The 233,043-nt window shown below is 50.7% G+C and overlaps 7 protein-coding genes, 12 long non-coding RNA genes and 2 other non-coding genes across 87 annotated transcripts, besides 29 other annotated features; 14 read left to right on the forward strand and 7 right to left on the reverse strand.

Annotated features, from left to right (window-relative positions):
- Positions 1–2,863: 2,863 nt before the first annotated feature.
- Positions 2,864–4,432, reverse strand: HOXC-AS3 (HOXC cluster antisense RNA 3). Its single transcript, NR_047506.1, has 3 exons — positions 4,389–4,432; positions 3,877–3,996; positions 2,864–3,067 (listed from the first exon to the last, which is right to left on the reverse strand). It is a non-coding gene; the product is annotated as an HOXC cluster antisense RNA 3 (long non-coding RNA).
- HOXC10 (homeobox C10) lies at positions 4,059–9,192 on the forward strand. The gene is made up of 2 exons (NM_017409.4): positions 4,059–4,923; positions 8,082–9,192. Exons 1-2 carry the CDS (start codon positions 4,173–4,175, stop codon positions 8,357–8,359), a joined length of 1,029 nt encoding a protein of 342 aa, NP_059105.2. The 5' UTR covers positions 4,059–4,172; the 3' UTR covers positions 8,360–9,192.
- Positions 4,843–5,723: an enhancer, noted in NCBI's record as "H3K27ac-H3K4me1 hESC enhancer chr12:54379714-54380594 (GRCh37/hg19 assembly coordinates)". NCBI's record gives its function as "activates a minimal SCP1, AML or CMV promoter by ChIP-STARR-seq in naive and primed H9 embryonic stem cells {active_cell/tissue: H9 hESC(naive and primed)}" and the evidence as "EXISTENCE:reporter gene assay evidence [ECO:0000049][PMID:30033119]".
- Positions 5,208–5,257: a silencer, noted in NCBI's record as "silent region_4519". NCBI's record gives its function as "represses an Ori minimal core promoter by ATAC-STARR-seq in GM12878 lymphoblastoid cells {active_cell/tissue: GM12878}" and the evidence as "EXISTENCE:reporter gene assay evidence [ECO:0000049][PMID:35858748]".
- Positions 9,193–10,650: 1,458 nt separating the features above from the next.
- On the forward strand, positions 10,651–10,760 carry MIR196A2 (microRNA 196a-2). The gene has a single exon (NR_029617.1). It is a non-coding gene; the product is annotated as a microRNA 196a-2 (primary transcript).
- HOXC-AS2 (HOXC cluster antisense RNA 2) lies at positions 14,121–15,698 on the reverse strand. Its single transcript, NR_047505.1, has 3 exons — positions 15,583–15,698; positions 14,746–14,822; positions 14,121–14,431 (listed from the first exon to the last, which is right to left on the reverse strand). It is a non-coding gene; the product is annotated as an HOXC cluster antisense RNA 2 (long non-coding RNA).
- Positions 14,130–14,698: an enhancer, noted in NCBI's record as "H3K4me1 hESC enhancer chr12:54389001-54389569 (GRCh37/hg19 assembly coordinates)". NCBI's record gives its function as "activates a minimal SCP1, AML or CMV promoter by ChIP-STARR-seq in naive H9 embryonic stem cells {active_cell/tissue: H9 hESC(naive)}" and the evidence as "EXISTENCE:reporter gene assay evidence [ECO:0000049][PMID:30033119]".
- Positions 15,699–17,934: 2,236 nt separating the features above from the next.
- HOXC-AS1 (HOXC cluster antisense RNA 1) lies at positions 17,935–18,923 on the reverse strand. Its single transcript, NR_047504.1, has 2 exons — positions 18,622–18,923; positions 17,935–18,180 (listed from the first exon to the last, which is right to left on the reverse strand). It is a non-coding gene; the product is annotated as an HOXC cluster antisense RNA 1 (long non-coding RNA).
- Positions 18,924–19,073: 150 nt separating this feature from the next.
- HOXC9 (homeobox C9) lies at positions 19,074–22,250 on the forward strand. The gene is made up of 2 exons (NM_006897.3): positions 19,074–19,639; positions 21,343–22,250. The coding sequence occupies exons 1-2, from the start codon at positions 19,102–19,104 to the stop codon at positions 21,585–21,587; spliced, it is 783 nt and encodes a 260-aa protein (NP_008828.1). The 5' UTR covers positions 19,074–19,101; the 3' UTR covers positions 21,588–22,250.
- Positions 25,005–25,074: a silencer, noted in NCBI's record as "silent region_4520". NCBI's record gives its function as "represses an Ori minimal core promoter by ATAC-STARR-seq in GM12878 lymphoblastoid cells {active_cell/tissue: GM12878}" and the evidence as "EXISTENCE:reporter gene assay evidence [ECO:0000049][PMID:35858748]".
- Positions 25,305–25,384: an enhancer, noted in NCBI's record as "active region_6431". NCBI's record gives its function as "activates an Ori minimal core promoter by ATAC-STARR-seq in GM12878 lymphoblastoid cells {active_cell/tissue: GM12878}" and the evidence as "EXISTENCE:reporter gene assay evidence [ECO:0000049][PMID:35858748]".
- Positions 27,898–31,682, forward strand: HOXC8 (homeobox C8). The gene is made up of 2 exons (NM_022658.4): positions 27,898–28,633; positions 30,002–31,682. The coding sequence occupies exons 1-2, from the start codon at positions 28,198–28,200 to the stop codon at positions 30,292–30,294; spliced, it is 729 nt and encodes a 242-aa protein (NP_073149.1). The 5' UTR covers positions 27,898–28,197; the 3' UTR covers positions 30,295–31,682.
- LOC124902939 (uncharacterized) lies at positions 34,926–36,660 on the reverse strand. Its single transcript, XR_007063323.1, has 2 exons — positions 35,717–36,660; positions 34,926–35,266 (listed from the first exon to the last, which is right to left on the reverse strand). It is a non-coding gene; the product is annotated as an uncharacterized LOC124902939 (long non-coding RNA).
- HOXC6 (homeobox C6) lies at positions 35,801–49,736 on the forward strand. 2 transcript variants are annotated; one of them, NM_153693.5, is made up of 3 exons: positions 35,801–36,327; positions 47,489–47,834; positions 48,568–49,736. In NM_153693.5, the coding sequence occupies exons 2-3, from the start codon at positions 47,681–47,683 to the stop codon at positions 48,873–48,875; spliced, it is 462 nt and encodes a 153-aa protein (NP_710160.1). In that variant the 5' UTR covers positions 35,801–36,327; positions 47,489–47,680; the 3' UTR covers positions 48,876–49,736. The 2 variants fall into 2 exon arrangements, with proteins under 2 accessions (NP_710160.1, NP_004494.1); NM_004503.4 differs by lacking the exon at positions 35,801–36,327 and having other exon boundaries at positions 47,353–47,834.
- HOXC5 (homeobox C5) lies at positions 35,801–54,274 on the forward strand. 2 transcript variants are annotated; one of them, NR_003084.3, is made up of 2 exons: positions 35,801–36,327; positions 53,191–54,274. NR_003084.3 is itself a non-coding variant. In NM_018953.4 (2 exons), the coding sequence occupies exons 1-2, from the start codon at positions 52,036–52,038 to the stop codon at positions 53,403–53,405; spliced, it is 669 nt and encodes a 222-aa protein (NP_061826.1). In that variant the 5' UTR covers positions 51,963–52,035; the 3' UTR covers positions 53,406–54,274. The 2 variants fall into 2 exon arrangements, 1 of the variants encoding a protein (NP_061826.1); NM_018953.4 differs by lacking the exon at positions 35,801–36,327 and adding an exon at positions 51,963–52,489.
- On the forward strand, positions 35,801–74,943 carry HOXC4 (homeobox C4). Of its 2 annotated transcripts, NM_014620.6 has the most exons (4): positions 35,801–36,327; positions 72,073–72,189; positions 72,830–73,274; positions 73,763–74,943. In NM_014620.6, exons 3-4 carry the CDS (start codon positions 72,836–72,838, stop codon positions 74,116–74,118), a joined length of 795 nt encoding a protein of 264 aa, NP_055435.2. In that variant the 5' UTR covers positions 35,801–36,327; positions 72,073–72,189; positions 72,830–72,835; the 3' UTR covers positions 74,119–74,943. The 2 variants fall into 2 exon arrangements, with proteins under 2 accessions (NP_055435.2, NP_705897.1); NM_153633.3 differs by lacking the exons at positions 35,801–36,327; positions 72,073–72,189 and having other exon boundaries at positions 72,748–73,274.
- Positions 36,816–36,985: a silencer, noted in NCBI's record as "silent region_4521". NCBI's record gives its function as "represses an Ori minimal core promoter by ATAC-STARR-seq in GM12878 lymphoblastoid cells {active_cell/tissue: GM12878}" and the evidence as "EXISTENCE:reporter gene assay evidence [ECO:0000049][PMID:35858748]".
- Positions 37,056–37,325: a silencer, noted in NCBI's record as "silent region_4522". NCBI's record gives its function as "represses an Ori minimal core promoter by ATAC-STARR-seq in GM12878 lymphoblastoid cells {active_cell/tissue: GM12878}" and the evidence as "EXISTENCE:reporter gene assay evidence [ECO:0000049][PMID:35858748]".
- Positions 37,366–37,435: an enhancer, noted in NCBI's record as "active region_6432". NCBI's record gives its function as "activates an Ori minimal core promoter by ATAC-STARR-seq in GM12878 lymphoblastoid cells {active_cell/tissue: GM12878}" and the evidence as "EXISTENCE:reporter gene assay evidence [ECO:0000049][PMID:35858748]".
- Positions 37,366–40,574: a biological region, named in NCBI's record as "VISTA enhancer hs2078".
- Positions 37,367–40,574: an enhancer, noted in NCBI's record as "VISTA enhancer hs2078". NCBI's record gives its function as "enhancer in: heart[4/6]" and the evidence as "EXISTENCE:transgenic organism evidence [ECO:0001131][PMID:17130149]".
- Positions 40,642–40,851: an enhancer, noted in NCBI's record as "active region_6433". NCBI's record gives its function as "activates an Ori minimal core promoter by ATAC-STARR-seq in GM12878 lymphoblastoid cells {active_cell/tissue: GM12878}" and the evidence as "EXISTENCE:reporter gene assay evidence [ECO:0000049][PMID:35858748]".
- Positions 51,478–51,772: an enhancer, noted in NCBI's record as "tiled region #5451; K562 Activating DNase matched - State 12:CtcfO". NCBI's record gives its function as "activates a minimal TATA promoter and a strong SV40 promoter by Sharpr-MPRA in K562 cells {active_cell/tissue: K562}" and the evidence as "EXISTENCE:reporter gene assay evidence [ECO:0000049][PMID:27701403]".
- Positions 51,767–52,918: an enhancer, noted in NCBI's record as "VISTA enhancer hs1875". NCBI's record gives its function as "enhancer in: neural tube[4/7]" and the evidence as "EXISTENCE:transgenic organism evidence [ECO:0001131][PMID:17130149]".
- On the forward strand, positions 52,863–52,958 carry MIR615 (microRNA 615). Its single transcript, NR_030753.1, has one exon. It is a non-coding gene; the product is annotated as a microRNA 615 (primary transcript).
- Positions 53,002–53,061: a silencer, noted in NCBI's record as "silent region_4523". NCBI's record gives its function as "represses an Ori minimal core promoter by ATAC-STARR-seq in GM12878 lymphoblastoid cells {active_cell/tissue: GM12878}" and the evidence as "EXISTENCE:reporter gene assay evidence [ECO:0000049][PMID:35858748]".
- Positions 65,354–66,253: an enhancer, noted in NCBI's record as "H3K27ac-H3K4me1 hESC enhancer chr12:54440225-54441124 (GRCh37/hg19 assembly coordinates)". NCBI's record gives its function as "activates a minimal SCP1, AML or CMV promoter by ChIP-STARR-seq in naive H9 embryonic stem cells {active_cell/tissue: H9 hESC(naive)}" and the evidence as "EXISTENCE:reporter gene assay evidence [ECO:0000049][PMID:30033119]".
- Positions 70,544–71,525: an enhancer, noted in NCBI's record as "H3K4me1 hESC enhancer chr12:54445415-54446396 (GRCh37/hg19 assembly coordinates)". NCBI's record gives its function as "activates a minimal SCP1, AML or CMV promoter by ChIP-STARR-seq in naive H9 embryonic stem cells {active_cell/tissue: H9 hESC(naive)}" and the evidence as "EXISTENCE:reporter gene assay evidence [ECO:0000049][PMID:30033119]".
- Positions 71,526–72,507: an enhancer, noted in NCBI's record as "H3K4me1 hESC enhancer chr12:54446397-54447378 (GRCh37/hg19 assembly coordinates)". NCBI's record gives its function as "activates a minimal SCP1, AML or CMV promoter by ChIP-STARR-seq in primed H9 embryonic stem cells {active_cell/tissue: H9 hESC(primed)}" and the evidence as "EXISTENCE:reporter gene assay evidence [ECO:0000049][PMID:30033119]".
- Positions 71,803–71,962: an enhancer, noted in NCBI's record as "active region_6434". NCBI's record gives its function as "activates an Ori minimal core promoter by ATAC-STARR-seq in GM12878 lymphoblastoid cells {active_cell/tissue: GM12878}" and the evidence as "EXISTENCE:reporter gene assay evidence [ECO:0000049][PMID:35858748]".
- Positions 72,539–73,039: a transcriptional cis regulatory region, noted in NCBI's record as "promoter|chr12:54447410-54447910 region (GRCh37/hg19 assembly coordinates) targeted for CRISPR interference". NCBI's record gives its function as "negatively regulates NFE2 gene expression in K562 cells {active_cell/tissue: K562}" and the evidence as "EXISTENCE:mutant phenotype evidence [ECO:0000015][PMID:31784727]".
- Positions 76,564–77,065: an enhancer, noted in NCBI's record as "H3K4me1 hESC enhancer chr12:54451435-54451936 (GRCh37/hg19 assembly coordinates)". NCBI's record gives its function as "activates a minimal SCP1, AML or CMV promoter by ChIP-STARR-seq in primed H9 embryonic stem cells {active_cell/tissue: H9 hESC(primed)}" and the evidence as "EXISTENCE:reporter gene assay evidence [ECO:0000049][PMID:30033119]".
- Positions 77,167–141,147, forward strand: FLJ12825 (uncharacterized LOC440101). Its single transcript, NR_026655.1, is given in 2 exon segments — positions 77,167–77,477; positions 137,517–141,147. It is a non-coding gene; the product is annotated as an uncharacterized LOC440101 (long non-coding RNA).
- LOC100240735 (uncharacterized) lies at positions 97,752–100,736 on the reverse strand. The gene is made up of 3 exons (NR_026658.1): positions 100,552–100,736; positions 99,140–99,257; positions 97,752–98,353 (listed from the first exon to the last, which is right to left on the reverse strand). It is a non-coding gene; the product is annotated as an uncharacterized LOC100240735 (long non-coding RNA).
- Positions 98,458–98,752: a silencer, noted in NCBI's record as "tiled region #1856; K562 Repressive DNase unmatched - State 4:PromP". NCBI's record gives its function as "represses a minimal TATA promoter and a strong SV40 promoter by Sharpr-MPRA in K562 cells {active_cell/tissue: K562}" and the evidence as "EXISTENCE:reporter gene assay evidence [ECO:0000049][PMID:27701403]".
- Positions 100,050–100,269: an enhancer, noted in NCBI's record as "active region_6435". NCBI's record gives its function as "activates an Ori minimal core promoter by ATAC-STARR-seq in GM12878 lymphoblastoid cells {active_cell/tissue: GM12878}" and the evidence as "EXISTENCE:reporter gene assay evidence [ECO:0000049][PMID:35858748]".
- LOC100240734 (uncharacterized) lies at positions 121,122–121,612 on the forward strand. The gene has a single exon (NR_026657.1). It is a non-coding gene; the product is annotated as an uncharacterized LOC100240734 (long non-coding RNA).
- On the reverse strand, positions 140,190–145,308 carry FAM242C (family with sequence similarity 242 member C). Its single transcript, NR_170197.1, has 3 exons — positions 145,240–145,308; positions 144,673–144,726; positions 140,190–140,360 (listed from the first exon to the last, which is right to left on the reverse strand). It is a non-coding gene; the product is annotated as a family with sequence similarity 242 member C (long non-coding RNA).
- On the forward strand, positions 144,984–151,756 carry LINC02381 (long intergenic non-protein coding RNA 2381). Its single transcript, NR_026656.1, has 2 exons — positions 144,984–145,525; positions 150,903–151,756. It is a non-coding gene; the product is annotated as a long intergenic non-protein coding RNA 2381 (long non-coding RNA).
- Positions 145,358–145,991: an enhancer, noted in NCBI's record as "H3K4me1 hESC enhancer chr12:54520229-54520862 (GRCh37/hg19 assembly coordinates)". NCBI's record gives its function as "activates a minimal SCP1, AML or CMV promoter by ChIP-STARR-seq in primed H9 embryonic stem cells {active_cell/tissue: H9 hESC(primed)}" and the evidence as "EXISTENCE:reporter gene assay evidence [ECO:0000049][PMID:30033119]".
- Positions 145,992–146,627: an enhancer, noted in NCBI's record as "H3K4me1 hESC enhancer chr12:54520863-54521498 (GRCh37/hg19 assembly coordinates)". NCBI's record gives its function as "activates a minimal SCP1, AML or CMV promoter by ChIP-STARR-seq in primed H9 embryonic stem cells {active_cell/tissue: H9 hESC(primed)}" and the evidence as "EXISTENCE:reporter gene assay evidence [ECO:0000049][PMID:30033119]".
- Positions 151,581–152,505: an enhancer, noted in NCBI's record as "H3K4me1 hESC enhancer chr12:54526452-54527376 (GRCh37/hg19 assembly coordinates)". NCBI's record gives its function as "activates a minimal SCP1, AML or CMV promoter by ChIP-STARR-seq in primed H9 embryonic stem cells {active_cell/tissue: H9 hESC(primed)}" and the evidence as "EXISTENCE:reporter gene assay evidence [ECO:0000049][PMID:30033119]".
- Positions 153,785–153,953: a silencer, noted in NCBI's record as "fragment chr12:54528656-54528824 (GRCh37/hg19 assembly coordinates)". NCBI's record gives its function as "represses an EF-1alpha promoter that drives an FKBP-Casp9 reporter gene in an ReSE screen in HepG2 liver carcinoma cells {active_cell/tissue: HepG2}" and the evidence as "EXISTENCE:reporter gene assay evidence [ECO:0000049][PMID:32094911]".
- On the forward strand, positions 161,515–171,569 carry SMUG1-AS1 (SMUG1 antisense RNA 1). 2 transcript variants are annotated; one of them, XR_007063321.1, is made up of 2 exons: positions 161,515–161,734; positions 168,323–171,569. It is a non-coding gene; the product is annotated as an SMUG1 antisense RNA 1 (long non-coding RNA). The 2 variants fall into 2 exon arrangements; XR_007063322.1 differs by having other exon boundaries at positions 168,545–171,569.
- On the reverse strand, positions 177,148–207,898 carry SMUG1 (single-strand-selective monofunctional uracil-DNA glycosylase 1). Of its 62 annotated transcripts, none has more exons than XR_007063064.1 (7): positions 207,634–207,898; positions 206,732–207,509; positions 202,569–202,872; positions 201,417–201,536; positions 190,938–191,022; positions 184,287–184,391; positions 177,148–183,690 (listed from the first exon to the last, which is right to left on the reverse strand). XR_007063064.1 is itself a non-coding variant. In XM_047428652.1 (7 exons), exons 5-7 carry the CDS (start codon positions 202,851–202,853, stop codon positions 200,432–200,434), a joined length of 534 nt encoding a protein of 177 aa, XP_047284608.1. In that variant the 5' UTR covers positions 202,854–202,872; positions 205,806–205,924; positions 206,732–206,818; positions 207,428–207,509; positions 207,634–207,898; the 3' UTR covers positions 199,279–200,431. The 62 variants fall into 62 exon arrangements, 61 of the variants coding, with proteins under 61 accessions (XP_047284608.1, XP_047284607.1, NP_001338169.1 ...); XM_047428652.1 differs by lacking the exons at positions 177,148–183,690; positions 184,287–184,391; positions 190,938–191,022 and adding exons at positions 199,279–200,560; positions 205,806–205,924 and having other exon boundaries at positions 206,732–206,818; positions 207,428–207,509; XM_047428651.1 differs by lacking the exons at positions 177,148–183,690; positions 184,287–184,391; positions 190,938–191,022 and adding exons at positions 199,279–200,560; positions 205,959–206,208 and having other exon boundaries at positions 206,732–206,818; positions 207,428–207,509.
- Positions 178,098–178,392: an enhancer, noted in NCBI's record as "tiled region #1237; HepG2 Activating DNase unmatched - State 12:CtcfO, and K562 Activating DNase unmatched - State 8:EnhW". NCBI's record gives its function as "activates a minimal TATA promoter and a strong SV40 promoter by Sharpr-MPRA in HepG2 and K562 cells {active_cell/tissue: HepG2 | K562}" and the evidence as "EXISTENCE:reporter gene assay evidence [ECO:0000049][PMID:27701403]".
- Positions 181,854–182,354: an enhancer, noted in NCBI's record as "H3K4me1 hESC enhancer chr12:54556725-54557225 (GRCh37/hg19 assembly coordinates)". NCBI's record gives its function as "activates a minimal SCP1, AML or CMV promoter by ChIP-STARR-seq in naive H9 embryonic stem cells {active_cell/tissue: H9 hESC(naive)}" and the evidence as "EXISTENCE:reporter gene assay evidence [ECO:0000049][PMID:30033119]".
- Positions 182,029–187,508, forward strand: LOC102724030 (uncharacterized). The gene is made up of 3 exons (NR_187804.1): positions 182,029–182,121; positions 183,912–183,934; positions 187,199–187,508. It is a non-coding gene; the product is annotated as an uncharacterized LOC102724030 (long non-coding RNA).
- LOC105369777 (uncharacterized) lies at positions 208,010–221,246 on the forward strand. Of its 2 annotated transcripts, XR_944983.1 has the most exons (4): positions 208,010–208,115; positions 208,561–208,733; positions 209,361–209,447; positions 219,373–220,758. It is a non-coding gene; the product is annotated as an uncharacterized LOC105369777 (long non-coding RNA). The 2 variants fall into 2 exon arrangements; XR_944984.2 differs by lacking the exon at positions 208,561–208,733 and having other exon boundaries at positions 219,373–221,246.
- Positions 229,458–229,752: a silencer, noted in NCBI's record as "tiled region #1888; K562 Repressive non-DNase unmatched - State 7:EnhWF". NCBI's record gives its function as "represses a minimal TATA promoter and a strong SV40 promoter by Sharpr-MPRA in K562 cells {active_cell/tissue: K562}" and the evidence as "EXISTENCE:reporter gene assay evidence [ECO:0000049][PMID:27701403]".

The following is a 233,043-nucleotide window of genomic DNA, read 5'->3' on the forward strand; positions in this document are numbered from 1 at the left end:
TGTACACATATTTAAGTGCAAGTTAGACACGTGTATAGATGCTGAACTCCGTAGCATCTGTGTGCAAGTGTGTGCAATGTCAAGACGTGAGAGATTCTGCTGGCCGAGCTGCCTGGGGGGCTGTGAGGTCCACAGTAGACCAGAGGCCCTGCTAAGTGTCCTCAGCCTCCTACCTCCCTCTAGTACCTGTTTGAAAATCTTTTTCTTTTCTGGGTCTCTGGGCATTCCGAATTTTGCCTGGAATTTCCCTGCTCCCAATTCAGCTGGGGCAGAGCCTGGTGCTAGTGAAGAAGAAAAGCGAATCTTTTCTTCAAGTTTTGGGAAGGGAAGGATTTATCTCGGCCTCCAAAGCAAGAGGAAAAAACCTGCAATCTCTGGTGTGATTCTGTTTCCTCTTTGCTTAAAAAGATTTCAATACACACACTTTATTTTTATTTTATTATTTAACCCAAAAGGGAAAGACATTCTTCCTTTTTCACTTCATCTTCAGAATTTCCCAGTTGACTTTCTTAACCTGTTGGGGAAACTCCAATTTTTTGCTGGAGAAACCAGGGTGCTTCTGGGGTGTGTTGAGGGCTACAGCCAAGAAAGCAACAAAGGTCCTTTTTTGTTCATTGAGCATATTTTCCTTCTTCTGCTTTCACGTGGGGACCCCTAGCGCCCCAGCCCTTGGGCTGCCCTGTGGAACCCGCTGGATCCTCCCAGAGTATTCACAGAGCTCCTGAACCCTCCTCCTCTGCATTGCTCACAGCCCCACAGACAGAAGGAGGCCCAGCCCCGTCCTTGTTGCCTTTCCAGGATCTGGGTACCCGGGAAGGGAGAAAGGGGCCAGGGCATTGGCCCTGGGTGGGATTTGTCAGGTCGTATGCACAGCTTGAGCCCCACTGTGGCTTGCAGCCCCTGGATTTTCATGTTCCCAAGTTGAGGTAAGAGGGGGGAGCCCCAGACGTAGGCATAGGCATAGGTGTCTCAGCGCCCTCGGAAAGTTGGGGAAATGGATTAATAAAAGTCCATATGTGGGTGATTCTAGCAACACAGGCCTCCCCTGGATCCTAATCCAGTTGCCAAGGGCACAGGCTGAAGGATCTTGGCCCTGTGGGGCAGGGCGGTGGGTGCCTGGCAGTGGCGGCAGGCGGGGTCGCTGTGGCGGCCCGCATGCCTTTGAACGCCAGGCCCGGACAATAGGACCGAAACAGCCTTTGCTCGTGGCCTCGGGAAAGACCGAGCCCAAGGGGGCAGGGCTGGGACCCAGGCCCGCACAAATGCTCCCTTCGCCAGGATAAAACACTCACTTTTTCCTTCCTTTTACCTCCACTGAAGCAGAATCTCAAAGTCTGTGAAAACCCAACAAGTTATTCAGGTCTGCGTCCGAGCGGGCTCTAGTTTAGCAGCACCGGGTTTTCGTTTATCTTGCGTAATTAGAGGCAAACATTTGTCCCACCGGGGGTCCCACTTAGGCTGATGAATTTGATTTCTTTTTTCATTAATCGGCCGTGTTTATCATACTTCTAATTATTTCAACTTTAAACACTATTCTGTCTTGTGAGGAGGTGGGAGTCGAGGCGGGAGGCTCCTCCCTGGAGTATTATTTTCATTAATGATGGCGATAATTCCGAAGCGACTCTGTCCTCTCCCTTGGCTAAGGTGAGAGGTGGGCTTGGAAAGAGGTTGGGTGGTGGGACCCCTGAGGCCGATGGGTCTGCTCCCTGTCTGCTGGTTCCCCAGGCTACGCCTTGGGGCTTGTCTGAAGTTTATCTCCTTCACCCTTTCCTGCCGACTCCTTCACCCCCTCCCAGGCTGGGCTCAAACCCTTTGCGGCTCTTCCCTGGAAACCTTTCTCTGATCCCAGCCTGTCCTGGCTGGCCTGGGCAGAGGCTCGGGTAGCACTGTCCTGGCCCCCAGCTACTAACACCCAGAGAAAAAAAAAAAGAAAAGGCTGAGGTGGCCAAGGGCCACTTGGCCGTGGGGAAAAGGACCCACCAGACTCCAAAGTGGGGGGTAAGGGTAGGGAACTGGGACGCTAAATTCCTGGGAAAAGCACACCAGGCAGGAAAATAAAGGAGACGTGAAAGAGGGGGGAGGGAACCCCCAAAGCCATATAATTCTCAATTGCTTTGGTATTTAATTTCATCGTCCCATAAATGAGGAAATATCAGTTCCCATACTAAATTTTTATCCCTGGCTGATAAATATGACGGGAAATTTTCGTTGGGTCCTCGTAAAAGGGAACGGTTTCGATCAAACTGGTGGGGAAAGACTAATGCAGATAATACAAACAGAGTGGCCATAAAGTCTCGCCCGTTTCCCGCGGGATGGGCGGTGGGACAAATGGCTCCCTGGATTGACTGCTGCCCGGACTGTCCCAAGTCTGGGGCCTAAACAGCCTAACCTTGCCCTGGATAACCCCCATGCTGAGGCCACGGTGACCCTGCATATGAAAACACAAAACCATTTCAAATCTCCCCTGGCCGGTCCTGCAAGCAAATCATACACTCCACATTTCCTTCCAGTTTTCCGGAGGTTCAGGAACCCCTGCGTCTTCTCTCTCCACCCCTGGATGGGGAAATTCGGCGGATTTCTTTCTGCGGTCTTCTAGCCGCAGCGGGCTTGGGCCTCCTTAGAAACGGTCTAGCCTCCTCACTCCTCCACTCCAGGGCGCTGGGCTCCAGTCCTTTCCCCGCCAAACTCCAGCCCTTCGGAAAGTCTGAACCCTAGGCTCTGTCCAAGGAAAAATGTGGGGCGACAGGAAAGACAAGTTGTTCTCCAGATTCCGTTTCCTGAGGAAGGGGTGGAGAGTTTAGTTCGCTTTGGAAGAAGGCGATGGAGAAACGGAAATAACTGTTTGAAACATACGGTTCCCCTTATTTCTTCCTTTTATTTAAAAACAACCACAAAAATAGACTGGTCTGTCTTCTTTCAAACATGCTCCCAGCCCGTGCGCTCTGTAAAGGACGCTTCTCTGGGTCGGGTTTTGTTGCGTCTTGTGTGCTGGTTTCCCGTGTGATACGTGACTCCTCCAAACTGACCGAGGCTCCGCAGGTTCCCTCTTTCTTTCCCGGAATATTCCCTGTTTTAGCGGGGGCAAGGTCAAGCGGAAAGCGAGGACCGCCAGGGCCTGAAGTAAAGCAGCAGAACCGGCTCCAAGGCCAAAGCCTTGTGGGCCCCTGAGATGGTGACCCAGGAGCCGCCCACCCTGCCAGGCCCAGGCCACAGCTCTCGGGTCGGGGATCGGGTGCCTCTGGTCTCTGGCTTCCTCTTTCCCCTACCCCGCGTCCATTCGGAACCTCCTTTTCCGAGCAGCCATGAAGTGACCGTGACCCCCTCCCTGGCCCACCCTAGAGGCTGGAGATTCCCAGTCAACCCCCACAGGAAACTTGCAACTCCAGCGCCGCGGCCCCCAAGCTTCCAGCCCCGAGGGCCAAGCCCGGGGAAAAGAGGAGGCGGGAGAGCAGAAACTTTAGTCCTGTTTGGTATTCCTTAACTTTTTTTCCCCTTTCTCTGCTCATCAGATCCCCCCAAACCCCCCCCCCCACAAACCTCACCCCACTCCCATCCCCAAGGTAAGAAGTGGGAGTCGGGTCCGGGGATATGGAAAGGGGAGATGAAGAGTGGGGAGAAGTACCTGATTCGTGTCTCGACCTTTTAATTTGAATTTGACTGTTTTGAGCCCCGGGTTGCCTCGCTCTCTCCCTCTCTCCCGCATTTCCCCCCTCTCCGCCCCCTTCTCCCCAGGAGTTACAGGCTGGTTACTGGATAAACAAACCCCACTCTTCCTAGAACCCCCACCCCCACCCCCACCCCCCTCCACCCCTCTACCTCCCCTGCCGCCCGGGGGGCGCTTCCTTTGTTCGCGGGGAAGGGCTCCGGTGCCCCTACCCCGAGGCAGCTGCTAGATGGCGCTGTTACTCCACTCTGCGCGCTCCGCCTGCCGACAACTTGACCCCGCTGACGTCACGGCCGTCTGAATCATCAAGGCCATTTTCAAATCCCATTGGTCTAGCCGTCACATGGTGAGAACCGAATGCGCGGATAATTACGGAGCTGATATTTCCCCCCCTCCCCTTCTTTTTCCTCCCTCCCCTCCAACCGCGCCCCCCCTCCCGGATGGGGAAAAAAAAAGATGTCAGCTCCTCCGCTGTAGTATTGCTCCTTAAAAACCCCTCTCTCTGAAAATGACATGCCCTCGCAATGTAACTCCGAACTCGTACGCGGAGCCCTTGGCTGCGCCCGGCGGAGGAGAGCGCTATAGCCGGAGCGCAGGCATGTATATGCAGTCTGGGAGTGACTTCAATTGCGGGGTGATGAGGGGCTGCGGGCTCGCGCCCTCGCTCTCCAAGAGGGACGAGGGCAGCAGCCCCAGCCTCGCCCTCAACACCTATCCGTCCTACCTCTCGCAGCTGGACTCCTGGGGCGACCCCAAAGCCGCCTATCGCCTGGAACAACCTGTTGGCAGGCCGCTGTCCTCCTGCTCCTACCCACCTAGTGTCAAGGAGGAGAATGTCTGCTGCATGTACAGCGCAGAGAAGCGGGCGAAAAGTGGCCCCGAGGCAGCTCTCTACTCCCACCCCTTGCCGGAGTCCTGCCTTGGGGAGCACGAGGTACCCGTGCCCAGCTACTACCGCGCCAGCCCGAGCTACTCCGCGCTGGACAAGACGCCCCACTGTTCTGGGGCCAACGACTTCGAAGCCCCTTTCGAGCAGCGGGCCAGTCTCAACCCGCGCGCCGAACATCTGGAATCGCCTCAGCTGGGGGGCAAAGTGAGTTTCCCTGAGACCCCCAAGTCCGACAGCCAGACCCCCAGCCCCAATGAAATCAAGACGGAGCAGAGCCTGGCGGGCCCTAAAGGGAGCCCCTCGGAGAGCGAAAAGGAGAGGGCCAAAGCTGCCGACTCCAGCCCAGACACCTCGGATAACGAAGCGAAAGGTAAGGCCGCCTGGGCCGCGGGCGCCACTGGGACGTTCCGGCACTTGGTCTTCGCGGCCGGGGAGGGGGGCAGGGGAGAGGGTTGGGCCCAGGAGGCCCCAGACCATTTCGGGAATGCGACCCTGGCTTTCGACTAGCGTCCGCTGAGCTCCAGGCTGGTGGCGCGTCACTTAGCTGGGGAAGGTAAGCGGCGACGTGGAGGTGTCGGCCCTGCCCCGGCCATGGGTGCTAAGGCGGGGGCGGTGCGCACCGCGGGCCGCCTGCAGGCGCAGTGTGCTGCACCGGACGGGTGGCTGCTCCCAGGCGCGTGCTGGCTGTGGTTTGCTTTCTCAATGCTGGTGTCCTGGGGAGCTGACGTCCCCCAGCTCAGGTCAGGGGCTTGCAAAAAGCCTAAAATGGCGATCTTGGGCCAGGGACTAGGGAAGGCTGGGGAGATGGGGGGAGTTCTCTTTACTGCGTTTTCCCAGTTGAAAATTGTTTCCTGCGAAACGCGATTTGTTGTTTGTGGGTCTGATTTGTGCGTGCGGCTTGGGCTCCTGCGGCTTTTGGCTCGGCCGGGGGCCTTGGGCAGCGAGGCTGGAGCCGGAAGAGGTGGAGGTGAAGGGCTGCCCGCCACGTCCCTCCCTCCTCCAGATGCCTGGCTTGGATGGCGTTGGAACAGGGCATTTGGAATGTTGTAAGTTTTCTGTTTCCTCTTTTAATTTTTTCTTTTCCATTTTTTTCTAGTTAAATTATCTTTTTTCATTGGTTTCCAAAAGCAGCTTACAAATGAGTGGTTGGGAAATTTCTGTGTGCGTGGCAAGAGGTTTTCTCCTGAAAGGGAATGTGGCTTTGGTTGGATTTCACTGTAATTTTGGTTGAGAGAAAGCCCAGCCAGAGTTCAAGCTCAGGGTTCAAGATTCATTTCTGCTGTAGGAGCTGGGGGCCTTCGGGATCTTTCTCTGATACTTGGGGAAAGAATGTGGAGGAAACGGGAGCAGGGGAGGAAAAGCTGAGGGGAACGACTTTTCCTGAAAAGTTGTAGCAAGAGCCTCAGAAAAAGGCCCAACCAACGGGGAAGAATAAACCTGCTCCCCACAACACCGGCTACTGGTGACAGTATATAAGGGGCTCATTGGGTGTAGAGGAAGATGAAATACTGAGAGCGGAGCAGGCTGGGGGCGGCCTGGATCTCCTGGTGCTTTGTATATGGATGCGACGCACACGCATGCCTACGGGCGACCTGTGCCACACTCACGCACATCCATATTGCATGATCCTTGCACACTCACGCATGCCCGCTCACACATGCACAGGCACTCTTTTGGCGGGCAAGGGCAGAGCCTCATCCCCTTGGGTCTGCAAAGGTGGTCTTGGTAAATCATCCCCATAGAGACACTGACTGGAAGATGAGCGCTGGTGTGTTCATGAGGATAAGGGGGAGAGTGAGGCGCCTACAGCCTCAAAGCCTTTCGTTTGGCACGTGTGCAGTGTGAAGGTTTAATCTTATACCCTCTCTACAGACCCTGAGCTTGGTTAGGGAGCAGATTTGGGGCAGGAAAACCTGCATTCTAGCCCCCACCAAAAGCAAAGTCAAGGTTAACAAGTTCACCTCTTAACTCGACCTGCACCCATTCCCATAGGCTCTCCCTTTCCTCTAGCTGTCCCCACAGCAACCTAATCCCTCCCACCCCAAGGAATCCCTCTTACCCTGTACCCTCTCTGTGCCCTTCTTTCCTCTCCTCCTGTTTTGATGTCTCCACCAGGCCAGAGGCAAGAGAGCTTTTGATTAAACTTCCCCATTTATAATTTGTCTTGTCCCCCCACCCCACCAAACCTAACAACTCCAGTAAGAAAATAAACAGGACGTAGTTAGATGTGGAGAGCTTGTAAACAATCTGGCAAGAAGCTGCAGGTGCAGAGACAGGAGAGAAAATTCGGGACATTCAGATTTTTTTAGACTGCAACCTCAAGTTTGCCTTTTTTGTGTGTTTTCTGGTTCCTCTTAGGCCCCCGCCTCACCCCGCCCCCAACAAGATAAGATCCAGGAACCTGGCAGCCTCATTGGAATAGGGAGGAGAGAGAGCTCAGAGCCATCAGCAGAGTCCTTTGCTGGGTGTCCTCTCAGGTCTTTGGACTCTGTTTTTTGCCCTTAAAAAGATGGCCAGGTTCCCTTCTGCTACTTGAGAAGCAAGGCTGGTCCATTTCAGCAAGAATGTGTGTCAGGGATAGAGGCTGTCAATAAGCTCATGGGAAATACACAGTATTCTATAGTATCTCCTTACAAAAAAAGACTCATGTACATATCTATGTGTGTGTACTTATGTGTATAGGTGTGTGTATCTCTGCAGGTATACATGTGTACTTGCAGGCATACACATCTACGTATGCACAGACTGGGCAGGGGGTTTCTAGGAGGCTGCATTTCCTCAGGATATGTCTCTCCCTTGACCTTAGGTCCTTTGGCCAGGAAAGTTGTTTGAGGACCCCTTAGGTTGCCCCAGCTCTGTTGCCCCTGACCTCTGCTGCTCTTACAAGCTCCCCTCAGCTGCACATACCTGGGAGAAATGATTAAGAGAGGAAGAGATGGCAATGGGAGACCTAAGGGAGCAGAGTCACTCTGTGGCAGCTCAGGTTGGGGTAAGAGCTGGGGGCCCAGGACAGGGACCACTGCAGTGGCCTCTGGCCACAGATCCTGGAACAAAGTCCCTCCACTGAGTTGAAACAGGTCAAAGCTCTCTGGGAATTTCTCTGGTCTGTGGGTGGACTCTGCTCTGGTCTGGGGCCTGGAAAATGCTTTTCCATCTGGTTGGATTTTTCCAGAGCTGGAATGGAACAGAGAGAAGGGGGGATCTGGCAAGGTTTAGGGAATCTGCCAGGGTCAGCCAGCTGGGGGAAAGCCAGGGTACTCAGGATCTTTTAGATTAAGGTGGACTTGGGTAATTTAAATTTAATAAATGCTTGGAGGCAAGAACTTCCTCCCTTTATCTCCCTAAGTCTAAACCCCAAAGAAATTGTAAGAACCTTGAGCCTAAGAGGAGCCCACCGCCAGGCCCCTGGGGCAAGAGCAGCTCCCCTGTGCTCCCTCAGCCACCCCACAGCAGGCTGGCAAAGGCTGCAGCGCTGAGAGGGTTTTCGACTTCGAGGGATACTTATGTAAATAATGTTATTTTTAACAGAGGAGATAAAGGCAGAAAACACCACAGGAAATTGGCTGACAGCAAAGAGCGGAAGGAAGAAGAGGTGCCCCTATACTAAACACCAGACGCTGGAATTGGAGAAAGAATTTCTGTTCAATATGTATTTGACGCGAGAGCGCCGCCTGGAGATTAGCAAGACCATTAACCTTACAGACAGACAAGTCAAAATCTGGTTTCAAAATCGCAGAATGAAACTCAAGAAAATGAACCGAGAGAATCGGATCCGGGAACTGACCTCCAATTTTAATTTCACCTGAGAGCGCGGCCTCTCCTCCTCCCTTCCCGCTCCTTCCTCTCCCCGCCCCTCCTCCCTTTGTGCCTGGTGATATATTTTTTTTTCCTCCCTGAGTATAAATGCAATGCGACTGCAAAAAAGGCAAAGACCTCAGACTCTCCTTCCAAGGGACCTGTGGTTCGTGCTGCGAAGATGCTTCCACTTAAAGCATGAGAAATGGGGTGCCGGGATGTGGGGTGTGGTGTGTGCCCTCATAGATGGGGGTGGGAGTGTGGCTGGTGTGTGTGTCAAGCCCTCACTCACCCACGCACTCACACACAGCATTCTGTTCTCCATGCAAAGTTAAGATCGAATCCATCCGCTTGTAGGGGAAAAAAAGGAAAAAAATTAACCAGAGAGGGTCTGTAATCTCGCAGAGCACAGGCAGAATCGTTCCTTCCTTGCTGCATTTCCTCCTTAGACTAATAGACGTTTTGGAAAGTTCGGCTAGTGTTCGTGTGTTTGTCGTAGCACCCAGAGCCTCCACCAAACCCTCTCCATGTCTTTACCTCCCAGTCGCTCTAAGAATCTGCTTGAAGTCTCGTATTTGTACTGCTTTCTGCTTTTCTCCCACCCCTCCTAGCACCCCCACATCCCCCATCTAGTAACATCTCAGAAATTTCATCCAGAGGAACAAAAAAATTAAAAATAGAACATAGCAAAGCAAAGACAGAATGCCCCCCCCCCCAAATATTGTCCTGTCCCTGTCTGGGAGTTGTGTTATTTAAAGATATTCTGTATGTTGTATCTTTTGCATGTAGCTTCCTTAATGGAGAAAAAAAAACCTAATAAATTTCCAGAATCATAATCCTCAAATGGATGGTTTTTTGTTTTTAGTGATTTTTAGCAACACCCCTCCCCCGAAGAGGCTGAGTGTGTGGATGTGTGTGTTTTGTGTTTGACTCATCTCCTAGAGCCTTTCTAGAACGTCTCTTGGCGGGTTTAATGTAAGTGAGAGACCATAACGTTGATTTAAATATTATCCAGGTGACCACAATAAGTCAAGGTCATAAAACAGTAATGTCAGGACGGTCTTGGTGCGCGCGAGAGGTGGATTTTATGATCTGCAAATATAATGTGGTGCTGCAGTAAAAGATGCATTTAAAGGTGACTGGAGGAGGGAAAGAGGCAGAGAGCAAGCTGCAATCTTGAGGAGCAGACGGATCTGATTGCCTGGGGTGCTGGGCTGGGCGCACCCCACTGCTGCTGGGGGTCACCCCAAGAGCCCCCCACCCATCCAAGGAAAGGAATAAACTTAACCGCTGGAGGGGCATGAGGAGCTCAGCCCCCCCAACCTCGACAGCAGCTAACAGAAACGCCAGGAGCAGCAGGAGGAGGAGGCAGCGACAAGGTAAGAGAAGCGGTTTCTTGTTCTTCTCTTGGCGGCGGAGTGGGGATGAGCGGTGTCCCCAGGTGTCCGGCGTGCAGCGGACAGAGCCTGGAGGAAGGTGTTTAGGGCATCCGTGCTTGCCGAGAACCCAGGCTTTCCTAGTGGCCGCTGGCAGCGGAGGGCAGCGACTGGGAGCTCCCTCTCCTTCCCTCCCGGGCCCATTGCCATGGGGGTTCCACAGTTAAAGGGATAAATTGATGGTTTTTGGCTTCTTTATCTTTTCGGGCACTTTGGGTCTCCTCGAAGTCGACACTCTGGTCTAGGTGTTGCTCAGTCTGGTCGTCTGTTGGTGGGGGAGGAGGAGTACAGAGGGTTGAAGCTTGAAGCTTAGGTTTTCCTGCTTTTCGCTGGTTTGGATGTGAGCCTCGTCCAGCCTCTTGTTCCCTGTGCTCCCTGGCTGTAACGTTTTGCCAGGCAAGTGGCCTGATTGGAAGTGGCTCCAGAGCACAGGGCTATGATTCAGCTACCCACATTCGCTGAGAAGCCTAAACCGAGCTGAGAGGGAGAGGATCAGAGGGAGTCTAGCAGGAGAGTGCAGGAGAGCCAGATGGACAAGACAGGGGACCCAGCTCCAGAGTGGAAGGAAGATCCAGCTTCCCCCAGGGCCAGGGCCAGATGCAGGGGAATAGCTCCACTGCGGTGCTGGGGGTGGGGCAGGTATTTGGCCGCCAGTGGTCCCATTTCACCAGATTTTTCCTGAGCAATTTGCTTAGACCAGAAACTAATGAAGGCAGTCAGACCCCTTACCCACCCAGCAACCCAAAGTCTACTCTCTAGTCCTTAGGGAGGTTGTGGGGGCGGAAAGGGGGACGGGGCTGAATTTCTTCCTTCCCCAACCCCCTTCCCTTCTCCTCCAGATAGATGCAAAGCTGAATCTCCCGCCCTGCTCGCTCAGCTGATCTGTGGCTTAGGTAGTTTCATGTTGTTGGGATTGAGTTTTGAACTCGGCAACAAGAAACTGCCTGAGTTACATCAGTCGGTTTTCGTCGAGGGCCCCAACCCACCTCTCCCACTCCTACCCTCCCCAGTGGGACTGCCCCACTGCCCCCTCCCAGATAGGGCAAAGTGGGTGCAGACCAAGGAGGACAAGCTGTGAGTGGGGTTGCAGAACAAGTCTGGAGAACCCTGCTTTATGCCGTCCTCTCAACCTATCCCAATCCCTGTGATTAAGGGAGAGGAGTCTTTCCTGCAGCTATTGTCTCCTGGGCCCAGCTGATGGAGACAGACAAAGAGGGTCCAGCCAATTCCAAGGAAATTCAGGAGTTTGAGTAAGAGGTGGCCTGGCGGGCCAGCTCAGTTGGGCAGCAGGGTGGGGCAGAATTATTAGCAGAAAGAGGAGCACAGAAAGAGAAGACGGTCTCTGGAATGGTTAGCCTCTCCCACCTACCACCTCCAGTCGACTGGGGCTCAAGATTCTCCTTAGAAAAGTGGGGTACCTGGAGGTTCCAAGAGTTGGGGAACTCTGAGCGCCAGCCCAGCCCTTTCCCCTTCCCCTTCTATAGCTCCATCTCCAGGGGAAGGACATGTTTGGGGTGTTGGTAGGTTAGAGGAAAGCCATCAAAGTCCAAGTAGAACCCCTCACACACGCACACGCACGCAACTGGGAAACATCAGGGCAAAAACCTGACTCTGGTCTCTGTTTAGTCGTCTGTGGCCTGAAGGCCTCAGTTTCTGTGGCTGTGACTGTCAGGCAGCTGCCTGTCTTTGCACTATGTGGAAACATCTGGGTGAACAGAGGCTGCCCGTGCCCACCATTGCTATGTTGGTGGAAAGGTTGTTGGCTGATGCCAGGGGGAGGAGGGGAGGAGAATGGGGTAGAGGAAAATCTGAGCAGTGTGAAACTTTGCAAAGCTTCCTCTCATCCTTTCCCCCTTGGTTCTTCAATTCTGGCCCTGGTTGCTACAGAGAAAGTTCTCAAAAGAGGTTTCTTTGCCTGCCTGCGGGCGGAGTTGGGGGGGGGGGAATAAATGGGGGAGGGGTTATGGAGACTGAGGAGATACACCCCTGTTCTCAGAGATACTGGGGAAGAGAAGCCAAAAGAAGGTCAGGTTCTTGGTTCTCTTACTTTGAAATTATTATGATTATTAAAACATTATAAACGTCTAGACAGGGAAACAAAATTATGTCCCTGTAACAAAATATATACAGAGTTCTATATTCTCACAGTCATCTGCTGGGAGGGATATATGTGACCTTGTATGAGTGTAGGGCTCTGTTTCTGTCTCCCCTAGGCTCTCTTAAATACCCTGTATGTATTTATACGCATACACATTTATTTTTCCCCTCTCTTATGCGAACATATTTGTTTTGACTCCCAAGGAAGCTGGAGGAGAAAATGGGAATAGAATTTCCTGTCTCCCTAGCTGGATTGTTGGTCTGTCTGTCCCCCATCCCTTTGTGAGAGAAAAAATTTCTTCTCTTGGAGAGAAGTATTCAAACCTCTCTATGGCTCCCAGGGAAATGGGGAAGTTTCCAGAGAGTCAGGCCAGCTGGTGGGAAGCAGGCAAGGGATTCCCCTAGTTTGGGAGCTCCTAGCAGCCTTTGAGTCTTCAGGCTGCCCCAGGCACACAGTCAGTTGGGGCAAAGCGTGTCCCAGGCAGGGACTGGGTGCTCAGGAGCATTTGGCTTGGAGATAGAGTCCCTGATGGGCCGAAATTCACTAATGAACGACTTCTGTGCTTTGGGTCTCTGTGCCCCCATTTCCGTTTCAGAGCTGTTGGGCTTATGTGTGGGAGGTCAGAGAGCCAGGGGTTGAGGTGTCTCCTCCCCAAATGCAGAGAAATGGAGCGAGGTCTCATAGGGCCAAGGTGAGGACCAGTCTGGTGGTCAGAGTCCACCCCCGGCACAAGGCCGTGGATCATGGCTAAGGCGATGGTAATTATTTATTCCCTTCGCCGGAAGGGAGTCTTCAGAAGGAACAGCGTGAAGAGAAGAGAAAAAATTATCTCTCTCGTCTGTGGATATTAAGATGGATTTTTATTTCTTAAAGGACCCTCCCCGCCGAGAGCGCATAAGCGTAAACTTAATATATGCTCCGCAGCCCAACTCCAGAAATCGCAATAAAAGTTAAAACCTCCCCTACTGTTTTTTTTTTAATTATGATATGGGAAAGAGGAGCAGGATTTATAGAGCTGAACTCTCAGTGTATGAATGTTTGAGACTTGCGGGAGGAAGAAAAGGCAAGAGCTCGCCAAGGCGAGCCTTGGTCTCTGAGATCTCTCGTCGGCTGCTGGGGCTCCGGCTCAGCCTGGCAGATCCGCTGTGGCCTCTCTGGGACCTCGCCCCGGCCCACGGCCTGACTTCGGCTCGGAGATGCAGCCCTTCCCGAGAACAGGTGAAGAAGACGGCGGCAGCGGGGACTGGGGGCTTCGGGTGGGAACGCCAGGGCTCAGGGCTTTGTGTGGGTCGTGCAGGGGGCGAGGTTCGAAGTCCTGGGCTGGACCGCAGCACGAGTGTGGCCCGGACGGCTGCGTGGCCAGAAGGGGTGTTCGGGCAGGGTGCGAGAGCACCGGCAAGGTGGATTGTGTATGGACTTTGGCCGCAGACAGAGCAGAGCGGGCTCCCGGGCTGTGGCCGGCGGCGAGGCGGGCAACCGCATGTTGAGTCTATAGAAAGGACCTTGAGGTCTGCTGGGTGTTTGGGCTGCCCTGGGGGCGGCGGCCCAGAGTGTGGAGCAAGCGGCGCGCGGGGCGCGGCGGTCAGCGTGGGAGAGGCTGCAGGCCCTGCACGCCTCTGCAGCTGCCGGGCCGTGTCCGGGACGTCTGAACTGAGGCCGACCAATGGTCACAGCATGAAAAATAAATGCAATGGAAGGTCTTTCTGTCTTTTCTTTTCCGCGTAAAAGGTCCTTTCTTTTTTCTCTCTTTCGGATATACCTGGATTTGGTCCAGACCAGGTTGCCCGCGGGAGGGCCCCGCGAGCGGCAGCGCGCGAGGGAGGGAGAGAGAGGGAGGGCGAGAAGGAGGGAGGGAGGGAAGGAGGGCGGGCGGCGGCGGCCGTGGTGGCCGGGGCTTCCCTCCCCAGGCGGGAGCCGCCTGTCCTGTATCTATGGCCGTGGGGAGCGAAGGACCAGGTAACGAAGGCGCTTCCGAAGCGGGATTGGACCAAACCAGAGGGACAGAGTCTTCTGGGTCTCTCTGCCTGAGGCCCTGGAGGGAGAGAAGGTAGGGAGATCGGCGCCCGCCGGGCCTGGCAAAGAGGCCTCGGGAAATGTTGAACCTGTATGTGATCTCAGGCTCACACTCATGTTGTGGGTCTGTCTGCCTCAGGAGATGCGGTTTGCCTTTCTGTCTGAGACGCCCCAAACCCTGAGCTCTCCTTCCCAAGGCTGGAAAAAAAATCGGGAAAAACGGCGGAATTTGCACTTTCATTCATTGGGTTATCTGCAACTGAGAGGGGCTGGTTAAGGCGTCCCCAAGTTGGAAGGGCGCTTTGCTTCTGTTTTCTGGATGCAGAGTCCTCTGACTCCCTCTGCCACGGGCTGAGTTTCCGGCTCCAGGTTCGCGTGTCGCCCTGAGGTTTGAGGCCAGACAGCTCGCAGTCGGGCAGGGAGGGCGGGGGAGAGACGAGCGGCTCTGGCCCCTTAATTGTACTTCGGGCTCGTATTGTCTCTCCTTTCGCCACCTCCGCTTCCTCAGTCTGGGCTCCAAAGTCACTGCAAATTTCCTTGCGACACATACATCACACAAAAGATCAGGTAACAAGGCGCTCAGGGCCACTGGGGCTCCGGGCAGGGCAGGGAGCGGCTCTAGCTCTGGGGCGGCTCCCCCTCCAGCCACTCCCAGGCTGGAAAACCAGACCGCGTTGGGGGAGCCGGAAATAGCCCCGCTTGCTGCGGAGCGTCAGGGCGGGGGCGCCGGCGGGAATGCAGGCCCGGCAGGCCGTGGCTTTGAGAGAGCCACGTTCACAGGCCCTGGGGATTTCACTCCTGCTGGGCCTCGGGACCTGACTCCTGGTGTGTAGGGATCCCAGATACCCACCTTGGGTGGGGGCAGGACGCGGGTTTCCTCGCGGCAGGCCAAGAGAACTCAGTTTCTGCTTCCAGCGCAGGCCTTAGCTAGGAGGAGTTGTGTGTGGGTGTGTTTTTCCCAACAAAGAGGGATCAGGAGAGAGAAGGGGGGAAAGTAGAGGGGAACCAGGGAGGGGGCGGGGAGGGGAAGAGGGCAGTGGAGAGGTGAAATGAGCCCATTTCAGGGGGAGAAGGAAAATGAAAGCAAATGGAGTACGGCCTTCTCCGCGCAGGGCGGGTGCTGACGAGCCGGGAGCGGGCTCCCTGCCTGCGGCAGCCGGGATGGCCCGCTGGGGACACCGGAGAAAGCCTGTTTTAAATTTAATCCGAACTTGACGGTGTGGATTGAACCGGAGGGAATTTAAATCACTAAAAGGAAGGCGCGGGGCAGGGGGAGGGGACGACTCTAACCTGTCTATCTTTCTGTCTGTCCTTCCCACGGTGCTAGTTTGGTTGTGGCCGCAGCTGCCCAGGTTTCAGGTGATGGAGTAAGGGTGCCCCTCCCCCTCAGGGGTCTCTCCTGTGCCCAGTGAAGTCTTTTGGGGGTGGGAGGGAACTCTAAGAACCAGAGTGAATGCACAGCTGCGAGCTAAAGCTGGGGTTTCCCCCTCCCCAACAAGAACTCCCAGTGGCCTCCAGTCCCTGGGTTTGCCCCAGCGGTGCTGAGGAAAATTGAAGGGAGTATGTGGGTGAGGGGAAGTCTGGAGTATGGCAGAAGATTCAGAAGGAGTAACTGAACCCCAGGAAGACAGACCTTCCTTCTTGGTGCCCCTATATCCTTTGTGCCCCGCCCCCCGCACCTACAAACCTGGATTTGAGGGAAATCTGCAGGTCCGCTTCAAAGCCCTGGTCTGCCACCCACACCCCTCCAAATGTGGAGAATGGGGGCTACAGGCCACATGCAGTTGTGGACCTGCGGAACCTCCGCCCAGTGGACTCCGGAACTCCCAGCCTCTTCTAGCCCCCCTCCCCAAGGCCGCCTCTCTCCGAAGGGCGCAGGGAAAATGAGGCATTGGCTGGGAAGGGGCTGTGGGCGAGGCCTGCTTCCTGATCCACAGCCGTGCCTGCCTCTGAGTGGGAAGAGTTCGGAGGTCATAGTCCCAGAAAATAAAATAAAATAAAGGAAAGCGACAATCTCCTTGGTTTCACAGGGGATTTCACGGCAGCAGGGATCCCGCCGGTGAGCCTCACTGCCCGCTGCTGCCGCCTCCGCAGAGTGGGCAGGCAGGGTGCGCAGGCAGCTCAAGAGTTGAAAAGAAGGCGGTGTTCAAAGGGGGTAGGAGAGAAGGGGGCATCTCTTTACGGCCCCAATGTCTATTTGAGGAACTCTCCCAAATAGCAGAGGCCCATAGGGGAGGCTCCTTAGGGACTCTTTCCTCCAGGAAAGCTGAGGCTGGGGCAGCTGGCCTTGTCGCTTGGAGAAGACGCAAAGGAAGAGCAGGGGTGAAACCTCTTTCCTCTTCTGTTTCTTCGCTCCTTGAATAGAGCAGGGCTCAGCCCCCAGCTGCCTAAGCGGCTGTCTGGACCAATATGGGGTTCTATATCCCTGAGGCCTAGAGTACCCATCCGAGCAAGTCTCCTGGGAGGGGCAGGAGAGGAGCCCTCTTCCGCCTTTGTGTCCAGACAGAAGTGGCCGCCGCGCCCGGAGCCGGTCCCGCGGCAAAGGCCCGGCAAGCCAGCGGGCTGCACAATGCCACGGCTGCTCCGCCAGCTCGCCCCTGCCCCGTCCTGCCTGCCTACGGCCGCCCTTCCTCCGCCTCCCTCTCTGCACGCCTGCCTTTCCCGGCTCTCCTATCTCTTTTCATCTTGCCTTCCTTCTTTTAATTCTCCCCCTTTTTTCCCTTTATTCTAATGCTCCGCTTCCTTCTTTCCTCTCTTGGGCCTGACTCCATGTTTCAGTTGGTCTGTCCCAGGCTGTCTCGGGTTCAGTCTCTCTCAGGCTCTGTCCCCTGATGTCCTCTTGGTCTCAGTCTGGCCCCGGGCCCCGCTGAGGGCTAAACGTCTCTGCTCATCGCTGCCAGCAGCCGCCCAAGTGCCGGGCCCGGTCCTCAGCCGCCCTGGGCTGGGGGAGGTGCTGGCTGTACTGGGGATTTGGAGAAAGCCTCGGCAGGGGGACTGGAACCTCCTGTCTTTTCCTTGAACTAGTGAGGGAGATTTTTTGATTGACAGCTAACCCAACTCCATCAAGGCCAAAGAGATATTCTGTTTCTTGTTGTAAGTTGGGCTTCCCAGCTCAGTCCAGCTCAAGGGAGGGGAAGACAGTGGCGCCAAGGAGCTGAACCCCCAAGTCGCCTCTCCCCAACCAAACACATCCCTCATCCTCCCCCATGAGTTGAAATCCCAGCCCCGTTAAGCCGCCCCCTTAGACCAAAAAGGAAAAGGAAAGAGCCAGAGAGGGGGAGGAGCAGAGACTTGGGAGGGGGCCTATGGAGCTGGGGTCGGTGCTGCCAGCTGCAGCTGTCTCCCCCTAACTTTCCTCCCCCCGGAACACACATACTATACACACTCTCCCCAGCCCCTCTCCACCCCAGAGGAGAAAGATCCATAGAGACGCAGGAGAAAACTAGCCCCCGCCCCTACCCCTGGCGTTTGGTCCCCTCCTGGGGACAGGAGAGGGAAAGAAGGGCAGGCGTGGCCGGGTCTGGGAAGACTCCTACCCTGCTGCCTCCAGAGCCTGCATCTCAACCTCAGCTCCTGTCTATTTTCCCTGGCCACAGACTGGGACTCTTCCTTTCTGACCCTGAAATTGCACCCCTCCTTTAAATTCACTCTACCCTGCCTAAGTGCACCATATTTCTGGGGGTTTCACCTGTCCCTTTCTCCCCACCCCCCAGCCAACCTCCATGCCCCCTCTTCTTCACCCACCCTGATAATTTCCTACTTGACTAAAGCCCCCCTTTACTACACCACCATGGGACAGTCTGATGCAAAGCAGAGGGCTGGGCACAAACCCTCAATTGAAGGAGGAGGGTAGCAACCAACTTATTGGGGGGAGGAATCCAAGTTGTCTGATATTCCTCTGCAATCACACTGCCCCCTCTGGAATTCCTGCATCCGACCCCAAAGAAATTGCTTTCTCCTGTTCCTCCGTTGCTTTTTTCCCGTTCCAAAAACAGCCTACAATTTTATTTAATGAAAGATACATTTATGAACAATCAAATGATCCTCATAAAAATTTTATTGAGGGACGTAAAAACAAGCTACTTGCCCACGACCGAGGTCGCTCTTTTGCCTTGCCCGCTCTCACCCTGGCTCTCTGCAGACAGAGCCCGGGAGCGACTTTTTGGGGGGAGTGGGGGTGGGGAAGTGTCGCAGAGATGGAGTTGGGGGCAAAGGAGGGTGCGCAGGAAGATGGGATGGGGACGCCCCACTTAAGTTGTGTAGATCTCTCCTACACTTCTTCAAGCTGGCAAAGAAAGATAAATAGATATAGACAATAAATTTAAAATAAAGGCGCCTGTATATCTGTGCCAAAGCAAAGAGAAGACTTCTGAGGCTGCTGATAAAGGTGTATGAGATCCTGAGGTTCTACCCCTCCCACCCAGGGACCACCTTCCCCAGGCTTCCCCTACCCCAGATTTGGGGGGCAGAGTTGGCCAGTGGCAGAAGAACGCTCCCCTTCCCTCCTTCCCTCCCTGTATCTCAGCTTCCCCAGTCCCCTCCCACCCTCCCTCCCTCACCGCCCCTGCTGCTCCTGAAAGAAATACATACATACACACTATTTAAAAACGCATTTTTAAAAGCCACGTTCCGAACTGACAATCGCTGATCTCGGCTCGCGCAGAGACTGCGGGAGCGTCGGGGCCGACAGAGACGGATTACGTCAAGAAATAGTTCCTCCACCTACCTCGGTCGGCCTCCCCGCCCCTGCGGGGCTCCCGCGCCCAGCTCGGCCCTGGGGGTCCGAGAACCCTGGCTTCGGGGACTGGCATTTTCACCCCATTAAAAAATCCTCATGGTTGGGGGGAGGCCATCTGCTTATGGGTGGACATGGGCACAGGGGCTTCTCAGATGAGCTAGGAGCCGTCCTGAGGGGGTGACCGGTGCCTTGGGTCCAGAGTTCCGGACCCCCAGGAAATCGCAGGTCGCGGGGAGCAGCAGAGAGAAGGGGGTGGGAGAGGGGGAAAAGAAGGCAAGGAAAAAAAAGCCCCTGCGCATTGATCCGCGCCGTATTTTTGGGTAAATACGATCACGTGGGGGCCGGGGAGCCAATGAGCTGTGGGGAAAAGGCTGGAAAAATAATTACCTGACTTGATTGTTCTGTGAGCAGATAAAAAGTACATATACAGTTCATACAATAATCTTATGTATGTAAAACCCCGTTACGATGTCGGCGACGGGGCCCATCAGTAACTATTACGTGGACTCGCTCATCTCTCACGACAATGAAGACCTCCTAGCGTCCAGGTTTCCGGCCACCGGGGCTCATCCCGCCGCCGCCAGACCCAGCGGTTTGGTGCCGGACTGTAGCGATTTTCCGTCCTGTAGCTTCGCGCCCAAGCCGGCAGTGTTCAGCACGTCGTGGGCGCCCGTGCCCTCTCAGTCGTCCGTGGTATATCACCCGTACGGCCCCCAGCCCCACCTCGGCGCCGACACGCGCTACATGCGGACTTGGCTCGAGCCGCTGTCCGGCGCCGTCTCCTTCCCCAGCTTCCCGGCCGGGGGCCGTCACTACGCCCTCAAGCCGGACGCCTACCCCGGGCGCCGCGCGGACTGCGGCCCAGGGGAGGGCCGCAGCTACCCGGACTACATGTACGGCTCGCCCGGGGAGCTGCGCGACCGCGCCCCGCAGACACTGCCCTCGCCCGAGGCGGACGCGCTCGCCGGCAGCAAGCACAAAGAGGAGAAGGCCGACCTGGACCCCAGTAAGTTGGGAGCAATTTTCCTTTACAACCGGCGCGGGAGGGGAGGGGAGGACGGGCGGGGGCAGCCGAATTACAGCCCTCCCGAACCGTGCAGGGAGCGCGGGAGAGGGGCGAGGGGGCGAGGACTCAATAAAAGCGAATTACCTTGGGGAGCTTTCAGGGGCAGGAGGTCTGAGAATGGGGCCCAGGGAGACAGGTTGGGAGAGGGCCGAGGGGAGCTCCTCTCTCAGGAGCTGGCTTTGATGAGAGACCCCTGCCCCCTCCTCCCAGCCCAGGCTTTTTGGCTCAGTCACCACTTTCGAAGAAAGGCGGACAGGGCCAGGGGATGGGGCTGGGGGCGAAGTTCAGTTTATGATTTGAGATGGGACAGGGAAGAGGTGAGGAGGACACTGGGGGCACAGAGGAGATACCCCCAGCGAGAATGACCCCTGCTTCCCAGTCAGCGTGGAGGTCCTCACCCCACTAGAGATTCACAAAACAGAAGGTCCATGGACTTCTCCCCCAGGAGCACTGGGTGAGGGGTCTGAGGTATTTCGAAGCCTGAGAACTTGGAGAGATCAGGACTTTCAAAGAGAAGTGGGGATAAAAGTGGGGTCTGAGCCTCCTTAAACTTGAGAACCCTCTTCTGAGGGTCTTGGAGGGGAAGGATTGAGAATGGGGATCAGGGATGAGGAGTGGGCATCTCCCCAGATTAGAGAATTCTACACACACACACACACACACACACACTCACTCTCACTCACTCACTCCAATCAGGGAGACAGGCGCCTTCTGAGGATTGCACAGGAGGGCTAGGGTGGGGGGCAGGTGGGAGCTGCAGGGCCAGAAAAAGGGGAAAGAAGGAGAAACAGCAGGGGAGGGGGTGCAGACCCCTGGGTGTGAGGAAGTGTCTGGGGGAGTCCCAGGAGGGGGCTGCAGGAAATCTTTTCCTCCAGCCCCATAAGGGGCCAGGGCCTAATTATACTCCTCTGAAGGCTTCCCTCCCTGCCCTCAGCTACTCCCATAAACCTGAAATTGGAGGCTTGGCTCCTGCAGAGCCTGTCCTGGGGCTGGCAGGAGGGGGGCACTGGAGGCCAAACAGGAAAACTAAGATATAGGGGAGCCTGTCCCCAAGGCCAGCGGCTCTCTGGGGAGAGGAGAAAGACTTTTCCCGTCTCAGCATCACCCTGAGAATTCGCCTCAGCAGGGTTGAACTCCAAGCGGGAGGATGGTGCTGCAGAGGGTGGTGAGGGGTTTAGGGATTCTCAGGGTCAGGAAGCAGAACTGCTAAAATTTCAGGACTTGGTCGTGGGCTGGGAGGATGGGAGGGGGCAGAGGAGGAGGGAGGTGGGGAGGAGAGAGACCTTGCTATAAAAATAAAAAACAAGAGAGAGAAGCGTTTATGGGCCTATGAAACGGTTGGGAATTTGGACTTTTTATGAGGATATTCTCAAATTACTACTCTTGAAGCTGAGGACCAGACTAGAGGGGCTTTGATAGCTTTGGATTTCCTACAGTTTTAGGTGCTGGAAACTGAAAAGGGGGAAGCTGGGGAGGGGACAGAATGCAAAACGAGGAAGGAGGAAAATTCCTAAAGCAAAATGTGTCCAAATTCAGGTTCAGTTATTGCATTTGGGGAGCCTGGCTAAGTCTAGGGGTAGAGTAGCAGAAGTCCTGGGCTGGAAAGGGGCTCCACTGACCCCTGCTTGTGTTTGGCCCTCCAGGCAACCCCGTGGCCAACTGGATTCACGCCCGCTCCACGAGGAAGAAGCGCTGCCCCTACACCAAGTACCAGACGCTGGAACTGGAGAAGGAGTTTCTCTTCAATATGTATTTAACCAGGGACCGTCGGTATGAGGTGGCCCGGGTTCTCAATCTCACCGAGCGGCAGGTCAAAATCTGGTTTCAGAATCGAAGGATGAAGATGAAAAAGATGAATAAAGAGAAAACCGACAAGGAGCAGTCCTAAACCCTACCCAGCCTGCTGCCTCAGCACAGCCAAGGGAAAAACAAAAACCCCACAAAATACCCCAACACAGGCGGGGGAGAGACGAAAAAGAAAAGGAAAGAGCAAGATAGACAAAAGCCAATCAGCTTAAAAAGAAAAACAAGGAAGGGGAAAAGAAAACTCTTGCGATTTGGGAGGGTTCAGTGTTGAGATATTGGTGTTTTAGAGTTAGTTCTACCCAGCGAGGAGGAGGCGGGGAGAGAAACTGCGTTCTCTTTCCCCAGCGCAACCGAAATAAATGACACATACAAATGTGATTTTTTTCCTCCTTTCTTCAGAGAAGCCAGTACTTGAATCGCTATATTTCTATTTTTTTTTCCCTGTATCGTATTTGGTCCAGGTCATCCCTCCCCGGGCCTGGGGCGCTCTGCGTGCAGATTTTGTACAAAAAAAAAAAAGACACACACACATACATGATAATGATTCCCAGCCCAGGAGCTGAGGGGTGAGGGCTGGGGACCATGCCGCGGGCTAGGTCGGGCCCGTGCAGGCCGGCGCCTTGGGCTGTACATAGTGTTCCCTCTCATCCCCAGGGTTCGTCCCCAGCGTCCGTCCTGTAACGTGCTTCTGTTTGTTATGGTAGAACAGCCCTGTGTTAATATATTGAAGTCACTTAACCAGAAACCCAACTGTATCCAGTTCTCGTTATTTCTCCTCCCTGTGGTTCCCAGTCTGCTGTTGTGGAGGAGGCAAGTGCTCAGGTCATCTAGCGGAGGCTGGAGCCAGAGAATGGGCTCCTTCTACCTTGGAAGGGCAAACGTCTGCTTCTGCAGCTGCTTCTCTCCAGTCAGGGAGGGGTGGGGGGTCTCTGGGGGTGGGGTGGAGGCTGCTGAGGCCCAGGCCCAGCTTGTGCTTTCCCCGGCTGGCTGCCTACAAGTTTCCTGGTGGCTAGATGGAGTGCGCGGGAGAGGCACGGCATGAATGGCTTTCCTTGGCTGTAATTAATTGTAATAATTTATGAGTACATGAGATTGGAGGGAAGAGATAGGTGAAGATGAAAGTTGGGTGCTGGGTGAGGGCCCAGGCTGGATTCTTGCCTGGCGGCATTGGTGCTTTGGTGCTTCCAGGGATGGCTGGGAAAGAAGGCTGGGAGGGGGCGTGTGACTAGGAGGAAGGCCAGGCAGGCCTCAGGGAGCAGGACAGGCACTGGGGACTGCAGTGGAAGAAAAAGAAGAAAAACACAGTGAGAGAGAAGAGATGGGACATGGAAGGAGAGAGGAAAGAAAAGAAGGAAGAAAGGAAAGGAAGGAGGGAAGGAGAAAGATGGCAAAGCCAATACAATCAGAATTAGATGTAGTTTCTACTTCTCAATGCAGTCTCAGCTCCTCGATCCCCTTCTCCTAGTTCTTTTCTTCCCAATCTCTGTCTCCCCTACTCTGGTGTTTAGTTTGAATGTTTGTCTGGGGGTGACTGGGTCACGCTGTGCAGCTGCAGCATTTCTGGGGGATGGTGTGCCCAAGGCCCAAGGAAGCTGGCCAGAGATTAGCCAGGAGTGGGGTGCTCCCTGGTGGCCGTGGGACCCCAAGCGCAAAGATGTGGGGATGTGTGTGTAACAGTCCGGTGGGGCTGATCGGCTGTACTGCACCCCAGGGCGCCTTCCTAGAACCAGCAGTTTTAATCTGCTAATCAGAAGCAGACACAAGCTGCCGGGTATGCCTCGGCCCAGCGCCCCCTTTCTCGGAAATCCCCCAATCTGGAAACTGTTAAAATCAGACTGCTTGAAATATAGTCATTTAATATCTCAAGCTGCCCATTCTGCCAAAGGTGCAGGGTGTCGCTCTGAATATTTGGGGAGATACTCCGTGAAAAAAAATAGAGACCCAGCCCATGTGCTGCTCCCCGTAGCATCACCTTACAGGATGGTGAGACACTTGTAGGGACCAGCCCCTTCCCCATCATTTGAATCTCCTACTCTCTCCTTCTATTAAAACTCCAATGTCGGTGGCTGGAGGAGGGTAGGAAGGGGTGAAAATTTTGTTTCGATAATACTGGGGGGCAATCAAGTCGCAACAAGGGACTTCGCAGTCGCTGAAGCACCAGCTCCTCTTTCGAGCTTAGGAGACCGCCTCCCCAATTCCAGAAGCATTGTTTTCTTGGTCCATTTGAAAGGTGTTTTGCCTATAGTTTTTCTCCTTCCTCACACCTCTCTTTGGCCATTTTGCTGTTCTGGAACTCTGACTCCTGTTCCCCACCCAGTGGAGGCCAAGACACCCCTCTCTCCCCTGGTCGGGAGCGCTGGGATGCGGGCTTCTCTCCCAGACCGAGAGCGGCGTTTCCGGGCTTCCACCCCGCCCCTGCTCCCAGGCCCTGTCGCCTCCCCTCAGCGTCCATCAGCGCGGCCTGCTTCCTGCAGCCGGCCTGAGCGGCCTTACTGCGGGCAGGAAGGAGGGCCGCGGGCTTGGAGGACCCTGAGGAAAGCATGGGATGCAGAACAGGCCCACCCGGCCCGGCCCACTGTTCAATCCCAGCCCAGCCTGCAGGTCAGGATTGGAATCATTTTTTATTCGCTATCATTTACGAATTAACAACACAACACGCATCTGGGGAAAGAAATGAAAGCTGGGGGTAGAGAGGGGCTAGCAAACGCCCTCTTCCCCTAATCTTCCCCTCCCACCTCTCCTCTGCTCCTTTGTCAGAATCACAAAACCCTAAAGATTGTTCCACTTGAGAAGGCAGCGGATAGGTACATTTCCGCAGCCCCGAAATGCCACTTTTATGGCGCTGTTTGTCTCCCTGTTCTGGGTTCTCAATGGGGCCGAACAAAACAGCAGCGCGGAGCTGGCTAGACGTCTGGGCTTAATTGTTTTATGGTTTAAATAAGGTGGACACTTTCCTTTGAAATCGGATTATAGGAATGTTTTGTCTATGGCCCACGGAGAACAGGACCTCACTGGCTGAGAGGGAGAGGTGGAGAGCGCGCGCGCGAGAGGGATGGGCTACAAACCAGGGGTCAAACAGCCTGGAGAAGTCCGAGTCCCACCCCAAAGTCCTGCAGGCGGCGGCGGAATAGTCGGTGCGGGGCCAGCATCAGGGTAAGAGGAGGGAGGACTTTAGGGTGCGCGCCGCGGGCAAGCCGTCGTGGGAGCCTCGGAGCGTGCATCCGCGTTCGCGGAGATGTTCCAAGCCCAGAAATGCGCCTGAATGGGGGGAGATCGCGGCAGTTGCTTTGCTTAGAGTCTCTTAATTGGAGAAGGGAGGGTAACAAAAAGAGAAAACAGTGTGGAACCTTTCACAAGGTTTTATTTCAAGAACTTAGAAAACAAAAGAACAGCAGTCCTGGGGCAACTCCCAGGGAATCTCTCTCTTGAGCACCCATCTGGAGGTTCCTTCCTCCCACTTCCCACCTTTGGGGCAAGCCTGGGACCTCTTGTTAGCTTTTTCCCAGCCGGACTGCATTGGACCAAATGGACGCGAGGTGGCGCTGTTGCTCAATGTTAGAGGCGGCGGTGCCCCGGGCCGCCCTGGCCGCACTGACATTTGAGGCCCGGCCCGCAGCCGCTGCAAGAAGGCCCCGCGCCTCGGCCGGCCCGGCCCCACTGGCTCTGAGCAAATCAATCCTCTCACCTGCGAGGTGTAAATAATTCGCGAGTGGCAGCGGGAGATGGGCCCTCGATCTGGCAGCGGGCTCGGAAGGCTCAGGAGGGCAGGCATTAAAAATAATCGCTTTGTGGAGGAGATAAGTGCAAAGCAGGCAGCGCGTAATTAACACAAAAAGGCAGAATGACCCGGACAAACGAACATAAATCCGTGGTACCTATGAGGGCGGTGCAGGCCTCGGGGAGAGGGACAGAGACGGCCTCGGCGAGGATGGCTGCTTTCGGTTCCTTTATTTCCAGGCTCGGGGAGCGAAATAAACCAGATAACGTGTAAAAGAAAGCAAACAAACAAATGAAAGAACGGTGAGGGATCCCCAAAAGGGGAAACCAAGTCCGGCCAGGGGTTGCGGGACTGGTGGGCTCTCCGGGCAGGCGGCGGTGGCGGCACACTCGGGACAGTCGCATTCCAAGACACAAAGCCCCGGAAGAATAGCTCTCTGGCAGGGTTTTCGCTGGACCATAAAATGTCGAAATATCCCCCCACCCCACCCCCTAAATGATAAGGCGCAGGCCCCAGAGCGGATCCAGCCCTCTGGGCCTCCTTTTTCCAGGCTGGGAAGAGAAAGTATTTATGACAGTCTCCAGTGACCCAGATGCTGGGAGCCCAGAGTCCACTCTGTTCATCGCAGCACCCGAAGAGCAGGCTCAGAAAAGGCAGGGCTGGAGCCAAGGCTGAAGCGAGCTGTGGTACGGGTAGAGACGCCCTGTCCTGACCCCTACTGTTCTGGACCCTAGGGAGGCCTGCAGCCCTGGCACAGCCCTCTTCTGACCCTTCCCTCGTGCTGCTCCAATGCCAGAGTTCTGGGTGTCTAAGAGTTTGGGCAGCTCCTGAGATGGGGGTGGGATTCCCCAAATGCAGGGGATCCTGGAGGGAGCTCTTGCTGCCTGCACCAGTGAATCTCCTTTGGGAATTTGACAGAGAGTGGCCATTTCCCCAGCAATTACTTAGATAATAGGGGGACTGGGTTGGGTGGGAGGAGGTGTTCATTCTCTCTAAACCATCCTGCCCTGAACCGCCATTCCTTCTTCCATCTCCAGAGCTGGGCTCCGGATGGGGAAGGAAAAGGTCTGGTTGCCTAACCACCTCCTTCCTCATCCAACCCTGAAACCCCCAGGATGTGGAAGAAAAACAGGTAGCATTTTGCTTTCATAATGCAAAGACCTAAAGATGCATCTGTGTTTGTCAGGCATGTATGCATGTGTGCCTGGGTGTGCACATGTGCGTACAGTGTCTGTGAGGTGGCAGGGATGCTTCCAGGCATGTGTGTGCTAGTTTACACTGAGCATGGACTTGATGTGTCTCAGGGTGAAAAGTAGCACGTACAGTGTGTGTGTGTCCTGAGTGTGCTCTAGGATTTCCTGGGTGTAACAGCCTCACACCCTGGTGAGGGAGAGGACTGGAAAAATAATTCTTACTCATCTTTTTCATTCATATGCACACAGCATGCATGTATTCTCACCTTCTCCCTTTTTCTCTCTGTCTGTGTTAAGCCCAAATCACTGTACACACTTATGGCCAGAGAAGGGTGCTGATGGACTAAGGTTCTTTAATCCATTAGAATTAACTTGAACGTATTCAGTCTTGGGGATGGGGGAACCCTCCAGAGAAAGTGTGGATAAATATTTAAAGAGTGTCTGTTGATAGTTCCCATCCACATCCTGGCCTGGGCAGCCTGCCTGGGGAAGAGGGAGCTGCAGTGAAGCCAGGGGCCCCACCAGGCTGAGCTGGCATTTCCTATGGCATGGGGGTATGTGGGGACAAGTAAGAGGCCTGCTCCAGTCCCCTCCAACTCAGATGCAAATAGTCTCCTAAGAAGAAATGTCCTGAATCAGCCCAGCTAGAAACCAGGGACACACAGCTGCCCTTTCCTTTTAGTCTCCATAAGCAGCTTTGCTCTCAGAGCCCCTAGCCAAGCTTGTGGCCATTGCCTGGGTTTCCTGCTCCATGCAGGGGCTCGTGTCTGAAGGGGCAGTGTGGCCCTGACTGGGTATATGGAGTTTTCCCCAGCCCCACCTCCTCTGACCCTCTCCTCTACCCATAGCAGGTAGCAAGAGAGTCTCCTGGATCTAAGGAAGAAGACAGAACAGCTTCGGACCCTGGGGAGGGGCCAGGGGATGGAGGGTCTGATGCCTGAAGTATTTGGGAGTATGGTGTGCTTGTTCCTCCTCAAAGTCTCCAGACTTAGGGACCCCCTAGGAAGCCCATCTTTTGGGTTAGGGGCCCTGCTCTGGCTTGCAGGTATTCATCCCCTTGGAGGTCTTATACCTGTTGAGGTAACCTGGGTTGACCTGCTGGCTCAGGTATCTCTCTCTCTCTGAGAAGAAGGAAAAGAGAAGCGAGGCTGGGGGCGAGAGGCACCTTCACATCTAAATTCGTACCCTGGAAAACTGGCCCCAGCCATTAGCTGGGGCTGGCTCACCACCCCCCTACACACACCACACACCCCCATCCCTCCCCCTCTCCTCCCCTCCCCTTCCTCCAGGTCCCCCCAGCCCTGTACCCCTCAACCCCCGCCATCTCTCTCTCTCTCTCTCTCTCTCTCTCTCTCTCTCTCTCTCTCTCTCTCTCTCTCTCGCCTGTCTTCATGTCGTGGATTGATGAACGCGAATCGCGTGTAAGCGCCGCCACCGCCGGGAGTCTGAGGAATTCGCCTGGGCTGTTAGAGGAAAGAGCTAAGTGAGAGAGCGCGAGCTCTACCTACCGACAGTGAGGAGCGCCGCCGCCGCCGCCGCCGCCCGCTCGCCGCCCGCCGCCGCCGCCGCCCGCGCCCCAGCCCCGGGAGCTCTGCTGATCCGGCCGAGCTCAGCACCGAGGCGCCCCCCAACCTGCCCAGCCCCCAGCCCACCAGCCCAGCCCAGTCCCGGGGAGCCAGCTGGCCTGGGGTTCGGTCCCGGGGGGAGGGGAGTTTCGGGGGTACTGGGCGGGGTACTCGTGAGCCAGAGGGGAGGGGGCCGCGGGTTTTCATGTACCCAGCATGAGCTCCTACTTCGTCAACCCCCTGTTCTCCAAATACAAAGCCGGCGAGTCCCTGGAACCGGCCTATTACGACTGCCGGTTCCCTCAGAGCGTGGGCAGGAGCCATGCGCTGGTGTACGGGCCCGGCGGCTCGGCGCCCGGCTTCCAGCACGCTTCGCACCACGTTCAAGACTTCTTCCACCACGGCACCTCCGGCATCTCCAACTCAGGCTACCAGCAGAACCCGTGCTCGCTTAGCTGCCACGGAGACGCCTCCAAATTCTATGGCTACGAGGCGCTCCCCAGACAGTCCCTTTATGGGGCTCAGCAAGAGGCGAGCGTGGTGCAATATCCCGACTGTAAATCCTCCGCCAACACTAACAGTAGCGAAGGACAAGGCCACTTAAATCAAAACTCGTCTCCCAGCCTCATGTTTCCATGGATGAGACCCCACGGTGAGAAGCCTTTTCTCTTTCCCCCTTGGTCTCCCGCGCTCCAGGGTTTCCCCCCCTCCCTCGCCTCCTTTTTGTCTGCCCTCGCTTTTTCTCCTGGCTTTGGGGTCTCTCCCGCCCCACCCCCGTGCCTGTGCCTGGGTGGTTTTCTCGAAGTTGGGAAGGCTCCGCTGGGGCGGGGCAGGGAGGGGGTGCCTAGAACATTTAGGGGATTGGGGTGAAGGTGAGAGAAAGCTGGTGTGTGGCCGCAAAGGGTTAAAAATCGTTTTCTCCATCTCTGTCTGTCTGTCTCTCTCTGACTCTCCCACTCCCCATCTCTAAAGTCAAAGTTGGGGAGGTGGCTGGGAATGGTACCCTGAGTACCCTGAGACTGTCAGCCTTTGGAACAAACCAGTTTCTCCAGAGGCAGGGAGCCTGGAGTCCAGGACACTGGCCAGGCTGTCTTGGGGCAAAGGGAGACAGACCCCTGTTGCTCTGCCCTAGCCAGAGTGTGGTGAGACTCTAAGGACAGGCTCTCTGGCTCTCTAGGGCACCCATAACCTCCTCTCAGAGAACCAGCCTGAGGGCCACTACCCCAACTTTTTTATACTTCCCCCAGTTGGGAGAAGACGGGGGAGCCTGAGAGGAGGGGGAAAAAAGAGTGCTCAAAAGGAGAGAGGCCATAGAGATTAGGGGTTCCTGAGGTCCAGAAGACCCTAGCCGCCCCCCCAATCAAGGACTTGTGGGGTCTCCCTGAGACCTGCAGAGTAGCTTAGGTCATGAGCCCCTCCAAGGGTGGCCCCTCATGGCCCAATTTCGAAGTACAGGGGGAAGCGATAAAGCGACAAGTTCCGGCGGGGATGGCCCATGATTTATTTGCTGGTCTCCAGTTAGCAATCAGGCGGAGCGGTGACACATTCCAGCAGATCAATTATTTTTCTTATTGGAAAAGCATTAGGCAGAGAGAGACAAGGAGAGGGCAGTGGGCAGAGCCCCTCTTCTTTACCCCCAGCTTTTTTTCCTTTCTTTTGGAAACAGTCTGTCCCCAGCCTCGCTCACTAAATGCCCTGCTGCACTTGTAAACAAAGCTGCAAAGGCCAGTTCCTAGGATTACAGGCCTGGTGGGGGGGATTCTACAGGGCTCCCCAGCCCCTGAAAGGCCCCAGTTTCCAAACAGACCCTAGCCCCCACCCCCACCCCACCTCCCAAGGTGAAGCCAAACAAAAACAATCCCCCAACTTTTCTGCCCTTGTCTGCCTTCTGCTCTAGCCTTTTCCATAGAGGGGAGGCGAACTGAGGAGATCAGAGAGGGGAGTTTAGAGTAGGAAGAGTGGCAAAGGAAAACCAAGCCCCCATCCAAACGTAACCAGACTGGGGTTTTCTTCTGTCCAGCTCCGGGGAGGCGCAGTGGACGGCAAACTTACAGCCGGTATCAGACCTTGGAACTAGAAAAGGAGTTTCTCTTTAATCCTTATTTGACACGAAAACGTCGGATTGAAGTCTCTCATGCCCTGGGACTGACCGAGAGACAAGTGAAGATCTGGTTCCAGAACCGAAGGATGAAGTGGAAAAAGGAGAACAACAAGGATAAACTGCCGGGAGCCCGAGATGAGGAGAAGGTGGAGGAAGAAGGAAATGAGGAAGAGGAGAAAGAAGAGGAGGAAAAGGAAGAAAACAAGGACTAAGCAAAAAAGAAAGACCCCCCCCCCCTTAGCAACTCCCTTGAAGTTTCGTTTTATGGTAGCAGATAAATTGAGAAGTTTACGACTGTCATTTGCTTTTATAGAGAATAGAATGACACTCACAACTCTAACTACCTGTCAGATACTTGCAGCTCTGGTTTTATTACCTTTGGACTTCCCCCACTCTTTATTTGTTTGGGGGCTGGAGGGGGGAGACGGAGAAACAGTGAAAAGTTCGGACTCTCTGTCTCACTCCTTGCCCCACACACACTTGTCCCTGCCCCCACCCTTCTGAGTCCTTCCTGGATTTTAAGGTCTGAGACCTGGCCTCCGTGCTCCTCGGTCTGTCTCTCACCACACTCCCACCTCCCTGCTTCTCTGGTATTTATTTTAGAGGGGAGCCCCCTCGAAATGCAGAAAAGGACTTGTGGTTTTGTTTTTATGCTAAGGCTAGTGTACTAGATGTACTTTTTCTAAAAAGGAAAGGACAGAAAAAAATGAAGAAAGGAAAGGAAGACAAATGTAAAGAAATAAGGAAAAAAGCAAGGAATATCCCCTCCCCCTCCCCCTCCCCCTCCCCAGGGCTCCCTGCTTAGAAAAACCCCCTTGACTTTCTCTAGGAACCTGATGGAAACCTGAAGGAGATGTGGGTCTTTCCCCTCCCCCCATTTCCAGAAGGGTAGATAGGAGCCTGCAGTCGCCTCTAAAATCCTACCTAACCATCCCATGGTCACTCGGGCCCATGCCTTCCTCTCCTTCGCTGTTTGATTTCTATTCTGTTGGGCCCGCCTTCCTCTGAGCTGCATTAGTGTTAGTGCTCAGAAATCACCATAATCACGAAAATAATAATAATAAATCTTTAACATACTACCTAAAGGGAACCTGCAATAATCTTGAAAAAGAAAAAGAGAAAAATTTTAAAATCCTGCTATAGGAGAAAAAAAGAGAAAAAAATAAAAATCAAAAAAAAAAAAAAGAAAGAAAGAAACCTCCAGCGTATTTTATCACTACCTATAGAAAGAAATCCTGCTTTGAGAGTATTTGTAATGCGGTTTTGTTGTCGTTTGTTGCTGCTTATTTCACTAAGAAAACCCAACAACTGAGACTGCCTAGCCCGCCGGTCCTGTGCGCTTTTATTGTGCTTCTAACCCCAGTAGAGTAGAACTAAATTGCACTGAATGTATAGTTAACTCTGTCTTGAATTCTCTGTTTATGCAATGTGCTCGAAAGAAAAAAATGTTAAAAATATATCTATAATAATAATTTTTTGTCATTTGTCTTTATGTCCAGCTATGAATGTAGATTTTGTGTCCCGACAGCCCTGTTCCTGGTCCAAGTACTTTGTATTGTATACGTGAGTCATAATAATAAAAAGAAGAAGAAAAATAATAGAAGCTGGAATGACTTGCTTTTTCTCCACAGCTCTTCCCTATTCTCTACCTTCTCTCTCCTTATCCCCCTGTCCAACTCTCTGGAAAAGGTCTGCTTCACTGCTCTGGCTTTGGGGTTCAGAAACTCACGTGGAGAGAAGCCTGGGAATTGAGAAAGCATGCTGGCCTGGGAGGGCAGGTGAAAGGGGTGAGGGGTTGAGAGGAGGAAGAAAAGGAGCAGTCCATTGGTTGAGAGAGTAAGGAGTCTATAGGTATGCCCTTGGGGGAATCTTGGCTCCAAACAAAGTGGGTTTCCAGACGCCAGGATCCCAATGGGAAGAAAGATTTCCTCACTCATCCACCCTCCTCCTCCTCAGCCTTGGGCTGGGCCCAGACAAAGAATCTGCCCTATGCAACTATGACTTTTTCTTCCAGGGTCTGGGGCTGAGGATGAGATAGTGGGATTCCTTCTGATCTCCGCATGCCCCTTGTGGCCAGACCTTAGCACCCAGCACCCAGCACTAGAATAATGAACCGGGTGGGGATGTGTGAGGCTCAGGGCAACTGGCTGGCCTGTCTGCAGGGCTTGCCTGAAGATGGGGGATGCTAAGAATGGAGGGTGAGGAAGCTTAAGCCTGAAGGAGAGGAGAAAGGAAGGGGAAAGTAAGTGAGCTCGTAGGCAACCAGCCTGAGCCCACATCCTGAAATTCACATTCAATCCTCTGCACAGGAAGATTGTCATCACTGTCATTCAGCCCGCTTGCATCCACTCCAACTTCTGTTCAGACGGTTTAAAGTCCACTCCCCACTTCACCTTGGCAATTGGTCAGCTTACCCAGCCCCCATAGTGTGGGCCATTGGCCTGGAGGATGGGCCTGCTGAGTGGACATCCTGCCACCCCAGTCACAGCGGGGTAAGAGGGCGTCTTTATTGGTATCTTCATTCCCCAAAATGAAGAATTGAAGGCTCAGGGACCCAGGGGGTAGAAGGGTCTCTCACTTCTCTCTGGAGAGTCCTGGACTTAAAAATTCTGTTTATGCCAATAAGATTCTGGTCAAATAATCCCAAATTCCAGAGATACAAGTCTTCTGACTCAGTCAGGAGAGGGGAAAAGGGAGGGGAGGGATCTTCTGGTCTTAAAAACCAGACCCCCGAAGGCTGAAATATTTTTGAGGCCAGATTTTCTTTCTTTCTTTTTCTCTTCTCTTCTCTTCTCTTCTCTTCTCTTCTCTTCTCTTCTCTTCTCTTCTCTTCTTTCTCTCTCTCTCTCTCTCTCTCTCTCTCTCTCTCTCTCTCTCTCTCTCTCTGTCCTCCCCACCCCTCATCTGTCTAGCTCCTGGTCAATGATTTTCCCAGACCTAGGCCCAGGCCAACTCTTGTTTTGTGGAATTTCACCCAGGTCCCAGTCACTGGTCCCCACGCAAACCGGGCCTGAAAATCGGGCCTGAGTAGAGAATTGAGTCGGGCTTCCTTCACAGGGGGACTCCTGCAGTCCGAGAAAGGCTGTGAATTGGAAGCACAGGCTGCAGGCAGCTGGGGCAGCTTTGAGCAGGAGCTCCGGGAAATCTTCTCTAACCTGGGGTCCCTGCTGTGAGCAGCGGCACCAGCCAGGTAACCTGTTCTCAGTGGGAGACACCGGCTACCCACCAGGGAAGCCAGAAAAGAGGCCATTTCGCTCAGACCTCAGGCCTTCCCACAGGCGTGTCCTCCATACTCCGAGGGATGGCTGAGGTCCCGTTTCGTTTTTAAACGTGGAATTATGATTGCTATTAATAAAAATATCTGGCCCAGTAGCCTAGCGGAATGAACCCAGCATTAAATGGCTCCGAAGGGCCTCGCCGCCTTTTCCCCACACCAAATGTGCCATTTATCCCTTGTCCTGTTCAGCAATGTCCGTGGCCCCAAGCCCGGCGCGTCGGAGGGCGGGGTGCGTCTGGCGCCCGGCTTTACTCGAGATGCCAGGCATGGAGAGGGCTAAGCCGAGGGAGCCCCAGCCACCCCCTCATGCAGTACCCGCTCCCCCACCCCTCCTGCCCACCGCCTCTGTTTTCTCGTTTGGAAAGAAATGGAGGTAAAAACCCGTTTTATGGGGGAACGTAATTGTGAGCGGGATGCGCTCTCTTTAGAATCGCGTCCTCCCAAATGCTCCCGCCGTCCCATTACCGGAATGGGGACCATTCGGCTGCTGCAGATAGGACTTTCTCTCCCATTCTTTACTTTTTTATTAGCCAATCAAAGTGGCTTCCGAAAGCCATTTGTGATTTGTGAAAAATAGTATCTTTCAAAATGCTGAGTTGAAGCATCTCGCTCATTGCTCCTTGAATTTATTATTCTAATCTCAACCGTAGAGCTGGAATAATGCAGCTATTAAGTTGGGGGGCAAATTCGTTTCTCTGGATTAAATTTTTTTTCCTCCCCACTCCCTCATTGCATCAGCCAAGGAAGGTGCGGACCTGCAAGAGATCTGGGGGTGGGTGAGAGAGGTAGTGAGCGTCCTGAAGGGCTCCTTGAGGGACCCTTGGATAGGCGAGTGGTTTGGTCTCCCCAGTCTTATCTTCCCCAGATAAGATGCCCTAATGACTGCCTGCTGGCTGGGAAAGTTACCCCGCCCAATTAGGGAGAATTCAGGACAGGTTGTGCCACAGTCTAGAAGTAAAATTTCCGGTGAGCTGCCCGCAGCGCCGTCCCATTCTCCCCGCTGCCCATTGTGAAAAGCTGGGCCAGCGCTTCCTTGTCGTAATTTTTAACTACCTGTTATAAAATTTATGGGTGGGTTTGTGAAAAGAAACGAGGTCCCTGCATCCGGCCTAGGGAACTGCTTTTCTTACTATGGAGGAAGTCTGGGGAAGGCATGAGGTATCCCCTCTTGGTCAGGGTTGAGGCACCCAACCATTGAGATTCCCATGCCAGCTTGATGCGGGACCAAGTGGAGAGATGCCGGCCTTCAAATCTCGAGCCCGTGGGGAGAGTGACCTGCCTGCAACCCCTCCCCCGGCAAATAGTCTCTATGGGGGAATTTATTCTGGACTCACCTTCAAAATTAGGGGTCTGGAAAAACAGGCTGCTCGAAATTTTAGCACAGAAGGTGGAATTCAGGGCAGTAAAAGGTTATTTTTTCAGGCCTCGGTAGTACATCCCAGCTGCCCAGACATTGAATCAGGAAATTTTTCTGAGAAAGGCAGGTGGGTATGGGCAATCTGACACGATCCAAAAGGCTTACTGCCTTGCACCCCTCCCCGCAAAAAGGAAGTAGAGACCAAGATCTTGGGCTTTAATTTTATTTTTAATTGTAAAAAGATTTCAAATAAGCCACCATTTGAACTGGGAAGGGAAACTAGGGATGGTCTTGGGGGAAAATGTCATTCTCTCTAAGAAAGGGACCCCGGGGATGTGGGTCGTTTTGAGGGTCCTAGAAGTTGACCCCAATTCTCACCTCTCCTGCTGCACTGCAGGATTGCCCAGGGTAGGTCTAGTCCCCTAGGTTCTTCAGACCACTCCAGGTCAGGTTTGGTTGGGTGGCTGCCAGTGGTCTTCCACTACTGTTCCTGTCTAGGGTGGAGTAGGAGCTTTCAGGGGTACGGCATAGAGGGGATGTTGTTCTCTTACTAAAAAAAAAAAAAAAAAAAAAAGGTAGGGGTAGGGAGGCACCCTTTCAATCCCTGCAATTCACCAGCCATCACTGCCTCAAGGCCACAAATCTTTGCAAAGCTTTGAATTCCGCCTGATCCAACCTTAATGCCCCCATTTATTAAGGACAATATTTAAAACTCGGCAAGCCAGGAGAGGCAACCGACCCTCAGTGCTTGAAGCTTTCTTTCGCCTGGGCGTCCGCCCTCAGCTCTTTCTGCGCTCGCCTGCAGCAGCCTGGCCCGTGGGGAGTGGGCGGTGGGTGGGGGTAGGGGTGGGGTGGGGGTCCGGGGATGCTCCCTCTATGAGAGAATTGGGTAAACATGGCGACCGCGGCGCCCATTTGCACACGCTACACAAATGCATCGCATTCCCGGTTGTTTGCAGAAAATTTACAGCTGAGTAATAAAAGTTTACGATCGACTCACAAGTTGGATTGGCCACAAGAAGTCATGTGGATTCCATCCATGAACGTGAACTTTTTATTGTGGTTTGTCCGTTCCGAGCGCTCCGCAGAACAGTCCTCCCTGTAAGAGCCTAACCATTGCCAGGGAAACCTGCCCTGGGCGCTCCCTTCATTAGCAGTATTTTTTTTAAATTAATCTGATTAATAATTATTTTTCCCCCATTTAATTTTTTTTCCTCCCAGGTGGAGTTGCCGAAGCTGGGGGCAGCTGGGGAGGGTGGGGATGGGAGGGGAGAGACAGAAGTTGAGGGCATCTCTCTCTTCCTTCCCGACCCTCTGGCCCCCAAGGGGCAGGAGGAATGCAGGAGCAGGAGTTGAGCTTGGGAGCTGCAGATGCCTCCGCCCCTCCTCTCTCCCAGGCTCTTCCTCCTGCCCCCTTCTTGCAACTCTCCTTAATTTTGTTTGGCTTTTGGATGATTATAATTATTTTTATTTTTGAATTTATATAAAGTATATGTGTGTGTGTGTGGAGCTGAGACAGGCTCGGCAGCGGCACAGAATGAGGGAAGACGAGAAAGAGAGTGGGAGAGAGAGAGGCAGAGAGGGAGAGAGGGAGAGTGACAGCAGCGCTCGGTAAGTGTTTCCTTATTGGTTCAAATATGTAACTAATGGTCCGTGGCGGTTTCAAGAATAGGACAGCAGCGGCTTCTCTTGGTTAGGGAGAAGAGGGGGCTGGCGAGAGGGTGGGCGCGTAGTTAATTATGGGGAGGAAAATTGGCGGGGGGAGAGAAACGGGGTTAAACTGGAATACCGGTAACTGGTAGTGGGGCGATTGTGTTGTCCTGATGTCACTGTGTGCCAAGTTGGGGGTGGGGAGGCAAGGGAACAGCACCTGTGGGGCTCAAGCCGGCGGTCTAGGGCGCCAGCTCTCTGCTGCCCACTGTGTCAGTACCTGCTTATTATAGATCTTCGGTCTCTTGGCTAATGGAACTGGGTCGGAGCGGAACTGGAAGCTCAAGCTCCAGGCAGGAGAGAGAACTTAGAGGCTGTGCCCATTGCCCCCTAAGCAAAGTTAGCCCCCCAACCCCCAAACAAACTTTCCAGCTTCCCCTCCCTGTCTGGCAGCCCCCTCCCTCCCAGAGAGCGCGACTGCTAGAGCTCACACATGCGCAGTGTGGGCCCAGGGCCGGGCCGCCGAGCAGGAAGCCGGCGCAGCTAGGCGGCCGGCGGGGCCTGTTAATTGGCAATTAGGGGGGAGGCTGGTGGCTGGTGCGCGTCAGCCGAGAGGAGAGCGTCTGCCCACCCCCTGCTCCCGCCCCCACTCGGGCGGATGGAAGGGTGGGAGGTGCCCTGCGTTGGGTGGAGGGTGGAGGTTGTAGGGTGGGGGTGGGGGATGCTGTACTCAAAAGCCATCTTGTGCTCAGAGAAAAGAGGCCTACCGGCTTTCCCTTCCGGGGTCCGGCGCCCCTCACCCCCAGCCGCGGCCATCCCAGCCGGGATGCCCACTGGACCGGGATGCCCGCTCGCCACGCATGGCTGCTCTGGGCTAGGACCTGCCTCGCCTCGGGGGGAGGTGGAAATGGGGAAGGCCCTAGGCTGGGCGGGGACAGGCCCAGTCCTCCTGGTAGAGTCTCCTAGGTGCTGTGGAGGCAGTGAGGATTCCGGGGGCTGCTGGCTTATGGGGTAGAGGCGTCAGCCTGGGGCGGCGGGAGGGTCCTGGGCACTCGGGATCTCTCTAATAATTGGTGCTAATGGCCTGTTGTATAGTCTTAACCCGACGCATATGGTTTCATAACACAGTGGCTTAATTTCTTCCAAATGTACGTGGCCCTGAATGTGTTGCAGTTTGATATATGACCCCGCCCTGCTCCCCGGCCTGGGTCCGAGGCTCCGAGGCGGCCCCATAAGTGTGAATTTCTGTTTATAAACGGCGACGCACACGCAAACGCCTACACACCCAGGCAGACACACCCGGAGGCGTGGGGGAACATATTCCAGACGAGGTCCGAGAGAACCTGGGGGCCAGACTTACCTTAATCTAAGCCAAGACACCCCCTCTACCCCCACCCTCTCCCAGAGGCGCGACTGGGATTCTGCGCCAAGTCCCAGTGGGGGAGGGGATCGCTCCACGATTTCCTGTTTAAACCCTGACCCGTCGCCTGTGGGGGGGCGGGGATGGGGGAAGAAACCTGTTTTTATCAAATTTTTAAAAATACAGTTTGCATTCAGATCAAACCGTTTGGGCCAGAGCTGACGGTGAATTTTATCTCCCCTCCCCCCACAACCCCCTTCCCTTCCTTTTCTGCCCCCGCTAAATTCCCCTTTCGCAGCCATCATAAAGGCCTCTGAGGTATTCTCCCGCGGGAAGAAATGGCATTTTCTCTCCCCCTCCCCCACCCCCCCACCCCCAGTAGGACTTGTGTGTCGGCAGAGGCGTCTGACGAGGGGCTAATTTCGCTTTCCTTGTTTACGATCGAGAAAAGCGCTTGGCTCTCCCCAAATGGGCCCAGCCCGCCGCCTGCTCAGGCTGCCGCGCGCTCTCCCGCCGCTCAGGCACGGCCCAGTGGCTGATGCCCCGCGGATCCAGCCTGCGGCAGGCCGGAACCCGGAGTCTGTGGGACCTGAAAAGGGCAAAGGGAGTGCGGTGGGACACAAGAGGGGCCCGAGAGGCCCGAAAAAGGGAGCCTTTCTCCTGGAGTAATGTGGGAATCGCCGACCGGTGAGGCCTCTATTTCTCTCTTTCGCCTGCATTTTGTCCGCCCCCGCCCCTGTGGATGGCCGCTGATGGGGGGGAACACAAGTGTCCTTTGTCCGTCCCCGAAAGAAAACCTTTTCCAGAGAAGGCCATTCAGGCCAGTGGAGATTCACCTAGAATATTAGAAGGGCCCCCTCCCACCCGAGGGGCGGGCCTGGGCGAGGCTGAGGTATTTCTCTTAATCCTAGAACGACCTCACTGAGTGTACCCACAGCGAGATTTGGAGGTGCTAGAGTTCGAGGTTGGCCGCTTAACAGCACCATCCTGAGGTGTCTTTATATAATATTTTAATTGATTTTCTGTCCCTTCCTGGCTACAGCCCTGCAGCTCCCCCACCCCCATCCTATGCCCTTCACCCCTAGACCCATCCTTACAAGACAGAGGCAAGCAGAGAAGGCATAGCAGCAGCGACCGGCGCTCTGTTTTCATTTTCCACTCTGGCCAGGGGATAAACTGGACCCCAGTGGACTCCAACACCAACTCTCTGCTTCCCAGTTACTTTCGATTTTCTTTCCCTTCTCCTTCTTTCTCTCCCTCTCTGGCATTCAAACAGAAGCACAAGAGGACCCACCAGTGGCAACTCTAAGCCTCCTTGCAGGCCACATTCCCTGCTGACGTGGTCCTTCCTGCAGGAGAGCCCTTCTGTGATTATCTAATAATAGCCAGGGTGGCTGAGAATAGAATCTGGCTCAAGGACTCTGCACACCCGGGGCAGAGACACTGAATCTGTGGGTCAGGGCCTGGCAACATTCCTTGGAGCCTCCCCCTCTGAGCCCACTCTTTGGGCACCCTTAGGCTTGCCTGCCCCCCTTATAAGGGGCTTTGTCAGCCCTGCCATCCGCTGTATTTCATGTGCTGGTTCCTAGCTAAGGAGAATTGGGCAGAGCAAACCCTTTCTCACCCTGGTCTGACAGTTGTGATCCCGACAGAATGCGACCTTGTTTGGAGAAGGCGACCTTGTTGGGTTGGCTGTGTTCTGAAACCAGGCTTGGGAGTGTTATATATTTATTATATACAGGCTTAAATATACAGACTCAGGCTTATGCATGAATATATACAGACTCATATTTCCTTGGTGGTTAATTGTATATTACCATGCCTATATTCGCTCAAACACCATTTTATGTTCATGCAAAATTTTGTTAGTCCTCACTAGATGAGAGTGGGCTCATGGAGGCACCGGGTGCACTGAGCAGGCCCTCTGTGCATGCTCTGCTGGAAATATGTGCTCACTGGAATCGGAGTATGCGGGTTCCAGTAACCAATGGATGCCATAAAGGCTTTCTCAGACCTTATTGCTTTTGTTGCCCAAGCAGCTGGACTGGGGAAATACTAAATCCCTTCTGCTTTCTCTCCACACCTCCTGGCAAACTCTCCCAACTTAGAAATTATTTTACAAGGGAGACCAGTTGTCTTGAAATTGAGTTCTGCGGGATTCTTTTCACGGGCATGGTGGGGCTGCAAGCAGTTCGGAGTAGTCAGGGCCCTGGCGCTGGAAGCCTCACTGGAGCGATGAAGGGATCAGAGTGGTTAATAAGGTGGCCTCTGGACAGTGATCTGGGGCAGCTGCTGGCCAGGGTGCTTGGAGAAGCTTGTGGAAAAGGCAAGCCAAAAGGGGTAGGGATGCAGTGAATATCTGTTTCTCCCCCTGCTTGCCCCAGCCGGCCGCTCACCCCGCCCCAGCCCGATTTGCCTGCATCCGTGGCGGCAGATTGGGAGTTCTCTAAGGTCCCCCAAATACCCAGATCTGGTTACTGGATGAACTGCGTTTTAATCCTCGTCGCTATCTGAGCCAGGACAAGACCTGGTCAGGGAGACGGCTGGTCCGGGCAGCACGGGAGAGGACGCTGGACCCGCTGCCTGTGGCCTGGAGCACTGAGTATGGGCTACCAAGGCTGAGAATTGATGGGCCTCCTTTCCCAGCCTTTTTCCCTTCCAGAGACACAAAAAGACAGAGCAGAGGGGAAATATCAATGTCAGTGGAAAACCCCATAAAAGAAAGCAGGGACCAGAGCGGGGCTGGAGGGGTTTTCCGCTACTCTCTCTAGGTGATCGGGTTCCTCCCAAGACTCTTGTCCAGACAGGCTGCACCAAGAGGTGTGCAGCTTTCTTCCACCTTCCTCCCGCCCTTCAAGGAGGGCAGCCTTAGGCTTTCTGGGCCTTGGTCACCCCAGGCACTGGGGTGACATTACTCCAGGATTGTGCCCCTCGCCCAGCCCACGGCCTCTGCCACGGCGCCGCAGCCGCTCCTGTTTATTGTGTCTGTGAGTTGTTTACTTGTTTTGTCTGCTGCCACCCTGCGTCAGAAACCCGCCAAACCAGCGAACTCGCCCAGGAGAACAAAGTGCTGTGCTATCCCCGGACTCCCTCCCCTTTCCAGCAACCCCCTCCTGCCCTCACAAGCTCCTGCATTCTCCCTTTCGGAGGGGAGGAAGCAGAAATAGTCTTAAAACAGGGCAGCTGTTTATAGGGTCAGGGGAATTATGGGGACACCATAAACCTCTGGGTGTCCCTGTGGTGGACAGACTTCTGAGCAGCCCTTCCCTTGCCTAGGCTTTTCTTCCTTCCCCTGGTGACCACTTGGTTAAGGGGGCCACACTCATTGAGAAAGTTGAGCCCACCCCCATCAACCCAGTCCCCCACTACCCCACTCCTTTCTGCAGGAGTTTCCCTGAGACACAGGTTGTTGGGTTTTAAATCAGGGTAATGTTGGTGGATTCATAAAGCTAGATATAGCATGTCATTCTTCTCCCACACTCCCTCTCCTCAGCCCCCCAAAATTGCAGTGAATTTAAGCAAATCCTACAAAATTAAATTGCCCCTTTGCTAAAGATCCTATATGTCTCCAATCCTGCCAGGTGTAGAGTCAGATAGTTGGCTTTTGGCCTTTAATTTTGCTGCTAGCTATTAAATTTAAAAGAGTATCATTGAAGTAAGTAATATTCTCATTTCTGAAATTAATTTTCCCCTCCCAGTCTCTCTCTCTCTCTTTTTGCCAGCACAGATTAAATGGTTCTTTCAGATCTGCAAACAATAAAGGATAAAATTATTTATAGGGAAATGAGGATGCTGTTTTATTGTTGGCATATTGTTCCAGAACATAACAACATTTTATTTTCAAGCAGGAGAGGTTAGACCAGGGGGAGAAAGAGGGGGAAAGGAAAAAACATGAAAGGAGGGCAGGAACCCACACACAAAACTCCTGCCATGTATAACTGGTAGGACATTTACAATTTCTATATGACAACTCACTGTGATGTCATAATACCGAGTTCTTGAATTTTATAATTCTCATGAACCTCTCAAATGGGTCCAAGCAGTGCTTCATGTGGAGGGGTATAGAAGAAGCCAGGAGGCTGGGGATCCTTTGACCCAGTGCAGAGCAGCACACCCCCTATTGCGGCTTCTTCCTCATGTGACATCCTCTTGAGGCCCTATTCTGGGGGCTGAAAATATTCTGGATATTCTGCATTTTAATTTTTCTCCTGGGCCAAGCAGGGCCACTTGCTTTGCCCCCCTCAAGTGTCCCTAGGCATCTAAGCTCTCTCCCCATTCCCAGATCACAGAGAGCTGTGTCCCCAGGCTCTCCCCAAGCCCCCTCCTCAGCTAATACTCAGCTGCTTGGAATAGAGGTGGGAGGCTTGGGCACCAGCCCCCAAAAAGCCAGAAATGATTTTTTCCAGATGGAGCTGGAAGGGGGCTCAGGGCTGAGCGTGATGGGGTAGAGATGTTTGGGACCTATTTTACGTTTTAACCTTAAGTCAGAGAAGTGAATTGAGAAGCCAAACAAATGCCAATGTGAGAGTTTGTATCTGCTGATGGTAGCAGCAATAAGTGAAGTGCTGGTAAGGAAAGGTCAGGCAGAAATCTGGAAAGAGAGAGGGAGGAGAGGAAATGTGACATGAGTTAGCAGAGCCCTTCCATATACCTTTCTTCTCCGTTTAATTGTAATAAAGCAAAAGCAGCTCGGGTAGCCTCTCAACCTCTTAGCTCAAAAGAGGAATCACCAGCGCAGGCCTTGGAGGTGTTTGGGGGCAGTTCTCAGCAGCTTAACATGCCCAATCTGCCCTCTTCCTCCTTTCCCCCTCCCTGCTGATCCCCAGCTCCCTTCAACTGGTCAGCCCGGGCCCTGTCCCCAAAATATTAGCACCCCCAAATGATATCCATTTCTGTGTTAGGTGTGTCAAATTTCACTTCTCTCCATGCCTAAACTTTGAAAGGAGGAGTGTACCTTTTTGGAATGCGGTGTGTGTAGCGGGGGCAGGTATGTGCTCAGACAGCTTCCCCCATCATATCTATGGGAAACTGGAAGCCCCTTAGGTGAGCCATGCTTTGGTGTTCCCAAACAGCATTCCCTGCATTCAGGTTCTCTGGCAGACCAGGAGGCTCTTTGCGATCTGATCCTTTGACTAGGAGTTCCATGGAGATCAAAGGAGCTTATTTATACACAAAACACCAGGCATTTGGAGTAGAATTTATTTTTTAATTTCTAAATAAAAAAGTCTAATCATAGACCAATCGGGCCAACTGAGCAGTCGCTCCAGAACAGCAAAGCCTTAACCAAATAGTGTGATTATGAGGGGAGCTGAGCAATTACTGAAACTCGGCTTTCTCCGTAAGAGGGATTTTAGCCCTCGCCCAGTGGCACAAAAGGGGCCAGCGGGGCAACCGTTCTTCTCTTGCTCAGAAAAGTGAGACTTGGGGGTGGTGGGGGCAGGGTCGGGCAGCTGCGGTCGCGTCCAGGCAGCTGAGCACCCAGGCCAGGCGCTGAGGCTGAGCACTGAGTCCTGAGGCTCCAGTGCTTGGGTCCCCGAGCAGCCTCAGGAGGCACCGAGCTGTAGTTGCAGCGCGGCAGTCAGGAATGGAGTATGTGTATCTGTGTGCGAGGGTTGGTGAGTTACAAACATCCGCGCAGAGTTAGGGGATCTGGGGAGAGAGAGGAGACAGGGAGAACACAACTAAGGAGGACCTCTGGAAAATATTGTCCCCAAATAAAAATTCCAGATCTCATCCCTCTCACTTCAAATATCCCTCCCCAGGAAATTAATATATTTCCCAGAGCTGAGTGGAAAGCAAAGGCCAGCAAGGTGAGGCCTGCCCACGAACTTCTTCAGGCTGGGTCCAGTCCCACCCACCCTTTCCCCAGTTCAGAGCTCACATGCCCCCAGCCTTTCCCTGGCCTAAAGGGGAGTAAGGCTGGAGTGGTAGCATTTAACTTGCCTAGGGAAATCCCCAAGTGCCCAGGCTGCAATGCCACCCTTATCCTTGGGGACTCCAGGCCAGTGACTGCACCCCACTCAGGTCCAAGGCGCAGGCAGTAAATTTCTCTCCTATAATTAGCGCTATCAAAAGCATGTGTTTTGCATTGGAGAGGACTGGAGAAGCAAGTGGCAATTTTTCCCTTGTATTCTTTTTCTGTGTTTTTTGAATTCTGTTTTTGAATCCACTAATTAAAGCTTCTCTGAAAGTGAAAATCTGCTCTTGACACCAAGCCCCTTCCGAATGCCTGATTTGGGAGGCTAAGGGGCCAGAGCAGTAGCAAGGAGACCTGCAAGCCTGATGGGGTTGGGGGGTAGTGTTCTCTGATTTCTTTAGGCTCGTTTTATAGAAACAAAGAACAAGTTCTCTCCCCTCCTTCCCAAGACTTGTGCATATTTACAGAGCACAACTGCAGTTTTAATAAAACATCTGTTCTTGCTTCTGCTGATGAGTTTCCATAATTGTTTTCAGACAAATTTAACAGGAAAATATAAATATATTTAGAAAAATCTAAGTCCCAGCTTTCCCCCTATAGACAGCCATTCTTTTGCCAAAAAAATAAAATTAACATGAAATGGGAAAAAGAAAATATAATCCAATGTAGGGAAGATCGGGCTCATCTGACCTGCTCTCCCCCCTTGGAGCGAATCCTTTCAGCAAATTTCAGCTGCATAATTAAAGATCTAAGAGAAAGAAGAGGGCTTCTTCTTTCCTCAGGAATGAAAGGTAATTGGGGGGGGGGGAGGTGTTGAAAATTAATTTTGCCAAAGGTCTTTAAGCAGTGGAGGAATTTATTTGTATTTCTGTTTCCCCTTCTCTCCCCCTTCCAGCATTTCTGCCTTTTTCACCCAGCAGCTGGTTTCTGTTCATTATAAATCGGCGAGACCTTTCAGTCTCTGCCCTCTGTTTAGGGACGTCATAAAACACTTAACTTTCTGGGGCTGAGGCTCACATTCTGCCTCTCAGGTCGCCAACCTCCCTGAGCCCACCGACTTTAGGCCCCAATAGAGAATCTCCCCAACTTTGGGGCCCCTTTCCTCTCCAGACATGGTTGAGGAGGGGCTCAAGGAAACCTAGGCATCCTTGCTGGGGGCTGTAGTCCATGCTGCCCCAGAAGCCCCTTCTTTCTTCCAAGGTCCTTCCCTCCCCCACCCAGACATAAAAGAGATTTTTAAATACATAGAAAATCAACACTCATTGAAAGTGAAACCTCATTAAGACATCCTATCTTCCATCATTCAATTTGTTGTACATTGCAACAATTTAATATCTTGAAGGAAATATCACTGACATGATTTATCCCTCTAGCAATCTCTCTCTGAAATTGGAGGGGGGGACAGAGTTACTCTCTCTTCCGGCCTCTTCTACTTGTTACACCACTACCCTTAGGGCAGAAAGGAGGCTGGGAACTCTGAGAGAGGCTACTTGTGTCCAGGGGTGCACTGACTTGTTCCCTAGCTCAGTCCCCAGAGTACTCCTGCCTTGTTGTCTCTCCCCCACCTCTTGCCCTCCAGGGGGCCTGAAGCCTCAGCCAGCTGTTGGAAACCTCTGCTCAGGCATGCCATGAATTCGAGGACAGCTGGATTCTAGGGCAAAAAGCAACTCACATTGGTGTCTATGTTTGTGTACCTGCCAAGTCACCCCAAAAATGAGATAACTCATCTAAAATTTTTTTTCTTAATTTAAAAATCCTCCTCTACCCTTTCCCCTTCATTTCCTTGGGGAGAAGAAAGTGTGATCTAGAAGGAGGAACCTTTATAATTATAGGAGTCTTTCCCCTTCCCTTCCAAATACCGACAAATTTCTGTCCTTTCTGGAGGATTGGGGCTGTATTTTCTAAAACCAACACAAATTGTCTGGCAGGAAGACTCTTCAACCCCCTAACGAGGTTCATGTATTAACTAACATGTTGTCTCCACCAGCTCCTGCACACTGTCTGCTTTTGGGTTCGAAACTTTATTTTTCCCCCCTAGCGACACTCCAGGGAAACCTTAACGTTACAGAAGATGAATAAACGAGTTTTTTCTCAGCATAGTCCCGTTTATGGCTTTATTGCTACCCATTGATTACTCCGCTTTGTTACACAGAAGGAAAAGATCATAAAATCCGGCGACATCCGGGTTCTTGTTATAGCCAGCTTTCCCCCCCCCCAACCCACCCAAAAATGGTGGGGGGGGGGGGATATGAGCTTTCTCTGCTCCCCGCACACTCCCCACCACCCTTCTTTGTCAACTCAAGGCATTTTCAGCCTATATCACGATATCAAATTAAGTTTGGACTAATCAGGAGAAAACCCCCATCTGCACACTTTCCGCTGTTTCAGTTCGCCTACTGCGGCTCCCTCACAAGCCTCGGATTCAGCTGCCTTTTCGTAACCGTCTCTTCCCTTTTTTTAGCCCCAAGATGGGGGAATAAAATGGGCGTTGAGGTTGCTGAGAGGCCCATCCCCACCACGGGTGACTGGCACTTGGGTGAGAGCTCCTTAGAACCCCTTTCTGAAGTCTCCAAGCCTCATAGCTCAGGTCCAGGGGCGCCTCCACTGGCGGTGCCCTGAGTCTGGAGGGGGCAGGGGGGCTTCTGACCAAGGCAGGGGCTTGAGCCTGCAGGAAGCTAACTGTCCATCAGAGCCCCACCAGCCTTCTCTTTCTGGCTGGATCCTATGTGAATTACCCCACAGGCCCTCACTGGCTCCAAATAATAAATTCTCACCAACATAAACAGGAGTTGATGTCTCTAGAAAGATTCTCAGAGTTTTCGTTCTTCCTCTCTCTCTCTTTCTCTCTGTCTTTCCCCCTCCGGTGCCACCTCCCTACATTTTACTTCTTTTTCTCCTTTTTCTATTGCATTTTTTATACATTTTCCCTTTTAGGCAAAAATGCTGGAAGAGTTTTCCCAACAGAGGGGTCCTGAGAAGGAGGCAGAAGGGAGCCAGGAGGCAAAGGAGAGCAGATGCGTGGCCCATTTGCCCACTCCAGCTCTGCCACTGTACCCTGAAGTCTTGCCCCTTTAGACCTAGTTGTTCCCCACATCCCTACTACATTCAAGACTCTCAGCCACACTCTACTTACTCAGGGGAACAGGTTTTATGAAATTTCTTTCTACTTTTGATTTTTTTTTAATTATTGGTGAAAAAAATACTAGTTTAGTGATGGGACTCACTCCATGGAGTGTCAAAACAGGATTTCCTGCAGGATTTCTAGGGACCCCCCTCCTGTGCTGGGAGGGAGTTCTTCCCTTGGAGAAATCAGGATGTAATTTTAGAAGGGGGCAGATATAAAACATGAAACCAGATTGAAAATACAGGGGTTTCTCTAGCCCTGGCTCTGGCCACAGCACAGCAAAGTTAGCTGGGGCTGAGAGATTTCCTGGTAGTACAGCTCTCCTTCCCTGAGTCCCAAGGCCCTGCTCAGGGACATGCACCCCTCCTTCACCACCAAACCAGTTCCCTTACATATATATATATATATATATATTTTTTAAAAGAAATCCAAGTCTTACTTTCAAAGCACACACTTAGTCTCAACTAGGGAATCAACAGAAGCAGAAGCGATTTTTTTCCCCCTTCCTGACATCTGGCTTGCGATTGGCTGGGAGGGGGTCAGCTGACTTTGTCATTTTGTCTGTCCTGGATTGGAGCCGTCCCTATAACCATCTAGTTCCGAGTACAAACTGGAGACAGAAATAAATATTAAAGAAATCATAGACCGACCAGGTAAAGGCAAAGGGATGAATTCCTACTTCACTAACCCTTCCTTATCCTGCCACCTCGCCGGGGGCCAGGACGTCCTCCCCAACGTCGCCCTCAATTCCACCGCCTATGATCCAGTGAGGCATTTCTCGACCTATGGAGCGGCCGTTGCCCAGAACCGGATCTACTCGACTCCCTTTTATTCGCCACAGGAGAATGTCGTGTTCAGTTCCAGCCGGGGGCCGTATGACTATGGATCTAATTCCTTTTACCAGGAGAAAGACATGCTCTCAAACTGCAGACAAAACACCTTAGGACATAACACACAGACCTCAATCGCTCAGGATTTTAGTTCTGAGCAGGGCAGGACTGCGCCCCAGGACCAGAAAGCCAGTATCCAGATTTACCCCTGGATGCAGCGAATGAATTCGCACAGTGGTGAGTTTTACAGCTCCGAGATATAAATTAAATAAACTGAACTGGCTTTATGACCGGCTTCCCTAGAAGAACGGGCGGAGAGAGTTTTTTATGGCCCCATAAAAACAATCACGCTCGTCTCCTCACCGAGACAGGGCCCCCTCTTCTGCCCCCTCAGCTCGCCTCTCGCTCGCTTGCAGGGGCCTGGCCCCCTTGGCCCCTGACGGATTGGAGGGCCCCAAGGCGGGCTGAGGGGGCAGGAACAGGGCAGGGGATGAGGGGAGGGAGCAGAAGATAGGGGAGCCCCCCAAAGTGGAGTCAGTCTGAGGAGAAGGGAGGGGGAGAGGAGAGGCAGATAAGTGGGGAGAAGTTTCCAAGGAACTAGGATGCTTGGGGAGATGGGGGAGCCCAGTCCTTGAGAAAGGGGGCCCTCATCCCCATTATCTGGGATTTTTCAAAAATCTGCTTTTAGACTTGCAGCTTTCTGTTTGCCTTTTGCCCCGCCCCCCCGCCCCCCCCCCCACCACACACCTTTCTTTGGGACACACAGGTCCCACCTTATAGGAGGTCTGAAGTTGGGGTCCTCGCTGTACCCCCAGTGGGGGTGGGGCAAGGCAAAAGGGAGAAGGCTAGAGCCCTAAGGAGGCTGTGAGCTGCTGGCCAGGTTGGGAGGGTCAGGACTTTGCTAGGCGAAACAGTCTGCAGAGGACGCTTTGCTGATTGCTTTTAGTGTGTTTTGTGCCCGGATCTTTAGGGGTCGGCTACGGAGCGGACCGGAGGCGCGGCCGCCAGATCTACTCGCGGTACCAGACCCTGGAACTGGAGAAGGAATTTCACTTCAATCGCTACCTAACGCGGCGCCGGCGCATCGAGATCGCCAACGCGCTTTGCCTGACCGAGCGACAGATCAAAATCTGGTTCCAGAACCGCCGGATGAAGTGGAAAAAAGAATCTAATCTCACATCCACTCTCTCGGGGGGCGGCGGAGGGGCCACCGCCGACAGCCTGGGCGGAAAAGAGGAAAAGCGGGAAGAGACAGAAGAGGAGAAGCAGAAAGAGTGACCAGGACTGTCCCTGCCACCCCTCTCTCCCTTTCTCCCTCGCTCCCCACCAACTCTCCCCTAATCACACACTCTGTATTTATCACTGGCACAATTGATGTGTTTTGATTCCCTAAAACAAAATTAGGGAGTCAAACGTGGACCTGAAAGTCAGCTCTGGACCCCCTCCCTCACCGCACAACTCTCTTTCACCACGCGCCTCCTCCTCCTCGCTCCCTTGCTAGCTCGTTCTCGGCTTGTCTACAGGCCCTTTTCCCCGTCCAGGCCTTGGGGGCTCGGACCCTGAACTCAGACTCTACAGATTGCCCTCCAAGTGAGGACTTGGCTCCCCCACTCCTTCGACGCCCCCACCCCCGCCCCCCGTGCAGAGAGCCGGCTCCTGGGCCTGCTGGGGCCTCTGCTCCAGGGCCTCAGGGCCCGGCCTGGCAGCCGGGGAGGGCCGGAGGCCCAAGGAGGGCGCGCCTTGGCCCCACACCAACCCCCAGGGCCTCCCCGCAGTCCCTGCCTAGCCCCTCTGCCCCAGCAAATGCCCAGCCCAGGCAAATTGTATTTAAAGAATCCTGGGGGTCATTATGGCATTTTACAAACTGTGACCGTTTCTGTGTGAAGATTTTTAGCTGTATTTGTGGTCTCTGTATTTATATTTATGTTTAGCACCGTCAGTGTTCCTATCCAATTTCAAAAAAGGAAAAAAAAGAGGGAAAATTACAAAAAGAGAGAAAAAAAGTGAATGACGTTTGTTTAGCCAGTAGGAGAAAATAAATAAATAAATAAATCCCTTCGTGTTACCCTCCTGTATAAATCCAACCTCTGGGTCCGTTCTCGAATATTTAATAAAACTGATATTATTTTTAAAACTTTATACCGGGAATTCTGTTAATTCGCTCGCCCGCCGGCCTCAGGGTGAGAGCTGGAGCAGGCTCCAAGCGCTCCCGCGCCTGCCGGCCCCCTGCAAGCCCCCAGCCCTCTGCACTCGCCTTCCCCGGAGCCCAGGCGCCCGGCCCCGGCCTTCTGTTCGTTCTCGCGATCGCACTGAGGGGCTGGGAGGCCTCTCTGGGCTCCCTGCGCGGAGCAACACACACACCCTGCGGGAAAAAGCCGCGTAGGATTTTGTTGCGGGGGGAGCTGGGATCAGTCGGTTTGGGCACCAACCCCACGCAGGCCTTTCTTCCTGCCTGTGGCAGCCGGTGTCCTCGGCGTCCGAACCCTGAGGCGCCCCGAAAGACCAGTAAAGAAGCACTATCCAGGCACCAGGGTCTCCTCCACCCACTCCCGGGAGTTGGAGGCGGGGGGCGCCGTGAGAGCAAGCCCCAGGCCCGCGCCAAGCTGGCTGTTGCGAAACGTAGCGGAGGCGGAGAGCGGAGGGAAAGAGAAGACCGCGGGACTGGAGCCCTGTCGGCAGGGATTGAGCGATTCAAGGACATCTCGAGAGAGAAAGCCTGGAAACTGAGCTCTCGCCTGCTCTGGTACTCCTGACGTGGCCGGGACAAAATTCCTTCTTCATTACAGCTCCAGCCGGGCTGGTTCCTTACTTTTCTCTCCTCAAACGGGTGAAGAGGCGGGTGAGGAGCGCAGCCGGACCCTAACCATTTATCAACCCTGGCCTTCTCTCTCCAAGCCTGGCCAGAGAAACCTGAGTGGGCCTACAGGGAGAGGTGTTGAGGAGGGTCTCCGGAGGGAAAAAATCCGCCAGAGTTTTCCGGGCCCTTCAGATTCCCTCCAGCGCCCCCACCCTCGCCTCCAGTGCCTCCACCAGTGAGGAGGGGGCCTTCTCCTGGCGGGGCGGAGATTTCCTGGGAAGAAGCAGGCAGGGAAGTATGAGACTTGGGGCTACGGGGGAAGAGGATGGGGCCGAATGGCTGCAGATACCCTGCGAAGGCTACCCAGGCGCCTGCCCTGCCCACCCCCCAGGTCCGCCCCATTCCTCTTGGTAGCTCAGAAATTGCTCTCTTGTGAACCTTATGGATTCAGGTCCCTGGAAAGCCTAGCCCAGAGACCTTTTCCCCAAAGGGCACATAACGGGCCTTTTCCTCTGCCATGCTCACGTAATATTTGTGGAGGCTTCAATCTTGCTTCTCCATGTCCTCAATTAACATCTATTTTCTGTCTAAAACCTCTGGCATAGGTACCACATAAGGATCGCACACAGGGAAACAGAGCAGTCCTCTAGACCATTGTCTGGCTCTGTCCGTGTCCACACACACACTTGAAAATTGCCTTGTTGCCACTCTGGGGACCCTAGCATGGTGAGGTCTAGCCAACTCCACCTGGCTCCTCACCTCCAGATCCATCCCAAACAGCCTGCAACACCCTCAGCTTCATGACCCCCCTATCTTGTTCTGACCACTCAGGATCCCTCCTCCTGGGCGTCCTGTCTACCTCTTCAGAAGCTAATTCTACTTTCTCTTGCTGATAGGCACCTCTTCAGCAGTAGTGGAGCCTTAGGGCCTGAGAGGCAAGGGACTTCTACCTTTGGTTTAGGGAACCTAAGTTAAACCCCATTGGTTCTCCAGCCTGGGCATAGGCCACCTTACCTAACTTAATCCCCTTTCCTCAGCCATTTTTGAAGATTGGAAGACCCTGGAGGTTGGGAGAACGGGACTTTCATTACAAAAAGCACTCTGTGCGTTATAAGTGGGGCCTCGTCTTTTCCCAATTTTAAATAGAATTTAAAAGGCTAGCTCAGGGGTTGCCCCAACAACCAGCTTCTCCTTCACAGTGTAGGAAATCCAGCCACCGGAAAGCAAGCTGGCGCTCCAGGATGCAATTCCCCCACATAGGCACCAGGTGTCGCTGTGGGCTTGTTGTCCCGGCTACCCCCAATTCCAAGAACCTTTTTTTTTTTTTCCCTCCCCCTTCCCTCTTTCTCTCTCTCACTCCCTCTCCCCCTTGGTTGGGCTTTGCCAACATATCGAGATGCTTTTCGCCGGCTTCCATCACTAACCTCCCGGAGGTCATCAAGCCAAATTTATGAGTGGCCGCTCGAGTCACGTGACTCTATTTAAGGCTCCCTTATTTGGGAAGAGCGCATAGGATAAAGAAAGAGATATCTCCACCTATAAATTGTCCACTTTGGAGAACAAAAAACCCCTCAACTTCAAAGAGTCACAAATCACCCTTAATCAAAAAGGGTGCAGAAATTTTTTTGGGCCCTCCCCGCCATGAGCTCCTACGTAGCCAATTCATTCTATAAGCAGAGCCCCAATATCCCTGCCTATAACATGCAAACTTGTGGGAACTATGGATCGGCCTCAGAGGTGCAGGCATCCAGGTACTGCTACGGCGGATTGGACTTAAGCATCACTTTCCCACCGCCTGCGCCTTCCAACTCTCTCCACGGGGTAGACATGGCTGCCAACCCCCGGGCTCACCCCGACCGCCCCGCCTGCAGCGCCGCGGCCGCTCCGGGACACGCTCCGGGCAGAGACGAAGCGGCTCCTCTGAACCCCGGGATGTACAGTCAGAAGGCGGCTCGCCCGGCGCTGGAGGAGCGAGCTAAGAGCAGTGGGGAGATCAAAGAGGAGCAGGCGCAGACAGGGCAGCCCGCCGGACTGAGCCAGCCACCGGCCCCGCCACAGATTTACCCGTGGATGACCAAACTGCACATGAGCCACGGTAAACTTTAGGACTTCATTTTGCGCTCTCGGGTCCGCCTGGGTTTTATAGGCCATGCGGGGCAAATAAAGAAAAAAAACCTGCGGCCATAAATTTTACGATCCAGGCATCAATGGCTCGTAAAACTGTCCACTAAAAGGCTTAGAGGCTGTGTGCGCCCAAATTTACGACGACATAATTGGATCATAGGAACAAAACGTGTATAAAAGGCAATATTCAATTTTTGGGGGAGAGGGAGGGAGTTAAAAAAATAGAGGGATCTGAAGGGTGAGGAGCGCGGGGCTCCAGAGCGGGGATCCCCCCGCGGCTCCCTCCCTCCCTCCCCTGCGGAGCCGGCTCCGCCGGCGCTTGCGGCTCCGGAGGATTCCAGCGACTCGGGAGGGGCGGGAGGGGGGTCCCCGGTGCTCGGATCTCGAGGGTGCTTATTGTTCGGTCCGAGCCTGGGTCTCCCTCTTCCCCCCAACCCCCCCTCAGCCCCTCCGGCTGCAGAGTGAAGGCTGCGGTGGAAAGTTTCCTGCCTGGGCGGAGGCGCCTCTCCCGGGGCTGGGCTGGGCTGGCCCGCCTGCGGCCCGCGTGGCCTGTCTTGCGGCTCTCGCCTCCTCTCCCTCCGGCCGCGGGTGGGGGCCTGGGCTGGGGTGGGGACGGGGGAACGCTGCAAGCTATTCACCCCTTCCTGGCTTGGGGTGGGGTTTATGTTCCAGAGACGGACGGCAAGCGGTCCCGAACCAGTTACACGCGCTACCAGACTCTGGAACTCGAGAAAGAATTCCACTTTAACCGCTACCTCACTCGCCGCAGGCGCATAGAGATCGCCAACAACTTGTGTCTCAATGAGAGACAGATCAAGATCTGGTTCCAGAACCGCAGGATGAAGTGGAAGAAAGATTCCAAAATGAAAAGCAAAGAGGCTCTTTAGAGGCAGCGGGGGAGGCCCGCAGAGCGCGCCCCTAGCCGGTTCCTGTCCCTGCGCCTTTCCTTTTCGCCTTTCCTCTCTATATTTCGGGTCGGGGGCAGGTGCTGGAGCACTGGGCTCCCGGGCCCCACAGACAAAAGCGCTTTTCCTTGGCATTCCGCATCCCTACCGACCCAGGGTTCCCGCGGGGCTGTCGGCGCTGCCCCATCTCCCCTCAGCTCGGCTCAGCTCGGTACCCGGGGCCCAGGGCAAGCTCCGCAGGACTTCCCCGGAGGGCTGCGGCGTACAGGCTGGCGCAGAACGAACCTTGGCCTGGGCCGTATCTCCGGCTCCCAGCCTCAGCGCGGCCCTCCCGAGTTAAGGTGGGCCCGGCCCGCGCCACAGGACCCTCGCCGGACCCTCTAACCTCGCCCTCTCCTTTGTTCCCGGCTGGACGGGTTAGACAGCCAAAGGCTGGCGAGAGTCTGGCCCTAGACTCGGGGTGCTTCCTTGTAGCGACTAAACTAGATTTTCACTTATGAATGATTTGCATATGAAAGGAGAGCATCGGCCTAGGGCCCCCACAGTTGCTCTATGCTTTCCAAACCTTATCTCCACAACCTCTTCCCCCCAAAACCCGGGAACCTCCCCAGCCTGCGCCTGCTGCATGCCCTCTCAGGCCGGCAGCCCCAGCCTGCTAGCTAGCTCAACTAGTGGGGTTTCCTGGCACTGGACCCCAGCAAGTGGTCCTAGAGGCCCTTTGCTGTCCCATAGTCCCTGCCACGAATTTCTGTGCCCTCCTGACCCATTGCTGTTGTCCAACTATTTATTGACTCTGGGTCCTTCCTGAAACTATATTTTGTCATATCAAATAAAGAGAGAACAGGACTAAAGATGCAGTGGCTCCTGTCTGTTTGGGGCATGTATTGGGTAAAATTGTCTAAATGGGCTGTGAGATGTAGAAGGAGACCCACAAACTTTAAGCCACCCCTTTAAAAAATTTTCTAGCTTCTAGGGGCAGTGAGTAGAGGGAGGTGAAATTGAGCTCCTTTCCTGTTCCTTGGCTGCAACAAGAGCCTCTGGGGGAAGAGAAGGGCACCTAGGCCTCGAGTACTGGCTTTTCCCATGCTGTGGCTGTCCAAGGCCTTCACGCCTCTGCACTCCAGGAGGCCTCTGGACTGGCAGCAGCCCCCACTGTGTGCCAAAGCTGCGGTGCAGGAACCAGTGGCTCCACCGTGCTCAGCCTTAGGACCTTCTGGGCCTCTGAAGATCTTTCCTGGGCCTAGGTGGTCCCTGAGAGGCCTTGCTGGACATAGAGGGAGGGCTGAGCCCTCACTCTAGGGACCCATTTGGTCTCATAAGGGCCTCTAGAGGGAGGTGGTATTGCTTGGTAAGGGGGTGTTGGGAGAGTTGGAGGAGGTGTGCCTCAGTATCTAAGATACTGGGGAAGAGGGAGCAGGGAGGACAATCTGCAGTGTGTATCAGCCTGGCAGGAAATGTTCAGACTGTTTCCACCACCTTCTAGGGCCTCGGGCTATGCAGGACAATTAACTGGGAAAGGAGCTGCATAGACCAGTGCTGGAGTCACGTCTGTCTGCCATCATTTATCTCAGTCTCTGGGATTTTGTGTGGAGGGGAGGATGGGTTAAAAGTGGGGGTGGGAGGAGGCAGATAATTCAGGTAGTGTCTGAGGATCAGGTCCTTCTCCAGGCTCCTGGGATGGGCTGGGGGAGGAAGCACTTTACAGTAGAAACAAATGTGGGAAGGGTCCATAAAACTTTACTGCATTTCCTCTCCCACCTCCCACAACAGGGTGATTTCCTGGAGCCAAGCCTAGGCCCCCCACACTGGTGGGGTGAGGGTCTGGAGCTTGGCTAAGGGATTGCACCAGCAGCCAAGAAGAAAGGGGAGCAGAGGGGCTCTGGGGAGGGGCAGGGGAATATTTATGATTATTAATGCTGATGCTCCTTGGATTTATTATAAGGACTAACTTCGCTGCATCCCACTGCCTAAGCTACCCATCAGTCATTTTTTAAAAGACCCAAGAGCCTTTCCTCACCCCATGCTTGGCACATAGGCAGTCTCAACAAATGCTTATTGAACAGTGCCCACAACTACCACCCTTCCCCTTCGCACTGCACTCAGGCCAGGTTAGGGCGCCTGTTGTCTCTCCTCAACTTGCACACAGCAGTTAACCCAGACCAGTGCTCTCTCTCTCTCTCTCTGAAATAAAATGTGTAATTTTCTTCAGGGAGTTATTTTAATTTTTTCTCCATGCTGAGTAAAACTATTGAGTGAGCAGTGAAGCGTGGAGAAGCACTGGCGTCTCCGGTGGGTAACAGTTAACTAAGAAAGAGGCTGTGGCACCCGCACCCACCTGTTCCAGCCTCCCAGGCTGCCCAGGCCCTGTGCTTCCTCCCCAGGGGACAGGCGCACCACCCCAGGGGAAAACCAAGGGCTTTGTCATAGATAGGGGCAATGTTGGTTAGAGCTGCCAGGCAGGGCACACCAGCCCCACCGTGCACTGACTGCCTCCTCCCGGCAGGGTTTGGGCCTCTCCTTCCCTGGAGGAGCTGAAGGTCTGACTCATTTTGGCTTGGGTAGACACAGAGTGCCTGCCTGCCCTCCTCCTTCCTGTCACAATCTGCAGGTCTGCCCAGGCACCAGCCTTGGCTTCTGCAGCATCGTCGGGAGTCAGCGGCGGCAACCAAGCCAGAGGCCTCGTACCTACTTCCCTACGCTGAGGGTGCATAAGGCCCAGATCCCTGATTTCTCCCTGAACAGGGGCTTCTGCTTTGGGGCCTGGGGTAGTTTCCCCACCAGCCAGCCTCCTAGAACATATTTCCAGGTAACAGGGTCTGGCATTGCTCTGGGGGAGTTTATGGAGGGGTCTTCTGGGTTGCAAGCAGAGACTATGGAGCCTGCCTCTCCACTTTGCCCTGGAACCCACCCCCTCTGGCAGCAAGAAAGAAGGGGAAGAAGCATGACTTACCTTCCCGGGGGAGTGGGAAGAGGGGGGACACGGCCCACTCTGAGCAATTAGAGGAAAGAGGAGGAAAAAATAAGAGGACAAAAAGATCAACACGACCTCGAAGGCGACAGGTCCTTATGGAAATAAGTAAGTAAATAAATAAATAAGGATCCACCCTCTCCCCCCTCTCCACCCTGCAAGGGGGATGTGGGGGTGGGGCAAAGGAACAGCACCAGGGCTTTTTAGTGTAACTGAGCATTAGAGAAATAGGCATGCTTCTATGTGAATTTAGGAGTTTGAAACTTTTGGAGGTTATTTATGTGAATAGCCTGAAGGCAAGCCCGTGAGTGGCTCTTGGGGGACCACGTGATATCATTAAACCAAGTTTTATGGTGTAGGGAGAGCTGACAAACCCACAATATATTTACATCATATATAATCTTAACTGTCCAGCCACGCAGCTGCTGGTGAGGTTTAATGCTAGGACAGAGGGCCTGGCAGTTAGAGGGGATTACGGCGCTGGGGACGATGGTGAGAGAGGTTACATCTTCGCAAATGAATCCCAGGCGAACGCTGTGAGTTAATTCTCTCTTTCTCTCTCTCAGACCCTTTCTCCCATTTACCTAACCACCCCCCTCACTTGATAGAAGGCAGCTCCCACTTATTAGGGGGAGGGGGAAAAGGCCTTCCCAGGCTGGGGTGGGAGAAGAGAAGAAGCAGCAGAAAAAGCTGCTGGGAAGTAGGAAGATGGGGGAGCTTGTCTACCCTGAGCAGCCCTCCCCTTCCCACTCCTTATTCTCTCTGACTGCAAGTCAACTGGGGTAGAGAGGCCTTGGTTGTTTAGAGATTTGCCAGGTCTTCCTGACCCTTTCAGTTGAGAAGAAAGCAAGCGGCAGCAACAAGGGTGTTTGGTGTCTGTACGGGTATGTAAACTCTAGACACAAGCTCAAAATGCCTCTGGGGCCCACTGTTCCAGGGAGGGGTGAGTTCAGCCCTTGGCCAGTGGCCCAAGGTGGGAAACTGGGGAGAAAGGCAGGGAAGGAGGGTTTTGTGGCTTCTACGCCCACAGGCTACTGCTGCCTGAACTGGCAAAAGTATCTCAAAGGTGGCTGTTTGAACCCAGAGGTCCCAGAGTGCCCCCTCCCTCCCTCACTACCAGGCTTGGATGGGCAGCTGTCTCAGCCTCCGTAGTTTGGCATCTTAGTCCGTCTGAAGCCAGTGTGGTTTCATGCTTCCTCCTCTCCTTCTAGCTGCTTGGGTCTTCCTGGCATTCCCAGCCCTTGCCTGAGATAAAACTAGGCTCTAAGAGCCCTAGAGGTTCCTGCTGTGAGTGGAGTGTAATTGTGTGTTGAATGGGTGAGGGAGCAGAGGCAATGTCTTTGCTAGGCTGGGAAAGTAAGTCCCCCAACCTTAAGGACAGAGTAGCCCCTCGGGGATGGAGCTAGCAGGGCCCAATATGAGCACTGCACCCTGGGGTCAATCCTCAGGCTAGGGCGCCCTTCAGGTTTCTAGGAAGGAGCAGCAGAAGCGTTGGGCATGAGAGGCACATGTCTTCCACACCTGCAATTGCTATCCCTCCCTGTGCGTCACCGGGAGCTAAGCCAGGAAAGTGACAACATGTGAATTCAGGCTCCTGTACTGGCCAGCCATGAATAGCCAGGGCTTTGGAAGCAGGGCTGAATGCCAGCGGACCCATAGGTGCAACTCCTCCAGGCTGGGAGAAAGGGGTGGGGAGCAGAGGGAGTGAGCCAGATATGCACCTTCCAGAAGGGGAGCATGCCTGGGGAGCAGCGGTGTCTGGGCATCTGCTTTGTGGAGAGGTGCTGTTGGGGGATGAGGAGGGAATGCTGTTAGCCTCGCCCCCGCTGCTCAAGGGACTGGGGAAGAAGCGAGAAGCAGGCAGACTCTGGGAGAAGGAAGGGGGCACAGAGGCCCAAATAAATGGGGAGTCTTAGCTGAGCCCCATTCTTCAGTCTAGGGGTCTCTCACTTGCATGAGGAGCTCGGGAACCCGACATGGAGGATTCCCTTGACGCCATCCCTCAGGGCCTCAGTCTCGGCCAAGATTCAGCCTCCCCCACCCTCCTCCCTGATACCTTTATTTTCCTAGGATCCCAGGGAATTCTCTCCAGCAACGCATTGGAAAAAACTAATTATCAGTTTCTCCCTTCCTCATTACCCGTCCTTCTTGGCTCTCTCCTTCCCTCTAGTCTGTGATTTTGAGAGTTTCTGGAAACTTTCCTATCCAAGCAGCGGAGACATGGGAGTTTCTCTTGGTCTGTAACTTGACTCTTCCCCACCCTCCAGCCTCCCCAGGGCTCTAGGGAGCGAGTGCAGTGGTCTTTAACCGGGAATTTAGCCAGGGCCGAAGTCCCACACCCAGGCAAGACTCCACCCTGACACCCGCCCTGACTCTCGGCCAAATCTCAGTCCCATTCCCTTCCTCTCTGTGTAGACGGGCATTCGAGGGTGTTTAAAGATTTACATAGCGTCCCTTGAGCCCTTTGATGACTTCTTCACCCCCTTTTCTGTTCTTTAGGCTCAAAAGTTCCATTTAAATACCACCCCTCTTCCTGTGATAATTGATTCTCCTTCCCCTCAAATAGTTTGCCTCAGTTTTTTACTGTTTTCTAAAAAGTTTCTAGTTCCACCTGGAAACAGGGCAAACGCAAAGGAGGCCTGAAATTCTTGGTTTTCCCACCCACTACCCCAAACCCTAATTTGGAGTGTCTCTGGAGCGGAGGGTGGGCAGGCAATCAGGTGCCAAGCTTTCCAGCCAACCCGGGAAGCTTTTAATTTTGTTCCTAGGACTTTAACCCAAGGAGAGGTCAAGCAACCAATCAGAAATGCACTAAGCAGGGTCACATGGTCCCCACCAACCAATCAGCAAAAACTACTTGGGTCTCTGTCTCGCTCTTCCCATCCGGCCCTGTTCCTTCCTCCCTCCCTCCCTTCCCACCACAGCCTTAGCTCCTGGGTTTATCCTATCTCAGATTTGGAAGGCTGGAGTGATACCCAGCATATTCTAGCCTCCTCTGTCAGTCCCTGAACCAACTCTGAGGAGTCTTTGGCTTGTCTCCTCAGTTGCTTACAAAGTTGTATCTGGGAGTCAATCTCAAATGCACAAGGATGTGAAGTTGTGGGGGCATCCTCTGGATTATTCCCACGTTCGCCAGCGTGATTCTACCCAATTTTCTGGGTGTTGTAGTTGTAGACTCTAAATTAGACTATAGAGCAAATACAGATATGAACTCCAGCCCTGAATTCAAATTCTGGCTGTGATTATTCCCCATACACTTACAAGTATTCATTCTCTTCTGATTTTCATGAGGGCAGGTGGGGTGAGAGGAGAGCCCTTTTGATTTCTCTTTCTGGAAATGCTCCAATAGCCATTAGCTTTATCAGACTGCCTCAGGCATGGTTAGGGAAGGGAGCAAAAGTGGAGATTTTTTGAAAGTTCTGATTGGTACCTTTCGTTTGTCGAATAACTTTGAGCTAGTTAAGGGTTCTGGAAAGGAATGAGCACAGAGAATTCCGACTTTCCTCACTCTCCACATTAAATAGTTGATGGATTTGTTTAAACCCCTTCCCTTCCATTCTTTTAACAGGATATAATAATAGTAATAATAATAATAGACTAGGTGATGATCCTATGTCCTGGCCAATAGCCATCAAAAGGTACAGCCACTGAAGGTGTGGATTTCAGTGTTTGAGTTTACATGGATTAGGCCAAGAACAAGCAATAGGCGAGAAACTATTGCTGAGTAAGAGCATCTGATGGCACAGGGAGTGCACAGCTATGACAGAAATGCTTGTGTTTCCTGAACACTTGGGCTGGGCCCTGAGCCAGTCCACTGCTGGGTCCAGACCCAGGTATTCTCCCCCAGCCACTTCTCTAGAGCTTTGTTTCAGAGTGAATTTTCTGGTTGGGTTCTCCTCCCCTTCTCTTCCTGATCTCTTGCCCTCTTTGAGCTAAGGGGCAGGAGTTCTGATGGACTGTGGCACCTGGACCTCTAAGCACCCCCCTGGGGGCATTAAGAGTACAAGAATGGGAAGGATAGTCCGGACTGAGCTGGGCTTTGTCAACAATCCCCTCATTGTTTGTCTTCTGGATGGAGCTGGTTTGGGGACAATGCCACAGGCCAGGTGGGAAGGATAAGGATGAGAAGCCAGAAAAAGAGCAGCTCTTCTCAGAAATCATTGAGCCCTCACTTTTCAAGTTACCTTCAACCACACTGCTCCATCTGCTTATTTTGAGACTAAGTTTCACTCTTGTCGCCCCGGCTGGAGTGCAATGGCACAATCTCGGCTCATCGCAAACTCTGTCTCCTGGGTTCAAGTGATTCTCCTGCCTCAACCTCCCAAGTGGCTGGGATTACAGGTGCCCACCACCACACCCAGTTAATTTTTGTATTTTTGGCAGAGATGAGATTTAATCATGTTGCCCAGGCTGACCTCAGGTAATCCACACGCCTCATCCTCCCAAAGTGCTGAGATTACAGGTGTGAACCACCGCGCCCAGCCTTTTCTTTTCTTTTCTTTTTTTTTTTTTTTTTTGAGATGGAGTTTCACTCTTGTTGCCCAGGCTATAGTGCAATGGCAGGATCTCAGCTCACCGCAAACTCTGCCTCCTGGGTTCAAGCGATTCTCCTGCCTCAGCCTCCTGAGTAGCTGGGATTAGAGGCATGCACCACCACGCCTGGCTAATTTTGTATTTTTAATAGAGACAGGGTTTCTCCGTGTTGGTCAGGCTGGTCTCAAACTCCTGACATCAGATGATCCGCCTGCCTTTGCCTCCCAAGGTGCTGGGATTACAGGCATGAGCCACCGTGGCCAGCCCCATTTGCCTCTTTTATGAGTTAGAATTAAAGGACACACTTATTCTTCCCCAGTGAATGGTGTGGCAGATTGTTGGAGACCAACTCTCACCCTCAATGTGGACTTCTCACACTGGGGTACCAGATCTCATGAAGAGTTAGGAAACAAAGACAGGGGGAGATTGGTTCTATCCACACAGGCACTGGGAAAAGAGATTTTGTGAGTGCCTCGACCCCTCCTTGTGAGTGCCTCAAAAAGGTAAACTTTCTCTTTTTGACTGTCGTTCTCTGTAACTGCTTTGGACTGAGTTTTTGAGAGGGGGAATGCTGAAACATCATTGTTCTAGGATTTAATTAGGTCCTTTTTGCTGAGAAGACAAGCACCACCACCCTGAGCCTCTTCTTTAGTGGGACTAGGGCCCCTGAAGCCCTTTGAGGTGAAGGAGAAAGAAAATCTGAAATCAGGGTGCCAAACTAGGGTTTTGGGGTGAATGATTCAATTTAAGGAGAAGACGATGCTGTTTGAGAGCCAAGAAAGTCACATCCTTTCCTACCCCTCCCAACTTTTATTGGCTCCTTGTGACCCACATTGGTGTGTCTGTACTGATACTATCTCTGCTAGCAGCTTTGATGGGGCTCCAGGAGCCCAAGGAATTGCCAGACAAGGTCTGGGTTGAGGAACTTCGGTGATACAAATCTCTTTATTTTTGAGGCCTACACAACCCTTGTAATCATCTCCCTCTCCCAATCCTAAGGTTCACTGAGAGGCAAAAGGGGAACAGAGATACCTCAGAGGAAGCGGTATGGGTGTGCAATGTGGGACTTGGGAAAATTGGACTCGGTTATGCAGGACCTTGTTCAGCCTCTAAGGACCACATTTTAGCAGCTATGAGAAGAGGTTGAACACTTGGGCTGGGCCCTGAGCCGGTCCACTGCTCCAGGCATGCTGGGGAGCAAGTGCAGGGAGAAGGCTGCTTCTCTGCATCTGTACACATGTACAGAGAAAGTTCTACAGTGATCTGCAACCCCATATGGGCTGGGTGAAATGTGTAGCCTGGTCACCTAGGATCCTTTCAGTTCTGCACCACAGGTCTCAGAGAGGCAGTTCAGGCTTGGTTCTGCCCTCTAAAGATTCTCATTTACCCCAGCCCCTGGCCCTGAACACCAGAATACCTGAACACACAGAAACACATATATGTGCCCAAGGATGGTATGGTAGAGGTCAGAAGCCTGGGCTGGACACAGTAACCAGCATGGAACCAACTTCCCACTCCTCCCTCCCACTCCATTCTTCCCGTCAGCCCAGCTTGGAAACCATTTGTCCTCCCCACCCCACCCCCACCCCTCAAGCCCTGCGCAGCTGTTGAGTTTCCTTCCTTCTGCCTTTCTGGAAAACTCAAACGCTAGAGCTGACTCCAGGGATGGTGGCAGCCAGGCTTTCTGTGATCTTCAGTGTTGTGTTGGCCCAGATTGAGTTGTCAGGAGTTGAAGAGACATGGAGGGTCCAAGGAGGCCAGAATCTTATCTGATCTAATCCCCCTCTCCTTCTGTTCCAAGCTCAAACTCCAAACTCCTCAGGGCTCCCTTGCTCAGACATTAGAGATAAATCTTGTCTAGTAAATACTTCTTTTAAAAGTCAACTTTCTGGCTGGAAAACACAGGCTGTGTGTGTGTGTGTGTGTGTGTGTGTGTGTGTGTGTGTGTGTGTGTGTTTAGGGAGTAGTAAGGGTCAGGTCTTTCATTTTATGTTGTGTCTCTCCCCATCCCCTGGGTGGAGGATGGGGGCACAGGCTGAGGTTTTATTGAGGGTGCTTTTCCTGTTGGGAGTAAAGACAGGGTCATAAACGCCTAGAGTAGGGTGTTTTGATCTGGTGACTTCTCAGGAAGTAGCATCTGAGGTTTTGCTTTGTAAATCACTCTCCCCCAAAGCTGGCTTGGCAGATTGGATTGCACTTCCCCAAGCCCACCTGAGGCCCCTCCTTTCCTCCCTTCCCCAGTAAACTAAAGGAGAAATATAACAGAGCATCTGGAGTCTTCAAAATCCTCTGACTCCAATTTCTTTTTTAAAAGGCTAATTGGTGATTTTTTTTTCCCTCAAAGTTTTCCCCTAAAAAATAATGCAACGTTTCATTTCCTTTTGCCCATGCAGTCCCTGGTCCCCCAACCCCTCAGTCACAAAGGAACTAACATTGACAGTAAATAGCCTCAGAGCCTGGCTGTAGATATCAGGACTCTTCTGTTCTGGGGCTGATCTCTCCCTGTCACTCTTTCCCCAAGCCCCAAACCCCCTTTGACAAGGTAGAACTTCAGATGTATAAGACAGAGTTCATAGGAGCTAGGAATAAGAGGAGATGGCAGCGGGGCATAGGGGAACCCCATCGTGTACCGCATGAATGGAGGAAACTCTGCAGTCTGTCACTGGGTTTTTTTGTAATTAAGATGGGTGCAGGGGTGTGTGAGTGTGTGTGTTTGTGTGTGTGTGTGTGTGTAAGCCCCCAGCCTTCTCACATCTCTATGTACCAAACAAACAATATATTTTACCTAAATAACTCCATTTCCTAATGATAATGAGTCTTCCCCTCCTAAGGATCCCCCACCCCCTGGCTGGCAAGTCCCTCCCTTGTGCCTGGGGCTACAGAGCTGAAGGAAAACAAAGTTAAGAGCCCTCTAATTCAGCCTTAGTTCAAGCCAGATCAGGTCAGGAAGCTTTCAGGCCCAGGCATCAGGGCTTATATTCATTGCCAGCAAAATGCCCCTATATGCTGGAAATATGTCATAGATTATATGAGTTCCGGGCCCTCTTAGCACTTGCGAAGTCTCTAGTCCACCCTCATTTCTTTCTCAGAGAAGCCTGGGCTGGGATACCCCAAACCCACAAGCACTAGAGATTCCTCTTCATTCCTAGGACTCCATGCAAATAATCTTCACAGAGAGCTGAGCGCTCCCATAGTTATATATGTGAAAACGTATTTATAGATCGTTCTATGTCTATATCAGGATGTATGTTTTATATTCCTTTTTGTTCCACATTTAAATGCAGATTTATAGATCCATAGTGAACATAACAGTCCTCGGTCAAATTCCTGTGTGCACTTTACCAATCTTTCTATAGTGGTTGGATGTATATGCTAGGATGTATTGGTACAGCTCTCTTGAAACACCTAAGTGAATATTTGGAAATTTTTTTCTTTGTTGGAAAGAACTATGTGTGTGTTCAATGTCTATTTTGAAAATTTTATCTAGATTTATGCAAGGATCCTAACCCATAAAATAGCTACATATTGAAGCTACATATTTAGAGATCTTTACAGTCTTTGCATTTTTGCTGAAAAACTTACATGTTTGAACATATGTTTAGAGATGGTTTCATAATGCATGCATCTGTGTATAGGGGCATAGATCTCCCTTCTAGAAGGACTTAAACTTACTGCATCTCTCTGTCTCCCTCTCTATCTCTGTGTCTATGATATAAAAAGATATTAGGTGAGTGGGGGTAGGGAACAAATATATTTTGGATGTTTGGCTTATTAAAGCAAGTAATTCTGTCTCTATTTCTAAGGCCATCTCCAAAATCTAGTCCCACTAAGTTATCTGTCCCTCGAAAACCTACTCTAGGGGTCATAGACTGCCTCCAGGCTGCCTCTGTGACCTGAGATCCAAGCCGAAGCTCCCTACCTCTCAAGGTAGCCACTAAAAAGAAGGGGGAGAGAAGAAAGGGGAGAGTCCTCCAGCCCAGTTCCTGTTGGATCCCCAGGGCAAGAGGCTGACAGGGGCTTGTATATCTCCCTACACCCCCCACTGGGCCTTTGAAATGTGGGGGAAAAAGGGATCAAGTCCCCAACTGTTTTTATAGGGTGCCCAAATGATGCCAGGGTTACTGCACAACCCATAGGTTCCTCCTCCCCAGTTGTTCTCGGTGCCCAGGGCCCAATTAAGCGGCCGCCTTGCGCCCAGCAGCCCCGCTCTTATCGGCTGGGATTGATGCCTCCGCGTCTCCTGTATATCATTTCCAAGATTTTTTCTGTCCAACTCCTCGGCTCCTTTGGCTTCCGCGGCTTTGACTAATGATTGCTACAGATGCCAACGTCTCCAGAATCCTAATAGCCAGGCAGGCGGACTCTTATTTACCCGGCAACATTGCTGTGGGGGAGGGGGCCTGGGGGACAAGTATTGGGGTGTCGTAGGTCAGGGGACAGGGAGAAGGTTGTGGCCAACTCAAGTGTCACTGAACTTCTTCCCAGTCAGAAAGACATTCCCAATCCCCTTCTCTCCTTGAGGGAAATATATATATATATATACACAGTTAATGGTAACTCATTGCTGCCTCGTTAGAAAAGATCAAAGAATGAACACAACGTGGTAGAATAAGCAGAGCAATGTTTATTTGTTGTAAATAAATGAGAGAATAAGTGGAAAACCAGCAGTTTGGGGAGGAAAAAGAGAAAGGGAAAGAAGTCAGCCACAGTGGGAGAAGGGGCTCCTTTTCTTCATTTCTTGTCTTCCCCTTTCTCTCCCCACCCTAAGTCTACCCTTCTCATCAATTTCTCCCCTCTTTCCCTTCCTTCGCCTCACCTTCAATCCCTTGGGTGGAGGGGCTGAACAGCGTGTTCCCGGGCGGAGGTGCGCGCAGCCACCCCAGGCTGCTGCCAGGTGCCCGCTGGGGCTGCCAGGGCGAGGAGGCCTCTGGGCTGTGGAGCGAAAGTCAGATCCACCGCCTACTGCGGGGTAGGGGCCGCAGTGGGGACCGCCAGCCCTGTGGTCCCTCTCGCGCTGACTGGCGTAAAGTTGTGGCCGAATTCGCATCTCTTCTGGTGCTTCTCGCCCGCCAGCGCAGGGCCCAGGTGTTTGAGGCGAAGGGGCTCTAGCTCCCCGCAAGCCTGGAGCCAGGCGTCGCGCTTCCTCCGGGCTTAATCCAGACCTTTCAACACACACCTCATTCGGGGGAGGAGAAAAGCACAGGACCGCGGAGAGCCCAGCTTTGAGGCCAGGCCTGAAGGGATAACCCACACAGGGAACGTTTTCCTATCAGAGAATAATGGAGCACAAAATAATTCAGAAAGCGAATGGGCAGGACCACAGCCTGAGAGTCCCGCGCCGCGGGGCCGCTGCAGAGCCGGTCTCCCGAGCACCGCGGCAGGACCATTTCGTTGGAATGTAGGGCGAGGCCGAAGCCCGCCCCGGACCCAGGCCGCGAGGTGCGCGCCGGCCGCCGAGGGGCCGCCTGTAAATTACAGCCCGCCGGGAGGACTCGGAAATACACAAAAGGAGCCGAAAGATTTAAACAGTCGGAGGCAGAGGCGTCCCGAGGCGGCCAAAGCGGAAATCAATCACGTAATTAAAACAGGGAGGGGACGAAGCCCAAGGCTGGGGGTCCCGGGTTCGGAGGAGGCGGCCAAGGTGCAGGCCGAGGCTGGCGAGCGGCTTAGGGACGTGGCTCGCCCGCCAGGACCAGAGCGCGCGGAGGGGCTTCGGGGAAGTTTATAACACATCGCTATTGATTCCCGCTTGGCTAGGAAGAGCAGACTCTGGTGCCCTCTCCCAGGCCAGACCCTGAAGCCTCCGATGGCCCCTTCTCCGACTTTCCCGTTTTTGTGGGGTTGAGACGCGCAGTTGCAGTTGAAGGCCGCTCCCCAGATCCCACTGGTGCCACGATTTTGCCAAGGCAAGTTTGCGAACCCAAATGGCATCAAGATGCTGCCTTTGGGTTTGAGGGGATGGAGGGAGGTGACACCCCAGTTTCAGGCACTAAGAAATCTCTCTCGGCCTTGATTCCTCCAACCCAGGATTCAAAGCATGCCCGGAAAGACTCTGATCTATGGGCCGAGGCTTGGAAGGGGTGTGCGAGGCAGACGGGGTTATTAAAGGGAGAGCTTGGGGCTGAGCAAACTGGACCCCTTTGGGCTGGAAAGGAGAAAGAACAGCTCCTGGAAGAGAAAAAAAGGCACACCGGGAGCTGTGTTTTGTGAGGGGAAGATCTTATTATTGAGGTTAATCATGGTAATGATCTGGTATGGCTGGGTCAGCCCAGGAGACCGCGCTCTCCAAAGTTCTTTCTCACAGAGGTTTCTCTGGGGGAGTCAAGGGTTCCCCAACTTCACTATGGTTGGGGAAAATAAAATAAAGACCTCCAATCCTCTCCTCTGCCTTTTCCTCTCCCTCCCTTAAAAACTCCAGAAAAAGGGAAACCTTATAAAATCTCCATCACCCCACTTATTTTTCCTTGGCTCTCTCCAGTTTACTAAAATGCACGGTCTTTGGGAATTGAGTTTTTCTGGAGCACCCTTCTTGTGAAGCAACAGAGGTGACCCGACCAAGTCCTCATGAATTCTGATGCTGACCCTGGAGAGGACCCAGGATTCCCTTGCCTACTGTAGAATTCTCTCTCTATCCTTAGTTTTTCCCAGTCTCTGCCTTCTTTGGTCTTGGGTGCATAATCTCATGGGTCTCTGGCAGTTCAGAGGCCAAGAACAGATTAAGGCACTTTGAGATACCCTCATAAACTCTTAAAAGTGTTTCCAGCTTCCTGTCATCTCTTTAATACTGGGAGTACCAGGCCAGGGACCCCTCCATAAACTAACCTAAGGCCAGCCTGATTTCTAGATCTTTTCAAGCCACATTTAGGTTCCTTGAAAAATAAAAGTCCCCCTCCCCAGCAAGAAATTCAGGTCACCAACCTGCCGCACAGCAAGGTTCCTGCATCCACACATCAGAATTTTCAACAACAACAATTTTCATAATAAGAAGTAAAGCTTGCATCAAAGTTAGCAAGGGACACCCCAAACCAAATTTTAAAAAGGATATCATCCAGCAGTCTTGAAGAGGGGTGGGGGTCAATGAGGCTGGGATGAGGGAGGAAGGTGGTGGGGAACCCAACCTCTAACTAACAATTTCTCCAGCATAAAAATGAAACATCAGATTCGTTAGCCCAGGGCCTTCATTTTTCCCCTTCCACATTATAACTAGTTATTGAACTCGCTGGAAGATCTAAAGGCCATTTGCGAAGAGACAAATTTCAATGGAGTTTCCCCATCAATAACCCCATGGCAGTGAACTATTGGAACAAGTCAAACACCCGAGGTGAAATGCAGGTCACTCTGTCTAACCAATATTAAAATGCGGCCACTTTTTAAAAAGCCACTTTAAACGAGATTTGAGGAAAATTGAATTCCAAGGAAGGCAAGGCAAGGCAAGAGAAATCCATGAGAGGACCTTGCCTAAGGTCTCCAAACAAACAAGAGAAATTCATCTTTAATATTTTAAAGGGGGGCAAATTAACATTCCATGATTGCTTTTTTTTTTTGAGACTATAAGCGATTCCAGGAGAAGAAAAAAGGTTGAGTATTTTCTGGTGACACATCCAGGTTATTAAAATCATTTTAGACCAATTCATTACTTTTACTGACAAGAGATTTAAGAAAAAATCAATTAAGATTTGCATATTCTTTTGCATACATTAGCCCTGGCTGCCGGCATTAGAAAGGGACAAACACATACACACACACACACACACACACACACACACACACACACACACACACACACACGAAAAAAATGGGCTATGAGCCTTGATTTAGTTTTGGGTTTTCAAGTTGCCCAAAGGAAAAAAAAATCAAAGTGAAATGAATTGCCTGATTGCATACCATCTAAAATTCAATTTATATGAGTGAAAGGAAACAGAAATGTTGCAATTTTTAATCCCTAAAACAACAACAACAACAACATTCACACACATAAACCCTGCATTTCAAAGAGTAGGGAAAGGAATGACCCTCATTTTCCTTCCCTTTGCCCTCCAAATCCTGAATTGGTTCACCCATTTATTTTTCTCCCTTGGAAAAATCAGAGAGGGGTACGATTTTAATGCAGCAGAGAATCTATGGAGCCGCTGAGCTCTCTCAGCCGGCAGCTTGTTACTGGGGAGGGGAGGAATATGGGTTATCCAACGGTCAGTATGGTAATCCAGGCACAATAAGGCCTCACACACAATGGACACATATTTTTCTTCAGCGATGTCAGAAGGGAAGCGCTTTGTACTGAAACGTGTTTCCGAAAGAGAAACCAAATCGAGATTTAGAAAGGAGATGGGGTGGAGGGGCAATTGCAGAGAGCATTTGGATGCTGGCAAAAGGTAGTCAGAAAAAATAAAAATAAATAAAACTGGGGCAAAGTGAGGTTGAGGACAGGGCAGAGGTGCAGCCCCTGGGCCAGCAAGGCGGGAGGCAGGAGGGTGAAACACAAAAGAAGACAGGACCAGATACAAGGATTCATCACAGATGAGAGCTGCTTTAGTACCCCCACCCCCTCCCAATTAAGCCATTGCTAAGTGCAAAAGCCCTTCCAACGGATTTTATTTCTGTGCTTGTAATAATATCCAGGTGAAAATGTTTGTGTGTATGTGTGTGGTATTTTACCCATGTGACAGGCGACTTCCTTGCTATTAAGCTATAGGAGCCCAAAGAGAGTTGCTGTTGTTGTTTTGTAAATGATGTAGATGAGTGTGGGCACATTTGGGGGAATCTTGGAGATTTCACTTTCTGGATGTGCATGTTGAATTAGCTGCACGAACCTGGAATGAAAACTCTACATATTTATAGCTGCATAAAGAGGCATTTAATATATTAATAAATATTAATAGTGTGCACGCATATATGTTAACCATAATAACCAAAGACAGACTTGACATTCAGTTGGGGGCATCTGAACCCTCTGTGTCTACTACTTATACTGGCCCAAAGTCAGTCTCCTTGACCCCCCTGCAGAAGCTCAGAAACCTGGCGGGGGTGGGATGTGACAGGCAACATATTGGGGAGGACTCCTTAACAAGTACAGGAGGGTGAAGATTGAAGAAAAGAGGGTTAGCGTCAGGGCACGGATGGTAAAAGGTGAGTGTGAGGGCTGAGAGGATGAGAGTCAGGCTCACAGCTCACCTTTCCAGGTGAGGCAGCCGCATCCAGGTACAGGCCTAGAAGGGAGACTGGGAGTGGGGCCGGGAAGGTTTCCTCCCTCTTCATCAACCCTCTCCACATGGCACCAAAGTTTGCTGAGCTTTGGACTTCCCGGTGGAGCCATCTGGGACTACAGTTCAGACTTAGGTACTAGGATTCAGCACTGGTTTCCCTTTGCCCTCTTCCAGCAATTTATAATGAACCCACCCCCACCACCAATGATTAAGACAACCCCACACAACCCAAACCACTATTAACCAAGCAGTAGCCTTCCTCCGCCCCCTCACTCACAGTCTCAACTTCCTCTCCAACCAAACCAGCCTGTCCTCACATGCAGAGAGTTCCGGACAAGAGTGGGCAAGGGTTCTCAGCCAACTCTGAGAATTTGGGAATCTCCATTAGAGGTGTTCAGCCTCTGGGGAACTCCTGTTCCTTCACCTGGCCTGGTTACAGTGGGGATGGGCACTGTCCTCTTGGAGAGAGAGTATTCAGGGACCACCAAGCACCAGCTCCTTGGGAGCTAAGCCCTGGCCCTGCTGAGCCTGGGGTGGGGCTGGGGGCCTAAGCATTGGAGGAGGGAAGGCAACGAGGGCCCAGGCGGGAATCCGCACCCTTTGGGCACGGCTGTGGGTCCAGCTTCCCTCTCATTCCAGCCCTTTGGGGAAGCCCTAATTTGGAAGTGGGGACCCTCTCCAACATCCCAAAGGTGATGAGAAAAGGATTGGAATCTCTTGCCTTCAGTCTCCCTCTCACAAGGGCTTTATTTTTTTTTTCCCTTTCCCCTCCTCATTCCCTTAATTGCAGATGTTCTAATTAAACCCTCAAATAGTTGTTATGCCGTTTTAAAAGGTACTTATTCAAGTGTCAACCAGGCTGGGCTGGGAGGAGGTAGCGTAGGGCGGCGAATTAAAGGTAGATTGACTAATCACGGCGGCGATCATAATAATAAAATCAGAGGGAAAAAAAATCACATTACGACTTTTCGTGGAAAGGAGGGAGCAGGCAGCCAGCGGCCGCCAGCCCTGCGCCGCCGCCGACACAAAGAGTGCGGGCGATTCCGCGAGACTGATTTATGACGTTTTACAGCCCTATAAAAGCTGTAGCGACGAGGCAAGCGCTCCTACCACCGCTGGCAGATTTAGTCTAATAAATAAAACATAAACAGTTAACTTTATGTGTCACTTTTATTGTTATCAAGTAAAATATAGCTGAGCCCTGGCAAGCTATGATTTTAAACTATAATTGTTATCAAGTACAACAAGGGGACCCGGCTCCCTCCCTGGGCTCTCCCCTCCGCTACCCCCCGCAACTCTGAGTTATGGGCGATCAGTTAATTGGAATCGGTGGCATGACAGGACCACCCCTAGCTGGGGGGGGGGGGTGGTGGTTAGGAAAGCAGCTTTTCCTGGCCCCCTCCCTCCTCTACGGCCCTGTCACCCCCCTCCATCAGAGTATTACTGTGAGTGGGTGGCAGAGAGAGAGCAGGGGGTGTGAATGGGCTGGAGACCCCAAAGGCTGGCCGTGCCTCCCCAACTTGGTGAGCTTAGCCTTCCGTTTTTGGAAAGCAGCCTGGAGCTGGCCTTTAGGAATTCGTGTTTACATGTAAACACACGTGTTACATGGATACAGCTCCTAGCCAGAAGCAAGCAGGCTCTACCCACACAGGCCTCCCTCTTAGCTAGGTCTGCCCTCTGTGGGGACAGAGAAAGAACTCTCAGGATCTTGGCTGGGCACCATCACAGGGCACTGACTCCTGGCAGAAAGCTCTCCTCCTTGCCCCAGCTCCTTGGAGATAATTGTCAGAAAATAGCAGGCCGGGCTGAATGGGGAGTGGAAACAGAAGCCAGCAGTAGAAGAGATCCTCTGCTCTGGGGCTGGGGCAGGGAGGGTCAGTGGGTAGCAGGGGAAGGCGAGACTTCTGAACTCTGCTTTTGCCAACCACTTCCTGTCTCTCTTCAGCGGGGGCTCAACCCCCAGACCTCCAGAAATGACGTCAGAATCATTTGCATCCCGCTGCCTCTACCTGCCTGGTCCAGCTGGGACCCTGCCTCGCCGGCCGCATGGCCAGAGGGTTGGGTGAGTGTGTATGGGGAAGAGGGGCTGGACTCTGGTATCCTTGGATGGGGGGCACTCCAGGCTCTCCAGCCTCCTCGGCTCAGCCTGGGCCCCTCCCCATCCAACATCCACTCCAGTCCTCATTCAACTTCCTCTTCCTGCGAAAGAGGGGCGCTGCCCCGTGACCTACACAGACTGAGACACGATCGCCATGAATGGAGACCTCTGGAAAAGCTCAGGAGCCGAGGCCCACGGGGCCCAGCAGAGGCCTGAGGGGAGACCCTGGGCGGGGGCTGAATCACTGCCTCCCGACAGTCCCCCAATGCCCGGGCTTTGGAGGGGAGCCGGGAGCTTCCCATCTCCTTTTGCAGGGGAGGGTTGTCAGTCTGGCGGGATGTGCACTGGGGGCACTCCAACCTCTGCTAGCTAACCCCACATCACCACCCACCCCCGCCTCCCAGCACCACCACCACCACACACACAAAAAAATTGGATACATTTTGAATAAAGCGATTCGGTTCCTTATCCGGGGACTGGGTTGCTCCGTGTGATTGGCCGGAGGAGTCACATGGTGAAAGTAACTTTACAGGGTCGCTAGCTAGTAGGAGGGCTTTATGGAGCAGAAAAACGACAAAGCGAGAAAAATTATTTTCCACTCCAGAAATTAATGATCATGAGCTCGTATTTGATGGACTCTAACTACATCGATCCGAAATTTCCTCCATGCGAAGAATATTCGCAAAATAGCTACATCCCTGAACACAGTCCGGAATATTACGGCCGGACCAGGGAATCGGGATTCCAGCATCACCACCAGGAGCTGTACCCACCACCGCCTCCGCGCCCTAGCTACCCTGAGCGCCAGTATAGCTGCACCAGTCTCCAGGGGCCCGGCAATTCGCGAGGCCACGGGCCGGCCCAGGCGGGCCACCACCACCCCGAGAAATCACAGTCGCTCTGCGAGCCGGCGCCTCTCTCAGGCGCCTCCGCCTCCCCGTCCCCAGCCCCGCCAGCCTGCAGCCAGCCAGCCCCCGACCATCCCTCCAGCGCCGCCAGCAAGCAACCCATAGTCTACCCATGGATGAAAAAAATTCACGTTAGCACGGGTAGGCAACTTTGCTTTTTGCTCCCCCCCTCCCTCCCTTCTTCCCTAGCGCTCCCCACCCTCCTCGGCCCCCTCTGGCCCCCGTCCTCCTTTCTCTCCTTCCCCCTCTCTCTCCAGGAGCGACTCTGGGTTAGCACAATTGAACTGGATTTACGAGCGAGAATGGGTAATTACATCCCCCATAAATTTTATGGCTTAGCTACTCTGGGCAGTCCGAGCCATGTGCTACGATCTGTTATGTATGTGTGAAAACTATGCTCGCTTTCTAAGGGCGCATAAATAATTCAGTGTCGTTACAATGAGGATTCCCCTCTTATTACACTACAAAGTCTTCAGCTTCCTTCAACTTCTTTATAACCCATTTAAGCTTGATGACTTTATTTCCACCACTCCCTCCTCCTGTTTCTCAGAGCTGAGGATGGGGTGAGGGTGGGGGGCGGGGAGCCTGCTGCCTCTGAACCCCACTATTTGCTTTTCCCCTCCCCCCAGTGAACCCCAATTATAACGGAGGGGAACCCAAGCGCTCGAGGACAGCCTATACCCGGCAGCAAGTCCTGGAATTAGAGAAAGAGTTTCATTACAACCGCTACCTGACCCGAAGGAGAAGGATCGAGATCGCCCACTCGCTGTGCCTCTCTGAGAGGCAGATCAAAATCTGGTTCCAAAACCGTCGCATGAAATGGAAGAAGGACCACCGACTCCCCAACACCAAAGTCAGGTCAGCACCCCCGGCCGGCGCTGCGCCCAGCACCCTTTCGGCAGCTACCCCGGGTACTTCTGAAGACCACTCCCAGAGCGCCACGCCGCCGGAGCAGCAACGGGCAGAGGACATTACCAGGTTATAAAACATAACTCACACCCCTGCCCCCACCCCATGCCCCCACCCTCCCCTCACACACAAATTGACTCTTATTTATAGAATTTAATATATATATATATATATATATATATAGGTTCTTTTCTCTCTTCCTCTCACCTTGTCCCTTGTCAGTTCCAAACAGACAAAACAGATAAACAAACAAGCCCCCTGCCCTCCTCTCCCTCCCACTGTTAAGGACCCTTTTAAGCATGTGATGTTGTCTTAGCATGGTACCTGCTGGGTGTTTTTTTTTAAAAGGCCATTTTGGGGGGTTATTTATTTTTTAAGAAAAAAAGCTGCAAAAATTATATATTGCAAGGTGTGATGGTCTGGCTTGGGTGAATTTCAGGGGAAATGAGGAAAAGAAAAAAGGAAAGAAATTTTAAAGCCAATTCTCATCCTTCTCCTCCTCCTCCTTCCCCCCCTCTTTCCTTAGGCCTTTTGCATTGAAAATGCACCAGGGGAGGTTAGTGAGGGGGAAGTCATTTTAAGGAGAACAAAGCTATGAAGTTCTTTTGTATTATTGTTGGGGGGGGGTGTGGGAGGAGAGGGGGCGAAGACAGCAGACAAAGCTAAATGCATCTGGAGAGCCTCTCAGAGCTGTTCAGTTTGAGGAGCCAAAAGAAAATCAAAATGAACTTTCAGTTCAGAGAGGCAGTCTATAGGTAGAATCTCTCCCCACCCCTATCGTGGTTATTGTGTTTTTGGACTGAATTTACTTGATTATTGTAAAACTTGCAATAAAGAATTTTAGTGTCGATGTGAAATGCCCCGTGATCAATAATAAACCAGTGGATGTGAATTAGTTTTACGTCAATGTCTGATGGTTTCTTTTTATTCCCCTCCCTCTCTGGCCTGGTAACATCCCATCTTCTCTATAGTTGCCTAAGTTTACTTTAAACAAACACACAAATCTTAGCTCTCCATTAGTCTTCCAATGTCCTTAGAAGAACAAGCAAGGGGGTTGGGGTATGGGATCTTCAGAAGAGGGGATGTGGAAGATTAAGGCTGATTTCTCCAGTCCCCTTCCTTCCCCCTGAGTCTGCAGAGAGACCAGACTCCTCTGGGGGCACTTCAGTGGAGCTGAGGGTGGGGAGTGTCTCACTTTTCTATAGTTAGGTACAGTTTCTTCTTTTTGTCTTTTCTCTCTCTTCCCTTCTCCCTCCTCTGTGCTGAGTAGGCCTGCCTACTTTGTAGACAAGGGGGCAAGTTTAGGGAGTGGGAAGGAGAATAGTTTTCTTTCATCTTTTAGGGCTCTTTTGGGATGAGGGATTAAGGAAGACATCCCCTCAACATTTGAGTTCTTAAAAGAAGGAAGGTTTTGAGCTGGTGACTCTGAAGCAGCAAAGTCACCTGTCAGGATGCCTTCTCTGTTTGTTTAGGCTTGGAAAAAAGACTGGCCAGAGGCCTGGGAGGTACCCTTGTTATGGATAGGCCTCAAAGGCTGATGCCTGGAGATAATAAAAGACTTTTACCTTTTTATTCTCTAACTTTTATTATGGACCTGCCAGGTGTTGCGAAGAGACTTAGGGAGAGTCAAGGACCACCCTCTCTTCCTATAACCTCCCAGGTCCTGGCAGCGTATGGGGATAGCCTGAACAAGTTTCTCTGGCTGTAAAGAAATAAATTAATTAAATAAATTTGTTTCCTTGGGGCTAAAAAAGAAACAAAAAATCTTGCCTGGATTACCTGAATACATTCAAGCCAAAGGCTCCCAAATAATTCTGGTCCTGAGATCCAGGCCCTAGCAAGGCCTGCTTAATTTTTTGCTTGTTTGTTAGGAGAAGGTGGGAGGAGGGCTGTTGGTGACCTTCTTCTCGGACGATTTATCCATATTTCAGGAAGAAAGGCAATTAGAAGTAGAAGACAGAGGGAGAAGAGATCTAGGGTATGCAGGGAAGCCAGGGATACCCCTTCCCCCTATCCCCAAATTCTGGAGTGAAAGGCAACAGCAGGACTAAGTTGTACAAATCACATTGGTGTGCTTTGAATTTATTTCCTTTTGAACCACTTGCTGGTTGTTACTTGGTGTGTGTGTGTGTGTGTGTGTGTATGCATGCCCTCACACGTGTGTGTGTTGGGGGGAGTCTCTTAGTCCTTTAGGTCTACTTTTCCTCCCTCAGTGGTACCCTGGAGACAACAAAACATGCTGCCTACAGTATGAGGAGGCAGGCCAACAATTATCTGGAGTTTTTTATGTAATCAAGTGAATTAGGGGCCAAATCTGACTGTAGCCCCTATCGTCTTGAGGCGATTGCCCTTGGAACAGAAAAAGGGGGTTCTAGCTGTGCTTAGGAAAAGGGAAGGAAGGTCTAAGGGCACCAGGGTGTCTTTTCAAGCCTGTAAAGGAGCTAAGATGGAAAGCAGGGAAGGGGTAAATTGAGATCCATGGTTCTTTCCTAAGTTTGCTCGCGTGGCTTTCAGGGAGTTTATCCCTCTCCTCCTGAAAGTGGAAGAGATGAGAGTGAGGAGGGGGAAAATTACTACATTTTATTTCCTAAGTTTCTCCCTGAAATTGCAGAAGGGACACTCTAGTTCAGGAAAAGCAGCATAAAAGGGTCAGAACACTTATTTTATTTCCCCTTCTTTATGTCTTCTGTTTCTTCTCCTTCCTCTTCCCTCACATACATGGTCATTCTGCATGTGTCTCCTTCTGTTCTTTCTGGTCTGAAAAGGGGAAACATCAGAAATCCATAATTCTTGACAAATGAACCCAAACTAAAATCCCTTACATTTGAGTTTGAAGATTTTGGCCTCTGGCCTTCCCTCCAGTGGGCTCCATTTTCTCCCCTTTCCCCAAAGCTCTCCTTTGCCTTGGACTTGGCAACCCAGAATGGCATGGCAGGGTTGGGATGTGGGGGGCCAGTCTGGGCCGAGGGCCCCAAGCTCCAGCAGTCTTGGTCCCTGCTGCTCTGCCTGATGCTGCTACAGCCTCGCTGGGAAGCTGAGGGCTGGGCTTTTATTTAAGTTGGGTTGAGCAGTGGGGAAAGGCTGGGGGGAGGACACAGCCCAGGTTCACGGGGAGGACACAGCATTTTCTCTCCCATTGCCTTTATATTCGGCAGCGCCTCTGACCTCTCCCCCACCCCCATCTCTGACCCTCCCAAGCCAGCCCTTGCTCAGCCCTGGTCTCCAGATAGGATGCCACTGCTTTTGTAGGACTGGGGATTTCTTGCCCAGAGTAATGGGAGAGGCAAGGCGCATGAATGCCTGTAAGTGCATTGTATCCCTCTCTCTTCAATGGCTAAGTAAAAAGAAGACGGGTGAAATGTCGACACCAATCTTCCAGGGTTCCTTCTCTCCAAGCGCCAGGAGATCCCCACAGGCCAAAGATCCCATTGACACGTAAGTAGTTAGCACTCGGTCTGCTCTGGGGGTGAGGAGCACAAAAGTTTAAACTCTTATTTGCCACTCAATTTTTGTCTCAACTCCCGGTCTTAGGCAGGGAAGGCGGGAAATCCAATTGTAAGCGGAGGGGTTCTGCTTGGAGAAAAAGACGGTTCTGTGCTGAGTCTGTGTACCTGGGGAGTAAAGAAATTTGGCTCAAAAAAGAGAGAGTCTGAGAAAGTGAGACTGAGGGAAAAGGACTGGGGCACTTTGCCTTTCCGAGGGTCTCTTGCTGCTGTTTGTGTGAAGTTTCCTACAAAGTTTTCTCTGCAATCTGTGCTTCAGTTTTCTTTCTGCTTGGACTTGGCAGATTGAAATCCAGAGACAGCTTCCCACAGCTAGGGGTGTGTGTGTGTGTGTGTGTGTGTGTGTGTGTGTGTGTGTTGGGGGGAGTTGTAGGGAAGTGAAAACAATTAAAAGGTTTGCTGGGAGCTTGGAGCCAGGGTGTCCTTCTCTGCTTTTCTAGGATTAGGGGAGACTGACTCTGAAAGGGGCCCTTAAGATCAAGGGTGCTATGACGGGGAGGAGCAGTGCGCTGGAGCAACTGTACCATCTTTTTCTCTGCCTTTTGCCCAGTCCTGGGGGAGCAAGCTATTGCACTCACAAAACCACCGCTCCGGGTTTTCCACAGCTTCTATCTGGCACTGCACCTATGGAGAGCTAATTTTAATTTAAATGTTCCCCTTCCAAGAGACCCCTCTCAGGCTTGGAATGAGAGATGGAAGATCCCTGAACACCAGAACTCCAGCGGCCACCAGAGCAGAGGGAATATTTATTACCTCTCTGGATGTCATTACCTAAGAATACAATTTTATGAACTTCCTAATCTGTTAGCTTGATTTATCTGGATGGGCAGGAGCCCAAAATAAACATTTGGGGGATTTGTTAAAAAAAAAAAAAGTCTTTGCCTCTTACCAATGTTTTTGATAGAGCTGACCACCCTTCTCAGCCTGCTTTTTCTGCACCCTGCATTGCCAGCCCCATTTTGATTTTTCTCCTGCAGCGTGTGGCTGCTCCGGGTGTTGGAGTTTTAGCTGCCTCTTGATAATTAAAAATGGGGGCAGTGAACTCTGAGCTACAGATCTGTGAGGAGCCCTCGAACATTTTAAAACCTGCGCAGCTCAAGGAGCTCAGACCCCTTTGGAGCTTGGGGAGCAGAAAGAAGCTAAAGCTGATCTGGAGCTTTGCTCATCAGCCCTCCAATGCCAGGAGCCCCTGGCTCTCCCTCCACTCCTCCGGGTTTTTCTTCTCTTCTCTCTGGTGTCAGTTCCGTAGCTCTTTGAACGCAGGGCCAATCCAGCAGAGCCCACATCCAGGCCTGCCGGGATAAGGGCCTCTGCAGCCTCATCTTCCTGCTTCCACTTTCTGCCAGGCCTGGAGGATAAATCAGGAGGAAGGGAAGACAAGGATGGGTAGGGAATATCAGACTATGTTTGAGGGCGATTAGGGTTACAGAGCCTAATAAAGAGGAAGGGACTATTTTAAATTTCCGGGCCCCATCAACAATTTTCAGATTCCTGAATAGGCAGCATCCTCTAGGGTCAGCTCTGCCTGCCTCGATGGGGTATGAGTGAAGCCAAAATAGTGTCGCTTCTACTCACTCCTCCTTTCTGACTCCCTCTTTTCCCAGCATCAAAGATCGGGAGAGGAAAGTATACAGTATTTTAATTTCCAGGCAGAAAAAAACCCTGGAACCGAGTGTGCAGGAGGCACTGCCAGATAGCCAAACCCTAGGTTCCACTCTGGAGCTCTGGCTTCCCGGGAAGCCTGGCCGCGAGAGAATGGGGCAAAATGTGACTGTCTTCATGGGGTGGGGGTGTCCCAGCTCCCCTTCTCACAGAGGCCAGGGTCTTGAGGATCGCGAAATGGGGCCAGCCGGGGCAAAGACGAAGTTTCAAGGGCCAGCGGCAGCCAGGCTCCTCCTCTGGGTTCCACGCCACGTCCGCCCTGGGCGCGGTGTCGCCTTCAGCTGGGTCACGACCCCGGGCTTGGGCGGACAATAGGGGCGCGGGGCGGGGAGCGCGGGATGCGTGGCCAGCTGAGCGGGTTCACTGCGCGGTGAACTCCGCTGGGCCTGAGGGTCTCGCCCTTTAGATCCCAGCCTCTCCTTTCTTCCTCCTATCTCACCTTCCATCTTTTCGTGGAAAATTGAGAGGACCCTCAATCGCTCCTTGACCAATACCCTACGGCTACCACCTCCAAATAATGAGATTTCATTTTCTTTAGAAATTAAAAGATAGTTTTCTCCGAGGTACAAGAGCAGGAAATGGGACCCTCTCAGGATCTTTGTGGGGATGGAGAGGGGAGATCTAGGTATCAGTGGAAGCGTTCTCGACCCGGGACTCAGGAAGGCCCTGAAGGATCCCAGGCCATCAAACCAACAATCCCCTCCATCAGAGGAATTCCAGCCAAGAATGTCCCCTTCTCTCCCAGTTATAGGGAGAATTGCCCTCTTCGGTTTTCTGGCCTTTGTTTCTGGATGTCAGGTTAGGCTTAGGGCTTTTGTAAAAGGGGAAACACTTCTCAAATCCGATGGGCAGGGACAGAGCTGGGCGTGAGTCATTTGGGAGAAATCCTCCAAACTGGTCTGTTCTCGTTGAGGCGATCTCACCCCACCACAGTGATAGCCTGGCTCTTATTTGAGGCTCTGCCCCTTTGGGTGGTATCATTGTGTTTGTAACTTTGTACATGTGGAGTCTTTCCATTCAGCTGGAATAGATTTTGGAAAATAAGGTTACCGAATGGGGCTTGAGTTTTAGCTGGAGGAACCAAAGGGCAGCCAGTTTAGAGAAAGGAAAAAATGGGGGAGGGAGACAAGGAATATTCATAATACACACTTGCTTGGGCCTCCCCACCTCATCCCTATCCTGCCTGACCCAGCTCAGGTGTGATGGGGTGATGTGGGCCTCCCAGCTGGAAACCTCCCCTCAAGGATTCAGTCTTTGATAATTTCAAACCTTCCTGGAATGTGACTGCCTCCAGCTCTGTCTGTCTTTTCTTGGCCATTTCAGAGTCTCTGCCTAGCATTTCTGCTGCTTTCCAAGTTCCATATTTCCTCCTGTCGTGGCCCTGGTTCCAATCCTTGGACTCCCTTCCAACTGTAAAAGCAGAGGAAGAACCAAAAGGTGGTGGGTGGCAGTCTGGGAGGGACAGCTGAGGTTCAAAAGTTCCTGGCTAAGCCTCCAATCTGGGCCACCTCAGGGGCTGATCTGACCACTCCAGAGTGCCCCCTGGGCCAGCAGCAAATAGAACAAAATTTTATAGCCGGGGCAGATGTTGGCTCGGCCATCTCACCCGGATTCCCCTTCATCTCTCTTCCACTGAAGAGGCTCCAATCTCCACTATACCTTTGTTCTCTTTCCTTTCCCCCTCCTCCCCCTCCTCTTCCTCTGTTTGATCCTGCCAACCCCCCAAATTGTTTCTTTAGATCTGAAAGCATCTGTTCCTGTCTGACCCTCCCCCAACACCCTCCTCTTTCTCCCTCCCTCCACCTCAAGCAGTCAAAAAGCCCCCAAATGGAAGGCCTCTGGCCTCTGACCTATTCTGATACACCAACGTCCAGATACCTTTGAGGCCAAACCTTTAGGCCCCTCCCCAGTTACTTTTCTTTCATTCTACCAGCTGGAGAGGGTCCTGGAATTGAATGAGTTGAGTCTTGGCCCCTAGGGACCAGTCTCTTCTCTGCCTGGGACAATTAACCATTTTTCAGGTAAAAGCAAGGAGTCCAAGGTTGAAGGGTTTGGTGATGAACTATTTAGATAACTACCCCAGTCCTCTGTTGGGCTTTTGGGGGCTCTAGATTTTGAACATATCCATATTCTGACCATAGACAGATGTCCTTTTCTAACCTCTACCTGGCCATTTCTTTTATCACCCTTTCTGACCCTTCCCTTAATTGCAAAGTCATTTTCTGAGCAATAAGAAAGCCCCTCCAATCCCTCCCAGAATTCACTAATCTAAACTAGGAAGATCAAGGCAGTTTCCATACTGTGCACATTGGAGGGCCTCTTTTCTCTGTTTTTCAAAAAATAAAAAAGAAACAAAAAAATTACTCCCTCACATCCTCTTTCCCCCCACTCATACCCGTAGAATATATAGAGAGTGTTGTAAACCCAATTGAGGTAGACAGTCGCCTGTCTTTTCCCCTTTTTAGTCAATCCACTTGGGTCCAAGTTCAGATAATTCAGGCCCAAGGACTTTGAACTCTGCTTGGTTGACCTGTCTCTAGCAAAAACCCACTTTATATCTCCAGGGCACCAGACTGGAATAATCCCAAGGTCCTTGTCCTGGTGCCCACAGTTGAAAACTGGTAGAAAAGAGTAAACCTTCCTCATTCCCTTCCCTCCAGCTCCATCCTGAAATCCAGCCACTGCCTGGGATCCTGCCTCCTCTTCTATCCTGGAAGAGTAGCAGTTGGCCAAGAGCCCCAGATTCATGCTCCCAGTGGCTTTGCCACCCAGTTTCCATGATGTTGAGAGGCAAACTACCTACCTACCACTCCCTACTCTCTCTCTCTCTCTCTCTCTCACACACACACACACACACACACACACACACACACTGGTTGGGCAGACCTGGACCAGCCCAGGATGTTGTTCTTGTCTGGGGGAACCTTACCTAAGGAGGATACAGGAGGTAAGAGCCTGAATTTTGTGATAGCATCTTTGCTAATTAGTCGGGAGAGAAGACTGGATTGAATCCTTCTCTCCAGTCTATAATTTCACACAGACCTTTCTGTACACATTTACCTAGAGACATATCCTCAAAACATACGTGACACATACATTCAAGGATCTTAACATACTTATTTTTTATTTTTTCTGTTCACATGTGCATGGGTAGGTGACTTTGCTGAAAGTGATGGTGAGAGAGAGAGAGAGAGAGAGTGTGTGTGTGTGTGTGTGTGTGTGTGTGTGTAGAGGTGATGAATGACAGAGAATGACATCCCAACCAGCGCATCTATGAAGTGGGTTCTTTGACTTACCACTGATGTCACTGGTGCCGGAGGTTTTTGCTGTCCCCTTTTGCCCTTAAACTGCTCTAAAAGGCCTGCTTCTTTGCTGAGACCATGTGGTCTAAGGTCTCACTCTTGATCCCATAATTTGGCTCCTTAGGCCTGGGGTGGCTAAAAAGGAATGAGGCAAGAGTCAGAAGACTCTCTAGAAGATCAGATCTCTCACTTAATCTCTAGAAGATCAGATATCTCACTTAACCCTCTCACTTCTGTGTCAAGGTTAATCAAAACCACAAACATTTGTTTAACACTCCAATCTATCCTATTTTGCCCATAGGTAGGACCTAGAAAACAACCACTCCACAATAGCAGCAACTGCCAAATAACTATCTCCTAGGGTTGTTAATTGCCTTACAGTGGTATTAGAGGATTAAATGGATTAATGCATGATGAGCACTTAGATTCTTGCTTGGAATAGAATAAGCTTTCGGTGAGTGCAATCTGTTATTATTAGTAACATCATCAGGCATTTTCTTACGTGCTTGCTATATACCAGGCACTGGACTAGATTCATTGTCTCATTCAAGCCTTATAATAGCACTGTAAGGAAGTTATTATATTCCTATTTGACACAAAAGGAAGCTGAGTGAGCCTCGGGAGGATACGGATGTGTTCCACTGGCAGAGCCCAGACTCCAGTCAGATTTGCCTGGCCCCAGAGTGGGTGTTCTGAACCACTCCAATTCTTTGCTCATGATAGGCAAGGAGCACTGGTGAGAGTATGGGGGTCGTGTCAGCCGAGGGCAAGCAGGACCTAGATTAGCTTGGGCTTTGCTACCTTGCTTGATCTCACCTAGGCAGATTCTTGTTCTCATCAACACCAGGCTCCAACCCAGTGGTTCTCAAACTTTTTGGTCTCAGGACCCCTTTACACTTTTAAAAATTATTGGAGTTTCAGGCCAGGCACGGTGGCTCATGCCTGTAATCCCAGCAATTTGGGAGGCCGAAGAAGCGGGTGGATCACGAGGTCAAGAGATCGAGACCATCCTGGCCAACATGGTGAAACCCTGTCTCTACTAAAACTACAAAAAATTAACCAGGCGTGGTGGCAGGAGACTGTAATCCCAGCTACTTGGGAGGCTGAAGCAGGAGAATCGCTTGAACCCGGGAGGCGGAGGTTGCAATCAGCCGAGAGCACGCCATTGCACTCCAGCCTGGGCAAAAAGAGTGAAACTCCGTCTCAAAAAAAAAAAAAATTATTAGAGTTTCAAGGAGCTTTTGTTTATTTCCATGGGTTACACCTATCAATATCTACCTTATTAAAAATTAAAACTAAAAGCATTTTTAAATTGTTTAAAAAGTAATAAATATTATATGTTAAAATAACTTTTATGACAAAACTATATTTTCCCAAACAAAACAATTTAGTGTGAAGAATGTCATTATTTCACATTTTTGCATCTCTTTAATGTCTAGCTTAATAGAAGACAGATTCTCATATCTGTTTCTGCATGTAGTTTATTTTGATAAGCTGTTTTGATTGAAGTATCTGAAGTACATAGCCTCATATGCAGACATATAATCGAAGCAGGAAGGACCTGCAGAGCTCCTCAAAGGGTCTCTGGGACCCCCAGGGATCCTTAGACTACAGTTTAAGAACCACTGAGCTAACCAACTGTGATAACCAGCAGAAGCCACTATAATAATATTACTGGACACCCTTTTAGCTCTTTAGTGGTGCTTCTGACTACAAAACCCATCAACATTTCACTATTTCATGCTGTATTTGAATTGTGTTATCTTAGGTAAGTTACTCAATTTTTCTACCTCATAGATAGATAGAAGATAGATAGATATAGATAGACTTGCTATGTGTGTCATATGTGCATTATTCATTATTGTTTAGCTTGAATATATAGAGTAAAATATAAATTTATAGATAAAATAGCTTTCACATGTTTAGCATTGTTTGAGGTGGGCAGCTTGACTATTAATATCAATCTTTTCTTTTCAGAAGGGGAAACTGAGCCAAAGAGGGTTGATGTGACTTGCTGAGGATGACACAATCAGCAACTGGTGGGCAGTAGGGCAGAACTCCTGTCCTTTGACTCCTAGACCTATGCTCACCCTCTCAGAATCCCTCTCTATACAGACATGGCTGCAAAACATGCCTGTGGAGGGTGGATGTGTGCCAGGCACAAACCATTTATGAAGTATATATAATGTTTGCATTTATCTGAAGATATTTATATCTGAGAGAAAAAATATCTTGTATTCCTGCATGCAAAGTTACAGCTTTGCTTGGTACAAGGCATCAGCCTGCCAGTGTTTCTCCTTCCTCATCAAATTATCCATGTGTCTGTAGTTCTGGGCTGGATATATCCACTGTTAGGGATACTCCTTCCTTCCAGGTCTCCTGCTGGTACATTCCCACTGAGAGCAGGTAGATAGCCCAGCTTGTCACATGAGCACACAGAACAGGCACACCTGAGGGTAGCAGTCTCATCCCCTTCTTTTTCTTTTTCCTATACATCATTTCTAACATACCTTTTCAAAAATTAGTGGTCTACAGGTGTACAACCAAGGGAAGCATCGTTGTATGAGCTGAGGTGTAGATGTGTCTCTGCAGATGCAAATGCAGAACTTTGGGTGCCCATATACCTGTCTAGGTAAGCCCCGTGTAAATGTATGAGCAACTGGGGTCTCAATTCTTTCATTAATCTGATAGGTATTTATTCACAAATTCTATATTTTATGGCTGTATGAGGCTCATGTTTATGCAGGATCCTGTGAGAAAAAGCCTCGGTGGGAAGTCAGTCTGTCTGAATTCTAGCCAAGCTTTCTGCTCCTAGCTGCCTGAAGCAAATCATTTACCCAGTGAGAGCCTCCACTTCCTCATCCACATAATGGGGGGAAATAATGATAGTCTCAGCTACATCTCGGGATGAGGAGTCTGGTGGGGAAATAGTAGGAGATGTCTGAGTATGATTCTTTTTCTCTCTTTTCTTTCTGTCTTTCTTTCTTTCTCTCTTTCCTTTCTTTCTTTTCTCTCTCTCTCTCTTTCTTTCTTTCTTTTTTCTTTCCTTCTTTCTGTTTTTTTTTTAGATTTGGGGGTGGAGTCTCACTATATTGCCCAGGCTGGCCTTAAACTCCTGGGCTCAAGCAATCTTTTCTCCTCAGTCTCCTGAGTAGCTGGGACTACAGGCACTATGCCCAGCTTTAGGATTCTTTTCTTTTATGGAAAAGTCCAAACAAAATAGTAGAGAGAATAATATAATCAAACACTAGTAATATAATCATCATTTCACTTCAACAATGATCAGCCTACAGCCAGTCTAATTTCATCTATTCCCTACCCAACAGTACCTCTTACATTTTGGAGCAAATTCCAGACATAAAATTTCTTTTTTTTTTTTTTTTTTTTTTTTTTTGAGACGGAGTCTCGCTCTGTCGCCCAGGCTGGAGTGCAGTGGCGCGATCTCGGCTCACTGCAAGCTCCGCCTCCCGGGTTCACGCCATTCTCCTGCCTCAGCCTCCCGAGTAGCTGGGACTACAGGCACCCGCTACCACGCCCGGCTAATTTTTTGTATTTTTAGTAGAGACGGGGTTTCACCGTGTTAGCCAGGATGGTCTCGATCTCCTGACCTCGTGATCCGCCCGCCTCGGCCTCCCAAAGTGCTGGGATTACAGGCGTGAGCCACCGCGCCCGGCCAAAATTTCTTACGTAGTAAACATTTCAGTGAATACCTTTAAAAGTTAAAGTTTATTAATAACATAACCACAATATGATTATAATACCTACCTAAAATTTCTTAGCAAAACTCTTCAGATTTTTTTTTTTTTTTTTTTTTTTTTTGAGACGGAGTCTCACTCTGTCGCCCAGGCTGGAGTGCCGTGGGTTCAACCTATTCTCCTGCCTCAGCCTCCCTAGTTTTTAAAAAGTAAAAAAGATCTAAGAAATGTTAAGCGGAGGTCGGGCTCAGTGGCTCACGCCTGTAATCCTAGCACTTTGGGAGGCCGAGGCAGGTGGATCACGGATCACGAGGTCAGGAGATCCAGACCATCCTGGCTAACACGGTGAAACCCTGTCTCTACTAAAAATACAAAAAAATTAGCCGGCCATGGTGGCGGGCGCCTGTAGTCCCAGCTACTCAGGAGGCTGAGGCAGGAAAATGGCGTGAACCCAGGAGGCGGAGCTTGCAGTGAGCCAAGATCAGGCCACTGCACTCCAGACTGGGCGACAGAGCAAGACTCGGTCTCAAAAAAAGAAAAAAAAGAGAAAAAGAAATGTTAAGTGGCTAACTCCCCTCTGTCTCATGCTCAGGGCTGATGAATGTCAATAATAGAAAATGAGAATGGGGAGAAAAAGATGAACTTTCCTTTTTTATTTTTATCTTAAAATCCCAGGCCACCCCCAGCTCCTCCCCTCTACTCATTAGGTCCATTACAAATGGGCTGAGAGGGGACCCTGGAGGTCTAATGTGGTGGAGGCAGCCAGAAGGCATCCTCGGAAGACACTGCAGACCTCATATTGGATGAAAATCAGAGTGAACCAGAAGGAATCTGAGCTGAGGGCCTGCCAAGCCATTCTCCAGCATCAGATTTCTTCCTCGGCTCGCCAGGCATTTGAAAGATGTCTGAAGTCTCTTTGGAGTTACTGATCTCCAAAGACATGCAGATACATGTAATAGCATATAGAAACCCAAAAGGAGATTGCACAGAGACACAAGTAAACCCATCTGCCCATATACCAGCTATGTACAAACATATGCAAACACTCAGAGGCAGATGCAAATATACACATACAAATCAGCAAACTCAGGCATGCAGGAAAACAGAGATACAAACCCAAACACTCAAACATATATAAACATGCAGGGATACAAACATGCAGGTTCTGGAACCAAATAGAAAAGCCCAGAAGTGTGAAAATACACTTTGAGACATTTTTACTACTGACCAGTTAACATGGCCAAGCTCCAAGTCTGGCTGACTCTTTCCCTCACATACCATCAAATAGGCCAAATATTGACAAAACTACAACCTGAGTCACATTCACAAAAATGTGTACCTGGGATAAGTCATCCCAAGGCCTTTCCCCTGCCCTTGTCAGCACAAGTTCTCTATCATTAGTGCTTTGTCTCCCCAAAAGGCAGGAATAAGAGTGGTGTGGTGTGGTACCATGTATGTGTGTGCATGTATCCATATGAAGACACATTTCTTCATTCTGCCAAGTCAACTTGTCGAAAAGGGGAAAGAACACTAGCCATGCACAGACCTCAAGTCACTGCAGGCTGATGAGGGAACATTGCTTTGCTTACCCTGTGCTACAGCTGTAGGTTGAACTGATTTTTCCCCAAATCGATTGGCCCACATGGGTGTTTTGGCATCTTCTAGACATAACCTGGGGGTGCTTTCTCTGGGCCCGAGAGAGGCTGCGCCAATTGTCTGGGGTTGATTCTTCTGAGTGAACTTACCAATCAATTAAAAGAATAAAGGTGATGGAACTGGCTGGATCAGGTTGTTGGCTAGGCATTACATGGCCATGGAGTGATACTGAGTCAAAAAGGATGGGCAGAATCCAACAGTTTTAAAACAAGATCCATCAATAGATGGAGATAAACCAGTGGGGCTATTTAGCACTGTGCTCAGGAAAACCAGTCAACTGACTAAACTGTTCTCATTTCAACCAATTTTTGTGAGATGCAGCAGAAGCAACAGCATCTGAGAGTCAAGGGACCCAAGTGTGTTTGCATTGAAAGCTGGATCTACACTGGCATTTAGGGTAAGGGAAGGGTTGTGCAAATGACTGTAGATTCGGAAGGATAAAATGTGAGTATTTATCAGGAACTTAAAACTATTATCATTGGCAAGAAAGTAAAAGTTGTATAGTGAATTGAGGCTTTTTCTTTGTATGGAATCACAGAATGTTAGATATTGAAGGGACCTTAGAGTTCATGTGGAAACTGAGGCTTGGAGAGTTTTAAATGACTTGTCCAAGGTCACACAGCGAGTAAATGGCTGAGACACATTTAGACACCATATTAGTTTGCTTGGACTGCCATAACAAGAACCACAGCATGGACAGCTTAAACAACAGAAATTTATTTTCTCATAGTTCTGGAGGCTAGAAGTCCAAGATCAAGGTGTTAGCAGAGTTGGTTTCTTCTGAGGCCTCTCTCCTTGGCTTGTAGATGTCTGTTGTCTCCCTCTGCTTTGTCTGTGTCCTAATCTCTTTTTTTTTTTTTTTGAAATGGATTTTCACTCTTGTTGCCCTGGCTGGAGTGCAATGGCACGATCTCAGCTCACTGCAACCTCCACCTCCCAGGTTCAAGAGATTCTCCTGCCTCAGCCTCCCAAGTAGCTGAGATTACAGGCGCAAGCCACCATGCCTGGCTAATTTTTGTATTTTTAGTAGAGACACGGTTTCACCATGTTGGTCAGGCTGGTCTCGAACTCCTGACCTCAGGTGATCCGCCCACCTCGGCCTCCCAAAGTGCTGGGATTACAGGCATGAGCCATCGCACCTGGCCTGCTGATCTCTTCTTATAAGGACAGTAGTTATATTTAATTAGAGCCTACCCATATAATCTTGCCTTAACTTAATTACCTCTTTAAAGGGCCTATCTCCAAATACAGTCACATTCTGAGTTACTGAGGGTTAGGACTTCAAGAAATGGAACTTGCGGAGACACAATTCAGCCCTTAACTGACACCATGACTCTGGATTCCTAGTCCGCTGCCATTGTGCCCATGTCAGACTAAGTCATCTGGTGGATCCTATTCTTAAGTTGGCTCAATTTTGTTATGTTTCTTAGGGATGGGGAAGCTGTTTAGAGCCAACGTGAAATTGAAAACTGTTTCCTGGAGCCAAGGCCCATTGGGAAACTGAGTGAGCATGGGCTGGGGAATCCGGGATTAGGCTGACCACCAAACACTGGGAAATGGAAGTTTCTAACCAGAATCTTGGAACTGGAAAGAACTCAGTGAGGTTAACTTAGCCATCTCAGATGGAGGAGAACTTACCTGGTATGTTCAGAGAACACAACTGTCTGAGAGCTCTCATCACTGATATATTCTTTCTTATGTGTATTCAGATTCTTCAGGCCAAGCTCAAACCCCTATCCCTTGCCTCCAGTCCTCAGCGTTGGACAGTAAGATAAAACTCATCCAATAAGAGAGGTTTTCTCCCTTGAAGCTTGAAGAAGCCTTGACAAGATCTTAAGGAAATTTTTTTATTCAAGAGAGCCTCTTTCTCTCCTCATCTGAGGCTGGAGGTGGGGAATTTAGAGGCAAAAACTTCCCTTACCCCGTTGTTGTCTGTCCTAAGACCTTCAGCCCCTTATCTGGGCCCTGGCCAGCTCTAGAAAATGGATTAAGGTGAGTTGATATGTAATGTGGTACAGAAGCAGGGAGAGGGGAGAAGCCCTCTAATATCGCAGAGATCACAGATGGCTCCAGTGGGATTATGGGGCATGGTGTATGATGAGGCTTGTGCCAAAAAGTGGCCACAACCAGGAAGAAGGGTCCATCTTATTATGATGGTTGGTGACTCTCCCTGCCATGGAGAGCAAGCTTGGATTCTGGGGTTTGGAGGGAGCAACTCCAAAAATATCCAGCTGAAACACACAGAGCCAGAGTCAGCATGGTGCTGGGACTAGTACTGGTTCAGGGATCAGAACACCTGGGTTCTGATCTCTGTCTGAGCCTCAGTTTCTCTTCCTTCACAATGAAGTGGTTTGATTAGGTTATCACTAAGATCCTTCCAGCTCTGAGACTCTAAGCAAAAACTGAAGGATGCTGGGGGGCAGGGAGAAGGAATACTCTTTGTAGCAAATCAGATGATGGACTATGTGTCTCTGTGAACCAAACCAGGCACAGAAAACTCTCCATCTTCATTCCAGAGTTGGTGGGGGGTGGGGGAGTAGGGGGTGTTAGCTGTGGTGTCTCCTTATTTGACAACTCAACCTTTTCCACAGAGCCCCTGCAGACACACTATGGGGAGCTGTTTCCCTTAAGGACCCTGCCCCTGAGGGAAGAGAGGCAGAAACAAGATGGGGCAGGAAGTTGGAAAGGGTGTCTGCATGATGCCAATAGCCAGGTGAAAACAGAGAAATCAGCCCACTATCTGCTTAGTTTCAAATAGAATAAAGGGATCCAATTTTGTAGCTTTCATCTGATGTAATGGATAATGAGATGCAGGATCAGCCTTTTGCAGTGATTCAGTTTAAAGCCCCTGGGAAGGATCTGTTTCCCCCTCCCCAATTATCCTGCCACAAAAAAGCCTTAAGTTCCACCATTAAAGCACATGGTGTTAAGTACAGTCCTCTGCAGATCACATCCTTTAAAATACAAAAGCACCACTGGGATACTTCATCAAACAAGGATAGAATCAGAAAAGTAGTGCTTAGGGGGTATGCTTAGGGAGATGAGGGGCCCTGAAGATTAATCTCTAGATACTTCTCAGTTTCACATTGCCTGATCCTTGTGGGAAAGCTAGATTCTGCCTGAGGAAGTGGGAACTCAGGGACTCCCCTAGAAACCAGATGCCTGCAATTATGAGTATATTTCTAGTCCTGGGAAATGGGTGGACTCTAAGTGGTGAGGGTAGTTATCACACCAAAAAATCACAGAGGCTGCCAGTAAAACTTAAATCAGGGGGATGGAAATTCTGATAATATACGTGCATTTGGGTCAGCCACTATAGAAACCAGTGTAGAAGTACTTCATGGGGCCCCCTGTATGTCCAGAGGATATAAAACTATTCCAGAGGGGGAAAAATCCCTTCCATTTCTATGATTATCTACTGTATATCTAACCCATAAGGCATGGTTTGAAAGTATTAAAACCTAGCAGATAGGGAAACACACAGCCAGGGTTCAGATCTAGTGATGTGACCTTGGGTGGGTGACTTAACCTTTCTGAGAATAGATTTCCTCATCAAATTCAGTATAAAGCAACTGGCATATAGTAATCTTCTAGAAATGGAAACTATTATAGTTATGAGTACTGAGGGAGCTTCAGGACACTATTCATGAATTGGCACTAAGCCATGGAATGAATGGTCACCATAGTCAGAGCAAATCAGAGGTCCAGACCCTGATAAATTCATGCATAATCTTTTTCTTTTTTCTTTCTTTCTTTTTTTTTTTTTTTTTTTTGAGACGGAGTCTTGCTCTGTTGCCCAGGCTGGAGTGCAGTGGCACAATCTCGGCTCACTGCAAGCTCTGCCTCCTGGGTTCACACCATTCTCCTGCCTCAGTCTCCTGAGTACCTGGGACTACAGGCACCTGCCACCACGCCCAGTAAACTTTTTGTATTTTTAGTAGAAATGGGGTTTCACCGTGTTAGCCAGGATGGTCTTGATCTCCTGACTTCGTGATCCGCCTGCCTCAGCCTCCCAGCGTGCTGGGATTACAGGCATGAGCCACTGCGCCCGGCGCATAATCTTTTTCTTACCTGAGTGAATCTTGTTTTTTCCCAACTTAATCTTATCTTTCAGGATCTGCCAATAAAAGAAGCAGAAAGAGTCCTGTACCCCTCCATGCAGCCTGGAAATTTTAGGTTTGGGCCAAAGTTGGCCTTACCCACAGACAGGATGGGTGGCTGCCTTCATGACAGGATTTAAGAAAAATCATAAACCATCCTCACCCAAATTTGTATTATGCCACCTGCCACATGGGTCTAAAATTCCATTATTATAGATATTTCCCCCGATCTGGGCAGTGGCTTCTGAAGACCCCTACGAAAAACACACAGTTGCCTGGGAGAATGTGCATGTCAACACATTGGTGAAAGTTTCCTAACCTGCAATCTAGCTTCTTCTTCAATAAAGAAGAATGGTCTGGAACTCAGGACAAGTAAATTTTGATAGGACTGGGGTTCTTAAAGGGCCAGAGCACAGGCCTCTTCCTTTCAGGAGGTACACATAGAATGTATGGACAGCAGAAAGACACCAAATGGGCGTGGGACCTACTAAGAATGTCCACTGGGCCATCTGTGATTTAGGGAGCTGAGACAATGAGACAATTCTAACTTTCAGTTCACCTTGATATTGACTCTACCTAGGTCTTGTACCTTCCAGCACAGACTTGCATCCTCCCAAGAGCAATGATGTACTTGGGCAAGAGGTAGAGAGGCGATACTAGTGTCTGAGTAGTCTGAGCAGCGACATCCAGGTCTCAGTGACTGAGACCAAGCAGCTCTGTCTCTGACCAACACAATCATGACAGCAGCTAAAGGTCTCCACTCTGGGTTGGGGTCAAGGAAATGAGCAACTAAGAGTGTGCTCTGCAGATCACTGGGACTCTAGAGGGTCTTTTAGTTGGTCCAAAAGTCCACCCAGAATCCGTCGTCCAAACACACGTGACTGGTTTGTGTTTTGTTTTTTGTTTTGTTTTGTTTTTGAGATAGTCTTGCTCTGTCGCCCAGGCTAGAGTGCAGTGGCGCAATCTTGCCTCACTGCAACCTCTGCCTCCCAGGTTCAAGCAATTCTCCTGCCTCAGCCTCCCTAGTAGCTGGGATTACAGGCACCTGCCACCGCGCCCAGCTAATTTTTGTATTTTTAGTAGAAATGGGGTTTCACCATCTTGGCCAGGCTGGTGTCGAACTCCTGACATCATGATCCACCTGCCTCGGCCTCCCAAAGTGCTGGGATTACAGGCGTGAGCCACCACGCCTGGCCTGGTTTGTGTTTTAATTGTAATCTCTGAGGAGATATAAATATATATTTGAAAGAGCAAAGAAATTAATATTTGAAAAAGTATAACTATTGTCATGGTTATTTACTAAGGAAAAAATGTGTGTGTGAATATTGAATATGTATGTATGTGTGTAAACACACACACGTATTCTTCCCTCCCTCCCTCCTTTCCTTCCTTCCTTTCTTTCCATTGACAAAAGAGGCCAATGAGATATGCGACAACTGGCATCTCTGCAATCTGACCAGAACAGCCTGAAGGCCACCAGAGTGGATGTTACATCTGCAGGACTGGCCGCTTTCCTACCAATGTTTTTCAACTCGGATGTTTTGGCATCATGGCAGCACACATCCTCTCTCTAATCCAGTCTGCACCTAAACCCTGTGTAGGCAGTTTCTGCCGTAAAAAGAGCAGCCCGATAAGTGAGAACTTGGTTCCTCCTACATTACCCTAAATATTGCTGTGATATCAGGGAAATAATATTAATACTTACAACAACTACAACCAAGTTGTAGGGCCTCAACTACTCCCCTCCCCAAACTTTCCTCCTCTGAATTATGAGAAAACTTCTTTAAGAAGGTTGGAAGGCCGGGCGCGGTGGCTCACGCCTGTAGTCCCAGCACTTTGGGAGGCCAAGGCGGGCGGATCACGAGGTCAGGAGATCGAGACCATCCTGGCTAACACGATGAAACCCTGTCTTTACTAAAAATACAAAAAATTAGCCGGGCGTGGTGGCAGGTGCCTGTAGTCCCAGGTACTCAGGAGGCTGAGGCAGGAGAATGGCGTGAACCCGGGAGGCGGAGCTTGCAGTGAGCTGAGATCACACCACTGCACTCCAGCCTGGGCGACAGAGTGAGACTCCATCTCAGAAAAAAAAAAAAAAAAAAAAAAAAAAAAAAAAAAAAAAAAGCAGGTTGGAAGAACTGGGAATGAGAGAGGAGAATTGGGAATGGGGGAGAATGTGTTAAGCAGGTGTAAAACATAGGAAGAGGGTCTGTAAACGCTCCATCTCTGAGAGGGGGGCTTTGTGGACGGGAGGAGAAGGAACTAAAGGGTGGTAATTAGCTTATTATTGTTTCCCTTGGGTGTTGTGAGAATTCCTTAGGAGACACTTGTAAAAAAGCAGAGGGAAGACAGTAAATACACATCTAATGATATGCTAAATAAATTATTATTGTTATTATTATGACTATAATAGCAATTGTAACTTGCTTCCTGCTCGAATTTCCACTAAAGATGGGAACTGACCCCCTTACTGCCAGGCCTCCACAGCTGTCAATAACCCCCAGCCCCCGCCTCCCCAGGAATCAGTCGAGTAATTGGGCAATATAGACTAGGCTTCAGTTAACAGCCGTTCTTCTGGTGTCTGCAGGAGAACCAAACAGGAGCTCAACATAAGCAGCAAGGCCTCTGCCAGGTACCTGCTCTAGCAAAGAAAAGAAGAAAAGGAACCTTGCCGAGAATCGTGGGGGTTATATTTAGGGAATAACTTCTTGATTTCCAAGCAAGAGAACTCAGGGAGGGCAAAAACTGAGGCAGGCATTTAGGGAGGGGGCGGGTCACAGAAACAAAGGGGAAATATACAAATTAGGGATACTCAGTCTAGAGATCATAGGCTTCTAGGACTCCTGCAACTATCAAGGGCACTTCCAGAATTTTGCTAGGAAGTGAGCCAATTGTTTTTGTCAGCTTCTCAAAGGGGTCTGGGACCCAGGAACAGCTAAGAGCCATTCCAGCCCAGGTAAAAGGGACCCAGGACTCTTTGGGGTTAATAATAGTGGCCAGTGTCTATTGGTTTCCTGCCTTTTGGCTAAGGACAAACCAATAGACACTGGCCACTACTGTAACCTGCTGTTTACAGCAACTGTCAGCAATCCCCCCCTCAACCCCCCTACTTCTAGCCAGAGCCCAGGCACCTGCCTTGAGCCCTTCTTAGGCAAATATATGTAAATGTAGGACCCTCAGTTCTCCCTCCCTGAATTTCTTTAGGGAAAGCAACAACCATCCCTGTAAGCCATAGGTATTCATGGGGAGGAAGGAGAGGGCTAGTTGTCTGAGAGGGAAACTGCCAAAGGCTGCAGACTAGGAAATGGGATTCCAGGTTTAAGATAGCTCCTTTCTGGACCTCAGTCCTTCACCTAGTCACCTAGTCACAGGGTGGATTGTCTCTAAGGATACTTAGGGGAAAAGGAACCAAATTCGGGAGGGTCCTCCTTGCTTTAAGCCTTGATGGGAGAGGGGGAGGCCAACCCTTCTCTGCAGACTGGGATCCTCACCAGACAGAGGAGCTCCAAACCTGCCCATCTCATCCCATGCACCGACGGTGCCTGGCCTGGCTCCAAACTCCCAAAAGGAACTATTTTACAGGGACCAAAAAGGGGACACTGGTGATAATAATAATAAAAAAAAAAATGAAACAATCTGATTGCGGCATTACTGGATCAGAAAATGTGTGACCTTTTTAAAGTTAAATTGTTAAAAATTTTTAACTATTAAACATTTTAAATATTAAGCCTGATCTGTTTGGTAGCCCTGGAGCAGGGCTGAGGCATAGAGAGAAACCTTTCCTTCAGCCAGGTTGTCTGTCTCGCACTGATTTATTTTTGTTTTATTTGTGGATTTCTTAATGGACCCAATGGTGGTTCCTCTTTGCACCCCTCGGATTGACAGGCAATTCCTTCCTAGCCCAGGTCTCAGCTCTGGTTTAGTTTTCATAACTTGGGGGTCCAGGGAGCCAGGAGACTGGAGATAGAAAGCAGAAGTGCACTGGGGTGGTGGGTCTGCCTTGGCTTACCCCCAAATTTCCAGATTCCAGGTGCCTTGCTCCAGTACCCGCCCCATCCTAGGCTCAGGATGCTCTCCCACCCTACTAACCACCGGTCCGGTCAAAGCCCAAGCTGCTGCCAGCCGCCATGTTATCTCCCAGCCTGGCTAGGGTGCCTGCTAGCCTGCAGTGGCTATGGTGGTGTGCAGAGGGAGGGTGAGTTTTTATATTGACTGCCATTCCGTTTACCTCAAGAAGTATGTTTGGGCAACCATTCTGTGCCAGACAGCAGACAGAGTCCCTGCACTGCAGGAATTCCTAGTCCCGTGGGCAGGGGTGTGTGGAGGGTGGCACATGGTGGTTAGCCTGGTCCAAGGGTCTCCACTCCCTTCCTAGCATCCTAGAGATCCTGGAGGCCAGGTTGGCCACGGAGACTGAGTTCAGGATAATTCCTTCACACATTCAACGAAGTTATCTGTAACTCCCTGTTTAAAAACAACAACAACAACAACAACAAAAAACCACAAAAACTGGCAGTCGTGGGAGGTATTTCCCCACTGGGCTGGTTGGCAGCAGGGGAAGAATTGGGGACCCCTGGCCCAGCGGTGCCTGGAAGGAGGCTGATGTAAGAGTGGTGTAGCTGTGAGTGGGAGAAGTGAGATCTAGTGGGGTAAGTCCACGTTCCCTGTTCCTAAACTCAAATTCTCCCTGAAAAGACCCAGGGCAGCACTGTTAGGGAGCTGAAGGAGTCCCTCTGTGCCCAGAGGGAATTAGGCCACTCAGGCCTCAGAGAAGGAGGGCGGGTGGTGAGGACAACCTCCCCAAGCCCCCATCAGAGCAGGCCCAATACTTGCAAATTCACTCCTCAGTCCACTAGATTCTGGTCCCATCCTACATCCCCGCCAAGGCACAGGAGGCCCAGATAAAAACAAGCTTTATTTGGCCAAATTAACTCACTTTCCTGGATTACCTCACTTATCGGAAAGTGAAAGTACACCCCACGCTCCTCGCCCTGTCCCTGCCTAAACCTCTTTATCTCTGAAGCCCACTCTTTGAGACCTAAAAATTAGGGTTCAACAGAAACGCTCTAGGACTACAGGAGGGACACGACAGTCCCTATCCTACAGCGCACTAAAAGCCAAACTGAAGGCTGCTTCCTCGGTGGAGAGTGTCTCAGGGTGAGGTGGTGGGACTGTTCGCCGCTTCCCATTTTACAAGCTCCTTGTCCACAGCCGTCTGCGCCAGCCCCTCACAAAACCGGTTCTCGCCTTCTGGTGGGTGCTGGTGTTTACCCCTTTCCTCCCACTATCTGTTCAAACCCAGCCCACCCACCCTCCATTCACCTCCCCTCCTTAAGGCTCCCTGAGCTCTATTTACCCTTTTGTAACTCCATCCCTCCATAAGTACACAACTCTCCTAGCTGGTTTCCTAGAGGGCAGATACAGTGTTTCCAGTTGGCCCTCTGCAGATATCTGTGAACAAGTCTCTCCCATCCCCTACATATAAAGATGTCTGTTCTAGACAAACGGGCCTAAGTCCCAACGTAAAAACATCACAAGATAATTACACCTTATATACATACAGATCTCTCTATAGAGTTATATTTGAAAGTGTCTATAACTCTAGAGAGAGATTGCAGCATGCACATATAGGACTATAATTATTTATGTCTATTTTTATAACTATGTAGTTATAAATAGATATGCCTATATATAGTGATAATAATATAGAAATATCTCCATAGCCATATATGGCTCTAAGTGAATGCTCTAACTACTCTATTTCACAATCAATAAGTATATATCTCCTGATACATAATTCTAACAATATACGTTTTTATCTATATAGCTGTTCAGAGATATAAATCTGTCAGGATATCACATGTACATAAAGCCGGATGGCTGTAAGAGAGTCGTATATTTTCCCATATATAAATCTGCTCCTATAACTACTGTATATGCACAAATACAATGGAAATAATTATATTTCCCTCAAACATAAATCTGTAAATACAACCACAGCACATTTAGGTACGGTTAGACATAGAGCAATATTTCCTAGACATCAGTCTGTCAATAGAGCCACCAGTGCCTCCAAACAGAGAGTTATAGAGGGAGTTATAAATAAACTCTCCAGATGGGAACCGGTCAGTAGAACTAGATGTAAACATGACTCCAAGCTGTTCTTTCTTCTTCTTCTTCTTCTTCTTTGTAAGATATTCCTGAAGCAAGCCCAGTCATATAACAGGGTGCAGAGGTGTCTGGGTACTGGTATTTTTCCCCCCAGGAGGGTCGGATGTCGCTGGACTTTGGGAAACCGAGCAGGAGTAGATAGGGGACAGTGCCCGCTCCCAACGCAGCCCAGAAGTCCCTTCCTTCTGTCTCCTGGTGGCTGAGAGCTCGGGCAAGTGGAGAGGCCTAAGGGAGAAAAATGAAAAAGCAGAGTCTGGCTTGAGTCGTTTGGCCCTTCGGCCTAAAACCCTCTCAACAGGGAAGCCCCGACCAGGCGTCGGAGCGGAGAGAGCCCACGAGGCCCAGAGGCTGGGGGAAAGGGGCTGCAGGCCAGGCTGCGGAGGCCGAGCGGAGTCCCCAGCCGGTGCCTGATCGCCCGGCGCCCCATCGCCCGGGGCCGCTGCCTCGCCGGCGGCCTGGAACACAAAACCTGGGCCCTAGCCCTGCACCCTGCGCTCAGCGCTTCCACCGGTCTTATTTTATTGCTGTTTTGTCCGATTAGGTATCGCAGCGTCCTCCACCCGGTGTTGTTCTCAAATGCGAAGGAACCCAGGGCTTTCTGAATATATGTGTGTGTGTGTGTGTGTGTGTGTGTGTGTGTGCGCGTGCTGGCTTTAAATAAGTGACTCACTGGATAGTGTATTTCTCTTTTCAGACCAAATGGGTCACCGGCTACTGAAAAAGAATCCAGACCTCTGAAAGGGTTTGTGACAAATTTTTTAGAAGTTCTCACGCTCATCTGTTATGATGATTTTCTTTTCTTTTTTCTCTTTTAAAAAAGTTGGCTAATTTGTGTTTCTATATTCCTCTTTAATTTTATTTTTATTGGGGGTACAATTGTTTTTAAAGGAGGGATTTCGTTAGACCCGAAACTGTGGGGTGGCTTCCTCTCTAGCAAACTTACTATCTCTACCCCTGTGATTCCCATCTCCCCCAAGAAAACAAACTAATTAAATGACCAGAAAACTGTACCTGGAGAGAATGAGGTAGATGTTGCCGGATCCGGGACCGCGGTCTTTGCTTGCTTCATGAAAAATCGGCTAGTCTCCAAACTCGCGAAGGAAAATTCAAGGCGCCTCAACTCCTCCTTCTAAATTTTTTAATAAAGAGCCTAGAAAGGGAACTTTCCCTGGGCCTGCCGAAGCCCCAGCCTGGCTCTCCCAACTCCCCAGCGGCCATAAGTGTTTTTCTGCTTCCGTTCGGGCCCCCAGTCTTCCCGTCTTCCCGGGCATCTCTGAGCTCTTGCCGGATCAAGGCTGTGGTCATCGCCTCATTCATCTCTGCCCCTTGGCCTGAGCCTGCACATTTGGCCTCCTTCTTAAAACAGGGGCTCCTAGAGAGTCCCAAAAGCCATTAACCATCCCCATATGTGGGATCCCTTCCCTGATCACACAAAGCAGAAGCCTGAGAAAAAAAGCAATAAAGAGTGGCCTCCTGGCCCTCCTTCCCCTCTTCTGTCCCTTGTCTGGGAAAGGGGTTCCCAACCCCAGCCCCGCCAAGAGCATATTAAGAAGCTTTCTTCCTCCCTTCCTTTCCTATCTCCCCCTCAGATGCTGTGATCCTGACTCCTTCTTCTGTCTCCACCTCAAAATATTTCCTCTTGCATTTTATTGTTATTCTGTTATGGAGGGACTGTTAACTACTGTTTTATTATTATTATTCATTATTTATTGTTATTATGATTGTTGTTAGAGATTTGTTCACCACCGTTCAGGGGACAGCAGCCTGGCCCAGGGGGAAGCCTGCCTCTCTCTCTCTGTCTCTCTCTCTCTCTCTCTCTCTCTCACACACACACACACACACACACACACACCCTAACACAGTGCACACTCACGCATATATGCTCACAAATGCCTGCTGTGTTCAGGCCCCTGCACAGCAATCCGAAGAGGCAGGCATCCTACCCCAGCACCCAAACAACACACTGCCCATGCACACCAGCATTCAGGCAGAACACCACCCCCAGACCAACGCCAAAACCCACACGCACCGAGCTTGCAAGGAAAGGAAAATACGTAAAGAATCCCTTCTCTCCCACAACCTGGAGGGGCGAGTCAGGCCTCTGTCTCTTCCCCCCAGTCGCTTTCGCTTTCTCTTTTTTTTTTCTCCTTGTTTACAGCTTCAGAGAGCTCAAGGCCCATAAATCTTGAGGGGCCTACAGAGCGCAGAGCACATTTGTATGCATCGTTAGGACTCGCTAATACCTAAGCCCATTAAGGAGCGTGTATGCGCGTGGTTTCCGGTGTGTATTAACTTATAGTTAAATTCTGGAGGAAAGGGCATTGTGAATTAACATATACCAAATCCATCATGGGCTTTTGTCATATCAGATTAGTCAGTCATGGGTTTGGGGGAGCAACTTGCCTGGGTCGGGGTGTACCCACCCTTCAAACTTTGTGGAGCAGGCCCGGGGGTCTTGGGAAACACGAAGGCATTCCTATCCAGCCCCAGTCATTCGGATCCCCCAGGCCTAGCGGCTGCACACCTGCGAGATGGCGGAGGGACTGCAGACCCGGGTGCGGGAGACCAGCGCCGGCGAAGACAGGCGGGCGAGGGAGGCCCCTCCAGCGTCCTGCTGGGGTTGAGTTGGGGCGGCTCGTCCCGTGGCCGCTGGGTCGTCTGGTTTCCGCTTTCCGAAAGAAATGAGAGGAGAGGCAAGTGGAGTCGCTGAACTTTAATTAAACCGTAGAGAAGACAGTGGGGGGAGGGGAAAAAAAACGATCGGAGAAGGAGGAGAAGGCGGCCGAGAGATCGAGGAAAGGAAGTCCTGGCGGCTCGGGGGAACTTGGAGATCTCTCCAAGGGGCTGAAAGCTGGAAGTTGTATGAAGGTGTTCCTTTTCCACACCCCAGCTACTCTGCCCCAGTCGAAGAGGCTAATTCTGGCCCTCTTATAAAAAAAAGAAAGAAAAGGTAAAGAAAAAGAAAATCTAATTATGTGGCATGTTTCAGCCAGGTGTTCCTGGTTCCAATGACTCAGACCCTATTGGAGCCCCGAGGATCTGGATAATTGGGCCTGCATAGACAGAGATGAAGGATGCCATTTCTAAAAGGAGGAAGGGGAAAGGAAAGTCCATCTCTTGGGGTCTTGTAGAAAATGCCAAAGACCAAACGAGCTAAATTATTGTGTCCGTGTAGATCTATTTGCCTATTTACATACAGCAGGCTGTGTGGGTGGGGGGTGAGGGAAGGCAAGGAATAAACGACCAGGATGGAGCGGGCTGGCAGTAGAGAAAATGAGCCCCCCGCCCTTTGCGGGAACAGCCAAGGGGCCTCCTCAGCTCGCAGCTCAGGCGGCCGTGCGGCGGGCCGGTCCGGGGCCGGGGGCCGGGGCCGGGGCCGGGGCCGGGGCCGGGGCCGGGCTGGGGGAGGGGAGGCGGGGGCGGGAGGGGAGGCGGAGGCGGGCCCTCCCCTGGCGCTGTGAACTTTAGCTGGGCCGCCGCCTGTCAGCCCCAGAAAGCGTTAAAGGTGCAGCAGCTCGCGCCAGCCTCCGCAGCCGCCTTTGTACGCGTGATTTATGACTTCAATCTTGGTTCACCGAGAGTTCACACGGCTTTCGCTGCTGTTGAAGGTTAAAAGATGGTCTTCGCTTGACAAGTGGGACTATTGAAAATTCCTTCTTCTTTTTTTTTATTTTATTTTAGAAGCGAAGAGCAGAGGCTCAGGAGAGAAAAAAATTGGGGGGGGGGGGCGGGAGACAGGGGTTGCAGGTGGGCCAAAATGGTAGGTCAGGAAGGTTTGTCTTCCTATATTTGGGATTTTTTGTTGCTAGGATTTGTGTGCGTGTTGGGGAGAGGGTAGAGAATAAGAGGGAGCTAGGCAAGAGATGTAAAGATCTCTCATATTTAGAGGCCAAAGGAGTGGGAAAAAAAAAAAACAACTCGTGCTTCCACCGTTAATTATCTGGGTAACTTGGGTCACACCCCCTAACTGATCCTCCTCTAGAGACCGGAAATGGGCCAGGTAAGGGAGAGAGTTTGGGTAAAGGGTAAGGTTTGTGTGCTTCTCACTGGGTGTACTTGATCATCCACCTTACTTGGGTAACTACTTTTTTTTTTTTTTTTTTTTTTTTTTGGAAATGGGGTCCAGCTCTGTTTCCCAGGCTGGAGTGTTGTGGCACCATCATAGTTCACTGAAGCCTCAAACTCCTGGGCTCAAGTAGTCCTCCCACCTTAGCCTCTTAAGTATGTGAGACTGCAGGCATGTGCCACACCCCCAGGCTGGGTAGCTGCTTTTCAATGTGCTTCTGCACCCACAGATTTGGACAAGGGTATTTTTAGGCAGCAGTCTTTCAACTCTCTTCATCCTGAAGGTTTAGCCTGCCATTTACATTTGATGCACATGAAGAGGCTAATGGGAAGGAAATCTATAGAACTGGAATTGGAAGTCCTTTCGAATCCCAAATCCCCTTGGTCTAAGAGCCAGTCTCTCTTCTTTCTAGCATTTTGAAAAAGGTCGTGCCACAGCAGAGATGGTGGTTAAAGATCTCCTAAAGACCAGAATCTAAGGCCCCTTTGTGATCTAAGGCTCTGAGTACTTGGAGAGACAAAACTCACTCCTTCTTTGTAGATTCAGAGAGACAGAGAGAGAGAGAGAGAGAGAGGGAATGAGGAGATACCTTGAAGCTGAGGGTCTGCTTGGCTCTTCGAGGTTTTTTTAAGATATGTTTTTAAAAATTTTTCTGGAGTGGGAATTTGGGATCGTGTGCACTGGGAAGGGGAACAGCAGAGAGCTGGGTCTGGAGTTGGGTGTGCCTCCCTAGCCCTATTTAGGCCCGATCTCCATGATCGATGCTAGGTAAATGTCTTCTTAAGAAATAGAGCCAGCCCCTCAAATCCAGATCTGGGAACCAAAGGCATGCACGCTAGAAGGGGCACTCCCTGCTTCTCTTTCTACATAGCGTTGGAGAGGTATTTTCCCACTGTGTGAGGACTTAGATAAGAGAAGGAGAAGAGCCAGAAAGATGTCCACATCTCGCCGGGACAGCTAGCACCAGGCCCTCCTACAGGGGACCTCGTATGTAAATAGCAGAATGGGGAGCAGAGAACAGAGAGACCCCAGAAATCCAGAGTCCAGGCTCTGAGGTCACTTTGGCAGGAATGGTCCTCTGGCCTTATGAAGAACAGAGGGGCAATATGGCACTGTTTAGAAGCTCAGGGGGTGGTAGCTGTTAGGAGAAATCAGCCAAGGAAGCTAATGGATCTCTTCCAGGTTCTGGTTGGGAAGCAGAGGAATGAACTTAATGGCCTCTGGAAGTAATGTCTGTACTGAAGTCCCCTTCCTACCCTTTCTGACTGTGTTCCTCCCTGGGAAATAATTCCAGTGGGCTTGTGCTTATCTGCAAGTCTGGGGTAATTATGAATTATTAATTCATCATTAAGACTTGATTGTGACCGTTGCTCTCCAGTGGACCCATTTATCTCCTTCTTTATGAGGCAGAGGGCGGTCTCTGTTAGCCCTTGGCTTCTGTAACAGGCAAACTGAGGCCAGCCCCTCTTGAAGGCAGTCCTTGAACTCTGCCCTAGGTGGGATGGTTGCCTCATTACCAGTCAAGTCATGTTGCACCTCAGAGTATTTGTGCAATACAGCCACCTCCCACAAACTTCAGATTTCAAAGTGCTTTGTAGGCTCCTGGAGAGATAGAGTAGGGGATTGGGAGTGAGACTCCAACAGGGGAAGAAACTTGGCCAAGCTGTGTGTGGAGACAGGAATTAAGGCGAGGTGGGAGGACACCCAGGCACAGTATCTAAGCAATCTGGGATCAGGAATGGGCATTTTGCCTTCCTTACCCTAAGGAGATGCTAGTCTCCCTCAACTCTCTGGGGACCCCTGAACACACATCTGGCCCCTTTTCCTGACCTCTCTTTCCCCCACCAGCCTCTCAATCGAGAGGCACAGGTTTCAAGACACATCATCCCCTCCGATGGTTAGGGGTGGGAAAGTCAGATCTGCCAGTTGTTTCACATCTGTAAGAGGCCTGGAGAGGGAGAAAATTGCTCCTATCCCATGAGGTAATTCCCATCTAAATCCCTGCTATAAGCTCACCTCCCCCAGCACTGAAATAATTCTCTTCATCCTTTTTTCCCCCTCTTCTTCCCTCTGGAACTACAGGCAGGGAGATTGAGGGCAGGAGAGGCAGCTCCCAACAGCTGTACCTAGAGGAAGAGACAGAAGTAGGAAATGAGGGGAGAGTGGCTTAAACCTGTTATTTCCTACAAGTTTTATCTCCATTATTCAAACCCAGGTCAATACCCTGAAACCAGGGCCATGGGAAGCCCTCTCTCCTTGTTTCCCCAACTCTCTCTCTCTCACAGAAAAGGAGCCCTGCGTCCCTCCCTGAGGCCAAGGGGCTGCTCTGAAAACTGCTCTAAGAACACTACCACTTTCTACAGGACACCTGAGGGCCCAGCCCCCATGGATCTCTCAGTGCCTGTCTGGTCCAGAGGGAGCCAGTGGCTCTTGCCAGCACATCACCATTTTGTGCTCCACGAGGGGGTGGTCCATGGAGTCATCTCATCTTTCAGCCCAGACCTCACTCACTCTTTCTCCAAGCCACGCCAACATTCCTTGGTCTCTCCCAAGCCAGGAGGCAGGTAGGAAGCCCATCCAGAGGGTCCCCTGGAACTGGCTAATATAGTTTAATTTACTGTTTGGTGGTCAATAAAGAGAACTTGGGAAAAAAGGGAAGGAGCAACTGTGCCTAGCGTCCTTCTCAGCCACCCCTCCCCTGGACATTGGCTTTCTCCATGAAACAGTGGACTGTTGTTCTTGGACAACCATTCCCCACCATCTTCTTTGGAAGGGCTTGAGTTTCACCCTCCGTTCACCCCCATTAATCACCCCAGCAGCTAAACATCACCCAGCCCCCTCTGGCCCTTTCTCTTCTTGCCCTTAGTATTCATGGCGGAGCATTCCTCACTGCTGCACGCTCACAAAGACCCCTCCTCTGACACGAGGTCCCTCCCACTCCCCAACCACCCAGTCCACGATGGGCACTGCTCACTGTTCTGGATGTTCCAACTGCTGGCGCCCACTCCTGGACCCCGTTCCCCCACTCCCCAGCTATCTCCATAGCCACTGCCCCCTTCCCATGCACGTGTCGGCTTACCACGCCCTCCTTCAGGTACCTCCTCTTAGCCCCACAAACCCTCTTCAGTCTTTCCCAGCCACCATTCTGCCCTCCATGCCCTATGCATGTGTAGCCCCTGTCTGCTTCCCTATACTTCTCCTTGCTTCTCTCTTCTTTCCCTCCCCAAGACATTCCGTAGGCACTTCATATGGTGGACCTGAAGCCCTTCCCTTCTGGCCTTGAGAAACTGAGAGGCAGTGTACCACAGTGGTTAAAAGCATGGGTTTGTGATTCAAGTCCCTGATCTGACACTTGCTAGTTGTACAAACTTGGGCAAATTACTTAACCTCTCTGAGCCATCCATAAAATAGACATACCCGCTGACCTTATAGAGTTGTTCTGTAGATCAGATTGAATTTTATTTGCATAGATCCGAGCATTCAGCAGGGGCTTGATAAGTGGTAGTTATTGTGTTACAAGCTTCTTGTGAAGAAAGAGAGATGTTCTTCAGATTCCAAAAAGTGAAGGAATTGCCTCCTCCAGCACCAGAGAGGGAGGGATAAAAATTACACAGTCTTGCAGATAAGCAGGGCCCATTTACCGGGCACTGATACTCTTCTATTAGCTCTAGAGGGTCTCAACTTTCGCTGCACACTGGAATCCCCAGCGAGTTTTTCTGTTTGTTCGTTTTTGTTTTTGAGATGGTGTCTTGCTCTTGTCGCCCAGGCTAGAGTGCGGTGGCACATCTCGGCTCACTACATACAACCTCTGCCTCCTGGGTTCAAGCAATTATCCCTGCCTCAGCCTCGCGAGTAGCTGGGATTACAGGTGCTTGCCACCATGCCTGGCTAATTTTTGTATTTTTAATACAGACGGGGTTTCACCATGTTTGCCAGGCTGGTCTCGAACTCCTCACCTCAGGTAATCCACCCGCCTCGGCCTCCCAACATGCTGGGATTACAGGTGTGAGCCACCATGCCCCGCCACAAGTTTTTTAAAATACTGATGCCTGGGTCCCACCTCCAGAGATTCCAATTTGGTTGGCCTGTAGTAGGGCCTGGGCATCTGGATTTTTAAAACTCCCCAGGTTGCTAATGTGTAGCCAGAGGTTGAGATGCAGGCCCTAGGAAATGATACAAGAGATAAGGGGAGGGCTGACACTTCTGCCAGAGCAAGGGAGGGGAGGGATGCTCAGCTGAGAGCTGCTTCTCAACCTTGGACATCCCCTACCAGTGGCACTGCTTCAGTTGGGGAAGTTTTCACTTAGAATTAGCTTCTCTTGAGATCCCAGAATTTCAGACTCTCACCCTTTTCATTTCCTATAACTATTAGAATTTACAAAGGGGCCACCCCAAGAGGAGACAGAGGAATCGACAGATTGACCTCTAAGAGGCTCATCTCTTATCAGAAAAGCATATGGTCCCCAGACCACCAGTGATAGAAGCAGAGGCAGATACCTCCAGTAGTGGGAAAATTTGTAGTTACATAGTAAATGGAGTTTCTACCTGGTTGCTACAATAATAGGCCAAGCAATTAGGATACAAGTTTCCAGGATCTTTTCCTATATTTCCAAAAAGATAAATCACCCCTAGGAACAGAATCTGCATATTGTAATTAACTGATAAATATTTCATGCCTGGTTCAAACTTTCTCCTCTTCTATTTAATGGCCACAAACTTGAGCACAGAGGAAACAGGAGTGAGGAGAGTGGGGGTTGGCTGTAGGGGGGAGGTTCTACCTTGGCTTCAGGGAGGGAGAAACTGTCTTAGTTAATTATTTACTGTCCTCCTGTTCTTTTAAGAAAACATTGCTCACCTGGAGAAAATCAGGTCCCAGGTGGTAAAGGGTGTGACTTGGGCTTGTTGGCCTGAGCCCTGACCTCCCCCAGGAGAGGCCAGTTTTTGATGACCCTGGGGGTGCTGGGAACTGCAGGCTTTGGAGTCAAGGGCCCAGTGTTTAAACAAGAGCTCTGTTCTGTCACTTATTAACTGGATGGCTTTAGGTAATTTACCTAATTTATGTGAAACTCAGTTTCTTCATCTGTAAAACAGACATAATTTTTACCTTGTAGGGTGGCCTATGCTCAGTTGGCTCTCAATGCTTGATAACTATTATTATCAACAGTAACAATGAATAATTAATAGCCCATTGGATTGTACCCTTTCCCTTCCTCAACCCTGCTCCAATGTGTAGGGCACCTAAACTATTGGATGCTTACTGTGAGTACGGTGAATGCCTTAGCTCAATTAATCAACATAATTCTTTGAAGGGAATATCTTATCATCCCTACTTACCTGTGTTTTGCAAATGAGGGAACAGGGCGTGTAGAAGTTAAATACCTTGCCAGGTGTCACACAACTAAGTGGTTAAGAGCACAGGCTCTGCAGTCTGACTGTATAGTTTCAAATTTGGGCTCTGCCACTTAATAATAGACTCTCCTTGACTTACAATGAGGCTGTGTCCCGATAAAGCTGTAGTAAGCTGAAAATATTGTAAGGTGGATATGCATTTCATACACCTAACCCACCAAACATCATAGCTCAGCCTCGCTTACCTTAAAGTGCTCAGGACACTTTCATCAGCCTACAGTTGGGCAAGATCATCTAGCACAAAGCCTATTTTATAATCAAGTGTTGAATATCTCATGTATTCAACATGAGATATGTATTCATCTCATGTATTCAACATGAGATATGTATTCATCTCATGTATTCAACATGAGATTCAACATGTTATAATATACTGTGCTGAAAGTGAAAAACAGAGCGGCTGTATGAGTATTAGAAGTACAGTATCTAATGAATGCATATCACTTCGGCATCATCATAAAGCTGAGAAATTGTAAGTCAAAGCATCATAAGTCGAGGACCGTCTGTAATCACTGCAGGATGGAACATAAATTGCTTAACCTCGCTAAGCCTCAGTTTCTTCATCTGTAAATTGGGGATATGAATGGTACCTACCTGAAAGGTAGTTGTGAGAATTAAGTGAGAAATGCGTGTATAGTGCATGTCTCAGTACTGGCATGTGGTAAGTGCCCAGTAAATGTGAGTTGTCAGTACCATCATCATACTACCCAGCAACTCAGGGCCATGGTGTCTCCTGCTGTTTGGTGGTGTTTGGGAGGTGAGTGAGTGTGAGGGTCCTCCAAAGGTCACAGAGCTGCTCTTTTAACTCCCCCTGACAGACACACACACTTCAGTATCTAGGACTCGGGAAAAAGGACACTAAGCAGATTATGACTCCATTTCGGGAATTAAATCAAAACTCAAGACTAACTCAATTTGGCTTCTGACAAGAGGGAAAGGTTAAAAGGGAGTGAGGAGGCGGCTGGGTGTGCGTTCAGAATTGCAATTGGTTCTGGATCCCACCTCCAAGCCCCTCCACAGGGCCAGGCCCAAGGAGTATCCCCCGGGGGTGGAGGAGTGAAGGAGCCTTAGAACCTGTGTTATCTGAATGTGGGTGAGGTGGGGAGAACATGGTCAAGGAGTTGGGAAATTATCCAGAAACATTTTCCAAAGGGAGATCTTCCCGCATACCACCTCAACCTGGCCCTGGGTTGCAGGGGAACCCCAGAACGGATGGGGTCTGGGGGCTTAAGACAGGTAGGTGGCCTCAGTAGAGGGGAGAAACAGTCCTGCTGGAGACAGTTGCCTCCCTGGAGAAGTACCTGGGCTAGTGTTCTCTTTAAAGACGACTAGCAGCAGTCCTGGTATGCTAAAAACATTATGTGTATGTGTATAAACATATATTCTGTGTGTGAGTAGCCACTCAGCTCTTACTCGGCTTCGCACATTTGGGCCAGATTATTCTGAGCATTGTAAACTAAAAGCGAAATTCGGTTTCTACTTAAGAGAGAGCGTGATTTTCCTCAGTATTATCTCCCGTGCCCCCAACACTCCACCAGGCTTTAAAGGCCATTATACAGAAGGGAGAACTGAGACTCCAGGAAATGGGTGGCTTGTTCAGAATCACAGAAGCAGCGTGGATCCAAGAAGGGATCTGTTCCCAAACAGAAACCAGTGTCTTGGGAGAGAGAGAGCAGAGGAAGCCCGCACCTCTGCCCTAACCTGAGGCTTTGAGCCTCCCGCAAAGCGGAGTGAGTTGAGAGCGCCCGGAAGGCAGACGCTGCGGAGGGAGGGACTCCCGGGCTCGCCAAACAGCGGGGCCTCGGGCAAGAGCGTCGCCAGCGCGTCCTCATTCTGCGATTACTGTCAGGGGACCATCCATCAGCGCCGCCCGGGACGCTGGGCCAGACTGCCCGCCGCCCGCCCGGGTCTCTCCAGATCGCATTAGCGTGGGGCGAGGGCGCAGTGCGGCACCGGCTGCTGAGGGAGAGGCGTGGCGGGGAGGGGGGCGGGGCGGGGGGACGAGGACATCGCGGTGGGGCCACTGCAGGGGCAGGGGAGAGGCTGCTTTAGGACCCTCCTCCTTTTCTTCCAATCTCCCGCCTCTGGGATCTAAGGTGGATGAAAGGGGCACTAGAATGGGCGGCTTTTGGGGGGCAGGGGGCGCAGAACACTGAAGGCATCAGGGAAGGGTAGTGATGGGGGCAGTTACCAGAAGCAGAGAGGAAGAAATACCTGTAAAGGGGAAAGCCAGAGAAATTGTCTGGGGAGGGGAGAGACTGAAAATTGCACTGGGGAGGGGTGCAGAGATTGGGGGTTAGTGGAAGAAAAAGACTCAAAGGGAAAGGAAAAGAGAAGCTGTAGAGGGAAAGAGAATTGGAAAGGAATTGAGGAGAGAGCAGGGAAATAGGAAACCACAGATCGTCAGGGGCCGACAAAACCTTAGAGACAATCTACTGCAGCCCCTCATTCTACAAATGAAGAAATGGAGGCCCAGAGAGGGGAATCCCTTCTCCAAAGACCCACTCCACCTGCTAGCTGGGCAGGCTCTTGACCCCAGGCTCATTCATTCAACCCATGTGTTTTGAGCATCTGCTGTGTGCTGGGCACTCGTCTGCCGAGATGATGCAGGATCAGCTCCTGACCTCCAGAAGCTACAGTCTTTCCTCAGGAGCTTGGAGGGGCTGAGCATCCAGGAAGCTCCCTCACCCCAAGCCATCAGGGACTCCCTGAGCCCCACCTCTCCTGGCCATTGAACCTTCCTTGCCCTCTGCTGTTCTGCTTATCTCCTCATGGAGGGTGGCAGTTCCCTGGAAGATCTTCCCTCTCCACTTTCCTGGGGACTCCCCAGGTGTGGAGACAGGTACTTGATAGTTTGGCCAACTTGTTCTATCTCCCACAGCCAACAGGGTAGGCCTAAAAGCAAAGTCCATATTCCTTGCTGGGTTTCTCCTCTGGGCATGGACAAATCCCACAGGTTGCACTGAGATCCAATCGAGCTGTGGTAAGGAGGATTGAGGCTGGACATGAAGAAGTACTTCCAGGTCCCACAGTCTGGGACCATTTTCTTGCTGGGGCTTTAAAGTAGCTGTCCTTCTGTGAGCACAGTGTTGGCACCATCTTCCAGGGAAGGACTTGTCTTCCTCAGTCTCCAGTTAGCCTTGTGTGAGACATTATGCTGGGAATGTTGGGGTTCCAGATACCTGGTCTCTGACCATGGGGTTTCTGCTCTAGACATGGGTGAACTGACATCTCCCTGGCATCCTCCCAGTCACTGCCAGCTCTGCAACATCATGGAACCCCTGAGTCCTTCACAACTCCCAGATCATCTCATCCTTCCTCCTTGCTCTGGGAAGACCATGTCTGAGTAGTTCCAACCAACCTCTCACCTTAAACCCAGTCCCTGACAACCAGAAGTACCTCCTTAGTCTGGACTTGACCTTCCTTGCTGCCATGGTCCATCAGCGATGACCAGGGCTGAAGCAGCACGTTTTTTCTATAAACACCCCTCCCTCCCAGTGATGCTCACCCAATCCTCGGTGGTCAGGCAGGGAGTGGGGACAGCTTCCTGGCAAGAGCTCTGGAAGGCAGCTCTGCCTCCTCTGCCTGAAGCAAGCTCCTATATACTCTGAGATGGTGGTGTTCATTTTAAAGAAGGGACCATCTTTCCTCCACAGCCCAGCTTACATTTGGAGGGAGACAAATGTGAGTTTCCAATCCCAGAATCTTAGCCACTGTACCAATCTCCATGGATGCATGGGATTCAGGAAAGGAGAGAAATGAGCAGAGTGAGGACATGAATAAAATCCATTTCATACCCCTTGTTCCAGCCCAACTTCCAGGGAAAGGCCCACAGAGGGCAAGAGAGGTGGACACTGAAAATTCCAGACTAAAGACGAACAGACAGATTTCAGCATTATTCCTTCTTGTAGGCAAAGTGGTGCCTGAGGATCTAACCAATGAAAAAGCCTGGGAAATAGGCTGTTTCTGCACCCCCTGACCCTTCATGCAGAGCAGGATATCGGCTTCAGCCCAGGAGCAATGCTAGAAGTTGAGAGGTTTGGAGTAGACTGTGAAGCAGTTCCTCCGAGGGCATGCCAGATGAGGGGGTTGGAGCACCCAGCCCAGAACAGCATCCAAGGAAGGAGGCCTTGGCAGTAACTCTCTGTGTCTCTGTATTAACTTCACATACATTGTCTTGTGTGATCCTCAGTGCCAGGTTCAGCACCAGGCACAGAATACATGCTTGCTGTACAAATGCATAAGTGAAGAGCCATGGGAGGAAGGTCAGGATCCTCAATTATAGATGAAGAAACAGACACACAGAAAGGTTAAATGACTTGCTCAAGTTCACATATCTCATCAGAGACAGGGCCAAGTTTCAGTGGAGAGCCACTTTAGTGGTAGAGGGTGGTAGGGAGGAGGGAGGCAGGAAGGGAGGGAATGAACCATCAGATACCACACCAGGGGGAGAGGAGAGCTGTCATCTCTTTCTCTTTGTGAAAAGAGATTACTTCCTGGGAAAGACGGCATTTAAGACCATACAGTTTTAAAAATAACCCATTGAAGGTTGATGTGTAGCATATGCAAAGTTCTGCCAAAAACATGGAGAGGTCAATGAGTAGACGAGGTCATTGAGGATCAGAAAAGAAAGACAACACTGAGAGTCTGGACAGCTAAGCCCCAGAATTTTGCTAGTCTTAAATGCTGGGTGACATCAGGCCAGCCACACCCCTCTCTGAGCCTGTAGAGAATGGAGATGCCAGATGAGGAGGAGGGTACACATGGGCAAGAGGAGGCAGGTCATTGCCTTCAGGGTAGCAATTGGAGGCATCAAGTTCCCACTTCCCTAGACCTATTCTTTGTTGTTATTATTGTTGTTTCTTTCATCTGATTTTAATTGTTTTATGTTTTTGAATAGGAAATACATGTACATGGTTCAAAACTCAAAAGGCACCAAAAGTTATACAGTGACAAGTAAGTCTCCCCGGAACCTCAGAACTCCCAGGCCACCCATGTCCTCACTCCATTATAACTGCAGTAACCACTGAATTGTATAACCTCCAAAGGTATTTTCTGCTTCTCCTGGCTTGTACCCTGAGGCCACCACAAAGCTGAGTTGAGCACTGATATTCTGAGGAGAGGCGGTACGCACGTTTTGGCCCCTGGACTGGTGGGGCCTTGGAATACTAAATACTCTCAGTTTCCACTCTGAAAAGATGCAGAAACTTGAGGTCAGGAGAGAGGACATTTCTGCATGCTTAGAAGCTCAGAAGCCTCGCAGGTGAGAGGATGGAGTTGGGAGCCAGGCAGAGGCAGGAACCCTCTCCGGGGCTCCAGTACCACACTCACACCCCAGAGCCTCACAGTGCCCTCTGGGTTAGCCTGGCTCAGGTGTGCACCCAGTTAGGTCCTGCTCAAGTTTTCCAGAGAACAAGGCCCAGTGCTTCCCCTCCACCACCTGTCACATTGTTGGGAGGCCTTTCTTGATGTCTCACTCTAGTTCCTTCGACTTTGGTTGCAGCCCATGGCTTTTGATTCTGCCCTCAGTGGAGATGGAACATGCTCTTGGAGATGATAGCTTCCAGTGACCCAGGCTGTTCCTCCCACTTGCATACACAATTTTCCTTCAGGCCCTCTAATTCCACCTCAATCTTTTTTCCGGACTTAGAAGACACATGCCTGTTCTTTCAGCTACCCTCCCCCACCTGAATTCCCAGTCTGCTTCCATTCCCAACCACCTCATTCTTGCCCTGCACATCCCTTTGGCATTATTGTCCCCAAGTATGCTTTGGTCATGAAGATGGTAAAATCCCAACCTAAAGCTAAGTCCTCCACCAGATTCCAGAGGTAAATCCAGCCTAGTCTCTTTGTTAACTGAATCTCTCCATTTTGGGTGATGCCCTAGCCCGACTCTTGAACTTGTGCCCAACACTCTGACTCTCAGATCCTCACACATGGCCTGTTGTGAGATAAGGCACAAGTTCACCCCAAGCCTGGGATGGCCTCCCCTCTGTTCTCTTCTCCAAACCCTCCCCTGGTGAACCTCATCCTTTGCATTTACTCACTAAGCAATTATTATTGAGCACTATTCCAAGTTCTTAGAATAAATACATTGGTGATCAAAACAGAGAAAGACCCCCCGCCTGTGTGGAGTTTACATTCTAGCAGAGAGAGACAGATAATGAACAATATTCTTACTAAATAAGTAAATTATATCATATATTAGAAAATTATAATTGTTACAGAAAAGGAATAGATCAAGTACAGAAGGATCAGCATGGAGGGGAAATCTGAGGTTTTTAATATGGTTGTCAAGGAGATCTCACTGAGAATATGGTATTTGAACAAAGACTTAGAGGTGAGAGAGGAAGTAAGCCCCATAGACATCTTGGCAAGAGTATTCCAAGTAGAGGGAGTGGCTGGTGCTAAGGCCCTGAGGCAGGAACATGCCTGGCAAGTCTCTGGGAGTGAGCAAGAGTGGGAGGAGATGGCATCAGAGAGGTAAGGAGGGAACAGACGATGTTCGGCCTCGTAAGTCAACTTAAGGACTTTGTTTTTTACTCTGAGTGAAGTAGAGAGGAAAGACATGATTGGGCTTCAGGGTCTTGTTTTGTTTTGTTTTGAGAGAGAGTCTCACTCTGTCACCCAAGCTAGAGTGCAGTGGCACAATCTTGACTCACTACAACTTCTGCCACCCAGGTTCAAGTGATTCTTATGCCTCAGCCTCCCAAGTAGCTGGGATTACAGGCACCTGCCACCATGCCCAGCTAATTTTTGTAGTTTTAGTAGAGACGGGGTTTCACCATCTTGGACAGGCTGGTCTTGAACTCCTGACCTCGTGATCCACCCACCTTGGCCTCCCAAAGTGCTGGGATTACAGTCGTGAGCCACTGCACCTGGCCTGGACTTCAATTTTTAAATAGTCTTTTTGTCTTTTGTGTTGAGAATAGATCACAGAAGGCCAAGGGAAGATGCAGGGAGATTTGTTGAAAGGTCATTGCACTAATCCAAGTGAGAAATGTGTGGCTTGGACCAGGATGGCAGCAGTGCATGTGGTGAGAAAGGCCCAAATTCTGGATTTGGTGACAGTTTCCTCTTCCTTGGCTTCCATCCTTTTGCTCTCTTTGCTTCCTCTCTTCTTTTCTAGGTTGTATGTTTTCTCTCTTCTTGAAGGCTGAGAGCTCTCTGTGGATGGGGCTCAATCTCTGTTCCTGGGATCCGGGGCAGGATCCCAGGCAAAGGGCAGACAGGCCCCATGCTGCCTGGGAACAGGCTGACAAGCCACGCAGCTTCACAGCCCTCCCCAGTTACAGGGTCCCTGAGCCAAGGGGAAGAGGCTCCTGTTTCTAAAGAGGATGTGATGGGCAGTTATTGAAGGCACTCAGCTGGGGGCTCCACTCTAGTCTTAATCTGAGCCGCCCTCAAGGAAATCATAACCAGCTCTTAAAAACATGTTAAGACCAAAGCTGGTGCGTGTGTTTGAGCGGAGCTTCAGACAGCTACTTAACACTGGGGGCTTCTGGGCTTTTGATTCCTCCACTTCTAGCCTGCCATCTCCCCACAGCTGGCTGGTGCTTATCAGCCAAGACGTTGTTTAAATCACACTCATTTCCTATAAACATTTCACTTGAAATGCCATACTCTGCTCCAGAAATTCATCTATCACCAGCCTAGGGGTGTAGTTGAGGAGCCTTGGGGTGATCGCTCCCCATCTCTACCCCTGCCCCCAGTCACCCCTCCTCCCATGACCCATATTCTCAGGTTTCACGCCATAAGAACTACTTCCCCTCGGTGTAACAGGGCACTTAGTGCCAGAATTATTTATAACATTGAGATGGCAACAGGGCAATAGGGAGCAGCCCAGCCCATGGACACTTTCTCTTTGAAAGCTCGATCAATGGACCTAGATCACTGTTTACTACTTGGTGTCTCGGCCTCTGCCGTGTTTCCTGCTGGCTTTGGGGGATGGGGAAACAGGGGTCCGGACCAGGTCAAGGCTGTCCTCAGAGTTTAAGATGCTTATAAGCCAGGCCTCCAATAAAGTTATGCCTTCACTGTACCTCTATTCCTTGGCCAGGCACTTCCCTGCCTCAGGTGAGCTCTCTTCTTGGAAATGAACCATTCTTGGGGCTTTTCTCAAACAGGAGCCCTCTGCCTCCCCCAGGAAAGCTGGCATTATGTCCCTACCACAGTGGCAGAGCTAGGACTTGAGCTGAGGAAGTCATCTGATATGGATCAGAATGGGGATGTGGAAGATTCCGGGAGTTCTTCCGAGGAATGGCTTGAATTGGCCCCACCCAGTCTGGAGTGGAGGTAGAGGGATGGATGAATTCACTTCTTAAGGACTGAAAACCTTTTTACCATCCTCTTCCTCCCCAGCTATAGCCAATTACTCATTGTCCTAATTTGAAGGCTCTGTTGTCTGGACTGGAGGATTTTTACCCATTTTCCAGCCTCTCTCCCAGTCTCATTTATTTGGGCAGTGTCACATTAAAGGCATTGCCAGACTTCCTAGTCCTTCCCAAAGGCCTGACCCAACTCCTTCCCAAATGGTGAAGCACCTCTGCCTCCTTCCCTCTACACCTGTGGACCTACCACACTGGGGAACTCCTAGGTGAGTTCCAGAGAAAGCCCAGGTGAAAGACTATGAGCCAGTCAGAAGGGATCAGGGTAGAACCCAAGTTGGGACAGGCAGGGGAGGCAGTCCCAGTCTTTAGGGGGGTCAAGTAATTCCCCTTTACAAGCCAAATGAAGAAAAAAAGTTCTAAGGGGAGCATATGACTCCATAAAATAAAGGACATAATTGGGAGCGATATCTAATTTATCTGTTGAATGCCTCCTACGTACTCTTTTATCACTTAGATGGACAGAATATAATTGGTGTGCTGAACGCCATCAATCTCAGGGCCTGGGCTTCCTGTGCTGGCTACACCTATTACTGTCAGATTATGACACTGTAATACCAAGATCAATGACATTTTAAATGTGCTCCAGTTATGGGCAATTGCTGACAATAAAAACAGTGACAAATTGATGAAACTTGGGCAGCGATGATCTGGTGTCAAAAATAAACCATAAATAATCTGATTTCCAAATTGAGAGAGGTGCCTGGGACACCAGCTTAGGGGGGAAAGGCCCAGCGAGAAGAGAACCTATCCTGCCCACATGATCTTGGCCACTCGGAAGCCACCTGCTCTGGAAAACTCCCTCTAGGCTGACCTGCAAGGCCCCAGCAGGAAGATGGAGAGGTGGTCTTTGGTTAAGGCTTGGGTTCCCCTTAGAGAGAATCGTCATCACTGAGACTCTGGGAAGTGTCTGTGTGTGGCTGCCAAGGTGGGCGCCACACAAACTCACTGAGATACTGGTGGGTGGTCTTTCATGTCCTGCCCACACTGAGGAATTAGGGCAGACTGGTTGAGTCATAGAATCACACTTAGCCAATGTTAAAGCTAAAAGAGACCTTGAGAGTCTCTCTTCATGGAGGGTCAGGCTCTGTCCTCCAATCTGGCTCAGCAGAGGGACCTGGATCTTCCCTAACTCTGCTTCAACTTGCCCCAGGCATTATTTCCCCAGGCTAATCCCCTTCCCCACCCGTTGCAGGGAACTCCAGGCCTTCAACCAGCAGAACTATTTTGGCGTACATTAAGGTGGGCCTCCTCCAGCTCCTTTTTTTTTTTTTTTTAAGACAGAGCCTTGCTCTGTCGCCCAGGCTGGAATGCAGTGACACAATCTCCACTCACTGCAAGCTCCGCCTCCCAGGTTCATGCCATTCTCCTGCCTCGGCCTCCCGAGTAGCTGGGACTACAGGCGCCCGCCACCACACCTGGCTAATTTTTTGTGTTTTTAGTAGAGACGGGGTTTCTCCATGTCGGTCAGGCTGGTCTCGAACTCCTGAACTCGGGTGATCCACCCACCTTGGCCTCCCAAAGTGCTGGGATTACAGGTGTGGGCCACCATGCCTAGCCTCCAGCTCCTTATTTTTAATGGATTACCTTAATTTGTAGTATTCCTTTCATACATTTTTCTCACTTTAATAATCACAATTTTAAAATATGAATACTTTAGTAGCATTGCTAATACTACTTTATATAATAATACTTTAGTAGTATTGCTAATACTACTATTACAAGGATAACTACTATTGGGAAGCATTTATTGCGCAACTACTATATGTAAACTGTTCCAGGTGTTTCATGTGTATTATTTTTCATCCCCACAGCAGCCCTGTGGGGTGGGTATTGTTCTTCACATTTTAGAAGTGAGGAAACAAGCTTAGAGTCGTAGTGATGTGCCTAAGATGACACAGCTGATAAGCAGTGGAGCAAGAAAGGAGCCTGGGATGTGGCTCAACATTCATCTTTTTTCCATTGCCCCTTTCACAGACCTTTATATTCCCATTTATAGACGGGGCTGAGGGCCTCCCTAAAGAACCTATAGTTAGTCAAAGGCAGAGCTAGACCTAAGCCTAGCTTTTCTGACACTTCTCGTATTAGACCTGCATTGTACGTATTTTTTTTTTAAAGACTGGTCAAATGCAGTAGTGAGAAGGGGGAAGGAGCAGAACAAGGATTTGGATCTGTAACTGACTGTGAACAATCAATTGAGATAGGGCACTACCTTTGGACCACCCCCCACGCTCTTTCCAGATGCACCACAACAGTCCTTTCCCCAGGTCACCACCACTCCCTCAGCCAGGGGCTTCAGCCTTGGCCTCTAAGAGTCAGCAGGGGGTCACAGTTGGCTTTGAAACCAAGCAGACAGGTGTTTGAATCCCCACTCTGCCACCTTACAGCTGTGTGGCTTTAGGCAGATGGTTGTGAGAATTTAAATGGCATAAGCATATAAAAGCATTTGGCGTAGAGTCTGGCACATAGTAGTGCTCACTAAATGGTAGTCATTAAAGATACAACCTGGGACAGTGGCAGCTAGTTTAACAAACCACCACACTCCGTAGCACCTCTCACCTGGGTGCAAGTGCCCCAGGCCACACTGCAGTAGCTGCACGCTGAGGGTGTCCCCAGATATATAAGAAGCCTCTCCAAGGGCCACAGAGGTTTTTTGATGGCAAATGGTTTAAAACATCGTTTTTATATTAAGTTGTATAAAATATACTATGTTATAAAATGCAAAGTTTGCATCATTTTAGAGCTAAAACTTAAGGCCACAAAAGAATCTATTTTCTTATTAATAAAAAATCCTATTTTTATATAATGCAAATAACGAAGATGAAGTAACCTATTATTTAATTAAACATGTCTTTAAAAAAAAAAAAAAAAGAAATAATTGGTCCTTGCTAATGGCCCTTCAGGGCAAGCCCCCAGACTGCTGGGGTCCAAGTTTACCCTCCTGCCTCTAATATCAAAGGGACTTTGGCAGAAAAGTTTGAGAAACCCTGTCAGGAACAGAGCCTACACAAGGACCACGAAATCTGACTTCTTCATTCTTTAAAAGAACAAAACAAATAGCAACATTGTTTTTTCTACCTTCCTACTGTTTTACCTTCAAGTTTAGCATTAAGAACATGAAATGTTTTGTTTAAATTTATGATTCTTATTTCTGATTCCTTTCTGTTTAATAATTACTAGCTGAATCATTAATCATCAACCAAGTGAATGGTCACACTTTATAGAAGGCTACAAGGTGGAACACAAGATTTGTTGGATTCTTAAGAAAGAAACTAAAAGCTGCTTGCGACTTAGATGCTCCTAAGTTTTATGACTGTGGTGGGAATTTGAGCATCCAGGCCTTGCTTCTGATGGTCCTCTCGTTCCAGTGCCCCAGTTCTAATCCTCTGTGGGTGCCCTCGGTAGGCACAGCCTTGGGGCTGCCCAGGGCTCAAGGCATCCATGTTTTTAAAGTGCCCAACAATGGCTTTTGATTCATCAGAAACTCCACAGGACACCCACCTAACTGGGGCTCTGATACCTAATTCAGCAGCACCCACCACCAAGTCTTTCTAAGTTTTATTTTCTTTTTAATATTACATGCAATATATGTTAATTATAAATAAACGTAATAATTCAGGTAGGTGAAAAGGAGAAGGAAAAAAGGCCCAAGTAGTTTCCCCACTGAGGAAGAACCCTGGTTAGCGAGGCAAGTCACGTGATTTTGGGAATCGTGTTGAATCTACACCCATTTAAGGTGGAAGTCTATATAGCTTGATTCTTTGGTGGTTTAGAGCTCTGCTCCGTTTAGAGTTCAGGGAGGTGGTATCTACAGGGTGTATTGCTCTGATAAAAATTAGCAGCCTGCCCAAGTTCAAGGTATGAGGGGACTGATCACAGATTTATTTGAGAATCATTACGTTGGCCCTTTGGTGACTCTAGGGATGAGATCCAGAGTACAAGGGGCCCACACTTCCAAGGGATCCCACCACACCTTCAAATAGCAGGCTCATGGAAAGAGGATTCCCAGATTCTCCCCCTCCAGCTACGGCATTGCTTTACAATATTTAACATTCCTTGACTAAAGAGCAAGTCTAACTTGCAAGTACTCCTAGGACAGGGACTGGCTTAGATCCATGACAGCTCCCTCTCTGAGAGAAGGGCGTGCCTTACTCCACCAGACCAAACAAAACTAAAGTGACCTCTCTGCTCCCCCCAGAGAGGGGCACTGGGGATGGTAAAAGCATTTCTGTCCCTGAACCCAGGGATGAAGTAGAGAAATGCCACTTAACCATAGTCAGGACCCAAAGAATTGTGAGACCAAGCTACCAAAGGCTCAAGTGAGGGGCTGGAAAGAGTGACAAAAACAGAGAAGGACAGAACTGTGAGCCACCGGACTTCATTTAGGAAGTCAGTGCTAGGGTAACAGGAAGGATTGGGCGGGCTTTCAGGGGAGTGGAACGTGTTAGAGAAAGAACAAAACTGAGTGGAGACGCAAGGCAGGAGATGGTTTATAGGTGAATTAGCAGCAGAGGGTGGGTGGTGGCTGTGCCTGGGGCAGGGGTGGTGGGGTGAGGAGGTGGGGGTGGCAGTGCCTTTGAGGGAGCTCTTGCAGAGGGCAGCCTTTTGAGGTGAAGAGCCAGAGCTCTGGGTCTTAAGAGTTGGAAAGCAGGTTATATTTCACATCCTTCCCTGAATAGAGAAATTGAATTTGGTCAAGAATAAGTCCTAAGAAGCAGTTGTGAGCACCCCACCTGTCCATCTTGTTGATGAATATGGAGTGGGAGAAAAGTTGAGTGTGGGCATCTGACAAGGTCTTTATGATCCTAGATGCACTTACTATACCTTCTTCCTCCTCCTCTGCCTTGGCTAATGGGTTGTGGGTACCCACCGCACAGAGGGCTATAAGACAGTCCTTGTGGCTGATGCAGAAGCTGGGCCCTGCCCTCCTGGCCTTCTGAGGAAAGTGATTATCGTTTTTGGCTTGTTTTTCAACTATCCCTTTGCCCCCAGCAGGACTGAACCTTTCCACTCTTACCATCTCTGGGTCCCTTCAGATCTTTTATAGCCTTGAACTACCTGCTACAAGATTTTTTTCTGTCCTAAGAATGGAGGTCCGGTCTGCTTCCTAACATTAATCCCTTCCACACGGCACAGCCTTGTTTTCTCTAGATCAGAGAGATGGCTTCTGGATTCATCTTTCCCTGCAATCCAGCTTCTCCTCCTGGGGCCCTCATACTGGAGACTGGGATCATCATCCAGGCTTTTGCACTGGGCCAGGAATTTGGGAGTCATCCTGGATCCGTCTGCCCCTGTCAACCTTTCGCTGTCAACGGATATTTATTGGGCGTCCTCAACAGCCAGGCCCTGTTCATGGTACTGAAGAACAGCTTGTATAAAACAACCCTGCCCTCACAGGGCGATCACCAGTGACCTGTGGTGTGGAGTCTCCTTTTACCTATGTCTCCTCCTTCCCACTGTCACCATCCTTGGTCCTCCTCTGTCACCTGGAATACTCCACTTGGTAACCAGCATGATCTTATAACGCTAGTTTTACCCTTGTCAGCACTTTGCCAAAAACCTCAAATAAAGACTTTTTTTAAAATGTGCAATGGAAAAATAAAGTTATAAATTATATCATAACCAGTGGACCTCTTTTTAAAATGCACTGAAGCCTTATAATGTTATTCATGGATATATATCTATGGTAAAAATAGAAAAAATATATGATGGTGGTGCCTCTGAAAGGGAGGGGAATGGTACTGGGGAAGGGACAAAGGGAACTTCAACTTTATCTGTAATGACCTGTTTATTTTGAAACTCAAGAGCAAAATTGACAAAATTTTAACAGTAACTTAACAAAACCTCAAGTCTGGATAGTGGGTTCAAGAGTGTTACTTTATATGGACAGGCAGTGACTCATGCCTATAATCCCAGCACTTTCAGAAGCCAAGGCAGGAGGATCTCTTGAGCCCAGCCATCCTCCCGCCTTGGTCTCTTGAAGTTTGAGACTAGCCTGGGCAGCATAGTGAGACCCTGTCTCTACAAAAAAAAAAATTAACAGCAACTCAGGAGGCTGAGGCAGAAGGATTGCTTGAGTACGGGAGGTCAAGGCTGCAGTGAGCTATGACTGAGCCACTTCACTCCAACCTGGATGATAAAGCAAGACTCTGTCTCAAAAAAAAAAAAAAGTGTTGCCTGTAATCCCAGCACTTTGGGAGGCTGAGGCAGGTGGATCACCTGAGCTCAGGAGTTCGAGACCAGCCTGGCCAACATGGCGAAACCCTGTCTCTACCAAAAATACAAAACATTAGCCAGATGTGGTGGGATCAGTCTGTAGTCCCAGCTACTCAGGAGGCTAAGGCAGGAGAATCACTTGAACCCAGGAAGTGCAGGTTGCAGTGAGCCAAGATCTCACCACTGCACTCTAGCCTGGGTGACAGAGTGAGACTCCGTCTCAAAAAAAAAAAAAAAAAAAAAAAAAAGGAGTGTTACATTAGTTGTCTGTATTGTAGATACACTTGTCAAAATTTAAGCCATAAAACCCTCAGTGTCCCTCACTCTTCCCACCCCCTTAGCCTGGCCTGGCATACTGGGTCTTTCACAAGCTTGTGTCAACCTCCTCTACAGACTCATCTCTACACTGAGGGACTTGCAGTTTCCAAGTGCTCTGGCCTTGGGGCCTTTGCCCATGCTGTTCTCTTCTGAATGCCCTTTCCTGCTTTGCTACTTTGTTCTTGCCCTTCTGGATTCAGCTCCTGGGAGGCCCTGTGGATAGAAGTCAGATGGCTCAAGTAGGCAGCTGGTTAGGACCCAGGAGACAGAAACGTGTCTGGGGAGGACAACACTTTCTTGTCCTGGTTTCTATTCAGCTGCAACTAGAGAAACAGATCACCTGTTTCTTGTTCAAAACTAGGATCAGTGAGAGGAGGGTGGAAAGAGTAAGATCCTCCACAGTACCCTCCCACCTCCCAGCCTCCCCCCACATAGACTAGCCCCAAGGCAGAAACTTCCCAGCAGAAAAAGGAAAACTGATAACCTCATTCCTTGGTCTGGCTCTGTTAGGATTATCATCTGGTTTCCCCTGCTGGTGTTGGAAGAGCTGTGTTGGTGCAGGCCAGTGCTATCCTGTGACTAGAGGGAAGAAGCTCTGCCTGGGCCTGATTTGGCCACAAGCTCCTAGTAAGATGCTGAAAAGGAACACAAACTCTAGGCCCAGGACGCCCTCCCCATGCCATCCCACACCTGACTTCTGCGCACCTTGTGAGCAGATCAGATTTGGTGTTGCTTCTTCCACATCATCCTCGCATCCCCTTTCACAGACTCGGATATATCCCCTCATGGGAACCTATGGATCTACAGCATATCTATGGATATGCCACCCCATGGCAACTGTCCTTTCCCCTTCATAGCATACATCACCCTGAATTATAGCTGCCTGTTTATGTATGTGTCTTCTGCACCAGGTGGTACTCCCTGATGGGGCAGGGATTGGGTCTGTCTTGTTCACAGTTGCATCTCCAGCACCTGCAACTCTGCCTGGCTCAGAGTAAGTGCTCAGTACTTTTTGTTTTTGATTGAATGATAGAATGACGAGTGAACTCTATTTCCCACTAGACTGTGAGCACCATGTTGACAGGGACCATGCCCTGATCATCTCTGGATCCTTAGGGCCTATATAGTGCTTGCCACATAGGAGGTGCTCAGTAGACACTTATCGATTTGAGTGAATGGACTTCAGTTTCTCCACTTACAATCTGAGTAAGAGGAAGATATTCTTTGTCCTCTCTCCCTCCTTCTCCAACCACATTGGGGGTTGTGGTTGATGCTGTGAGGTCATTCCTGCCTTATTCAACTTCATGTCCAAATCTTCTAATGGCAAAACACAACATGGTGGCCAAGTCTCAGAGTCCAGGCATCCCTCCCATAGCCCATAGCCAAGTATGGGAGAAGGGTGCTTCAGGGTCTCTCTCCATTCACTTTAGTCTCCAGCATTAGCCAAGATCCCACTGTCTACCCTGAATTCTTCCTGCTATTGCACAAGGCTTCTTTCATCTTACTGTATTGTCAGGGAAAATATAGCCAAGATTATCTGCTCCTCAACCTGAAGTAACATATAGATTCTGCCTAATTTTAGAACCGGTGTTAGCCAGGTGTGGTGGCTCACACCTATAATCCCAGCATTTTAGGAGGCCAAGGCTGCAGGGGAATCGCCTGAGTCCAGGAGTTCAAGACCAGCTGGAGCAATATGGCAAAACCCCATCTCTACAAAAAAAGCAAAAAAATTAGCTGGGTGTGGTGGCACATGCCTGTAGTCCCAGCTACTCAGGAGGCTGAGGCAGAGGATCATTTGAACCCAGGAAGTGGAGGTTGCAGTGAGCCAAGATCGTGCCGCTGCACTCCAACCTGGGTGACAGAGTAAGATCCTGTCTCAAAATAAAAATAAAGAATAAAACCAGTGTTTCCACATCTGGAACTTTCTTTTCAAGTTTATATCACCTCTCCTTCCAAATCAGGTCTCCCCTCCTCCAGGAAGTACTCCTTGATTAAGCCAAAAATGTTTTAATTTTCACCACTTGTCCTACTACTCTGCATCCCCACAGCACTTGTAGTTTGTACTTATTCCCTATCCTGTTTAAGTGTGTGTTCATCATCCTAACCATACTGCATAAGCAGGCACTATTTTAAGTAGGCTTGACAGATTATCAGAAATTGACAAGAAAAAATACACACGAAGAAGAAAGTAGAAGAGGATTTTTTCTTTTCTTTTCTTTTTGCTTTATCATAGAATTTCTTGTCTTGGTGCTTACAAGCTGTGTAGCACAATGAGAGGAGAATGTGATTTCTGCAAAACACTTCAGGAAGCACAAAGTATCTGTAAATACCCAGGAATAATGACCATGTCTTTTATTTGTATTATTTTTCTAATTCCTCCACTCTATAGGGCTTGCCCAAAGTCCTTGATTTTAGCCCTTGAGTGTTGGTTGGCTGACTTAGCTTTGGATTGTGGTCCCCTGAGATCGCTGGATCTTTTTAAGCTTTAGAGTTATGCCCTACCATGTGGATGCAAGTGGAGGAAGGACTTCTCAGTGTGACCCATGAGAGGAGTGGCTCTCCTGGGCCCCAGGCCCCAGGCTGCATGCGTATGGGAGGGAGGAGGAGAAGCAAGGAAAGGAGGAGAGACAGAAGTATATACTGAGCTGGTAGTTGGGGGAAGGGTTGGCGGGTGGGGAGAAGGGAAGAGAGGAGTCTGGGCCAAGGCCAGAGGTGTCTCCCTGGGGAGTCCTCGGAGCGGGCAGCCGGACGTCGCTCCATCCTTCCCGCCTGACGGATGCGTCTGCTGCGCAGGCACAAGCTGTCGGGCCAGGCCCTGCCAAGGCAGAACAGTGGCGCTTCTGTGCGCGCTGCTCCGCTCCGCTCCGGAGGATGGGGCCCGCCCGGGAAGCCAGGGAGTGATGGAGAAAGCAGACGTCCCAGAACAGGAGCCGTGGGGTCACAGAAGCACGCCTGCCTCCCGAAACAAGGGGCCACAGGACGAGGTGGGAGGGGACCGGGAATCAACGCGGGGGAGCGTTTGGGGGAATTGTTGGTCGAAAGAAGAGAGGCAGAAGGACGCGCGCTGAAGGAGCCTGGGGATGAAGAGCTCGATGATTTGGCCACAAGCCCCCTCACCTTTAAGAACAAAGCTTTCTGCATTCAGTTGCAGAGTTTTGTTTCCCGGTCAGATGCTCAGAGACCTTCCACCCTGTCCCCCACCCCTCAGCCTTGCCCATCTCCACGAGCATCTTCCGCGCCCTCGCCCGGGACTCGGAGCCCACCACCCTCCGCCTCCGCCTGGCCTGGCCCGCGAGATCCCTGCCGCTCCAGTTCGGAATCTGGGATCCGCAGGCTCCCAGATCCGCCCCTGGCCCGGCTCCGACCCGCCCGTCAGCCGCCTCCCACTCAGCGTTAATTAAAACTTGCGAGATGGAGAGGCTGGCGCGGACGGCTCCGTTTTATTTGCAGCATCTTTCATGCTGCTGACGATCGTAAAGGGCTTTAATATTGAAATATGGGCCATTTTCCCAGCTCCAGCCCTCGCCGCGCTCTCTCCGCACCCCCACACCCAGCCACCCCGCGCTTGATGAAAGAGCCCCTGCAAATCCATTAAGGAGAGATAATTGAAAACTCCGGGGTAATATTTAAGACCGCGTGCCGACGCGGGGTGGAGGGCCTAACTGCGCCCGCTTTGTCCGTCAGTGCTGGTGCGTGCCAGTCCCTAGCGCTCTAGGCCCACCAAGGCCCCGCCGACGCCCAGCCAAGGCCCGCCGTCTTAGCGGTGCCTCCTCACTCCCTGCACTCAAAGGGCTGGCTCTGCGCTAACCTGGCTGTGCCTGGAGACCCGACTTGCCTGGAGACCCGAGTTCCAAAAGGAGCCACAGGGCACGCTGTGTGACAGATGGATTAGGGCCAGCATGAACGGGGGCCAAAGCATCTTGTCCCACTGCTTCAGCTTCGGTTTGGTGCACCAGCATCAGGCACTGCTCAAGCTTCTGAGCACGGCATCCCCTCTGCCTGCAAGCTTTTCCCTCCAGCACTTTCTACTTGCGGAACTGCTGTTCCTCTTTCAAAACCAACCCAGTTCCACCCCAAGTAAGTGCAGTGGGGTATGGAACGTGGGTGGGAGTATAGACACACCAAGATCCTGGTGTGACCATTGTTGCAGCTGCATGATGAGGACACTATACTGCTCTGTTTTCGTATGTTTTCAATGTTCCACAACAAACATGTTTAGAAAGCAGCTGAGGCATCTTCTTTTACGCCTCCCTCTCCCATAAATACAGACTACCTGTTATCTTGTACATTGATGTTCCTTAGCACATCGTGTTGCCATTATCTGTTTAAAGTCTTTCTGCCTACTCAGCTGTGACATCTTCAGAACAGGGATCAGGTCTAATTTCACTCCTTAGCCCTTGCTCCAGGCCCAGTGCAAGGCACATAACATGCGCTCAGTAAACATCACTGAATAGGCTGTTCTCTGGGTACCTAGAAGTCTCTAGGGCTTAAGGTTAGGATACAAGCACACGGAAGGAGGGTAGGGCAAAGCATGGAAGAGGGGTGGGGTCTGTGAGGCTGGGTTGGGGGTCATGTCTGTCTCCCACAATGACTGGCTTCAGGATGTTCCCAGAATGGGAAAAGGGTGGAGGACCATGTTCTGCACTGTGATTTAGGAATCCTTAGGTCTCTACCTGGGACTTTTGGGGATGTTTCTCCACTTCACTCCATTTGGCTTACTCTCCCAATCAGGTTAGACACACACACACACACACACACACACACACACACACCACCACACACCTTAGACAGGGAAAGAGTGGGAAAGAGGGAAGCAGAAGAGATTATTTGAAGACCTACTTGTGCAAAAGGCATGAGTAGTTCAGGCATTTCCATGGATACCCAGCTAACCTCCTACTACAGGGCCTTTCCTACTTACCCCTGTTGCCCAGTCTTCCCCAACACTGTGTCCAACACCCATACAGGGGTTGTACTCACAGGATGGCACTATCGAGGAAGAGGGGGCTGTTCTGACTCAGCCCCCCTAACCGCACATTGGCCCTGAAGCCACAGTTGCAATGATGCCCTCTCTATGGCCAGAATGAGATCCAAACCATTCCAAAGTTCCATTTCCAAACAAGGACTCCTCGTTAGAACCACAAAACATCAGAGCTGGAGGCAACCAAAAGAGCACTGTGTCCCCTCTTAGTATCTGTGGGGCAACTAAGACTTAGAAAGGGTCTGTGATGTGCCCCAGGTCACAAAGCCATTGGTAACTGGGCGGGCGGGGTGGCTCACGCTTGAAATCCTAGCACTTTGGGAGGCCAAGATGGGTGGATCATTTGAGGTCAGGAGTTCGAGACCAGCCTGGCCAACATGGCGAAACCCTGTCTCTACTAAAAATATAAAAATTAGCGGGCAGTAGTGGAGCATGCCTGTAATCCCAGCTACTCAGGAGGCTGAGGCAGGGGAATTGCTTGAGCCTGGGAGGCAGAGGTTGCAGCGAGCTGAGATCACACCACTGCACTCCAGTCTGGGCGACAGAGTGCGACCCTGTCTCAGGAAAAAAAAAAAAAAAAAAAAAAAGCCATTGCTAACAAAACCAGTGCTAGAATCCCAGCAAGTTAGTGGTGGAGCTGGAATTAGAATCCCAATCTCTTGACCCACTTAAATATATACAATTGGTATTCGAAATGCTTTTCACAAACATTATCTCATTTAATTCTCTCTCTCTCGATAGGATCTCACTCTGTCACCCAGGCTGGAGTGCAGTGACATGATCATGGCCCACTGCAGTCTCAAGCTCCTGGGCTCAAGCAATGCTCCCACATCAGCCTCAGGCACATGCCACCACACCTGGCTAATTTTTGTATTTTTGTAGAGACAGGGTTTCGGCATGTTGCCCAGGCTGGTCTTGAACTCCTGGGCTCAAGAAATCCTCCTACCTTGGCCTCCCAGAGTGCTGAGATTACAGGCATGAGCCACCGTACCTGGCCTCATTTAATTCTCACAAACCTATGAGATAGCGTCACAATTCCCATCTACAGATGAGAAAAATGAGGCTCAGGGAGAGCCATGATTTGTCCAGTGTCATACACGGGTGGAAAACAGATCCAGGATTTGAACCCCAGTTTGACTGGCTCCAATTCCAGTGCCCTTTCCACTCACTTCTCCAGTATCTCCCCCTACACCCCACCCAGCCAAGTCAGGCCAGTTTCCCAGACACTCACCCTTCATCCCTGGACATCTCCAGCCAGAGGTCTTTTTTCTCCTTAGCCCAGCTTCCCCCACCCAGGGCAATGTTCTTTGCCCCAGATTTGGAGGTGGCGGTGTGGTAGTCCCCGCCGTGGTTCTGGGTACAGGCCTCCATGAACTGAAGCCATGCACAGCCTGGCCTCCTGTGCGCAGCCCTACTCCTGTTCGTGGCCACGGAGGCCTCAGCCATAAATCCCCAGGTCTCAGCTCATAACCATTAGCAAGCGATTGGGCTCATCAGGACGCCTTTATGAGACTCAGGTCAAATAAATGGATTGCCGGAGGTCAGGAACAAGGGATCTCCTTGGCTTGCCTTGCCTTGCTTCCGAGATGCTCCCACCACGCAGAGGTTGGCAGATTCTGTTTGACTCACAGCTGTAGGTGGAAGTGGGGGCATTGTCACAGTGGGATAAAGATGTACAGTATCCCCTGGTACTCCACACCCATAGAAGGAAAAGCGCTTGGAGATGCACATCCTCAGATAGCCCACAGTCATTAGGGCTGGAGGAACGCACACACAGAGGCACATATACACACTCAGACCCCCATCTCTGATTCAAATCCACTCTTCAGCAACCAACCCCCCAACCCCACCCATCTCATATCCTCTGATGTCCTCACACTCCATTCCTCCTGTGAGGTATTTCCTGAAACACTGCTTCTCAAACACCACTGCGCATACAGATGACCTGGGACCTGGTTAAAATACAGATTCTGACTCAGTAGATCTGGGGTGGCACCCGAGCTCTGTTTTCTAACCAGCTTCCAGGTAAGGCCAGGGCTGCTTCTCCAGAGATTTTAAGCAATGGTCCTCCCACATTGGAAGGGTAGGGTCTTTCAAAATGTAAAAGAGATAGGAGTGTGCAGTTTGGGAAAGCTCCTCTCCCACTCCTATCCCCCAAATGCTGCTGTGCACACCCAGGTGACTGAACTGTTTCTAGAATGCTGTTACCTCACTCTTTACATGGCTCCCTCTCATTCTTCAAACCTCAGCCCAAGTGTCACTTCCTCAGAGAAACTTTCTCTGGCCACCCAATTTATTTTATTTTATTTTATTATTTTATTTTATTTTTTTGAGACGGAGTTTTGCTCCTATTGCCCAGGCTGGAGTGCAATGGCATGATCTTGGCTCATGGCAATCTCCGCCTCCTGGGTTCAAGGGATTCTCCTGCCTCAGCCTCCCAAGTAGCTGGGATTATAGGCATGCGCCACCACGTCTGGCTAATTTTTGTATTTTTAGTAGAGACAGGGTTTCTCCATGTTGGTGAGGCTGGTCTCGAACTCCTGACTTCAGGTGATCCGCCTGCCCCAGGCTTCCAAAGTGCTGGGATTACAGGCGTGAGCCACCATGCCTAGCTGACCACCCAATTTAAAGGGTCCCTGCTCCACCCTGTCTGTGATTACCCACTTCACAACAGGTCTCAAAATTGCATGTATGTATTTGCTAACTTGCTTACTTATTTTTTTGTCTGTTTCACTCTCCGAAATGTATGGTCCTTGAGTTCAGGGATTATGCCTGTTCCATTTATTCATGAATTCTTGGCAACCGGTGCCTAGTGCATAGTAGATACTCAGTAAATATTGCTGGATAGGCCAGTCACAGTGGCTCATGCCTGTAATCCCCATACTTTGGGAGGCTGAGGCGGGCAGATCATTTGAGGTCACGAGTTCGAGACCAGCCTGGCCAACGTGATGAAACCTCGTCTCTACTAAAAATACAAAAATTAGCTGGGCATGGTGGCACAAGCCTGTAATCCCAGCTACTCTGGATGCTGAGGCGGGAGAATCATTTGAACCTGGGAGACACAAGTTGCAGTGATCCAAGACTGCCACTGCACTCCCACCTGGGTGACAGAGGGAGCCTCTGTCTCAAGAAAAATAAAAAAAATAAAAAATAAGAAATAAAAGATTATCTGAAAGAATATCTGAATCCAGGACTGAGGCCGTAGGTAATCTGAGAAAGTATCTTGGAGGAAGGAAAATGGGAGGAAAAGAACATTGTGTGAAGGACTTAAGAAAGGTGACTCGAGGAAAGTGGGGAGGCAAGGGTATTCAGATAAGATTGGCCCCATTGGTCCTGGGTTGATATGACAGGGGTGAGGAAGGGTCCTGGAGGGAGATATCCTGGGGTTAGCAGCAGATGCTGCAGGGTCTTGGAAACCATAGCAGGCACTAAGAAGACACATGGGCTTCCCTCCACCTCATGGACAAGGACCTTCATTTTTATTCATTCTTTCCTACACTTGACAAATTCTTACTGAGATCTTATTAGGCACCAGGCACTGTGCTGGGTGCTGAATATTCAGGAATGAGCACAATGGGTCTGGTTCCTACCCTCCTAGAGATTACAGTCCAGTGGGAGAGACTGACAGTAAACATATTAATATGTTACAGTTGGGCCAAGTCTACAAAGGATAGGGTATGATAACAGGTATGATGGGTGGGTTCCCTAGGGAGAAGATTCCCTAGGGAGTGACAGTCACCCAGAGTGCTGATGGGTGGAGGTCTTCCTTGCCAGCCCCCTGCCAAGCTTTCATCCTGGACATTCCTGCATTCCTCTGCACTGTCCCTTTAAGAGGAGCATCTCTTCCCTGAGCAAAGGCGGTTCGGGCACACAGCCTGAGCCTGCCAAGGTTGTGGGCTATAAATCAACGCTGGCACTCCCTTGGCAGTGGGCTCTCCTCTGAGCTGCCCAGATGGCGGGCAAGCCTGGGGCTCCAGGGGCAGCCAGGCACTCAGGAGGGGGGAGGCGGGCATGGTGGGGACACAGCTGGGCCCCAGGCTCCTGATGGCAGCTGCCCACCTCTGTCTAAGGGCCCTAGGCCAGGGAGAATGCCAAAGTCCTTCTATTCTAGTCCCAGGGACCTTCCGACTCCCAAGTCAGTCTGGCATGGGGCTGTTGGGATTATTGTTCCCACCCCAGCCAGGGACCAGGGCCTTATAGGCATCCTCTGAGACCAAGGGTCTTGGATGACCTCTTGGGATCACAGTCTGTTCTAACATTCAACCTGAAAGTTCTGCCTGTGGTTTGACCTTCTTTCCTCTTGCTGTAGCCGAGGTGTCTTCTTTTACCCTGCATGAAAGATGAAAGACAGTAGCTCCCCATTTAGTGGGGGCTTTGGGACTGTGTGATATCTCCCTCCGCCTTCACTTTAAGCCTCCCAGAAAAGCAGAATAAAAAGATTCTTCAAGGTCAGTTGGAGAGATGGAACTCTGCCCTCTTGGGGGTTGCCATCCCTCTGCCACCCTCACAGGTGCTGTGACAGAGGGAACATATGTTGCTCCTACCCCAGAGGACAGAGACAACATCTTAGCAGCCACAGCCCCACAGAGCTGGGCTCAGCAGGCCTTGACAGAACTGGAAAGGCAGGCTCTCTCCTGGGCCTGGGCCTGGCCTGAGCCTGGGTTGTGGGTGGAGGGGTGGAAGCAAAGCCTGTAGACCCCTCCCAGAAAGGAATCAACAGGCTTGACTGCTCTCCCCACGCTCACTCCCAAACAGTAGAACAGTGGAAAATTCATGGGTTCCAGAACAATAGAGATTTCCTGGGATGTCCTTGTCCTCAGATTCTCTGTGAGAAGTCAGAGTTTACAAGTCCTTAGAGATTCTTTCTCACACACTCATCATACAGATTAGGAAACTGAGATGCAGAGAAGTTCACCCAGGTCTTTTTCAGGTTGTTTTTACTACACCACATTTGCCACCTGAACAGAAACTCCCAGAGCTACCACTAAGCAGGATGTATTAGACTCTAAAGGTAGTAGTATAGATGGAGGTTAGATAACAAGTAGAACTTTCTCAGAATAGTAGGTCACAGAAGAAGATGAGAAGCAAAGTAAAGAAAGTGCATTCTCTAAAACAGTGGGGTGGGGGCGGGAGGGATGGAGCCAAAGAATCAGGTTAGAATTTTGCAAAAAGATAGAAATATAGAGAACACAGGAGAGGGAGCTGGCATAGAGCCCAGAGCAAGGGCAACTGGGGTGTAGAGCTTCTAGGGTTCTTCATTCAGGACCCCTAGATTTCATCTGTCCCAGGCTTCTGGGTATCACCAGTAGTTTAAAGTCAGGCCTTATCTGGGCTGATTCTCTTGGCTTTCTCCTTGTTCTCCCGGGATGGCTTATCTGGCTGCCAGAGTCATTTGCCGTCTCTAATTTGTGTTTAAATTAAAGTTCCCACAAACAGAGGTTTAATGTGCTGTTACCAAGAACTCCCAGGCCCCCTGCAGCTCTGGGAAGTTGAAGGGGCTGGGGAGAAGAGGTCAGTCTGTGCGCATCCCATCGAAGCTGATCCCACTGGCATTGGACCTGGAGTGGATAGCCCAACTAAGTGTCTCCGTCCTTGCTGCTCCATCCAGAATGGTGATGACAGGGGGCAGGGCAGGGAAAAGCATGCTCACAAAGGGCCTGGGACCAACATGCCTGTTCAGGGGCTCCTGGGTGGCTGTTCACCCTTTTTCAGGATGGTGAGGAGAAGGCAGGGGAGGTGGGCAATGAGAACAGGGCAGGGGGTGGAAAATAAGGTGAGAGCAGGAGGCTCCATTCTTTAACACTTGTGTATGGTGCTCACTGTGTGCCAGCACTGTTCCTGGGCACCTCATAACTAAAAATTCAACCTTCTACACAACCTGTAAGGCAGGTGTTATTATCATTAGCCCCATTTTTATAGATGGGGAAACAGAGGTATGCCCAGTATCACACAGCTAGTAAGAGGCAGATCCAAGGAGTCAAGCCAGTGCCGTCTAGCTCCAGATTCCCAGTGCTATGCTGACACTTAAGCCAAGATTTATCTGTCACCCTCCCAATCCCTTGATCACAAGGTGAGGCTTCTCTTTGCCAGAGCAACTGAGACAGAGTGAAGCTCCCATCCTGCTCCCCCGATCTTTACCTCTCTGGGCCGCAGTCTTCTCATCTGTAAAATGAGGATAAGATACTAAGAGGGGTTGAGGGTCTGAGAAGGTTTAATGAGACAGCTTGTCAGTGACCAGCACCGGGTAGGTCCCCAGCAGTGGCTGCTTCCTTCTCTGTGGTCTAACCATGAGCCTTCCTGCTGTGCCTTCCTGCACTGCCTCTTAATTCTGCTTTCAAAGGAGCTAGCGGCAGTGATCCTCGCCCCTTAAAGAAAACCCTCAGGAGAACGTTGTCCCTCATTCATTTGTCCAAATTCTCTCTCTTCCTCTGGGAAACCCTGAAAAAGAGGGATAATAAAGCTGAACTGGAGCCCCAACCTGCTCTGTCCCCACCTCCTCTGCACCCAGGTGAGCCAGTCAGGGCGGCAACAGAAAATAAATGACACATTCGAAAGGGTTTCACTGAAGGGTTTAGTGATGTGACAGTTTCTAAAGGCATAGACCAGATGAAGAAAACTAATAAGGGCTAGTGTGGCACTAGGATAGAAATATCTCTACCAAAGCCCAATGCCAACTGGGGTCACGGGACACAGGAGAGAGGCCACTCAGCAAAGCTGTGACCATGGGGGAACCACAACCACCACCAGAGCTTCAGGCAGGCAAAAAGGGGGAGTGACAGGGAATGGGGGAAACAAATACCCTGACTCCTCTCTCCCCCTTCTCAGCTGGGACCTCTATTGGCTGAGAGATCAGGGGGCCCAGGTGACACAGTCTGCAGAGGTCAGCCTCCCTGGGCAGAGCAGCACAGAGAACACAGTGGGGCAAACAGAAAACCATCCCCGTCCCATCCCACCCACGAGTCCCTGCTCTGATACCAAAGCCTTCTCTCTGCTGCTTTATTGCCACCTCTGTCACTGCCTGCAGCCAAACAGTGACTGACAGGGAAGGAGAGTCAAGACTCCTTCAACACAAATACTCCAGCTCACAAGGAAGGTGGGATCCAGGCAGAGGGCAGCTTGAGGGAAGAGGGCTGTGTCTGAAGGGCAGCAGGGCAGGGACTGCCCACTCCCAGCATGGAGAGACAAAGAGAAGGACCGCACTGGGGGTGAGGATGTCAAACGGCGATAGTAAATGACTCTCTTTCCTCAGCATGTGATACAAATCACTGTGGATCTTCCTTCCTCCTCCCCTCTCTAGACCGGGAGCCCCTGTGGGGAAGGGATTTTGTCTTGTTCATCCTTGACATCTAGCACAGTGCCTCTTAGGGGCATAATCAGAATTTATTGAATAAATAAGCAAATAGATATGTAAACGAATGAACAAACCCATTTGCAGCTCATATGCACAGCCCTGGGCCCTGGTCAGGGAGCACTGTTGAATGAATGACATGCAGCATTCCTACAGAAGTTTTCTTTCAATCAGTTCCATCATCTACCACCTCAGGTTTCCTTTCAGCCACTCAGTCACGGGCCACACAGCCCACGTTTGTCTCCACGCTGGCCAGAGCTGTGCTTTGATAGCACCCACTCAGATGTGCAGTGACCTCATCTGGCTCCTCCCGATGGAGGAATAAGGGGAGTAGCAAGTGACTTCCTTTCTCACAGCAGCCTTTCTCTGAGCTCTTTCTTGAGAGAAATCTTGATCCATGGCAAACCGTCTGTGGTATTCTTGGCTGCAGCCCTTGGCAGGAGATGGGAGGAGGGAATGACAGTGCCAAGGAGGCAGCTGAAGGATCGTCACCCTGGGAGCCACAGCTCTGGCTTGCTTTTTCCAATGGGCCATAAAGACTGAGGGAGGCAGGCGGAAGCAGGGGCACCAGACTAACAAACTAGAGTTTCAAGTGTTGTCCCCATGCGAAGCCGACCTGGCGAAGTGGTTAGACACAGACACTGGGGCTGGGCTCAAGATCCCTGTTCTACCACCTGCTGGCTGTACAACCTTGGGCAAGATACTTGATTACCATGCCTCAGTTTCCACATCTTAAAAAATGTGAATAACAGTAATGCCTACTTCACATCGTGGTGAAAAAGTAGATGAGTTAATAGTTATGAGATACAGCCAGGCCTGGTGGCATGGGCCCATAGTCCTAGCTACTCAGAAGGCTGAGGTGGAAGGCTTGCTTGAACCCAGGAGTTCAAGACCAGTCTGGGTAACATAGCAAGGCCGCTCCCCCCGCTTTTTTTTGAGATGGAGTTTCACTCTTGTTGCCCAGGCTGGAGTGCAATGGCATGATCTCAGCTCACCGCAACCTCCACCTCCTGGGTTCAAGTGATTCTCTTGCCTCAGTCTCCGGATTCCAGGGATGAACCACCACACCCAGCTAATTTTTGTGTTTTGTATTTTTAGTAGAGACGGGGTTTCACCATGCTGGTCAGGCTGGTCTCGAACTCCTGACCTCAGGTTATCTGTCCACCTCGGCCTCCCAAAGTGCTGGGATTCCAGGTGTGAGCCACTGCGCCTGGCTGCAAGACCCCCATCTCTCTAAAATGAAAGTTTTGAACTATTTAGGAGAGTACATGATCCATGGTAAGCTCTATATAAATTTTGTTACATAAAATTAAGGTTGTAGTCCCATAAACTTTTTTCTGTAATAAGCTGCTCAGCCTTAGATACCTCTCATATTTGCTGTGAGAAGTGAACAAATGCATGTGAAAACTATAATGTGTTTATAATTTTTATTATTTGTCATCAAGATCATGTAAGAGACCTGATTTAGCAGAGGGTGAAGGGATGCGAAAGGGGCTGTCAGTCATCAACTTTTGATTATCTGCCTTGTTAAGGTCCCCTTCTTGTCAACATCATCAGCTCTTTGGCTTGTTCAAGTCTTTTGTTGACAATATCCAGGCCTCTCATGGTCCCTCCCACACACAACGGGCCACACAGCAAGGGCTGGAAGGAAAAAGCCTTTGAAAGCAAAACAGGTCCTTCCCTTCCTTAGCCTTGAAGCGGGAGTAACCACTAGACAGAAGGCTGTGAGGGAGGACTCTGGCACTTCCACTGTGGCTGCTTTGCCTTTGGGCAGGAGGGGAAACTGATCAGCTCCCTCTGTGGTAGGGCCGCAGGAAGAGATGTTGGTATTTGTAATGAAGTGCTAGGAATAAAAACACATACATGGCCGGGCGCAGTGGCTCACGCCTGTGGTCCCAGCACTTTGGGAGGTCAGGGCAGGCGGATCACAAGGTCAAGAGTTTGGGACCAGCCTGGCCAACATGGCGAAACCCCGTCTCTACTAAAAATACAAAAATTAGCCAGGCATGGTGGCGGGCACCTGTAATCCCAGCTACTCAGGAGGCTGAGGCAGGAAAATCACTTGAAGCCTGGAGGTGGAAGTTGAATTGAGCTGAAATCATGCCATTGCACTCCAGCCTGGGCAACAAGAGCAAAACTCGGTCCCAAAAACAAACAAACAACAACAAAAAAAAACCCAGAAAACAAAAAACAACAACCAAAAAAACCCATACACACATACTTATCCCAGTGTCCAGAGCAAATGTTCTGCCACTTACTGCTATGGGTGTGATTTCAGACAGCTATTTAAACCTGAGTTTCAGTTTTTCTCATCTTCAAAATGGAAATATTGATGCCTAATTCAAAGGGTGAAAATTAGTGAACTATAGAAACCCCTTGGTGTATGTCTGGTCCAACAAATGGTAGCTCTTATTAGCTAACATTTTGTAATATCTGCCCACTCTCTCCTCCAAGGGATGGAGAAGTAATGCTGAGTTCCAGACTAGGAAAGGTAGTGGTAGCAGAAAGTGATTTACAACTCTGACTTTTTTCACATTTTCTTTCCAGAGCACATAGTAAGTTCTTGTTGGTTCATTCATTCATTGAACAGTGTTTACAAGTTTGAACAAGCTTGAACAACTTGCCATCATTTTGTTCACTTGTATTCATCTTACTCTCACCACTAGAACTGCAAGGTCCATGAGGGCAGAGGCAGTGTCTGTTGCTGGGTGAGTGACTGGATTGAGCTCAAAGCATGTCTGAAGACTGAAATGGGCCAGGCAAGGAGATGGAAACTGGAGGCCTGGATTCTGGCTCGGTCATACCTCCAAGAACGTAACTTTCCCTCGACCCTGGGGAGTCTTCACAGACCTTCCTTCTGCTGTGAGGCACTGGAGAATCACTTGAGACCAGACTCAGGAAACTCTTCCCTGATGGGAAGACATTCATTCATCCACTCCACATCTCTGAAGCCCCAAGAGAAGGATCTGAATCCCCTAGTCTGAAGAGTCAGCAAGTGTCCAACATAGCAATCTTGATAAAAAGGGAGAATTGATAAAGGAGGGAGCAGCCCCACCTCAGTAACAAGAGGGAGGAAAATTCCAGCTAGTACATGTACTTAACATGAAAGCAGACATGTGCCAAGACCCTGCTTTCATGGATATTAGGTGTTCCCAAATATAAGAAACACCCATTCTTGCCCACAGGCCTCACTGGATACTATCCAAGATGTCTAGAGAATAAGAGGAAAGAGAGAATCATAATATCCAAAAGGTGGAAACAACCCAAATGTTCACCAATAGGTGAACGGATAAACAAAGTGTGATATATCCATACAATGGAATATTAGTCAGCCCTGAAAAGGAATGAAGTACTGATAAATGCTACAACATGGATGAACTTTGAAAACACTATGCTCAATGAAAGAAGCTAGTCACAGAAGGTCTCTTATTATATGATGCCATTCATATGAAAGTCCAGAATAGGGAAATCTACAGAGACTGAAAGTACATTAGTGTTGTTAAGGGCAAGAAGGAATATGGGGGGATAGGGAGGTGATAGCTAAAGGTTACAAGATTTCTTTTTGAGGTGATGAAAATGTTCTAAAATTAACTATGGTGATGGTTCGACATACTTGTGAATATACTAAAACCATTGAATTGTACATTTCAAATGGTGAATTGTATGACACATGAATTATACCTCAAGAAAGTTGCTTTTTAAAAAGACAGCGTAAGGGGTGGGGGGCAGTTGAGATGAAGCAGGAAAACTGTGATCAGAAGCAAAGCTCAGGGGCTGTCTGGCCTGGCTGCCCCAAGTCAAAGCCTGCATTTCATACAGGCAATGTTAGGGTAGCCCCCAAGCCATGATTCGGAAAGATAAATTGACCCCAGATGGAATAGGGCTGGGTCCCTTCTCCCTTGACAGCTCCCTTTCTGTGTTTTTTCTGGCACAAGAAACTCTGTCATCTTGTATAAATAGGAGAAATTTATGGCAGTTTTCCCTCTTCTTCTCCCTGGTGGGCTACTAGGAAAGGTCTAGGGGGAGGAGGGAGCCTGAAATTCCAAAAATATAAATGTGGAAAGACTGGAGGGGGTCGAGGAGTCTCTTTGCCTGCCTTAGCTCTGGCCCCAGCTCTCCTTTCCCTTTGCATGTTTGACCATCTGGGTGATGAGGAGGGTAGAGAACTGGTGCAGCCCGTCCTCTCTGCAAGCCCAAAAGAGATGGGTCCCAAAGCAGATATCCGACAGGAGGGGCACAAGGGAAATCAAGGAAATAGGCTTGGCTGTCCCATGAAATAATTGGAGGAGACACAGACCACTGCCCTCCTTCCTGGATTTGGCTATTTTTGTACTTCCCTGTTTGTTGAGGCAGCCTGATACAGCGGGAAGAGAACTCGTCCTCGATTTAGAAAGATTGACAGAGAAACTAAGTGTGTGACCTTAAGCAAGTCATATCTTGTCTCCGGGCCTCACCTGTAAAAAGAGGGAGGGGACTGAATTTATCAGGGGTTTTCAAATGATTTTAACTCTGGGGTCCTTCCTTCAAATAAAACCGTATGCAGTGACCCAACATGAACATGAGTAGTAGGCTGCTGAGCTTCTTGAAGGTAGGAATGGGAGTCTCAGGGCCCTGTGGTGACTGGCGAGAGGCTTGTCCAAGCACAAGATGATCTCCATGGCTTTTCCAGCCCCGTCCTCAGGAGGGATTTGCCCCCATGGTGAAGAGGCTCAGTTCTGCACACCCAGTGGGCTTGAAATCCAGCTCCACCCCCTCCTGTGTGTCCCTCAGCACATAACTTACCTTCCTTGAACCTGTTTCCTCGTGTGTAAATTGGAATAATAGTAACACATATCTCAGAGGATTGTCACATAGATTACACTAAATAATGTGCATAGAGTCCTTCGCATACTTATCTGGCCCAATAAATATTATTATAGTTATTCCGTGATCTGATGTAATCATTTTTTTATTTTGAGACAGAATCTCATTTTGTAGCCCAGACTGGTGCACAGTGGCATGATGTCAGTTCACTGCAACCTCCGCCTCCTGGGTTCAAGCAATTCTCCTGTCTCAGCCTCCCAAGTAGCTGGGATTACAGGAGTGTGCCACCGTGTCCAGCTAATTTTTGTATTTTTTAGTAGAGATGGGGTTTCACCATGTTGGCCAGACTGGTCTCGAACTCCTGGCCTCAAGTGATCTGCCTGCCTCAGCCCCACACAGTGCTGGGATTACAGGCGCAAGCCATTGCACCTGGCCCGATACAATCTTTTTAATTTGAAATATCTGGTGTGAGAAGGTGAATTAGAAAGGATGACAGCAAAACTGCTATAACACAAAGGCCCCAAAACACAGTAGCATATAGAAAACAGAAGTTTATTTCTCACTTAGTCTGGGAGGAAGCGGTTCCAGACAGCAGGCAGCTCTGTTCCTCCTAGTCAGTCAGGGACGTGTGTTCCTTTCATACCTTTGCTTTGTCTTCCCTTAGGGATGTCTTTTCAGTTGCCTGGTCAAACCTGTCTCAGGCACATCTGCCCAGCTCATGAAAGAGAGAACACAAAGGAGAATTTACCCAATGTCATCAGGCTTTGAGGACATGCTTGCCTCACATTCCCCTGTGTCTACACCTGGCAACAAGAGCAGCTGGGAAATGGAGTGTCCAGCTGGGTGTCTCTCTACCCTCGTGCAGCAAGGAAAGAAGAGATTTTAGTGGACAACGGGCAGTCTTAATCCAGGGCTCAAACCCACACCCGAGCTGTCCTCTTCCTCTTCTCTTCCCAAAGGAAGGGAAATAAAGTCTACAGCCCAGAAAACAATGTGACCACCCATCCCCTACCCCAATCAGGTCCCTGCCATTCATCCCAAGATCAGCAGTCTTGGGAAAGTGGCTTGGAAGCCTCCCTCCAGAAAGACCACCCTTTTGTCCATCTTCTTCACATGGGTGGATGTGAGAAAAGTTTCTCTCCCCACTGCCTGCCTGCCACTCCCTGTCTCAGTTTCAGCTCACGCTCTAGCCCTTTGTTCCCAGTCACCAAGAGTGACTACAAATGCGGGGGAACAGGAGGACCTGAAACTTCATGGAAATTGAGACTGGGACACAGAAGCCATGCTCAGAGGCAGCCTAGGTGAGGGTTCTGATGCCAGGAAATCCAGCTACTACTGTGTAGCCTAAAGCGGGGATTAAGCTCTCAGAACTTCAATGAACTCTTTTGGAAATAGGGGTAAGAAGCCCACTTGTCAGGGCTGTTGTGAACATCAAATGTGATCATGTATGTACCTAGTACATAGTATGCCTTCAATAAATGGTAAGGCAAACCCAAGGCAAATCGAATTCATGTCCATTACTCTGACCCAGCCTTTGCATAAATTCTTTTTTCTTCTCCTTCCTTGTCAATGCATGGCTCCCTCCCTCTTCTTTACTTCCTATCCTCATTCCCCTACCATCTGAACCCTGATGTGGAATCTCTTTTCTCATGAAATCTTCCATGATTGAAAAATTCCTGCTTGGCCACTTCCCACTCCAATACTCTATCTTCGCCCATCTTCCATCTACCCCATGGTCCTGGCCCAAGTTCACATGTGTCCCATCCCTCCCTTCAAAAAGCATGCAGCAATGGAAGGGCTTTAAGTTTGTCATCAAGCAGATCAGAGTTCAGATGCCAACTCTGCCAAGTTCTAGCTTTAGAACTTTGTCAGATCACTTCCTCTCCTTGAATCTCTGTCTTCCCAACCCTCTGGTGAGGTCAAGTGTGTGTGGGCTGGTACATAAAGGATATTTAATCTCCTCTGCTCTACTCAACCTCCCCCAACTCACACTCCCAGGACTAACTCTCTACCAAAGGGAGTTATTAGACCAAGAAAGTAATTCTCCCATTACCAGCCCCACCCCAACCCTGCCCAGAGAAAAAGAAGTGACTTCGAGTCTATGGGTCTTGGAGGGACCACCAACCCAAGAGCTAGAGCAGAAGAAGGACTTGGATATCCTAGCTTCCAGGGTTATAGGATCTCTCCCCAAGCCCTCATATGGAGCCCCAGTTGCAGGACTAGCTTCAGGGATAGGAGTGAAAGAGTTGATCTGATTCCAATCTTAGCCTGTAAGTAGTAGCTCACCTGTGCCTCTATTTTCAGCCTTCCTAGATCAGAAGAGCAACAATATCAATGACAACTAATGCTTACATAGTGTTTCCTATGGGATGGGCATTGTTCCAGGCTCTTCGTACATATAACTCATTTAATCCTGACAGCAACCTTTGAGCTAGGTACTATTAACCCCATTTTACAGACAAGGAAACTAAAGCACAAGGGGTTAAGTAACTTGCCTAGGTCATACAACTCACATAAGGCATGACTGAGATTCAAAACCAGGCCGTCTAGCTCCAGAATCCATCCTGTTAACCACTCTGCCATAAAAAGAGCTAACATTTACTGGCAGTTTCTATGTGCCAAACACTGTGGAAAACACATGGCATGTATTTCTTCTAATTCCAAATAACCCCCTGAGATAAGTTCTATTATTAGTATCCCTGTTTTACAGGTCAAGAAACTAAGGCAGAGAGAAAAGTTAAGCAACTTGCCCTGAGTCACACAGCTAGATATTAATAGTTTCAGAACCCCTAGCTGTTTTGCCTCAAATCCCACCTCCCCACCCCTGCTCGAAGCCCCTCCTCTTCTAGGTGGGTTGTTTAGTTCCTATCACCAGTTCTTCACAAATCTGCTTTACCCCCGACAGCCTACAACCCTTGTTCTCCAAAACTCCTGTTGACCTCCGTCCCTTTCCCTTCCCACTTTCTCCCTAGTCCCTCCGCTCCCCACAAAGTCCCCCAAACCATTCTGTCCCTCTCCCTCTGCTCCCCACCCACCCTCCCCCACAACTCCTGCTGAAACAGATGAATTTCACCAAAAAAGACCATCAGACTTTCCCCAAGCAGGCCCCCACTGTGCCTGATCGCACACCCCCAGGGGAGGCACCACAGTGGCTAAGCTGGAGACCCAGAAATAAAATCCTCATTCTACTTCCCTGCCCCCTCTTCCCATCACTCATCTGGGAATCCAGGGCGAAGAAGGGAGCTAAAGTGCAGAGCATTCATTTAATATTAACAAATCGAAATGAATTCTTTTAATGCCAATTAACTTCGAGCGGCCCCTTATTAATAGTAATTTAGATTCATACTTGGGAGAAACAGGGACGGGGGCTGGGCCAAATGTGCCCAGAATGTCAATGTGACTGGGGAACTGAAAGGGGAGGGGGGCAGTTTTACTTCTGCCCAGTTGGGTTCCGTTTCCCTGAGAGAAATGGATAGTCACTGGAGGCGGACCTTTGGGAAACACGAATTACTCTTGTAATTTTATTTTTGTTACTTCAAGGAATCTGAATAGTTTGAAGCCATGTCACACCATTTTAATAGTTTATTTTCACAGTAATGCTAAAAAGAAGAATTTCCTCAGAGCTGGGATTTACTTCAAACTCTCTCCTAAGCCAAACCTTACTGACAAAAGGGACAAGTCCCCAGGCCAGCTCTCTACCCTTCTTTGTTCAGAGCTAGAGCCAGAGATCAATATGGGCTTCCCCAATCCCTGCCCCTTCTACCTTAACCAAAACTAAAAGGAAGAATCAACACTGTGTGTCTCTCTGAGAAGTCTCCCCCAGGAGGTAAAAGACCCAAGGGGCTGACCCCTAAGCTGTTCAGCTTACATTTAAGGAAGAAAAACAATCTGCCTGCACTTTTCTTAGAATTTAGGGAAAAAATGAGAATTTAAAATTCAATTTCATGTATCAGAGTTCTCCAGAATACAGCCAAGTGTAAAGAACTTAGTCCCAAATGAAAAAGTTGAACAGAAATTCTGCTCTCACTCGTTTTGCCGGCTTGGAGGTCAGACTGGAGGTGTCCTGAACTAGAACCAGAGCATAGGTTCTGACCCAAGAAGGACACTGTCTACTTCCCAGGCATCCCTCCTTGGCTGGGAGGAGAGGGGAGGATGAGTCCGTTGGAAGCTGAGAATTGTGGAAGCTGGAGATGGGAGTTCTGAGATGGAGGAGGCAGGCGCGTGAAGGAGGTCAGGGAAAGGCAAGTAAATCTACTAACCATTGAAGTTTATAAAATAAAAACCTTAAAAATGGTTTAACATGCAAAAGGTTAAATTTTAAAAAGAGGCCAGGTTTTAAAGAAGGTAAAATACCTCAAATTTAAACAAATAAAAACGAGGAAAATACACAAAACATTTCAAGCAAATTGTTCTTCAGAAGAGGAGAGGTTGGAATTAATCAAAAGACCTTTTTTACACACACACACCCCCCAAGAGTTTCCCAAACAATAAATTCATTTACAAAACAAAAAGAGGAATCAACGCAAAACCTCATCCACACACAGAGGAAAATAAATTGTGGTGATTCTGTAACAGCTGAAAAACTAGTGAGGGAGGAGAAAAATGAATAAACTCTAAATCTATTAGGTGATATTTATAAATAGCAAAATTGGAGGATGGAATGGAGAAAGGAGTTGAACTTATCATTAAAGAAGTAACACATGTGAAAACATAAGGTGTAACTCATCCCCAAAGAAAAGTAAACTCTCCATAAAGTAGCAAGTATACAAATTTATTGAAAAGGAAGAAAGTACCACTCACCCCCCCCAATATAAGTGTATTAATTTGAATTAAAATTTTCTCCAAATCCAAGATAGGTTACACAAAAGAATACAAACATATTTTTTTTCTTTCAACTAAGAGGAAAAACAAAATCCGATTTAAATTCACGAATGGGACAGGAAGGGAGGCTGTGGTTTGCAGGTGCTAGTAAACGGGGTGAGGGTTGTGAAGAGTTTGAGGGGTAGAGGACCAGCTTACCTCGCTTTGGAGCCGCGGCGGCCAACAGGAGTGGGCCAAGGACCCTGCCAGTGCCTGAGTGATAGGGGAAATAAGGAATAGGGGATTCGGGTGCCCCTAGACGAATGAGGAGGATGGAAAGACTGGGGGTGCCCATCTCCCCTCCTCTGCCCGCCTCCCTCCCTCCGGTACCCAGGCCTAGAGAGCTACTGAAAGTTACAAATTGCTTCCATTATTAGCTCATCCCGGGCGGCCTGGTCATTGGCCAGCCCCTGGCCACGTGGTCCCTCGTACCAATCGATCGAATTCTAGTCGCAATTCTCTGTCTGTCCCTCGGCTCTGGGGAGAAAGGGGGGGCTGTGGCGTGGGGGCTGAGGAGGGGCTAAGGCGGGAGGGGCGCCTCATCCCTTCACCCTCCCTTTTCGCCATGTGGGGGCCCTGAGCGCCGCCCCAGAAGAGGTCGAGGGAATGTTGTGGGCTGGGGCACACCAGCACGGCAGAAACTGGAGAAAGCGAGAGACGTCGCCAGGGACCCAGGGACCTCTCCCTCCAGTTCCCCGGGCCCGCCCGGCCCTGATGGCCACTCACGCTATAGCGCCCACTCTGTCCTGGGCCATCCCGCGCCAGCAGTGTAGCCCCCAGCCCGGGCGCCTGAATGCTCTCCCTCCGGATCGCTGCTCGGGTCCCCACTTTGGCGACCGTGCCCCCGAGTCCTGCTTCCCCGGGGCCTGCTCTGTATCAGGCGCCTGCGCCTTCAAGGGTACCCGGCCCGCCTGCCCTCCCCAAGAGCCGAGTTTGCGCTCCTCCCGGAATCGTTTGAGAGAAGGACAAACTTTTGGCAGGATGGAAATCTAGATGAGCCTGTCCGGAGCAGGTAAGCTGGGCCCGGGACGGGTGCGATTCAGCCCGAGAACAATCTGTCTCTCCCCGTCCCGGTCTCTCCCTCCCCTTACCCCTGTTTCCCCTGCAGGCTGACATATTAATCTGCCTTCCCCCGGGAGAAATTTGGGCTGGGGTTGGGCTTCTGTCAGATGCATGGGGTCAGAGCAGCTTTCCTCCCCGAGTTTAGGGACTAAGGTGGTAGCTGGCAGGGGAGGGGGAGGGTTGCTTCCGAAACTGAGGATTGAGGGGAGGGTTAGGGGCCGAGAAACCCAGAGTCTGAGGGAGACGACTTCTTTCCTCAAACGCAACTTGGGGGAACTTCGGAAAAGTTTTTTGAGGGGAGATGGAGAAGGGAGCGGAGTTGGGGTTTCGAGGGCTAAAGTGGGAGAGAGGGTGCTCCGCTTCCCGTACTGAAGGAAGGATGTGTGTGCTTATTCCCCAGTCGGGACCGATTACCAGCCTAGAAAAACCCAGCCGCGTCCCAAACCCGCTCACCCCAGCAGGCCCTTAGAGACGCTTGGAGATCCCCAGACACGCCCCGCGGAAAGGGAAGGAAATGCCAGCCCGAGTTGCCGACTCTGCCGGGACGGGGCGGGGGATCCGCCCAGAGCGGTCCCCTGCTGTCCTGGGCCCTTACGTTGATTCTAAGTTAGGAGTGATCTGAGAGAGGGAATAACTCCCAAAAATCTTTTTTTTTTTTTTCTGAATCCAATTTGAGTCAGAGACCCATTTCCTTGAGATGGAGCCAAGCGAGTGCCCCCTCCCGCCTCCAGCACAATCTCCCGCTCTTCTCCAGTTCCCAAAGGAGGGCAAGGAAAAGGCCCCTACTCTCCTCCCAGGGCTGAGATTTCCTCCCCCACCCAAGAGATGCCCCAGGAGGAAGGAATGGAGAGGTTCTTCAAAGGGCAGTCAAGAGCAGAGGGTGGGTTCAGAGGTCACAGCTGAACTTGGGGCCCAGGACAAGGGGGAAGGGCGGGCCCAGGCCGGTGTAGAAGCTGCGGGGTGGCCTGGGGAAGTGGACAAGGGCAGAGGCCGCTGCAGGTGTTGGGGGGTACCCTGGAGCCCGGGGTGTTCCTGGGCGGGGAGGTCCAGCCAAGCGGCAAGGGTCTGCGCTGTGCCTTTAGTTTTTAGGTTGGGCCCCTCCTGGGGAGCACCCAGCTGGAGGAGCCAGGCAAGTGGCAGAGGACACCTTCCGACTCCTTGGAAAGGGCCAGGAAGCGATCTGGATCCTAGGAGAGAAAATTCCTACGTGGAACATGTGGTGTTCTGGCCCTTCCTGGGTAGACACCTGCAGAGGCCACTTGGCCCTGCCGGGTCAGAAGCCACAAATCTGCCCAGGCCTTTGTTTTCACTATTCCTGAAGTTTTTCTGCTGTGGCCCAGCACCTGCCCTGGCACCTGCTCGGCATCTGCTCATTGGCAAGCCCCGGACGGAGTTGGACTGGCCTAGCTGAGAGGTTTAGGAGGGCTTCCGCTGGCACTGCCAACAGGGAGTTTGGCTTGGTCTCCCAAAAAAAGGGCCTTTGAGAAGGACATGTCCAGGGGCAGACACGAAATCCACTGATACGCAAAACGAATGTAAACCCTTTTCTTTCCTCACATCTTGTGGCCCTTCACACCTCTGCAGTTCAGAGGATTTGGAATGGAAGGCCTCATCCATCCCCAGTCCCAAAGCAAACGTGGGAGCCAGCTTGGGCGTCTTCTTGCAGGCTGCTGGGGCTTTGTGTGCTCTGAGAGAAGATGTCTGGTCCTCTGCCTACCCCACTCCCCCTTTGATGAATGTGGTCCTTTTTGCTCCTGCCTCTCCAATACTACCCCTCGCCCCACCCCCCCACCCCCAACCCAGTCCCACAGATCTATGGGACTATCTCTCTTTTTCTCTTTCCTTGCTCCTCTTCCCCTTTCTTCTTAGGATTGATGGACTGACAGCAGTTTGGCAAGGCTTCCCTAAGCCTGTAATAGGGAGCTGTGGACCCAGCCCTGACTTCTCAAGTAGGGGGAAACAGCTCTATTCCCGGGCCCTTGAGATTGAGTCTCAAGTTGACAGGAGTTGAGAAAGAAATGCATGAAGGATGGCTGGGCTTACGCAGGACAAAAACCTCTACTGGGGAGGGGCCAGTTTTGTGCCTTGTGCCTACTGCTGAGAGGGAATTTAGAAACAAAGGAAGATAAGAAGAAGGCCTAGGGAAACAGCATAAAGGACTGGAAAAATTCAGAACAGCAAAGAGAAAAAACTGGGAGAGAGGAAAAGATGTGAAAAGGCCCTAATGCTGGAGACAGAAAGGTATTCTGGAAGGGTGGCTGGGATAGAGATAACATGAAAGGAATATTGATAAAGAGCAGAAGGAAGAAGCAGGACTAGGTTTGTTTGGGTTTTTAAGATTAGAGATAGTCTGGGGCCTGTTAAAATAGAAAATAGAAGAAAAAAGATTAGAGATAAAGACAGAAAGGAAAAGAAAAGAAAAATAGGGAGAGAAACAGAAAGCAAATGAAAGGAGAGAGCTAGAGAGTAAAAGAAAAAGGAAGGGAAAGAAAGGGAGGTAAAAGTGAGAAAAAATAAATGGAAGGGAGACAGAAAGATAGGTAGAAAAGGAGGAAAGACAGGGACAAGGGAAAGAAGCAAGGACAGGGGAAGGAATGGAAGAAAAAGAGAAAGTGAAGGTAGGGCAGAAATGAAGCAAAAGAAGGAAGGAAAAATGAGAAATGAAGATACAGTGAGATAAAGAAGGAATAAGGGGAGTGAGGGGAAGGCGGGTAGAGAGAGAGAGAAAGAGAAACACGAACTCAACTAAGGTTAACGGTTAACAGAAAGGGGATCCCGGTTCCTGAGGAGCACAGGGAGGAAAGAGGAGATGGAGGGTGAGCAGAAAGGCCAGTTGGGGCCCCTCCCCGCCTCACCTTGGGCTGCGGAGGCCCTGACCGCCACCACTCCGCCGTCTCTAGGGCCCAGACCTGGGTGATGGCTGCCTGTGAACCGTGGGAGGTAGAGGCAGGGGCTGGCTGCCTGCATACGGGCTTCTCTTCTCGAAGCAGCTGAGCGAGCTGGAGTTCTTCCTGCAGCCCTACCTGCCCCCGACACAGCACGCCAAGCTGGACACATGGCGTTGAGGCTGTATGACATGCAGGTCCAGATCTGGTTCCAAAAGGCGTGCATGAAGTACAAGAGGCCAGTGAGGCAGGAATTGTTTGTGGATTCCCACCCTGGCGGCCCCTCTCCCGGGCTCAATCCTCTCACCCGCAGCCCCAAGTGCCTCCATTCCCACCCTACTGGCAGAGGCTGTCTGAAGACCGGGCAGCTTTGTTCCGGGCTCGGGGGTGCTCTGGTTCTGTGAGCTTGGGCCTGTTTGATCATTTGTTGTTGTTGTTGTTGTTGTTTGTTGTTTGTTGGTTTTTTTGGTTTGTTTGTTTGTTCGTTTTTAGATGGAGTCTCACCCTGTCGCCCAGGCTGGAATGCAGTGGCACGATCTCAGCTCACTGCAGCCTTTACATCGCCGGTTCAAGCCATTCTCATGCCTCAGCCTCCTGAGTAGCTGGGATTACAGGCATGTGCCACCACGGCCAGCTAATTTTTGTATTTTAAGTGGAGACGGGGTTTCGCCATATTGGCCAGGCTGGTCTCGAACTCCTGACCTCAAGTGATCCGCCCACCTCAGCCTCCCAAAGTGCTGGGATTACAGGCATAAGCCACTGTGCCCGGTGATCATTTGTTAAATGAGCCCTTTGCACTGGAGGGTTTTTCTGTAGTTTTGGTTAGCCTGCCTGAGTATGTGCAAATGAGACAGGGATGAAGATAAGACCTAGTCCACTTTGCAAGGGTGGGAGGGGAGTGTGAGGGTGTAGGGGTTGGGAGGATGGGAGGCTGGGAGTGAGATCTTCATTTTCTTCCATTGGTGAGAAGAAAAATCTTCCTCCTTTGCTATCCTTATCTCCAACCCTGCCCCAGAAAACCACCTTTCAGGTCAAGGAGTTTCTCCATGCCAGGAGGGGTTGGATTCATCTGCAAAGAGCTTGGGAGGAGGTTTGCAAATCCTGGAAAAGCCAGAGAAAGGATCTCATACATGAAAGGGAAGGAAGACATTCCCTACCCGGGCAAGTGGACCTTAGGTCTGCAGTAGAGTTCACTGAATTCACACACACAAAGAGATTAATTGGTAAGGTGACTTTAGATTTAGCTATAGAGAGGATCAACTTGAGGTTGCTAGGTATCTTTAGCCTGTTGGGCCTGCACTCCCCATGCCCTGCTCATGTGCTCTGGTTGATTCACAAGGTTTCTTAGAGCCAATTCCTTTGTCTCCCAAAAGTGGGATGGGGCAGGTCACTGAGGTCAGCCAGTTCCTCCAAGGGCAGTGTATGCCTTGAGGATGGGCTGGGGCACCCCCAAACCACTGGCTAGAAAGGCATGTTCACAGTAAACCTTGCAGTGCTGTCTCAGGGAGGCCTCTGACCAGCACTGCCTAGCATTGCTCTTTAAGCTTTTCCTCCCCTCTTTTCTCTAGCTTCTCCCTTCCTTTATTTCTCTTTCTCTCTCTCTTCCTTCCAACCTTTCTGATTTCTCTGTCTCCCTTTTCATCCAGTCCAAGTTGGGGATCTTGTACTATCTTTGTACTCCAGATGGCTCTGCTCTGAGCCCTTTAGGCTGGTTAACATGTACCCTGCCCTCAAGAGTTCACTATTTGGATGCAAATAGCAGGATTAGAAGATGGGGAGGGAGCAGCTGGGCGCGGTGGCTCACACCTGTAATCCCATCACTTTGGGAGGCCAGGGCGGAAGCAATGCTTGAGCCCAGGAGTTCAAGACCAGCCTGGGAAACATGGCAAAACCATCTCTACAAAAAATACAAAAATTACCCAGGCATGGTGGTGTGCACCTGTAGTCCCAGCTACTTGGGAGGCTGAGGTGGGAGGATGGCTTGAGCCCAGGAGACGTAGGTTGTAGTAAGCTGAGATCGTGCCACTGCACTCCAGCCTGGGTGACAGAGCAACACCCTGTCTCAAAAAAGAAAAAAAAAGATGAGGGGGGAAATGGGGAGTAAGCTTTGCTAACCAGATGTGGGATGAATCAATTAGTTTTATGTATTAATCATGATTATGACCTTCACATCCCCTTGGCTCACCCCTAGACAATTCTTCCCCACTCCCAGCCATCTGCAAACCACAGTCAGCCTGTCCCTGCTCCCAAAAATGGAATTGCTGATGCCCTCAAGGCTGTTACTCTCCCAGGGTGAGTGAGAGTGAGGTCAATGGCGCCAGGTCGGAGCCTCAAACTCTTAAATAAACAAAGCATATTTCCCTATTCCTGATGCAGTTGGGGGTCATCTATCCCTTGGAATGGAGAGGCTGGCAATTCTGGCTCTTGGCTATCTTTCCACAGAACACCCCTGATTAGCCAGGCCCACCGCCATCCACATCTGCTCGGCAAAGAAGGAAGGCAGCTTGTTCCAGACCTTGGTGAGCAGCTGCAGACTGCCTGCCTAGAACAGCCTCCTTACTCCAGCCTGGCAGGGAAGGAAGGAACCTGACTTGCTTCGCAGGATCTGGAAGCTCAGCCGGCAGAGCTGAGAGCCGCAGTTGCATCCTGGAGCCTGATGCTAGAAGCAGCTTCCGTCTTTGGGTTCTTGCTGCCTCGGCCTCTGCTCTGTTCAGTTTGCTGTTGTGTTTTTCTCCCCCATGTTGGGGTGGTGGGGTACAGGGAAATAAAATGCTTTCTCCCAGGCCCCTAATCCTTCCCCATGCCTCCATCAGCCTCAAAGCTGCTGACAGTCATGAACTGCACCTTCCAGCCCTGCCCATAAGCTACTCAAAGCAAATTCAAATTCTCTTCTGGCCAGGAGGAAGGGCAGATGCTCCCTCCTTCCTCAAGCCTCCCTGGCTCATTGATCCATTTTGAGGGCATTTGGGGGTCAAAGTTGAGACCAGATTGCTTCAGTTTGTATAAAATTAGCATTTCTTATCACACCAAGGCCACACCTGTTCTCTGGCCTCACAAACCAGTGAGGATGTAAAGGTTTGTTGAGGTGGAGGAACAGAAGTGAAATGAGCAATCTGCTCCATTTAGAAGTCAGTCGCTTCGGCTGTTCATTCCACTAATATTTATCTAGTACCTATTCTGTGCCAAGCATTGTCTCTACCTCAGTTTGCCACAAATATGAAAAAAAAAAAATTCTTGGAACTGTGAGGCTTCAATGTGTTGTGGACCAATATACAAATAAACCAATGGAAAAGAAAGTGTGGTTCGGAGTCAGCTGATTTTCATTGCAGCTTTCCATGTGCTGGGTCTAAGAGCCCCTGACTTCCGAGCTCCAGCTACCCAGCCCCAGCTGGTTGACAAGCAGGACTTCCCTGGGGCCCATTTGTTTTTCCCACTGGAAAAATGTTAGAATGGGAGCAAGAAGCCTGTGCTGGGATCAACCGCCATGAAAGTCCCAAAACAAAGGGTTTGGGATGGGCGGCGGTGGGGCCCTCCCAAACATTGCTCCGTCAGAGGTGAGGGAGGGTAGGGGTGATGTGATACGTTTCTCCAGGTTGCAGAGCAGGTCTGTGAGTTTGCCTTGGTGTAATCACGTGCCTGAAGGTGATAACAAGGGTGTGCATGTGTGAGTGAGCTGAAGGGGGGCAGAGAAGTGTGCCTGTGCCAGGCTTGTGTACACCGGGCCCAGATGCCTGCACAGGTGCCAGTGTGTGTGTGTGGAGGGGGATAGAGGTGCCTGCAAATCTGAACATGTCTCTCCATATGTGACCCTCAGTGTATGTGAGAGTGTGTGTACCCGCTGAATTATGATAAAATTACACCGACCCTTACAGAAAATCCATAACAGCCTCGGCCTTTCTCCCCCGACCTCTCGACCTCTGGGGTGCCTGAGGAAAGGGTTGACCTGGTCACTGCCTCCTCCTAGTCAATGAGTCCCCCTCCATTAGCATAAAACATGAATCTGCTGGCAGCTTGACAAATTATAACTAGCAGCCAGAGTTTTGCCAACTGGCTGGCTTGGGTGCTGTCTATTTATCATTGAAAATGGTAAATCATAAGAATCCAGATGACTTAATTATTCAAATCCACCCAGGACCCAGAGAAGCTGCAGGCCCGTCAATCTCAGCCCTGGGCTCACAGAGAAGAGTGGGGGAAATGCTGTGAGCTTGTGAGCTGGAAGAAGCAGGTTCCATTGCCGCCTCTCCCCTACCCAGAGAGCAGGATTTTTCTCTGCAGCCCCTTCCCCTCCCTGCCGTTCTGCCCACCTTTCCAGCCAGAAGCCCAGCCAATTGTTTTGGTTGCTGGCCTCCCAAGGCTCTCCCTCGCACGCCTCCCGCTGCCCACCACCCGCTCCTCAAGCTCAGCCAGTGTTTCCCGGCCTCTCTTTGTGTGGATGTTAGCTCTTTCTCTCTGTTTCAGTGCCCTCATTTTTATTTCTTCTCTTTCTCCTATTCCTTTCACCATTTCTCTTCGTCTCTCCTCTGCCCACAGATAGACACTGAGCCCCGCACAGGGCCTCTCTGGTGGAGTTTTGCCTGCTCTCCTGGCCCCTTTGTCCTCACTGTCCCAGAGGTGCCAGCTCAGGATCCCCACGCATACGCACCCCAACCTTAACCCAGCGCTCCGAGTGCTAGAAGGCCTGAATTCGCGTCTCTCTGCTGTGGGGCCATATGGAAACACACATGTCAGTGGATAATACTGGGCCTGCCCCCACACCCCATACACACAACCTTTCTGTCCCTTTCTTCCGTGGATTTCTAACTACCATTATGCACAACTTGGGAGGTAGTGGCCAGGCTGTCAGAGATGTGCCCGGACCACTGAGGCAGGGCTTCGTCTCAAGAAGGCCCATCCCTCACTCCCAGCATGGAACTACCTCAAGCCCCAGCAGAGGGATTGCTCAACATGAGCTTTCCCAGAAGGAGAAGAAACCCTGTTTACAGAACAAGTCCTAGATCCAGAGGTCTGCACACTGAGCTTCTGGGGGGCCCTTTGATGTTTGGGTCCTTTTATCTTTGTGTCCCTCACAGTCCAATATAAATACGTCCTACTTTTTCTTGCAGTCCTGGACCCCGTGAGAAATTTATGCCCTTCTAGACCCACAATGGCAGGTGGGAGGCACATATTCACCAATGCTGATATTGCTTTGACCCCAGAGGGGAATGTGAGGAGCAAGGAGGTTGCCAGAGCCCCTCTGCTTGAATGGCATCCCGGTCTATTCTTTTGGAGGGCTTGCTTTACCTGTAAGGGCCCTGGAGGCTCCTCAGAGCCACTTCTGTGTCTGCAGATGCTTGTCAACTTGGTTCTGGGATTCAGTTTGGCTTTGTCGGGGTGTGTGTGTGAGCACGTGCACACCTTTCGTGGATAACCTGGAGTCTTGACATACTGATGGGTCGTGCCTGGTGGCGTGCATGCCTGCACAAGTGCGCCAGTGCCCCTGATGTGTATGTGGGTGAGTGTGTATGTGTGCATGAACACACACTTCCAGAAAGAGCCCTTGTGCTGAAACAACGAGTGACAATGTCCCCACCAACAGGACACCTGAGGAAACAGCCCTCTCCATTCCATTTTAAGGCCTCTGAGCAATGTTGTTGTCAGTGAAATATTGGACTTGGCATATCATAAAACCTTAAAGAAGGAGCTACCTGTTTCTGCTACTGAAAGTAAGTTCTTCCTAGAGTCTAGCCTTCTCTTCTTCTTTCAGGGCGGAATATGAGCATAGTCAGAAATCTCGAGAGGGGGCTCCCTACTCCTCCAAGAGAACATACGTGACATATAGGGAGCCCTTCCACAGCCAGGCTCATCCCCACAGCTTAAACACTTCATCCCCTCACTCTTCCCTTCTTCTCCACCTTTCCAAGCCAGGGTGATATTTGACAAGGGCAGTGGCGAGGGGTGAAACTTGGGGCGGGTGGCTGGGGGAAGGATAAAGATTCAAAAGCAGGCCAAGCTGCTGGAAGGCAGGAGATCAATAAGGGGAGACAGATTGGAGACAGGTTTCTCTCACTACTTCCCCACCCCTCGCTGGCTCAGCACCCCCGCCCCAGCTCCTGAAAGCAGGTGGAGGACAGAGCCAAGCACTGGCCTCTCCCTGCCCTTCTAACTCAAACAGGTTCCTAATCCCTGGGTAGAGGGTAAACAGCCTCTAAGCACGGCCAGGATTAACCACAGAAATGCCGCTAATGTATTTCGGGGCACTGCTCCCTGCCCCTACCCCCACCCTGTGTTACTAATTAGCCCAGCAGCAGGGAGAAGCTTGGGAGGAGCAGCTCAGAATGCCTTTGTGCAGGCTCTGAAAGCACAGGTCTGGGCTCTGGACAGTGTCTCTGGTGCTAGACAAGCTGGGGTGGCAGAGGATTCCCGCCCCCTCCCCGCCACTCCTAAATCAGCTCAAAGGCAGACAGGTTTTTCTCTGTGCCCTTCCTGAATCCCCATCTCTCCTTTCCTGTTCACAGCTGGGAGGCAGGTGGGGGACAAGAGGGAGAGTGGAACCGGCTCTGGAAATCAAACGATGCAATAAAAAATTAATTGTCTAATTAAAACCATGAGGAAGCCCCTTGCCAGAGTTTGGCTCTGAGTCGTCAGGGCTATAAAGGGTGGGAAAATGAGTCTCAGCTCCTAATAAATTCCTGATTTGCAGCTTGGTCTATCAGCAAAGGAGCACTGAGCGTTCCACTGGCTAGGCCTCCTGGAGGTCATTCCACCCTCTCTCTGCCCCAACCCAGCCATCACACCCAAAATCCTACACAAGCCCACAGTCAGGGTTTCCCCAAAAGGAGAGAAAGCGGGGACCCTCAGTCTCCCTGATCTGATGCTTACCCATTTCTTCCTGGTCTTTCCTCGGGAAAGGAAAGTTCTGGAAACTTCCTCAACCAAAGAGTTCTTCATTTAGGTTAACTAATAACTGTATGAACAAGTTTGCTATGTAGGTTCATTTTGACCTCACCTCTTCCACTTTTGTGAAAAGTATAATTTATGAACTGATTTATGATTCCCTCTCTTAGATCTTAGTGCTGATTTTTGCAGGTGAATGACAGAGAACCAAGCTAAGAAATTAATCTCCCCTCTAAAAGAGGGCTGTGCACCCTGCCCAGTTGACCAAATCCTCTGGAAGAATGAACACAGAGCTAGTCCAGAAAGGAGTGCAGAGTTAGGCAACTCTCATGGGCAGATGGATGCCCAAACCTTCTCCCTGAATCACTGAACCATTTCTTCACTTGGGTCTGCCTGTGTAGACACAGGCTCCATGCCTCTATTCCCTCCCTTTCTTGGCAAAAACAAATGCATTATACATCATCAGAGGTATTAATTCATAATAACAGCGGGAGGAGGTAGTTAGCATACTGCCTTCAACATCATATTACATTATTTTATTATACAGAATGCAATATGAACTCTATATCTGTGATTGGCTTCTTTAAACAAACATGGCAGAACAAACAAGGGTTGCCCTTCAAAACAGTCACCTGCAGGGAACATACACTCATTCCTTATGTGCCTCTATTGATTACAACATACCTGCAGCTTCCTTTTAAAACTGACTTCAGAGCCAGTTACAAAGAATTCAAGGCAACCATTATTAACTGATTTTTTTGTGGGGGGGGGGGCGCAGCGGCTGACTGATTCCAAAAAAGCAAAGCATAAAGATTTACCACCAATAAGGACGATCAAAAAACTGAGTCACACACCCTGAAGACAATTCCAAAAGAAGGCTGCAAAAAATTGTGTCACTGCACCCTTGTTGAAATAAGGGGGTCTCCCCACAAGGTGGCTACTCGCAGGCAGCGGTGCCCGTCAGAACCAGTTCTCCATAGCCACATCTGGAGCACATTACTCATCATTCCTGATGATCCTTCTTTCGTTCATCTGGTTGTTATTTTTCATCCTAAACAACGGACTAAGCTTTCCCTAAGAAGGAGAAAAAAGAAGAAAACAAATTCCTGACCTCTATCTAGGTCGGGTTCCCATTTCTGATTTCAGCGAGTTCCCATGCGCAAGTGTAGCCATCGTGGCTAGGCCATTCTGCCTCTAAGATCCGCAAACCTAGAGACTGGAGTGTAGACTCTGCTTCTGTTTCACCTCGTTGTTATCGTTGGTTGTTTGTTTGTTCGTTCGTTTGGGGGAGTTTTCTTTGAGGCAGGGTCTTGCTCTGCCACCCAGGCTGGAGTGCAGTAGCACGATCATGGCTCACTTCAGCCTTGACCTCCTGGGCTCAAGTAATCCTCCACCTCAGCCTCCCAAGTAGCTGGGACTACAGGCACACACCATCATGCCTGGCTAATTTATTTTTTATTTTTTGTAGAGATGGGGTCTCCCTATGTTGTCCAGGCTGGTCTCAAACTCCTGGCCTCAAGCAATCCTCCCACCTCAGCCTCCCAAAGTATTGGGATTATAGGCATGAGCTACTGCCTCACCTCGCATTAATTGCCTACCTATTAAATGCCAGGCCCCACTAGGTGCTTACATATGGGTTATCCTTTCCAATCCAGGGATTTTAAGACTGTTTTCCTTCCCTGATGATGGACTTTTGTCATTTCTAATCTAGCCCAAGACCACGCACTGCTCCATGGTCCTGTTACTCTGGGAGACAGCTTCCATTCCTGATACCACTTTCATGAAGACTTAACTTCGGAAATCATTTTGTCCATCTCTCTCTGTCTCTGGGCAAAGTCTCACTTGAATATTGCTAGTTCTCATGTTGGCCAGCTTGGGCTTCTAAACAGAACCCTGACCCAAAAAGGGCATCATGGTGACCCATAGTTGCACAGCTCCTCAGGGGAGAGGGGGGCATCTTACACATTGAATTCTATGTGAATGGCACCACCTAGAGTTGTGCTCCAGGAATTCAGTGAATGGCGCTCTCTGGAGCTCAGCAATGCTGCCACACCCTACCACCCAGAGATACCTGGTGATCAAGTCAGCCTTAGGCAGCATTCAAGGATGAAAAACCTAGGTTTTGAAAACTAGGGTATCAATATCTCAGCCCCCCAAAAAAGGGAGTGGAGATCCTCTCCACCTCATTGACTGCTGAGAGATCCCTGCTTAGCACACAGCTCACCAATCTTCTCTCCATCAACTTCAAAGTCCCCTCCAGCCTCAGGGAGGCCCCCAAGGGTATGAAGCAAAGCTGGTTTGATCTGAGCTTGGTGTTGGGTGGTGTCACCCCAGCACAGTTCAGGCTAGGCCTAGAAATCACAGTGAGACCAAAGACCCCATCTTGGGAAGGGATAGGAGTGGGGACTGGAGGGGTGGGTACAATCTTCAGAGCATAGTATATTGTTTACAATCGCCCAGGTCCCTCCTAGACACAAGGCCTGCCAGGCTCACACTTGGGTCTTCCCTAGCAGGCAAAGCTGTTTTGCCTGCTCACCCTCTGTCAAGTTTATCCCACATGCACATCCCCCTTCATCCTCTGCCTAGCCCTTCCTTCCCCTTCTCTCATGTCCTTTCTTATTTTCCTCTCCCAGAGACTCTGAATAAAACCCTCTGACCGCTGTAATCTCCACAACATTCCCCTTGAGCACTGATTCTCTCAGCTGACAGGGCCCTTCAGGCCGTGTGTCACCAGGACAGGAGCTTCTAATGTGTCCTACTCACCCCCTTATGTCAGAACATCCCTGACTCAACAGCTCATGGAAGCTCAGCCCTCAGAGCCCCAGACAAAGCTACCACGTGGAGGCACCAGCACTCACAGAGAGGGTCAGCTGGTCCACAGCCAACCTGTCTTGACTGAAGTCTTCCTTCATGCTAGGCACTGTGGGCCATAGAAACAGTATGGGTAGTCTGGCCCCAAAGAGCATTTGGTCTCATGTGACAAAAAAGAGATACATCCATCCCAGATTTAAAAATAAGAATAGGGGCCATGCCTGGTGGCTTATACCTGCAATCCCAGTACTTTGGGAGGCCAAAGTAGGAGGCTCTCTTGAGGCCAAAAGTTTGAGACTAACCTTGGCAACGCAGCGAGACCCTGTTTCTACAAAAGAAATTTTAAAAATTAGTGGGGTGTGGTAGCTCATGCATGTAATCCCAGCACTTTGGGAGGCTGAGGTGGGTGGATCACTTGAGGTCAGGAGTTTGAGACTAGCCTGACCAAAATGGTGAAACCTCATCTCTACTAAAAATACAAAAATTAGCCAGGCATGGTGGTGGGCACCTGTAATCCTAGTCCCAGCTACTCGGGAGGCTGAGGCAGGAGAATCGCTTGAACCCAGGAGGCAGAGGTTGCAGTGAGCCGAGACCATGCCACTGCACCCCAGCCTGGGTGACAGAGCAAGAGTCAGTCTCAACAAAAAGAAAAAAGAATTAGCTGAGTGTGATGGTGAGTGCCTGTAGTCCTAGCTACGGGAGGCTGAGGCAGGAGGATCACTTGAGCCCACTAGAGGTTGCAGTGAGCTGTGATTGTACCACTGCACTCCAGCCTGGGCGACAGAGCAAGCAAGACCCTGTCTCTAATAAATAAATATCTGACCATGAAGGTGAGCCTTATGGGCAATAAGTTTCAGGGGCAGAAGAAAGTGCTGTCACTGAGGGTCCTCCCAGGAGACTCCCAGAGGCGGTCAGATAGGAGCTATCCTTGCAGTTTTAGAAAGGCTGAGAGCCCATCAGAGGCCTCCAGGCTGCTAAAGAACCATCCTACGGGTTGTCCTTTGTTTCCCCCAGAACATTGGTCATGGGAGGAATGGGCTCCAGCAGCAGCAGGGTAGCATCACCGAGCACCTGCTCGCTGCCAGGCACTGTGCTGGGAACTAGGAACACAGAGAAGAACAAGGAGGTCCATGTCATCAAGGCACCGACAGTCTGGATGGGGAAAGAAACCACGGATCTTTACAAAGCAAGGTGAAAAGAACCAAGACTATAGGTACACCTAGGGCACCGGGGGAGCACCATGCACACACCTAAACCTCCCTGGGAAGGGAAAGGAAAGGGTCATGGAAGTCTCCCTGAAGGGGAGGAGTATGGAAACTATAAGCAAAATTATATGCAAATGGTGCCCCTTTTTTCTCCCTACACTCCTCCCAACTGAAGGTGACCTTCCACCCCAACAATAAATCCTTAGCTTCTTAAACTAAGGTTACAGTGGGGTGTCAACACCCCAACCGACTCTCACTCATCCTCAAATGATCCAAATCTGAACTGGGATTCCAGCCAGATATGGGGTGCCTCCCTAACCCATGTGCCCCACAGTCGATCCCACCCTGCCAGCATCATGACCAGACACTCTATGATTCCTGAGACAGGACAGAGCCTGGGGAACAGGGAGGGGAGCGCCTACTGTCTCCTGGAATTCACATACCCTACAGCCTTCCTCTTTCATGCCCCTGTGTGTGGAAGATGCCCCTGTTCCCCACCGCTCTCCATCTGTGATCTGGCTCCTGCCCTCCTCCTGCTATAGCTGCTCCTCCTCCCCCCTTGGAAGAATGCACCCTCCCCTCAGCTTTCCCTCCACAGAGGCCAGAGCAGGAGGGAGGCTGCATATGGCCCCGTTTTCCTTGGCCTGGGTAGGCTATTTTGGAAGCGAGAACCCTCCTTGCCCTTTCCTCCCCTCTGGGAAGCACCGTCCCTCCCCTCTCCACATTCCCCAGAAGTTCTCAGACTGAGATCCGCCCTACGTGCAGTTATGTGGTGAAATCACTGCTTTCCTCCCCGCCGGAGGCGCCAAAGCTTGGAAGGGAGGGTACTCAAACCTTTGATGTAGGCACGTTTCAGAAGGCCCACCTGTCCCCTCTCTCCCCAGCCCCCAGCCTGAAAGGCTGGAGCCCCTCATCACAGCTTTCCTGCCTGGATTAGCTGGGGGTAAGATCAGGTCACACACACTCTATCCCGCTGGGGGCAATCAGGCCCAACCACACTCGGGGACATCTGTCTCCAGCAAATAGGGGGCAATCCCAAATTTGAGGGGTTCTGTGACACTTAAAAGCTTCAAGCAGGAAGTTCTGCAATTTCTCTTGGACCAGGGCCTGCGGGGAGGGTCGCTCAGAAACCCTCGTTTGATGTTGCGCTTTCATGGCTGTGGTTTGATCCAGATGTTCCCCAATTGTGGGATTTTATTTTTGGGAGGGAGGGGCCCTTGGCTATAAAGGCATTTCCATCATGTGCACATTTGGATCTGGGCCTGCTGGGCGGGGGTGCTCTTCCAGCTCTCACTAACCCCACCCTTCCCCCTAGGATCATATCCTTTCCCTTCACATCCAGAGAAGAGAAGAGGATCCATAAGGGGGCATTCCCAGCTCCTTGATGGTTTGCTGTGTGACTGTCCAAAAATGTCTCTACATCTCTGTTTTTCTGGCACCATAAGCTGAAGTTGGTTCCTAAAGATGGTTCCCAGGTCATGGGAGGAATAGGACAGGGAATTCCAGAACCAAATTTCTGTCTAAGAAAGAAACAATTATCTAAGAAATTGTGAGTGGAATTGGACTGAACGTGGATGAGTCAGGGCTCTTGAAAAAGAAAGTGGCCGTCCCTCTTTGAGTCAGTTCTGCAAGAGTGGACAGAAACTTTTCCAGACTCCCAGGCCTCTCTGCTCCCTCAGAGCTTGAAAAGATTAAAGTCATTCCTCCTCAAGGTCTTCAGTGAAACCCTGGAAATCTTTCCTTCAATTTTAAGAGATTACAGTTCTTCCCATTGTCTAGCCTCTGTCACTACTTGCTGTAGCATGAGGTGGCTTCCCTGGGGGAAAGTGTACCAGTCCCGCTCATTGGTCGTCTAAGACCTCCCAGCATTCCTCAAGACATTTCTGCCTCATGATGTCAGAAGAAGGGCTGTCAAATAGATTTTAAAACCCCAGGCTCGGCCAGGCACAGTGGCTCACGCTTGTAATCCCAGCACTTTGCGGGAATCACGAGAGCAGAAGATCGAGACCATCCTGGCTAACACGATGAAACCCCATCTCTAATAAAAATACAAAAAATTAACTGGGCATCCTGGCAGACGCCTGTAGTCCCAGCTACTCGGGAGGCTGTGGCAGGAGAATGGCGTGAACCCGGGGAGGCAGAGCTTGCGGTGAGCAGAGATCACACAACTGCACTCCAGCCTGGGCAACAGAGCGAGACTCCATCTCAAAAAAAAAAAAAAAAGACTTGGCTCCTCACTTGTATTGTGGGAATCCCAGCCTAAATTGGACATGTGGATGTTGAGCAATAGAGGACAGACAAACAAAGGAATCTCCAGACCCTGCAGGACCCAAGGCAGCAGCCCACGAGTGGATCCTAAAGGATTTTCATCAGCTGCAAGTCTGGGTAAGTGGGCTTTTTTTGGGGGGAGGGGAGAAGCAGCCTGGGATGCTTCTTGCAGGAAGAGGAGTTTCAGAGGAGACAAGAGAGGTTAGGAGCCACTGAGTGGGTGAGGAGGGCCTAGCCCAAGAGGCTGGGGACAACCACGAGAGGCGGGCCAATGGGAGAAGAGGGCACTGTTCCTCAGCGGACTAGGTAGAAGGAGGGGTTGGAGAGAGGTGGGTGCAAGGAAGGAAGAAGGAGGATGGGGAGCTCCCCGTGGCTGCCCCACCTGAAGAATTTGAGCAGCTGTTCCCAGCTCCCCCTTGCTCTGTGTAACATCAAGCAAATGCACGGTGGGGGATCAGCTTTTCCTCTGAAGACCTCAGGGCCAGTTCTCAGGCCTCCCCCTCCCTATGGACTTTAATCCAGTCCAGCACAGATGGATCAGGTCATGATGGTGATGGGGGTGGTAGCATTGGGTCTCCCTGGCTTGAATTTTTTCTTATTCCCCCATGTCCTCTCCTCCTTAGGTGATAATTTATCCTTTCGCATGGTCTTACATACTTCACATGTCTATAGCTCAGAGAACTAAGAAGCACCTCATCATTCTTAAGTTGGGCCTTGCTACCTGCAGGCCCCTCCCCTCCCACACTTACCTTCACACGACTGGGGCAAGTGGTTAGCTTCCCCACGGCCCCCCCAGCCCCTCTCCTCTCCAAGACACCCTTCTTATCTTTCTGACTACAATTAGAGCCTCCTCTCCCTGTAGGGGAGTGAGAGGGACAAGGTCAAGGATCCTCACAACTCAATAACAGCTGTAGAGCCTCACCTATCCTGTGTACTCACAGTGACTCCATGCAGGGGACCAGCAACAAGGGGAAAGGGAGTGGGAGTTAGTGTGGGGACAGGGGAGAAGCATGCATCGGGATTCCCTGCCTGGTCTAGTCTGGTCTGGGAGCAGGGCAGATGCTCAACAAGGCATCCCAGGTCTCGGGGAGCGGCTGGCAGTGGTGAAACACCAGCTCTCTCAGGGCACGTGAAAGTTCATGTTTCCCCTCCCTCTCCTCTCTCCCTCCCACTCTTCATGACTGGATCCAGGGAAGGACACACCTGTCACAAGTACTGCCCTCATCTCTCCCTGTAACTCCACCTCCACCCCCCATACCCACTTTATCCCTCTGCAGGGTTACTAGAGCCTGACCAAAATTCTCTACTGACCAGAGACAGACAGACAGACCTGTTCCCTGTTCCCCAACTTCCAGTGGTGCTGCGCATGGAGACGCTGAGGTGGGACCCAAAGACCTGCTCCCGTCTTCTCTCCTTAGGGACTTGCAGAAGCCCCTTTCTCAGAGTCACCCCTCCCAGGATGAGGTGAAGAGGCTGAAAAGGGAAGGGCCATAATGCTAAGGCTGGGGCAGGGGACAGCGGCGCCCTCCATGCACTCTCCTGATTAGTGCAGGTAAACATAAGGGTTTCCCCCAAATGCGAGGGTTCTGCTTCAGTGCCATGGAAGGCCCCACCAGCACCTGCTGCCCCTCCTGTTCGTCCTCCCTCTCTTCAGCCCCACAATTACCGAGAGCGAGTTGTTGAGGCAAGCTCTACCCCAGGCCTGCGTTAAGAAATTTGGGTGGGATAGGCCGGGCGTGGTGGCTCACGCCTGTAATCCCAGCACTTTGGGAGGCCGAGGAGGGTGGATCACGAGGTCAGGAGATCGAGACCATCCTGGCTAACATGGTGAAACCCCATCTTTACCAAAAATACAAAAAATAAGCCGGGCGTTGTGGTGAGCGCCTGTAGTCCCAGCTACTCGGGAGGCTGAGGCAGGAGAATGGAGTGAACCCTGGAGGTGGAGGTTGCAGTGAATCGAGATCGCACCACTGCACTCCAGCCTGGGCGACAGATCGAGACTCTGTCTCAAAAAAAAAAAAAAAAAAAAAGAAATTTGAGTGGGAGAATAGAGGTAAGAGACATTTCCTTAGTGTTTACTGCAAACCCTGCCAGGCTAGAGGTGCCATAATCTGCCCTGTATCAGATCCACAGAGTCATCCCACCAAAACCCCCCCCAGGATGTATGTGAGACCACTGGACTCATTGGCACTGGCAAATAAGAAGATGGCCAGAAAGCAATCAACACCGAACGCCCACTGCGTGCTTGGCACTGGGCCAGACTCTGCTGGGGGAGACTGGAGGAAAGGCCCATTTCACTGGTCTTGAGCTCTACATACCATGTTAAGCCAGAGAGGTACATATTACAAATACTGGAGACTCTCATGCTTGAGTATAATCCTATAATCTTATACCCACTCCCATTCAGACGTGTGGTCATATGTGAATGTCAAGCACACAAGCTAGACAGAAGAAAGAACTTCCCTAGGTTGTCAGTACTGTAGAGTAAAATCATCAGACTCGAAGCCCTCATTCTCGGAAGGTGATGAACTGGGAGAGCCCCCGCCTTGCTGGGCCAGGGGTAAAATAAGGCTCCTGTCTGAAGGCAGGGGGATGGTTGAGATGACCCCTCAAGATGCTACCCAGGAAAAGGCAGAGAGGTAAAGTTTCCAGTAGAGGGGCATGAGAAGGAGGGACAGACAGATGGATGGAGGGATGGAGGAGTGCAGGGAGCAGTGCTGGAGAGATGAATGGTCTTGGCTGGACTGATGGGCGAGGCCAAGATGGATGGATGGCAGCTGAGGTTTGTTTACTGGCAGCCCCCAGCCCGCCATCGCCCAGGGGAGAGGAATGGTGGCTGGCACATCAGAGGGCTCTTAGGGAAGCTCATGGAGATGATTTAGATGGGAATGAATCAGCTCCATATGGATTAAGTGTCCCCGCAAATCCCAGATCTTACAGATGAGGGGATGGGGCAAGGGCACTGAGGGGAGGGGAGAGAGTGGGGAAGCAGCGTGGAGCTGGTGCAGGGAAACACGGTCCTGAAGCCAGGGGAAGGGCACCCTCAGAGGGCATGGGGCAGGTCAGCCTGGCACAGATGCAACCCCTGCCTTGGTCTGTTGATACCACTGTTCCTCTTGCTTGGTACCAAGCTTTAGGAAAAGGCCTCCTTCTCCACACCAAACCAACTGTTGGAGTGTCCTTTCTGAGTCCGTTTTGGTCTGTCTCCTCTTGCCTCTGTCTCTTGTTCTCTCTACATCTTCATCTGTCTTTCATCTTCATTTTTCTGTCCCTCTCACTACCTAGCCTTCTCTGTGTTTCTGTCTCTCTCCTTCCACATTCCCCCGCTTTCCACACTCCCACACTTTCCATCTCTTTCTCTAGAGGTATAAATGGTAGAGGGATGCTGCCAGTTTCTCTGAACGTCAGCCTTAGCTCTGCCCTCCTCTCCTGGGGTCAGGTCTGATGCCTCCCTCCCTCTGTACTGTTCTCTCACACAGACCACAAGTTTGGAGGTGGTCAACAGAACAGGGAAGGTGGTCAGAAAAGTGACTTTTTGGCTACAGAAAGTTATTTGTGTTCCTCTCTGCCACCCTGCCCTCGTGCCTTCAGCTGTCCCTTCTCCCAGTGCCAGAGGAGGCTTGGATTGAGCACCCATGCTCTATGGACAACAGCAAGTTGAGCAGACCTTAACATCATTCCCGGGGAGGCAACGGGTCATCTGCTGGCTGGGGTTATCAAAGGCCCCATCTCCTACTCCTCTCCCATGCCCCACAGTGAAGAGCCCCAGAGCTGGCTGTGGTTATGAAGCCGGCTGCCATGTGGGCGACCTGGAGTCAGAGCACGGGGCAGTCACATATGACAATTGGTTGAAATATCACAGCCACTCTCCCCCCACCCCCACTGGTGATCTATGGGCTGCGTGCCCTGTAAAAATTATTTATCGGGGCCTCAGAGTGTCCTGATTTAGTGCCGCTGCCTCTGGGGCCTTGGGGCCTGCCTGTCCACCAGAGTCTAAGCGTTAAACGACGCTAAAAAGTTAAACAGCCAACGCTGGGGGCTCACTCGAGGAGGCACCATAAAGCTGTCGGAGCTGCTTAAATCAGGAGCGAGGATTCCCTGGGACGTCTTCTCTCCATACGCCGCAAGCCAAGAAGGCTCTCCTTACCCCTCTGCCACTCACCCATACCCAGAAGCCCACAGAGGGCAGGGGACACGTGGGCCGGGGGCCTGGAACAGAGCCCAAAAGGAGGCCACGGATGACCTCCTCTGCAGGGCTTTCTCCAGCAGAACAGGGGCCGTGGCTCAAGAGGGTAGGGGTCATGTTGTCCAGCTCACCAACTCTGGGCAGGGGTCTCCTTGTTCCGGTCCAGTTTTTAAAGACTTCCAACAAAAGGCACTGCCAAAGTCTCTCCCAGGGGCCCCTGGGGAGAAGTTGTTTCCCAAGTCTGTCTCACTTCAATCCACGCTTCTGTGTGTTGAATCCACTGGAACTCAGTGTCTTCCCACTCAGGTTTGGAGAGGCTGTGCTGGCCACACCAGCCTGTGACTTCTTGCCTCCTTTCACCCCTCCACACCCACTTGCATGGCTCTCTGAGGAACAGAGCCCCACCCTTCCATCACCACCCTCCGCCAACGCACCCCTGGGTGCTGGCATAACACGCAAGCTTCACAGATGGCTTTTCTCAGCTGAAGCCCAGTCCCTGCTGCCACCACCCGGCCGCCGAGCAAGAGGGAAGGTGGGTCTCTGCATGCTGCCTATCACACCTTCTTTCAGCAGCAATAAAACTCACTCTTAAAACCTCCGCTTGGGTCCCTAATATTTGCCTGGCTATATATCTCCGATGATATATGGACAGAAATTGCTCATAAACGGCTATAAAACCTCTTAGTCAAGCCGGGGAGGAGGCGCATGAGGGTGGGCATGGCCCGGGCTGCAGGAGGATTGGAAGCTGAGCCACTCTGCTGAGCACCCCAAACTCAACTCTAGATTCCAGGGACCAGTGGCTGGGTGTGGGGCCTGACAAGGGTGGAGGAAGAAGACCCAGAGGAAGATCTTCAAGCCTCTCATGTGGTATTATGGGTCTGTCTTACCCGGGTGCTCCAGGCATGCGCTGTGTGGCCTTGGGCAAGTCACTCAGCCACTCTGTACCATGGTTTCCATCACCAACATGAGGATAATGACACCTACCCAGGCTCCTTCATTAAGTTGTCATGACAATCAAATGATACAAATTGATACAAATAATTTATCAATGCTTTGTAAAGTAGAGAGGTTGCATATATCAGGTGCTACCTCCAGATGGGCACAGTGCATAGAAGGCATACTATGTGCTGGATACTTTACTTAATTATCTCTAATCCTGACAACACCTGCCACGTAGGTATTACTGTCATCATGTTGCAGACAAAAACCCTGAGGTTCAGAGAGGTGTTCTCAGGTAGTCAGTGCCAGAGATAGAATTCCAACCCAGGCCTGACTCCAAAGCATCAGAATGAAATCCTGGCAACAGAAGGGATAACAGGTAAGACACTGGGGGGACTTCCAAACAGGGCAGGAAGATGGCTGAAGGAGGCCTTCTGTCCCTGGTCTCGCCTCCCCAGAGTGCAGACCTGTCTGTCTAAGAGAGTCAAGTGGTTCCCCTCAGCCTGTTCCCAGTCACTACACCTGATCACCGGAGGAAACAGCTCCCAAGGTGGAAGGCAAAAACCTGGGGCTTTGTGGGAGGCCAGAGCCCTCCAATCAGGACACTAGGAGATACAGGTGGGCCAGGTGAGGAGAGGCCTTTGTGGGAGCAGGCTATTTAGACTGAGATAGTCCCAGAGTTCCTGGTCCAACCCCCCACCAGCTCCAGTCCCTGACTCTCCCATCTGGTTACCCTCCCTCTCCCTCTGCCAGTCCCTGATGCCTCTTCACTCCATGAGGCCCCACCCTCTTCTTCCCCCACCCCACATCCCCTCTGCTTACCCCCCATTCTCCCTCCCCAACAGTATCCCCCGAGAGCCTGGCTGCTCCTCTGGCTGTTCCACACCCCTTCGCCCACCCATAGTCCCTCCAGTACCTGGCTACTCCTTCCCTCCACCTTGGCTGCTGGTTCTCTTCTCTCCCCAGGTCCCTTCAACCCCCAGCTGTTCCCTCTGTCTGCCCACTCATTCCCTCCCTCCAAGCATCCCCCAGCTCCTGGGTGCCCCTTCCTTTCGTGACCCTGCAGCCCCCAACCTCCCCCTAGCGTTCCTCTGGTCTCTTCTCACCTGCCCTCCAGGACCCGGCCCCTGCCCTACCCTTTGTCCCCTTCTTGTGACAAACCAAACAGCAGGAAGGCCATCCTTGTGCCCCACACCTCTCCTTCCCCAGTGGCTCCCACCCCCAACCCCACTTTTCTTTAAGTTTCCAAATCAACCTTCCTCCAATAATAATGATAAAGCAGGAAGCCGGGCCGGAGGACAGTGCAGATTTTTCTTCTTGACATGGAGTTTCCGATTAAAGGCAAAGGGACATAAATCCTCCCGCGTAATTGCTGTGCTCCAGCTCGGAGCCACTTGGAAGAGAGGCTCCCACCCTCTCTGCCCCTGCCACTGGGAGCCCCACCCCCAATTTGAGCAGGGCTTGGTCCCCAGAGCCTGGGGGTTGGCTGGGAAGGGGGAGCAGAATATTGCTGGCATGGGCACAGCTCTGGGAAGGGGGTGGGATAAACTTGAGCAGGGCTCTCTGCATTTTCCTTCCAGGGGTCCAAGCCTAGGATAGACTGTGGGCCACGGCCCAGCTCAAAGCACCTTTCTCTGCATCCAGGGAGCCCTTCAGCCCCTCACATCAGAAGCACACTTTACACTTGGACAAAGCTTGTTGGCATTTATTATCATTGTAAGAACCTTGAAAATTATTGAACAGATACCAGATGGAGGAGGGGCCCCAAGAAATGAACAAGTGCAACTCCCCTTGTTTTACAGATGGGGAAACTGAGGCCTGAAAAAAGGACTGTCTGGTGGCAGAGCTGGGAACTTAGAACTTGACATCTCATGCACCACAGAGGGGCTGGCACCGTTTACATCTACTAAATCGTGGGCCAAATAGCTTTCTCCCAAGTAGTTTTCTCACCTGCTAGAGAAGCTTTTTAAAAATTCAAGAATGCTGGATGTTGTTATTCCCTCTCTACAGACTGGAGAACGATGACACTAGAAGTGTGTGGGAATTACCTGAGGTCAAAAGCCAAGGGTGGAGCCTGCGGTCCCTCGGCCTCCTGATTCCACATTCATCCTCTTCCCGTCTCAGGATTTTACACCCAGAGATGCCAATGTCTGGTGACTCCACAGGTTGAACTCAGCCTGGCCTGAAACCAGCCCTCAACCCTTCGAAAGCCACAGAGCGCCCCCGCCCCCACCCCTGGCAGGGACCTTCCCAGCTCTGTTCCTCCCTTCTTTTTATTATTATTATTATTATTGAGACGGAGTTTCACTCTTGTTGCCCAGGCTGGAGTGCAATGGCACGATCTTGGCTCACCGCAACCTCTGCCTCCAGGGTTCAAGCGATTCTCCTGCTGCCTCAGCCTCCTGAGTAGCTGGGATTACAGGTGTGCACCACGCCTGGCCAATTTTGTATTTTCAGTAGATACACCCACCCCCAGGCTCTGGGGACCAAGCCCTGCTCAAATTGGGGGTGGTGCTGCCAGGGGCAGGGGCAGAGAGGGTGGGAGCCTCCCTTCCAAGTATTTTAGGGTTTCTCCATGTTGGTCAGGCTGGTCTCGAACTCCTGACCTCAGGTGATCCACCCACCTCAGCCTCCCAAAGTGCTGGGATTACAGGCATGAGCCACCACGCCTGGCCCCTTGTTTTCCAACCTCCTGCCTATTCTTCTCCTCCGTGAAGCCCTCCTGATTTGAAACCCTTGGCTCCCCTTTTCTTGGTTTCTTCCTGCACTCAACAAGCCCCTCCAGCAATTCCTAAATCAGGTCCTGGTGTGACTCTCTTCTCTCTCATCGGACTAGGGGAACAGGCCTGCGTCTCCTCCCTCTGAACTGCCAACTACTAACCCCCACCATACCCATTGTCTCCACACCACCTCCCACGCCCCCTGAAGACTCAGACCCAAAACAGATCTGTAAAGCATGTGCGTGTGACCATGGGAACCCGGGAGTCCTGTCTCCTCTTCATCCACAGAAATTTCCACAGAAGCCCCACGGATTCCCATTTCAGGTATGAGACTACCATTGCCTCTGGGTTTCCCTGACCCTCCAGGGACAATCTGGCTTGTCCTCCCCCAGACTTCTTCCCTCAGCACCTCAGGTGAGGGGAAACCTTCATGTCCATGCCCTGGGCACCCACCCCTCCCTCTACCACATCAAAGCTCAGTGGGGAGCAAGGTCCAGTGAGGGCTTTGGAGTCTCCAGGAAGACCCCCCTTTCTGGGTCAGCTAGAAGATCAGCTTAGAAGGCTTAGCTGCTCCTGAAGGGGCCTGTGTTGAGCTTCTTGTGCCATGTTTGGGGTGGCTCTGTGGCACTGCCTGGGCTGAGTAGTTCTGGATGTGACTATAGGGATTTGGGGTGTTACTGTAGATTTTGGATGCTGTCATAGAGTTTGGAGTACAACTGTGGAGTTGCCCTGGAGATTATGGTGGGGTTTTCTGGGCTTCACACTAGGGTTGCTCTGGGGTTTTTATAGGGTTACTCCAAAAGGCCACAGGCCTGTGCTACTACCTGGCCCAGAGGAAGGGAGGGAGATAAGGCTGTAAAAGAAAGCTAGGGAGTTTGGAGGGGGAAGGACGGAGGTGACCCAGCTTCCTAGAGGAGGGGATAATTTGAAGTTGCAGAGCAGCAAGGCTCTGCTCTACCCCATCTTGGTATTCAAGTCCCAAACCCTGGCCAACAGCCTCCTTTGTTGGCAGTGAGGGTCTGGGAATGAAGAAGGCTGCTTGCTCCCCTGGAGTGATGACAGGCGAGATGCTGTGCAAGCCCCGGGCTTTCTGTAGGGAGGAAGGACCAGGCCTGGTCCTGGGCAGCAGTATGGTCCTCCTGGGTGTATGTCCCCAACAATAACTGAGCCCAGAGCTCCCACCTCAGTCTTGGAGCCCTGCCCTGGGTGTTGCTGGGGCAGGGCAGAGTCCGGAGGAAAACGACATAGACCCTTCTCCCTGGGGACCCTGAACTTACAGGGATGACAGACCCTAATCTTGGACCCAAGTGAATAGAGAACTCTTCTTGCAGCTTAATCATGAAAAACTCCCCAAGAGACAGAAGTGTAGAGCCAGGATTGGGCAGAGTCTGAGAAGGGAGAGGGTTCCAAGTAGCAACAGCTGAGGGAAGGTGCAGAGGTGAGGAAGGATGAGGGTAGTTTAGCCCCAGAGACTTGGCGTAGGGAAAGAAGAGTCATTCACTCTTGTATCCATCATTCACTTAGCAAACAATCGAGAGAGCAGCTCTACATCAGCATGGTACCAGGAAACACACAGATGAATTACACAGGCAGGGACAGCAACTGGAGAGGCTTCCAGAAACTCAGTCCTCATCCAGAATACTAGCACCAGCTTCAGAGTTCTCTGGGTCCATGCTAGCTGAGCTTCTACCTCCCCGCCTCTCCAATCCAAAAGAAATCCATTCCCTAGCATTTTACTTCTTCCTCAGAGTCCCACCCCTGCCTCAGTCCTTGCCCCAGACCCACTACTCAAATATGCCATGCTCCTCCCCTCTGGGCAGACCCTGGAGCACCTTCTGGACCACAGCTACAGCAGGAGGGATTGGGGCTAGACATTTTGAGCACCTTCCCAGTGGCAGAGAGCAGTGGTGCTGAGGAGCTGAGCAGAGGGCCAAGGAAGGGATGTGAGCTTGAGTCCAGGCCCGAGATCCTCAGCCTGACTTTGCATCTTGCCGGGAGAGGCATCATTCATCCACCCAGGGGTGGAGATGGGGCAGGGGGAGGGGAACGAAAAACACCCACAGCCCATTAACCTACTTTTGCAACTTCATTAAAACAGAGTCTTCGACATGTTGCCATAAATTGTCTTCTGAGGAGGAAGCCAGATCTCAAGTTCTAGCAGTGAAGCTTCAGAGAAGAGGCTGGGATAGCCAGGTTAGAAGTTAGAAGGGACACTGTGTGTGTGTGTGTGTGTGTGTGTGTGTGTGTGTGTGTGTGTGTGTGTGTGTGTGTGTGTGTGTGGTCACTGAAAGGTTTTGCAGGCTGGGCCAGTCTGGCTGCCTGTTGCAGGGTTTCCTAGGTGGCAGGCCACTGGGTGAGGGGCAGGGAGGGAATTTTATATACTATTGTATCATGGCTGCCCTGAATCTTCACAGCTTCCTGGAGTCCCATAGAAGCTCTTCTCAGCCTTTGAGGCCTCCTTCAAGAAGCCCTGTTCTTTGACGCTCAGGAAACTCATTGAAAAAAAAAAAAAGAAATCCTGTTCTGCCCCAAAGCCCCTTCTGCAAGGTGTGCACTGAGCATTAGGCTTCCCAGCACTGAGTACAGCAGACCCCAGCAGCCTCCAGAGAGCCTGAGACCAGCACCGCCCTTGCTAGACAGGTGGCCTGGTACAGTGGAAGGAGCACTGGCTCACAGGTCAGCAGGGCTGGGTCCCAGTCCCCTTACATGAGTAGTAACTGAGGGCCCAAGCCCTGGAGAGGGACTGCCAGGGTTCAAATTCTGCCTTTGCCATTTAAGGACCTCAGCCAAGTTATTTAACCTCTCTGTGCCTTAGTTTCCTCATGGGAATAACGATAGTTCATAAAGTTATTGAGTCTTAAATGGGATGGCCCATGGAAAATGCATAGCGGCCAAGCACAGTGGCTCACGCCTGTAATCCCAACACTTTGGGAGGCCAAGGCAGGTGGATCACTTGAGGCCAGGAGTTTGAGAACAGTCTGGCCAACATGATGAAATCCTGTCTCTACTAAAAATATAAAAATTAGCCAGGCATGGTGGGACATACCTGCAATCCCTGCTACTTGGGAGACTGAGGCAGGAGAATCACTTGAATCGAGGAGGCCGAGGTTGCAGTGAGCTGAGATCACACCACTGCATTCCAGCCTGGGCGACAGAGTGAGACTCCATCTCAAAAAAAAAAAGAAAATGCATAGCACTTAGGACCTGGCACATCCCTGGGGTCAAAAAACACGGGCTATTGTTGTCATTATTACGTACTTATTTACTTAGGGTTCACAGGCCTGACAAGAACCTTTGAAGTTCAGGGAATCTGCTCATCTGGCTTTACCCATGAGGAAGCTGAGGACCAGAGAAGGGAAGTGACTTGGGTCAGAATCAGAGCTTCTCTTCCCAGACTTCCTTTCATCCAACCAAGGGTCTTCCCCCAAGAGGTCCTCTCTGGGCCTTAGTTTCTTCAATTGTGCAGTGAAGGGATTAGAGTAGATCAGGAGTTTCCTTTTTTGTCATCATCATTATTATTACTATTATTATTGTATTATTATTATTGCCTTAGAACTTCTTTTCAAACAATCCTCACTTAGAATCGCACTATGCAAAAGTGGACTAGATCTGGAGAAAACTGCAAGAGCAGGGGGTGGGATGGTCTAGAGCCCCTCTACCCCAGCAACAACCTCAGAGGCCTGTCAGAGAAACCCTGGGAGGTCACAGACCCCAGGTCAAGACCTTGGCCGGGGTGATGTCAGGGCTTCCACCACTGGCACTCTAGGAGGCTGGTGCCCCCAGAAGACCAAGAACTCTCCAAAGCCACACTGGGAGAAGAGGAGAGGCCTTAAGAAGGGCTTCCTGGGGACAGGATTATCTTGACACCCTCTCTATACAGAAAAGGGGTGGAAGAGGCAGGGATGCAGAAGAACGGTCCAGAGGGCCTCTGCGGAGCAGCTTGTTCTACCTGTCCAGGGATCCCACACCTGATGTGCCTCCACCTTCTCTCTGCTTCCCAGTTCTGAGCTGCCTGCACTCCTGCCATAGTTGCAGCCCAAGAAAACATGGCCATAAAACAGACATTTGCTTTAGTTGTCACTTGAAGGGGCAATTTAGCACAGGCTATTTGCAAGCTGTTGGAGTTCTTTACGAGGCTTTATCATGTTTTCCCAAAGTGCTCCCCTCGAAGCGAATTCCCAGGTCAAAGTTCACACGTAACTATTTAGGGGGAAGAGGGAGCATGGGAGATTGTACAGACTGGAGAATATATATATTTTTTAGGTCAGGTCAAGAGTGGCTGAAAAATAAGAGCAAGAGAAAGCCAGGCCGGCCTCTGATTGAGGCAAGTGCTGTGTGACCTTGCCCAAATATTTTCCCTCTCTGGGCCTCCTGCAAGCAAAGGCCAGTCTCAGTGGTAAAAATGAAACATGTGACTCAGCCCCAGCCTCTAGGGCCCTCACCCTTGCAATGACCCAGATGCTGTGTATTTGCAGCCAAATCACACTCAATGAGTCTTGACTTGTACTCTCTGGTTTGGATCTCTCTAGCTCTTCCCTCCCGCCAACTACCGCCCCCAGCAAACTGCTGATCCTTCCCTGCCATCAATTTCCCCCACTTGGTTTCTTCACTTGTTTTCTGGGGTCCTTCTTCCCTAGGAGAAAGGGCTAAATTTTGCTAGACCTCCCAGCTGCTCCAAGGAGGGGAAAAGTCACCAACTCCACCTCCTTCCAAAGTTCATGTGGTTTCCCCCCTCGATTTTCCCACAGTCCTTCCCCTCTTCCCTCCAGAGCTCTAGGCTGAGTGGCATCAGTGGGAACAAACCTCTCACACTGTAAACAGAGCGGCTTTCCTGAGGCTGGATGCAAGGTCCTTGGAGATCACACAGTGGGCAGGGGCTGGGAAGCTGGGACCCTGGGGCACCTTGAACATACACCAGTTCCCCTTCGGCTCCCTGCAAAGAAAATCTCCCACCTCTAAGGCCTTATGGAGACTGGGACATGGGTTTGGGGGTACACTCTGAGGCCTGCATCCAGTGCTCTCCCAAGGGTGACTTGGGAAGTGGGGGTGAGCCAGAGGTCATAATGTAGAATAGGGGTCTCCCCTCACTCAAGACCCCACCCCCTTCCTTACATTTCTGAGGAACTTTCCTGGCCTCCACGGACAATTCCAGCCTCAGTATTCCCAGGGAAGGGTAATGAGGCAAGTGGGACATTTCTCAGGCTGGGAGAGACCCCCAAGGTCAGGGTCAGATAGAAGGCAGGATGTGTGGGAGGCAGAGGAGTCAGGAATATGGGAATCTGGGGTGGTGGGAAATCCTGTGGTTCCTGAAGCAGCAACAACATTTGCAAAGGAGACTCCACCAGAGGAGCTGCCTGGAGGCTCACTGAGGCATTCTGCAGCCCAGACCCACCCGTAGACTACCAGTCAGGGACTGCACTCAGGCCTGATACCAAGCCACTGGGGCTGATGTGAAGGGAGGTGAGTACAGGTTCTCCCAGGCAATTATCAAGAGGAAAAGAAACAGAGCAGAGACCATTAGGGAAGAAATGAGAAGGGAGAGGGGCCCCAGACACAATTCTCCAAATAAGTCCTTCTGTGTACTGTGTGTGAATTAAGCTTCTGCCTACCTAAAGTCCAAAGGAATCTTGTAACGTCAATCCCATTTTTCATATCAATAAATAGAGGGTGCAAGAGGCAAAGGAAGTAGCCCAGATCACATGGGCTACAGATCAAATGGGCCTGGCCATTTATCTAGTTACCACCCCCCAGCCTCCTCACCTGCTGTGTTGTAAGGGGCTACCTATGCATCTATTTACATCTGGCTGATAGTCTCCATTCTCACCACCACAAAAACAGAATCTCAGAGTAAGGAGGTCCAACCTCCCCATGGTGCAATTAGGGAACTGATGCCCAGAGAAGGGAAGCTGCTTGCTTAGGGTCACAGAGCCAGAAGAATCAGGGCAGGGACTTAAACCAATTCAGAAGGCTGCTCTTTCCTAGAGCCAGGTTCTCAACTATTTACATACACAGATGTCAGACACCATATTAGGCACCAGGGAAATAAAGATGAATGAGTACAGGCCCTGCCTTGAGAGGCTCAGAAGTGAGGAGACAGGCTCCCCCGACCCAGCCTGTAGAAAGACATCCTCCAGATGCCAAGGACCACATGCTAAGAAAGAAGTTGCTCTAAGCTGGGGAAGTCAAAAAGGCCACCTGGAGGGGGTGGGCCTAAAAAATGATTAGAGGTGTGAGTGGGAGGAGGGCACTCGCTCTGGTGATCCAGGCGGGAGGAAATGTAAGTGCACAGGAATAGTCCTCTTGGGGAAGACACTCCTGCTGGAGGATTATGGGAGACAAGGCTGGAAAGGCAGGTTGGGAATAGACAGACCAGAGAAGAACCTGAGTGCCGGCTAGAGGGCCTGAGCTTCACTCCATGGGCACTGGGGAGTTATGGAAGGTTTCTGTCTGGGGTGACGGGGGATCCATGCAAAGGGACTTACTAGGAAATTTACTCTAATAAAGTAGGGTAATAAATTAGGGAGCAGCTTACAGGGCAGACTTCCTTGGAAAAAACCTGAGGCATCAAGCATGTCAATGCATCTGTGGGTTGCCTCTTGGGGTGACTGTGGTGTGAGTGTGTGTGTATGTGTGTGTACGCACACACACAAGTGTAGTGCTAAGACCAGGAAAGCCTGGTTTCACAAAACTGCTCCAGTCTGCCCTGGTGGGGAGATGATGGATCACCAGATCCCCACCCCTTCTGTCTCCCTTTCATAACCACCCTGAATGGGCAAAAGCATAGCTGCCTCCCCACACAGTCTGTGTACCCTGAACCCCAGCACGCACATGAAGAAACTGTCCTAGAAGCAGAGACACGCGCACACACACCAGGGAGCACAGTAAGCAACCTCTTACCTAACCTTTTCCCTCAAGACTCATGCCAATAGAGAAGGGCACCCAGGGCACTATAAAGGACAAGGGTGAGGGAGGGTCCACCCCACAGCCTGATGAGCTTAGGAGGACAGTGAGGAGTCAGGTGGGGGGGAATGAGGGGGCACTGCTGCTGAGGACAGCCCAACAATTTGCAATCCACGTAAACCCAGGGGTGGGGGTGATTGGGAAAAATGCCCTGGGAGACAAATAAAGATTGGCAGGGGACCATTCAGAAAAGGACTTACTGGAGCTGGGTGCAGTGGTTCATGCCTGTAATCCCAGTACTTTGGGAGGCTGAGGTGAGCGGATCACCTGAGGTCGGGAGTTTGAGACCATCCTGGCCAACATGATGAAATCCCATCTCTACTAAAAATACGAAAATTAGCTGGGCGTGGTGGCAGGCTGTAATCTCAGCTACTCAGGAAGCTGAGGCAGGAGAATCACTTGAACCCAGGAGGCAGAAGTTGCAGTGAGCCGAGATTGGGCCACTGCACTCCAGCCTGGGCGACAGAGTGAGAATCCATCTCAAAAAAAAAAAAGGACTCACTGGAACATGAGGAGCCTTCCTGCTGCCTTCCCCCCAACTCCCTTCCTCTCTATCCACACTGACTGACCCCTCAAGGTCTGCTTACCTGGACAACTGGTTTATTTTGTCCTCCTTTTGGGACCGGGGGTGGAAAGGGACTCAAGGTCCCCTTCCCCCTCTTCCTCAGCCAAGAGATCCCCCAAAATGGGAGGACTATGAGCAATGAATCCTGGTGGAGTTGTCATTACTGTGAGTTGCAATATCATTTAATAAGGATAGCAATTATCATAGCCACATCATCATAGCCCCTACCACCAGGAGAAGGGGGCTGGCAGCCAAAATGCCTGGTGCTACTCACCAGCTCTGTGCCCAACCCTTCCCTACTTTCCCTTCTTGAAACCTGCAGAATCCTAATTTTGGGATTCCTAGGATCTCAGAATCAGAAGAAATCTTGTAGTGGTCCCATTCCCAAACCACCTGTTTGCCTGCCTCCAGCCAGGGGCACTCACACCCACCAGGCATCCCATTGCACTGGGGTGTTGTTGAATACATGCCTCTGCCCCCTAACACCTCAGTGCCCCCGGGGAGAAGTCTGGAGGAGTTCCATCATCTTTACAATCCTGGGGTCTTCCTCATCCCTCCCCAAGCCAGGCCAGACCTGGAGCCTCCCACACTGATGTGTCACAACCTCCTCAAGCGTCCAGTTCAGTGTCACCCAACCCACCGCTCCAACAAATCATTCCAAGTTCTACCTCCAGCCCTCCTACTCTAACTCCAGCCTACTTCTGCAGCTATTTGCCACGAGCCACCCACCAGACAGGAAAATGATGATCTGATTCATCTTATAAAAAGCTTTCCAAACCTCTATCTCCACCTTTCTGTCTTTTGCTCAAGTGCACTTATCCCTGGCTGCCAGGAAGTTTGCCTTGATATTTAACCTGAATCTTGCCCTCTGTGGGATGGCCTTGGAGAAAGGTCATTCATTTAATATCCTATCCCAGTTTCCCAAGTCACTTATGATGCACTTTCTCCCTCTGTCAACCTTCCAGAAGCACTCCTCGCACTCCACACCCCAGGTTAGTGCCCCCACACCCTCCTCACCCTAGGGCAGTTCAGGGAATGCTGCCTGCCTCCAAGCCTGGCTGTAGTTCAGGTTGTCAGCCCCAGCCCCAGCCCCAGCCCCAGCGGAGGAGAGGGGTCTCATAACAGCCCGGCGTCGAGCCCCCAGCCCTCAGCCCTCACTGAAGAAGGAGGTAATTAGGAGCTGTGCAGTCCGTCCCCCAACAGGTAGAGCTGAGCAGCTGCATCCATCATCCAAGCAGCTGCCACAGAGCGGGAGGGTCACGTGGCTCGGCCGGACCAACAGGAGAGTGTGGGGAGGCCTCGGGCTGGGGATTGGCTGGTCTGCAGCAGGAGAGTCAGGGCTGTCGGGGACAACCTGAGAATGACCTTGTGGGGACTTCAGCACCCCTGGCGCTTCTCCTCCCCAGAAATCTCTCCACCTGCCCCCAGTTCCCAACTGAGGTCCTACCTGCCACTCTGGCCCTGGCATTTTCTCTTCCCCTTCAATGTCATTTATCTATGTGTAAGGGCCCCTCATATTCATTTTTAAAAGGAAAATGGTCTCTTGTGTACTTCATAGGTCTAAGTAGGATGTGGGAGGTAGTTTCCTGGCCTGAATAAGGGCTGATGATTCCATGAGGGAGAAAGGAAAGGAGGGAGGGAGGGGGCCCTGTGTGGATGGAGGAAGTGTCGGTGCAGGTGCATTTTTGTCTAATTGTCTGCACTAGTGCCAGGATGTGAGTGTGAAGGAGCATGTGCTGGCAGCCGTGTGCACTGCGCATCGGAGCATCAGCCAGGGCGCAGCCTGGGACGTGTTTTGCATACTTGCACTGACCAGGGTACATTACCACACTGCAGTGCACTTGGGCACAGATGGGCGTGTTGACCTTGTGCCTTCTTTGTGTGTGCACAGGCTCATGTTCACACATGTACACAGGTTGCTGGGCCTGTCCATGCACACTGACACAATGGGCTTTCACCTTGACAGTTTCTGACCCAGAGAGGGGAGCCCCTGAAACTCACCTGTGCCTGGGATCCTTCAGCACAGCACATCTCCCAGCTGAATGGGCAGGGACCCCCCCACCCCAACAGCCACAGGTCAAAGATGGCAGCTGGCAGGAAAGAAGAAAGAGAAAAGAGGAGGGGTGGCTCTGCCAACACCTGTGAAGGTTCTTCGTTATATATGCAAATGCCCTCATTAGAGATGCACAGCACTTCCCAGAGCTAATCGCTGCTGCTGCAGCAGGTTCTGTGTGGTGGGCTAAGGGAGAGAGAGGAGGCAGGACCACAGCCCTGTGGCTGGGCCGTGCCAGAGTTTCCATTCCTCAAGACCTGCTACCCTGGGCAGTCCTGAGGAGGGGTAGGGAAGAGCCCTGGCCAGGGGGAAGGCCTGCTATAGGCAGGCATGGTGCAATCTGCAGGCCACAGCACCAGGCCCTTGGCTCTGCCTGGGCAGGCTGGCCTGCGCAGAGCCCCCACTCCCATTCTGGGACAGGACTTGCCAGGAGGGTCGTAGGAGGAGTGCTACGGCCAACCACACACCCCACCCCTCTCTCCATCCACCACCTCTCCTTCCACGAAGCCCAAAAGTGAAGGTCTCTCTGGATCCTGGAACAGGTGGCCCTGGCCCCTGCCCCCCAAGGCCTCATTTCTTCCTTTTATCACCTCTACCATCGAACATCCAGAAAAGTAGTCTCACTGTGACCTTTTCTGTTACCCCAACCTTAGAGAAAGAATCCCGACTCTAGTCAAGCCGCACCCCCAACACTTGTCTCTCAGCCCTGCTGGACATCCATTTCGAGACCAGCCGTGGCTGGAGGCTGCCTTGTGCTTTTTCAACCTCACCGCCACCAGCGTGGCACCGGAGACAAACACAAACAGTAACACACAGTCAACTCATGCATGCCCTCAGAAACATGCAAACACTCCCTCTCCCCTCACAGGGCACACACTGTCCTGTTATATTAACGTGTCCTTAGACACACACCCACGATGAAAGAGTCCCACCAGCCTCCACTGTCCTTGTGCACATCGTCACCCCATTTTGGGGACAGAGTCCACAGAGTCCTCCCTTGCCCTACCCCCAACCTCTCCTTTCTTCGCTTCTCCCTCCCCCTCCCGCCCTCCTCCCTGGGCACCCGTTTGCCAGGGTTATTTATAGAAGCAAGCAATAAATTCAGTGTGTTTCTCGGCGCGCAAAGCTATAAATAATGGCACAGATCATTAAACCCCGAGAGCAGGCCCAGCCGCCCCGCAAACAAGATGAAGTACAAACCACCACGTGAGGAGGAGAGAGGGAGGTACAAGGCAGAGCCCCAGACCAAGGGCCAACAGGCCCCAGCCTGTACCTCTCAGCTGGGTCCCAGTGAACTTGGGCCTCCAAGGGGCCTTCCCCAGGCACCAGGGGAGGGCAGAGGGCAGGGCTGGGCCTGGACTTGCAGGATGCTCAACAGAGTTTGCCCTACCTAATTCCCACACCCCTCCTCTTGTACTCTTTCCCATCTCCCCAGCCTCTGCTTCTCTCTCCACTTCTCCCACTGTTCTTCCATCTTTGCCTATATTTTCTTCTAATTCTGTTCATCTCTCCCTTTCTCTCTCCATATTCCCGCCTCTCTCCTTTACCTTTTGCCTTCATCTGTCCCTCTACATCCACCTGTTCTTCTTTCCAGCCCTTCTCTTCCCCTACCCCAAATCCCTGGGCCTCAGGAGGGACCCTGATCCCACCAAGGAGCCCTCAGAGGCAGAAAGTCCCCTGTCAGCAGAACTCTGGAGCTGGCTGCTGATTCAGTGACTGTAATCTCCCAGGCGGAGGCGGCAGTGGTAGGGGGAGGGGGACAGGAAAGATAAATGAGGAGCATAAGAACAAAATGGCACAGACACTGGGGACAGGCTCCAGGCTGAGCAAGGTTCTGGGGAGCAGAACCAGAGCCCTGAGCTACAGCCCAATCCCACCACCGCAGGCTGGTCAGTTGAGTGCAGGAAGTGCTTTCTGGCTACCAGCAAGTGACAGCACCACAGGGGAGAACATGGCAAAGAGAAGGGAGCAGGGGACAGGCAGGGAGTGGCAGGGAGAAGCCACCAAAGGAGTCAGAGAAAGAGGGGAGGAAGCCAGAGAAGCAAGGAACACTGATAGAACAATGACCCCTCCAGTCCCACTGCACCCCCAGATCCAGTGTGGACCCCTGCAGTCATATCATATTCCTGAGCCAGGGCCACACATGGAAGGTTTGAGGGTTCCAACCACAGCTTCCACAAGTCTCACTTTTAGGGAGTACCTTTATCCTTCAGGGTTCTTCCACCCTGACTTTGGCCTACTTTTTGGAGGTTTCACTCAGCCTCCGCTCTAGGTCACCTACATTCTAGGTCTTTCATTCCTTTCCACTGAGAAGTTCTTAATTCCTGCTTCAGTCTGAGCCTCTCTCAGGAGGACAGAACCTACCTACATCCCACATGTATGGGATGGGTTTCCAGAAAACCACCCAAAGCTCGGCTCTTGGAAGGGTGATAAAACCCAGTATGGTAGTCAGTTCTCTCCTTCTCTAGTGATGTCAAGCAAAGAGACTTCAAATGGAGTAGCAGGTATAAGACTGAACATTAACCAGAACCTGCCGGCACTCAGCATCGGGAGATGCCAGGATGGGGCCGTCAAATCCTCTGAAAGTTGAGTGGCAACCCCATGGGCATGAACAAGGTGCAGCCTGGCTCTGTGGACAGGGGTGGACAAGAAAGCCCTGGAGCCACTGCCCCTGCCCTCCCCACCCCATGGCCAAAGTGACCATCTGCTCCTGCTCACTCCCCTGTTGGCAGCTTTGATGCAGAGCTTGGTTATTTGCCCAGGGATTTATAGTAGGAGCCAGGCCAGCAGCTAAATCCCCCAGCCATAGAGGTAAATCAGCTGCTGCGATGGGCCGGAACGAGGGAGCTGTCGGGCTAGGAGGCTGCACAGCAGAGCTGGAGAGGAAAACACTTGTCCCCACTCCCTGGGGGCAGCCACCAATAAATCCCCTCAGGCACCGATTAGGGCAAGTGGCCTACCAGATCTTGAGGGCTGTCAGTGCTGGTGGCAGACTTTACACCGCAGCAGGCAGTGCCCACAGAAATGGGCTTGAGGATGGACCACAAGAACTGCTCAAAGCACCTGGACTAGTAACAAGAGGTGAGGGACCAAAACCTGTTTTCCCAGGAACTGTGAAGCAGTGTGGCTGTTAGGCCAGGTTCCCTGAAGCCAAAGTGCCTGGGCTCAATCCTGGCTCTGCCACTTATTAACTATGTGACCACTGACATGTTATTTGACTTCCCTATGCCTCAGTTTCTTCATCTGTAAAATGGGGGTGAGAATAGTAGCTACTTCCCACAGTTACTAAGATGATTAAATAAAATAATATGCATAAAGTGCTTAGATTAGTGCCAGGCAATGTATCGTTAGTAGCACTGTCATATAAAATAAAGTCTTGAGACTAGGTTGAATCTGGACTTGTGCAGAGAAAAGAGAAGGGACCAAATGACCTTTGGAGGAAGCTGGGGGCGCCAAGATGATGTTTAAAGAAAGGAGGAGGGCTATGTTAGTCTCACTGGGAGAGAAAGTGAGACCAGCTTCTTCCAGGGCTGGAATCGACCCCTGTGGTTAAGAGCACAGGCTCCTTAGGCAAGCAGGCCTGCATTCAAGCCCCAATTCTGATTAACTGTGAGTTATTCAGCAAGTTATTTAATCTCTCAACTTTCCTCATCTGTAAAATGGGGATAATAATATTCATCTCATAGTATTATTGAGAGAAGTACATGAGATCATACACAGATAAGGCGTTTAGTAAGTGTTCATTAAATTTTAGTCTTGTTACTGCAATTATTTCATCAAGTGAACAAAGGAGGGCTTCACAGTGGGCCCTGAATCTAGGTGCTAAGTGCCCTGAATCCAAGCAGTATAACTGACAGGAAAGTGCTTTGTCAGAGAGGGAAGGCAAGAGAAGGGGAGGAAGGCAGGAGGTGAAGCCTGACCCGGGAGGCAGAAGGGGTTAGTAAGAAGAAAGAGACCCAGGAATGCAAGAGCAAGACAGAAACAGGCAGGAAGAGAAAAGATGGGGGACTTCCAGCCAGAAAGAGAGTAAAGGGGATGCCACAGAGATGGAGAAGGGAGAACTGGGGAGAGAGACAGAGGGGAACCCACTGGGGCAGAAATGGATGGCAGAGAAGGGGGGCACACGAGGGAGATGGGGATGGGGGAAACAAAGGTATAAATGAGCAGAGCCTCAGAGCAGAAGTCAGGGAAACGGAAGGGGAAGACTGGAGTCCAGGTGGCTGCAGGGAGTACTGAGGGGCAAAGTAAATGAGGGGCAGTGGCCAGGAGAAAAAAAAGAAGGAAAGAGACTGGAGCACCAGCTGAGAGACAAAGGAGGGAGAGCCCTGTCTGGAAAAACAGCAAGCCAGAGCCAGCACAGCTCGTTATGCAAACATGATTCCAGGCGCGCTCCGCTGCCCCCTCCCCAGCTTTCATTTTCAGCTTGGCTTCCCCCTGGCCTCCCTCCTGCGCCCCTCCTGCCAGCCTCTACTTTCTCTCCACTGAGCCTGAGGGCATACAAGCCAGCGGGGGAGGGGGAGGGGCTTGGACTCTGTTCACCAGGGGGTGAGGAGGGGAGGAAGGAAACAGTCCCCAAAGCAGAACAGAACCCAGGGGTCCACACCTCCTTCTGGCAGCTCCCCCTTCATCCGCATGAAGACAGGACAGTGGCTGAAAGAAGTGCAAGAGTGGAATAATAATAGTAGCAGTGAAAACATGAGCATTTTGCAGCCTGCAAAGTGTTTTACATGCCCCGGTCTCATAACAACCCTTGTGACGGAGGCAGTATTACCCTGTTTATTATCATCAAACAATTATATCATTCTGCTAAGAATGTCACATGTATTAACTGTCTTGCTCCTGACAACAACCCTATTATTCCCGTTTTACAGATGACAAGCTGAGGCCTACGATGGTAAGTACCTTCCATCCTACACCCCTCCCTCTTTGTTCCTCTGATCTCTCCTCCTGTCTTCCCTTGCCAAGCTCTTTCTATTCTCTCATCTTCTCATGTCCTCCCTTAATTCCCTTTCCAATCATGCTGCCTCAATAAACTTCAAGTTAGCTTTCTGTTCACTCTCATGGCAACCCCTCCAACCACCAGCAGGACCTGGTGTGACTGCACATGATCAGCAGACCCTTCGTTTTGGGGCCAGTTGTCAGGTAGCAACCCCTGAAAAAATCATACAGCAGCTGAAGTGAAATACAACAATGTCTTCAGAGCACTTTTACCCACATTCCTTCTAAAAAGATCTGAGATGGCCTACCGTATAAGACACAGATCGCCAGGTGTAGTGGCCCATGTCTGTAATTCCAACATTTAGGGAGGCCAAGGCAAGAGGATAGCTTCAGCCCAGGAGTTCCAGACCAGCCTAGGGAATATAGTGAGACACCATCTTTACAAAAAGTTTAAAAATTAGCCAGGCATGCTGATGCAGGACTATAATCACAGCTACTAGGGAAACTAAAGTGGGAAGACCCCTTGAGCCCAGGAGTTTGAGGCTGCAGTGAGCTATGATCATGCCACTACACTGTAGCCTGGGCAACAGAGTAAGACACTGTTTGTAAATAAATAAATAAATAAAATTAAAAAGACAGATATAACAGAACCATCGAAACACCCATGAAAGAACAAGAACAGATAAAGAAGTGAGGATTTTAAAATGTCCTGGGAAAAGAAACCCAAGAATGGACAGTTACTGCAGAGGAACCCAAAACTTAGCCCTCAGCTTCCTAGATGAAACCAGGTAGTAGCTTAAAAGCCTCTTCGCCTACACCAGAAATAAACTGAGCACCTACTATTAGTCATGCATCAAAGACATGATCAACATTGAGGACCTGGAATTTTCTATTCACTCTACAAGTGTGAGAAGATTTTGCCTGAAATGTCCTGGTCACATTTGCCACAGAACATTTGAAAGGACTCTGAGCTAAAAGAGCTTCAGAGCAGTGAGGAATATAAAAGTTGGAGCCCGGTGGAGCGCAGTGGCTCACGCCTGTAATCCCAGCCCTTTGGGAGGCTGAGGTGGGTGGATCATGAGGTCAGGAGTTCGAGACCAGCCTGGCCAACATGGTGAAACCCTGTCTGTACTAAAAATACAAAAATTATCTGGACGTGGTGGCGGGAGCCTGTGATCCCAGCTACTCGGGAGGCTGAGGCAGGAGAATTGCTTGAACCTGGGAGGCAGAGGTTGCAGTGAGCCTAGATCACGCCATTGTACTCCAGCCTGTGCAACAGAGCGAGACTGTGTCACATAAATAAATAGATAAATAAATGTCAGAGGCCATAGGACACAGGAAGAAGAACGGCCCACATGAAGTTGTCCCAGTGCTAGTCCCCCTCCCAGAACTGAGAAACTGAGTCTGAGATGTCAGTGATAGCCCTGTCCCCAAGCCCTTTCAGCCCCCTTCCCACTCCTAAATTGCCATTTGGGACTAAGTCCCTGCCAGCCAGTCTTGGTCTAGCCCTCCGTGTGATGCTGTGAGGGCTGCTCCTGGCTTCTCCTGCTTGTTAGCACATCAGCATGAGGATCATCAGGCACTGTAATAAATCAAATGAAAATAATCTCCCACACTCTCCCACAGAAACAAAATCTGCCCTCTCTGTTGACATAATTTCTGGCCTGCTGGAGGAATGAGTACAAGAGAGTGACCTCAGGCACAGGGGACAGGAGACACACAGGGAGGAAAGAGATGGATCCTTGTCAGGGAAAACCCCAGACTTGCAAGCCAGACTCCTCCCACAAATAATCACAAAATGCTGCCCCTTCCCAGCAGCCAGCCAAAAAATAGTCTCCACCCTCACACGCCTGTGTGTGAAATGCATAGGTATTAAACTTAAGTTAGTTCTTAGGAAGGCTGACACCCAGTCTGGCAAGCGCTGGAGATATCTAAGCAGGAAAAGCCTCCAAGCATCTGGCATTGGCAATATGTCCTAGGGCCCCCGCTCCAAGGTCAGGAGACACTGGAATTGCCTGGAGGGTGGGGGATTGAGTGGTGGGTGGAAATCAAACTGACGGACATTCCTAGGCAGCTGGGTCCCAGTGTTCACCAGCATGGACCAGTAATGATGTTACTAGCTCACCCACCATGAAAAATGGCCTCCTTATTTTCCCCTTCCTCTCCCTTGCCTGAGGCATAGTTTGTTATCAGGGGCTTCTAGTCTAAAACAAAACAAAAGAAAACCCTGGAGTTAGGACAGAAGCTCATAAAATTTTCCACTGAACAAAATTACTCTAGCTCTTTCCCAGAGGGAAAACAAAAAACAAACAAACAGGAAAACCTCACTCCAGCTCCCCCACAACCCAGGGACCACTCTTTCAATTTCAAAGCCTGACCAAGCCTCCAGGGAGTACAGACAGACCGACAAGAAGGGTCCCACCCAATAAGCAGGTAAATCAGTAGATGGCAAAGCCTTCCCCAGAAGCACCTCTCCCAGATACACGTCTCTCCTCATGGAACTCCAGTCCATGGTGCCCTAATGCATTCAGAAAAAAACTGCATTCACACCAAAGTACTGATTCCTCAAATAGGCATGCAAAGCCCTCCTTAATGCAGAACCACACTGAACTCCTACAGCTTTTCCTCCTACATCCTTCCTCCTCACCCCAGCTACTGGTCCCTTTATCGTTCAAGGAATATGCCCTGAACTATCCTGCTTCCAGCCCATTTTGTCTGGAATGACCTCTCCACCACTTTCCAAGGCCCCCATATGCTTATCAAAGCTCTCTCCATCCTCCTCTAAAGCCAGATTTAAATCCCAACTTCTTTTATTCATGCAAGATGTCTGCCTCCACTAGACAGGCCTCCTGTTCACCTGTGTGCTGACAGGTAGTCTGGATAATGTTCATGGAATTGAATGAAAACTCCAAACCTGTTCTCTGCCAAGTTTTCTTTTCTGTGACCCGTGGGGTTCATCAGGAGTAAGGAGGCCAATCAGGGACATGGAGATGTCAGTTATCTCCAGAGCCCCACCTCCCCAAGTCAGGGGTGAGGTCTTTGAGAGAGATGCTGTTGTGAGAGATGCTGCAGGTGCTTCTAGGCTTCCTGAGACCACTGACCTGGGTACCTCTCAGGGGCTTTAAAGGCCTTTAAACTAGTGACCTTGGACCTCCTCTTTCTTTGGTTCCTCTCTCCCTATTTCTCAGTCTCCCTCAATCTTCATCATTCTCTTTTTCAGATTTAGGCTGAGGATACCATCTGCCTGAGAGAACCCTCCTCTTGGAGTCTTGCTCCTCAAAATGTGACTTCAGAGCCAGCAGCATTGGCATCCCTGGAAGCGTGGTACCAATGCATTCTTGGACCTCAACTCAGACCTATTCAATCCAACTCTCCAGTTTAGCAAGATCCCCAGGTGATTTTTATGTACATTAAAGTTTGAAAGCAATACTCTAAAGAACCAGAAATGCCAGACCAGGGTCCAACAGGGAAACTGAATGCCTAAGACATTCATTCATTCATTTACCCATTCAATAAATACTTAATAAGCATCTACTGGGTGCACAGAGTTGTGCTAGGCATTGGGGATAAAATGGTGAATGACTCAGATTAGGTGTGCAGACTGCAGAGGATGAGATGAATGTTCCCTACCTGGCCTGTTTCAGCCCACCTCCCAGAGTTGGGGGGAGGGGCTTGAGTTGGGAACAGGGGTACATTTGACTGAAGAATCTCTCAAGACCCCAAAGCTGATGAGGGATGCTTTCCTCTCCCCAATCCAAAGACAGAGAATCAGTCAGTGAAAGCCAGAAGGGAAGGAAGAGTGAGAGCAAGGAAGAATGCTGAACAGAAGGAACCAGGGAAGATGGAAATGAGAAAAAGGGAGTCTAAGACAGTCCCCGAAAATACTTCCTGCCATTTCAGAAGCATACTCAACCATGCTCAGCTCACTGACTTCCTCTAGGCTAGCACAATGGCCCCCACCCCAACTCCCAGTCAGATTGCCTCCCATGAGAGGGAAGCACCCTCCACCCCAGGGTCTGAGAGGGGAGAAGACAGGTCACATCTGGGGGGAAATGACCAAAAGGCAGACAGATTGGTTTGAAGGACACAGGAATAGCAAGAAACACACAGCCCTAAGAGACAGTGCTGAGGGCTTCAGAGGAACATGACTGCTGTGTGGAGAATGGACTGTAGGGGGACACGCAGGGGAGACCAGTTAGGGGGCTGTCATGGTCAGCAGCAGAGGCAAGATAAACAGTGCATGGCTAGGACTGTACCAGTGGAGATTGTGAGATGATGTGTCAGAGTTGGGATATATTTGGATGATAAGGTCAATAGAACTTGCATATGAATGAGGGATGGGGAAGAGAGGAAAAGAGGATACTGACTCTCAGGTTTGGGGCCTGAGCTACTAGGTAGGTTAGGGCAATAAAAGGTGATCTGTCTGTCAGCAGTGGGTCAGGCTTAAAAAAAAAAAAAAAGTGATCTGGGGAGGGGTTCTGGAAGAATGAGTCAGGGTAAGGAAAAACCTAGGGCAGAGAATGGGAAAGAGGAGAGTCCATGTTGAGAAGTCATAAGAAAGGAAAGCAGAGATAGAGGAAAATGATGAGAAAATCATTCAAGAATCCTTAGTTCAAGTTTCTTGAGGGCAAAAATTGCATCTTCTGTTTCCACTGGGCACCTTAGAGTCCTCCACTGCTATTCTGCATGCTGTGAGTAAAATCAGGTACTCAGTAAAATCAGGTAATAGTACATCTGTGGCTTGTTGAGAGCTGATTCAAAAGGCAGGGTGGGCTGATATAAACAGCACTCAGCTATGTTTAGGGCCCTGGCCACCTAATGGCAGGGCGACATTAGAGAAGCTCACTGTTGGGCTGGGTACAATGGCTCATGCCTGTAATCCCAGCACTTTGGGAGGCCAAGGCGGGCAGATAACCCGAGGTCGGTAGTTCGAGACCAGCCTGACCAACATGGAGAAACCCCGTCTCTACTAAAAATACAAAATTAGCCGGGTGTGGTGGTGCATGCCTGTAATCCCAGCTACTCGGGAGGCTGGGGCAGGAGAATCACTTGAACCTGGGAGGCAGAGTTTGCGGTCCGGCGAGATCGCGCCATTGCACTTCAGCCTGGGCAACAAGAGCGAAACTCTGTCTTAAAAAAAAAAAAAAAAAGACAAAAAGAGAAGCTCACTGTTTCTCAGTTTCCCTAGCGGCAAAGCAGTAAAGGTGAACTAAGAGTTTCAGGTCCCATCTAGCCGCAGCTCTCTTTCCCTAGCTCTGGGACCATAATGCTGAGCTTCAGGAGTCCCTGTAGGTTCTTGAGCAAGCATGGCATGAAGTGGTCAGTGTGGCTGTTGTGTGGTGTTTGGAGGGGAATGAAGCAGTGGCCCAGAGAGTGGACTGGGACCATCTAGATATGGGCCAATGAGGGCCTGGCCACCAGGGCAGCTGGGAATGAAAAAGAATGATCAAGCCAAGAGCCCCGCACCTCTTCCCTAAAGCCTCCTCCCTGAGATGTCTCAGCATTTTTTTTTTGTACCTCCACAACTTTTTTTAGTTTTTGTTTTTTTTGTGAGACAGTCTCACTCTGTCACTCAGGCTGGTGTGCAATGACACAATCATGGTTCACTGCAGCCTCAATCTCCCAGGCACAAGCAATCCTCCCACCTCAGCCTCCTGAGTAGCTGGGACTACAGGTGCGTGCCACCACACTCAGCTAACTTTTTATTTTTTGTAGAGACAGAGGTCTCACTATGTTGCACAGGCTGGTCTCGAAGTCCTGGGCTCAAGTGATCCTTCCACTTCAGCCTCCCAAAGTGCTGGGATTACAGGTGTGAGCCACTGCACCTGGCCCCTTTTGTTTCTTAATCCCATGACAGATAAATGCACCTCTACAACTTCTAAATATTGCGGCGCCTAGACTCTGTCATTGGATGCCCTTCACTTTCTTTCTTTCTTTTTTTTTTTTTTGAGACGAAGTGTCATTCTGTCACCCATGCTGGAGTGCAGAGTCGTGATCTTGGCTCACTGCTGCAACCTCCGCCTCCCAGGTTCAAACATTTCTCCCTGCCTCAGCATCCCAAGTAGCTGGGATCACAGGCGTCCGCCACCACATCTGGCTAATTTTTGTATTTTTCAGTAGAGATGGAGTTTCGCATGTTGGCCAGGATGGTCTTGAACTCCTGACCTCAGGTGATCGGCCCACCTCGGCCTCCCAAAGTGCTGGGATTACAGGTGTGAGCCACCACGCCTGGCCACCTTCACTTTCTATCAGCTTTCACTCTTTAGGGGATCTCATCCAGTGTCACTGATTACTCCCAAATTTCTATCTCCAGTCTGGACTTCACCATTAAACTATAGACTTGTGGTCGGGCGCGGTGGCTCACACTTGTAATCCCAGCACTTTGGGAGGCCAAGGTGGGCAGATCACGAGGTCAGGAAAATGAGACTATCCTGGCCAACATGGTGAAACCCCGTCTCTACTAAAAATACAAAAATTAGCTGGACGTGGCAGCGCGTGCCTGTAATCCCAGCTAGTCCGGAGGCTGAGGCAGAATTGCTTGAACCTGGGAGGCGGAGGTTGCAGTGAGCTGAGATCATGCCACTGCACTCCAGCCTGGCAACAGAGCTAGAGTCTTGTCTCAAAAAAAAAAAAAAAAAAAAAAGCTATAGACTTGTGTATTGATTTACCTGCTAGCCTCCTCTACCTGGATGCTTAACAGGTATCTCAAAGCTAACATGTCCACAACTAATACTACTCCCAAAACCAGCTCCTCCTGTGGTATTTCCCCATATCAGTTGATGGCAAATCCATTGCTGTGGTCACTCGGGCCAAAAAATCTTGGTCTTATCCTCTACTCCTCTTTCTTTCATACGCTCTCACTAATCCCTTGGCTCTCCCTGCAAAATGTATCAAAAATTTGACCACTCCTCATCACCTCTGCTGCCATCTCCCTGGTCCTGGCCCTCATCCCCTCTTACCTGATACTGCAATCAGCTCCTGACTGGTCTCCCTGCTTCTGCCCTTGTTTTCTCAATCTGTTCTCAATACAGCAGCAAGAATTTTCTGTAAAAAGACAAGGCAGATCATGTCACTCCCTTGCTTGAAACCCTGCAGTGACTTCCCATGTTACTCGGAGTGTGAGTTTTACTGTAACTTATTAGTTTCTACGTGATGTGGCTCCCCATCACCTCTTAGATCTCATCACTTATTCTCTTCCCTGATTTTCTCTGCTTCAGCCATATCAGCCTCATTGCTGTTCTTCCAACACACCAGACATGCTCACATGAGGGCTTTTGCCCTCGCTGTTCTCTTAGCCGGGAAACTCTTACCCGGAAATCTGTATGCCACGTAGCATCTGCTAAACTGCAGCTCCATATGTTGGGGCGCCTGAGCAGGGATAAGAAAGGGAGTGAACTGAAGAGGAAACAATGGAGTCAGGTCCCGCACAAGAAACAAAATGCCCGCCTTGCTTCCTCTGTCTTCCTCAGGTACCTGGCTTCAGGAGCTCAGGTGGGGGGTCTCCTGCGGGGCAGGGGGGACGTGCCCCACTCTAGTTCTTCAGAAAATACCCATCTGCATCCTAACCTCAAAAGATCCTGAAGCCCTGAAGGAATCACATCTCTCTGGTGCTCCTGCAGACCTCCCAAAAAGGAACCACTCCCCTGACCCCGAATGTGGTGGTCCTCCCTGCTCTGCTCCTAAAGGATGTAGGGAAGAATGGGTCTCTTCCAGTCATCCACTCACCACATATGTATTCCTCCCGTCTCCCGCTGGGCCTAGGCCCAGCCAGGGTAAGCCCACCACCTGCTCCCACTCTTCTTAACTTAGCTTCCCTTCCTTTCCTCCTCGGCCCTTTCTAGCTGTTCCCAGTCTGCAGGCCTTCCCCACGGGCACACAGGTGGAGAAAGGCTGAGGACTCAGCGGACAGCCTGGTGTGGTGGGGTCTCTAAGTCATGGGGAGAAGGCAAGGCGGCTTGAAGGGAAGGGTTTGAAGGTGGAAGGATGCAGAAGGCCAGAGACAAGAAGACGGGAGCAAAGACAGCCAGAAGCTGTGATGATACGGTGATACAGAGAGAAGTGGAGGCAGCATCGGCCAGAACAAGGGGTCAAAGTCAGAGGCAGAAACAGCAGCGAGAAAAGCAAAAGCTGACAGATGGCAGAAGCCACAGACAGGCAGCGCAAGGGAGAGGCAGACACCCAGCGAGAGAGCAAACGGGAGAGGCATCGTGAGACGCGGGAGCAGCTGGAGAGGGAGGTTAGGGCGAGGTGCATGCACCCCAAGAGATGGAGAAACAGAGACCAGAGCGAGAGACACGCACGCGGACAGACCAGAAGGCTGCAGAGAGGGCGAGGGAGAAAAAAGTGTCGAGGCGGGGAGTGGCGGGAAGCGGCCGGGAGCGGGGCGGGCGCAGCAGAGCGGGCGCGGCGCCGGGAGCTGGCTCGTAAAAGCCGCGTCGAGCGGGGAAATTACCGCCAGAATCGCTGAGCTCCACAAAACGCCGCCCGCGCGGCCCGCCGCCGAGCCCGCTCCAATCTCCAGCCTCATCGCCGCGCGGGCTGGTTATGCATTTAAATGTTATTTAATTGGATTGCGGAGGAGCTGGGGGCCAGAGCGGCCGCCCGCCCCCGCCCCGCACGCTCCGCACGCCCGGGCTGCTCGCCTCCTCTGCAAATCTGTTTTCCAAGTCACAGATTGCAGCACGCCCCCTCCCAAAACGCTCCCCCCACCCAGACAGCTCCCCTTCGAGTCTGGGCTCCTTCTTCTGTTCCCCCGCCCAAACAGAGCCAGAGGACACTCAGAAAGACACGACAAGCCCCCCGAAGATGCCCCAAACACAGAGGCTACACAAAAATACCAGACACACAAAGACACAACAGCAGCAAAAATGGGTCACACTCAATTACACTAGTGTCCATCTGGAAGACTGAAAACTGCAGAGACAAAAAAGATCCCATGATCACAGGAGGACACAAATGCATGTAATACAGTGGACTCCCACTCTAGGGGAACACACTACCCTACCCCTTAAAACGGTACTTGCAAAGCAGCGCTACCAAACACAGGAACAAAATGATGCTAACTCAGTGATTCACAGGGGACACACAGACCTTCCATACAGCCAGGTAAGGAGCAAAACACATCCACACTCATGCTCAGAGCAAAGTCATCACACCCCAATCACTCAGCTGTGTGGCCTTCCAGGGTTGAAGGCAAACCCCTTCCTTCAAAGACATTTTGTTCTTCTCCCAAGCCACAGAAGTATCATCACATGAGGTTCTGAGAGGGAGCTATAAGTCAGCAGGTTTCTAAAAACTGAACAAAAAAACAACCCAAATTACAGCAGATAGGCTGGAGGGTAGATACCAGAAAGAGCTTCTGAAGAAGACAAAGTGTGAGATCCCAAGAGGAGAGGCTGGGCATTTGTGTGAAGTTGGGATTCTCTCAGTCAACTGTTGACAGGAGACCCTTTTTTGCTGCCTGAATCAGGTGTTAGCACCATCCAGGTAGATGGAAGGACAGAATGACCTGCAAAAACATGTCCTCCACATACTCCTAACCAGCGGACAGGAAATTGCTGGCCTGAAAAGATCAGGGTCAAGCTGCTTCAATTAATGAAAATGGAAATGGCAACCTGGCTTGGCACAGGCCACCATGGAGGACTGTTCTGGGCTCTCAGCCATCCCTCCTGCAAGCCAGGACTAGAGACAGACATCAGGCTGAGGGTCCTTGAATGAGATGTAGGGGCAGAAGAATGGACAAGATGTACAGGAAAATTCTTTTGCAGGTGTTTTGTTTGTTCTGTTTTGTACTTGAGAGGGTGAGGGCCAAAATAAGGAGGGAGAGAAAAAAAGAAAGTTTCCTCAAATACATTATAATTCAACCTTGACTGGTGAGCATGGGCTTGAGCCAGGCTGGCATTAAGGTCTCTGAAGAAGAAAGCAATTCATCTTCCCCCAAAGTAATTTATTTCTATATCACCTGATGGTCACAGCTGGGAAGTTTATCCATGTGTCTAACCTCAATGTCTCATGCTCCAGTTGAAGTTCTTTACTTCTCTGGGGCACCAGGGAAGAAGAGGAAACAGCTGCCCTATATCCTCCTAAACAAGAATATTCAGAGTCAACACTTAGTCTGGGATAGGCTGCAATCTCTATTCCCTTCTTCCATTCCATCACTAGCTTCTCTACCCCAGCTGTGGCCAGGCTGCATTTCCAGTCTTTTTTGATCTGCTACCTGGACATTGCCTGCCACCATCTGCTGCAGTTTTCCATCCCCAAAGTTAACAGATGTGTTCTGAAAGGAAGCTCCACTTCTCATCTTCCATAGGGCCACACCCAACCCTTGGCTCTTGCCTAATTCCTGGCCTCTGAGCCCCTCCCCTCATCCTGTTTCCTAGCCCCTTGCAGTTGGGGCTGAGAAATTCCTGGACATATCTGACACAATGGTCCCGTTTTGCAAATATCCACTCCATGGAGGTGGTAAGATTTAGCAAGTTATGAGATAAGAAATCTCCCAGTCTCCGCCCTCTCTCACAGGCACACACACCTCCTCCCCAGACTCTGAGGGCTAATCACTTCCTCATTCAGTGTGCCCAGAGCGCTGTGTTTATAACTTGTTCACAACATGCTTTCAGCTTGATTTATATATAATTATATGCCTGTATCTCCCAGCACTAGACAGTGAACAACGTGAGGGTAAAGAATCATCTAATTCACCTCCGTCACTCCCTACAGTGCCTAGCACAAGGAATGACACACACACAGCAGACATCAATAAATGTTTATTGAATTGAAAAAGGAAAGTGAGACCACACAGTGGCCAAATTCAAGACCCAATTTTCTTTAAGCTATCCTGTATCAGTAAGGGAGAAAAAAAAAGACAGAGATAAAAGGCCGGGGCCAGGCACAGTGGCTCACGCCTGTAATCCCAGCACTTTGGGAGGCCAAGGCAGGCACATCACCTGAGGTCAGGAGTTCAAGACCGGCCTGACCAACATGGAAAAACCCCATCTCTACTAAAAATACAAAATTAGCCAGGCATGTTGGCACATGCCTGTAATCCCAGCTACTCAGGAGGCTGAGGCAGGAGAATCGCTTGAACCCGGGAGGCAGAAGTTGTGGTGAGCCAAGATCACACCATTGCACTCCAACCTGGGAAACAAGAGCAAAACTCCATCTAAAAAAAAAAAAGGCTGGGCATGGTGCCTCATGCCTGTAATCCCAGCACTTTAGGAGGCTAAGGTGGGAGGATTGCTTGAGTTCAGGAGATAGAGACCAGCCTGGGCAACATAGTGAAACCCCGTCTCTACAAAAAATTAGCCAGGTGTGGTGGTGCATGCCTATAGTCCCAGCTACTCGGGAGGCTGAGGTGGGAGGACACCTGAGCCCAGGAAGTCAAGGCTGCAGTGAGCCATGATCATGCCACTGCACTCCAGCCTGGGAAAGAGAAGAAGATCCTGTCCCCCCCCAAAAAAAAAGGCCGGGCACGGTGGCTCATGCCTGTGATCCCAGCACTTTGGGAGGCCGAGACGGGCGGATCACAAGGTCAGGAGATTAAGACCATCCTGGCTAACACGGTGAAACCCCGTCTCTACTAAAAATACAAAAAAATTAGCCGGGCGTGGTAGCGGGCGCCTGTAGTCCCAGCTACTCAGGAGGCTGAGGCAGGAGAATGGCGTGAACCCGGGAAGCGGAGCTTGCAGTGAGCCGAGATCGCGCCACTGCACTCCAGCCTGGGCGACAGAGCAAGACTCCGTGTCAAAAAAATAAAAACTAAAAAAAAAAAAAAAAAAAGAGGTAAGAAAATTCTCTTTCTTCACCAACACAATCTATCCCTCAGAAGCTCAGAAGCATCCCCACCCCAAGCACACCCTTGGTCTCCACCAAGTTGAGTTTGTGTGTTTTGGGGTGGGACCTCCATCATTCCTCTGAATCAGAACTTGAAATACCATCACTAGGCAAAAAGAACAAACTCTAGAGAAACTAGTGTTTCTGGATGGCACACGGGTAGCTTTCCCAGACCAGATTCATGCATTACTTCCATGTCTGCTCTGAATACCTACTTTGTGCCAGGTGTGGGATTACATACTGGGAAAAGAAAAAGGAGACCCTGGCCTTTGCCTTCAAGACACTCAGGACACTCCTGCCTGAACCTTGGCTGCATATTGGTAGCATGGAGAGATTCTGTTGAAGACGGATAGCAGGATGCCCCTCGCACCTCACAAATCAAAATATCTTAAGTGGAGCTGAGACACTTGTTTTTTTAAACCTCCACCGGTTAATTCGGATTCACTGGCAGGGTTGTAAGCCACTGATCTCTAGATCAGTGTTGTCTAACACAAATTTCTGTGATAATGGAAATGTTCAATTTCTGTGTCATCCAATCAGTAGTCACTAGCCATGTGTGGCTATTGAGCACTTGAAATATGAACTGAAGAATTGAATTTTTTTCCTTAATCACTTTGAACTAAAACAGCCACACATGGCTAGTGGCTACTGTATTGGTCTACAAAAGTCTAGATGACACCAAATTATTTCAGTTTGGCTTTAGAATAATTCTCACAATGCTGTTTTATAGCAACTAAAGGCTCCATTCTCTACCACTCAGAGAAAAAAAAAAAACAATGACTTTCCTTTCCCTAAGGACACTCTCATTTGCACTGAAGAAACTGCTCTAGAATGAAGGGTAAAAGCCAGTCTGATGAGACTAAGTCTGATCAGCTACCTAAGCCCCTAGACCAGCTTCCAATCCTCCAGACTGGAAAAAAGGCACTCCTAAGTACCCTAGTTTGTTTATGGTTGACATTGGTTGGGGACAAAAAAAGCAGTGACATGACTTTGTGTGCCTGTTATAGACTGAATTATGCCCCCCTGCCGATTTGTATGTTGAAGCCCCAATATGACTATATTGGATATAGGGCATTTAAAGAGGCACCTAAGGTTAAATTGGGTAATAAGGGGGGACCTAATCCAGTACAACTGGTATCCTTCCAAGAAGAGAAACACCAGGGAGGTACATGCTCAGAAAAGGCTATGGGAGGACACAGCAAGAAGGCAGCTATCTGCAAGCTAAGGAGAGGCCTCAGGAAAGATCAAACCATCTTGATCCTGGACTTAACGGGCTCCAGAAGTGTCAGAAATTTCTGTTGTTTTAATCCACCCAGTCTGTGGTAGTTTTGTCATGGCAGCCCTAGCAGTGTAATACAGTGTCCTTAGGGAAAGGCAGGCCCAGGACCTTAATCAACCTCTCCGACAAGATGCACCCCAGGAATTGAAAGCAACAGCCCCACTAGGACCCAGACCCAGCAGCGACTCTGCCATACCCAGGCCTTCAAGTCATTCTGGTCACTACTGTTCAAGTGCCTCTGTGTATTACCCAATCCTATCCCACTATCTCATCACCTAGAGACCCCAACTCTAGGCTTTCAACCAGACCTGCTATGCCCCTAGATGTCCTCCCTATAGACTCATCCCCTCTCTTCCCATCCCTTTCCCCACTGCACCCACACTGCCTCCTACATGGTTTGCCCCTTCATCTCCTTCTATGGGTTTCCACCTATTGTTGGGTATTTTCAGTGTGTGTGTTCTGTGCATCTCACTTCCCCCACTACACTTTAAATTCTCAAAGATTATTCTAGCATTCAAGACCCTTCACAGGCTAGCTTCAATCTACCTCTTCATCTTTTTCTCCAAACTGGGCCAAGCCAATAGGAATCTACTTGTGTGTTGGTAAATATTAACTGTCAACTTGATTAATGGATGCAAAGTACTGTTTCTGGGTATTAGCAGAAGAGATTAACATTTGAGTTAGTAGACTGGGAGAGGAAGACCCACCCACAGGAAAACCCACCCAGAATGTGGGTGGGCACCATCCAACTGGCTGCTAGGGCGGCTAGAAAAAGCGGGCAGAAAAAGGTGAAAGAAGCTGACTTGCTGAGTCTTCCAGTCCTCATCTTTCTCCCATGCTGGATGCTTCCTGCCCTCACACATTAGACTCTTAAGTTCTTCAGCTTTTGGACTCTTGGACTTACACCAGTAGTTTGCCAGGGGCTCTTGGGACTTAGGCCACAGACAGAAGGCTGCCCTGTCGGCTTCCCTACTTTTGAGGATTTGGGACTCGGACTGAGCCACTACTGGCTTCCTTGCTCAACTTGCAGACAGCCTATTGTGGGACTTCGCCCTGTGATCGTGTGAGTCAATTATCCTGAATAAACTCCTTTTCATATATACATGTATCATTAGTTCTGTCTCTCTAGACCCTAATACAACTTGCCACCCCTTGAACATAACAGTGCTGTTCTCTAAGTTATCCAAAACTTTCCCAGTCTTAAGGCCACCTGAAATGCCACCTCCTCCAGAGAGCTTTCCATTATATATTTCCTCAGCTAAATATATAATGAAATGATGGCTTCTATCTCTGTGCAGTTATTCCACTGTACCTAATCCAGTGCTCTGCAACATGGCGCACTCACTACGTAGCACTGACAGCAAAAAGAGAAGGAAAGGAGTCTATGGCATGTGGAAGTTCAATACTGTAATGCAATTCTGATGCTAACTACAGGGAGTTAGTGCATACCCTCGGGGTTTAAGGGCATACTCCCCACCAAGACTGCTCTCACTTCAGATGTCAGTTGCGAGCTTGAGGATCCCCAGACCACCTGCACTTCTGACCAACTGGCTATAAATTCAGGAGTCTCCACAACCCCCCGCCACCCACCCTGAGGTTGGAGAATTTCCTAGAATGACTCACGGAACTCAGGAAAACTCTATACTTATGATTATGGTTCTATTACAAAAGATACAAATCAGAACCAGCCAAATGAAGACAAATATATGGTAGGGTCCAGGAGTGTCCCAGGCACAGATGTGTGCCCTCTGCTCATAGAAACAGGATACCAATGCACATCCCTCAGCACATCCATGTGTTCACCAGCCAGGAAGCTGACCAAAACCTGTGTCAGAAGTTTTTATATCTAGAGTTTTACCATAGATATAATTGGTTAAAATCATCGGCATGTGGCTGAACTCAATCTCTAGCCCCTCTCCCCTCCCTGGGGATCAAGCTGGTATCATCCAGCTCAAAGTCCCAGCCCTGTAACTATATGGTTGGTCATTCTGGCATGGTCAGCCTCCATCCTCAGTCAAATCTTACAGCAAACTCAGGTGTGGTCTGAGATCAAATTCAATATAAAATTAGGTGCAGCCTAAGGTCAAATCTCAACATAAATTCAGGTGTAGTTTCAGGGACCTGCCACGAAAAACAAAGATACTCCTATTACTTGGGAAATTCCAAGGATTTAGAGTCTCCTTCTCAGGAACTGAAGACAAAGGCCAAATTCTTTATTATACAATGAAGTAGGGGAGGATTTATATGAAAAATCTTACTAATTCTGGAAGCTGGAAATGACCTGTGTCCCAGGAGATAGGAAGTAGACCATGTGTTCCTCATTAAGGTGGTCTCAAGACCTGCTCTGCTCCCAACTTGGTTCACTTTCCCAGCCCTTACCAAAGGGGCACCCAGTCAACCATTCAGCAGACATAAAAAATGAGTTGGATACCAGGTTCCCATCTGCCCCATCACCTGTTTCTCACGGTGTCCAGAGTATCATATAAGACCCCTAACAGACACTTAACAGAGACCCTGCAGGTTTGGTAAGGCAATTGGAGATCTGCTACATCCAGCCAGGCAGCAGCACTTTGGGAGGCCAAGACAGGTGGATTACTTGAAGTCAGGAGTTTGAGACCAGCCTGGCCAACATGGTGAAACACTGTCTTTAATAAAAATACAAAAATTAGCCAGGCGTGGTGGCACATGCCTGTAATTCCAGCTATACAGGAGGCTGAGGCAGGAGAATCACTTGAACCGGGAAAGCAGATGTTGCAGTGAACTGAGACCATGCCACTGCACTCCAGCCTGGGCAACAGCATGAGACTCCATCTCAAAAAAAAAAAAAAAAGAGAGATCTACTACATCCTTCCCCCAGCTGCCCAAGAGAACCCCTGGCCAACAATGAAGAGGGAAGAGGGGGGAAATCTAAATGACTACCTTCCACCTCTAGCATGCAAGAGGGGGAAAAAAGTAACAAGACAAAAGGCTTTAGGAGCTCTTAATGCTTAGAGTGAAAAAAAATCACAGGCTAGTTTTTTCATAGTCATTGATCCATCTCTGACATGGCAAGAATTTTCCCTTCACCCTGGCCGCAGGTGGAAGCCCAGACTCTCTCCTAGCAAGGTATCCAGAATGGAGAGGGGCTACCCTTGTAGTGCAGTGCTGTGAATCCTCAACCCAGAGGCAAGAAAACAAGAAGACTATGTAATGAGCACCCACATGCCAAGCCCATGCAAGGCACTTTCAAGTGTGATCTCAGTTAATCCTCACACCAACCCCATAAGGTAGGCATCCCTGTTTTACAGATGAGGAGCCTGAGGCATAGAGAGGTTTATTAATTTGTCAATCAAAAAGTTCCAAGTTTCAAAGCTGGGATGAAAAGCCAGGTCTTCTGACTTGCACTCTGTCACACTGGATTTTTCCTCTGATCCAGCTGCAGCCTCCCATAAGAAGTTCACTCTTAATTTCATGTCCCATGCTTTGTCTTGGTCCCTGTGAGGAAAGGGGTCAGCTAAAGGTAACTGTTCTATAAGGATGGGTAGGTATCCTGGCAAGATATTTCCTCTGAAATAGTAAACGTGACCTTAGAAGTTACTGTCTAGGGCACTCTCAGCTGAATAAAGTCTCCCAAGGAAACACTGAGGTAGAGCAGTCTGCAAGTGCAAAAGCACACCTTCTGCAGATTCCCTACAAAGTGGGGTCCCCTGAAAGGGGCAATGTTAAAAGGTAAAGAAAGCAGGAATCAGGAGGGCAAACAGGAGTAGTGTCAAAACTGCCATGGCAGGTTGGAAGACAGTTCAACAGATCAAAGAATACGTTTCCCAGCGACCAGGGTGCACAGAAGGACCTTTTGCTCCAGTCCAGGAGATGTGTTGTCATCTGCTTGGCCAAGAATGACTTCGAGGTCTTGAATGTGTCCCATGCAAGGCCCCAAGGGCACTCATTTCAACAGCAGTGGCAGCAGCCCCAGCTCATTCAATCTTTCCTTGGCCACTGCCTCCCAGCCCTTGTTGGCCTGTGGGTTACGGGGAGAGGGATGCAGGAGCCCTTCCACCTGGACCTCTGGCATCAGGCCTGCCAGAGCCCGTCGTGCCCGCTGCTCTGCCAGTCGCCCAACTCCCACCACCAGCCGCACCCCCAGCAGCTGCACCTGCCGGCAGAGGGCTGCATCACAGATCCCAAGAAGCTGTTCTCGCTGCTTGGCAGGCAGCTCAGCAGGAGTAAGGTTGCGCCCGCTGGGAGCCAGGAAAAGCAGAGGGCATAGATTGTGGACAAAACAGTGATGGAAGAAGACCTCAGGCTGTCCACAGAGGTTCCGGAAAAAGCCCCAGAATCGGGCACCACTCACTTCTGACTGTGGGCACTCCAGTCCCAGCACTGGTCGTTTAGGATGCTCTTGGGGAGGGGTCAGCACAGGCCCCACAATGCCCAACCAGTCCCGGACCATGCTTACTTCCCCAAAGGGCACCTGTGAGGAAGGAGAGAGACATGAAAGGCTTCAAACTGGAGACCTGAGGCCCGGGCTCTGGACCAACTGACTTCTTTATACCTTACATGAGGATCCAGCCTGCACCCCCTACCCCTACCTTCACCCAAAGGCCTGAGACAAGGATTCTTGGCCCTATGGTTTGAGCCTGTCTGTCTTTTTCCAGTTCTTCATTGTGAACCGTGGTCCAGAAGAATTTGTTTCCCTCTAGCCCAACTAGCCTTTGGGACTAAGTACAGGGACTACATTGAGATATCTAGCCCTACACAGGGTTTGATGGTTAGTACTGGGGACAGACAGATGGTCTGAGACAGAAAGGCAGCCAGGGTTAAAGGAGGCACAAGGATGGGCTGACCACTGCTGTCTGGATGCCCTCTCAGCCCCAAGCCTCAGGCTGTCATTTCCATCGATCATCATTGATCACCTTTCATCACCCAGTTGGGGTCAATAAAAGCGATTGAGCCTTCTGCCCTGAAGCCTCTTCCCCTCCCCCACCTGCCAAGCACCCCCACTGGGGGCAGTCACTCATCCTGAGCCCTGAAAGAAAAGCGGGCAGGCACTGGAGCCAGGCTCTGTTTTGAACCTCGCCTTAGCTAGGAAACAGAACCCAGGTTCCCAGAACGCCCTGCATCTCTTACATACCCACCCCTGTCAACCAGTCTCTTCTGAGGACCCAGCAGTCCTAGTCCCTCTTCTGACCCCAACCACACTTCAGGGACAGGGGAGATCCAGTAAAGTAAGGATGGGGCTGGCGGAAGGAAGGGCTCTCAGAGGCAATTACTGGCCAGCTCACAGGGAAAACGAAACTACCATTAATGTGCTTGGTTAATTACGGGCAGAGACGCTGGGAGAGGGCCTCGGACCACAGGAGCCAGTATATGTGTTGAGACAGAATGGGGCGGGAGGACCTACACATGTCTACAGCCATGCACATGCTCCTTCTCCACAGCACACCCAGCCAAGCATCCACCTAGAACCCCCCACTCCACCCACTGGGGAAGCCAAACCCTTTACCCCAGTCTGGGCCATGCCAAAAGGTCCAGGGTTCATGCCCAGGAAGAGTACTTCCTTGGGGCCCTGGCAGTAGCGAGTCACGTAGTTGCGATGTGGCTCCCATGCATACTCCACGGGATTGTAGATGATGCCCACAGGCTCCGAAAACTGCAGCTGGCTCAGCTCAGCATTGAGCCGAAGCTCCTCCTCCAGGAAGCTCTCAGCCAAGCTTCCAGGGCAGGGCTGGGGCTCCATGAGGGCACCTGCAGGCTCATGGATGGACCCCAGCAGGAAAGCCTGGGGCATATGTCCATGCCGCTGTCACCTGGGAAAAGAGATGGACAGAAGCCCCATCAACCCTCAGCCACAGAGTAGGAGGGATCCATGCTTGCCAGGGCCCCCACTACCATTTCCTGGGCTCAGAAGGGACCCTAAGAGACCATGTCAGTCATCTACCAACCACCAAGTAGGACTGAACTCATCTCAGTTCTTGGTAATGAAGGGCCCTTTCCCTCCCCACTTCCATTATCTGTCCTCTTCACATGGCACCTGGTGAGGATAAGCCATAGCCACCAAACATCTCCCACTCCAAATCTCCTTTCCATCAGGCATAGGTCACTAGTTCCTGGGCTATGCCGAGCACATAGTAGGTTTTCAATAAACATTTACTGGTGGCATCCTTTCAGCACCTTTAAGGTCATCCTAAAAAAGAAAAGCCCAGCCAGAATGGACTGTTCTGGAAAGCACGGCGCTGAAGAATGAAATGCAAGTGCACAGCCACAGCCCAGAGACCTGGGAAGGCTAATTACAATAGCTTCCAGGTGGTGAGCGACTGCTCTGCACCAGGTACACCTCATTGATCCTCACAACAATCCCATGAGGTGGGTATTACTGCTCCCCTGTTATAAGTGAGGACACTGAGGCTTAGCAAGATTAAGCAACTTGCCCAAGGTCTTACAGTTAGTAAGTAATAAAGCTGGATTTGGTTGAGCCCAATCTCTCTGGCTCAAGGCTATGCTTTAACCACCCACGCCATCTTGCCTTAGATGGTTTGATCAGCCACCCTGCTAATTCTACAACCCCCTAACCCCAGCCTAGCTTCTTTCCCACACTCAGGAATACCGAGTAGGATGATTACAGACTCCTCATAGAATCTTACGAGCTACACAACCATGGCCAGAGCCTCAGGTTTCCACCTTCAAATACAAAGAATAATAATATCCACTTAATAATGTTGACATAAGGAAGGCCAGGCATGGTGGCTCATGCCTGTAATCCCAGCACTTTGGGAGGCCAAGGCGGCTGAATCACCTTAGGTCAGGCGTTCAAAACTGGCCTGGCCAACATGGCGAAACCCCGTCTCTACTAAAAATTACAAAAATTAGCTGGGCATGCTGGGCGTGGTGGCTCAAGCCTGTAATCCCAGCACTTTAGGAGGCTGAGGTGGGCAGATCACCTGAGGTCGGGAGTTCGAGACCAGCCTGACCAAAATGGAGAAACTCCCACCTCTACTAAAAATACAAATTAGTCAGGCATGGTGGTACGTGCCTGTAATCCCGGCTACTCTGGAGGCTGAGGCAGAATCATTTGAACCTGAAAGGTGGAGGTTGCGGTGAGCCAAGATCGTGCCATTGCACTCCAGCACGGGCAACAACAGTGAAACTCTCTCTCAAAAAAAAAAAATTAGCTGGGCGTTGTGGTGGGCACCTGTAATCCCAGCTACTCGGGAGGCTGAGGCAGGGAGAACTGCCTGAACCCGGGAGGCTGAGGTTGCAGTGAGCCAAGATCGTGCCACTGCACTCAAGCCTGGGCAAAAGAGCAAGACTCCATCTCAAAAAAAAATAAAATAAAAAATAAATAAATAAATAAATAAATAAATAAATAAATAAATAAATTTGCCGGGCGCAACAGCTCATGCCTGTAATCCCAGTACTTTGGGAGGCTGAGGCAGGTGGATCACGAGGTCAGGAGTTCAAGATCAACCTGGCCAACATGGTGAAACCCCGTCTCAACTAAAAATACAAAAATTAGCTGGGCATGGTGGCACGTGCCTGTAATTCCAGCTACATGGGAGGCTGAGGCAGGAGAATTGCTTGAACCAGGACCTGGGAGGCAGAGGTTGCAGTGAGCCGAGATTGTGCCACTGCACTCCAGCCTGGGCTACAGAGGGAGACTGTCTCAAAACAAACAAACAGACGTAAGGATGGAATGAGATGTTATGTTTAGGTGAAGGGAGAAAAGAAATGGGAGAGGAAGAAGAAAGGGAAGAGAGAAGGGAGGTGGGAGGAAGGAGAAGGGAGGGGGCAGGAACATGACAGCAAGCTTTGTAAACTGCAAAGGCCATTGCTTCACTCCACTCCCATTCAAACCCAGTGTTCCAACCTGACCATTCTACTCACATTTTCAAAATGCCTTTCCTGCCTCAACTCCCAAAACCTTGCACATACCATTTCTACAGTCCAACCAAATACACTCCTGAAGTCAACCAGGACATCATCCAGCAGTCATCCAGTCAACTAGGACTGTTGATTCCCCAACCTGTCCACATATCCAAATCACTCCCATCCTTCAAAATGCAGCTCAAACCATCCCTTTGATAAAGTCTTCCCTCCTCAGAACACTGCAGTATTTGCCATAGTGTCCCAACCCCACCCCCAACACAAGTAGGTCCCGTGTGAGGCCTGGGAATCTGTGTTTTTTGTTTTGTTTTGTTTTGTTTTTTTTTTGAGACAGAATCTTGCTCTGTCGCCCAGACTGGAGTGCAGTGGCGCGATCTCAGCTCACTGCAACCTCTGCCTCCCGGGTTCAAGTGATTCTCCCACCTTAGCCTCCTGGGTACTGGGATTACAGGTGCGCAGCACCACACCCGGCTAATTTTCGTATTTTCAGTAGAGACAGGGTTTCACCATGTTGGTCAGGCTGGTCTCGAACTCCTGACCTCATGATCTGCCTGCCTCAGCCTCCCAAAGTGCTGGGATTACAAACGTGAGCTACCGTGCCCAGCCTGGGAATCTGTATTTTAAACAAGCTTCCCAGGGTGATTCTGATGGTTGGTGAAGGCTGAGAACCACTGTGTGTCACCATGGTTACCGTCGTCTTAATGAATTCCTTTTGCCTCCCCAGCTAAACTTGGGCAGATCAAGAGCCAGGCCTTGTTCAATCTCCCTCCATAAGCCCAAGGTCCTGGCCCTTATTAGGTACTCAACAAACACCTGCTCAGCAATGTCCATCTTCTTTTTCACTTTTGTTTAAAACTACCTTCTGTGCTGGGCACAGTGGCTCATGCCTGTAATCCCAGCACTTTGAGAGGCCAAGGCAGAAGAATTGCTTGAGGCCAGGAGTTCAAGACCAGCCTGGCTGACATAATGAGACCCCATCTGTAAATATAAAAATAAAATAAACAGCTTTTACCAAGGAGGCACTCCTGATGGATCCTTCTCCACTTCTATATCCTGAGTTCACTCAAGGCTTAGCTGCCCACTTTGCACTCTGCTTGTTTTCCAGACTCTGGGTCTGTGCCCATCATATGTGTGCCTCCCATGCGACAAGGACCATTGTCATTCCTTCCTCTCAACTTTCTGCCTGGGTCAGGAGTGACTTCTCCAAGATAAGAACTCAAGGTTGACACAACAGCTCGATAAACCTATTTTCTCACCCTAGCCTAGGGGAAGTGGGAGAGAAAAGAAATCAGAGGCCCAACTTAGGAAGTCCTTCCCTGACTGTCTCAGTAGTCTTTAACTGATCTGTTGTCCAGGTGGCTACCCAGGACAAACTGGGCTCATACAAAAGCTGAGAAGGGTGCTGTGGAGAACGCCAGTGTTTCAGGGGACCTTGCTTTGCATCTCCCCATGCAACACCAACATTAGCAGATTGGCTGCTCCAGCTCTAGAATCTCGAGAAGTCTTGAGCCCACCTTTGACATTTAGACACCTGTGTTGGAAACAGCAAGGCTGGGGAAAAGAGTGGCAAGATACTACTTTCATTGTTCCATAACTTCAAAGCCTGATCTCATAGCAAGAGCCACAGGCTGGAAGTCAATTGATTTGAATTCTACTCCTGTTTCATCTCTAAGAAGGTTCTCTTGAGCAACTCATTTAACTCTCTTCTCTATGGAAAATCACATACTCCATCCAACCTACCACCTGTTAACTCATTTTTTTTTTCAATACTTATGAGTCTCTTACATGACAGGCACTGCAGCAGTCTCTTGATGAGGAAGAAATCCAAAAAGAGTAAAATGTAGGCCAGGCTTTCTGTAAGCTCATAATCTGCTGTGAGGGCAAATAAACAACTAACTGTAATACAGTGTGATGTGAGCTTTAATACCCGGAACAAAACACTAAGAGAACCCAAAGGAGGAACTTGTAAGTTCTACCCAAAGTCGCCCCAAGAGCCAGAGGCTTAAGAAATGTAGATATTTTATAAAATACGGTGTCATACTACATTAAGCACAAAGACAGCGGAGTTGGACCAAGCGATAAGGCTGACCACCAAGGGCCGACTTCAGACTGATGTCAGACTTCTCTGACATCAAATCCGGGAAGTGAGGAAGGAATCGAAATCACATATGCACTCCCCTGTCCTTTGGAGGCACTCCGGGAGTCCAGGGACAATAATAAATATCCTTAAACGAAATAATAATAATAATAATAATAATAATAAATAATAATAATAATAATAATAATAATAATAATAATAATAATAATGCATAGGCCGGGCGCGGTGGCTCACACCCGTAATCCGAGCACTTTGGGAGGCCGAGGCGGGCGGATCACGAGGTCAGGACTTCGAGACCAGCCTGACCAACATGGTGAAACCCAGTCTCTACTAAATACAAAAATTAGCTGGGCATGGTGGCGCGCGCCTGTAATCCCACCTACTCGGGAGGCTGAGGCAGAAGAATCGCTTGAACCCGGGAGGCGGAGGCTGCAGTGAGCTGAGATCGCGCCATTGCACTCCAGCCTGGAATTCAGAGCAAAATTCCGTCTCAGAAAAATAAATAAATAAACAATAATAATAATAAAGCATAAACTCAAAAAGACCATTTCATCTGGTTCCAAAGGGGCCGACTACTAAGGCACCATACAAAACCTCCGGGGGCGCCCGCTGGCTCCGGCCGACTGGAAAGCCTTGATCCTGCAGACCTCCCAGGCGGTTTCATAGGCTGGGCTCTCCCTGCACTGAGTCTTACCCCATACGGAGGGAGGGACCCCAAAATATAGAAATTCTAACCACCCTCTCGGCTCAGCCCCGACGACCCTGGGAGCCGTCAACTTGCCCCCACAGTCCCGGATTCCCAGCCCCCTACTTCCTCACCTGGTCCAGCTCCCCATCCCGTTTCCGGTTCCTTTCCCCCACCCCAAACCCAACCCCCGGCGCTAAGGACAGTGGGAGTCGTAGTCTACATTGTTTAGGGAAGGAGATTGGCGTACCCGCAGCCACTTCCGCCGGAAATGCTCCAATCCCGGAAGGCGCACTAAATTAGCCCTAAAGATCGCTGGGAATTGTAGTTTAATCTTTCCATCAGCGTTAAATCAGGAAGTCTTGAGAAGTGAAAAGCCACAGCCTGTAAGTACCTAGGAAATCCTGGGTTCTATCCCTAAAGGGCATCGCCCTTCCAAAAGTTCATTCACTATTTTCCCAAAGGGATTGCAAATCAGGAAGCTTCAACCATCCCCAATCCCTCACCCACCTGAAGGTATTAACAATAGCTAAAGACCATTGCTAGGCCCCCTGCCACCGTGGGTATAAGAGACTTCTCCTTTGCAGCCTGCCATTACTTATACAGAACATCCACGAAGACATTTCTGGTAGCTCCTAACAACTTTTTAGCAAGGGGCATCCCCCATTACTGTCCAAGCCCATCTCCAGAGTGTCACCATTTTGACTTCTTTCTCTGCCTTGCTATCTGCCCAACCCTATAACCTCAGTATTAGTCAAGAGTTTTCCAGAGAACAGAACTAACAGGATATCTATCTATATGACGAGATTTATTCCAAGAATTGGCTCACAGGATTGTGGAGGCCAAGAAGTCCCACAGTCTCCCGCTCTGCTGTCTATACACTGGAGAACCAGGAAAACAGGTGGTATAATTCAGGAAAGTCCAAAGCAGGGGAGGAGGCTCACTGCTAAGTCCCAGAGCCTGAAGGACGAAGAACCAGGAACTCCAATGATGTCCAAAGGCAGGTAAAATAGATGTCCCAGCTCATGAAGAAAGAGAATTTGCCTTCCTCCACTCTTTTGTTCTACTGGCCCCCAAGGGATTGGATGGTTCCCACCCATATTAATGAGGGTGATCTTCTTAGTCTACCAATTCAAATGCAAATCTCTTCCAGAAACACTCCACAGACATATCCAGAAATAATGTTTTACCAGCTATCTGGGTGTCCCTTAGACCACTCAAGTAGACACATAAAGTTAGCTATCACTCTTCCATCCAAATCTTCTCCCTCAAATACTTTGTCCAGGAAGGCTTCCCTGATCAATCCTCATCCCATGGCTGCACCTAACAGTCCATTCCCCCACCATTCCCCCATCCCAATATCTATGTCCAAATCTGTCCTATTCCTAGTTTTGTTCTTGTGCTCTATCTGGGTCTGGTTCTGTGTCGTGACTCTAAAACTTTCATTAGACTGGGAACCCCCTAAGGTTAGTTATCTTCTATATTCCTCCCACCCCACAATCTCCACACACCTTAGCACAGCCAAGGCTCTAATCACAGAAGCAAGGTCTCCCTGTGAGTGGTAGAAAAGGAGACCTATAAACCCCAGAACAGGAAGAAGTGAGAGAAAAAGGATGCTATTCCCTTCCCAGGACTTGTCTGATCTCCTATCAACAAAAACTTAATGGGTGCAGTAGGAGCTTCAGGGAGCTGTGAGCAGTGACCTGCTGACATCAAGGGTGAGAAACTACCCTGACCCTTGCAAGACTTTGGAAATGGAATTAATCATCCACCTCATGAAGCCCATAATTTCCTGAGCTTTAATTTTTACCAGATCCTCTCCCTCTCTGTGTCTCTCTCTGCCTATGTTATTTGCCCCTCTCTACTTATGTAAATTTATCTCTATTTCTAGTCTCTTGTGTAGCTTTCTCTCTGTATCTGCAGGTCTCTGTCTCCCTCTGTGAACATCTCCCTGTTTCTGCTTCTTACCCTAGAATGACTGGAATAAGAGAATCTGAGCTTCTAGAACAAGTTCCCCCATCTCTGTGTGTCTATGTATTTCTGTGTTTCTGACCAAAAATAAGGTGAAGGGACCTCATTGTGGTGTCATCTCATTGCTTAAAAATTCCAGGATTTCCACCATCCCTTGGACAACCCTCCTGTCCACCCCGACCCCTCTGTCACTTGCTTGCCCAGCACTTCTGTTCTAGTTTGTCATCTTGGCAGCCCCTCCACATTCAAAGTCTGCTTCTGGCAGAACAATAATGAGTGAAATGAGTAACAGGCAAGCAGAGATCCCCCAGGACCTCCACCTCCCCACCCCTGATTTCAATTTCCTAGAAGACTTGAATAACTGTTTCTGTCCCTATAAGCCCATCCACCCCAGGGAACCCAGAGATAGGAAGTCCAGATATAAGGAGAAACTGAGGCTTAGGCAGCCCACAGTGAGTCCCTACAGCCAATGTCAGAGGGGCCTGGGGCCTTCTCTCTCTCTAGTCCATGCTATTCCTCCCCGCCCAGTGAGTCACTCCCAGGAAAGATGGAGGTGAGGCGCTCTCCTGAAGTAGGCGTGCTTAGAAACAGGGACCCTGAGGCTTTCAAGAGATAGAGCCCAAGAGATGAAACATGGGCTTGGGTGCAGCCCTTCCAACCAGTCTCTTCCATTTATTAGTCTTCATGTCTTCTGGGAAGTCTTCAGGAGGCTGCTGACTGTGATTTACGGGTAGAGCCTTGTGGGGCAGGAACAGAAGATGACCCAGGTTATCGCCTGGGTAAGAGCCTAGAGAGTTGAGTCACCGGTCCTGGGGCAGGGCTCCAGGCATACCCACCAGCCAGCCCCTCTGTCCTGAGCCCGGGAGGGAAGGGGTTAACCGGCTCACTTGTTTTTTTTTTTTTTTTTTTGTTTCCTCGGGCTGCTGGAGCTGTGTTGGGCCATGAGCGCCATCTATCGGCCTCTTTGGGTCCTAGCTCCGACTCTGCTCACTTGGGCTGCTAGGCGGATCTTTCAGCCTTTCCCTTGCCTCGCCGCTTCTCACGGGGAAGGGCTGTCTAGCTGCGGGGCCTCCCACTGCACAAAACAAAGGTCGGGAATTGGAGAAGGTGAAGGCCATGTTTCCCCCTTCATAGATACTAAGTTTCACCCTGTTCAGCTCCCACTCACTGTTTCTGACATGGGGAGCCCCAAAGGGGGTTCTGGTGTTTAACTTTCAGTGTAGCCACCTTCCCCACTTCCACTACACTGGGTCCTGTCCCGATTAGCCCAACAAACATCAAAAGAGCATAGGACAGTGAAGACAGCATAGCAGAGGCCTCAGGACTTTGGGCTCTGGAATCAGACTGCTGCGTTTGAATCCAAGCTCTGCCACTTACTCATGGTGACCTTGGGCATGCTACTTAATTTCTCTGTGCCTCAGTTATCTCAGTTGTAAAATGGGATAATCATTGTAATCTCTATCTTCTTTTGTGATGTTTAAATGACTTAATTACATTAAGTGCTTATTACAGAATTTGGGCTCCACAAAGGGTAGTTATTGCTGTTGCTCTGCCAGGGTCTCAGGCAGATGATAGTCTGAGTACCCAAGACCCAGTCCATGAAGCCCTATCAGACACACAAGCACGGAGGACAAGACTGGGGAGCTCATCCTGTAGATTTCCCAAAGACAGTGACCTGCATGCAGGGTTAGGTTTGGAGTTGGAAGTTCAGGATTGCAAGGAAAGTAACTCTTCAGGTCTCCAAGGTCAGCAGAAGTTGGGATAAGGAGGTCACAGCAAGAAAGAACCTGAAGTAAAGATGTAGGAAGGAAATGCATTAAGGAAGAAGCATTAACAGGCCCTTTAAAGGGCCCTGATTTGGGGAAGGGAAAAGGGCTCCTTGATGTGTGAGTTAAGCAAGGGCCACTGCATCCCAAGGACATGTCCTTGGCACAGATGCAAAAGTCTCCAGACTTGATCAGATTCCCCATGCCTCCCCATTCCATCTGTGGGGACTTAACACTCCATGTCTTTTCCTCAGCCTAGTGAGGAGGGGCACTTACAAAGAGAGAAAGCTATCTGCAGGGCCCACAACCAGAGGAGCTAGGCTGTGAGTTCATCCATTTGTGTCCTTTTTTTTTTTTTTTTTTTTTTTTTGAGACAGGGTCTCACTCTGGAATGCAGTGGCATGATCATGACTCACTGCACTCTCGACCTCCTAGGCTCAAGCAGTCCTCCCGCCTCAGCCTCTCCAGTAGCTGGGACTACAGGTGCGCACCACCACACCCAGCTAATTTAAAAATTTTTTTTGTAGAGACAGGGTCTTGCTATGTTGCTCAAGCTGGTCTTGAACTGCTGGGCTCAAGTGATCTTCCCACCTCGGCCTCCCAAAATGTTGGGATTATGGGTGTAAGCCACCGCACCTGCCTGATTTGTTTCTCAACAGGTTCAGCCATCTCGCTGTCTCTGTATCTTCTATATCTCTGCCTTCATCTACCTTACAAGAAATGGGATTATTCTCCAAGGGGTGAGAATAAGGTGACAAAGTGACACCCTCTCAGTTAAGACAGAAATGCAGAGCCAGTGGGGTCCCTGGCTCAGCCTCGCTACCCTGCTACGCACACCTCAGCCCCAAGGCAGCACAACCTAGCTTTATGGATTATGCCTACTTAACTGGAGGAAGATGACAGCGTCTAGGTCTCCTCAACTCTGGTGTCCTCCATCTCCTGGGGCCTGGACGCCTGGGTCCCCAAGAGAGGAGCAGGAATAGGCTGGATGGGCTGATTTGCATCACTTACTTGGGAAGCAATTATCGGAGGAGCTGTCAGCTCAGTGCAGCTCTCTCCTCACTAATCGGATTTCACCAGAGCCCGGGGCTTGGGGGGGCCGAGTAATTTGGCTTGATGCAGTGGTGGGAGATGTCAGGGCCAGGAGGCCGGACAATCTGTCTGAGTGGTGTTAGAGTTGTCCAGAGCAATTATCCTGAGGGACCACACAGACATCAGATAGACAGACAGACAAGGGAATGGGACTGATCCCCAAGTCCTTTAGCAGGAAGGATGGAAGTGAGACTTGGAGAATGGGAGGAGCATCTCCCACAGGTTGAACCAAATTGAGCAACTAGAAGAGGATCAAGATGAGTCTGAGAGAGTGGCCATGGGACCAAGTGGGAGGACGACCCAAGAATCCTAGCTTCCAGCCTACTCAACACCGAGGCCCAGCCCTGCCTTGCCCTGCACTCCCAGGGAACCAGTCACAGAGCAGGAACTTGAACCTAGGGTGATTCTTCTGAGCTCTGCTCCTTCCCCTGCAATGTTCCCAAAAGACAATTTCCTTGCCTCTGGCCCTGGCTCTGTCATTTGCCTTCTCTTGCTCCTGCAGCCCTCTTGAACCTGTCCTTTCCTTCCCACCCATACTGCCCCTCTCATCTCTCTGGTGATCCCTCTCTCTGTCTCTGTCCTCCATTCCACATCTTTCAGAATAGTGGTAAGGGTGATAGTGACAATAACTAACCGTTAGTGAGTGCTTTGTCCACACCAGACACCACCCTGAGTGCTTTATGTGGATTGTTTCCTTTACTCCTCTCAGCAACACTTTGAGGGACATACTTTTTTTTTTCTTTTTTGAGACAGAGTTTTGCTCTGTCACCCAGGCTGGAGTGCAGTGGCACAATGTCGGCTCACTGCAACCTCCGCCTCCCAGGTTCAAGGGATTCTCCTGCCTCAGCCTCCTGAGTAGCTGGGATTACAGGCACCTGCCACCACGCCCGGCTAATTTTTATATTTTTAGAAGAGACAGGGTTTCACTATGTTGGCCAGGCTGGTCTTGAACTCCTGACCTCAGGTGATCTGCCTGCCTCAGCCTCCCAAAGTGCTGGGATTACAGGCGCAAGTAAGCCACCATGCCCAGCCTTTTTTTTTTGAGACAAAGTCTCACTGTGTTGCCCAGGCTGGAGGGAAGTGGCACAATCTTAGCTCACTGCAACCTTCACCTCCCAGACTCAAGCAATCCTCCCACCTCAGCCTCCCAAGTAGCTGGGACTACAGATGTGCACCACCACACCCTGCTAATTTTTAAATTTTTCTGTGGAGATGGGGGTCTCACTATATTGCCCAGGCTGGTCTCAAACTCCGGAGCTCAAGTGATCCTTCCACCTCAGCTTCCCAAAGTGCTGAAATTACAGGCATGAGCCACCATGTCCAGCTCAAGGATGTTCTGATAGCAGGTTGAAAAGAGCACTGAACTTTCAAGGACATTTGGAGCTGGGAGTCTGCCACTTGCCAGCAGTGTGACCTTAGGAAGCTCATGACCTCTGTGAACCTTGGGCTAATCATTTCGTTCTTCACCTGGAAGAGAGGATGACAATGCCTACTTCACGGGACACATGATGCATCCTTGTCTTATCTGCTCTGAGTCTATCAGATAAGCTGTGGGGATATGTCTGTTCTCTCCACCTTTCTACCTTACTGTTGAGCCTCTGCCTCTTTGACCCCCATTAATTCAGGCATGTAGCCCAGGAGTCCTACCACTCTGCTCCCTCACTGTCACTCACTGTCACTCAAGCATGTTGATTTTCCTGATGTTTCACCCTTTTCCAAGAAGTCCAGAGGACCAGCCCACGTTGGCCCCACCACTCCCTTAACAAGATTTGAGTTCTCCCTCTGAAAATATGAATAATAAAGAAACGAGGCACTAGGCCTAGAACTGAATGCAAATTGGCCCCAGTGCTCAATCCAAGAAAGAGAATGCTTGAGCTGTGGACCCAGAGAAATCCTATGCTTATTTGCATGTCATTTGCATTATATTTACATGTGATCAATTTCATGTTCAAATGCACAATCCTCCCTCCCCAGTTTTCCTCCCCTAGAATCCTCTCAGCCTCTGCCCCCATCATTCCCCACAGCCCCTGACCCTCCTCTCCTAGCCCCTGCCACAACCTTCCTCATCCTTCTCTTTCTTTCTGCCAGTCCCCAGCCCCTGGCTCCCCTGCTCTACAGGCAAGGACCCACTTGCCCAACACCCAGAATAGCGTCCTGGGGTCTCACCCCTTAGTTCAGGAGGGACATCCCTGCTTGCCCCCTCCCACCCTGAGCTGAGCAGGCGCAGCAGACAGCAAGCGCGCCTCTCAGCAAATCCCAGCCCCATTCAGCCTGGTGATTAATGGCGCTGCCCTCCCCATGAACCTGCCTTTAATACTGAGGAAGTTATGAAACCGCTATACATCAGCAGCTCCGGCCCCACTGCCCCCGCCCGCGTCCTCCTCCCCTCTAACCCCCACCCTCCAGCTCCCTCTTCAAAATCTCATCTGGGCTCCTGTCTCCTGGGCCCACCCCTCCTCTGGCCTTTGCTGGGGGGAGGAGGGTGTCTGTCCCTGCTGCCATCCCTGGTAAGGACCACATCTCATTTTCCCTTCCTCTCTCCCCCCTGCTCCGCCCTCTCTCCCTCCCCCCAACCCACGGCTGCATCTCCGGACCCATTTAGAATTGCTGACATTTTATCTGCATTACATACATCACTCCGTCCCCAGCAGCCATCTCTCATGGATTATCGGGGGGCGAGGGCGGGGTGGTCCTCAGCTTGGGGAAGTGACAGAGAAACAGGGTGGAGGTGCGGAGATAGATAGCACTTCCTCCACACGCTTTTTCCCTCAGGGCCCAATCCCCAGCCACCTGAGAGGCTGTGCAGGTGGGAGCCTAGGATAGCTGATGGCAAGGGTTGTACCCTAGCCGCCTCCTGCCAGTCACTGCTATCTCATAACATCAAAAGCCTTTTTCTCAGACCACACAGACTAAGGAAGGTCATGTTGCGTGTCTTCCTGCCATGGGACTCCTCCTCAGGACATTATGAAAGGGGTTGTTTAACGTCTTAGCAGGCCTTCTCTAATATTTTCCACACTGCCCTTTTAGGAAGTCTCTCTGAATGTCTAACCACTGTGCTCCATGCTGCAGCCATTATTGTCTTCTTGCTTTGTCCTTAGAAGGTTGAAGAGCAATATTGTTCCTCAAATGCGTTAAACCCTTTGTTAGGATGCCTGAGCAACCATAAATACAGTCACTTTTCCACACTCCTGAGGCTCATAAACATGATAGGAGGCAGAAAGTAGGGCCACCTTAGAAAGGAGGAAATTGAGACCCAAAATCAGGAGAAGGAAAAGCAAGAACCTGTCCAAGATCAGGAGGCAAGGACACAGGGGCCCCACGATCCCAGTGGGCAGTTTGCTCTCCATAGATAGTGGACAGGCAGAGGGCAATGACAGACGGAGAATTCTGGACCAACAGATAGACAGCAGAAGGGAAAGAAAGGGGCAACCAGGAGGGAGACAGGCAAACAGACAAACAAACAAAGAGCTAGACAGACAAAGGGACCGTCAGCCAGGGACAGGCAGACAGGCAAGAGAAAGCCGACAGAGGCGCTGGTACAGCATGTCCCAGGCTGGACACATGAGAAGGGCTCTCTCCGTCTGTCTCTGTCACTCAGGGTCTCTGCTGGAATGTGTCTCTCAGGGTCTCAGGCTCTTTTTGCTCACTGGGTTTGCATCTATCTACTTCCCTGGAAATCTCTGTTTTTCTTGGGCCTCTCAACAGACTGTCCCTTACCTTGTGGTCTCCCCTGTCTAAGACCCCATCCCAGTCACTCCCTCTGTCTCAGGTCATCTTTCTGACCTGCTCTTCACTCTCCCTGTCAGAGAAATTCAGACGCTTCCTGCGGGCTTTGGGAAGCTTCCACAGGAACCGAGCCAGTCCTCCCGGGATGAATGGGAGGGGCGAGGGCTCTAGCAGGGGAGGGGTGGGGAAGGAATAGCTCTTGGGCCTGGAGAAGGGAAAGAGCTGATAGGCCTGTGTCCCCAAAATCTAGCAGGCTTAGCCAGTAAGGCAAGAAGAGCCCGGGCAGGGAAGGTAAAGGGTACAGGACCCTCTGTCCTGTGGCTCAAACCCACACAAAACAGGCCTCAGGCAGTGGGTGCAGGGGTGTGAGTCACCTGCTGTTTGCATCTCATTTGCATGTTTCTGGCTCCCAGTTCAGTCTGGTCCCAAGAGGCTTGGGGGCAGGGAGGGGATCATGCACCAGAGTCCATGACTCTCACGTACCTCCTGACAGCACAAGGCGTGTTCCTGTCCTCTCCTACCTTAAAGCCAGCCTCAACCCCAAAAGTTGGCTGGACACATCATCCTCCAGACATGCCCTGCACTGTCCTGTCTCCAACTTTTGTCATGGTCCCCCGAGTCTTCCCCACTCCTCTCAATTTCGCTCAACATTAGCCATTTTTTTTTTTTTTTTTTTTTTGAGACGGAGTTCCACTCTTGTCGCCCAGGCTGGAGTGCAATGGTATGATCTCGGCTCACTACATCCTCTGCCTCCTGGTTTCAAGCAATTCTCTGCCTCAGCCTCCCGAGTAGCTGGGATTACAGGCACCCACCACCACGCCCTGCTAATTTTTTGTATTTTTAGTAGAGATGGGGTTTCACCATCTTGGCCAGACTGATCTTGAACTCCTGACCTCGTGATCCACTTGCCTCGGCCTCCCAAAGTGCTGGGATTACAGGCGTGAGCCGCCGCGCCTGGCCTAGCCATCTTTTTCTTTTTTGTTTTTTTTGAGGTGGAGTCTCGCTCTGTTGCCCAGGCTGGAGTGCAGTGATGCAATCTTGACTCACTGCAAGCTCCGCCTCCTGAGTTCACACCATTCTCCTGTCTCAGCCTCCCCAGTAGCTGGGACTACAGGCGCCCGCCACCACGCCTCGCTAACTTTTTTTTTTTTTTTTTTTTTGTATTTTTAGTACAGATGGGTTTTCACTGTGTTAGCCAGGATGGTCTCGATCTCCTGATCTCGTGATCCGCCCACCTCGGCCTCCCAAAGTGCTGGGATTTCAGGCATGAGCCACTGCGCCCGGCCGCAGACTAGCCATCATTTAAAGCCAGATACCAAGTCCTCCACTTCCATGAAGGCTTCTCTGATCACACAAACCCCAAGTGATCATAATCCTACAGCTCTCAATGCTGAAAGGCACCTAAAGAAATCAGGTCTGTCTTACCCATCTTCAGGAGATAAGGCTTCACCATCCCCGTTTTATAGATGAGGCAACCGAGGCCCAGGATCAGTTAATGTAGGTTTCCCAGAGCAGAATAGCCAGCAAGTAGGGAGGAGATGAAGGCCCAGGGCACACCTCTCCACACCCCCAGCTCCCACTGCCCCTTGTCATTCATTTAGCAGGGAGCAATGCCCTGTTCTGCACCACTCTCGCATGGCTAGTGAGCTGACCATTGGGCATCGTTGCTCCCCTTCTGGGTTGGGATTTCAGTCTCCCATGACTCCCTCGGCTTCAGCCATACAGAACTACTGCCGGTTCCCTAAATTCTCCTTGCCCTTTCTTAGCAACATGTCTTTGCCTGTGGTAATCCCTCTGACAGGACTGCCTTTTTCTCCACCCACTGCTGAACCTGGCAAACTCCAGCTCATCCCTTAAAACCCATCTCAACCATCACCTCCTCTGTGAAGCCTTTTCTGATGTTCTTCGTCAGATCCCAGCAACCTATTCAAACGTCTGAGGCAGCACTTGTCACACTGCTGCTGACACCGCAGCCTCCCTCCCTAGCCACAAGTCCTTCAAGGGCAAGGACCACCATGTGCTATTCAGCTGTCTCCCCAGGATACACACAAATACAGGCACACATTTAATTGAACCAGATTTTATTATCAACTTCCTTCCCATCCCAGGCCCACAGAACAGAAGCATCAGCCTAGTGGGGAGATCAGAAAGAAAGACTGAGAAGAAAACAACTCAGGAGATGATCGGGGGTACAGCACGTGCATTAGTGCTCTTGATCATCTCTTTCACCTAACTTAATGCTTAGTAAAAGAAGGAAGGGGCTGGGTGCGGTTGCTCACGCCTGTAATCCCAGCACTTTGGGAGGCCAAGGCGGGCGGATCACGAGGTCAGGAGATCGAGACCATCCTGGCTAACATGGTGGAACCCCGTCACTACTAAAAATACAAAAAATTAGCTGGGCGTGGTGGTGGGCGCCTGTAGTCCCAGCTACTCAGGAGGCTGAGGCAGGAGAATCGCTTGAACCCAGGAGGCAGAGGTTGCAGTGAGCTGAGATCATACCACTGCACTCCAGCCTGGGCAACAGAGCGAGACTCCGTCTCATAAAAAATAAAGAAGGAAGGAAGGGAGGAAGAGAGGAAAGTAAAGGAACAGAGGAAATAGGAAATAGAGCTGAAGGAGAAAGGGGAAGAAAGAAGGAAGGGAGAATAAAAAAAAAAAGTAAGAAAAGAGGTGGATGCAGGGTAGAAAGTAGAGCCAGAGAAGGGCCTTGTGGGAAGAGGGAGGGGAGGAAACAGGAGGAGCCAGGGGAGCGGGAGGCCAAACTTTTGACTCTGGAGCATGTCCAGCAGAGATCCTGGCCTTGAGCCTTAGTATCATTCCTGCCACCATGTTCCAATCTGGGAAATGGACACATCTCCCCTTCTCCAGGAACAAAGGAGTCTGGGCGGGAGCACCTGCTGTGCTGTGCTCCCCCCCCCCCAGAGGCCCTTTCACATCTGCCGTCTCCCAAAGCTCACCACAGCCCTGGGAAGTAGGATTTCTTATTCCACCCTTCCCTTCTGATGCGGGGATTGAGACAGAGCGGTCCGCCATGCGGCTCCAACAGGTAAGGTCTGACTCCAAAGGCCTGCTCTTCCCTTGACCCCAGGGTCCCCTCAGCATTGAAGACAGAAGAGGCAAATGACATTTCATGTCCCACTTGGAAAGTCAAGGTGCAGAAAACAGAGGGGACCAGACTCCTTCATATCCTGCGCAGCGTCATCTCCTGCCGCAAGAAGCACCCCACCTGCCGCAAGAAGCACTCCACCCGCATGACTCAGTCTTTGCCCAGTAGGTTGATGATAACCTAAGAAGCTGAAGACCTCACAGGGGCTCTGAAAGCCAACTGAAGTAGATGCAGCAAACTGTTCCATCATGTCATCCTTCCCTCTGCCTTGGGTCACCAGCCAAGGGAGGGAGTGGCTCAGGTGTTTTCCTTTCCACCCCTTTGTAAGCCCCCACGCAGATCTCCTCCCCATCCCAGAAGCCCAAGGAGCCAGCAATATCTGTGGTTCCCTGAGGTTCGGAGAGACACAGTAGCAAATAACTGTACCCAGGCCCCACTCCCCACTTCCAGGGATGTATAGCTTCGGGGTGTGGAGCACAGAGGACTTTTCCCAGAGCCTCACCCCAGATGAACAGCCAACTTCCCTTTGTTCAGCCTTCCTCAGATACTCAAACCCAGCAGCCCATGGCCTTCTCTGTCAGGAAGTCCTTCCTGATGTCTAACTTACATCTTTCCTGCTGCTGTCTATCCAGCCCTTAGCAGTGACAGGAGAGCAGTCTGAGCTCTAATGATCAGGGAATGGGGACAAGAACAAGTACTTCCCTTCAAGCCTTGGGTAGGGGAGTAGTAAGCAAAGAAAGAAGAGTGGCTCACTCAGCCTCATCTCTCCCGGCCTGTAGCAGTAGAAATGGAGGGTAGACAACTGGAAGGACTTCCTAGCCAAGCAAAGGGAGGTACTTCTGGAATAGGATTATAAAGTGCAAAGGCTGCGCCCTTTCTGATGGCCTCCCAGCCTGGCAGAGACCCTTCAGTGGCAGCTTCAGAAGGATAACCGGCACTTCCAGAAAAGCTCAGGGTGCTGGGATTACTGGGAACCCTTGCAGCTCCAGCAAAAAGAAAAACCTGGTCCTGGAGCCCCCTTGTGGCCGTGCAGAGGCAGGACAGGCAGTTCCACCTCCCACCACCACACCCGTGCTTAGAGCTGGGGCCCAGGGTTGCTGATGCAGAGGACAGGGAACCCAGGGCCCCACCTTCTGTGAGAGGCCAAATCGGCAGCCCCAGCCCCGAGGGCACCTGATCAGGAAGGAGTAGGGCCCAGAAGGAGCACTGGAAGAGGACACAGGCTAACCCCATTCTGTTCCTAATCTGCCGCTCTCCATCTGGTGACCCTGGGCACACCTCCCCACAGAGCCTCAGTGACCTCATTCATTAAAAGGAAGAAAAAGCCGGGCACGGTGGCTCACACCTGTAATCCCAGCACTTTGGGAGGCCGAGGCGGGCGGATCACGAGGTCAGGAGATCGAGACCATCATGGCTAACACGGTGAAATCCTGTCTCTACTAAAAATACAAAAATTAGCTGGACGTGGTGGCACATGCCTGTCCCAGCTACTCAGGAGGCTGAGGCAGGAGAATCGCTTGAACCAGGGAGGCGGAGGTTGCAGCGAGCCGAGATCATGCCACCGCACTCCAGCCTAGGCAACAGAGCGAGACGCCGTCTCAAAAAAAAAGTAAAACTCCCTCTGGCCCACCATTTTACCTTAAAGAAGTGTGGAAAGAACCAAATGCAATGATAATGTTCCGTACGTGAACTTGAATCATTTTTAAAACTCCTCTTCAGGCCGGGCGCCATCACGCCTGTAATCCCAGCACTTTAGGAGGCCAAGGCGGGCAGATCACCTGAGGTCAGGAGTTTGAGACCAGCCTGGCAAACATGGTGAAACCTCGTCTCTACTAAAAATACAAAAATTAGCCATGCGTACTGGTGCATACCTGTAATCCCAGCTACTTAGGAGGTAGAGGCAGGAGAAGTGCCTGAACCCAGGAGGCGGAGGTTGCAGTAAGCCAAGACCACACCACTACACTCCAGCCTGGGCAATAGAGCGACACTCCATCTCAAAAAACAAACAAACAAACAAACAAACAAACACCCTTCTTCAAATATGTGGGAAGAGTTGGGCACAGTGGCTCACACCTATAATCTCAGCATTTTGGGAGACTGAAGCTGGAAGATCACTTGAGGCCAGGAGTTCAATAAAGGCTAAGCGCAGTGGCTAACTTCTGTAATCCCAACACTTTGGGAGGCCAGGGTGGGAGGATTGCTTGAGCCCAAGAGTTCGAGACCAGCTTGGGCAACAACATGAGACCTCATCTGTACAAAAAAAAAAAAAAAAAAAAAAAAGCTAGGCACGGTGGGCGCACCTGTGTCCCAGCTACATGGGAGGCCAAGGCAGAAGGATCACTTGAGTCTAGGAGGTCAAGGCTGCAGTGAATCGTAATCAAGCCACTACACTCCAGTCTGATTGACAGAGCAAGACCGTGTCTCAAAAAATAAAATTAAAATAAAAACAAAGGTGTGGGCCAAGCACGGTGGCCCATGCCTGTAATCCCAGCACTTTGGGAGGCCAAGGTGGGCAGATCACGAGGTCAGGAGATCGAGACCATCCTGGCTAACACGGTGAAACCCCGTCTCTACTAAAAATACAAAAAATTAGCAGGTGTGGTGGTGGGTGCCTGTAGTCCCAGCTACTCGGGAGTCTGAGGCAGGAGAATGGTGTGAACCCGGGAGGCGGAGCTTGCCGTGTGAGCTGAGATCGCGCCACCGCACTCCAGCCTGGGCGACAGAGAGAGACTCTGTCTCAAAAAAAAAAAAAAAAACAAAGATGTGGAGAGAGGGGTCAGGAACTGACCCGCTACAGAATAATTCTGGACCTGCAATGGAGGGTGCAGATGGGACTGATGGGTTCTGCCCATCTAGAAACCCACCACTCCAGAGCTCCTGGAGGGAGGCAGACTAGGAGCCCTTAGAAGGAAGAGCCAAAAGGTCCCCAACACAGCCCTTCAATCCTCCACCAGTGCCTACTTTCAGAAGGTTGGGCCTGGTTGGTAAGGGCCCATTTAGCCAGATAGTGGACAGCAGATCTGGCCTGGGGCCTGAGGGCATTCAGTGCAACATCAGGGAAGCCTCAGGTGTCGGCATGCCTACTTCATAGTGTCAGTGGCTCTCCCAAGCTTGTGCACTCACCAACTCATCCCACCTACCAGCTGACCCCAGGGCCAGAGGCAGGATAGAGACCAGAGGGGCCTTCTGGAGTTCTGGGGCAAGGGCTGAGGCAAAGGCACACCGAGACCCCCAGGTATGCCTTCACCCCATGCACAGCCACACACACGGCTGGCTCCACAGATGGACCCAGCACACCCTCAGATCTCCCACACACAGACCCTCCAAGCATCCCATCCTGAGAAGATGAGGGACGGTTGGAGTGGATGGTAAGGCCACAGGGCCCAGAGCAGGGACAATGGTCAAGGCCAGGGCAGGAGGGTGCCCCAACCCATCCTTCAGCATCAGTGTGGCCCTGAGGAGCCCATGATCTCTGAGCCCCTGGCAGCACTCATGAAGAGGTCAGGGGATGGGCACAAAGTCACCCTAGCAGGGGTTTGTGGGCATGTGTAAAGGGGGGACCAGGAAGAAGAAGAGGATTATAAGCCTGGAGAGAGACCAGTCTTTCCCCTTGGATCCACACCCTTATTCAGAACTACTCACTTAGGCTATTTGGAAGTTTTTCCAGGCATCTAGCCTCAATCCTTCCTGCTGGAATTGGAGAGGATTTCTCTCTGGGAATTAATTACTCTGGCTTTTTACCTCTGTTATAAACCAAACAAAGAATTCTGAAGAGGGAAGAAGGGCAAAAACTGGTGATAGATGAGAAGAAGGGAGCAGGAGGCCAGGGGAGCCAGGAACAGCAGTGACAGTCAGAGGCAATGTCTGCAGCGCTCTCTCCTCCCCACCTACAAGGGGAGATCAGGGAATATGGACTTTCCTTGGAGAAGAAACTTGGGACAGATGACAGGGAGGACTTCTCAGAAAATAGTTGATAAGCACCTTCTCTGGAGATTAGAGGGAGAGAGAAGAGAGGAAGAGGTAGGTAAGAGCGCAGGAGATGGAAAAAGAAAGTGTCTTGTCCATCAAGAGAAGAGAAACCAACGCAGAGAAAGTGGAGGAAAACGCTATAGACCTGCAGTGGTGGGGACCTAAGATTTTAAAAGTTTAGGATTGGTCGGGTGCGGTCGGTGGCTCACACCTGTAATCCCAGCATTTTGGGAGGCCAAGGTGGGTGGATCACCTGAGGTCAGGAGTTTGAGACCAGCCTGGCCAACATGGGGAATCCCTGTCTCTACTAAAAATACAAAAATTAGCTGGGCGTGGTGGCAGGCACCTGCAATCCCAGCTACTCAGGAGGCTGAGGCAGGAGAATGGCTTGAACCTGGGAGGCAGAAGTTGCAGTGAGCAGAGATCACACCATTGTACTCCAGGCTAGGTGACAAGTGCAAAACTCCATCTCAAAAAATAAAAATAAATAAATAAATGAAAATAAAAAATAAATAAATAAAAAGCTCAGGGTTGTTCCACTTACCTTTCTGGGCTTCAGCTTCCTTCCCACAGTGGGGATAGTAAGCGCCTGTCTGGGGTCTAAATGAACGCCACTCAGTGCCTAGCACTATAAAAACTCAAGCACAGTGGCTTCCCCCAAACTGCAGCCTGACAGAGCAGGAAGGGCCCTGGGTGCCCCCTTAGCCTTCTGGAGGGGTTGTAGGAGGTCCGCCAGCCTTCTGCCTCCACTACCCATCACCTGGCTGCCCATTAGAATCAGGCAGGGCTCAGGGGACCAAATGCTAGGTCCTGACCCCAGGACCTCAGAGCAGTTAGATCAGAGGGGTCGAGGAATCAGAATTGTAATGCTCCCAGGTGCTTCTAAGTCATCTCCTGAGAACTCCTGGCTTAGCCTCATGCTGTCATATTTCAAAGTACAGAAATGAGGCCAGGAGAGGCAGAGAGAGCAACCTGCCCAGCTCACCATCTACAGACCAGAACCCCCATGTGCAGGAGGGGGTTAGTTAGAGAGGGCAGGGAGGCATCTCACTCCTCCTCCATGCCTCCTCAGCTCCTGACTCCAGAAAAGGTCTGTCTGGCCTTTCCTCTCTGTCTGGTGCTGCTGGGACCTCCCTCCCACTCTGGCCCATGGACAGAGCCCTCCTCTTTCAGTCACCCAGACCTGAGGTGGGCTCAAGCTCTCATGGCCATCAGAGCACCTCACACATAGGCAGTGCTCAGTAGGCATTTATGGGATGAACAACTATCGGGTCTCCACCCAGGGGGCAGGAACTTTCCTAAAGTACCCAGGAAAAGGCTAGGAAGAGAGCTGCTTGCTCCTATTTTCTCCAGTCTGAGTCCCAGCTGAGAGCTGAGATACCGTCATTCCCTCAGCCACCTGAGCCCCATCTGGGGCCAGGAGAGCTGCAGGACCCAGCTCTGCACGCCTGCTCTGTGGTGTGGTTGCCCTGGTAAGCAACTTGACGAGCAGCTCGTTCTCCAGGTAAATGTGAGGCCAGCAGACCTCCCAGAAGGACAGACAGTATCATCGGCATGAAAAGACCAAGGGTTGTGAACACTCCACTACACTCCCAGCTGAAGGCCAGGGGAGAGATTAATCTGAATGCTGCCACTGAATGCAGGGGGGAGGTTCTAGAGGCCCCCATCCAGTCTGGCTCCTGCAGAAGGTCCATTCCCACAGCCTGGATGAGCCCCACTTTCCTGTTCTAGGACCTCTCAGACAGGGAGGTCCCCTCTGTCAGCCTCTGGGTGTTGTCTGTCCTAAAGGTCTCCTGCTGAAGAAAGCCAGGCTCAGGTCATGGGAAGGTCGGATTGAGCTGGAGAAAGGGATAGTGAGCTGGCCATGCAACTGGTCAATGACCATTCAAAATCACACCTGTGACTCTGAGTCCTGGAGGGCTGGGAACAGAGTCAACCAGAGAACAGAGATGAGATGAAATGCCAGGGCTGGGAGAGTAGAGACAGCAAGAAGCAGAGGAGGTGGGGAGGAAGGAGGGAGAACCCCAGACAAACAGGATGAGGCCAACAAAAGGAGTGCAGCCTGCTCCCAGGTGCCTCAATGGTGGTGGCGCACCCCTGTAGTCCCAGCTACTCGGGAGGCTGAGGCAGTAGAATCACTTGAACCCGGGAGGCGGAGGTTGCAGTGAGCTGAGGTCACGCCACTGCACTCCAGCCTGGGCGACAGAGCGAGACTCTGTCTCAAAAAAAAAAAAAAAAAAGAAAGAAAGAAAAAAGAAAAAAGAAAAAAAAGAGGGAAAGGAAAAAGGAAATGCAGCATCTCAGGCCCTGCCGCCAGACCTACTGAGTCAGAATCTACATTTTGACAAATCCTAAGGTGATGTAAAGTTTCAGAGCACCAGACCAGTGGATGATTAAGTGCATGGGTTTAACATAGAGCCCCCCAGAGCTCTGATAGAGGCCTGGTCCTTCTGCTTACTAGCTGAGCTTCTGTTCATTCATCTGCAAAGTGGAGATAAAACATATGCCACAGGGTTATTGTGAGCAGCCAAGATCAAATGAGAAGTGCTGGGCACATGCTGAGCATTCCACAAGCAGCCAGAGGTGGTTACTGGGGGTATGGCTAGCACCATCACATGGGATCCATCCTGCTTAGTACTCGTCACTGGGTTGGGATGGCCTGGTTGCCTGCTGGCTGTGCAGTCTTGGACAAGGTCCTCCACCTTTCTGTGCCTCAATTTCCTCATGGGTACAATGAGAATAGCTAGAGTGCCTCCCTTGAAAGATCGATGCGGGATTAAGTGATTAAATGATCTGATGCGTGACAACGACTACATGTGGTCTACAAAGGTTGGCCACAATAGTAATCACAGCAGCTTTCACTATCATTACAAGAGCCCCAATCTCCAGACACCTGGATTCTAGGGAAGGTAGTGAATATCCTTCATTCAGCTGGTCAGTTGGGCCATGAGGAAGAGGCTGGTGCAGAGACAGGGAAGCCAGAGAAGGGGAGGACAAGGCCTCTTCCAGGAGTTAGCCCCAGCAGTGGAGGTGGGGGGAAGCAGGCACTTGTTCTGAGACCTGGGTTTCTGTGTGGTACAGCAGACACACCCACTTCTCATCAACTCAGAGATGCACACCAGTAAGAATGGTGCAGTAACCGTCTGAAAGCTCGGCCATGAGCTCACCGTGCAAGCCTGAACAAGCACGTTGCCCTCCCTGGGCTCGGTCTCCCCAGCTGAAGATAAGGGGATTGGCCCATTAGACAATCTCTGAGTCCTTTGGGGCCACAGGACGCTGATTTGGTGGTCCTGGTACATTCTAAAACACACAACTGCCCCTGTACATGTCACAACATGGGTAACAAGGCAAGACACCCCTTCCCCACCTCATCCTCACACACGGAAGCACGGGAGCAGGAGCGAAGCATCTGGGAATTAACCTAGACACAAAACCACTGGGCCCTTCCCATCGCCCTCCTCGGCCTTCAGCAGGGCCAGGTGAGCGCACACCCCTTCCTGGAGGTCACAGTCTGGGCATCTGCTTCCCTCTGCTGGCCAGAGAAGGGATGGCAGCCTGGTCTGCAAAGCTAGACTTGGGGGCCTGGCCTGGTGGGAGGTGGGATGTCCAGCATTCATCCTGTCCTTAGAGTCGCACCACCAGCCGCCTCCTGGACCTAAGTGAAGGCTGTGAAAAGGAATAAGTAGAGGAAAGCCCACCAGCTGACCCAGATCTCTCTGCAGGGAAGAGAAACCGGAATAAACAGACACACTAATATTTATTACATTAACAGACAATTAGATCGCATTTAATATGACTCAGGCACTGTCCTAAGTGCTTTACAGATCTTACCTCATCTAGCCTCTGAGATAGGTGCCGCATTATTCCTCATTTTACAGATGAGGGGGAATAAGATAGAGGAGCCCCAAAGTTACGCAGCCAACAGATTCAAGTGGGTGCTGCGCCACCTCCCAGAGAGGAAGGGGCCAAGAGAGACCAGGTAGGGGTGGAGACACTTAGACACAGCTACAGAAACATGACAGAAGTCTCTAGAAGAGCAGAGGAAGATGGGGGGAGAAGTGGGAGCAAAGGAGGTGGGGGAAGGGGAAAAGAGAGGGCAGCAGGATGGCTGGGAAGAGGGAGGGAAGGGAGGTGGGCTCCCTTTTGACCCCAGGCCCCAAAGATGCTATCAGGCCAGACCCACCGGAAAATCCTTCCTAGATCCCTCCACATTCCAGCTCTGCTGGGCTGGTTTTACAGCCTCATGGTGCAGCCGGACACTGTTTATGGCAGCTCCATTCTCTGCCCCTTGTCTCCAGGCCCCAAAGGCATCTGGCCAGGCTGGGGGAGGCTTGTGGAGGCAGGGGTCCCCCGCCCAGCTTCCCAGCCCCTCCTTTGAACCCTGCTGGGTGCCAGAAGGAGGGGGCTGCCTGGGCACCACAAGGGCCCCTTCCAGGCTCCTTACATCGAGCCTGGGAGGGAGGGGGCCGACTCCCCCAGGCATGGGCCACCTCGAAAGGACCACTGAATCCCACCTCTGCCAGTTCCTGGCTGCGTGATCTTGGGCACATGATTTAGCATGATTTGACCTTCCTCAGCCTCAGTTTACTCTTCTGTAAATTGGACATAATAGTTCCTCATGGTTATTTTGAGAATTTGACATATATATATATAATAATTTTTTTTTCAGATGGAGTCTCGCTTTTTTGCCCAGGCTGGAGTGCAGTGGCCCAATCTTGGCTCACTGCAACCTCCGCCTGCTGGGTTCAAGTGATTCTCCTGCCTCAGCCTCCCGAGTAGCTTGGATTACAGGTGCGCGCCACCACGCCCAGCTAATTATTGTGTTTTTTAGTAGAGACAGGGTTTTGCCATGTTGGCCAGCCTAGTCTCGAACTCCTGACCTCAAGTGATCGGCCGGCATCGGCCTGCCAAAGTGCTGGAATTGATTACAGTAGTGAGCCACTGCGCCTGGCCATAGAATGCCTGTGTTCTAAGGAAAGGATGAATGGAAGAAGAGAGATGAAGGGAAGATCCTAAGAAGGGCTTAGCAGGGATGCAGGGCAGGGTTAGCTCAGGGGAAAGGAGCAAGAGAAAATAGAAGACACCTCCTTTCCAGCGGTGTCCTAGCCTGATAAATACTGGGGAGGGGGAGGACATGGAGATGGAGGAATATCTGGGATGCCCCTAGAGACATACAGAAAGGAGGGCCAGGCCGGGCGCGGTGGCTCACGCCTGTAATCCCAGCACTTTGGGAGGCTGAGGTGGGTGGATCAAGAGGTCAGGAGATCGAGACCATCTTGGCTAATATGGTGAAACCCCGTCTCTACTAAAAAAATACAAAAAATTAGCCAGGCATGGTGGCGGGCACCTGTAGTCCCAGCTACTCAGGAGGCTGAGGCAGGAGAATGACCTGAACCTGGGAGGCGGAGCTTGCAGTGAGCCGAGATCGCGCCACTGCACTCCAGCCTGGGCGACAGTGCGAGACTCCATCTCAAAAAAAAAAAAAAAAAAAGAGAAAGAAAGAAAAAGAAAAAGAAAGGACGGCCACCAGGGATGGGAGGAAGATGCCCTCCACACATGCACTGAGGGCGAGAAGAGGTTAATTGAGTCTGTCTGCAGGCAAGATAAGGCTCCCACAGAGCTGGAGCTAGTTCCCTGGAGTGTCTTCTAGATAACACTCAGAACCTGGCTGAAGATGAACAACTCCCAGGGAGACTCTGGAGGGAAGAGCAGGAAATCTCGGGCACTCTCACTCCACCCTCCCTACGCCCCCATCCCTTACAGAGGGAGGTGGAAGTCAGAGAGAAGAACTTGTGAGCGCTGCTGCACTACCCTAAGGTGCTGAGAATCCACAGCTCTTTCCATCCTCCGTTCTTCCCTCCCCAGTGCCCATCAGGTGCTTACTCAGAGGTGGTGCTGGGTGCTTTCATAAGAGGGTAAGTCAATCTCAAGGGACTTTGGATGCTAGCCCTTTCCCCAGAGCCATTAGCAACAAGTCCCTGAGTGACGTCAAGGGCCGCCAGGCTATGGTCTCCTCTTTCAGCACCCATGGACCCTCCATGAGGTCCGCTCTCCCCACTCCACTCATTTTCCCACCAACCGCTCCCTCCCCATATCACCCTCCCCAACCACCAAGAATTCCAAACAAGAGGCTGGGTTCCAGGCCCCATGTTTATCTCATGGCAGGCTCTGTCATGTCAGGAGCTGCCCCTGAGTCTGACCCCCTGCCCTGCCCCCAGAGCTCTGCTGAGAGGATACACTGAACAGGGATGCCCAGTGGACAGGCCTGCAAGGACTGGGGCCTGAGGAGCCTGGGGGTTCCATATTCTCACAGCAGCCTGAGCCCCAAACAGGTGGGATCGGGCATGTGAGGGCCTCTTCCCTGGCCAATTTCTGCAAGGGCTTCTCAGGACCCAGCGGCCACCTCCAGTCCCTTCCTCTTCCTAGGTATCTTTCCATTTCTCCACAGCTTCGATTTGACTGGTCATTTGATGTAAGACCCAGGAGATGGAGCTGCCACGGCCACCCCTCAGCCCCTCCTTAGCCCAACCGTATCCTGGAGCTGCAGGACCCAGGTTCTCAGATCCAGGCCTTCCCCTTCCCCTGCGCCCTCTCAGAGTGGGGTCTTGCAGAGGAGCCTGCAAAGGGGGCACCAACAGGAGGCATAAACAAACAGTGCATGGGAGAGGAACTGGAGATACAAAAATAAAACTGACCTCAAGCAGGTCATAAACAAAGCGGGACCCACTGTAAATAAGGGTGAAATTTACCATAAACAGAAAGTAAAAGGGGCTATGAGCAGAGGGCCTTAGGGGGGTGAAAAGCATGATCAGTGCCCCCTCCCCAAGTGAGCAGTGGAAGGAAGGGGATCTGGGAGCACCTGGCCCAGGGAAAAGGAGGTCTGGAGAAAGGGGCACCTTGAGAGGCAGGAGTTTACTGTTATCCAAAGGGATACCACACAGGGATATGAGTTGATGGGATCTCCAAACAGTAGGAGGCATGGAGGTGGGACTTGCAGAATGATTTCCTGGTGTCAAGGATGAGTGTAACCTGCCATCACTTCACCATCTCTTTTTATCCTCACTCCCCTCCTTCCAACCCTACAGGGCAGTGGACAGAGTCTTTGGAAATAGCTCGAGGAGAAAGATTCTGAAGCTGGAGCCCACTCCAAATCTCAGGAAAGAGAAGGTCCTGAGTAGGATGGGGAGTGTGGAAAAGAAGGCCCGGAAGGGAATACCACCCATCCCAGCAAGACAAAAACATAAAGTCAATTCAAAGGTAAAGAGCTCATTCTACTTTTCCTCCTTCCCTCTTCCACTTATTTCCTGTCTCACCTTGCACTTCCTCCTGTCTCTGTTTTCAGCCTCCTCTATTTTTCCTTGCTTCTGGTGGCATCTATACCTCCCAAAACATGAGGTTCAAAGGCAAAATTTTTAGTGAATCCCAGCATTGCTCTCTTATATCAAATGACCAGTCAAATTGAGGCCGTGGAGACGTCTGGCACATTTAGGAATTGCTTCTGTCTCAGTCTCACCCTGGTACACACACATGCACACTCACACACATTGACACACACACTCACACACATTCAGGCACTCACACACTCGCACACTCACACACATTCATACACTCACATACACTCACACCACACACGCACACACATTCACACACTCACACATATTCACACACACCATACACTCACACACTCACACTCACACACACACCACACGCTCACACACACATACACACACGCACACATACACACACTCGCACACACACTCACAAGAGCACGTTCTCTTCACTTTCATCTCCATGTACATGTCTCTGCCTCCATGTTCTCCATCCTTCTGAACTCTGGAAGTCAAGAGGGGAAGGATGAAATTGATGTCTGCCTTTGCAAAAGGATCCAGGTAGATCCCATTCTGTTCCTAATCTCTAAGCATGGGTGTGAGGGTGAGGGGAGAGATGGAGCCCATAAATCCTCTGAAATCTTCCTAGGACCAAGAGAAGGTCCATATATTGCCAGACCTTAAAACCATAAGTTGCTCCACCACTGTCGTCCCCCACCCCCAACCACATAATTACTATTCATAGTGCACAACTGGGTGATTAATGACCTGATTAATAATTACTCAGGCTAATAAAATAATTAATTAATTTGGCAAGCCATTATTTATCTGTTCATCCTCAGCCTGAAACTCTACAACTAGGAGTTTAGGAATCTCCCCTCCAGGCTGTTTCAGAAATATGATCATTAGTGTGGGCTGGGAAGGATGGGGGATGAAATTCTCCATCCTGAGACCCTCCCAAGGTAGGAAAGGGCCCGAGGGCTTTCTGAGAATGCAGACCGGAAAGAATGAAACAAAAATGACCAGGTAACCTCAAGCCCAGGAAAAGAGCTGACCAGGGAGGCCAGGGACATTGGGATAGGGGAGCATAACAGGGAGCTTGAGGGGGTGCATCTGAGCACCCAGGTTTGGGGAATTCTTAGATGTATTCTCTCCAGCAAATGATTGATGACACCATTTTCAACAAATGATCTTTATCTCGCCTCTTGTCTCCCAAATTTATGATTTTGCCCCCAAGCCCCAGGCTAGACAAGCAAGGACTAGGTAAATTCTGGGGTGGGGAGGCTGACTTGGAGTAGGGCCCAAGAATCAGTGGGGAATCTTTGGGACTCTGCAGAGGGGAGAAGTCTCCCCTACCATCAGTTTCTGAGCTCTTAAGAAATAAACCTCTGAATCAGACTTCAATTTAGGTCCCCAGAACCCAGAGGCTCTGGAGTACCTGCCCCCTAGCAGGGAAGGGAGCAAATAGCAAGGAGAAAGAAAGGATGACTGATCTCCTAGGAAGTGAGGAGGGAAGCAGAGGCTCACCCCAGGAGTGAGGGAATGAGAAAACTGGCTTGTCTAGTCAGTTTGTGAACAGGCAGAGGCATCTCTGCCATGTTCTAGGCCCGGGGCAGACATGAGACACGACTTCTCCCAATCTGGGGCTGAGGCACCAGTGGGTCCTTGGCCAAGCAGCTCTAGATTGGATTCCCAGTATGTACTAGGATGGATAAGAATCAGACTCGGACCTAGTGATGCTCAAGTTCTAGTGGAGCTGGGGGGAACCGATTTGTGAATAGATAATGCCCCAGGATAAATGCCATAAAAAGGAGGCGAGTACAAAGTCCATGGGGGCACAGAAACATGCTTCCTGGGGGTGTTAGAGAAAAGAATGCCCAGCAAGGGGATATTTGAACTAGGCCTTGAGGAATGAGTAGAAATTTACCAAATAGAGATCAAAATCCAGGATGTGATTAGCTGGGCACAGTGGAGCACGTATGTAGTCCCAGCTGCTAGGAAGGCTGAGGCAGGAGGATGGCTTGAGACCCAGAGGCTGAGGCTGCAAGTGAGCTGAGATCGCACCACTGCACTCCAGCCTGAGTGACAGATCAAGACCCTGTCAAAAAAAGAAACAAAGAAAGAGCAGGATGTGTTTGGAGAATTTCGAGTAGGCAAAGAAGTGATCTGATGAGATCAGAGGCTTAGATTTGGCCAAACATAAAAGATGGAGATGGGCTAAGAAGGAGTCTGGACCTTTTCTCCTAGGCAATGGGGATCTACTGGAGATTAAAGTAAAAGAGTGACCTACACTGATTTGTGTTTTTTGTTATTGCTTTCGTTTTGTTTTGTTTCAGACAGAGTCTGGCTCTGTCAC

This window comes from Homo sapiens, chromosome 12 (assembly GCF_000001405.40).
Source record: "Homo sapiens chromosome 12, GRCh38.p14 Primary Assembly".
Classification (NCBI taxonomy): domain Eukaryota; kingdom Metazoa; phylum Chordata; class Mammalia; order Primates; family Hominidae; genus Homo; species Homo sapiens.

What these genes read in the sequence shown, in the direction of transcription:
- HOXC10 (NM_017409.4), top strand. Translation starts at nt 4,173, where the DNA reads ATGACATGCCCTCGCAATGTAACTCCGAACTCGTACGCGGAGCCCTTG. An exon ending in CTCGGATAACGAAGCGAAAG is followed by an intron (nt 4,924 to 8,081) that starts GTAAGGCCGCCT and finishes TATTTTTAACAG; the next exon opens with AGGAGATAAAGGCAGAAAAC.
- HOXC9 (NM_006897.3), top strand. Translation starts at nt 19,102, where the DNA reads ATGTCGGCGACGGGGCCCATCAGTAACTATTACGTGGACTCGCTCATC. An exon ending in GAAGGCCGACCTGGACCCCA is followed by an intron (nt 19,640 to 21,342) that starts GTAAGTTGGGAG and finishes TTGGCCCTCCAG; the next exon opens with GCAACCCCGTGGCCAACTGG.
- HOXC8 (NM_022658.4), top strand. Translation starts at nt 28,198, where the DNA reads ATGAGCTCCTACTTCGTCAACCCCCTGTTCTCCAAATACAAAGCCGGC. An exon ending in TCCATGGATGAGACCCCACG is followed by an intron (nt 28,634 to 30,001) that starts GTGAGAAGCCTT and finishes TCTTCTGTCCAG; the next exon opens with CTCCGGGGAGGCGCAGTGGA.
- HOXC6 (NM_004503.4), top strand. Translation starts at nt 47,435, where the DNA reads ATGAATTCCTACTTCACTAACCCTTCCTTATCCTGCCACCTCGCCGGG. An exon ending in GCGAATGAATTCGCACAGTG is followed by an intron (nt 47,835 to 48,567) that starts GTGAGTTTTACA and finishes CCGGATCTTTAG; the next exon opens with GGGTCGGCTACGGAGCGGAC.
- HOXC5 (NM_018953.4), top strand. Translation starts at nt 52,036, where the DNA reads ATGAGCTCCTACGTAGCCAATTCATTCTATAAGCAGAGCCCCAATATC. An exon ending in CAAACTGCACATGAGCCACG is followed by an intron (nt 52,490 to 53,190) that starts GTAAACTTTAGG and finishes TTTATGTTCCAG; the next exon opens with AGACGGACGGCAAGCGGTCC.
- HOXC4 (NM_014620.6), top strand. Translation starts at nt 72,836, where the DNA reads ATGATCATGAGCTCGTATTTGATGGACTCTAACTACATCGATCCGAAA. An exon ending in AAAAATTCACGTTAGCACGG is followed by an intron (nt 73,275 to 73,762) that starts GTAGGCAACTTT and finishes CCCTCCCCCCAG; the next exon opens with TGAACCCCAATTATAACGGA.
- SMUG1 (NM_001243788.2), bottom strand. Translation starts at nt 202,853, where the DNA reads ATGCCCCAGGCTTTCCTGCTGGGGTCCATCCATGAGCCTGCAGGTGCC. An exon ending in TTGGCATGGCCCAGACTGGG is followed by an intron (nt 201,537 to 202,568) that starts GTAAAGGGTTTG and finishes CCTTCCTCACAG; the next exon opens with GTGCCCTTTGGGGAAGTAAG.